At 34.9% G+C, this 265,542-nt stretch overlaps 51 protein-coding genes, 3 long non-coding RNA genes, 2 other non-coding genes and 1 pseudogene across 72 annotated transcripts; 31 read left to right on the plus strand and 26 right to left on the minus strand.

The window, feature by feature from the left end:
* Window positions 1-2,705: 2,705 nt before the first annotated feature.
* LOC108811688 (transcription factor RAX2) lies at window positions 2,706-4,550 on the plus strand. The gene is made up of 3 exons (XM_018583778.2): window positions 2,706-3,127; window positions 3,259-3,388; window positions 3,837-4,550. Exons 1-3 carry the CDS (start codon window positions 2,992-2,994, stop codon window positions 4,447-4,449), a joined length of 879 nt encoding a protein of 292 aa, XP_018439280.1. The 5' UTR covers window positions 2,706-2,991; the 3' UTR covers window positions 4,450-4,550.
* A 3,567-nt stretch (window positions 4,551-8,117) lies between these two features.
* LOC108811691 (membrin-11) lies at window positions 8,118-9,280 on the minus strand. The gene is made up of 3 exons (XM_018583780.2): window positions 8,944-9,280; window positions 8,508-8,778; window positions 8,118-8,435 (listed from the first exon to the last, which is right to left on the minus strand). Exons 1-3 carry the CDS (start codon window positions 9,189-9,191, stop codon window positions 8,274-8,276), a joined length of 681 nt encoding a protein of 226 aa, XP_018439282.1. The 5' UTR covers window positions 9,192-9,280; the 3' UTR covers window positions 8,118-8,273.
* A 605-nt stretch (window positions 9,281-9,885) lies between these two features.
* LOC108811692 (uncharacterized) lies at window positions 9,886-10,900 on the minus strand. Its single transcript, XM_018583781.2, has 4 exons — window positions 10,746-10,900; window positions 10,433-10,636; window positions 10,271-10,333; window positions 9,886-10,119 (listed from the first exon to the last, which is right to left on the minus strand). The coding sequence occupies exons 2-4, from the start codon at window positions 10,621-10,623 to the stop codon at window positions 10,017-10,019; spliced, it is 357 nt and encodes a 118-aa protein (XP_018439283.1). The 5' UTR covers window positions 10,624-10,636; window positions 10,746-10,900; the 3' UTR covers window positions 9,886-10,016.
* A 160-nt stretch (window positions 10,901-11,060) lies between these two features.
* Window positions 11,061-11,178, plus strand: LOC130497134 (U5 spliceosomal RNA). The gene has a single exon (XR_008936147.1). It is a non-coding gene; the product is annotated as a U5 spliceosomal RNA (small nuclear RNA).
* A 3,373-nt stretch (window positions 11,179-14,551) lies between these two features.
* LOC108806938 (heavy metal-associated isoprenylated plant protein 5) lies at window positions 14,552-16,438 on the plus strand. Its single transcript, XM_018579153.2, has 4 exons — window positions 14,552-14,710; window positions 14,792-15,244; window positions 15,390-15,468; window positions 15,616-16,438. Exons 1-4 carry the CDS (start codon window positions 14,702-14,704, stop codon window positions 16,272-16,274), a joined length of 1,200 nt encoding a protein of 399 aa, XP_018434655.1. The 5' UTR covers window positions 14,552-14,701; the 3' UTR covers window positions 16,275-16,438.
* A 4,980-nt stretch (window positions 16,439-21,418) lies between these two features.
* Window positions 21,419-25,723, plus strand: LOC108813630 (TSL-kinase interacting protein 1). 3 transcript variants are annotated; one of them, XM_018586242.2, is made up of 13 exons: window positions 21,419-21,604; window positions 21,956-22,147; window positions 22,242-22,324; window positions 22,433-22,480; window positions 22,586-22,695; window positions 23,134-23,218; window positions 23,312-23,579; window positions 23,685-23,795; window positions 23,893-24,047; window positions 24,128-24,366; window positions 24,448-25,078; window positions 25,155-25,286; window positions 25,372-25,723. In XM_018586242.2, the coding sequence occupies exons 2-13, from the start codon at window positions 22,003-22,005 to the stop codon at window positions 25,546-25,548; spliced, it is 2,184 nt and encodes a 727-aa protein (XP_018441744.1). In that variant the 5' UTR covers window positions 21,419-21,604; window positions 21,956-22,002; the 3' UTR covers window positions 25,549-25,723. The 3 variants fall into 3 exon arrangements, with proteins under 3 accessions (XP_018441744.1, XP_018441746.1, XP_018441745.1); XM_018586244.2 differs by having other exon boundaries at window positions 23,688-23,795; XM_018586243.2 differs by having other exon boundaries at window positions 21,966-22,147.
* Window positions 25,724-27,136: 1,413 nt separating this feature from the next.
* On the plus strand, window positions 27,137-29,078 carry LOC108805963 (UDP-glycosyltransferase 86A1-like; annotated as a pseudogene).
* A 1,565-nt stretch (window positions 29,079-30,643) lies between these two features.
* On the plus strand, window positions 30,644-32,706 carry LOC108805964 (UDP-glycosyltransferase 86A1). The gene is made up of 2 exons (XM_018577963.2): window positions 30,644-31,301; window positions 31,635-32,706. Exons 1-2 carry the CDS (start codon window positions 30,773-30,775, stop codon window positions 32,543-32,545), a joined length of 1,440 nt encoding a protein of 479 aa, XP_018433465.1. The 5' UTR covers window positions 30,644-30,772; the 3' UTR covers window positions 32,546-32,706.
* Window positions 32,707-33,678: 972 nt separating this feature from the next.
* LOC108809297 (pentatricopeptide repeat-containing protein At2g36980, mitochondrial) lies at window positions 33,679-35,806 on the plus strand. Its single transcript, XM_018581444.2, has one exon. The coding sequence runs from the start codon at window positions 33,849-33,851 to the stop codon at window positions 35,703-35,705; it is 1,857 nt and encodes a 618-aa protein (XP_018436946.1). The 5' UTR covers window positions 33,679-33,848; the 3' UTR covers window positions 35,706-35,806.
* Window positions 35,807-37,499: 1,693 nt separating this feature from the next.
* Window positions 37,500-38,049, minus strand: LOC108810491 (small polypeptide DEVIL 16). The gene has a single exon (XM_018582602.2). It carries the CDS (start codon window positions 37,822-37,824, stop codon window positions 37,663-37,665), a length of 162 nt encoding a protein of 53 aa, XP_018438104.1. The 5' UTR covers window positions 37,825-38,049; the 3' UTR covers window positions 37,500-37,662.
* A 2,392-nt stretch (window positions 38,050-40,441) lies between these two features.
* Window positions 40,442-45,613, plus strand: LOC108810794 (putative white-brown complex homolog protein 30). The gene is made up of 14 exons (XM_018582874.2): window positions 40,442-40,999; window positions 41,103-41,179; window positions 41,265-41,540; window positions 41,648-41,711; window positions 41,913-42,059; window positions 42,243-42,277; window positions 42,378-42,451; window positions 42,558-43,399; window positions 43,536-43,832; window positions 43,924-44,388; window positions 44,475-44,623; window positions 44,703-44,992; window positions 45,091-45,224; window positions 45,355-45,613. Exons 1-14 carry the CDS (start codon window positions 40,767-40,769, stop codon window positions 45,509-45,511), a joined length of 3,240 nt encoding a protein of 1,079 aa, XP_018438376.1. The 5' UTR covers window positions 40,442-40,766; the 3' UTR covers window positions 45,512-45,613.
* A 3,740-nt stretch (window positions 45,614-49,353) lies between these two features.
* LOC108810979 (protein SMALL AUXIN UP-REGULATED RNA 12) lies at window positions 49,354-50,621 on the plus strand. The gene has a single exon (XM_056989371.1). It carries the CDS (start codon window positions 50,110-50,112, stop codon window positions 50,485-50,487), a length of 378 nt encoding a protein of 125 aa, XP_056845351.1. The 5' UTR covers window positions 49,354-50,109; the 3' UTR covers window positions 50,488-50,621.
* A 59-nt stretch (window positions 50,622-50,680) lies between these two features.
* On the minus strand, window positions 50,681-52,505 carry LOC108805721 (uncharacterized). Its single transcript, XM_018577652.2, has one exon. The coding sequence runs from the start codon at window positions 52,436-52,438 to the stop codon at window positions 51,053-51,055; it is 1,386 nt and encodes a 461-aa protein (XP_018433154.1). The 5' UTR covers window positions 52,439-52,505; the 3' UTR covers window positions 50,681-51,052.
* Window positions 52,506-53,922: 1,417 nt separating this feature from the next.
* Window positions 53,923-56,927, minus strand: LOC108812387 (phenylalanine ammonia-lyase 1). The gene is made up of 2 exons (XM_018584638.2): window positions 56,399-56,927; window positions 53,923-55,808 (listed from the first exon to the last, which is right to left on the minus strand). Exons 1-2 carry the CDS (start codon window positions 56,806-56,808, stop codon window positions 54,059-54,061), a joined length of 2,160 nt encoding a protein of 719 aa, XP_018440140.1. The 5' UTR covers window positions 56,809-56,927; the 3' UTR covers window positions 53,923-54,058.
* A 5,666-nt stretch (window positions 56,928-62,593) lies between these two features.
* LOC108810015 (uncharacterized) lies at window positions 62,594-64,810 on the plus strand. 3 transcript variants are annotated; one of them, XR_008935413.1, is made up of 5 exons: window positions 62,594-62,960; window positions 63,142-63,324; window positions 63,426-63,475; window positions 63,572-64,075; window positions 64,268-64,525. It is a non-coding gene; the product is annotated as an uncharacterized LOC108810015 (long non-coding RNA). The 3 variants fall into 3 exon arrangements; XR_008935412.1 differs by adding an exon at window positions 64,611-64,810 and having other exon boundaries at window positions 62,595-62,960; window positions 63,142-63,475; window positions 64,268-64,496; XR_008935411.1 differs by having other exon boundaries at window positions 63,142-63,475.
* A 2,054-nt stretch (window positions 64,811-66,864) lies between these two features.
* Window positions 66,865-68,083, minus strand: LOC130496606 (uncharacterized). The gene is made up of 3 exons (XR_008935763.1): window positions 67,865-68,083; window positions 67,595-67,660; window positions 66,865-67,470 (listed from the first exon to the last, which is right to left on the minus strand). It is a non-coding gene; the product is annotated as an uncharacterized LOC130496606 (long non-coding RNA).
* Window positions 68,084-73,847: 5,764 nt separating this feature from the next.
* On the plus strand, window positions 73,848-78,127 carry LOC108812068 (probable LRR receptor-like serine/threonine-protein kinase At1g67720). Of its 4 annotated transcripts, none has more exons than XM_018584217.2 (14): window positions 73,848-73,958; window positions 74,145-74,227; window positions 74,440-75,480; window positions 75,571-75,703; window positions 75,794-75,865; window positions 75,947-76,015; window positions 76,098-76,169; window positions 76,240-76,302; window positions 76,400-76,554; window positions 76,632-76,876; window positions 76,963-77,089; window positions 77,157-77,213; window positions 77,289-77,611; window positions 77,689-78,127. In XM_018584217.2, exons 2-14 carry the CDS (start codon window positions 74,149-74,151, stop codon window positions 78,040-78,042), a joined length of 2,790 nt encoding a protein of 929 aa, XP_018439719.1. In that variant the 5' UTR covers window positions 73,848-73,958; window positions 74,145-74,148; the 3' UTR covers window positions 78,043-78,127. The 4 variants fall into 4 exon arrangements, with proteins under 4 accessions (XP_018439719.1, XP_018439716.1, XP_018439717.1 ...); XM_018584214.2 differs by having other exon boundaries at window positions 73,856-74,017; XM_018584215.2 differs by having other exon boundaries at window positions 73,858-74,003.
* A 54-nt stretch (window positions 78,128-78,181) lies between these two features.
* On the minus strand, window positions 78,182-81,604 carry LOC108812069 (interactor of constitutive active ROPs 2, chloroplastic). Of its 3 annotated transcripts, XM_018584219.2 has the most exons (5): window positions 81,458-81,596; window positions 81,339-81,386; window positions 80,346-80,409; window positions 80,054-80,237; window positions 78,182-79,811 (listed from the first exon to the last, which is right to left on the minus strand). In XM_018584219.2, the coding sequence occupies exons 3-5, from the start codon at window positions 80,363-80,365 to the stop codon at window positions 78,321-78,323; spliced, it is 1,695 nt and encodes a 564-aa protein (XP_018439721.1). In that variant the 5' UTR covers window positions 80,366-80,409; window positions 81,339-81,386; window positions 81,458-81,596; the 3' UTR covers window positions 78,182-78,320. The 3 variants fall into 3 exon arrangements, with proteins under 3 accessions (XP_018439721.1, XP_018439720.1, XP_056846052.1); XM_018584218.2 differs by having other exon boundaries at window positions 81,339-81,604; XM_056990072.1 differs by lacking the exon at window positions 81,339-81,386 and having other exon boundaries at window positions 81,458-81,597.
* A 5,564-nt stretch (window positions 81,605-87,168) lies between these two features.
* LOC108807159 (beta-1,4-xylosyltransferase IRX9) lies at window positions 87,169-88,907 on the minus strand. The gene is made up of 3 exons (XM_018579416.2): window positions 88,119-88,907; window positions 87,803-88,031; window positions 87,169-87,524 (listed from the first exon to the last, which is right to left on the minus strand). Exons 1-3 carry the CDS (start codon window positions 88,799-88,801, stop codon window positions 87,393-87,395), a joined length of 1,044 nt encoding a protein of 347 aa, XP_018434918.1. The 5' UTR covers window positions 88,802-88,907; the 3' UTR covers window positions 87,169-87,392.
* A 1,567-nt stretch (window positions 88,908-90,474) lies between these two features.
* On the plus strand, window positions 90,475-91,837 carry LOC108812009 (uncharacterized). The gene has a single exon (XM_018584139.2). It carries the CDS (start codon window positions 90,698-90,700, stop codon window positions 91,574-91,576), a length of 879 nt encoding a protein of 292 aa, XP_018439641.1. The 5' UTR covers window positions 90,475-90,697; the 3' UTR covers window positions 91,577-91,837.
* A 1,726-nt stretch (window positions 91,838-93,563) lies between these two features.
* Window positions 93,564-95,002, minus strand: LOC108812011 (aquaporin PIP2-2). Its single transcript, XM_018584143.1, has 4 exons — window positions 94,598-95,002; window positions 94,192-94,487; window positions 93,962-94,102; window positions 93,564-93,878 (listed from the first exon to the last, which is right to left on the minus strand). Exons 1-4 carry the CDS (start codon window positions 94,896-94,898, stop codon window positions 93,765-93,767), a joined length of 852 nt encoding a protein of 283 aa, XP_018439645.1. The 5' UTR covers window positions 94,899-95,002; the 3' UTR covers window positions 93,564-93,764.
* Window positions 95,003-98,706: 3,704 nt separating this feature from the next.
* On the plus strand, window positions 98,707-100,131 carry LOC108812010 (aquaporin PIP2-2-like). The gene is made up of 4 exons (XM_018584141.2): window positions 98,707-99,092; window positions 99,202-99,497; window positions 99,585-99,725; window positions 99,830-100,131. The coding sequence occupies exons 1-4, from the start codon at window positions 98,792-98,794 to the stop codon at window positions 99,947-99,949; spliced, it is 858 nt and encodes a 285-aa protein (XP_018439643.1). The 5' UTR covers window positions 98,707-98,791; the 3' UTR covers window positions 99,950-100,131.
* A 657-nt stretch (window positions 100,132-100,788) lies between these two features.
* On the minus strand, window positions 100,789-102,094 carry LOC108812208 (CASP-like protein 5A1). The gene is made up of 3 exons (XM_018584398.2): window positions 101,776-102,094; window positions 101,285-101,417; window positions 100,789-101,182 (listed from the first exon to the last, which is right to left on the minus strand). The coding sequence occupies exons 1-3, from the start codon at window positions 101,985-101,987 to the stop codon at window positions 100,994-100,996; spliced, it is 534 nt and encodes a 177-aa protein (XP_018439900.1). The 5' UTR covers window positions 101,988-102,094; the 3' UTR covers window positions 100,789-100,993.
* A 925-nt stretch (window positions 102,095-103,019) lies between these two features.
* Window positions 103,020-106,091, minus strand: LOC108812012 (cytokinin riboside 5'-monophosphate phosphoribohydrolase LOG3). The gene is made up of 7 exons (XM_018584144.2): window positions 105,825-106,091; window positions 105,369-105,466; window positions 105,141-105,171; window positions 104,563-104,662; window positions 103,667-103,737; window positions 103,449-103,592; window positions 103,020-103,378 (listed from the first exon to the last, which is right to left on the minus strand). Exons 1-7 carry the CDS (start codon window positions 105,945-105,947, stop codon window positions 103,325-103,327), a joined length of 621 nt encoding a protein of 206 aa, XP_018439646.1. The 5' UTR covers window positions 105,948-106,091; the 3' UTR covers window positions 103,020-103,324.
* Window positions 106,092-116,784: 10,693 nt separating this feature from the next.
* LOC108807248 (RNA-binding protein CP29B, chloroplastic) lies at window positions 116,785-118,530 on the minus strand. The gene is made up of 5 exons (XM_018579509.2): window positions 118,104-118,530; window positions 117,902-118,003; window positions 117,288-117,593; window positions 117,106-117,202; window positions 116,785-117,020 (listed from the first exon to the last, which is right to left on the minus strand). The coding sequence occupies exons 1-4, from the start codon at window positions 118,467-118,469 to the stop codon at window positions 117,137-117,139; spliced, it is 840 nt and encodes a 279-aa protein (XP_018435011.1). The 5' UTR covers window positions 118,470-118,530; the 3' UTR covers window positions 116,785-117,020; window positions 117,106-117,136.
* A 1,784-nt stretch (window positions 118,531-120,314) lies between these two features.
* Window positions 120,315-121,220, plus strand: LOC130495865 (glutathione S-transferase T3-like). The gene has a single exon (XM_056987430.1). The coding sequence runs from the start codon at window positions 120,315-120,317 to the stop codon at window positions 121,218-121,220; it is 906 nt and encodes a 301-aa protein (XP_056843410.1).
* Window positions 121,221-122,115: 895 nt separating this feature from the next.
* On the plus strand, window positions 122,116-123,180 carry LOC130495866 (protein ALP1-like). Its single transcript, XM_056987431.1, has one exon. It carries the CDS (start codon window positions 122,116-122,118, stop codon window positions 123,178-123,180), a length of 1,065 nt encoding a protein of 354 aa, XP_056843411.1.
* Window positions 123,181-123,883: 703 nt separating this feature from the next.
* Window positions 123,884-125,586, minus strand: LOC108807096 (thioredoxin-like protein AAED1, chloroplastic). Its single transcript, XM_018579348.1, has 9 exons — window positions 125,372-125,586; window positions 125,169-125,289; window positions 125,009-125,054; window positions 124,882-124,941; window positions 124,760-124,796; window positions 124,588-124,667; window positions 124,400-124,491; window positions 124,251-124,311; window positions 123,884-124,161 (listed from the first exon to the last, which is right to left on the minus strand). The coding sequence occupies exons 1-9, from the start codon at window positions 125,547-125,549 to the stop codon at window positions 124,102-124,104; spliced, it is 735 nt and encodes a 244-aa protein (XP_018434850.1). The 5' UTR covers window positions 125,550-125,586; the 3' UTR covers window positions 123,884-124,101.
* A 2,903-nt stretch (window positions 125,587-128,489) lies between these two features.
* Window positions 128,490-130,698, plus strand: LOC108806342 (WRKY transcription factor 44). Its single transcript, XM_018578432.2, has 5 exons — window positions 128,490-128,766; window positions 128,965-129,193; window positions 129,308-129,427; window positions 129,508-130,127; window positions 130,228-130,698. The coding sequence occupies exons 2-5, from the start codon at window positions 128,993-128,995 to the stop codon at window positions 130,517-130,519; spliced, it is 1,233 nt and encodes a 410-aa protein (XP_018433934.2). The 5' UTR covers window positions 128,490-128,766; window positions 128,965-128,992; the 3' UTR covers window positions 130,520-130,698.
* Window positions 130,699-130,754: 56 nt separating this feature from the next.
* LOC108806343 (40S ribosomal protein S5-1) lies at window positions 130,755-132,236 on the minus strand. Its single transcript, XM_018578434.2, has 5 exons — window positions 132,092-132,236; window positions 131,922-132,016; window positions 131,359-131,630; window positions 131,084-131,287; window positions 130,755-130,989 (listed from the first exon to the last, which is right to left on the minus strand). Exons 2-5 carry the CDS (start codon window positions 132,012-132,014, stop codon window positions 130,935-130,937), a joined length of 624 nt encoding a protein of 207 aa, XP_018433936.1. The 5' UTR covers window positions 132,015-132,016; window positions 132,092-132,236; the 3' UTR covers window positions 130,755-130,934.
* A 3,766-nt stretch (window positions 132,237-136,002) lies between these two features.
* LOC130496275 (replication protein A 70 kDa DNA-binding subunit A-like) lies at window positions 136,003-138,792 on the plus strand. Its single transcript, XM_056988236.1, has 10 exons — window positions 136,003-136,482; window positions 136,568-136,832; window positions 136,925-137,021; window positions 137,106-137,230; window positions 137,304-137,388; window positions 137,471-137,600; window positions 137,696-137,874; window positions 137,980-138,103; window positions 138,213-138,428; window positions 138,527-138,792. Exons 1-10 carry the CDS (start codon window positions 136,336-136,338, stop codon window positions 138,677-138,679), a joined length of 1,521 nt encoding a protein of 506 aa, XP_056844216.1. The 5' UTR covers window positions 136,003-136,335; the 3' UTR covers window positions 138,680-138,792.
* Window positions 138,793-141,636: 2,844 nt separating this feature from the next.
* LOC130496493 (uncharacterized) lies at window positions 141,637-142,899 on the plus strand. The gene is made up of 5 exons (XM_056988592.1): window positions 141,637-141,707; window positions 141,803-141,981; window positions 142,087-142,210; window positions 142,320-142,535; window positions 142,634-142,899. Exons 1-5 carry the CDS (start codon window positions 141,696-141,698, stop codon window positions 142,784-142,786), a joined length of 684 nt encoding a protein of 227 aa, XP_056844572.1. The 5' UTR covers window positions 141,637-141,695; the 3' UTR covers window positions 142,787-142,899.
* Window positions 142,900-143,087: 188 nt separating this feature from the next.
* LOC130496314 (uncharacterized) lies at window positions 143,088-151,048 on the minus strand. Its single transcript, XR_008935425.1, has 4 exons — window positions 150,892-151,048; window positions 150,039-150,796; window positions 143,762-143,843; window positions 143,088-143,315 (listed from the first exon to the last, which is right to left on the minus strand). It is a non-coding gene; the product is annotated as an uncharacterized LOC130496314 (long non-coding RNA).
* Window positions 144,980-149,982, plus strand: LOC108859929 (uncharacterized). The gene is made up of 7 exons (XM_018633829.2): window positions 144,980-145,365; window positions 145,446-146,389; window positions 146,484-147,151; window positions 147,192-147,852; window positions 147,949-149,025; window positions 149,107-149,698; window positions 149,806-149,982. Exons 1-6 carry the CDS (start codon window positions 144,980-144,982, stop codon window positions 149,679-149,681), a joined length of 4,311 nt encoding a protein of 1,436 aa, XP_018489331.2. The 3' UTR covers window positions 149,682-149,698; window positions 149,806-149,982.
* A 2,109-nt stretch (window positions 151,049-153,157) lies between the features above and the next one.
* LOC108811857 (ABC transporter G family member 33-like) lies at window positions 153,158-159,697 on the plus strand. Its single transcript, XM_056989479.1, has 22 exons — window positions 153,158-153,544; window positions 153,621-153,744; window positions 153,821-153,903; window positions 154,131-154,215; window positions 154,308-154,467; window positions 154,551-154,627; window positions 154,717-154,770; window positions 154,833-154,923; window positions 155,000-155,301; window positions 155,523-155,804; window positions 155,882-156,195; window positions 156,298-156,458; window positions 156,537-156,640; window positions 156,720-156,873; window positions 156,949-157,059; window positions 157,139-157,542; window positions 157,611-157,901; window positions 158,214-158,297; window positions 158,387-158,520; window positions 158,597-158,824; window positions 158,900-159,326; window positions 159,410-159,697. Exons 1-22 carry the CDS (start codon window positions 153,213-153,215, stop codon window positions 159,674-159,676), a joined length of 4,269 nt encoding a protein of 1,422 aa, XP_056845459.1. The 5' UTR covers window positions 153,158-153,212; the 3' UTR covers window positions 159,677-159,697.
* Window positions 159,698-160,274: 577 nt separating this feature from the next.
* Window positions 160,275-166,689, plus strand: LOC108811858 (ABC transporter G family member 33). Its single transcript, XM_018583964.2, has 22 exons — window positions 160,275-160,808; window positions 160,883-161,006; window positions 161,079-161,164; window positions 161,227-161,471; window positions 161,550-161,626; window positions 161,697-161,750; window positions 161,823-161,913; window positions 162,001-162,302; window positions 162,366-162,647; window positions 162,726-163,039; window positions 163,106-163,266; window positions 163,344-163,447; window positions 163,528-163,681; window positions 163,758-163,868; window positions 163,947-164,020; window positions 164,103-164,435; window positions 164,501-164,791; window positions 164,887-164,970; window positions 165,075-165,208; window positions 165,289-165,516; window positions 165,597-166,023; window positions 166,105-166,689. Exons 1-22 carry the CDS (start codon window positions 160,480-160,482, stop codon window positions 166,369-166,371), a joined length of 4,272 nt encoding a protein of 1,423 aa, XP_018439466.2. The 5' UTR covers window positions 160,275-160,479; the 3' UTR covers window positions 166,372-166,689.
* LOC108811859 (uncharacterized) lies at window positions 166,387-172,070 on the minus strand. 2 transcript variants are annotated; one of them, XM_018583966.2, is made up of 19 exons: window positions 171,992-172,070; window positions 171,423-171,492; window positions 170,041-171,078; window positions 169,834-169,968; window positions 169,623-169,736; window positions 169,401-169,459; window positions 169,254-169,320; window positions 169,118-169,169; window positions 168,921-169,013; window positions 168,751-168,834; window positions 168,286-168,659; window positions 168,090-168,151; window positions 167,955-168,024; window positions 167,799-167,879; window positions 167,608-167,709; window positions 167,369-167,493; window positions 167,182-167,257; window positions 166,909-167,042; window positions 166,387-166,688 (listed from the first exon to the last, which is right to left on the minus strand). In XM_018583966.2, the coding sequence occupies exons 1-18, from the start codon at window positions 172,036-172,038 to the stop codon at window positions 166,929-166,931; spliced, it is 2,763 nt and encodes a 920-aa protein (XP_018439468.2). In that variant the 5' UTR covers window positions 172,039-172,070; the 3' UTR covers window positions 166,387-166,688; window positions 166,909-166,928. The 2 variants fall into 2 exon arrangements, with proteins under 2 accessions (XP_018439468.2, XP_018439467.2); XM_018583965.2 differs by lacking the exon at window positions 171,992-172,070 and adding an exon at window positions 171,597-171,937.
* Window positions 172,071-172,231: 161 nt separating this feature from the next.
* Window positions 172,232-173,077, minus strand: LOC108810310 (uncharacterized). The gene is made up of 2 exons (XM_018582430.2): window positions 172,900-173,077; window positions 172,232-172,720 (listed from the first exon to the last, which is right to left on the minus strand). The coding sequence occupies exons 1-2, from the start codon at window positions 173,002-173,004 to the stop codon at window positions 172,445-172,447; spliced, it is 381 nt and encodes a 126-aa protein (XP_018437932.2). The 5' UTR covers window positions 173,005-173,077; the 3' UTR covers window positions 172,232-172,444.
* A 2,030-nt stretch (window positions 173,078-175,107) lies between these two features.
* LOC108806554 (pentatricopeptide repeat-containing protein At2g37320) lies at window positions 175,108-177,392 on the plus strand. Its single transcript, XM_056987432.1, has 2 exons — window positions 175,108-175,248; window positions 175,803-177,392. The coding sequence occupies exons 1-2, from the start codon at window positions 175,108-175,110 to the stop codon at window positions 177,333-177,335; spliced, it is 1,674 nt and encodes a 557-aa protein (XP_056843412.1). The 3' UTR covers window positions 177,336-177,392.
* LOC108806555 (protein ALUMINUM SENSITIVE 3) lies at window positions 177,382-179,390 on the plus strand. Its single transcript, XM_018578698.2, has 2 exons — window positions 177,382-178,548; window positions 179,048-179,390. The coding sequence occupies exons 1-2, from the start codon at window positions 177,922-177,924 to the stop codon at window positions 179,357-179,359; spliced, it is 939 nt and encodes a 312-aa protein (XP_018434200.2). The 5' UTR covers window positions 177,382-177,921; the 3' UTR covers window positions 179,360-179,390.
* A 1,326-nt stretch (window positions 179,391-180,716) lies between these two features.
* Window positions 180,717-185,147, plus strand: LOC108805834 (uncharacterized). 2 transcript variants are annotated; one of them, XM_056990043.1, is made up of 20 exons: window positions 180,717-180,826; window positions 180,981-181,146; window positions 181,251-181,451; window positions 181,518-181,616; window positions 181,716-181,768; window positions 181,848-181,944; window positions 182,022-182,095; window positions 182,199-182,319; window positions 182,510-182,620; window positions 182,754-182,830; window positions 182,924-182,990; window positions 183,093-183,158; window positions 183,241-183,348; window positions 183,493-183,623; window positions 183,734-183,800; window positions 183,959-184,023; window positions 184,106-184,199; window positions 184,356-184,426; window positions 184,516-184,904; window positions 185,041-185,147. In XM_056990043.1, exons 2-19 carry the CDS (start codon window positions 180,997-180,999, stop codon window positions 184,874-184,876), a joined length of 2,013 nt encoding a protein of 670 aa, XP_056846023.1. In that variant the 5' UTR covers window positions 180,717-180,826; window positions 180,981-180,996; the 3' UTR covers window positions 184,877-184,904; window positions 185,041-185,147. The 2 variants fall into 2 exon arrangements, with proteins under 2 accessions (XP_056846023.1, XP_018433295.1); XM_018577793.2 differs by having other exon boundaries at window positions 181,521-181,616.
* A 3,574-nt stretch (window positions 185,148-188,721) lies between these two features.
* Window positions 188,722-190,030, plus strand: LOC108805835 (probable membrane-associated kinase regulator 3). The gene has a single exon (XM_018577795.2). The coding sequence runs from the start codon at window positions 188,850-188,852 to the stop codon at window positions 189,801-189,803; it is 954 nt and encodes a 317-aa protein (XP_018433297.2). The 5' UTR covers window positions 188,722-188,849; the 3' UTR covers window positions 189,804-190,030.
* A 7,726-nt stretch (window positions 190,031-197,756) lies between these two features.
* On the plus strand, window positions 197,757-199,353 carry LOC108805836 (protein SODIUM POTASSIUM ROOT DEFECTIVE 2). The gene is made up of 3 exons (XM_018577796.2): window positions 197,757-198,497; window positions 198,605-198,692; window positions 199,002-199,353. The coding sequence occupies exons 1-3, from the start codon at window positions 197,916-197,918 to the stop codon at window positions 199,160-199,162; spliced, it is 831 nt and encodes a 276-aa protein (XP_018433298.1). The 5' UTR covers window positions 197,757-197,915; the 3' UTR covers window positions 199,163-199,353.
* LOC108805833 (uncharacterized) lies at window positions 199,305-202,393 on the minus strand. Its single transcript, XM_018577792.2, has 4 exons — window positions 202,156-202,393; window positions 200,350-201,833; window positions 200,106-200,271; window positions 199,305-199,996 (listed from the first exon to the last, which is right to left on the minus strand). The coding sequence occupies exons 2-4, from the start codon at window positions 201,814-201,816 to the stop codon at window positions 199,398-199,400; spliced, it is 2,232 nt and encodes a 743-aa protein (XP_018433294.2). The 5' UTR covers window positions 201,817-201,833; window positions 202,156-202,393; the 3' UTR covers window positions 199,305-199,397.
* Window positions 202,394-203,060: 667 nt separating this feature from the next.
* On the minus strand, window positions 203,061-204,353 carry LOC108806327 (mitochondrial import inner membrane translocase subunit TIM17-2). The gene is made up of 2 exons (XM_018578413.2): window positions 204,199-204,353; window positions 203,061-204,030 (listed from the first exon to the last, which is right to left on the minus strand). Exon 2 carries the CDS (start codon window positions 204,016-204,018, stop codon window positions 203,344-203,346), a length of 675 nt encoding a protein of 224 aa, XP_018433915.1. The 5' UTR covers window positions 204,019-204,030; window positions 204,199-204,353; the 3' UTR covers window positions 203,061-203,343.
* A 502-nt stretch (window positions 204,354-204,855) lies between these two features.
* LOC108806401 (diaminopimelate epimerase, chloroplastic) lies at window positions 204,856-206,983 on the plus strand. Its single transcript, XM_018578506.2, has 8 exons — window positions 204,856-205,343; window positions 205,490-205,560; window positions 205,629-205,686; window positions 205,769-205,948; window positions 206,047-206,131; window positions 206,240-206,299; window positions 206,403-206,476; window positions 206,614-206,983. Exons 1-8 carry the CDS (start codon window positions 204,912-204,914, stop codon window positions 206,728-206,730), a joined length of 1,077 nt encoding a protein of 358 aa, XP_018434008.1. The 5' UTR covers window positions 204,856-204,911; the 3' UTR covers window positions 206,731-206,983.
* A 1,171-nt stretch (window positions 206,984-208,154) lies between these two features.
* Window positions 208,155-208,894, plus strand: LOC108809844 (zinc finger protein ZAT11). The gene has a single exon (XM_018581981.2). It carries the CDS (start codon window positions 208,266-208,268, stop codon window positions 208,803-208,805), a length of 540 nt encoding a protein of 179 aa, XP_018437483.1. The 5' UTR covers window positions 208,155-208,265; the 3' UTR covers window positions 208,806-208,894.
* A 21,905-nt stretch (window positions 208,895-230,799) lies between these two features.
* Window positions 230,800-234,511, plus strand: LOC108809133 (type I inositol polyphosphate 5-phosphatase 8). 2 transcript variants are annotated; one of them, XM_018581263.2, is made up of 11 exons: window positions 230,800-230,983; window positions 231,675-231,790; window positions 231,858-231,942; window positions 232,064-232,144; window positions 232,628-232,712; window positions 232,803-232,907; window positions 233,007-233,394; window positions 233,496-233,680; window positions 233,762-233,867; window positions 233,959-234,107; window positions 234,197-234,511. In XM_018581263.2, the coding sequence occupies exons 2-11, from the start codon at window positions 231,767-231,769 to the stop codon at window positions 234,483-234,485; spliced, it is 1,497 nt and encodes a 498-aa protein (XP_018436765.1). In that variant the 5' UTR covers window positions 230,800-230,983; window positions 231,675-231,766; the 3' UTR covers window positions 234,486-234,511. The 2 variants fall into 2 exon arrangements, with proteins under 2 accessions (XP_018436765.1, XP_018436766.1); XM_018581264.2 differs by lacking the exon at window positions 230,800-230,983 and adding an exon at window positions 231,080-231,290.
* Window positions 234,512-234,869: 358 nt separating this feature from the next.
* LOC108809649 (uncharacterized) lies at window positions 234,870-237,689 on the plus strand. 4 transcript variants are annotated; one of them, XM_018581804.2, is made up of 6 exons: window positions 234,870-235,015; window positions 235,274-235,377; window positions 235,703-236,818; window positions 236,888-236,956; window positions 237,039-237,237; window positions 237,339-237,686. In XM_018581804.2, the coding sequence occupies exons 2-6, from the start codon at window positions 235,375-235,377 to the stop codon at window positions 237,404-237,406; spliced, it is 1,455 nt and encodes a 484-aa protein (XP_018437306.1). In that variant the 5' UTR covers window positions 234,870-235,015; window positions 235,274-235,374; the 3' UTR covers window positions 237,407-237,686. The 4 variants fall into 4 exon arrangements, with proteins under 4 accessions (XP_018437306.1, XP_018437304.1, XP_018437307.1 ...); XM_018581802.2 differs by having other exon boundaries at window positions 235,280-235,377; XM_018581805.2 differs by lacking the exon at window positions 235,274-235,377 and having other exon boundaries at window positions 237,339-237,689.
* A 227-nt stretch (window positions 237,690-237,916) lies between these two features.
* LOC108806031 (WAT1-related protein At2g37460) lies at window positions 237,917-242,059 on the minus strand. The gene is made up of 6 exons (XM_018578048.2): window positions 241,761-242,059; window positions 240,477-240,539; window positions 240,025-240,376; window positions 238,647-238,808; window positions 238,410-238,561; window positions 237,917-238,325 (listed from the first exon to the last, which is right to left on the minus strand). The coding sequence occupies exons 1-6, from the start codon at window positions 241,958-241,960 to the stop codon at window positions 238,112-238,114; spliced, it is 1,143 nt and encodes a 380-aa protein (XP_018433550.1). The 5' UTR covers window positions 241,961-242,059; the 3' UTR covers window positions 237,917-238,111.
* A 7,102-nt stretch (window positions 242,060-249,161) lies between these two features.
* On the plus strand, window positions 249,162-250,750 carry LOC108813344 (uncharacterized). Its single transcript, XM_018585873.2, has 3 exons — window positions 249,162-249,683; window positions 249,782-250,104; window positions 250,196-250,750. Exons 2-3 carry the CDS (start codon window positions 249,820-249,822, stop codon window positions 250,526-250,528), a joined length of 618 nt encoding a protein of 205 aa, XP_018441375.1. The 5' UTR covers window positions 249,162-249,683; window positions 249,782-249,819; the 3' UTR covers window positions 250,529-250,750.
* LOC108813343 (arginine biosynthesis bifunctional protein ArgJ, chloroplastic) lies at window positions 250,682-253,771 on the minus strand. 2 transcript variants are annotated; one of them, XM_056989056.1, is made up of 14 exons: window positions 253,527-253,543; window positions 253,286-253,399; window positions 253,021-253,214; window positions 252,886-252,930; window positions 252,707-252,757; window positions 252,549-252,617; window positions 252,423-252,481; window positions 252,258-252,327; window positions 252,107-252,187; window positions 251,951-252,037; window positions 251,686-251,871; window positions 251,519-251,596; window positions 251,296-251,441; window positions 250,682-250,982 (listed from the first exon to the last, which is right to left on the minus strand). In XM_056989056.1, exons 2-14 carry the CDS (start codon window positions 253,293-253,295, stop codon window positions 250,829-250,831), a joined length of 1,230 nt encoding a protein of 409 aa, XP_056845036.1. In that variant the 5' UTR covers window positions 253,296-253,399; window positions 253,527-253,543; the 3' UTR covers window positions 250,682-250,828. The 2 variants fall into 2 exon arrangements, with proteins under 2 accessions (XP_056845036.1, XP_018441372.1); XM_018585870.2 differs by having other exon boundaries at window positions 250,683-250,982; window positions 253,021-253,218; window positions 253,527-253,771.
* A 166-nt stretch (window positions 253,772-253,937) lies between these two features.
* LOC108810445 (organelle RRM domain-containing protein 2, mitochondrial) lies at window positions 253,938-254,813 on the minus strand. The gene is made up of 3 exons (XM_018582555.2): window positions 254,610-254,813; window positions 254,368-254,436; window positions 253,938-254,255 (listed from the first exon to the last, which is right to left on the minus strand). The coding sequence occupies exons 1-3, from the start codon at window positions 254,746-254,748 to the stop codon at window positions 254,002-254,004; spliced, it is 462 nt and encodes a 153-aa protein (XP_018438057.1). The 5' UTR covers window positions 254,749-254,813; the 3' UTR covers window positions 253,938-254,001.
* Window positions 254,814-255,367: 554 nt separating this feature from the next.
* Window positions 255,368-258,251, minus strand: LOC108809929 (short-chain dehydrogenase TIC 32 B, chloroplastic). Its single transcript, XM_018582063.2, has 8 exons — window positions 258,042-258,251; window positions 256,951-257,182; window positions 256,786-256,865; window positions 256,243-256,396; window positions 256,051-256,129; window positions 255,894-255,978; window positions 255,773-255,819; window positions 255,368-255,673 (listed from the first exon to the last, which is right to left on the minus strand). The coding sequence occupies exons 1-8, from the start codon at window positions 258,157-258,159 to the stop codon at window positions 255,506-255,508; spliced, it is 963 nt and encodes a 320-aa protein (XP_018437565.1). The 5' UTR covers window positions 258,160-258,251; the 3' UTR covers window positions 255,368-255,505.
* Window positions 258,252-259,599: 1,348 nt separating this feature from the next.
* Window positions 259,600-259,672, minus strand: TRNAE-CUC (transfer RNA glutamic acid (anticodon CUC)). Its single transcript has one exon. It is a non-coding gene; the product is annotated as a tRNA-Glu (tRNA).
* Window positions 259,673-260,958: 1,286 nt separating this feature from the next.
* Window positions 260,959-263,338, minus strand: LOC108813277 (ADP-ribosylation factor GTPase-activating protein AGD7). Its single transcript, XM_018585793.2, has 4 exons — window positions 262,763-263,338; window positions 262,298-262,639; window positions 262,145-262,222; window positions 260,959-261,684 (listed from the first exon to the last, which is right to left on the minus strand). The coding sequence occupies exons 1-4, from the start codon at window positions 263,183-263,185 to the stop codon at window positions 261,076-261,078; spliced, it is 1,452 nt and encodes a 483-aa protein (XP_018441295.2). The 5' UTR covers window positions 263,186-263,338; the 3' UTR covers window positions 260,959-261,075.
* Window positions 263,339-264,117: 779 nt separating this feature from the next.
* LOC108811506 (histone H4) lies at window positions 264,118-265,336 on the minus strand. Its single transcript, XM_018583562.2, has one exon. It carries the CDS (start codon window positions 264,554-264,556, stop codon window positions 264,245-264,247), a length of 312 nt encoding a protein of 103 aa, XP_018439064.1. The 5' UTR covers window positions 264,557-265,336; the 3' UTR covers window positions 264,118-264,244.
* Window positions 265,337-265,542: the final 206 nt, after the last annotated feature.

Raw genomic sequence — 265,542 nt, forward strand, 5'->3', positions numbered from 1 at the left:
GGGTATAGGTTTGGAGTTTGGGTTTAGGGTTTAAAATTTAAGATCTAAGATTTGGTTTTAGGGTTCGAATTTAGAGTTTATGATTTAAAGTTTATTTTATTTGTAATTTATAATTTATTTATGTGATATTAATATTTATGGTAATATGATTGAAATAAGGAAAGAGGTGAATTCATAAGTTCACCTCAGGGGTGAACCTAAGTATTGTTCTTATTATATATGTTTGCAATAGAGGTGTTCTTCAACTGGCTCTCCAAAGCTAAACTATAAAGACTTCCAAATTTATTAGGTTTTCTATCCAAGTAGATTTTACGTGAATATAAATTTCTGATATATCCCTACTCTGGTCTGCCTAAAATTAAGGCGTAGCAGATTTTGACAAGGAGAAATACTCCTACTATCAAGTTTCAAATACTACACGTTATATCTTCTCTCATGTTCTCGTCTCTCACCCAAGAAACTCAATTTTCATATATATTGTGCATAGGTTTGGACTTGGACACCGATCCAGCTTCACTTGAGCAACAAACAAAACAAATTCACTCGTGCGTTCCACGTGCCTTGCTAGCTTTTAATAAGTAGCAAGTCTTGTTTAGAGTTCCCAACACACACAAAATGAAGAACCATTCTTTTGAATGATTTTAAGTTCACTTCTTCTTGAACCGAGTAGAAACTACATAGCTTAGCTCTGATATTAGCTAGACGAACTGTGAGCTTTAGCCTAGCTTCTCTTTTTGTCAATCCATATATCAAATCAAATTTGATCCACAATATGGCTATCACAAGACCGTAATTAGTTACTAACTAATCATGAATTACAAGAAGAAGAAAATGTAATGTTGTGCTTGCGTTCTTGACGCTAGAGAATCATCATAGATGTTCACGTGAGGATAAAGATAAACTGCATACACCAAACTGGTCTTTATAAAATTACGAAAATAGTCTAAGTCTGACTTGAGATCCTTTTTTATAATGTATATCAGTATATATATAGTTGCTTTCATAATATACTGTTGTCTTATTTTCTAATCGATAAAAAGTACGATCATTTTAAACTAATATACGGATCGAAATACTAGCTCGTATTATATTAGATTACATGTCAATAATTCACAATTGTATGGGTTAACATCTTAAAGAGATTTTCCATTACCCATCTACGTTCACTAGATAAGTAGATAGGCACCTCTGTTGACCAAAAAAAAAAAGTAGATAGGCACCTCTTTGAGTGGAAAATCATGGCAGAGGCGTATTATTGTATGTTACTAAAAGACCCCCTTTATCAATTATTGACCTGTTTAATAGTATAAAACAATTGATTTCGACCTCTCGGTATAACCATGAAGTCACTGAAAAATCTTCTCGGGTAGGGACTCCATCTTAATAATTAATTACAAGTATACAAATCATGAAATGTAACAATATATAAGAACTTGTTGCAATGCACCTTATAAACTTTTATTTTGGATTAATTAATTATAACTTTATAACCGTGTTATAGAACTTAAAAACTACAATCAACACGTTGATAATTAATATCGCAGATTGATAAGTGTATATATATATATCAGTAGTAATGAATCATACATCTATTTTGTGACAGTATATATAGCTGTGAATGCTCGCCAAGTACACAGCACGCAACTGTTATTTGGTGTATGAAGCGAGGAGAACTCTTAAGCGAATTTACTGATTTGAGAAGTGTGTAGGCATGTAGCTCTCTCTAAAATAAGAAATGAGTGTAACGAAGTTATATTTTCATTTTCGGAAACCCTCTTAAATATAGTTTTGAAAAATGCCACACCAACTTAAACCGCTGCCCCATCAAATCCATTTACTTTGTCCTACTACATACTGTATGTGTATATACTAGTATACAAACACACACACGTCTTTGTATGAAAATAATAAATGCTTGTTTACATATATTCTCCCCCCCCCCCATGAGAATGTATGTATGTATGTGTGGTGGCCTCGGGATCAATCACTTTGACAAAGTCTTGTGAGAAATGAATTAGTATGTACACGTCACTTTCATGCTTTCTCTAATTTTTTGGTTTAATGTCAACTTCTCGTGTTACTTTATGTTATTTTTTCATATCACTAGTCACTACCTTTGGGCATCGGCAGTCCATGAACTATTATTTCCTTCTCTTTTTTATTGGTGAATAGTTTACCAAGAAAATTAATACCATGCATAAATGTTTGACTATAAAATCTACATGCACCATTCTTTTCATTTATGATAGTATTTATTACCATATTCTTAGACCATATATATTTGATTTCTGTTTGAATATGTTATATTGAATATCAAATAAAGTTTATCCTAATGAATATTATCACTAACCTAAATCTGCAGAATTAAAGCTGAAAATCATGTTGACTGTGGCTGGTTTGATTCGGTTTAATACAATGCAGACCATGAACCGGTAAAACTCGGTCGAGGAAGGGTTGTCTGGTCTCTTCAAAAGACAAACACGTAGGTTAAATTGAAATGGGGATGCAAAGGAAACTTAAAACCATTTGTCCATTTGTTTCTTTCCACAAACTTTTCTCCTTTTTTCTAAAATAAAATAGAAAAGCATTAAATCACTTGATTAATTAAAATTATTAACAATAGTTGTATTTTTTAAGAACTTTCTCCACTTTCACAACTTAGACCAGCTGTTCTTGTTTTGTTTTAGTGACAAAAACACACACATCTATATTTTTGATACTCCATTGTTTCTCTCTTTCTTGCTACAAATATATTTTATAAATAATGATGAGGGAAAGGCACAATGGAAAGAAAATACTAGAAAATAAGTTTTTCATTGACTTGGGCGTTTCCAATACATATAGCAATAAATATATGTCTCCCACCTCTGATAATTTTTAGAACCAGAAGACAACCTTTTCTTTCTTTTCTTCTCTCTTCAAAAACGAAACCAAGATTCCTCAAACAGAACACACAGAGTAGCTATAAGGACCGAGAGAGATCGTAGAGAGATGGGGAGGGCTCCATGTTGTGACAAAGCAAATGTGAAGAGAGGTCCATGGTCTCCGGAAGAAGATGCAAAGCTTAAAGATTACATAGAGAAACAAGGCACTGGTGGCAACTGGATTGCTCTCCCTCACAAAGCTGGTATTTATATATCTCATGATTCTAATGAGTTGGTTTATTGGAAACTTTTTTGTTTGATGGTCTCTTTGGATTTTAAACCCTTGGTGGCTCTTGGCTGAATTTTTCTATCTTGTATAATATGATGAATAAAGGTTTAAGGAGATGTGGGAAGAGTTGTAGACTGAGGTGGTTAAACTATTTGAGGCCAAACATAAGACATGGAGATTTCTCTGAGGAAGAAGACAATATTATCTGCAGCCTCTTTGCCTCCATTGGAAGCAGGTTAGAAAATCTAGCTTCAACATCTATTACTAAAACTGATATGATTCCAATATTAATAATTTTTGTTGACATATCTGATCTTATGATGTAAAAAGACGACTCTTGTTAAAATCATGGGAAAGAAATGGAGACCTTAACCTTTTTTTTTTGACAACTTAATGGAGACCTTAACTGGATATCAAAAAGCAAGAGACTTTGCATGTTTCAAGGAAATTCTTAACCTTTTTTTTTTCTTATGAAAAACAATTGATTTTAGCTTTTGCATGCCCACATTTTGTGCAGTATAATTGCCTCCTTTTGAGGGTATATTCTTTAGTTCATAATCTAGGAAAAGAGATGGGAGCAAATTCACTTTGACAACTATTGAAGAATAAATTAAGCGATAAAGTCTTATCTTTTATTTAATTATTGTGGTTATATAAAGGAGTAAATCATGTTGAAAATGCAGGTGGTCGGTAATTGCAGCTCACCTGCATGGTAGAACTGATAATGACATCAAGAACTATTGGAACACTAAGCTCAAGAAGAAGCTCATTGCCACTATGGCTCCTCCACCACCTCATCAACTCGTAGCCATTGCCTCATCATCATTATCACCATCATCATCACACTACAACATGACCAATAATCTTCCTCCGTATAACCCAACAATATCTACAAACCAGCTGATCTCACCTCATCTCTCACCTCATCAGGAGATGATGATGACAATGATGGACCAACAACAACAACAACTATTATACAAAGAAGCCATGGACAGTTTGGTAAATTCTCCGAATAGCAACAAGCTTATAATGAGCCATCAAGAAGACAGCCATGCGCAAAGTACAAACAAAGGAATAATGTTGTTGAGTGATGTAAGAAGTGGGTCAAGTACAACAAGTACAGTAACAAGAGTGAAGATGGAACAACATGATCATCATCATGAAGAGAGATCAATGCAAGATTATGGAATGGAGGAGATCAATCACTTAATAAGTAGTAGTTGTACGAGTAGTAGTAGCAACAGCTTGTGGTTTGATGAAAACAAGACAGAGGATACGTTCATGTTGTACTACTGATTTCTCTTATCAACATTGACGTACTTCTTCTCTTTTCTCTTAAAACTAAACATAAATTATTGATACTTGCTTTTTAAGAGGATTTGATTTTTTTCGTAACACTAAGAGGATTTTAAATGTTATTCATTAGTTTCAATTTATAATTTATTATGAAATGCCTCTATGTTTTGTAAACCTGTAGCTGTTAAATGTAATTCTTTTAGTGGTCAAGAAAGAATTGTGCCAAACAGATATATTTCTGTATACAGACAATATTCTTTTGATCATTAAGCTAGAGTTACATGTTGTTTACCTTTTTCTCTCTTAATAATTCGATGCATTAATAGAGAGATGAAGTTTTGGATTTATCAGCCTGTAGCAATTGTAACCAAGTGGATACATTATATGAGTCAAGCTTCGGGACCTAAAAGCTAAGGAGATTACATGTTGTTTACCATGAGAAAGTTTTATAGTATATACTTACAAAAATTCTGCTCACATCATAATAATCTCACACCCTTTTCCAAATATTAATCTTAGATTATTTTCCATTTTGTGATAGATATTCCTTACACTACATATTAGCTTTGATATTTCATACAAAATTGAACTCTCAAAATACCCAAAAACTTAAAGAAACAGTGATGGTTTGTTGTTCGAAGTTGGTTTCATCACCACCACAACACTATTAAGGGATGTCAATCTCAGAGTTAGTTCCAATTCGATGAGCAATAAGTCAACGTCATATATGTCAAAATGTTTGCTTACCAAATAACTACCTTTACAGAATCAATAAAACAACTTTGTTAAAATAATTCAAAACATTACAGCTTTTTACCAATAACGACTATCTATCCACATCAAATCAATATAATGAATCTAGCAAAATAAACTTTTCAAATAATTTCCAACTAGTCTGCCAACATACTAAAAGGGATATGAAAGTCCGTGAGCAGTTGTGGAAACAACATGAGATGATTTATGATTATGTATGTTAGTATGCCATATTTTGGATACACTTGTTATTAATAGACCCTACGGATAATGGGACAGACTTGGGAAATTTTAAGCTGAATGTATTCTGCTACTAATTTTATATGTATTGAATTTTTCTGCCACAAGCCTGGTAGACTAGCTAACACACTTAAACTTACTTTGTTATCATTTCACAGCCATCAGATTGATAACATTTTCTTATAAGATATAAATTTGCTAGTTTAAAAAAAAGAAGATATAAATTTGATTTATAAAAAGATCAGTGTATTTGGTATGCTACTTTGTATTGTTCCCCTTACCCTCATTAGGCAATCTCAAATCTTCTCAATAAAAAAACAAAATAAAACACATGCAAACACTATTCCCACTTGTATTTCTTTAATGTGATACTTTTTTTAAAAAAATCCATGCTCTTAATTTGCTTATACTTGGAATCATTAAATAATCAACCAATCTGATCAAAGACCAAAAATCTATCCCTCGTCATCTATTATATAGGGGGTTTCAAATTTATAAGCATGCCAAAAAATGTCTAAATCACACTAATATAAAAATTACCGACTTTAAACGGTAAATCATATTCAACCATCGAAACTGGTCAAAGATATACTGCATAACTGGTCTTAAGATCTACCCGAAATCGTAAGAAAAAATTAGAAACACTATATATAAAAACATGCATAATGTTATATCACCCAGGCACCCACTGAAAGCTTGGATTATATCATCCAAATCTAATACCAAAGAAAAAAAAAACATAACAGCAGAAAAAGAAGAATGCCCTTTTTAGTCAAAAAAAAAACAAAAAAAAAGAATGCCCTTTAAAAAACTACAGATAAAGAAACTAAACAATGAGTGTTTCAAAAAAAAAAAAAAATAAACAATGAATATATCCGTATACATGATAGTATAAATAAAGTTATCCGTCGCATTTGTTTTCTAACTGGACCGACGACTTAGAAGAAAACAAAAGAATCTTTTACTATTGTGTATTGAAAATTCTCGCTAACGTATATATGTGCATTCATCATTACAGATGTGTTATTATAAATAGTCTGTAATAGGGGAATCAGGCATGAGGAAAGAATGTCTTCTTTGAATGGAGAAGAAACTGACAAAAATGTGACACTAATGCCTCTCTGTAAAAGATATCTTTCAATAAATCATTGAATTATTCAAACACTAATAGACCGATTGATAAATAATATTAGTGAAAGTTAGGGCTACAACTATATTAGAAAGATTGGAGAAGATACAAAAACGAGGGTTTACTAAGCAGGCTGTTGTAATGTTTGAACTTTGTAGGGTCATCAAAAAAAGGAAAAAATGTTTGAACTTTGACTATTTGCAGTTATCGATTGGCAAGAGAGATCAGCATGATAACAGAGCTGAAGCTGATCGATTTAGGAAGAATGGATCTAAAGTTAAATTATTCATATGTGCAAAAGTTTGGCACAACTACACTGATCATAAACAGTTTTACAGTTTTTTTTAAACTACACTGATCATTAAAAATCTTTGTTCATATATGCAAAGGTTTGGGCAAAATGTGGGTGATACTTGAATTTCAAAAAAAAAAAAAAAAAATCGAACTTTAGTTTGCTCATTTATTCAATTAATGAATTGACAATTCTAGTAAATAGATATTTTCAAGCTTTTGTCAGAAAAAAAGTTTATAAAAAATATCAAAATATTTCATTTAATAGGTAAATTTTTTTATACTCTAGATATATAAATACAAATAAATAATAGAAAATAACTTTTTATAATTTCGAATTATATATATATATATATATATTATATATATATATTCAAATTTTTCTTTTTTCAAATTCGAAAAATAATTTTTAAAACTATTTTAAAATTTTTATATTTAACATTTATTTTTTATTTTATAAAATTTTAAATCTTAATCTCAAAAACTCTACTTCTTAACTCTAAATTCTAAGATCTAGATTAATTAATCTTTTCTTTTTTTTGTCGTCGACTTTTACGGACTCATATAGACTCTGTAAACCAGGTTGGTGGCTCTTCATCCATGTGCACAACAAAAGACGCTTGAGTTCTAGCCCCACGTGCTAGTCCGTCGGCCTTCCGATTGTGTGTGTGTGATACATAAATGATATCTGAGCTGTGAAAATTGTTTTGCAAGGTCTTGATATCTTCTAGATAAGCTGCAAAAGCAGGACATTCCTCTGGTTCCGACACCATCTTTACCAATTGAGAACAGTCTGTTGCAAATGTAACCCTAAATTGATGCAAATTCCTCATACATTCCATTGCCTAAATTAATGCTTCCACCTCAGAATGAAGAGGAGATAGAGAAGCACGGACATTCCTTTTAACTGAAATATTTTAGTCATTTTAATCTTTAGAAGTTAAATTGACAAAAGCTTTTTTTTAGGAATATCCTAAGGTATTTCTCCTGACGAAATGAAAATCTACATTATCATCGGAAACAAAAACATCTACAACGGATACGCTTGGTACGCTTGCTGTATTTCTCCTGATGAAATGAATAACTCTAAAATAGAGGCTAATGATGGTACGCTTGCTGTCAGAATAGCTTGCCTCTTTGTGTTCTAGCCACTTAACCAATAGATTAAATCTCTCATTTAGTCTGTTGGCTGTAGAAGATCTCATTGGTAAGAAAATGGTTTTATCAGTGAATAAGCAAGGGAAATGGAGACACATTTTGACAAACTCAAACTTTTGATGAACAACTATATAAGATGCGGGGGAGAAGTCTTGTAAGAGTCATAAGCAAAACAAAAGTGCATCCTTTACCCATAACTCTCTACATACAATTCAGTGTAACTAAAGTCGTTTCCAATTATCCTTAAAGAGATTCAGCGAGTCCATTTTATGAACAGATACAATACGACAATCGTAGCGATCATACCGGCGTACTTGATCCAGGTGTCAACGCGATTGCGCCTCTCAATGAGCCTGAGCACAGAGTTGGAGAGCCCCACCGTGTTCAGAACATCCAAAGCTTTACGCTGTGCCCTCTGTATAATTCCCAAAAAGACAATGTTAAACAGCATACAAAAATGGGACTTATTTATTATTAGGATCCCTACCTTCAGACGATCCCTTTGTTCAGCATACTTGGCAAGGATAGCAACTCCACTAGAGAAGGAGTCTTCCAGCAATCTCTTCGAGTTCTTGACAGAGCTCATCGCCTGAGCCTCGTCATCGAATATCTGCAAGATGTGCGCTCCTTCTCCGCTCCCTCTGTTCAACAAATCCGCCCTCTCTTTAGCTTCCATCACCTTCCTCTGACTCCTCCACGTGTACTTCTCCAGACTCTTGTTCAAATACTCAGCCTCTTCCCCAACTTGTTCAGTCTTCCTGCAAGATTAACAATGCATACAAGAATCTAATGAAACTAACTCTTAACGTTTTAACCAATCACAGATCACCAATGACTAAAATGATCTAAGATTCTCCGATGATTCAAAATAACCTATAGAGATTTCGATTTCTTTTGTGAATCGAAGTATTGGATTTGCTCACCTTCGCCAGAGATCGCGTTGGGATTTGACGGAGATTGAGCGCCAGAGAGCATCCATGGTGGCGCAGAGAGATTGTACCTCGGTGATGTCGCGTTTCACGGAGGAGGTGAGATCGGAAGAATCCATGAGAGAAGCTGATTCGAACCTCTCCAGCCTCTCGATCCCGTCGCGAGCTCTGAGTAGAATCTTTTTCGCGCTGCTGTATACCTCCGATAAGGATCCGCCTCCTCCGACGATCCCAGACGCCATTGTGTATTAGATCTTCTCGTCGCCGAAGCGTTCTCTAGAATCAGAGAGATGCAGACGGAAGAAGAAGAAGATTCTTAACTCTTAAGGCTTTTGTGTTGTGGCGCCTGTTTTCTGAGCCTTTTGTTAAGCCCATTTAATGATTTATGGGCCTTTAAATAATTCTCTTTTGTTAGGCCCATCTAATGTTTTGGCCTTTTGATTTGTTTCTTAATGTGTGCTAGAGCTGGCAAGACTTTAGCTCTTCTCGGTCCAAGAGGGTGCGGTAAAAGCTCAGTTAGCCATAGGCTCCCTCAAGTTCATATCCTCACTACCCGATGGTTACAGAACATATGTCTGAGAGAGAGGTGTTGAGATCTCTGGATGACAGAAAAAGAGGATAGCTATCGCAAGTGCACTTGTAAAGAAAGCAGAGATCATTGCTTCTTGGCGAGGCTACATGCGCTCTTGATGCAGAGTCAGAGAGCTCGGTGCAAGAAGCGTTGGACCACGTTTTGCTCAGGGAAAACGTCTATGGTGGTGTCTGATAGGCTTGCTACAGTGAGGAACGCGCACGTAGGTTCTCAAGAACTATCCCCAAGGAATATACGCGAGGAATAAGGTGATACAGAGGTTCACGCATACTCAGGTTACTGGTGTGAAGTCAAATCTCGCCATATATAGCTCTTTCACGTTTGCTAACTTCTGACTTGTATCATTGTCTGGAAAAAAACTTATAGCATTTAACTTATAGTGTTAATAATACTAAGGGACATCTTACAACAACAATCCACAGGGTTCCATTAACTGTGAACTATTTAGAAAGAGAAAAAAAAAACTGAAGTGAACTCAAGAAGCCATGAGCTTTGGACCATTGTCGGGCATTCCCATCCCAGCAGCCAAATCAGCATCGAGTTGTGAGTGTGGCGCAGGTCCATTCATTAACTTCACACTGCAACAATCCAAATTGAGAAAAATCAATTTATGCAAAAAACACAAGTAATCCAAACCACATCACTCATCAGTCTCAAACAACTTCATCAACAATATGATCAATGAAAGGTGTTTAAAACAGCAATTGCTCGAGGAAGAGACACACTTACCGCTTCTTGTGTTTCTTAGTCTTAAAATGATCATCTCGCACAGACGCATTAGAGAAGTACCGACTGAAATATAGAAACAGTGAATTAGAGAAACACACATGACTGATTCAAACAATCAAATATGGAACACAAAGACAAGAAACATAATCTAAGTAATCATACTCGCAGTGTAGGCAGTAGAACTGGCCCATTCCAGGCAGATCCTCGCTAAGCTCCAAAGGCTTTGTCTCCGTCTCTGGTTTGCGCAGCTCAGTGTACACTAAATCGTCGCCTTTGACTTCGAATTTGTCACGACGAGCTGTTTTGTGAGACAATCGCCTCTTCTTCACCTTTCTTGTCGGGCATCTCCCCATCCTTTATATACTCCTAAGTTTGCAGAAATTAAATGGAATTGAATCACCAATTCTCGAAGTTAATGGATTATCGTAAGAATCTAAGACGAATTTATAAAAAAGGAAAAAAAGAAAAAACTTACGATTTAGAGTATAAACCACACGAGGAGAAGCTGGAGACGACGATGCCGAAGAGAAACCCTAGAGAAGTCTCACTTTTCATTTATAAATAAACCTAATTTTGGCGGGTTTGAATGTAACCCAAGAGGACTGACGCGAGACCTATCTTCAGAGTTTTAAAGCCCAATATTATTTCAGGCCGAGATAAGCCCACGAAAGAGTATTAGTTAAATCAGTAGCGCTTTTCGTTAAAGAGTCCCACATCGGAAAACTGAGGGAAATAATCAGCAGAACTTGCAGTATATATATAATTCGTCTGCGCTTGTATCAAACCACGCAGCCATGTGGTGAGCACAAAGCGAACTATTCTTTCGCCTTTTACTAAAGAATACCGTGTGCTCTCCATGCCAAGTGGCATACGCCTATTTTTGGAGGGTCCTGCTTTCGAGTGGGCCCAACAACAATGAAGTTGAATTATTTAATTTGTCATGTAGCCTCATAATCTCAATAGGTTTTCATTTATTGCATTACATTTTGGTTTTATCATTTCTTAGGATATTATTGTACTAAGTAAATGACTATATTATTTGTCCTTTGAAAATAAATGATACTTTGATTAAAAAATATCAAAACTATATTAAATATTAATGACATTCGTTTCTATACGATTATAGATGAGCATTTTCATTTTTTATTTTGTTCGTTTTCTACTTGTTTCTCGGCAAAATGACTGATTCCACATTTTTTTAGTAAATTATAAAGCAAGTTTGGTTTATTCTTTTTGTAACATTATCTAAAAGTAAGATACAAGCATTGTTTGGTACCCGTTTAGAAAATGTACTTGAAACCCAGTTAAACTTATCCATTATCAACATCCCTTCTTTTAAAATAATTGTGGATCGTATTAAGCTATAGAAATATGTTTATAAATACGAAAAACATGTGACCACATTGATATGCCAAGTTGCCAACCTTAAATTACTAAACACAAACATGGGATTTCAAATGCAAACACAAACTTAATCTCACGTTTGATATTGTTAATCGTTAACTTTATGAGGTTGAAGAGTTTAAATAATACATAAAAAAAATTATGAATCAACGCTATATATGTCATGTAAAATAATAAACTTACCGCGGAAGGTCCAGCAGTTTTGGAGGAGTTTCAAATCCAATTCGGATCCGAATACGAATTTCGTTGGATAATGGAGATAAAATCTAATATATGGATTTTTCTAGCATCTCGTTACTACATACATTTACCGTTAGTTTGGATCTATTTCGATGGAGGTCAATATACACTGGATTATTAAAGAAAAAATAATAATATGTGCCCACCTAAGACATTACGTCATTTAATAGAATCGCATGAAAAATTCAACAAACACACAATAAAATCTGATGTTGACAAAATGGGCCCGTAAAGGGAGGAATGGAATGCAGTTACGCAACTCTCTGAGACTTTTTTCACCATTTTTCTCCTTGTTTCTTTTTACTGTTGTTCCAGTTGAAAAAAAAATCATACTAACTTACTTTTTAGGTTTACTCGCAGAATTCAAAAGTTAATATGGCTATTCCTCGTGTCTTTGTCTCTATTATGCTGCCCACGTTTTTTTAATTGTATATGCAGTTCTTAGCTGCTTCCATCATTCTATGGATGTGAGATACAAATCCAAGCGATTTAATTAAAATCAATAATTTCTCTGCCATGGACCAAACTAATTAGTTAGTACGAAATTAAAATATTAATTATATTTGCTATAAGTGCTGTACGAATTGAGTAAAGTAGTGTATACGGATTGGGCAGGTGGAACGAATAGTATATGAAAACACAACGTGGAAATTACATTCTTAATACTGAAATATATACAATTTTCATTGAAATGTGCATATATATATATATTGATTCATGCACATTCTTTTTAGGTAGTTTACAAATATATGCATGTTACACACACACAGATCTAGAATTCTTTATGTACTAGCACCAAGTATACAAATAGGTCAAACTACTTGACAAATTACAACCATGTGCGACTGCTTGTTTCTTCTTGTATTGTAAAATATAAATATGATATTGGGTTAAATGAGCTTATTCCAAAATACCACACATATATTTGAAGTATGACATATATATTATAAAAAAGTAGCAAAAAATTAAAGATATCAAATGAGTTATAGTAGACGATTATGTTATTTTGTATTATATAAAATATTGTAAACGTTTGAAGTGGTAAAACCATTTGATTTTCTACAAACTTTATAGACTAATTAATGTGGATCTATCAAAAGTATACTCCCTCTAAAACAACTGTAAATAGATAGTTGTTAAAAAAAAATTAGTTGTTTAAATTTTATAATAATAGAAAACATAAAAAGAGGGTTCCACCAACTTCACTTAGAATAAGACAAGACAATACAATTGGAAGAATCAATAACTTGAGTAGAATTTTTAAGTATGCTAATGACGAAAAAAAACATATTGCTTTTTCAAAAAGAAAATATTGCTTTATCCTTTATCGTCTTTATATTAGATAATTTCTACTGATTATTGTTGCTGATATACAAAAAATGTATTGCTCGTAAATTTATCTGGTGGCATATAATTCTGAAAGAGTAATTCTTGGGTTCACTCCCTAGGCTGAACCTAGAGGTTCACCCACCAATAGGAATTCATCATTTTATATTTAATATTTTTAAAAAAGAAATAAAATATTGTTAAGCTATATTTTTAAAAATTAAAAGATAAAAACTAAAGAATTAAAATAAAAAATAATAGTAGTTGAAAAAAAATATTAAAAAAAACTTTTAATACCATTAGCAAAATGCTAAACCGTAAACTCTAAATCCTAAACTCTAAACCATTGGGTAAACCCTAAACTATTGGGTAAACCCTAAATCCTTGGACAAATTCTAAATTCTTGATTTTTTAAAGTAATTTTAGTACCGTCAGCAAAACATTAAACCCTAAACCCTAAATACTATACCCTAAACCCCTGGATAAATCTTGAACCCTTGGATAAATCATAAACCCTAGAATTTAAGATTTATCCAAGGGTTTAAGATTTACCCAAATATTTATGATATAGCATTTAGGGTTTAGGGTTTAGTATTTAGGGTTTAGTGTTTTGTCGATGACATTAAAATTATTTTTTTTAAAAGTTTTTTTTGTTTTCAACTAATATTATTTTTTATCTTTTAATTTTAAAAATATGAAAATATTTTGTTTCCTTTTTTAAAAGATATTGAATATAAATAGTGAACTCCTATTGGTGGGTGAACCTAGAGATTCACCTTAGGGAGTGAACCCAAGAATTACTCATTCCGAAATGTTCTCTCCATCTACGTGATTTTCTTGTCCAGCTATCTGGATTCGAATCTACCAATCATAATCGCAACAGCAGTTATTCAAGACAGCTAAAAAAGCATTTGTAACTTTGCTTCTGTGTTTTGTTCGCATTTAAGGCGTAATTTCTATAAGGTAGGATGTAAATTCGTTGTTACTAATTTGTTGGATGTATACATATTCTTTTACCTTAATTTGATTCAGGTTCAGCTAATACAAGTCATCTACTGGTCAAAACTGAGAAATGACACCCTTTTTGTTTTCAAAAGCAATAGAGTACATGACTAATTAACTAATGTTTCGTGAAACCTAGAAAAGAAGTTAATCACTAATTAATGCCTCTTCTGAAACTAGGTGCCTTCGTGTCTCGTACCATCACTTGTGTTGAACCGGCGTCAAACGCCCACTCTCGCTGACCTCAGACCATAACAAACACTTCGTATATACACACCAAACCATATAATAATCAGTACAGTTCTGTATCAAATAATATAATAACGATAATCTCCACGCACAAACCAACTCCCCTTTTCCCTATATATACACACATTTGCCTCCACTTCCCTTTGTTCAAACATTTCATAACCCTTCGACTAGTAGAATTAAAAATATAGTCCTTATCTTCAGCCAAGAATGGGAGAGGTGCATGCCTTTATATTTCTTTTGCTTTATTATTTTTGTTATATAGACCATTCTTGATGTAATTTTTTATTGCGTATGTAGAAACAAGAAGGTGCCAAGGTTGAACAAGAGAATAAGGCCGCCAACGTAGTCTCTACTGAGACAACCGACAACAAGCCAAAGAGCGGCGGAGGAGATGCAGCCGCAGCCCCGGCCGCGGCCGCTGCCTCTCCCTTTGTTTACAAAGTGGATATGCACTGCGAAGGCTGCGCAAAGAAGATCAAGCGAATGGTGAAGCACTTCACCGGAGTTAAAGATGTAACGGTGGATATGGGTGGGAACAAGCTCATGGTGGTGGGAAAGATCGATCCGGTTAAACTCCAGGAGAAGTTGGAGGAGAGAATGAAGAGGAAGGTGGTACTGACAAACCCACCACCACCATCACCGCTGAAAGTAGACGCATCTGCCGCTCCCGCCGCCGTTGGGGAGAAGAAAGACGCCGGTGTAGATAAGGCGGCAGCTCCTAGTCCTCCTCCACCGGCTGCTCCCAAAGAGGTATAAGATTTAATTCAAAAAGGACAAAGAAAAATATGCAACAACTTAAAAAGTGATTAAAAAGTGTTTTACAATAGCTAAAAAGTAAAACCAGTCTAACAATTTGAGTATGTAATTGATTGAGCTTTAAATTGTTTTTGTTCAGAGCTCGGTGGCTTTAAAGATCAGACTTCATTGCGAGGGATGTATTCAGAAAATCAAGAAAATAATACTGAAAATCAAAGGTAATTAAGGAGCTTAATAAACAGATGAAAGTTCTTTTTCAAAAAAAAAAGGAAAAAAAAAAACAAATGAAAATTGATTTTTCTTTTCCTTACACAAGTTAAAGCCAAAACAATTCAATTATGCTAATAAATTATTATTTGCGTCAGGCGTCCAAATGGTGGCTATTGATGCAGCCAAAGACATGGTGACTGTGAAAGGAACGATGGACGTTAAAGAACTTGTGCCTCTACTCACTAAAAGGCTCAAACGAACCGTCGAGCCTCTTCTCCCAGCCAAAAAAGATGACGGTGCCGCCCCTCCCGCCTCAAAGAAAGAAGTCCCAGCCGCTGCAGCTAACGAAGCAAAGAAGGAAGGAAGTGAAGTCGTAGAGAAGAAGAAAGAGAGTGGCGATAATAAGAAAGAAGAGGCTGCAGACGGTGGAGAGAAGAAGAAAGAGGCTGGAGACGCCGGAGAAAAGAAGAAAGAGACTGGTGATGGTGGAGAGAAGAAGAAAGAGGTTGGAGACGGTGAGAAGAAGGAAAGTGGCGGCGTAGGAGGAGGAGGTGCGCCGGTGGCAATGGTGAATAAAATGGATTATTATGGTTACTCATATCCAACGGCTCCAATGTATTGGCAAGAAGGACACACGTATGGCCAGAGTTACTCGATTGAAGGACAGACTTATCCGGTGGGTGGTCAGAGTTATCCAGGTTCAGGATACAATTACTCGAGTGATAGTTACTACATGCCATACTCGCATCAAAATATGAACACGCCTCCTGGAATGTTCAGCGACGAGAACCCTAATGGTTGCTCTGTTATGTAAACATGCGCATGAGTTGTAGATACACGATACTATAAGGGTCGAAATCGAAACCTAAAATGTGGAACATTCACAAATGGGTACCTTTAGATAAATTTTTGAAATTGAGATAACATTGTTCTTTTGTGTGTTAGTTCTTCTAAATATTTAAATAATTAGTTTCTTTACTTTCTCTAATTGTAGTGTCATCAAAACAGATAACAAAAAATACGTAAATGGTGAGGAATATGTAATTATTTGTTCGATAAGGATTATTGACTTATTGTGGTAGATCGATCATTCTTCTTAACGTTTCAAGACGGATTTTTTGGATGTTTTTTTTCTGAATGAAAGATAATTCATTAGGAAATTATTTTGGTTGGTTGATATATGTTGAAAGATAAATTCAAATGATAATCTTTGTACGAAATCTTGAAATGATGAATTAATGATTTTATTTTTGTTGGAAAGCTAATAAAGCCATTTTCTCGATCAACCATGATTATTATGATATCCATGTAATTATGCTTACCCTTTATATAAGTAAAGTTTATCTTTTATTTTGAACTTTATAAAGTTTTATCTTTATGTCATTGAATGAATCATTAGCCTTACCTTCAATAATTCATTAATGAATTCCGTTTAAACAATATCAAAGGTTTAGGTTCATAAGATATATGTTTCTCTATATTAAATAGTTGAAAATATAGCGAGTAAGTAAGACTACGGTTGGAGAAGAGATTATCTTTGTTTCCACGTAGAGTACAATTTATAAAATCGAATTGAAGCGATGTAATTTGAATATTTGACCTGAAAAACCCATTTATTTCGTAGTGTCTCCATCTCTTTATGCAATATTTTAACATGTTCTTGAGCTAGACTCTATTCAACCAAAAAGAGCAGAGATGGAAAATAATTTCACCATCTTGTTGCATATTGCTTTGTATCACAATTCTCTATATCTAAATTAGCATTTAAACGGAATTTCGTATATTAACATCTTTATTAGCTTCAAACACAAATTACACCACCTTCGTGTAAGCATGGCAAAAATGCACATGTATAAGCGGGTGCGGTAATAAATATTGTTGCACAATACGCAAGTGTTTTCAACGTATCATTTGTTTGCATTCTCTACGTGTATATGTGCATTATTGTTATGTCTAGACATTATTTATATAATTAATTAAATTATTTAGCATGATTAGTGACTAGTCTTGACAGGATAAACAAATAGTGACTTAATCTTTACGTATATCTCTCCTAGAGTGATCAGAACGACAAACCAATAAAAACAAAGCCATATCGATAATGATTCCGTCGCTTCCTATTTTGTCTTTCTATTCTTCTCTTCTTTGTATTGTACCTATGTATAATCGTATACACATTTAACTCTTATATTCGAAAGAGTATATTATGCACACTATTTTTGTTCTTTCTCAAATCCATGCAATAAATCAATCATTGTATGTTGACGATAAATCAAATACGTACTCCCTCGTTTGAGGTTTTTTTTTTTGAAAAATATAATATATTCTCTATACCCCATAATCCACCTACTACAAACATTTATCTTTGGAAACATATCAAATTATAATATGTACGTACATATATCTAATCAGAACGAATATAAGAACATACGTATGTTCTTATATTACATGTGTACATGTACGTGTTGTCAAATTGATAACTTTTTTTGTTGAAATAGAGATAACATAAAATAAGCAAATAATTTTTTTAAATAAGCAAATAATTTTTTTTAAATAAGCAAATAATTGATTTTCCATGCTCCCGTCAACTTTTTTTGTGTGTATATGATCCAAGTATTGGTCTCACGAAACGACATATATAATGAAGTGGGGATATAATAAAAATAACAATACACATAAAGTAAAAAAACAGTAAATAAATTAAATAAGTTTTGTTAATTATATAGTGAGACGATCAAATTTGCTTAACTAGCTTTTAGATTATTAAATTTTCTATTCTAAATATCACCCATCATTTCTTTTTTCACGAATGTGCCACAGATTCTAAACAATGCAAACATCGTATACTGATATGAAATGTTATAGTCAAATCAATGATAACAAGTTATTTTAGACCAACCATGAATTGTTTTTCCAATAATAAACTGAATAATACAAATGAAAACGTCGTACATTTGAAAGCATCCAAAGTTTTGCAGTAAATCTACCAAAGGCTGGCCAGTGGTGACCGATTTTATCACATATATTTCGTCCTGTTGAATTATTAAACGTTTTCCTTGTTTTTTTCCCCTGGTTATTTTGATTATAAAACTTTGTTTTAGTTAACCTGTGGTGGTGGCTTAGTGGCGCTAGAGAGATTTAAAAAATCCAATAAGGCGAACCCGGGTTCAAACCCCACCGGCCACACGGATATGAGTTATTGCTTTCGGCTCATTTGAATGTCGAGGAAAAGGTCTATCCGTTGACTGTACCTCCACCCATGAGTTAGGCTTGTGTCATCATTGATTCGGGTTTAACCCTTTTTTTTGTTAAAAAAAAACTTTGTTTTAGCCTAGAAACTTATTCGGAATTTCCAAAAATCCAATTTAAACTAGAGGCGTCGTATTAAATATCTAATAAACTATATCAGTTTATTTAATTGAAGTATCATGCATCTGAATGATCGTTTTATTATCATCTATTTATTCAAAATGGGAATCCACCTAAGATGCTATGTCATTGCTCACTACGATTATGTATTGAAAAATATATTATTGATACCTAATAAGTAATAACAATGGTGATAATATGAATTAGGTGACAGGTTGCAAAATCCAATCAGAGGCCACCCATGTCTCCTTCATGGAGATGGATCTGGCAGCAGAAAATACAAGAAACTCAGCTATTAAATAAAAACAAAAAATAGTGGATATTTATTTTGTGGTTGCAAACCAGTGATATGTATCTCTCTATTTTACTGTGATTGCATTACTATATTGCCATGTAGATACACCACGAATCTATATAATTTTTACTAGTAAAAGAATGGAAGACGTGTACTTATGAAATGAAACATTCAGGAATAAAATTTGGAATAAGTGTCACTACTCATTAGTATAGAAGAATTGTAGCAAACATAACATAGATACAACGAAATATATAGTAATTAAAAAGATAAAATGGTTGCTGACAAAAAGGTAAAAGATGAATACTAATGCTAGTCAGTTATACGAAATCTAAAATGTTATGTTGTATCTTTTTTTGGTTATTCAATTATTCATGGTTTTACAAAACCAACAATTATACTCGACATTATGTACGTACATTACCACGTTACCACGTACGATAATTGATATGTTAAATACGGAATAAATAATGTTTAACTAATGGTGTCCACGCCAAAGTTAGGTTTATGTCCACAATCTGAGAAGGGTTTGGGTTTGGAATCTCTCGGTTTGACTTATATGATCCGAGAGATGATGCATCTTCATCAATCATCATCATCAATCATCATGCAGGGGACATGTCAGATCCTGACGTTTTGAAACTCTAAAGCAGTAGTAAACAAACTATAGTTTTTTTGAAATTATAGTTGCAGTTAACTTTTATGATCATCATGGCGTTGTGGGCAATTAACTCTCACTATGGTTCTATAGAACAGAAAGAAAGCCGTCAGTAAACCATTATACAAAACTAGTAAGAAAACTATATCTCTACATGTATATTATAATATATCATGCAATACTTTTCGGGTCAAATCTCTACGCTTTGGCGTAACAAATAGAACTTGTCAAACAATTTGAGCATGAACAGCCCAAAGTCATGTGGATTCATCGCATCTTGACTTTCTCTATTCGTTGAACTTAGTTTTTAACAAAAGGATAAGTCAAACTTTAACAAAAAGTAACAACAATTCAATTGATTTGTTGCTCTTATCTAAAGACTGCGTGCGTATACAAAACTGGTTACATGGGCAGATTTCAACTATACGTCGGAATAAACGATGGATCTTTATGGATTATTGTCAGGCTTAATAGAAAGCCCATAAATATTTATGTATCGGATCACTCAAATCCTTTATAGGGCCCGAGACGTTTTCGGACAAACGAAACGAAATATGTAAATTTATTTTCGGACATGCGCCTTGCGAGATGCCAACCCGTGCCACGTGCATTACGATTCAACCAATTTCTTCTTTTTTTTAAAGAGAAGCAAAACAAAATAGTAGAGAACATCAATTTATTTTCATTAAATTGTTGAAAAAGATGCCTCCATGAATTGAGATAATTTTCGTAAACAGTTTGTTTTTAAAAATACTTAACGTAATGAAGGCAACTGGCCAAGTGAACTTTATGTTGATTAATTAAAAAACAAGACTAAATCAGTTATAATGACTTTACTAGATTTTGACCCGCGCTTTTGAAGCGCGGGATATTTTAACATGAAAAATTTCACTAATAATTTAACAAATATTTTGGTAATTTATAAAGAGTGTGTATTTAAAATATTTTTGCATTTAAATCAGTATTTTTAAATTCAATCCGATTGTGATTATACCAGTTAATTTGGAGATCTGACAATTCAATTTATGTTTTTAAAATATTCATATTAAAAAATCACTAAAACCCGAGACTAACCGTTTGAACTGATGGATGACCGATATGTAATCTAATTGGATTTAAATTGTAATCTTATAATCGAAATTTTAAAGTTCACTATTTTATAATTTATGAAATTATGACGTTTCTACAAAATTTTAAAGAGAAAATGATAGATATAAAATAATTAAGATTAATTATTGTATTATTTGGAAACATTGATAGTAGTATAAAAAATATATTGTTTGGAAACATTGATAGTTATATAAAGAAATAAGTATATTGTTTGGAAAGTATAAAAGTATAAAGAAATGAACATTAGTGATTTAATGTATGTTTAACTATAAAGTATAAAAGTGTATTTAATTTAAAAACTTACAAAATAAATGTTAGGTCCAACAGAATGTTTCTGTTTTAATAAGATAGATATCTAGTTAAATAAATTAAAATTCATGGATTCTTTGAAAAGTAAAAAGAAGTTTATTTTTAAATGTTCAGTACAACAAACAACAAAGCAATGTTAAAAAAGTATTTACATAAAGTAATTAATATAATTTATTACGTTCTCATTTTATTTTTCCTTTTAATTTTATGTGAATGTAAAAAACAAGAAAACTAAAAATTCCTTTTTTTTTTGGTCTCTCCCCTCTCTCTCCATCTCTCTCCGTGTTCAACCGTAGATGTTCGTCGGAAAAATATCTTCCGCTTCAGTTTCGTTAAATTTTCCCTAAATTCTCGACTATATTGTTCGCAGATCACAGTCTCTCAATCTTTGCATCTCTCTCAGGTATTATTCCTCTTTTTTTTTTTGGTTGAGGTCAAACATGTTTCTCTTTTGATTTTCTATTTTCTATTAGAAGTTCGAAATTAAATATGTATTTAGTAACCCTAGTTCTTCAATTTTCAGTTTTTTTTGCTTGCGAGATTTGAATGTCGATTGAGCTAATTAGGGTTTCGAAATTGGGCGTTTCGATTCGATCTGGTGAAAATCAAAATTTAGGGTTGATTTGTTTGGTTCTCGAAATTAGGGTTTCGTGTTTTTACACTATATATTGTAGAATTTTTGATTATGCAATTCACATTCGTTCTGAACTTCGCCATTTTTTGAGGGATTTTTTTTTTGATGTTCATTGTTTAGGATTTCACAGGAAGTTGAAAGCAAAAAAGAGGAAGAGTTGCATATGAATGCTTAAAAACCTTTGGGCAATGCAAGCTGAGAAGGAGGTGTCGTTGAGCACTCAAGGTCCTGTAGAAGAGGGCCTCATATCAAACCAGAACAGCAACCCTAATATAGCCTCTTCTGCTTCTATCAGTGTTGCTCAGTTTCCTGGTATCTTGCAATTTATTCAAAGCTTTTGCTTGTTTCTTGAGCTGAGTTGGTTTACTTATGGGAACCTGCCAATTGGTATTGTTTTTGAGTGCAGCTAAGAAGCCGACAAGGCAATGGGCTGCTTGGACGCATCAAGAAGAGGAAAGTTTCTTCACTGCCCTTCGTCAAGTTGGAAAGGTATTGCTTAGCTTTTGGAGTTTTGAATGGGTTTAGCCTTCTTCTTTCTCTCTCTCTTTTTTTTTTGTTATGTATTAGTGACATTTTCTTTGTGTTGATTCGTTTCAGAACTTTGCGAAGATTACTTCTCGTGTCCAAAGCAAAAACAAGGACCAGGTTAGTTGATAGACCGTTGTGGTTGGTTTCCTTCTCACTCGCACTTGTCGCTGTTTGCTTTTAGTTTCTCATGGTTGTGGTGGAAACTTGCTGTGCTTTTTTCAGGTTAGACATTACTATTATCGTCTAGTCAGGCGTATGAACAAACTTCTGGGTCCGGAACTGAGTCTTGATGCCAAAAACCCAAAGGACACAAATGCTGCAATGCTACGATGGTACATTTCTTTTATGTTATGTTATGCGCCTTGTAGATCGTGGAAGTACATTATCGTAAACAAATGATGGACACCACTCTCCGTGAGGTTTTGTCTTGATAACAAGCTATATCATGCTATGAGTATTAGGTAGGCGAGGTCACATTGATATAAATGTTCTGTTCGCCTAAAAAAATTAGTACGGGAAATGCATTTCTTGTTAGTGACTGAAGAAAGTTTTGAAAGTTCTATGGTTTCATCCTGTGCATTGAGAATGTCTGCTAGCGATCTCATACTGTTACTCATGATTATATAGTAACAACTGACCTATAGATCTTGAACATCAAGCTCTTTTTCTTTATTCTCCTGGATGACATGATTTCACATATCATGTTCCTAGTTATCATTCGTCTCTTCTGTCTAACGAAGACATGATTTTTTTTTTCATGCGTCTTGCAGGTGGTCTTTACTGGAAAAGTACAGTTGCAAAGCTTCAAAACTTCACCTTAAACCCCGGAGATTCAAGCTATTCTTAGAGGCCTTGGTTAGTTTGCAAATGAATTTTTTTTGTTTTATTCTTGGATATGGCAAGAGCTGGTTTTCAAGCTATTTTCTAACAAACCCTTTATCGTTGAAGGAACACCAATTGCTGAAAGACCGCAGAAAAAGCTCAAGAAAGCGGGCTTGCCATGGAGAAAGTTTCTCTTCGGCCTCCCTTGGAAACATCTCAAGTCATAGCAGGGAAAGAGGATTGGATAACAGTCCATTTAAACTGATTCTTTGCGACAGCCAAAATGTTAGGCCTGGGAGAGCATCTACCAAACATGGTGAAAGCCTAGGTGTTAGGATTGGGGATGAAAAAGAAGATACAGCCGTTGGAAGATGTGGAAGGCGACGAAAGCAAGGTACTTTATCTACTAGTTTTATGCATGTTGAATAGATGAGCTATTTTTGAAGATTATCTAGTAGATGCGAGCTTACTTGACTCTAAGCCGTTCTTCCATCTTCAGTAGGTTTAAGAAAATGGGAAAAGGCTGCAATAGATGGGGTCTCTTTGGTTGCTGATGCTGCAGAACACTTGGAACGAACATCAATCGACAAAGATATGGATGTCCAAAAAGGTTTAGCTGCTATTATTGGATATTTCATTTTCTTAGATGTTTGTTTATAAAGGACTAACAAGTGCGAATTCTAAATGGGATTATCTTCTTATCTCAGACTTAGGCCCCACAAGATATTTAACAGGAAAGTCTCCACTTTCTCTACCCTCCTCTGGTGAGGTTCCTCTCAATGATGCCAACATGCTATTTTCTGCCAAGTTGAAACTTCAGTTGTTCCCAATTGATGAATCTACAAGAAGATCCTTGGAAGTGGTAAGCTTCGAATAGGAATTATACTGATTGGAGCAATATTCTTATGAGACATGATGAAACAGAGCTTTGTCTATTAACAGGACAAGCACAATCCGCATCTGGAACTTACTCTAAGTAATCGCAAGAAGATATCTTCTGTGCTGGAGCATCTCAACCGCAAATGGGGAAGTTCAAGTTGTGCATGTGGAGAGCTAATGCTGTTCCCTTACAATGCAAGGAAAGAAACTCTACCTTTGCATCAGAGGTGGACTAATGACTCATTTCTAAGCGCAGCAGAAGTGTATTCAATGGTTGGACGTCCCTCGCTTTTCCGCTTAAGGTTTGCTCTCTTGATCTCCTAGTCTTTTTGCAGGTTTGTTCTCGTCAAATTACAACCAGTTTTAAATACGTTTATTTGCAGGTATGGCTGGTTCGTCCAGGATGCATCAGGTTCTTTTATTTCTCAGGTTCCAACTTCAGCTTCTTATCCTTCACTCGAGGATAACATGAATGTGGATGATGCGAATGAGGTCAACATGCTCCTTACTGAATCAGGACCCTTATCTAAGCATTCAACTTCTGAGCAAGCAACATCTGTAGTATGTGCCGCGGGTGATCGTCCTGCCGAAACTAGAGATAATTATGAACCTGCTTCGGCTACTATTTCTCCATTTGAGCCTTTAAGCAGCGGTAATGCACTATCAGCAGGAGCATGGGCTGATAGTCTTACCAACATAAGTATAGGTGATCTACTCTCCGAAGCGCCTGATGACATAGATAGTGATTGTGTGGATCCACCCGCCAACGAGGGTTCACATTGCCTCCTTCGAGATGTCTCATTTGCCTCCGACTCTTTCGATGCTGCAATTGCTGCTCACATACTAAGACACCAGAACAAGCCAAGTGGTCTAGTATCGATGACTTGTGGCTCTTCATCTCTATGGGATGATGAAGATACACGTGATGCCTTCTCTTTCCAGAAGAACCGCCATGCAAAGTCTTCTCCTGGAGGTATTGGCAGAGTAAATGGAGAGCTTACTCAAGTAGTGGAGGTAAACTATATTCAATCACAGTGTACTATCATAATGGTTTACTAAACCATCTGATTTTAATAAAACTTTTTCTTAGGCAAAATCTGGTGATGAGGGGCCTTGTAACCTTCCTGATCAGCAGGGAGATCCAATGGAAGAGGGTCCAACAGATCCTCATACGATTGACTCTCCAGGGAAGACCATTTATGGGCTTGCGGATGTTTATTGGGTAAGTCACGAGATCTCATATTCTTCTCTTACAAAATGAATAATCCGCACATATTCAATAACACTAGTTTTGATATTCCTTACAGCCGGACTCGTTAGGACCACTGGACCTAGACATTAGATCTTCAAAGTACACAGAAGATTTGAACCTCAGTGACAGCCTCGGGGGTTTGAGCCGTCTGATAGCGACTAGCCTTGATGCGTTTCAAAACTGTTCGCTTTTTGGATTCGACAGCAAGAAGGATAAGTCTAACATGGTCTGAAATGGAACACCCCAACGCAAAAAAACATGTGGGTCAGAATGTTGATAGTTGAAAAAGAATAGAAGAATCTTTTATCATAATTAATAGCTTCACTGTACAAAAATCTGATGTAAGTTTTTAACACTTTCTTCTGTGTTGATGCATATGTTTCTATGTTTACACTTACTGTTGTTTACATGCTTAGTTTCCCTTTTGGTCTCTTCTTTTGTTTATAGAAGTTTCGTGGCTTCATAGCAAATAAGCATGTCGAATCATATTTTCAATTTTAACTCTAAACCGTTTTGAGTAAAAGAACATTCAAAATTTTCTACGGTAAAACTCCATTTTAGCGTTCATCGTCTCTTTCAAACCAAATAGTATTAAACCATTTCTACTCTTGAAAATCAAAGTCTATAGAGACTTTAGTTTGGTTTGAACTAAACCACATCGATACCTCATTATTCCCACCAAATACCTCAACAAAAAAGAGTTCTCATAACTGTTTGATAGAAGACAATCTTTTCCACTGTAAATAAAAGTCTACGAGTCTTCGATTGTTATCGAGATAAAACATGTCTAAGATTCATTTCCTTCAATGTTATCTACACGACAAACACTATCCAACATTCAATTTCTCGTACTCAGCAATTAGTCCAAGTCAAAGCTAAATATCAACACTAGCACTCTTCATCCTAATTAGAATAATTCATTAGCTAAGTTTGATATATTCATTAAGCCAAACATATTGGTTTCCTCATTAGGAAGAAAACAACCACTCTTTTCATCTTGTTGCAAGTGAATATCTTCCAAAACACCAGTTTTTTAACTAATATTATATATTACATATGAGGGCTAGTACCAAATGGGTAGTCGCTTATAGCAACTTCTTGAAGGGCCATGTTGACATGAGTAAACATCTAAAGTTATAATTACCAAAAAAAGAAGCTACAATTACAAAACTTATAAAATTGATGCAAGCCAATTATATAAAAATGATGCAACTCCCTTACAAAACTGATGTAAGCCAACTTGTCATAAAATGACAAATCTGCTTTAGTTAGACTGGTCTCGTTCTTATCATGTCGTCCTCGTACACGAACAGACCGTCTCTACGTGTCTTTTGAAAATTCATCCTCATCTTTTCCCCAAAACCAAATTTGACGGCTTCTGTTGTCCCACTATATTTTCCAAGATTATTCATTGTATGTTTGTGTACAGGCATATTCGAGTTCTAATATACACTGTATGATGAGTAAGAGTTGGGAATTCTAAGTTAGAATTGTGATAATATTAGAATTGGGATAATATATTAGAATAAACGATAATATAGTTCAAATTATTGCCGCAAGTTGTGTGATCGCTGATCATAGTTTATTTTCTCCACCGGAACAATATGACGTTATGCTCATAAGCTCATAAGCTCACTATACATATTTTGTTGATCCAAAGTATTCAATAGTTGAAACTTTGAAGGGAGATTATCATGTTAAGTTATCATGTTAAGCTAAAAAGGAATTGGTTTAATTGGCAATTTGTTTTAATTTTCTTCAAAAGAACATCCTTACAAGTTTCTACGGGCAAAAGAAAAAGAAAAGAAGATCCATTAAATAAAAAACTTCGTACCAAAAAAAGATCCATTAAAAACTCACTACTACCACATATAATATCAAGTCCACATCTATAGGATACCACTCAAAATACCAAGAGAATAAAACACTTCCAAATATAGAAGATCAATGGAGAGAGCAAAGTCGAGAAAGCCTCATGCCATGATGATACCATTCCCACTTCAAGGCCATGTCATCCCTTTCGTCCGCTTAGCCATCAAACTCGCTTCTCATGGCTTCACCATCACTTTCGTCAATACGGATTCCATCCACCACCACATCTCCACCGCTCGCCAAGGTGACGCCGGAGATATCTTCTCCGCCGCTCGAACCTCGGGAAACCTTGACATACGTTACACCACGGTGAGCGACGGCTTCCCTCTGGACTTTGACCGGTCGCTTAACCATGACCAATTCTTCGAAGGCCTTCTCCACGTCTTCCCTGCCCACGTTGATGATCTCATCACCAAAATCTCCCGCCGGGGTGATGATCCTCCGGTGACTTGCTTGTCGCCGACACGTTTTACATTTGGTCATCTATGATTTGTAACAAGCACAACCTGGTTAATGTCTCGTTTTGGACCCAACCTGCCTTGGTCCTTAATATGTATTATCACTTGCATCTCCTCATATACAACGGTCATTTCAAATCTTTTGGTAACACTCTTAATTAATCAATCATGCTACTGATATTTTCGTTATATATTATATTTACGTAGCTGTATATTAAAATTAAATCCATAAAAAGTCACCAAAATTAGGTATATGACCTCATGATTTGAATATTTTCTGGAAGTGAATTTACCTATAATCTTTTTATATATTAAATGGTGTTAGTTACATAATTTATTGAACATTTGTAACTATATGCTAGATAACCGTGAAGACGTGATCGATTACATACCAGGAGTTAAGGCAATAGACCCAAAGGACTTGATGTCATATCTTCAAGTGATCGACAAAGACGTAGACACAACCAGAGTGGTTTATAGAATAATATTCAAGGCCTTCACAGACGTCAAGAAAGCAGATTTCGTTTTATGCAACACCGTACAAGAGCTGGAACCAGGCTCAATCTCTGCTCTACAAGCCAACCAACCTGTTTACGCAATCGGTCCCGTTTTCTCAACCGAATCGGTTGTCCCCACAAGCCTGTGGGCCGAGTCAGATTGTACCGAGTGGCTCAAAGGCCGGCCCACCGGATCAGTCCTCTACGTCTCGTTTGGTAGCTATGCACATGTTGGTAAGAAGGAGATCATGGAGATAGCCCATGGGCTTTTGCTAAGTGGGCTTAGTTTCATTTGGGTTCTACGTCCAGACATTGTTAGCTCTGACGTGCAGAATTTTCTTCCAACCGGGTTTATGGACCGAGCCCAAAGTCGAGGCATTGTGGTCCAATGGTGTTGTCAGATGGCAGTAATGTCAAACCCGGTCATTGGAGGGTTTTTGACACATTGCGGGTGGAATTCGATTCTAGAAGGCATTTGGTGTGGTTTACCATTGTTGTGTTATCCGCTTTTGAACGATCAGTTCACGAACCGGAAGCTTGTAGTGGATGATTGGCGCACTGGAATTAACCTTTGTGAAAAGAAGATGGTCACAAGGGATGAAGTCTCGGTGAATATTAAGCGGTTTATGAACGAAGGAACTTTAAGTGAGCTGAGAAGCAACGTTGAGAAGGTTAATCGTCGTATCAAAGATGCGGTTACGACCGTTGGATCTTCAGAGGTTAATTTTAAATCATTCGTTGGTGAGGTCCAAGATAGAATAGAAATTAGAAACTAAAGTTTGTCATATAAATGGGTTACATTAAGTCGATTAGACTAAGCTACATAGTGGTGTAGACTAACTGATAGCTTTACTGTACAAAAATCTGATGTAAGTTTTAACTCTTTCACACTTTCTTCTGTGTTGATAGTTTGATATGTTTACACTTCTGTTTTTTATATGCTTAGTTTGCTATGGTTCCCTTTTGATTTCTTCTTTTGTTCATAGAAGTTTCGTGGCTTTATAGCAAATAAGCATGTCGAGTAATATTTTTAACTGTTTAAACCGTTTTGAGTAAAAGAACAAAGTAATTTTCTTGTCAAAAATTTCTACCGTTAAACTCCATCTTAGCGTTCAACGTCTCTTTCAAACCACCAATCAAAATATTAAACCATTTCCACTCCTGAAAATTAAAGTCTATTTGGTTTGAACTAAACCACATCGGTTACCTCATTGTAAGAAGAAAAATCAACAATTATCCCATTATCCCCACAAAGTACATCAAGTGATTACGGTTCAAATAATTAGGCTCCAAAACTATCTTATAATTAACCTCAACAAAAAAGTTGTTCTCGTAACTGGTTGATATAAGACTATCTTATCCGCTGTAAATAAAAGTACGAGTCTTCGATTGTTGTCGAGATAAAACATGTCTAGATTCATGATCTCCTTCAATTTAACTACACACGACAAACACTATAAACCAACATCCAATTTCTCGTATTCAGCAATTAGTCCAAGTCAAAGCTGAATATCAACACTAGCTAGATCCTAAGTATAATTCATTTCTAGTAGCTAAGTTTGATTTATTAACAAGGTCGGCCCCTGAGCCAAATCTAATAAAACATTCGCCTTCAAACCTTCAAAATTTTTGAAAAAATTACATGGATTTAAGCTTCCAAATTTGTAAAAAAAAAAATTCAGCCCCAAATTGTTAAATTCCCTTTTGATTTGTCTACAGCCCACAAAATATCAGGACCGGCACCAAACCATATGGGTTTTCTCAATAGGAAGAAAACAACCATCTTTTTATCGTGTTGTGAGTGAATATCATCCAAAACACCAGTTTTTCTGAACTGGTATTATGTATTAGATATGAGGGTTTGTACTAAATGGTTAGTGGCTTATAGCAACTTCTTGAAGTGCCATGTTGCCATAACTAAACATCTAAAGTTATAATTACAAAACTTACAGAATTGATGCAAGCCAATGATACAAAAATGATGTAAGCCAACTTGTCATAAAATGACAAATCTGCTTTAGTTACACTAGTCCACTCGTTCTTATCTTGTCGTCCTCGTACACGAACAGACTGTCTCTACGTGCCCTTTGAAAATTCATCGTTCTCATCTTTTCCTAAAACCAAATTTGATGGCTTCTGTTGTCCCGATATACTTTCCAAGATAAAAAAAAGACAATATAATATCATTCATTATATGTTTACGTACAGGCATATTCGAGTTCTAATATATTCACAATAGAACCTGTATGATTAGTGAGTAAGTGTTAGGGATTCTACGTTGGAATTGAGATAAGACCTAGAATAAACGATACACTAATCAGTTTGTTCATCGTTCATGTTTGGAAAGATATATAGCGTAGCATGATATAGTATTAATCGTGTGGTCTATATATTGTATGTTGTCGATCCAGAGCAGCCCAGAGTATATAACTTGAAAGAAAATTTTTAATTGGTAAACTGTTTAATTTTCTTCAAAAGAATATCCTCTCAAGTTTTCTACGAGTGGTGTGGAAAAATAACAATAAAAAGATCCCTTATAAACTTACTAACCACGTATAAATATCCAGTCTGCACATCTATACCACTCAAAATACCAAGAGAACAAAATTGTTCTAAATATAGAAGACCAATGGAGAGAGCAAAGTCAAGAAAGCCGCATGCCATGATGATACCATACCCACTTCAAGGCCATGTCATCCCTTTTGTCCACTTAGCCATCAAACTCGCTTCTCATGGCTTCACCATCACTTTCGTCAACACTGACTCCATCCACCACCACATCTCCACCGCTCGCCAAGGTGAAGCCGGAGATATCTTCTCCGAAGCTCGCAGCTCCGGAAACCTTGACATACGTTACACCACAGTGAGCGATGGCTTCCCTTTGGAGTTTGACCGGTCGCTTAACCATGACCAATTCTTCGAAGGCATTCTCCACGTATTCCCTGCCCACGTCGATGATCTCATCACCAAAATCTCCCTCCGTGGTGATGATCCTCCGGTGACTTGCTTGATCGCCGACACGTTTTACGTTTGGTCATCTATGATTTGCGACAAACACAACCTTGTGAATGTCTCGTTTTGGACTGAACCTGCCTTGGTCCTTAATCTCTATTATCACTTGCATCTCCTCATATCCAACGGTCATTTCAAATCTCTTGGTAACACCCTTAACCAATTAGTCATGTAAATATGTTTATTGCTTAGTGTTTAACTTAGATATTATGGCTTTTTAAAAAATTCTAAATCACCAAAACTTTGTCTATATATACTATTTATGGAAGTCAGTGACTAGATACTTGATAATTTTTTCAGATATTTTTTTTCTGTATCAGATGGTTTTAGTTACATTATTAAAATCGCGAAAATATTGTCTTTTTATAATATTTTTGGGAGTCATTGACTAGATATTTGATAAAATTTTACAGAAATTTTCTTCTGTATCAGATGGTTTTAGTTACATCATTTATTGAAGATTTGTAACTATATGCTAGATAACCGTGAAGACGTGATCGATTACGTACCAGGAGTTAAGGCAATAGACCCAAAGGACTTGATGTCATATCTTCAAGTGAGCGACAAAGACGTAGACACGAACACTGTGGTCTACAGAATAATATTCAAGGCCTTCACAGACGTCAAGAAAGCCGACTTCGTTTTATGCAACACCGTTCAAGAGCTAGAACCAGGCTCTCTCTCGGCTCTACAAGCCAACCAGCCGGTTTACGCCATCGGTCCGGTTTTCTCAACCGAATCAGTTGTCCCCACAAGCCTGTGGGCCGAGTCAGATTGTACTGAGTGGCTCCAAGGCCGCCCCACGGGATCAGTTCTCTATGTTTCATTTGGTAGCTATGCACATGTTGGTAAGAAAGAGATTGTGGAGATAGCGCATGGGCTTTTGCTAAGTGGACTTTGTTTCATTTGGGTTTTACGTCCAGATATAGTTGGCTCTGACGTACCGGATTTTCTTCCAAATGGATTTATGGAGCGAGCCCAAGGTCGAGGCCTTGTGGTCCAATGGTGCTGTCAGATGGCAGTAATCTCAAACCCGGCCATTGGAGGATTTTTAACACACTGTGGATGGAATTCGATTCTAGAAAGCGTTTGGTGTGGTTTACCATTGTTGTGTTATCCGCTTTTAACCGATCAGTTCACGAACCGGAAACTTGTGGTGGATGATTGGCGCATTGGGATTAACCTTTGTGAGAAGAAGATTGTCACAAGGGACGAAGTCTCGGTGAATGTTAAACGGTTGATGAATGAAGAGACTTCAAGTGAGCCGAGAAGCAACGTTGAGAAGGTTAAACGTCGTATTAAAGATGCGGTTACTAGCGTTGGATCTTCAGAGGTTAATTTTAAGTCATTCGTTGGTGAGGTCGGAGATAGAATAGAAATTAGAAACTAAAGTATGTCATATAGATGGGTTTGATTAAGTCGACCAGACTAAGCTATGCAATGGCGTAGTCATATGAATGTTGCATACGAACCCTATAGATCACATTAAGGAGCTCTATGAAGAAAACCACCTTAAACATGAATGAAAGTTTCTCTTATGCCTGGATAAAATAGCTGGATACAAAGATCAAACCAAAAATTGAGTTGATTGGAAGGTATTGAATACTTAGTCATGACATTGATTTATATACGTAAAAAAAAAAACCAAACCAAAATCATATAGAAATCGAGTAATTATCCAAAATATTAGAAAAACAAATATGTACTAAAAATACTAGTCATATTGAATTTTTAATTTACAATCATAAATTTGAATATATTAATTATTTTAAATATATTTAAATAGTTAGATACTAAATTATTGAATTTTGTCTATAGCTATTTGAGTTTTCTAATAAAATATGAGCTGTATTTAATGGGTATTCGAATAATTATTGTATCTCCAACAAATTATCCAAACCGAAGTAAATCCGAATTGAATAAAATCCAATCCAAAAGTTACTGAATGAAATATCTATAATACTGAAATACCTAAAACTCATAAGAATCCAATCCATTTGGATATTGGAGTGTGTCCAAACCATGTTTCAGTAAATGGATTGTTCAATATCCAAATGGTTTGGACACACTCCAATATCCAAATGGTTTGGACACACTCCAATATCCATGTATCCATTTGTAAATTAGACATGTTCTTTTGATAGACGCTGGTTTAGCGTCAGCGGCTACAAATTTTCTCACTGACTGCTTCGTGTAAAACGACGCCAACAGAGATAACAAGATAAAAAGGTGTTGCCGTAAGAGTAAAAACAGTCGCCGGTGTGAATCGCATTGCCGCTAGAATTTTTAGCGGTCACTTATCATCCGAAATCTAACGCCGCGTCTCTTATTATTAACTTCCGTTCAATGCTTTCTCTGCAATCTTGTTTTTAAATCAACGAAGATACACAGCTAAAAAGAGACGCTAGACGCTAGACGCTAGACGCCGCGTTAAACAAACGAACATATATAAACTCTGGGTTTCTCATTCATCGGTTTACCCAATTTATAAACCGGTATTAGGTCCGGTATTAAAGCAATTCAATCATTTTATAGTAATTTATAAACCGGTACAGAAAATTTGATAGTGTTGGCCAATGACGCGGGGAAATGTTCTCATCAGCATAGATATAAACCTTACTATGTTCTCTGATTCTTGGTTCTCCAAAGCAAAGCGCAAACACGCAGAAGCGATATGACTTCCACAAACCCAAATGTCTGTTTTGTTTCGTCTTACATCAAAGGTCGCGTCTTTGGCCAAGTCAGGTCGTATAGCAAGCGCCCGCCAGGTGTTCGACGAAATGCCTGAACGAGATACGGTGGCGTGGAACACAATGTTAACGAGCTATTCCCGGTTAGGTCTACATCAGGAAGCTATTTCGATCTTCACCCACTTGAGATCCTCCGACGCTAAGCCTGATGGTTACTCGTTTACAGCGATCTTGAGCACTTGTGCGAGCCTACGTGATGTTAGATTCGGGACACACATTCACTCTCTGGTTATCCGGTCTTGCTACAATGCCTCTTTGGAGGTGAACAACTCGCTTATTGACATGTATGGTAAGTGTTCTGACACTCTTAGCGCTAGCAAAGTGTTTAGAGATATGTGTAGTGATGTTAGAAATGAAGTAACTTGGTGCTCGCTTCTGTTTGCTTATATGAATGCTGGAGAGTTTGAAGCTGGTGTGAATGTTTTTGATGAAATGCCGAAAAGGGTTGTGCATGCGTGGAATATAATGATCTCTGGTCATGCCCAATGTGGAAAGATTGAATCTTGCTTGAGGCTATTCAAAGAGATGTTGCTTGAGAGTGAGTGTGAACCGGATTGTTATACGTTTAGTTCTCTGATGAATGCTGCTTGTGCTGATGATTCACCAAGTCTTGTTTATGGACGGATGGTTCACGCTGTTATGGTGAAGAACGGGTGGGACTCTGCGGTTGAGGCGAGGAACTCTGTGTTGAGTTTCTACGCAAAAGTAGGATGTAAAGATGATGCAATGAAAGAGTTCGAGTCTATTGAAGTTCTGACTCAGGTATCTTGGAACTCTGTTATCGACGCGTGTATAAAAGCAGGGGATACAGAGAAGGCTCTTGAGGTTTTTCGTCTAGCTCCTGAGAAAAACATCATTACTTGGACTACTATGATTTCAGGATACGGTAAGAACGGTGATGGAGAGAAAGCTCTGAGGTTTTTCGTTGAGATGATGAGATCTGAGGTGTATTCAGATCATTTTGCGTATGGTGCTGCCCTTCACGTGTGTTCAGGATTAGCCCTTTTAGGACAGGGGAGAATGATCCATGGTTGTCTGGTCCATCGTGGCTTTCAAGGCTATGCTTACGTTGGTAACGCTTTGGTTAATTTGTATGCCAAGTGTGGAGATATCAACGAATCAAACCGTGCGTTTGGTGATATAGCTAACAAGGATTTGGTGTCTTGGAACACGATGCTTTTCGCGTTTGGTGTGCACGGGTTAGCAGACCAAGCTCTAAAGCTCTATGAAGAGATGATAGCGTCAGGTCTTAAGCCAGATAAAGTAACATTCATTGGATTGCTGACAACTTGCAGCCATTCAGGACTTGTGGAGGAAGGATGCGCGGTTTTTAAATCCATGGTTAAAGATTATGGAGTCCCGTTGGAAGTAGATCATGTAACATGTATGATAGATATGTTTGGGAGAAGTGGACATCTAGCAGAAGCAAAGGAGCTTGCTACAGCTTATAACAATAGTAATAATAATAGTTCATGGGAAGCTCTTTTGGGTGCTTGTTCTACGCATTGGCACACAGAGTTAGGAAGAGAAGTTAGCAAAGTTCTGAAGATAGCGAAACCAAGCGAGGAGATGAGTTTTGTTCTGTTGTCTAACTTGTACTGCTCGAGTGGGAGGTGGAAGGAAGCAGAAGATGTGAGGAGAGAAATGGCTGAACGAGGCATGAAGAAAACACCTGGATGTAGCTGGATTGAAGTAGATAACAATGTTTCAGCTTTTGTAGTCGGTGACTGTACTTCACACCCGCGCATTGAGGAGCTTTCTGAAACTTTAAGCTGTCTTCAATATGACATGAGAAATTAACCCTGTATTGTTTGGACCTTGAAAATGTTAAGCAGACACAAAAACTGTTCATACACATACACTATTGTATCAGTAGTAAGCAAACGAGTTAGCCTTCCTTTCATGAAGAACATTTAGTTGTGCAAACTTAAAGTTAATTCGTTAACACAAAACAAGCAGTGTGATACAATCAAAAGAAACAATGTCTACATCTATCTCACCTACTAGTCAAAATGGTAGATTGAATTTGACTAAGAGATCACGTGGGGTTTTATAGCTCGTACTGAACTTGTTCATTATGATTTTTCTATCCCTGTTTCTCCACTACCATTCTCTCTTTTCTATGGTTGGAATTTTTCTGTATATTTTCAGAAATTTACAGCCGCCCCCGCACTAAATAATTTGTAAGCGTGTTGGAAAAAAAAAATAGTCATGCAGAATAGTTTCTTAACTTTCATTAGTAGAGTACTATTCTCACTTAATTGCTTTTATGTTTGTCAGCATCACTTAGGTTTGCCTTAATCACAAAGCGTGTAGAAAAAACAGTCATTGAGTATGATTTCCTTAATCTTAAGGTGGACTAATAGAGTAATATTATCACTTAGTTTGCCTATTATATAGTTTGAAAGCGTGTAGAAGAAATAGTCATTCAGAATAATATCCTAACCTAGCTTACAAAAAAAAAATATATCCTAATCTCAACTAATCGAGCAATATGATTGTTTAGTTTGCTTTTATTTTGTGTCAGCATCAGTAACTTTTTTGGTTATTTCATGAATTGTTAACATAATATTAATATGTTATATATAGTTTTGTATGTTCATATAAATGGGGTTTTATATGAACATACATTACATATTTTACGATATTTATAAAGTGTATGCTTATAAAGTATTCAGAATATATATATAATCCAGTGGTTTATTGTAATGTCAATACTGCTGCATCAATATCCAAATTCATACCAGCCTGCATGGTGGAAAAAATCTTCAAGGTAAATTTGATTCACTTGTCTTGGTTTTAAATGGTCCACTTATTTTATAGTAATAATATTAATATGGTATACTGGTTATAGTTAATATCAACCGATTTTGTATGTTACTTTTACAAATACTTGACTAAACAAAACTTAAGAAATTATACATAGCTTTTACAAATAGTTATTAATAGAAGGAAGCGTCATTTGCGTATCTAGCTAGAGAGTTTAGGAAAGGACAAGAACACATTCGCAGAAGAGACGGAGTCTGTGCATGTCTCCGAATGATGACTTTGATGTGCAAAATATTCTGAAGCACAGAATTTTCTATCTTTAGAATATAAGACAGCGTCTACTTTTATTTTTATTCAGTGATTTAAACATAGAAAACATTTATATAATCCCGATCTTTAAATTAACAAATAAAATACAAAAGGCCAGAAATATTCCACGTTTAACATCTATTTCCAACACTTTAGGGCTGTTTTTTTGGGCAGAAAGTTTCATCATCTCTTTTTGTCTAATTATTCTCTTGAATTTAAGATGGGAAAAATTGCCTATCTTTTGTTGCAGATTCCTGTTCAAGATCAACCGTTGCCAATACGTACAAGTACATTCAAGTTAATTTCTATATTGCAAATATTGTTTTCTCTAAAAAGATATATAAACTATAGATCCGATAATCATATATAACTTCTTAACACTAGTTGTGTAACCATATATTTTTCTTTCAGTATTAAAAAAACATATTCGTATAATTCATACATATTGATAAAACGTATGCACGTTGATATGTATATATGTGTGTGAATTTACGAAAAGGAAGATAAGAACAAATATAACAAGAAAAGTCTAGCATGCATTATGCCAAGTTTGAACTCAGATGGTGATGATACAATGAGTACACTAGTAAAAGCTACTAAATTACATATTTACATGTCTTGAGCGGAAAGAAAAGAGACTAAAACGCTAAGGAAAATAAGTTTTTTTAAGAGAAAACAATCAAGATTCCTTGCGGTCGTTGTTGTTATCACGCCAGCAGACTAACATGACGATACAACGGCGAAGAATATAAAACTTGGCTCTTTGTTTCTTCACTACATGACTACACTTCTGCCCAAAAGTCTTGCAAGGCTCGTACGTGCTATTCTCTTCTGGTGCCATTGATCCGTTTCTTCCCTTTGTGAGGCCGATACAGTATACAAACTTTTAAAGAGCAAAAAAAAGAATAACTGCAAGAAACGGAAGAGTTTGAAGGTTTCTGCTTATGAGCTTTGTTTTACTGGAAGAGAGACAAAGATGAAGGGTTTAGTATATAGTGGAGGGGCAAGCATTATCAAAAGCTTACAGTATGTTTTTCACTAAGTAATTGTCCGAACCAACCATACGCGGTGAATATTTCCTCTGTTTTATATGTTTGCTTTTAAATGGTGTCAAAAATAGTATAGACATTTAAGCTGTTGTGTGCTTTTTTGTTTTATTCAAGTTGGGGAATCCACAGAAACTTAAACCAAACAAAAATACAATGAGCTCATTATCATTCCATTTAAGGTTACAAAGGTTTATTTGAATGTTATTCACCTGAATATATATATACATGATAATTGTTTTCGATACTAAAATGTGAATGTTAATGTTTATGTAAATGCATTTAACAAAAAAAATGTAAAAGCAAATTTGAATATTTTAGATTTTGCCAAAATTACCCAATAGAATGTTTCGTACAAAATTCATGAAATAGATGTACTATGCAAGGTAAAACATACATGACTATGAATAAAACAAAACACTGACACTGTTGGAAAAAGAAGATTTACACTGTTATGTTATGTCGTAAGGGAAAGAAACAAAACATAGTGATACACAGTTAAATTTAAAATTTTATATTTATTTTTTATTCTGGTCGAACTCTAATGTAAGATCAATATTTGAGCTACTTAATGGTTGAAGCATTTGCCGTATTGGCATGCACCTGAACGTGAGTGGTCGTCCGTGTAAGCCGAACCCTACCATGTGTAAGAACTGTCGTCTTCTTTGCAATTTATTGGGTTCGTACTATGTTTTACCTTTTACACGCTTTTTCTGAAAATTACTTATCAAATTACCTTTAGATTTGAAAAAGTATAAGAGATCGTAACTTCTTTGTCTCTATTATAAGGAAATCAAACTTTGAATTATTATTTTTAAATGAACAAATTGAAACCTCATATTAATCTCTTTAAAACAAACACATCAATGTTTAATATTAAAACTATTGCACAGCATCTATATATATATATATATATATGAAATATTAACTAATTCATGCCGACCTATTTACGATTACAAGATTCAGACGGTGGGACTATTGTTCGAATTGTCAGTTGTTTCATTAAAATTTCAATTATGGTTAGTCACTTTAAATGCTTTCAACTATAAGAACATCCACTTCACATACTATGAAGGACAATCGATATTTTGGTATGAGATCTGTGATTATTAATCAAAACATGTAAATTATGTCGATATATTCGGAATGCAAAAGGAAATGATCACGTTCAGATTTGTTAAATATTATTCCTTTTGTAGAGAAACTGTATAAATTACAAAATACTTAGTAGTTAAGTTCTTAAATAAACAATATATTGAAACGATGAGATTTCCAACAGAAATTATACAAGTTCGTAATTTTCTAAAGACTTTCAAAGGAACCTTAATATTGTGAAAATCTATATATACATCGAATTCGAACAAACAAAAAAATAAAATAAACGTATTATAGTTTATTAATCTCCATTTGTTTGTATCAGAACAAAAGTGGTGGATGTTAGTGTAGACTGTAGATTAGGACAGTAGCTAGGGTATAGCCGTGTAGATATGGGACCAGGAGTATCTATTTACATAGAATGAACATGTAAAAATGTTGCGTCACTGGACAAATCAAATGTGATCTATATAATATATTTATTAGTTTACTCAAGAGTTTGCAACAGAATATAGACAATATCAATATATCAACATCAAAATGGCTTGACAAAGAATTTTTTTTTTTGATAATTTTGACAAAGAATATATACGTATAATATACTATTAAATATAAAAATCATATATACTACCAGTATTTTTGTAAATATTCTAAAGAACTAATACGATGATTATATTTGAAAATCATATTGTTGACTTCTACAAAGTAATGTCTATCACTCTATATCTGATCTATCTAGGTGTGTTAATTAATACTATTAGAATGCAATCGAACCCCATCAAATATATGTCTTATGTTCCTTCACAATTTATGTGAATCCATCGGTCTGACTACTAAATCTTGATTAATATATATGATTTAGTAATGGTTGGTAAAAACAAACTCGTTTGTCTCGTTTGTACTTTGTACATTAGCTCATATAATAGATCACCAAACCTACATATTGCATGATTGGTTTCCGAGACAATAGTTGATAAAAAAAAAGGTTTCCGAGACAAATTGACCTAAATTGGTGAATTAGTTAAGTTTAAAATAAATGATTTTCCTCACTACTGGTTTGTTGTTTTGTTATAATGCCTGTTACTAGTTTTGGCAAAAACCTAAGTCAAATCATTGTCTTAGATTCACAAAGAGTGTTCTCTTACAGCCCAAGCAATCATCTTTGACATGCTCCTCCAATATAGAGCCACCCGTTTCTATTTTTGTTAGACCAATTATAAAATAAACCTCTCATTTTTCTCAGCCATTTTTTCATTTGCTAAAAACATGGATCTCCTTCCATGGCTCTTACGGTGACTATTCTCAACTCTCTTTTTTTCACACAAGTCTCTCAATTTCACCTTTCCAACAATGATCTCTCTTCGTTACCATTTCAAGTTTTCTTATTTTGTATTTCAACAAGCTCGTTAGATTTTATTTAAATCCTTCCTCTCCCCAAAAAACTTGTTTTTCTCTATCTATTGTCTTTTTATAAGGCGAATAAACTTTTTTTCTCAAGACATGATAGAGAGAAACATATTACGTTTCAACATAAATTTCTATTGGTAGCTCCCAATGTATCTATTCTACTGTTTGTTCAAACAATTCCAATATTTTGGCTCGGACAGTTCTGATTTTATCTCCAAAACTTTGATTAAGAACGATGAGACGACTTCGGATTGATGTTGGTTGGTTACAACACATCTTGTTCTTCTTCGTTTGTGGCATGGGGTTTATATCAATTGCTTCATGTCTAGATGGAGATGATTACAGCAAAACAGGAAATCCAAAAGTTCTTGTTCCCGTTACAAACCTTATATATAACCGACTTCAGAGTCTAAAGAATGTCTTAAAGGCTGACATTGATCGGGATTTAGGATATTGCATCAAAAATTTGTAAGTATTTTATCAAAATTCGTGAATGCAGTTCGATATTTGTGCATATAAATGTATATTCACATTTTATATATCGTGCCTATAATTTATTGATAAACTTCAGGAAGAACGACTGGGATGAAGCATTTGATTTCGATAAAAATCTCGACTTTTTAAGCAACTGTATAAAGAAAACCGATGGTAAAAAGGAGAACTGGTTATTTTTTCAAAACTTTGATTACGTCAAGCATTTAAACATTGAGAGCTTAATATTCTTGTTATACAGGTGACGTAACACTTAGACTATGTTCAGCTGCTGAGATAAAATTCTATTTCAGTAGTTTTGTTAGAAGGGATGAAGTAACAATTGTTCATGTAAAACCTAATGTCAACTGCAATTTGGCTAAATGGGTTTCTGGATGCGAACCGGGATGGAGTTGTAATGCAGATGATGATAAAAAATTTGATATCAAAAATGGAAAAGTTCTTCCATCTAGAACTCGTAAATGCCAACCTTGTTGTGAGGGCTTCTTTTGTCCACAAGGTCTCGCTTGCATGATACGTAAGAAATCCATATACATGTTAATGTTATATCAACATTATACTAGTCCTAAGCGTTTAGTCTAACATCTTCGTTGTTGTTTAATCTTTTAATTTATGTATATGGAGCTTGTCCATTAGGAGCATATTGCCCACTTGCCAAGCTTAATAAGGCAACAGGAGTTTGCGAGCCGTAAGTAGCTCATTCTTTACATTATTTTGTGACATTAAACAATAATTTTATAATTGAGGTGATTTGAAAAACAAATCGAAATAGAATAATCAAAGAAAAACAAATTTCTATTCGAAAATTATTATAGCTCATTTTTAGATTGAATTGCTACTTTTATGAAAAATAGAATTGCATGGGTTTTTAATGAGATTTTCATTGCAGATACAATTACCAAATTCCTCCTGGAAAGTTAAACCACACATGTGGTTCTGCTGATAGTTGGGCTGATGCTGAGAGTAGTGGTGATATGTTTTGTTCTCCAGGTTCATATTGCCCAACGACGATTCGGAAGGTCACTTGTGGTAGTGGGTATTGATTCTTTAATCTCACAACTTATGCTTCTATTGATTTGTTTATATATAAGATATTCCTCAAATTTGTTACATTAAGAATGCAATGTGACTATAATAACATATTAACATCACACACATAGTTTGCCTTTTATATACATATAGTTAATGAGCTGATCAAACATTTTCATGTGTTATTCAGACATTACTGCAGACAAGGTTCTACTTCACAAAAACGTAACTTTCTAAAAACTAGAGAAAATGATTTTTTTTCTTACTATAAAGTACATATGAAGATTATATAATTATTTATCTTTTTTTCTGGTGACTGTTTTAGCATGCTTCAAGCTCGCAACTTGTAATCCAAATACTGCAAACCAAAATATTCATGCATATGGAGCCATCTTAATTGTAAGTTAGTTGATGAGAATAAAGTAAGCTATATACACATACATACATACATACATACATTTTGTTTTTTTTTAAATTAGAGTTTCTTTATTTATTGTTTATGTAGGCGTCACTAAGTCTTCTGATGATCATGGTTTACAACTGCTCCGATCAAGTTCTTGCCACTCGAGAAAAGAGACAAGCCAAATCTAGAGAAGCAGCAGCGAGACAAGCAAAAGAAACAACACAAGCTCGAGAAAGGTGGAAGAGTGCTAGAGATGTTGCCAAAAACCCAAAGGTGGGATTGACTGCACAACTATCTCAAACATTTTCTCGTATGACATCTAAGAAAGAAACACCTGATAAAGCATCTGGAAAGTCAAAGGACAAGAAAAAAGGACCAAGTAACTTGACCAAGATGATGAAGTCGATGGAAGACAACACGAGTAACAATGAAGGGTTTAATGTTGGAAGTAAACCTGGGAAGAAGCCGCAAGCTCCAAAGGGTAAACAGCTACATACTCAGAGTCAGATATTTAAGTATGCGTATGGTCAAATAGAGAAGGAGAAAGCTATGGAGCAAAACAACCAGAACTTGACATTCTCAGGAGTTATCTCCATGGCCCAAGACACTGAGATTAGGTCTAGGCCTGTGATAGAGGTTGCGTTTAAGGATTTAACTCTTACTTTGAAGGGTAAACATAAGCAGATATTGAGATCAGTTACCGGAAAGATCATGCCTGGCCGTGTTTCCGCAGTAATGGGTCCATCAGGAGCTGGAAAAACTACATTTCTTTCAGCCTTGGCAGGCAAGACAACTGGATGTACTAGGGCTGGTCTAATCCTCATAAATGGTAAAAATGAATCTATAAACACATACAAGAAGATTACTGGATTTGTGCCACAAGATGATGTTGTTCATGGAAATCTCACCGTCGAGGAGAACCTTCGTTTTAGCGCAAGATGCAGGTATATCTTAGTAGTTAGAACTATAGTGTTAATACCTGAATACATGTTGCATACTGTTCTTTTTATTAAATGTGATATTAAATTTTCTTAAGTGTTGATTTGCGTTTTTTCACAAACATGTTTCTTTTACATGCAGGCTAAGTGCTTATATGCCAAAAGCAGAAAAAGTGTTGATCATTGAAAGAGTGATTGAAAGCTTAGGACTACAACATGTAAGAGACTCATTGGTTGGTACGGTAGAAAAAAGAGGAATCTCCGGAGGACAAAGGAAACGAGTTAACGTTGGTGTCGAAATGGTCATGGAACCTTCTCTATTGATATTAGATGAACCTACCACAGGCTTAGATAGTGCATCTTCTCAGTTACTACTCAGAGCACTTCGACGTGAAGCACTTGAAGGGGTTAACATTTGCATGGTCGTGCATCAACCCAGGTACGATCTATATGTCCATAATGCATTAGTATTTTCCTTTTAAAGACATAATCACAAAATAAACAGTGAGTTCTTTGTTTTGTTTTATCAGTTATACGATGTATAAAATGTTCGATGACATGATATTACTAGCAAAAGGTGGCCTTACCGCGTACCATGGATCTGTCAAAAAAATCGAAGAATATTTTGCTGGAATAGGTATCACGGTTCCTGATCGTGTCAACCCTCCTGATCATTATATAGATATTCTTGAAGGCATCGTGAAACCAAATAGTGATATCACTATAGAACAACTTCCTGTGAGATGGATGCTTCACAATGGTTATCCAGTACCACATGATATGCTAAAGTTATGTGAAGGACTCCCATCATCATCTGGATCAGCTGCTCAAGATGATTCCACTGACAATTCTTTCAGTAATGATCTATGGCAAGACGTGAAAAATAATGTGGAGATCCAGAAAGATCAGCTACAAGACAATTACTCCAATTCTCAAGACAATTCTAATCGAGTAACTCCTACTGTGGGTCGACAATATAGATATTTTGTGGGAAGGTATGGTTTTTTCTAGACTTTGAAAGAATGAACACCTACTAGTGTTCATCATGTGTACCTTAAATGTTTATTTATATATGTTTCAGGATTGGGAAACAAAGACTTAGAGAAGCAAGACTACAAGCACTAGATCTTCTAATATTATTAGTTGCAGGAGCTTGTTTAGGAACTCTTGCAAAGGTGAACGATGAGACGATTGGTTCACTTGGCTACACATACACGATTATAGCAGTCTGTAAGTTATAAACACAAGTACTGATCTAAATTCACAAGAATTTTCATTTTTTTAACTAAGCTTTATTTATTTTTTGTAGCTCTTTTGTGTAAGATTTCAGCGTTGAGATCATTCTCTGTAGATAAAATACAATATTGGAGAGAAAGTGCCGCTGGAATCAGCAGCTTGGCACATTTTATGGCCAAAGACACAATGGATCATCTGAACACAATTATAAAACCTTTAGTGTACTTGTCCATGTTCTACTTCTTCAACAACCCGAGATCTAGTTTCGAAGACAACTACATTGTACTAGTATGCTTGGTCTACTGCGTGACGGGCATGGCTTATGTATTCGCCATATTGTACAGTGCAAGTGCTGCCCAACTGGTTTGTCCTCATGACGTTCTAATAACTCATAAGAGTTTCAGAAGATTCCATCAACCGTAACCAATTTTTTTACTAACCATATCGTATTTTCCTCGCAGATGTCGGTGTTAGTACCCGTTGTTACTACTCTCATCGCGAATCAAGACAGAGATAGCATTGTTCTTAAGTATCTCGGAAGTTTCTGCTACCCTAAATGGACTCTTGAAGCTTTTGTCCTTTCCAATGCTCAAAGGTATAATATAAAGTTTTAGATATGTCTTCATCACATAGTATCATTCCAAAAAAAAAAAAATGTTTTGGGTTATTTGGTTGGTCCTTCAAAATTTTTTTAAAAATTATTTTGGATGATTTGGTTGGTTTAGGTACTCTGGAGTGTGGGTGGTGACTAGATGCAGTTCTTTGTCTCAAAACGGATATGATCTTAGTGATTGGCTATTATGTCTCATAGTCCTCGTTCTCATGGGTATTATATGCCGATTCATAGCTTATTTCTGCATGGTTACCTTCAAGAAACAGTAACCTGTTATGTTCCCTGTGATTAAAAAGCGTACATATTGTATAAAATCTTGTAACAAAGTTCTATTTTTCATACATAATATGAAATTAAAAGAGATATATAAGTAGTTTACAGAGTTAAAAAATATATAGATTTCCAATTTGATTCTGTTACACATACTTCCATTTTGTAAAGGGGTTTCAGCAAATAAATCTGCTGCTACTACTACTAAAAAAAAAGGTTACATTCAACCTATAGAATCAGCCTGCATCCCTCGTCTGCGTAGATTTTAGAAGCCCATATATAATCGTCCTAGCCCAATCGTAAGTCTCTTGTGACAACTGACAAGAGGAAAACGGCAACGAGTGTTATTTGTAAATTGGAAACGGTACCGTATCAGTTTAGTTTGCTTTCCCTGAAAACGGCAAGAATGGGTGAAAAAGGACAAGTGTGACTTACCCGTACGATCAAGATATGGCCCTTGAAAGCACATGTTAGTATTCAAATTAACGGCGTTAAAGTCGGCGTTAAAAGGAATCCGGGACTAATAAACAGTAGACGTTGATGAAGGCCATGTGTCGTCGTCGTTACGCGGACATGAAACGCAAGTTACAGATCTTTGGATTTCAAACTCAATAAATAAATCTTTTGGAATCCGCAACACTCATCCAGAGTCGCCGTTTACCATCTTCCTCGTCAGTGTTCCTCTCATCAGCTTCCGATAACTAATAAGTTTTTTCTATTGGTAAAGTTTAGATTTTTGTTTGTGATAGATCGCAATGTATATATGGTCTTGGTGTATGGTGCTGTGTGTTGATCATATATCAGATTTTGTATGAACATAAAATGGTTTTTGGCCTTTGTGTAAAGCATTTGACAAATATTAGGTTCAAGTCCTTGTGCAAGAAGAATCGCATGTAATTTTGTTTAATTTAGTTTTTTTTATCTGTTGGCTTTGTTGTCCCCCTACAGAAAGAATATACCTAATTTACTATTTCTTGAGAGAAGAATCTCATTAATTGAATGAAGCATCATCCTTAATGTAAAGTCTTTGTTTGTATACAGTAGTTTTATAGATACCTAAATACAGACATAACATTTTCTTAATTATACTGGGTCCATATTTAAACTAAAGAGCCCCCCAAGGATGGAACCATCAGATTCCAAAGTGCCAAGTTTAGATTCTTTTTTAGAATGACCTCTTTAATAATTAAATTTTTATTTAGATCGATTAATTAATTGTTCTTGCATTTGATTGTATAATAAGTGATATGCAAAAGCTAAACCTTGTAGGAGATAGTAGCTAAATAAAACTTTTGGTCAAAAAAAAAGTAGCCGAGTAAAACTAAATTTATTAAACATATACAGTGCCGATCCTGAAATTTTGGGGGCATGTTACACTGTCTATGTAAATAAAAAATTTGGGGGCCTAAAAAAATTTTGGGGGGCTTATGTCTATATAATTTTCTTTAAAATTTTCGGGGGCCTGTTGCAAATGTTTCATTACGCATTGCTCAAGGCCGGCCCGACATATATATAGCTTTACATGTAACAGAAGAACCTCGCTTATTGTGAGTTGAATCATGAGTTACATACCATTCATGAATCAAAGACCCTTTTTATGTAACACTGTATCTGTATATAATAGCAAACACTCTCACTTTCTTCTTCTGCTCAATTCAGTGGGGGAGGATGTTCTGCTTGCTGGTCAATTTTGTAGAATTAAGTCACTATCGAAAATAATAACAATGTCTGTGGTTTGCAAGTTCTGTTAGATTCGGGTTAATTATGGGCTTCACACTTAAAACCAATTGGCAATTAGTGGATTGGCCCTAACCCTTTATATAGTAGTAGAATAATTCTTATATTTCCGATGTGGGATGTTTCTCATCAATACCCTCCCTCACGCTCAGACATCTAGGTCTGAAGCGTGGACAATTGTGGGAATAACATCCACAGAGGGCCCAACACCGGTGTAGTAGTAGTTGTAGTAAATTGGGTCAAAGGATCTTATCGCTCTGATACCATGTTAGATTCGGGTTAATTATGGGCTTCCAACTTAAAACCAATTGGCAATTAGTGGATTGGCCCTAACTCTTTATATAGTAGTAGAATAATTCTTATATTTCCGATGTGGGATGTTTCTCATCAATACCCTCCCTCACGCTCAGACATCTAGGTCTGAAGCGTGGACAATTGTGGGAATAACATCCACAGAGGGCCCAACAACGGTATAGTAGTAGTTGTAGTAAATTAGGTCAAAGGATCTTATCGCTCTGATACCATGTTAGATTCGGGTTAATTATGGGCTTCACACTTAAAACCAATTGGCAATTAGTGGATTGGCCCTAACCCTTTATATAGTAGTAGAATAATTCTTATATTTCCGATGTGGGATGTTTCTCATCAATAAGTTCAAACCAAAGACCACCGGCAATGCACGTGTGCTCAGAACAACCATGAAGAGTTGTGTGACTTGTGACGAATGATGATGTTCAATGAAAAAAAGAATTGTTTTGGTTTGTCAATGTTTTTTCTTTTGCAAATTATTTGGTTGCATTACCGGTCTAAATGCCTCTTGAATTTATCATCAATCCAATCAGAATCCACATCCAATTCCCGGTATGAGAACCCGGCAATGCATCCGGTTCATATTAATGTACACTTTTGCCTGTTTCTATTTTGAATGGACATAATTGAGCTAGTGAATGTAAATATTTTGCATACCACTTTATTTTGGCCATGCAAAATAGAAACCAAAAACGTATTAATAGCTATAATTCTTAAGTACACTATAAAAATGAAGTTCAGATGTCTTATATATACACTATCATCATAATAAAATGATTAGTGGATTACAAAAAAAAAAGTCCAAATTTAGTTTTGTCTGTTTAGATTTTTTTTCTAAATTAATAAATCTAAACTCTAAACCACGTACTTTTAAGGCATTTCTATGTAACAAGATTTATGGCCAAATAAGCTGGCGATAAAAAAAAGATATGATATTTTCTCTCTTCCAAAGTGAGAAAAGAGAAGTATAGATAACATCACAAGCGCACATGCACGAAATAAATTAAAGGCAGAAGAATACAGCTTAGTTTAGGATAGCACCAGCACTCCTTGTTACTCAATTTGACAGACTCAAACCAAACTTCACAAAACACACACACAACACAAACATTACAGATGGATAGATCTGAGAGAGACATTTTGGAAGAAAAATGGTGTAACAATCTTACTCAATAGAAAGCAAACATATTTGGGATGAGTTCTTAAGGGGGATGAACCCTAATCAATGCTACTCGCTTTCTCTCTTACTATGGACCCTCCAATATTGACACTTCTCCATCTCTGTAACCTACCAAGAGACAATAAGCTTTTCACCATCCCTATCTATATCTTGTGAACTGCATTCTTCCCCGTCTACGTGTACCGTCCTATCTAACCGCTTTTTGATCGGTAAAACTAAAAATAACCTTTACATTTAAACTTTTTTAACAATTATGATCAGCATCATACCGAAAATGCTGATTGTACTTAGCAAACATCATTGAAGGGTTCTGTAACCAGTCCATGTGAACCAGATGCTTCCTAGTTTACTTTTCCTGCATTAGCTAAAGGCTTTTTGATCAGTGTGTATAACTTTTTCCAGGTAAGATCAGCAATATACGGCAAATGCTGATCATACTTAGAAAACGTCACTGCAGGGTTTTTATATTAGTCCATTTTTTTTTTTGAGAAATTATATTAGTCCATGTTGTGAATGAATTGACCTAAAAAACAAAGAACCTAAGTAAAATACGATTGATACAAATATCCATTTAAATTTGTATGTTTATTATGTGAATGAATAATTTACAATCTATTAGATCCATACTTATACTAGCCTTAAAAATCGATTTTATTTTCTATTTAGGAAAACATCTTAGCACATTAAAGATACTTTCCTAATCTATCACTTCCGGTCTTCCACAATCAACAATCCTGTTTCTTATTTGGTGCATAGATATTGAAGTTCCCTTTAGAATCAACAATCAGTGTAGACAACTTAAAAAGTCACTTGAGCTGCTTAGATCCAACACAGCTCTAGGAAAAGTCAAGAAGAAAAACATTTCTGCAGATCAAACTGAAACTATATTTTAGAGTATCCAATGCATGAATAATAAATCAAGGTCACACTCTCTCCAAGAAGATGTAAACCCATACTGGACCTTGTCCTTCAGATCTTATCTCTCCATCTCTGCTCCTACTGTCTTGTGGGGTCTTAATCCCCCATGAACTTCAAGAACTCTGACAACAATCAGAACTAGGGAAGAAAACAGAGTATTAATACTTAAATGCACATCTAACCGTAGAGTGTGTGTTCGTACAGTTTCGTATGAAGATGCAACTTTATGAGCAAAGAAAAAAACAGAACCGCACGATTCAAGTATTTTATCACTCACTTGAAAGTTGCCCCATCTCACCCCTTTGGCTAACTGTCATGTCCCAAACATTTATTATGGAGTTTTGATATTTCTACTTCGGCTATATATATATATATAAACCAGTTCACCTTGTACTCTCATCACAATTCTCTTATTTATAACTTGTGTAGTAGTAATCTTCTCCTCCTACCAAGATGAAGAGCAAGCTCATCAAGTCTTGGGAAAAGAAACTGAAAATGATGACAGGCAAAGTCATAACACCTTGTACGTTATGCAAGACATGCTGCCAAGAAATTTGGTGGGCGTTGAAGAGGGAAGCTGAGATGATACCAAAAGATGTCCCTAAGGGACACTTGGTTGTCTATGTGGGTGAGGAATCAAGGAGGTTTGTTATAAACATCAGCTTGCTTACACACCCGCTCTTCAAGGCATTGCTGGATCAAGCACAAGATGCTTACGGTTTCAGTAGTGCTGACTCCAGACTATGGATTCCTTGCGATGTGAGCGACTTCCTCGACTTGGTCCGTTGCGCTGTTGCTCCACAGCATCAGAACAAGTGCATGTGTATCTAAGACGGTTCTTGTACAGAGGACTCAGGACATTCATTGGTTATTAATAATGCTAAGCTATTGCAGTATATTAATAATGTAAAAACTTTTTGTATTGAATGTGTCATTAAATTTCAGTTATTGTTAGCTAAATGGTAAGCAGTAAACGCAATTCAAGATCAAAATGTCAGAACAAGAGGCTCTAACCTCGGCCATGCGTCTATCCAAAGAATGCATAGACATAAATAAAGATCAGAATGGTTGGGACAAATAGGGTCACAAGATAGGTACAATTTGACATCAACAATTGCAGCAAGATATATATATACAAAAGGACACACACTCTTGCAAATGAGTATACACAGTAGTCGTATATCGTTGCTTCCTCTCTTTCACAGCTCAGAGCTTTACATACATCAAACTGTCGGCAATCACATGAATCAACTGTAATTCTAAAACCAAAGGGAACCTAGTCTTCATGACAACTTCTTCCACATATAGATGTAGCCATTGGCATTGAACCATCAAAACCCAAAGTTTACTCCTTCGAAAAAACTCAAAAGCTTATTCTACAGAACCCAATTCATTATCATCTTATCCCATCTACCAAGTTCTCCATCTCTCTTCTCCCAAACCTCCTACCTTCCGCGTGCGCATCTTTACACCTAACCGCTAAGTAGAACACTAACCAAACCGCCATGAAGTAAACTTCCAACGCAGACTGAATCACAGAACCAAACCCTTTCCCCACAACTCTAACCAACGCCCACCTAAAGAAAGACCCACAGAGAATCGCTTCGAGACACTTGATCTGCACAGCCTGATGCAACAGAAGAGATATCAAATAAAGCCCTTCCTTCACGATCTCCCTCCCCCTCATCCTCGGATCCACAACGGCGACAAAAGCATCAAGCGCCAACACCAAACCAACAAGCGTGTCGAGCAGAAACCAAGCGAACAAGAAACCAGATATCTCCTTCTCAAACCCTCGGATCCACGGCGGCATAACGGTGAAAGGCATCAGCTTTAACCTCACAAAGAGACGAAAAAACGAGTACTGATCCTCCACCTCACCGAAGTACCACAAACCAAGAAGCTGCGTCAACGCGTCTCTCACCGCCCATCTCATCAAAACGAACCCCGTGACTCTCTTAAACCCTAATCTCGAACCGCTCCACAAACAGTCTAGAAACGAAGGGAACCTACCTAACAAGTCGTTGATCAACGTGACGAACATGATCGCCAGAACCAGCGAGTACACGGTCGTGAACACTAGGATGACCCACCCGTAGGCGCCGGATAAGAAGCTCACGAGATAGAACAGAGCCGCCGCGTCGCCGCCGCGGCCGAGGTCAAGACCCTTGAGGAAGAGCTTCAGATCCACGAAACTATCAAAGTCCTCGTCTTTGTCTTTCTTCTCGTCGCTCTCGGGGGAAGATTCGTCGGGTTTGGTTTCGTCTTCTTGATCTTTGGGGTGGTGTAAGGAGAAGCCGGAGCGGACGATCTGAGGTAAGGAGAGGCCGTTGTGGGAGATAGGGCGGGAGGAGAAGCCGGGAATGCGATCGAATCCGGAGAGGATTAGGGTGGTGGAGTTGAGGGGAGATCGAAAGGGGGAGCCTTGGAGGGATCGGCGGCGATAGGGATCGTGCTCGTCGGAGGAGAAGAAGTCGTCGTCAAAGGTGCCGAGGCGCGTGAGCTGGAGAAAGGGAGCGCCGCGGGGATGATGATGATGATGATTGAGGCGCGATTGGGAGGTAGGGAGGCGGGAAAGGAGGGAGCGGAGAGAAGGGTCGGTGTCGACGAAGGAGGTGAGGAGGAGGGAGAAATGGTCGAGGAGGGAGTGGAAGGAGAAGAGGAGGAAAGTTAGGAAGATGAAAGTGAGTGGGTGCGAGGAGAAGGATGCGGTGGTTTGACGGAGGAGCTGGGAGGTTGTGCGGAGGCGGTTCAGCCGCGCGTGGTGGTGGTGATCGGACATGTCGGTGTTGTTTTACTATTCGCTCCCGCGACTTTGGGTAGATCGAAAGAGAGAGAGAGAAGAGATTTTGTGTAACGCATCCTAATCTATATTTAGTGTAAAGACTCTGATGGGCTATATATGGGCTTCAATATGGGCCTTATCTATCTCATATAGTTAATGGGACAATGCAAGTACGTCTGATGGGTGTTGATAGGGTCGAATGGCTCACATTGTCTCCACTACAAGCAGAATTTGAAGTGCTTCTTTGGACAACAGAGTGTATATTTCACAGCATTCCAACATTCATGCATTTAGATATGATTAAAGATGAATTACTAGCACAATTTTCTCAACAGAGATTAAAGAGTTTGCGCGCATAGAAAGTGATTTGTATCCTTCTTTATCTAATGCATCTCTTGGAATATTATCTTTTCTGATGATTCTTTGGCCAAGATTACTAGATTCGGTTATAGAAATCATTTATATTAGTTGTTTTATTTGGGTCTACCTCTCAATCTCATTTTCACTTTGAATAATAAAATAGTAGTTTTGATGTAAAAAAAACTGGTTAGAAAAAGGTTGTATAATACAAGTTTGAATGACTTGTTATCAAATGAGTATTGTAATAAACAAACAAAACAGGCCAACAATGTAAAACATCAACCAAGAAGTTGAATGTCGCATCACTCCTAATGTTTCATGTCCACATAATTTTTTGGTAGTTTGGACTTTGGAGGACCCATCATCATAATGTGATTTCTCTTCAAAATATTAGGTTTTGGTGTTCTACATAAACTTGTAGCAGAACACAAGTGAAATGGGAGGGCTCTAAACAACTTACAAGAACGTCCACTTAGTGGGATCATCACTATCTTCGATGTGGTTGTAAGAGAGTTGCGAGACCCTTATATTCGTGGATAACTACCAGCCACCAAAGTTCCAGCCACAATCTGTGTGGCTCTCAAAGAAGCTTCAAGCCTAATTGACCAAAAATTAGGAAACACAAAAATCAACGAGGAAAATCAACAAAGCTAATGAAAGGTACATTTCTTTTAATAGATGATCCCCTCGTTTTGGTATCCATCGCGTTTGTAAATGTACATTGTTACACAAGAAAAGAAAACCATGTTAGTTGTTGTTATGTTTTTTTTTTTTAAAGATTTGAGTGTTTATGATTGTTTATGTTACTATTACATGTTCTTCATACGAAAATAACGACACGTCATGTCAAACAACAATAACCCTACTTATAGTATACACCCTATCAAGGGGGTAATTCAGAGTAAATGCAAGTGGGATCAAACGAGCAGATTCTTGTTAGGTTGTGGACAGTATGGTCGATTATGATAGAGTTGAAAACCATTTTTCTAGTACCTTTGTTATAATAGTTGTCCACCTATGTTATATGGTCCTCCTTCTCCTTATGGAGACCTACATTATACCGAAAGGATGTAACATTCCACACTTTGTAACAAGAAAACTGTTCACTTGAGAACTTACAATGAGTTTAATAACATAAATTTGAAATTAGAAAAATAAAAACCACTTCACAGAGTATCATTCAGTACAAATTATTCAGACATTTAAACAAGAAAAAGAACTTTGGTAGTTGAAAAAAAAACAGAGAACCCTTTACTCTTAGCATATTGGAATGGGAGCTCCGTTCCACTCATTGAGACACTCCATCAACGGATCAATGATCTTCCCTTCACAAATCGCCGTGAAAACCTTGTCGAACTCTTCTCCCGGCGACGTGACTTTCTCTCCGGTCAAAAGCTCTGTTCCAAGCTCTTCCCTCACGAACCTATACAAAGGATACGACCTACACTCCTTGATCCTGTTCGGGATAGCAGATGTCCCGTTCTCGTAAGCCACCCAAGCTGCCTCCACTTCATTAGGAAGCACCACCTTGAGCTCCTCCTCGAAAGCTCCAATCTTATGAAAGATCGAAGTCATAACGTTCTTCTCACTCTCGCCGTTGACCAAAGCATGGTCAACGATAACTTGCCTTAGCTTCTGGATCAACGGGTACGTAGCGCTGCATGGATCGTCCGCGTACGTGAAGACTTGCTCACGGTCCACGACTTTGAGTAGATCTTTCTCGCAGAAGCGAGACGGGTGAAGCTCACCGTTGACTCCAGTCGTTAGAACTTTCTTGGCCACTTGAGAGACAGTGTTCTTCACAGTTTGTTTTAGATTCTCCTCCAAGTGTCTTAGATCCACAGCTTGGCAGATTCCGACAAGGAACGTTGTAGACATGAGCTTGAGAATATCGACAGCTTCTGCCGTCTTGCGAGATGAGATTAGTCCTAAAGAGTTCACGTCTTGGTTGTGTTGCTCCGCGGACTGAACATGGCTCGTCACTGGATTGGCCAAGTACTGAAGCTCTGAACAGTAGGAAGCCATAGCGATCTCCGCTCCTTTGAAACCGTAGTCCAAACTAGGGTTCCTCGAAGCGGTTAGGTTAGAAGGAAGACCGTTGTTGTAGAAGTCGTTGACGAGCTCAGAGAACTGAGCGAACATGAGCTTCCCTATCGATGCTATAGCGAGACGTGTGTTGTCCATGGAGACACCTATCGGTGTCCCCTGGAAGTTACCTCCGTGGATGGCCTTGTTTCTCGAAACGTCGATCAAGGGGTTGTCGTTGACGGAGTTGATCTCACGCTCGATGGACTTGGTGGCGTAACGGATCACTTCTATCTGAGGACCTAGCCACTGAGGTGACGTGCGGAGCGCGTAACGGTCCTGTTTAGGTTTCTGTAACGGATCCATCTCGTGTAGCTTCTGAGCTAGCTTCATGTACGAGCTCCCGTCGAGGATGTGCTCCATAATCGCCGCGGCTTCGATCTGGCCGGGGTGATGCTTAAGCCTGTGGGTTAAATGGTCGGTGAACTCTGGTTTTCCGCTCATCACCTCGGCGAAGACAGCTGATAGAACCTCGGCCAGGACGGAGAGGACGTTGGTCTCGAAGAGCACCATCGAAGCCATGCCGGAGCCAACGGCAGTACCGTTGACTAGGGCGAGACCTTCCTTGGGCTGCAAGTCAAAGAATCCGGAGGGGATTCCCGCCTTCTTGAAGGCTTCCTCCGCGTTCAAGGCTTCGCCGTCGGGGCCGGTGGCTTTGGAGTTGGGACGGCCGGTGAGGAGACCGGCGATGTAGGAGAGGGGGACGAGGTCTCCGGAGGCGGTGATGGTGCCGCGGAGAGGGAGGGAAGGAGTGATGTTGGTGTTGAGGAAACTGGTTATGGCCTCGAGGATCTCGAAACGGATGCCGGAGTAGCCTTGGAGGAGAGTGTTGATGCGTACGAGCATGGCGGCTCTTGTGGCGGTGTGTGGCAATGTGTGGCATGTTTCTTTCGTGCTGCCGAATATTCCGGCGTTTAGGAATCTGCAAACCAACAAAAAAAAAGTTGAGTTGCGTGTGGGTTAAGTCACCTGATTTAATTCATCAAGTTCAAGTAAAAATAATAATGGTTATCCGAAAAGAATAATCTTGAGACTTAAAAAGTTGTTTCCCGTGATTTTGATAATTTAAAGTCCATTACTATCAAATTTTATGTTATTTTATTTAACTATACATATGTATATATATTCTTATTAAATAATATTTCTAAAAATCTAGTTAATTGGAGTATATACTAAAGTAAAAGAATTCTCTTCATAAACAATTATTAAAGTTAATTTATGTTAATTTAATTTAAGTATTCATATATATTCTTACTAAATAATATTTTAAAATCCAGTTAGTTGGAGTATAAAATATTAATTCTATAGAATTTTATATATACATATATATATATATATATATATATATATATATATAAAGAAACTATGTTATACCGCATCCAATTATTAACCACCACGAATCTACCTTAGATACTAACCCTTTTAAATTTATATCATTCTAATTAGAGAAACAAGCAAATATGTTAAAATCAATTAGTTACCTTCTAATCTGTAAAAAAGAAAATTAATTACCTTATAAGCTCCTTCTGAAGTGCGACACCGTTTTTGGTTCTACGATGAGAAGTAGCACCAAAACCAGTAGTAACACCATAGCTATCCGTGCCTTTTCCCATACTCTCCATCACCCAATCACTGCTCGCCTTCACACCGGCTCTTGCCGTCTCCGACAACTCCACCTTCACACCATTTCCAACGGTGGAGATTGCTGCCACTTGTCCGATCGTCAGAGTCTCTCCTCCTAGATTCACCACAGGCTTCCTAAACTCCATAACCATTCTCTTCACTTCATCCAAATGGCTCCCTTTCATTTGCTCCGCAGCAGCTCCCCAGTTGAGAGGATCCGCCGCAGCCATCGTGACATTCTTGATCTCTCCGCCGCATAACATAGCGTCGACGTTGTGTGATGATCCGTTAATCTCCATTTGAATATTGAGTTAATAAAATGGAGGAGATTATGGAGGGATCTCTTAGGTGAGAGAGGTCTTAATATTTTGTTTGTTCGTTTTAGGAGTTTGGTCCTGAGGGAAAAGAGATGAATGAAGGGTGGTTTAAATAAGGTTGTAATGTTTCATGGTAGGTAAGCAAAGGAGAGCTAATTTATTTTATTTTTTTTCTGTAGTGACAACATTTTATACATAGAAACAAAAATGGAAATTAGTGAGAAAGGAGTTGGTTGAGAATTAATTATGACCGTTAGATGGAGTGTGAGAGATTTTAGTGGTGGAAATTAAAATTTGTGGATTTGGTTTAGAGCATTTGTTATGGTGAGATATTAAAAATAAATTTCTCACTATTAATATAAAATAAATTTCTTACTAGTAATATATTATTATATATCTTAATATTATTAGATATTGTAATTAAGTTTTTATTTCTTAGAACTAGTTAATAATTAAGATACTTATAAATTGACATATGGAAGAAGAGTATCTCATAATTAAACATCTCATGGATTTCATTTGATTTTTTTTTTCAATTCTAAAAAAAAATCGTTTATTGAAATTACTCTTTCTTAACGCGGTGGTCATTTTTATTTGTTCTCGTCAATATCGCGGTGGTAAAAGTGGTCGTGTCTGGTGGCTGACGATAGTTGCATTCCGTGGTTGGTGAGACTGTGAGATTTTTTTTTCTTGGGTTTAAAGAGTGTATTTTTTTGGAGTAAAGCGTTTCATTGTGGTGGTAGTAGGTGTGTAATGTATGAACGTAATTGACTCGATTAACGTCCCCACCATAACACTCTTTCATCTCTGTTCTATTTTATATTGTCATTTTGGATATTATTTCAGTTTCATAAGATATTTTTTTGATTTTGTTTTCATTTCAATTATCCTGTTGTGTCTTTGTATTCTTTTCTTTTACTTATTTTTATAAACATGTGTATTTTCTATTTTGTTTCAACTAACGGATCACCAAAATGTGTAATGCGATTTTTCAACTTATTAGTTTCGTTTGTTTTGAGTGACAGTTCGTATGCACTTACATTCAAAATCCAACGAGACAAATAAAACTTAAAGTGTCTGTCCCTTGTTTAAATGCATATACAGACCAATCATTAGGTAAAAAAGCTGGGGAAAAAATACTTTGAACATTTCAATTTGACACATTATAATCATAAATAATTTTAAACACAAATTTACATGTTTCATTAATTTTGGGTTGGGTATATAAAATTTGTGTATGAAATAATTCTTACGTGGAAGATTTCCAACAGGAGCCGAGTGACGCAACACGCCGTTTGCATGACAAAAGCAATTGCTCTGTGTAAATACATCATCCATTATATTTCGTTTGTTTTTTTTTTTTTTTTTGAACTGATTTGATATTTCGTTTGTTACCCTGATTTCAAGTGTAATTAAAATATATCAACAAGAATATTATAATGTTTAGTTAAAATATATCAACACGAATATTATAATGAATTTCTTTGTAATTGCCGCTATCAAATTGCTTAGAAAGTTTAAATTTTGTGCTATCATCATCACGAGAGTTTTTCTAATGGTCATGATTTTTTTTTTGTTTATAGACATATCCTTGTCAAACCAAGCATGAATACACATGATTAAATGGGATTTTAATGTCGTGCAAAATCCTAATTTTAATGTAAACTAGATTAGGACCCGCCCTAAAGGGCGGAAATTGATTTGTCAAATTTCAATTAATAATATATGGTATATATAATATGTATATATAATATTATATATATTTTGTGTAACATTTATATATATATACATATTAGACATATATATAATATTTTATTAAATATATATAAAATTTAATAGTGTTATAATTTGTGTTGTACTTGTTATTAGTTTGTATTTAATCTTCTTTTATTTTTAGTATAATAATTTGCCTTGTCACACCTTTTACCTTTTAACTTATACACATAGTTATGCATTTTTTCAAAAAAAAAACGTTTACACATAGTCTCGTAAAATGTAATATATAAAAACATATTTAAAAAATCTACTGACCATATGCCACCATTATTTGGTTGTTTGAACAAAAAAAAATCATGTTCTTGTATAACTGTGTATGTTGTGATATGATGTAGGTGAAGAGTAAATATATGGAAGTAAAGTTAGTGATACGAACATGAACCTATGTTGGTCTATGCCACAATTATTTGGTTTTTGGAAGATCAATGAGCATAAGCATACACGGTCTTTGTATGCTTACGTTGTAAATGAGTCGGATATTTTTTCTCTTATGTCTGGAATGATATAGAACTCGTTGATTTAAGAGTGATTCAGTTTTATATGATCTAATTAGGGCTGGGCAAAAAATCCGAATCCGAAAAACCGAACCGAACCCGATCCAAAAAAGTAGCACCGAACCCGAACCAAAATTGATTAAATATCCGAACGAATTCAAAATTTCGGTATTTAAAGAACCGAAACCGAACCCGATCCGAACCGAAATATTTTGGGTACCCGAATGTATCCGAAATAAATTTATATACTTGAATATATATACCTTATTTTTATATATAATGTATATTAAAAATATATAAGATACCTTTTAATTTTCCAAAATACTCGGAAAATATATGCAAATAGTCAAAAGTAAATGTTTAAAATAGCTAAAATATACTGAAAACACCAAAATAGTTAAATATCTATTGATTCTTTATCCAAATATTCAAAGAAAACTAATTTATGTGTTAAATGAAGGTATTTTGGCATATATGTTATGAAAATTTATATGTAATATATTATCTTTCTTATAGATTTTGAAAATTTAAAGTATATAATAAATTTTGAAAATTTAAAAACATTTTAAATGGGTTATCCGAACCCGAACCGAACCCGTAAAAATCCGAACCGAACCCGAACCGAAATTTAAAAATATCCGAATGGGACTGAAATTTTTGACCCCGAAAACCCGAAACCCGAATAGACTGAACCGAAACCCGAATGGGTACCCGAACGCCCAGTCCTAGATCTAATTATATTAAGAGATTAACCAAAAATATTATAAAAGTGTTACTGGTTAGGTTTAACTAATCTATGTTGGTTAAGATTTGGTTTAATTTAAGTTGGTAGGTTGCATTGTATATGAGACATCATATATTCTAGCAACAATTATGAAAGAGTCCAAAATTTAAATGAGAACTTCAAATAGTAGATAATCCCTAAATTAATAGATTAGATTAATAATACCCGTAGATAGGATTGTCTTGAATATTTTCAGGGGGTATGATAGAAGATAATAGATATAGCCATTTATTTTCTAATATATAAATTCATTATCAATCTCTTTATTTGGTTTATTTTATGAACTATGACTCATCGAAAGCTAAAATTAAATAGTAATGGACAGACAAATAGAAAGAATAAAACAAATAAATGGTGGGTGGAAGAATTGGTGGGTTGGTATTTAGGGCTGGCGTGGATCGAATGCTATCGTATTTTTCAGTATTTGTGATATGTTTCGTATTTTATAAATATAAAAATTTTAATTTTCTTTAGTTCAAAAAATATGGATATTCGAAAAACCGAATATCCAAAAAATGTATAGATATTTGCGAATATTTATAGATATTTACAAATATCTTATTTACTTTGTTCAGAACAAATAGAATTAGTAAAATACATACAATTTTGTCTTCAAAAAATATATTTAACATAATATAAAATATAAAATAAAGGTTAGTGAAAATATATGTGTCATAAATTTTTAAAATTAATTAAGTGTTCTTATAAAACATAAAATTTTAGAAGAATTGTAATTTTATAAAGAGTATATATATTATTTTTTAGTTTAATGCTTCTATAAGTAATTATATAAACAAAACTAATATGTTAAAATAATAGTTATATAAAATTATAAATTTAAACTTATATATTTAATTGTTAATATACATATATTTGTATAAAAGTCGGAGTGGATCGGGTATCCGACTTTTAATTTTTTAATATCTGTGACTTCATTTATTTTTAACGGATATTGAGTTTTAATATTTGCTTTGCTTCGATGACTGATAAATATTCAAAATTTTTAGTTCGAAACGAAACTCGAATTAAAATTAACAAATAAAATGTCCACCCTAGTTGGTATGGCAAGGTGCCTTCGCCAAAACACCTGCATGTGCATGCGCTTTTTACTTCCATTCGTAGCATCCGAAAGTCTCCATTTAATTAATACACAATTATCTTTACTTTTCAGTTAATTTCGTTTAGATGTTTTTTTATATTTTGTTAATTTAACCATGGGCAGTCTAGCAAATTAGCAGTAACTTGGGAATTCGTTCGAAATTTAATCTGTTTGAAATAAATGTTTATTGGACACTCAAAAATATTCTGTCAGGTTAGAGATATATCTCCTTTTCAGCTATTCTGACTATCTGGGATAAGGTCCAAACGATGCAGGTGGATGTCGGCCAATGTGAAAGGAAACTTATGCAAATATCCGATTTTCGTTTAGTCGATCGATCGGCTTACTCTTTCTGTCTTTTTATCTTTCTTACTCCTTTTCTAATCATATAATTTAGTTATCTCCAACTCTTTGTAAACATTACACTTTTTATTTTTAATATTACACTTTTATTTTGTTTTTAAATATATAAACAAATATCGTTTCAGAGATTTAAGAGCATCGCATCTTAATTTGGCCGATAGGTTTAGAAGTTTTTCATTTGGCCGCCTGGTCGGTATTGTTCAGATCTTGAAGACAATTACTCGTTCAGTTCTCCTCCTTGGATCTCATTAAGTAGACCATCATATCTATTACTCGTTCTCCTACAAGGGGAATGAACACTTCTTCTGATAGTACTTGCTTTACCACTCCCAGCAGTATCTAATTTTTCCTCGTATATCTCCAATTTTGATTGGAGAAATCCAGCATATATTGTTCCAATATCACTTTCTAAACCAAGATTTTTCATTTCTTAGCTAAAAATGGAAATTCCAACACAATATAGCTAAATTAGAAGGTGGAGTAGTACTAATGTTCGCTTTGGAATTCGGTGCATGAAAGTCGTGTTGATTTGTTATCTTGTCCTTTCAGCGTAAAAACGAAAGTGTTGGGTGGGAGAAGAAAAGGAAGAATTGTGGGCGCACTTGATGAGAGTTGTTCGCATCACGGCTCAACTAATGTTCTAAGATATTTATCATAAATTTTCAGACAACAGTAATTTCTTATATATATTTAGTATTTGAAATGTTAGAGAAAAGAAAGTTTGGGAAAAATTATGATTATCTACCTTTTCATGATTGAGTTTTTGAACTGTTGAGATTTTACCCAGATCATCCGATTAATTTGAAGTCTAAAACCATATTTTGATTTTTTAAGTCAATTTTGATTCCCAAACTTCAATCATTAGCTCACAATTCCCACAAATTTCGGTTAATATTTTAATACTCTGTAGAATTAGATTAGAACAAAATGTTCCTAATTAAATTAACCCTAATTCTGAAATGTCCATCTAAGCTATACAATATAGGTCCAAATGTTAGTTTTATGAAAGGCTTTTCACAGCAATGTTTTTCTTCTTATACTAAGTCTGAATAAATCGAAGTCTTTGAATGAATAGATTGCTTGCTATATCAATACAATACTAAAAGGCAAATATAAGCCATAGATAGAGTGTCCACGTCAGATTTTTAAATCAACCACTCATATAGCAGTATTCTGTCACGTCATTTGTGCCTGTTTTTAATCGAAATTCGTTTTTGGGCTTTAATTATCTTTTAACCATTCTGATATTGTCATTCAGTTTCGCACCCCAATGTAATTAGATCCTTAAGTCTAACAAAATGCCTAATTCATGAACGAACCCTAATTTTCCTTTGGTCTTCCTTCTCTTCGATTCTTCTTCTCTCCCTAACGTTTTTTTTATCTTTCAACCCACTTCTCCACTTCCTGCTACAATCTTAGTTGTGGTTAATCCCATTCAATGGCTTCTTTTCATCTTCCTCTTTGTGTCTTTCTTTACAAAAATCTATTTTGGGATTGGAAGGGATAAAAAAAGGAGTTAACAACAGAAGCTTGTGCGTTGATTCACAAAGGAAGGAAGAATCGGATTCAGGTTTCCAACACTAAGAAACCTTCATTCTTCTACGACAATCTCGCCAAGGTACATAAATCCCTTCAGAATCGATTACATATGAGCTTAAAATCTATGGATTCGCAATTGGGTACTCTATTTCTTTTGATTATCAGTGGGGTTTGTACTGACTATATACACTATGAGCTATGGTTCTGTCATATACAGATGTTATGACAGAATAATAATGATAATAATTACTGTTCTGTAGAAAACAGAGAAGAAGAACACTGTGAAGTATTATCAATGGAGAAAGAGATTTACAGAAGACATCTTTCAAGAGAAGAGATATGATGTGTTTGGATGTTTATGAACATCATGTTTGATTTCAGACATGGTGGATCTATCCATAAGCTTTTGATGGATAAGAAACGTGGAAGCAAAAAAATAATAGGTTTCAGTTTCCTTTTTTTTTCTTTTGGGACATCATTAGGAAAATGTGTCTGAAACAGAAAAAAATGGATTCTCATTTTGTTGGTTAATGTAACAATGCAGGTGTTAAGACTAAGGTGGAGAAGCAGCTTACCTGTGACTGCTACTTTGAGGTACTGGATTTGAGAATCAAATTTGTTTTTTATTGTGTAAAATTGCTGTGAGGAGTTAAGTAACTGATTTAGATTGTTTGTGTTTTGTTGTCTCAGGAGAGTGAAGCTGAAATGCAGTGTGTCAATAACCTCACTGAATAGGAGGAGACTGAGCAAAAATGTGATACTGAAAGACAAAGGAGAAGAAGAGAAGCAGAACATGCAGCAAAACCAACAGTGAGGATGTTAATGACCATGCAGACAAGAAACCAGATGATCATCAGAGCGATGCTGACTCAGTAGATGATGACTCAAAAGAGAAGTTCAGTGAGTTGATAAAGCGGTTGATAGCTCAGACTCAGAAGGACAGCGACAAGGTAGAGAACTGCAAGAGCCTTGTGGATGCATCTCAGTTCTTGGATTCTAAACAAGGATCATTCTGGGACATTGGTACTTCACCAGTTTCAGGAGATTCTCAGAGAATCAAAGAGACACAAAATTCTACAGCATTGCTACTACCAGATGATTCCATTAGAGATGGATCTTAATCCGCCTCCTCCACTGACTGATTTTCTCGAGGAAGTTTAATCCTTCGCGCCGTGAAGCCTACGGTCACCAGAAGTATGTTTTCTTGCGATTAGATGAACACTTCATGAATATTTGATCGTAAAATGAACTAATTATGCTAATAGTGTTTGACTGGAGTTGTGTGATATACAAAGATTGAACTGTCTCATAATTTTTAATTTCCTTCTCTCCCCCTCTCTCTGTATTTATGACATTGTTGTTTTTCTGTCTTGGTTTTTGGGTCAGATACTCAGATGAGGGGCGGGAGGTGAGCGATGAAGATGGCTACATGAGAGGATCAGATGCAAGGATTGAGTGGGAGAGAAGAGAAGATTATTGTTTCTGTTAGTTTGAAGCCAGTAAGTGAGAAAGATAGGCATAGCGGATTGGGAGTGTATCAATGATGAAATAGTCCAACACAGGAGCCATCTTTCCATTTCTGAGCGTTCCATGTACCCCACAGCATATAAGTTTGGTAAGACTTGCTTACTCTGGTAGCTTCTTGATCAAAATTCTATTTTGTTGAGTTTTCCACAAAATTGGTGCATGCATAAAACCATATTGTAAAAAAAATATTTTATGTGTATAGATCCATACACACGTATCAAAACTGGCAAAGGGATCAGAGTGGGTGTGGTCCAAACAAAGATCAACATCGTTACTTAGTCTTTGAAGAGAAAAAATATTAATTATTACATTTTCCTTATATTGTTATTTAATAATTTTGTATCTAATAAAAAAATACGAGTGGTGTTTTCAATTCACACCAACAAAGTTTAATAAAATTTACAGTATGATCCTAGAATAAAAACAGTTTCCAGTAAATTTTCAATTTTTTATGAAGTTAAAATAATATTTTAGTATAAAATAGTTTTAATATATATCCTCCCGCCCCCGTAGGACAAAAAAATCCGGTGTTTTTATTAGCTAATATAGAAACAATTGGAGTAGTTAAATTAGGCTAAACAACAAAAAATGGAAGTGAAGATAGTCCACTCCTCTGTGGTGTTGATAGCCGAAAACAAAAAAAAAGTTTCTGGGGGGGATTTGAACCCTGGTTTCGGTGTGTATATGGCGATTATTTTACCACCAGAGCAATGTCACATTTTGTGTCACATTTTGAAGATTTGTGGACGACATGGTACATATTGAACATCAACCGTTTTCCGCGCGTAGCGCGGACATTGAATCTAGTAGGTTTAACGTTTAAATATTTAAGAATGTGGTAATTGTACAACAAAAACATTTATTATATAGAACATGACTGGTCTCTATAATTAAATACTTGTCATTTATAAACAAACTCAAATCAGAATGAATTTCTTCGATATACCATATCATACCAACCACGTTCGTAATAATGTATTATATGAATGATTTCTTGACCTATATTCATCGTCCTTCATGTAAACTTAATGATTTTTCTTTTGTTTTTGTCATATGTAAATCGGTTATTGTTCTTTAGAAGATTCCAATAAAATAACACGAATGAAACTTTGATTGATATCTAAGGATGGAACTATGGAAAAAAAAATTGTGATAGATTATCATCAAGGAAAAAAAGACAATCTCTAGAGAAACATATCAATACTATTAAAACAGAAGGCCCTTTTTTTAGGTGCCCTTCTGTTTCAACATTATTTACATCCATATGCCACTGCATTATTTTAAAACTATGATTTCTATTTAATTTGTATTTTTGATTTTCCTTTTAATACCACACCTAATTATTTTTAAATTTCTTTTTCCCTTTACTGTAACTTAAATAATTTTAACGGAACACGTTATGTTTGTTATCGAAACTGTACGTATACATATCAAAGTTCCACTTTCGTTTCAAACCATCAACAATTACTTGAATATACTGATTTTCATTGCTTAAAAGTAAATGAACCAAATTATTTTATAAGTATCATCATGTTTCGTCAACCCTCATCTTTCAAGTTTTGATTTTTTTGGTACAATCGATTTGTTCTTCAACACTTGAACTATATACATTCTTCAATATCATTGTTTCAACCTTTCATTACACAAAATTATGATTTAGTTGCTATCGCTTACAAGCTCATCACCACACATGCTGCTCTATTCAAAATTTTGAATATCAAACATGAAAAAAAGAATTGTTTTTATATAAATCAATTTTGGAGAATTTATTCATTAATTTATTAAAATTAACCAATCAACCTAATTATATGGATAATCACTATAGAGAAAAATATCAGCAGCTAAATTCAAAAATTTGAAATATAATGAAACTAACAGTTGTGCAATATAATCAACCAATCATTGTAGTCGCAAATATTTTTTTCAAGTCAATAACCAAAAAAGATAGAAACAAAGAAATCTTTTTTTATAGTTACATATCTTCTACATATCAATAACAACATAAGAAAGCGGAAATTTTGGTAACTTAAATATCGATTATAATAAATTCAAAATTTATTTTTTTCCATATCTTGAATCATTGTAGTTGCAAATATTATTCAAATCAATAACCAAAAAATAGAAACAAACATATCATTTTCGTTATAGTTGCATATCCTATAAATATCAATAACGAAAAATTCGGTAACTTAAATATTGATTATAATAACTCCCAAAATTAGTTTCTCCATAAAGTGAGTAAATTTTATGGTTAAGATATGTGATTATGGCCAAATATTCTAACTGTATTCAATGGAATATGCTAAAGTATCCGCTTTCCCCTTTTCTTATATATACCGCATTCTAAACCTCAAATCAAAACCACAAAGAAATCACTTTTACTCTAAGAGATTCTCATAAAACGTTTTCCAAGAAAAATCTATCGTCCTTCTGTGAAAAAGTGACTCCAGCGAACACAATGATGCTCAAAACAAACTGGACAATTGGAAAGAATATGAAGAAAAAAAATCAATTTCTGAGCTTTTGAGTTCCACAGAGGTTTGCATTCTACTATATAATACCTAAATAACATGTATTGTGATAAATAGCAATCCAAAAATCAGTTCCCTCCAAATACAGTACTACAGTAATTAGAATTGAGTAGTAATACATTACCATGATTTCTTTTGGATCATGTCTCATGCATCTCTATATCTCCTCATCTCTATTATTTTTTTTCCAGTATGTATCGTAACTGCAAAAAAAAAAAAGTTAGAATCCATTTGTTGCACGTACATTAGATTCATTATATTTGTTTTCAAGGAATAACAATAAACAGATATTTAAATTGTAAATTTTATTGAGTAAAACACTTATCTCCTAAGTCTATTGATGCATGTAACAGCTTGAATCCTATTACTTGGCAATTCCTGAAGAATATAAAACATATTAAACTTTATGTTTATATAATTTTATAAGTGTCACAACAATATACAACATGTCAAGCTTTACGTTGATATAAAACACGTATCTTCATTCTGTTTGGACTTTTTCACTCTTTGGATCGCGAAACTTGGTAGTTCCTGATGTTTACAATAGCAAAAACAAGTTAGGAATTTTGTTTTGTAGAAAACAATATATACTAAAAAGAAACTTTACATTACAAACATTATATAATAGAAACTAAATTACCGTGATAGTTTATACCTTAATCAATGTTTAATGATTTTTTTTCTTTCATTTGTATGGATGTATGTGTCCACTTGAGAAAACCTTAAATAAAGAAAAAACAGGTAGTAATAAGTTGATTTAAAAAAAAGAATAGATAATTAAAATAATAAATATTGACTTTGTGAAAAATATAAGAATTTTCTTTATACTAAAATTTGATTTATTTTTAATAAATAAAAACAAATCATTGTATTATCAATTTATCTACAATTGCTAAACATCGTGTGAATATTTACAAATTTATACCTTTGAAGTAATGTAGTCCATTGAACTCCAAAACTTTCAAAAAAAATAGTAATTCACTTGGAGTCATCCCAACACGTTTCCATATCGTCGCAATAAGAACATAAGATTTCCACCAGGATCAATCTTTCGGCTTTGATTTCGTCGGATCGATAACGTAAAAGCATCTGATTTTACATGCAAAACAAATCAAAAACCCAAAAAAATTGTTTGATAAATACCATGTACCTTCAACTATGATGAACGGCAAGTAGAAGATCCAAAGATTTACCAGGAGTTGTTTCTAACATTTGGGTTTGGGCTAGATTATGCTTAAAGTTTTTTACGGGCTTTGCATAATAATTTTTGATTAAAACTACAGCCCATTTTATATGTTTAGTCATCATGCAAATCAATAGTTACTCTGGTCCAATAGTATAGATGTTTGTTAAGCTGTATTGAAAAAAAAAGCTGTATTTATGCAATTAATAAAAACATGGCTCGCTCTATGTTCACTTATATCATATTAAAACAATGTCTTAGCCTATTTTATATTTATTATTACTTTGTCATAGTAATTACCATTAATTTAATAAGATAAAAATTCATACAGTAATTGAATTTTAGGAGTCATCTATCATTTAAAATTTTCACATTACAAAAAACTACAGTGATATCTTATCATCACATCAAAATCATGAATAACTTTCTCAATTATGTAGGTCAAACATTGAAATTTAAATATCCTACAAAATATAAAACTATTGATGATCAATACTATTAAACGAGGATCATGACCAATTGATAATTATTGTGTCCAACTAATTATTTTCATGTTTTGTTTTTTTAATTGCGGTTCGGATTTGGTACTACTTTTTCAGATTAGATTTGGTTCGGTTCTTCGGGTTCGATTTTTTTGCCCAACCCTAATTTTATGTAACTGCATATAATATTCTGATTTAAAAGTTAAAAAAATAACTTCAAATAATTGTTTTAAAAAAGACGTAACTTCCTATTGTTTTGCCACAATTTAATAACCACAATTACTTCTAAAGTCAACATTAATTATATTAAAACTATTTTTTGCTTTTTGATAGGTTTTACAAAAACCTAATAATAATGGTATGTATAATTTATGAATAAAGTTCAAAAATAATTGCTGAAATACATATGACAGAAATGTATAGTTATGCAAGTTAACAAATTTAATATAATTACCAAAATTTATATTAAATTAAATCAATAGTAAATACAAATATGATAAAACACAGATATAAAATAAATTCTCAAAAAGAAAACATACCCGCCCTATCAAAGGGCGGGTCAAAATCTAGTATATAATTAAAGTTGTTAAGCGAATTATTTGGTGAACTATATTGTTATTTTACTGATTTTTAGATGTAACGGATGTGTCACCCTTTTACTTAAGAAATTATGAAAATGGAATGACTTAAAATTAGGCCACCAAACAACCACAGTAGCAAGGATCCATCGCGCACCACTCGTCTCACCTAACCCTCTTTTCTTTCTTGAGAGCTCATTTAAGGTCCCACTTTACATTTTCACCAAACCCCTTTCTCTTGCTGTCCAAATCAGACGCAACTTCAAACATACGAACCTAATCAATGCGCGTCATCGGATTAGATTATTATATTTTATATATATGTTTTGCTCGTTAAGGAAGTTTAGAAAGAAAATGGATTCTGTAGCACCCCCATCTCAAGCCAGCCGCATTATTAGCCCACGAGGTCCAATAGAAGACAGGAAAGTAGAAGACTTCAATAACATGATAATAAGAAAGCCCAAGGACACTGAAATTTTCGTAAAACAAAAATCACGTAAAGCTTCAACGAATGCTTCGATTAAATTTAATCATATCAATGTTATTGATTTCACGTTCATTGTTGTCAGTGCATTTCACTTCATTACTTTATATAATTGCAGAAGATAAAGTTGCTGCCAGTTAAAGTTCATAATCATATAAATAAACAATATAACGAACGAGCTGGAAATGGCTAGGGAGGGATCACTACATCACCACTGGAATACAATAAACTGTAATAGTATTCCAGTAGACCACTTAAAGAATTAGTCAATATGACATATTTGATTATTAACAATAAACCAACTATAAATATATTAACAATAAACCAACTATAAATTTGATTTTTTTAATTATAATAAAATCTGTTGAGAAAGAATCTAACAAAATCTTAGTTTAAAATTTAAATATTTTTTTTTATAAATAACACATTAATATATTTCGAAATTAGTAATATAATATTATTATAAGTAAATTTAACTAAAACTTATTATAAAAAAGAAAATAAAAAACTCTTTATACTATTTTTTTTATAGATTCTATGATATATTCCGTATTATATAAAAATAGAAGTGCTATATGAATTAAATATTAAAAATATATTAAATAGGTAAATTAACAAAAAAAATTATTTTATTTTTAACTTAAATAAATTATTGATCATCATTATAATGGATTAAACTTCGAAAACTATATAATACTTTTATATTAAAATAAATGTATTAACATAAGTTAAAATTTTATATTTACAGCCATATATTATCTTTTTATTTATTTTGAAACTATTAGCAATATATTGCTTAAAAATGTTTATATACAAAAATATAATAGTATATAATAACCTTTAGTTCATATACTATTTAAAAATATGTTATTAGTAAAATATGAAATTTCAGTAATTCATTTAAAATATTAGTGACAAAAATCAAATTTTAATTATAAATTTTATTTTATTTTAATTGTAACAAAATTTGTTGATAAAAGAATTAAAAATATCACCAAAAATTCAAATATTTTATAAAATAATACAGTAATGTAGTACCAAAACAAATTCAAAATTCATGTATTATTCCAAACTCAAATAGTTGTGTAATTTTCCAAAGTTGTCTCGAAAAAATATATTATTTTGAAAATAAATATTCAAACTCAAAATGATAATATTTCAAATTTTACAAAAGACAAAATCATGGATAATAAAGATTAACTTTTTGAAATGTACCTGAAAAAACTAACTATATATGTTAGTAAAAATTTAAAGTAACCTAATGTTTTGACGTCTTAATTTAAAAAAAAACAGAATTTAATATCATAACATCCAAAACAAATATCCTATATAATAAATTTAATAAAATAGTATGATAGATACTACTATGTATAAAGTTTACTAAAACAATAGGATTATATTATTTAAAATAAATAAATCCCGTAAAATACTAAAATGAGATATGTTAAAGTATATTTTCTTAAACACAACATGTAAATATAATTATTTTAGTCATATTTATTTTCTATAATATAAATAAATAAAATTTAAAAATGTATTATATGCAAAATGTTTAAATTAAAGAAAACAACATAATTTGAATGGGGTTCTATATTTGAGTATTTCATATTTTTATTTTATTTTACCTAACTCGAAAATATATTAGTAAGTAATAAAAATCAATAACAAAGTAAATTTTTTTAAAAACCATTATATATTAATAATACTGAATAAGAAATATAAACAATAATATGATATAATAATATAATATATAACACTAAAATAGAAATTATATATTTAAAACATTTTTAATAATATAAAATATATTTAAAAAATATAAATATATCCGCACGAACGTGCGGGTTAAAATCTAGTTACCGTTAAAAAGAGGACACAGTTTTACTTAGGAAAAATAAAATATAACAATAACAATAGAATACATTTAGCAAAAAAAAAAACAATAGAATATATCTTTCTCTTTGTTCCAAAAAGTATATACATATTTAAAAATGGTTAAAACGATAATAAATTGAATACAGTTAGGTGTGAAACCTACTAAAAGAAAATGACGAGAAGATTCTATTGCATTTTGGAAAGGCAAAATAAACTGCGTTAGCTCATTAGCCGATGCGACAATGTTTTAGGAAGACGATAAAACAGTTAAACACTCAGATCTCAAGTTTGTCTAATTTTTCCAGGATCCGGTTTATATTATATTCTACATGTTATTACGACGATAACATTAATTATTGCACACCAAAAAAGCAAAAACATTGTAGTACATGCTTATTTTGGGAATACCAACACCTCTGTCCCATTCAGTTGAGTCACTACAAGTGTGCCGATTGATAGCATTTTCAGCCCCGCTAAATAATTCATTTCAAAATGGAATTTGAAATGAGAAATATTCTAACTCTTTTCCATTTTTATTATATAGTGGAATAAAAATGGATTAATTTCACAAATAGAGTAAAATACTCTATGAACAGAATAAGAGAATTTTTTAGAAATACTACAAGTTAAATACCACTTTTCAAAAATACACCAATTGAAATATACTAGTAACATTTGAGTTTACGCTTTAATGATTATTATTTAGGGTTTCGTATGAGGGGATTAGGGTTGGGTTTATAAATGTTTTATAAATATTTTAAAATTTTAGTGTTATTTTATCATAAATCTAGTATATTTGTGAAAATAGTCATTCATTAATGATAAATTTAAAAAAGATTTTATGGTATAATTAAAATTTCCTCATAAAATAACGATTTTTTTATCATTCTATTTTTCTTTCCAAATAAACTAGGATTAGAAAAAAATTAATTACACTATAAAATTACTCTATCTAAAAGAAAATTACATTAAAGATGCATTAACAGTCATTTTTTTCTTAGAAGCTATTTAATGCCGATCACAAAAGATATAACTAATATTTTATACATTTTTCAAAAAAAAAATTATTTTTAAAATTTGTTTAGTTTTAAATTTAAAATTTAACGGTATTTCTTTTCAATGGTAAAATTATAAATTATATTTAAATATTTTTTTTGTTCTATAGATATTCAAATATAGTCTAAAACATAACTTTATATCCACGTGACTACACAAGTTTAGTGTTTTGTGAGTTATTTCAAATATAAATTTAAAATTTTTAAAAATTGTTCAAAACAAAAATAGAAATATTTTTTAAAAACATATATTAAAAGTTATTATAAATTATTAACATTATATTATAATCAATAAAATTATAAAACATGTAAATCATAAGTCAGATATTAAATTACTCAGGATAATGTTTTAATGTATGCAAATATAGCAATTATATATGTATAGGAGATGTAGTTTCTATTAATTCAATTATATGTAAATTATAAATTATAAATTTAAATTTACTGAATCTGACATAAAAATATATGTAGAATATTTATAAAATATAAAATTATAAACCAAAATTAAAATATAAAAATTAACAGTTAACATAGTTATTTGAAATTTTATCATTAAGAACTTTAAAATTTAATTTAAATATTTTTAGGAATAGACAAAAGCTTACTTATTTTTTTCTAGAAAATTGAAACAATCATTTAAAAATTATCTGTAATTTAAGGGAAATAACTATTGTGTCGACACTCCACAACCATTTCTCAAAATATAAAGAAAATGAATTGAAATATCATATAGATAACAGCGAATATTATTTTGAAAATTTTTCTCCAAACAAAATCTTACATTTCTATCTATCTGTTGACAAATTTAGTCAAGTATCTTGGCCAAAATCAAATAAAGAATAAAGTCAAGTATACCTGAATAAAAACTGAATTTCGAGATAAATCAAGATATCGATCACATTCATTTTTAGCTTATGATACACCAGAATCACGTAGTTTTAGAGTAGTATTATTTTTTCCCTGGTAAATAAAAACTATAAAAGATTCTGGATCTCAACCGGAGAGAATGTCGTTTATTAAAATCCGGAAACACAAAAAAACGACACCGTTTCGGTATGATTAAGGATCCTCTACAACTTGGAAAGTTGACCACACATAATTTGCGCAAGGATCTGGACCATTAGATTAAACTAAAAACCATAATGAACCGTTAGATGTGACTTAAAACTCGAAAGCTAGTAGAGTCCAGGTCCAAGATGGACCCCACATTCCACCTTTGAAAGGCTTCAACCTCTATCTATCTCTCTCTCTTTCTCTCCCACTACTATCCTATGCAAGCTCCTCCTCGCATAAAAAAAAAACAAAAACACTTAACGAAGAAGAACCAAAACTCATCTCTTCACGCTTCCACACTCGTTCTTTCCTGTACCATTAGATCTCTCTCATAAGAATTTAAGACAAGTTAGAGAAGTAGTTAACTTCTGGTTCTGTTTTTTTCTTTTTCCTTCCACTTTTCTGAGAGATCACATTCACTTATTTTTCTTTTCTTCTGTATTTATCTCCATTTTTATGTAAAAAACAGTTGCATAAAATTTGTGTTCTTCCGAGCAGGGAGATGGTGAGAGACACACTGCTTCTGTTGTGTCTGCTAGTTTCCACTTGTCTCTTCACTTCTTCATCTGCCCAATCTCCAGGTAATTTGTCTGTTTTTGGAATAATGGATATAAATGTCACAAGGGGTTTAGAAAAAAAAAAAAACTTGCCTTTTAATCACAAATCTCAAGAGCTTTGATGTTTGTATGTTTAGTTTGGATTGAAGTAGAGAAAAAAGATTGGGAGTCTTTGTTGGGTTTGAAGTAACATAAAGAATGAAACTTTACTTGTTGTGATTTTTTGACAAGGGCAGGCTTTGTGAGCTTGGACTGTGGAGGTGCAGAGCCATTCACTGACGAACTTGGACTTAAATGGTTACCTGACAATCATCTTCTCTTCGGAGCAACCGCTACCATCTCTTCCCCTAACCAAACCAAAACTCAGTACACTACTTTAAGACACTTCCCTGCTGATGATTCAAGAAAATACTGCTACACTCTCAACGTCACAAGCAGGAGCCGTTATCTCATTAGAGCCACTTTCCTCTACGGTAACTTCGACAGCAACAACGTGTACCCCAAGTTTGACATCTCCCTAGGAGCCACTCACTGGACCACCGTTGTTATCTCTGATGCTAACGTTATTGAAAAGGCAGAGCTTGTGTTTCTTGCTTCGAGTCCTAGCGTTAGTGTTTGTTTGTCTAATGCAACCACAGGGCAGCCGTTTATCTCCACACTCGAGCTTAGACAGCTGAATGGCTCGATGTATCTCACCGAGTATGAAGACAGTTTTCATCTGAGCGTTGCAGCGAGGATCAACTTCGGTGCAGAGACTGAAGATTCCGTGAGGTATCCAGATGATCCGTACGATAGGATATGGGAGTCTGATCTGCTGAAAAAGGCTAACTATCTTGTGGATGTTGCTGCTGGGACTAAGCGAGTGTCCACCAAATATCCTGTAGAACCCGCTGGCAATGACAGACCGCCGGAGAAGGTTATGCAGACGGCTGTGGTGGGGACAAACGGGTCCTTGACTTACAGGATGAATCTAGAGGGCTTCCCTGGTTACGGTTGGGCGTTCACTTACTTCGCTGAGATTGAGGAATTGGCTGATGACGAGTCGAGGAAGTTCAGATTGGTTCTACCTGACCAGCCTGAGTACAGCAAAGCTATTGTTAACATAAGGGAGAACACTCAGAGAGGTTACAAGGTTTATGAGCCTGGCTACTATAACATAACCCTTCCTTATGTGCTGAACTTCCGTTTCGCCAAAACGGCTGATTCCTCCAGAGGACCTATTCTGAATGCCATGGAGATTAGTAAGTATCTTCAGAAGAGTGATGGCTCAGTAGATGGTGAGTTTAGCTTTACTCTTAGTCTTAGTGTTGTAGTAGTGTTCACATTTGATGACACTTCTAAAATGATTTGCTTGTGTTGTGTTGCAGCGACTGTTATGGCTAATGTAGCATCTCTATATTCTTCAACCGTGTGGGGACAAGAAGGTGGAGACCCATGTTTACCTTCACCGTGGTCTTGGGTGGTTTGCAATTCGGATCCACAACCAAGAGTTGTTGCCGTGTAAGGATGTCTATCTTAGTAGCTTTAGTTGTTGTTTCTACTGTGTTTGTTATGGTTCAGTTATATTCCTTTGCCTGTTGTTAACTGCAGAAAGCTCTCGAATAAGAACTTGACAGGAGATATACCTTCTGACTTGACAAAGCTGACCGGTTTGGTTGAGTTGTAAGTGTACTTTATATCTCTTGGGACTCTTGTTGTATTTTTGGACTGTTATTGATGTTTTCAACTTCTGTTCTATGGCAGATGGCTTGATGGGAACTCTCTAACGGATCAAATACCAGATTTCTCTGGGTGCACAAACCTGAAGATAATGTAAGAAAGCAAAACATTGTCTTTTGGGATTTTGTATTGGTGTCTATTGGTTTTATATAAAGTTTTTTTTTTAATGTGGCAGACACCTCGAGAACAACCGATTAACCGGAAAGATCCCTTCCTCTTTGGCTAAACTCCCAAATCTGACAGAACTGTAAGCTACTTAGACCCCTCTTGATATAGTGCAAACATTTGTATGCACCTAACCTGCATGAGTATTGCAGGTACCTGCAGAACAATATGTTGAGTGGGAGAATCCCATCAGGCCTCAAAGGCGTGGTCTCGAAGTAAGTATCTTGTTCCATTCAAGTACATAGTTTAACTGCTTTAAACGTAAGCAGTTCCTAGTTGCTTAAGAATTCCTCTATCTTTGTGTGTTTGCAGCTTCACTGGGAACTCTAATCTTGGAAAAGGTGAAGGGAAGAAGCTAGGTGTCATCATTGGTGCATCAGTTGGTGCTAGTGTTCTTCTTATCGCCACAGTCTTCTCTTGCATCTGGTTGTGCAAAGCTAACAAGAATAGCAAGAGGAAAACTTCAGGTACTGTTTGTTTGCTTGCTTGTGTATCATATGGTTTATTATGTTACTTTACCTTCTTGTTTTTGGTTAATTTGCAGCTGAGTTTACGAACCGTCCCTTGCATGTTCAAAGAGCGTCGTCTACACTTAGTGATGCTCATGGAGACGGTGGACAATGCTTCACACTTTTTGAGATGGAGGAAGCCACCAAAAAGTTTGAGAAGAGGATTGGTTCAGGAGGTTTTGGGATTGTGTACTACGGGAAAACACGAGAGGGGAAGGAGATTGCGGTTAAAGTTCTTGGGAATAACTCTTACCAGGGAAAGAGAGAGTTCGAAAACGAGGTATACGTATATGCCAATATGCACCACAAGGTTTTGTTTTTTTGCTTAGGATGTAACAAGAGTTTGTGGTTTATGGTATTGTTCAGGTTACATTACTCTCAAGGATACATCACAGAAACCTTGTGCAGTTTCTTGGTTATTGCCAAGAAGAGGGTAGAAACATGCTCGTGTATGAGTTCATGCACAACGGAACTTTGAAGGAGCATCTCTACGGTAACAACATACATTCCCTCACCTTGTAGTGTAGCGTTTTGCTTTAACAAGCGTTTTCTTCTTTCAGGAGAGAGGAGAATGAGTTGGATTAAACGGCTTGAGATAGCTGAAGATGCAGCCCGAGGTTAGCGAAGTGAACCTTATTACACAAAACAGAAAAGAGTTCTTGATCTCTTTATCTTTGATTGTGTTTGTGTAGGGATCGAGTATCTACACACAGGGTGTGTTCCAGCGATCATACATAGAGATCTCAAGACAAGTAACATCTTACTAGATAAACACATGAGGGCAAAGGTTTCAGACTTCGGTTTGTCCAAGTTCGCAGTTGATGGGACCTCACACGTCTCCAGCATTGTCCGTGGCACAGTTGGATACCTAGACCCCGAGTACTATATATCGCAGCAGTTAACGGAGAAGAGTGACGTATACAGCTTCGGAGTCATTCTTCTTGAGCTTATATCAGGCCAAGAAGCCATATCTAATGAAAACTTCGGTGCCAACTGCAGGAACATAGTCCAATGGGTTAGTTAGTTAGTTAGTTAGTTACATTCTTGTTCATGATTATTCGGTTCTTGATTTTATTCGGGTTGTTTATGCAGGCCAAGATGCATATAGACAACGGAGACATCAGAGGGATCATTGATCCAGCACTAGCTGAAGATGATTACAGTCTGCAGTCAATGTGGAAGATCGCAGAGAAAGCGTTGCTGTGTGTGAGGCCTCACGGGAACATGAGACCGTCCATGTCAGAGGTGCAGAAAGATATCCAAGACGCCATAAGGATTGAGAAGGAAGTGTTGGCCGCGAGAGGAGGGTTGTCAGACGAGTTCTCTAGAAGCTCTGCGCATTCGCAGTCTTCGTCTCTGATGAACATGGGAACGACGCATGACTTGGCTGGTTCTCACAACTTTGTCTCCATTGATGAGTCTGTCTTGCAGCCAAAAGCTCGGTAGTAGCAGCATGATTTGGCTTTTTTTTTTGTACAGATGCTTCACACTTTCACTCATGTTTTTTTCTATACTATTATTAAACAACAAAGTTGAGCTGCATAAATGTTGATCAGAGTTTGAGGCTGAGCTTAGCCAATAGACAAAGAAGCTAAAGCAGTTCACAATACAGCTTAGAGGGTACAAAAACATGTCTACACGTTAAAACTTAAACGAAAAAAAAACAACAAAGCGAAAATTAAAGACAACAATGATAGTTTTTTTTGTTCTTACTTCAGTTATTATCACTTCTGACTCTTCTTCAGTAACACACCAAACTTCTTTAGCATACTCCCATTCTTCTTCTTTGGAGAAGACAAATCATCATCAGTTTCATCTCTATAAGGAGACATCATGTTGACGTTCCTCCTCAACGGACTCTCCAGCGATCCTGTTCTCTCCACATACTTCCCATTACTGTTACCGTTACCAGAGAGCATAGAAGCTGCGGCTTCAGCCGCTTTCCTCCACTGATCACACTGCACCTTGAGTCTCCTTAGCTCACCTTCTAGCTCCGTGTTAGTCACTTGCGCTGCTCCTAGCTGTTCTCTTGCGTTCTCTGCTCTCTTCCCGCTCTTATCAGCTTCCTCAGTCAGACTTCCAAGCCTCTCCAAGGCTTCTGCAACAGCCTTGTCCTTCTCGCTCTGGACCTTCTCCATCTCGCTCCTTAGACTCTCGTTCTGCGACGTTACGCTCTGCAGCTCCATCTCCTTGTCCATTAGATTCCCTCTCAGCTCCATCACATCAGACTCCACCTTCTTGAGCTCGCCCCTAACCTCCTCAGCCTCTCTGATCTTCGAGTTCAGTAGCTCGTTCTCGTCGGCTAGTATCCTCAGCTTAGCTTCTTTATCCATCAACCGTTCATGCAAAGCCTCTCTTTCGCCTCTGGTTCTCTTCAGCTCTTCCTCCAACTCACCCTCTCTCTGCGCGTATCCGGACTTCACTGCCTCCACCTGTTCATAAGCGCTTCTTATCTGCAACGTGCTCTGGATGTACTCTTCGTGGTACCTTCTCTCGGTTACTTCCACTGCAGACTTCAGCTGGCTAATCTCCTCTCTCGCAGCGTTTATCTCTTCTCTGAGCTCTGAGTCCTCATTAGCGTTTCCACGAGCCTCAGCTTCTTCCTCCAGCTGTCTCACAAGCTGCTCTAGCGACTTCACCTCTGATTTGGACTGCTCTAGCTCGGTCGTAAGGGCGTTACAAGCTTCAGAGATCTTCATCCCATCTGAACGTAACATCTCAAGCGTCAGGTTCGCTATCTGTAACTGCTTCTCGGTTGCTGAAACAACTTCATGCGCTCTAGCTTCTCCTTCCTTTGCGTCATACACCTCGCCTCTAAGTTCCTCGACAAGAGACATTGCCTCGTTGAGTTTCATCCTCAAGCTCTCAGAGGACTCGGTTTCAGACAGCTGCGCTTTGAGTTTCTGAACCTCGTTCATCGCAGAAGCCAGCGCGGCCGAGTCCATGGCGTGCTGTCTCTGCATCGCTTCGAGCTCGGACTGCCACGCTTTGTCTCGTTCCTGAGAGAGCTTGCGAAGCTCGTCGATTCTTGAGTCCTCTGAGGCGTTGATCTCCATCAACTGCTGTTTTGTTTCGTTTGCTTCGTCCTGAGCTTCTTTCTTTGAAGCTTCGGAAGCGCTCAGCTGTTCCTTTGCCTTCTTTAGCTCCTCTTGCAGCTGAGATAACTGAGATGCCGCCGCCACTTCAGGTGTTCCCCATGTTTTCCTCTTCTGAATCTTTGCATATGCATTAAGCAACAACAAATACACAACAACTCAATAAACAGAACAAACCATACATTATTGCAGTTACTACAACACCTAATAGTTACTTAGCATGTAGCAGCACCAAAAGTGAGTCTCAAGCTCTCTACAACACATACTAATTTAGTGAAAGGGTCCAAAACGGAGACTAGTGTGCGTCAAATGCATATAGGTAATGATGAAATAGAAGTATTTTGCAAAGCTACTACTAGTACCTCAATTACAGGGGTCCTTGGAGAACGGCGATCAGCAACTACTTTTGGGCTCTGAGTTTTAGGCGTCCTGATTTTTGGGTTGGGAGATGAAACAGGGTCTGCTTCTGCAGTCTTGAGCTTACGAGCAGTTCTAGGAGTTGCTGTAGTAGGAGGCTTCTTCTGAGGCACCTCTAACGATCCAGGCCTATCATAATCACAAATGAAGCTACAGTGTTAACAAACAAAAACCACAACCAACAATAACAGAACAGGGAAAGCTGTGGACAAGAGTGAGGATTATTATTAGTATCACCTCGGTTTTGGAGTCTGCATTGCTTGGGATTAGAGTTTTGAAGACAAACCCTTTGAAGAAGAACCTGGTAAAAGAAGAAACTGTGTATGTGTGAGAAAGAAGCAAGAAACAACACACACGAATCTGTATTATAAGAGATTTTCATAAGCAGCATAGACAACAAACTCAACCGAAGTACGAAACTTAAGCAAGTATATACAACAAGAAGACCTAACAAACTAAAACTACACAAAAGACATTAGCTTCAAAGAGACTCCATTTGAAACTAACTACCACTACTACCAAACCAAGGCAACAAGACAAAACATTAAAAATAAACTGTTCAAAGTCAAGATAAGTTTTCCATCAAAAGTGATTATTCAATCTAATCGCAAAGATTAACCAAGTTACAAGCAATGAAAGTACATTTAGTATTCCCACATAAAATCTTTTTTAGTTGTCAAGTCATATCAAGTTTTAGTTTTTTTTTTTTGTCTTCAAATTTTGGAATCTTTTGTGGGAGAAAATAACATAATCTGTCATTTAGTTAACGGTGGGTTCTGGTTTTATTAGGTGTATTTTCCCCAAAATAGAACATAACAGATCTTAAGAAGAGTAAAACCAAAAAAGAAACTCTGAGAAAAAAATTTCAGATTTTCTTTTTAAAAACTCTTTCTTTATAAAAACAACAGCAATTCCTGGAAAAAAAATATATTATTAAAAGTTTCGGTTGAATCTTCAAGCTTACCAACCCAAAGAGAAACAGATGTCGAATTTTCATAAGAGAGTATACACAATAATTAAACCAAACCCAAAAAGATTTACACTTTCTGCAGCTTAATAATGCATAAAAATAACTGATAAAAACCCCCCAGAAACTGAAGGAAAATATTAGGGTATTTCAAAAACACTATCAAAGATGAAATCTTTTAACAAAGAGATAGAAACCCAGTAAGTCTGTGAGAGAATCATTTCAAAGAAGAGAAAGAAGAAGTAGTGTTCGATGTTCGTCACCTGCAAAACTGTGATTTTAGCTGCTTCCCTCTTTTGCTCCAAAATGCTCTAAGAACAGAGAGAGATCGGAGATGCTAAAAATGAAAAAAACAAGAAAAAAAGAGAGGAAAGGACCAAACTTTGAAGAGTCTTCAGACCAATTGAGTTTCAGACATGATCTTCTTCTCTCTTTGTCCCTAGTGTTGTTCTCTTACTGGACTCTACTCGTTTCCCCAAGTCGTTTGCTTCTTTTTTTTTCCCACTGAACTGTCTATTTGTTTACACTAATATCCAGAAAGAGAAATAGAGACCTGTGCACAAAAAAAGATTTTGAAATCATGATTTTACCCCGATAACTTTGTTTAGGACAGTATAGTCCCTGTTTTATTTACCCCTTCTCTTTTTTATTTGCGAAATTTTTATTTTTAATTTGCATGAACAATAATTAGTTTACTATATATGGAAATAAATAATTTATATTTTTTAAAAATGATTGAAGTTTGAATGGTGGCTACAAGACCTACTTTACACCTTTCATGTTGTTAATGTGCCTTAATGACATTACTTCTCAAATTAGTGCGTGTTAATACTAATTGTTTTGCTTTCTAATTTCGCATTTTAATGCAAACTAGATTTTGACCCGCACGCCCGTGCGGGTGTATTTTCTATAAAATATATTGCTATTTATTTTCCATATCAATATTAGAGTTGGATAAAAATCTGAATCCAAAAAATCGAACCGATCCCGATCTAAAAAGAAGTACCAAACCTGAACAAAAATTTATTAAATATCCAAATTATTTAAAATTTTGGTATTTAGAGAACTGAAACCAAATCCGATTCGAATCAAAGTATTTCGGATAACCGAATGTATTCGAAATAGATTTATATACTTATATATATATTTTAGATTTAATGTATTTAAAAACATCGAGAATATATATGATACTTTTAAGTTGGTTTAAATAAATGATAATATATATATAAATAGTCATATGTAAATATCTAAAATCATTAAAATACAATCAAAACACCAAAAATATTGAAAATAATTATTGATTCTCTATCAAAATATTTAAATAAAACCAATTTATATGTTAAGTTTAGATATTCTGACATATATTATTCAAATTTATATAGAATATATTATTTTGTTTATATACTTTGAGAAATTTAAAGTATATAATGAATTTTAAAAATAGTTTAAATGGGTTATCCGAACCCGAACAAACCCGCAAAGATATAAATTGAATCCAAACCAAAATTTAGAAATATCCGAATGAGACTGAAATCTTTGACCTGAACCGAACCCGAATGGGTACCCGAACGCCCACACTAATTCACGATCTATTTTTTTCTTTTAAAAACATAGTAAACATATAATCAATAGTATTTTATATGTACTATCATATATATAATCACTTATATCCGGTCTGTAGTTCAAAGAAATGATTATTAATAATGGTCTTCGTGTTGGGCTCGTAAAGCTCGGTTAGTAACAAACGTGAAAGCCTAATTACTTAGTAAAGACCTACACTTAATAGTGATGGCATAAGATGTAATTAAAACAGTGAAGTATGGGTTAATTTCCAATTGTACTTCACTTTTAATAGATTAGATACAAATCTAGCGTAATTTTACCCCCAAATTTTTCAATTCAAACCATAATGTTTTTAGAATGTTAGTGAAAAATGATAGTAACACATTACTGGTGAATCAAAGTTAATAGTTCAAAGCTTTGAAGAAATCTTTTTTTTTTTGATAAAGGGCTTAATGAAGAAATCTTAATACAAATACTAATTCAACAAAACTATTAGTCAATGATTTTCTTCAGTTTTGTGCTTCACAACTCGCTTTCCTATCTCATTTCCAAATTTATGTTAGCTATCATCCATTTGAATTTAGAGTAAATGACTACATAGACATACAAATAGTAATTGAAAACGTGGGACTAAACAAAATGGCAGCCTATCAGTCTGTTGGTGATTATGAATAATGGAAGTGTATTTTATACACATACAAAAATACGAATGTATATTGGAAACCCCTGGTCGTCAAACAAACAGGTTAGTGTTATCACTTTGGAATTAGGATTTCTGGGACAGAAAAACTTAGGACTATACACGGAAAATGAGCAATAACTTATCACATTTATGATTGTCAAATTGTTGAATAATTCATTGTGGGGTGGGATGACTAATGTTTGAGTCGTCTAATGTGACCTCATTAAGTATTTTAAATGTAAGTTTACAAAAAAAAAATTTAAATGTAGCTTTTGATTTTTGTTTTGTTTTGTTTAACAAGCCGGTTTAAAGTAGTTTTACATTGATGAATTTTAAAAAGAGTTTGAACCAACTAAGTACAAAATAACAGAAAAGTAAGAAACTACAGTCAAGTCGAACACAACCAACAAAATTCCCAAGTGTAAATTTGTTGTTAATTGTCTGAAGGCATGTATAGTCTACCAATACATGCCTTCAAAAGTGTAAATTTGTTGTTGTTAATTTGTTGTTAGTTGTTAATTTCTCTTATAGTGTAAATTTGTTGTTAATTCCCTCTGTTTCTGAATAAGTGTCGTTTTAGAGTTGTGCACATGGATTAAGAAATCATTAAATTTTGCATATTTTCCATACAAAAATATCATTATCCATACATCTCAACCAATAGAAAAATAAAATACCGAATAAAATTAATAAATTCTGCATTGAAATACTAAAACGACATTTATTTTGTAACGAAAAATTTTCTCTACAATGACACTTATTAAGAAACGGAGGGAGTATGTACGAACATGTTTTAATTATCACCTTGATCATTAAGGCATTAGCTACACTTTTAAAATTTTCTTCTCTTTTGTCGAACAATCTTGTGGGATTGTCTTGTGGGATTTTGAGAGTTTGCATCAAGCTTAAAGAAACGAGGAGTTAAACAGTAAAAAGTAAAAAGATGTCCTGTATCCGAAAAACACAGTAAAAAGATGTCCATATATATGAAGTGAAAGAAAGTAGAAAAACAGTAAAAGCTTTCAGCGCGCCAGTCACGTGTCGGCCTCATATGACTCCTTAATTGCCAACGGTAATATTATGAGTCACAGACCCCTATAGTTTTCTAATTATATTTTATTGTGAATAATAACTTAAGACTTAGGATGCAATTTTCTATATACTTTATAGTTTTTATACTCCTATCATCTACCTCTTTGCTAAAAGATACACCTAATCCCTCAGTACAGTTTTTTATATAGTTGCTTTGAATCACATTGTTCTTGCAAAGCTATCTCTCTCCTTTATGCGTTAATAAACGTATTTCATCTAGTAAATTAAATAAATTAATCTATCAAATTTAAATTCATAAAAAAAATCCAACTCCACTATAAATGTCAAACTGTTAAGTTAAAATAGACTACCACTGCTCCAACTAGGGCTGGGCAACCGGGGTACCATTCGGGTGTCGGTTCTATTTTAATCGGGTTCGGGTTTTCATGGTTACCGAAAACCAGCCCCATTCGGATAATTTAAAACTTTGGTTCGGGACCGGTTCGGGTGCTCTTCGGTTCGGGTCGGAGTTGGTAAATTATTTTGGTATTGGTATAATCCGAAATACTATCGGGTTTAGGTTTCAAACGGACTTTCGGTTCTTGAGTATATCGTTTATACTAAATCTAACCAATACAAATCTAAATAAATCGAAACTTGCAATACAAGTAAGTAAGTAAAATAATCAATTTTGTCATTGAGCAAAGAAAACTACTGTAAAACAACGTAAATTTAAAATGAAAGCCAAACATTTTCATTGATATAAATAAAACAAAATAAATGAGAGAATTCAAAGAAAGCTAAAGCCAAAACCAATACCAAATGAAAAACATTTTATTCAATGAAATCAAAAACCAAAAACTTAAATAAAACTTCAAGCTTCAATTGCAAGCACCATCTTCAACCTTCAACCACAAACTTTTCAAACTTCAATCTTCAAGACCTAAGTAAAATCAGTTTTTTATTTTAAATATTTTATTTGTATAAATTTTATAACCAAAACATAAGTAAGATTGATTCAAAAATAAGAAAGAAACATCAACCTTGTTCCTTCAAAATCAAAAGAAAAAGTAAACACATCTATCGATAGAAATAAAACCAAATAAATGAAAGCATAAGCGAAAACCAATTACTCATGAAATGAGAAAATATTGTTCAACGAAAACAAAACCAAAATATAAGAACTTCAAACTTCAACCGCAATCTTCAACCATAAACTTCCATGTTATAAAACCTCCAGCCTTTATGTAATAGATAATAATTTATATGTTTTTTTATATCTAAATGTATTTTGGATACATATCAGGAATTGAAATCATGTTTGGTACAAGATTTTTTTGGGATTTTGAATGTTTCGGGTTCTATTGGATATCCATTTAAATTCGGGTTCGGTTCGGATAATACCCATAACCCAAAATACCATAAATAAGATCCATTCGGTATTTATGTCGGGTTCGGATCGTTTCGGATTTGTTTTGATCGGATCGGATTCGGTTCGGATTTTCGGGTTCGGTTAATTTGCCCAGCCCTAGCTCCAACAACCACATGTAACTACCACTGGAAAAATAAAAAGTGGACAGTGGAATCTTATTAAAAAATATGGAAAAGCTCATTATCTGATTGAGGTTTTGAATTGTTAATATATAGTACTCATTTAAGTTAACAGATTATGTACAGTTATTTGTTTAGTTAGTAATAAAAGTAGTTTTGGGAGTCCATGCATTACTGTTTTTCTCTTATCGGGGATCCTAGGAATGCCCAGTTGCCACCGCAATAGGTTACCGGGATATAAATGCAACCTGCATATTTATTAATTTATAGTTTATACATACTATATTGTTGTAGTGTTAATATGATTTATGGACATTTGATATCCCCAAATTTTGGTCGGTCCACGTCCCTCACATTACATTCAAAGAGTTTTATTGGGACTATTATTCCATGTGCACATGCTCCTTTGACGCTATTGACGTTGACTGTCCATATCGAAATTAGATGACCTAGTGACCAAAGTTTCTATGAATATTTATAGATAACCGATGAAAACGGGATACCTATGCGACTATGATTATTATGTAAATTAAATAGCTAATAGACAAATATATTTGTTTGTATATATATTTTAAACTATATATGATTGAACTCAGACAACTCAAACACGAATATGATGGGCTTAGGTAACAGAATTCATCATACAAAAAGACATTTTTCCAGAGATACAAATGGTATGTTTTACACGTTAGAGAATTCAAAAACACGTTCGTAGTACTTATCTTTATATCTTTAAGCAAAGCATAATCTATTAATCTTTGGAAATTTAATATTGTAATATGGACATTTTAATTTATAACAAACTTCGACGGTTACATGAATCAAATAAATTATAAAAAAAGCGCGTCATAATAAGAAGCTGTTCTTTAAGTTAATTTATTCAGGATCTATCTCATTAGTTTAGCAATTGCATACTTGAATAATATATGGACACCCTTGGATCCAGTATCATGTCCTAGCTATGAACACGTTCTTTGTCAAAAAATGTCCTATGAACCTTAACAAAAAAAGTCCTATGAACACGTCAGGATCGTTTGTTCAAAAAAAAAAGAAACACGTGAGGATCGAAATTATCGGATGCGCAAGGCAAAGCACTTGTGCATTTGAATTATTTAAATTTGTCTATGATTCATATTCATGTTTAAGAACGTGTTGCTTCGCTTCAAAGATTCATATTCTTTTTATATATATATATATATATATATATATATATATATTTAATTTCTTTCAATTTCAAATTCATGTGATTAGGAACTCCAAACCAATAAACAAATTGCGGTTTACATTAGCAATAACACAAAAAGGTAAGATACGCTCTGCGGTTGTATTTTCATGTATTCCGTGATGAAATCACCAATGGCATGCATGCATGTTTATCACCGATCATGTTCCGACTCATTCACATTCAAAATCCGAACTGTATTTATCTACTTTAATTTGAAAAAGGAAAGGGACTAATTTGGAGGATATTAGAATAGAATAAAGCAAATCAGGTGCTAAAACGTGTTCTTGTGGGAAAATTGAGACGCCAAAGCATAACCTTGGAACAGTCTTGCGCCGGAAGTCCCTTCAACTTTGTATCGTCCTCCAAAACCACTTGCTTCACATATTTAATCGAATCCTATGCATAACGTAAAAAAAAAATAGTATACCCAAGTTATATACGCTATAATCAAAATAGCTGTGAAAGAATATATTCACTAAACCTAATGACCCATTTAAGCTAATGATTATGGAGTTCATTGGTTTGAATAATTTAGCAATAAAGACTTAAATGACATGCGCCAGTTTACCTACCCATCCACTTCAGACTATCTTGAAGCTCTATTCATTCATTTCCTCAATCAAATGTAAGAAAATAAATCGAATAGATAAAACTTTGAAGCTCAAGTTAATTACCTGTTTGGTCCCTTCAACAGAAGAAGGACGACCCCATCTTTCAGGGTCCCAAAGTATAGAACTATTGAAAGCAAAGCTTGATATATGAACCGGAGGCTTTGTCTCCGTCTCGTTATTAATTTTTCTCAAATGCCACCCCAATACTTGTGAAGATTCACAAACCGGCCCCTCTACTATCACTCGTTTCCTATTAGCTGATAGCAACGCCATTGGCCACGTCCCAAATACCCTGCCAAAGGGAATAGTTAAAAACAATTTATCATTTGATAACTAAAGCTAATATAGTTAGACGTAACACTTCATTTAATTTACATACTCGATATCTCTAATCTCATCGAAAAATTCAAGATCATAGATGTTGTTGAGTCCCGCGAAATGAACTATTCCGCTTAATTTGTGATGCTCAATGTGTCTCAACGCTAGGTTTCTCTGATGATCAAGCTCTGATTCCGAGCTCGTGAAGTTCTCCTTGAAGACTATACGTCTATACATTAAACCAGTCTTTCTTAACATCGTAGATGAAGAGTTCACGTCAGCTTCCGAGTGTTTTTCTACGACTATCCACAGTAAAGGAGGCGGAACTAGCCTCAGAGTGTTGGCCATTCTCCTTAGAAGAACGTTTTTGTAGCGATCTTTGGTCATTACTGGAGTCACAACAATCACTAGACCTCTTGGTGTAACTTCCTCTTCTGTCTCGGAGAGCGATCTGTTTTCTGGTTCAGCTTCTCGTGACTCTGAAGGAGCAGGGGCTTGGCCTTGGGAAGTGACCAAAGCTTTATCAACGAGGGAATTGGGTGTATAGGTAGAGTTCTCAAAAGTTTGGGGAGGAATCTGAGATTTGGAGGTAGTAGAGGCGGTGGTTTCGAAATTAGAGAAAAGTGAGGCCTTACCAGCTGGAGCAAAGCCAGTGAAGAAACCCATTACAAAACATAGAGAGAAATGGATCACAGCTTTCTTCCATATTTGAGTTTTCTTCTTTGATCTCTCCAGAGATCCCATCTAAGAAAGAGTGTTTCTTGAGTGATTTTCCTTTTTATTTTTGGAAAGAACAATGTTTGAAGAGTATGATTTATAAGATTGTTATGACAATTGTATAGTTTTTGTCTTTATATTTTTGGTGTGTGATTGAAACTGGTGAGCTACGGTGATAGTATTTTGATGTTTGGTGATTGCTTGTGTTGGTTGTGTTCTGCAACAACCAGTTGTTGGGATTGGAACTCATTAGCTGAAACATGTTTGACAAATAAAAGAAAATAATTGCTAGTAGAAACTATATTAAAATAAAAACGTTGCTTACTAATGAATCTTAATGCTACTAACTGTTATTGTAGTGGTATGAGTATTGTTATGATTATAATAGGAACTTATCAACCATTTTCGTTTACTTGAGAGACAACTTTGACCACACATATTCTTATATTGATTGAATCATTTTATTTTTTAAAACACTCTTATATTGATTGAATCACAATAGTTATCATTTTGTATGTGGTCTCTTGCTATTATAATGTGTATCAGACTCGCATACGTTGGGCCAATCTTGGTGTGCCTTAGTTTCAGATGTTGTGATGGGCCAAGACGATATACATGATATTCTAAAGTAACAATCTTCTTTCATTCTGAAATTTGTTTTTAGAGCATCTCCAACGTAAAACTCCATTTTTTTTTCCAAAATGGAGTAAAAATGAATATAGAGTAAAATTGCTCCAACTATATTCCATTTTTTACTCCATAATGGAGTCATGAACAAACAAAAAATAGATTACTCCATTTATGGAGTAAACTTCAAAATGGAGTGAGATATGGAGTTGGGTTGGAGCATATGTTACTTCATAATCACTTTTACTCAATTTTAGAGTTAAAAATGGAGTTGGGTTGGAGATGCACTTAGCTTTATTAATTTTATCTCTTGATCACAGTACCTAAAGGCTAATATAGAAGATACTCTTTAAGAAGTGCGAAGCGATTAAATTCAAAAATTTGTAAGGAGCCGTCCAACGTCATAGTTTTTATAGTTCACTTGCATATTATAGTTCCCATGCCATTTTATTTTGGTTAATATCACGTTCTTAGCCGATAAAATTAAAAACAATTTGTGGCGTTATATCATGACATTCAAATACATAATATGTACAAGTATGCCATTACCATTAATAGTACCATGCCTCTATAGAATGATGCCAAGCTTTTCAATCTCATTGAAACAACTTAGAGTAGGCAAAGGAAAGCAGCAACCTAATCAGGGAGAACTGGATGAGCCGTGAGCAAGTTGTATGCAGTCATCGAAGGACAGATAAGGCACGTTCATATTAGTAAATACATTTCAAAAATTTCTTCTTATTTTTGAAAATTTTCACAATCAGCATATAATATGTTTTTATATATGGTGAGACTGGTAAACTGTCGGCTTAATTTAAAGTAACTCAAAGAGGAGGAAGAGAATGAACATAAAAATGAATATAGGAGTAAATGTTGAACCTATTCAAAATAAGTGAGATTATTTACACAAACTTTAGCTATATTCAGCTGAAAGTTAGCTGAAATATTTTTCAACCGGATTAGTAAATGACTTTCCGTGCTCTTCATTACTCAAAAAGAGTGTCAGGACATTGATTTTGAAGTAAAAGCAAGATGTGTCCCTAAAAGTGAATCCAACAAGAGATCTTAACAAGCAACTCGAGAGCATAGAGACAAAAAGTACAACATCTTATTGTAAGAAAAGTATTAAGCCGTGCAGAACCATCGATTTTGTAATAAAAGATCCTGGCCGTCAACTTTCTCCAACCAAACGTGTGAACATGAAAATATTATAAAAAAATTACACAAGCTTCGATCTGAATCATATAGGGACCAGAGTGAGAGCTTCAAGAATATTTTTAGTCGACAAGCAAGAAGATGAGTTTTTCTTCAAGACCCGTTTCAAGTCCGGGTCGAGCCGAAAACCCACCTCTACTTATGCGGTTTTTACGGACCAACGCCGGAAGCAGAAGCAGACACCGTTCCCGCGCCCGTCCCCGTTCAAAAAGACCTATATTTTTCCGGCGGAAAAACGCGACGGAGACACAAGAACCGTCTTCACCTAAAGTCACATGCATGGGTCAAGTAAGGATAAACCGGTCGAAGAAGAAACCTAAACCCGGAACTAACCGGGTCAACGGAGGTCACTTGCATGGCGGTGCAACGGAGAACCGCCAGCGGCGTAGACGGTGTGGATGGGTCAAGAACGCGTTTTCCTGGCACCCTTTCTCCGGGAAACTAAAACCGACTTGCTTCACCCCTGCTTGGCGCAAGTGGAAGTCGTTTACTAATGTTAGTTTCTCGAGAAAGTCAGAGAAGAGATCAGCGTCGTCGAGGAGTGAGCCTATCTTTAGCCGCTCAACGGTGGAGCCAGAAGAACGTGAGGAGGTTCGAAAGAAAGAGCGTAAACAAGAAGAGGAGGATGAAGCAGATTCAGATAAGTCATTCCCAGCTACCCCTCCGAGAAACGCTTTCTTACTAACTCGATGTAGATCTGCTCCGTATAGATCTCCTTCATTGGGTGATAACTTCTTGGAAGAAGAAGAGACAAAGGAATCTCACTTCCAACGACATGGTAATGACGTCGTCATTGCGTCGCCGGAGAATGTGTCGGTCTCGAGTGTTACGGAAGAAGTGAAACGGTGCGTTTTGGGATCGTCACGAAGACGGTGTATGGTACTCACGCGCTGTAAGTCGGAGCCTGCGAGGCTCGGAGAAAAACTCGTACCCGAGAACCGAAGGTTGGGCTATACGTAATAATAATGGGTTTTACATTTTTTTTATTATTTCTTGTATTTTCACTGAGAAATTTAAATGGAATACGAATACTATATTCTTTGTTGGATTTTTTACTTTGGAAAATTTTCGCTGAAATTTAGGGCATTAAAAGTTTTCTTTACCCTAGAGAATCTTGTGGTTCCCTGCAGGCGATGTAATATTTTTCTAGTGTCCCCATCTATGACATGTAATTAAACAAATAATTTCGTTCGTACAATTATATAGAATTATTTTGTGCTATGATTATAGTTTTGTATTTTTAGAATCCTAGGTCTCTGTGAGCATCTTTACTTTTCCATACATGGTGTAATACATTTGTGAAATACAAAACGGGGATATCTAAACCTCCAAAGGCATGCCTCAAAACATGAAAAGCTTACTAACATTAGAAACAATCTGATTTACTTCAGGGCCGACGGATATAGAATAGCAAAAACTGAATAACTCACAATAGTCTTAAAACAATAACGACGACACAGAAGCAATCCTTGCATAATTTCTTAACGAAAAGCGAGAAAAAAATCTTATTAAATTGCTATATATATCCACAGTCTTCTAGACATAGTGAGCTACAAGAAAATAAGTTAATCCATCCCAACCAATAAAGGAATATGTAACAACTAACAACTACAACAACGAGCCATCAAAAGGCGCAGAAATAAAATGCAGCCGGACACTGATACAAGCTTAGGACTATCACAAGTTTCGTAGGATGTCAAAAGCAAAGCTTGATTGATTTGAAGCAAGGGTGCCAAAAGCTCGAGCTACTTAAACCAAATGAGCCCAGTAATTTTTGGGATGATCTGAGACGAGAGTGGATCAATGTTTACCATACAAATTGTGTAAGACTTATAGTAAACACAAGTTTTTAAAAATAATAAGGTACATATATCTCAAACTAAGTAAAGAGAGGACACGTTTTATTTCATGGTGAATAAAAAGGTACATAAGGGATGGGATGTAATAGATAACAACTACATCCATTATTAAAAAAAAAAATTAAAAGAAGATTTTGTAATTTCTCTTGAGTTTATGATGAAAATAACTCAAAATGACTCTAATTTCTTACATCAGGACTCGACTAGCTTTGTTCAAAAGAAGGATGGCGTGGTTTATCTCACCATGACCAGAAGTATGTGGAATTGGATTTTTCTTGACAAAAGGGATCAGAAGTTTTGCTTCTTTGACATTTGAGCAAGGTGGGTGGTTCCAGTTAATTCAGTCACTAGGACAACATTATATTAGTTTTGAGAGGAAGTCATGTGAACGTCATATTAGTTTGAAAGGGAACTCTTTAAAAGAGGAAAATATAAAAGACGGTTGAAGATGCTCTGAGTTGATAAATGGTTGCTTGTACATACAAAAACAGTAGCACTTGATGTAACCGAGATTTTTGATTGAAAAAAAAATTACATTCGTTCAAAACAAAAGAAAGAAAGAAAGAAAGAAAGAAAGAAAGAAAGAAAGAAAGAAAGAAAGAAGATGCTCTAAAACTCTGATTTTGGTCTTGAGCTGCATTTGTGATAATTGAAACTTGTGGATTGAAGAACTTTAGCGGCTTTTAATTATATGTTAAAATCGTTCCAAACTTGTGTGTCCATCTTATTACTTTTTGGTTCATTTTGTTATTTCAGAAGATGACCTTTGTATATTTTAGAAAAGTGACACAAATTGTTTGAACCATTACAATATCAAGTTGCTTATAGAAATAGTGAATGGGAATGTCAACAGAAAAAGTGTTCACTTTCATGCACATTAGACTGGCGTTGTCCAAATGGAGATTATTACATTCAGTTCGTTTGTCATCTCTTACTCCTCTTCTCTTCATACCATGGAGGCTAACTTGAATCAGATGCAACTTATACGTTAAGGGGTTGAACCATTTGTAGATTTTTATCTGAAATTTTAGTACTTCTAAATTTTTTGGTTTTTGAAGTGTCGATGATAGTAACTAGTAAGAAAAATATTTACGAAGGCAAAAACAATTTGATTTCATTGATTGTTTTCCCCGAGTACACAAACATTCACATATCCCACAATGAAGCCAGAAATTAGGAAAGACAAAAGGAATAAAACAGAGCATATATTTTAAAACCAAAGTTGCCAATTTTGTACATACATAATAACAATCATTTTGTCATTGCTATTTTGTTTTGTGTGGCTAAATTCAAGCTGCACTTCGGAAGGAGCCGAGGGACTTGGAACCAGAGGCCCTTAGGACGAATTGGTGATAAAATGCAGCTATCGCAGCTCCGATGAATGGTCCCACCCAGAAAATCCACTGTAATCAAATGAAGACCAAAAATATTCAGTACTATTATCCCATTAAAAAAAAAACATAACAATAGTTTGATTAGAACATACGTGGTCATCCCACGGCTTGGACTCGTTGTAGATAACCGCGGCTCCAAAACTCCTGGCCGGGTTAATCCCGGTTCCGGTGATTGGAATAGTGGCCAAGTGAACCATGAACACGGCAAATCCAATTGGAAGTGGCGCCAACACCTTTTATTTCATAATTCATAACCACAAATTAATTAGTTATATCATATGTTCACTAACTGTATATCTTGTAACTGATGAAGAATACTTACGGGGACGTGGGAGTCTCGTGCGTTTCTTTTGGGATCTGTAGCGGAGAAAACAGTGTAGACCAGGACGAATGTTCCGATGATCTCTGCAGCAAGTCCAGTCCCTGTGCTGTATCCGTCAGCTAGAGAGTTTGCTCCTCCACCGTAACGTACGTAGTAAGAGCTTTGGAAGGCTTTGACGAAACCAACTCCACAAATAGCACCCAAACACTGAGCCACCATGTATAGCACTGCTCTAACCAACGATACCTTCCTTGCCAAGAACAAGCCGAACGTCACGGCAGGGTTTATGTGACCACCTTCATAAAGTTTTTGGGGTCAATCTCAAATAAACAAGAAACTAAAGAGTCACGTTTATTTTTAACAGATTTGAACCGATATTAACCGGACCGGTGGGTTATGTTAATACCTGAGATACCGGCGGTGCAGTAGACAAGGATGAATATCATGCCACCGAAAGCCCATGAGATGCCGAGGATTCCGACACCTCCGCACTCGTCGCCTCCGGCCTTAGTGTCGGAGGAAATCTTGTAGCCGATGACAGTCAAAACAGTGACGTACAAGAAGAGGAGGGTGGCTACGAACTCGGCGATGACGGCTCTGTATAAAGACCACTTTGTCAACTCCTCCGCATCGAAAAACGGAGTTGGCGGCGGGTCTTCGTAGTCCCTTGTCGCGAATCCCTCTGCTCCTTCCACTTCTTTCGCCATTTAATATTTTTAATATATCAAGAATATGTGTGTTTTGGTTATTGTTCCTGTTTTGTGATTGTGGAGGGGTGAAGGAAGGTTTGTTATATAGAGTGAGTTCTTAGTGAATGCTCTTATTAGTTTTGTATATACATGTTAATAACCTGTACGTATTATTTTACAAAAAAATGTTTTCCTTGGTAGGTTAATGCCGTAGGGGTAGGCACGGAGCGGATATCCGGAGTTTTAAGGATATCCGTGATCCGATCCGTGCCTTACGAATATTTGATTTTTTGATCCGATCCGATCCGTAACTCTTCGGATATCCGGAACACCGGATATCCGCGAATATCCGAATTTTTGCTGAATATCCGATTTGATCCGTAAAAAATAATAAAAAATTAAAAAAATAAATGAAAATAAAAGAAAAAGAAGAAAATTTGAAATAAAATAATAATATTTCATTAATTATTTTTTAAAAAATTACATACTTTCAAATTTTTTAATAACTAAATAATTAATTTAGTGAATAAAAACATTATAAAACTTATATAAAGATAAAAAGTATATATATTATATAATTTTATAAACATGTATACATATATATGTATATAACGGATCGGATTGGATATTCGTTTCTAAAAATATTAGTATTTGTGATTTGCTTCGTCTTTGACGGATATTAGATTTTAGTATTTGCTTCGATTCGTTAAGTTACGGATATTCGGATTTTTCGGATCGAATCAAAATGAATAACGGATCGAATCAAAATTTACGAATATTTTGTCCACCCTGTTATACTATTATTAGTTTCACTAAAATGAATATAGAAATGTATGTGACGATTATGATTATTTTTTGTGGAAACTAGCTTCCACTAATTAATTACCTGGCTAGCTGTCATGATATAACCAATCTAATCATTGCTTCATAATTAACAATACAGCATTGCGTTATATATTCCATTGTCCTTTCTAAACCAGAGTTATATATATATGCATTAGTTAGCATATTACTGATTTCATAATATATATTTAAATTGTCGTGTAAAATAACTGTAGATCAATATGTTATCTCTTCATCTAGATTAGTTTTTTTAGTCAAATAATCGTAAAGTTAAAAACTTATTGTTTTTTCCTTTTTTTTGAGAAAGGGATTTTGCTATTAAAAAGTTATTGTTCAAGTTTCTGTTTGGCGTTAATTTGTGTTACTAATCTTATAAACTTAATCTGAATTTATTTAAGATCTGGATAATGTAAAAGTATGGTTGTATGTGGAGCTATTAAGAACAGCGACCTTTTAATTCTTAAATTTATGGTAGATAATGGAGTTTTATGGTTAAATTAACTTAGCCTCGCCGCCCCACACCTAAACGTAGCTTTCATTTGGACCGACGCTAATATACTATATGCGGCTATATTTTTTTTCCTCTTGTCCATATGTCATGAGCCTTGTCCTCTCCATAGAATAATATAGACTGTCACTCTTTAACACGTAAAAATAGTATATAAATCTTATCAGTTTATAGATAGCTAGAGAAGTTTGATTAAGGGTAAGAGTTCTGATTAAGTTCTTGTCTACGGTGTCTACCATCTTTAAGTTTTTTTTTTTTTTTTTTTGCTAAATTACCATCTTTAAGTTGGTACTTTAATCCTGCATATCAACAATGCTCTCTAGAAAGAAAAGAAGTGAAATAGCCACAGATAGAGCATCAAATATTACACATATGTTTGACCCAACCCTACCATTACAATAACATAATTATTACATGGACAGGATTGGAAGGTACGGCGTCGTTTTAGTGGTTCTGTTTCCACTAAGGTCGAAATCTAATGGAACTGAGGTAGGTGACGTGGAAGGTGGGGTTCACTGGGCATGAGAAACCGTCCAAAAGCTCCGACAAATACATCGGCACCGTCCGATTTACTCAAACTAAAACGAGCCGTCGGTTTCAAACGACCACTCTTATCGTGCCACGTAGTGAGACCCACAAGCCGTCAATAATCATTGATTCATTTCCTATCACTCTCTCTCTATCCTCAATTCCAATTGAAAATTTCTTACGTCCATATTTATACGCATATTTAACATATGTATTGCTAACAAAAAAAACATATGTATTGCCGTAAGAAAAAGAATTAGAAAATACCTTAGGATAGTCTAACTTTTTTTATCACAAATATAAAACATAATTTTTTTTTTTTTGAAACTGATAAAACATAATATTTTACTAAAAGGATAAGACATTATATTTAAAAGGACCAAAAGGTTACATAATTTATACTTAAAATTTAGATTAAGAGTGAGTTTAGGATTTACAAATATATAACTAAAATTTAAAATTTTAAAATATGTTTAAAAAGAATTTTCCGATTTTAAAATATTTTTTTTACAATAATGAAAAATGTTTAAAAAAATCAAAAAAGTTTTGAATTGAAAATGTCTTTTAAAATGTTTATTTATATTTGTATATTTATAAAGTATATGTATAATTCCATTTACCTTTTTAATAAAATATTAAGTCATTTTCTACTTTGGGTGTTGTTTCGGTCAATTTTTTTTTTTTGAATAGAGATTTGTCCAAAAATATTATTGTTCTCAAATTATCTATTAAAAATGAAATTGAACTTTTTCAAAAAAAAAAAATGAAATTGAAATACATAAATGTGAACACAGACAAAAGGAATGTGGCGTATTGTGGTGTTCGTGGCTACTGTTTTGCCATGTCACGATAACCTTATCGTTTTAGCGACGTCCCTCTGCTTTTATTGGACGATAAGTCATAAGTAATATACATTTGCTGACAATGAATCCACAATAACAAATAAATACATTAATATTAGGCCTAATTAATATACGTGTATGCGAGTATGCGAGTATACATACAGCGAATGCATGATAGAGTCATAATTAACTGATGTAGTAGTGTTCTATGACAAAATTTACACTAGTTTTTTTCTTTTTGTAACTTAAAATTTACACTAGTTGTCCGTTTTATGTATACATTCTGCAGCTTATTGCTCAAATAAAGTTTTAGTTTCAAACTACATGTTTATGCTTTACAACACAAAAATGATTCAAGATTAAATTCCATTTCTTTGTAAACAAACATTCGCTTGCGATATGTTTACTAGTCTAAGCATGAAAAAGATGCAAAAATAGTCCAGAATGTGCTAGAAACGGTAGGAACTCACACGAATATTGTGATACGATGGAGACAAATACTTTTTCATGCTTACAAATGATATTTTAATATTTGTCAAAAACTGTAGTAGCAATGCAATTATGAATGTTGGTACAGCTTACAGATCAGCTATGTTTTGTATAATAATATGCATTATCACTCTTGTAAATTGCTCACGTTTTTATTGGTTATTGCTGGTTTGTCAACGGTCGCATTTTAACCAAATTTAATGACGTGACTATTGGACGTTGATGTCTCAGTAGAAACAATGGAGCTATTTGGAAATGTTACCGTATGAGAAAGATATAATTTATTTCCTGTTTTTATTTGACTAAAGGTTAAACAAACTATATGTTACTTGCAAATATTCTATGAAGAATATCCATCCTATGGGCTCAAACTACAATTCGGTTTAATGTGAGTACTACTGATGATTAAATCCAGAAAGATTATCACTATTTTCGTTGTTAAAAAGTCAAGGTCAATTTTACTACCAAAATTGCAAAGCCTCCTATAGAAAGAAATTACCAACGTTCATTTCCTTACAAAAAAAAATCATCTAAAATAACGTTTTGAAATGTGTTGATAAAAAAGCGAAGATATACGCACAACATCAAGAACTCGGTCTATATAAAGAACACTCTGCTCTTAGCTTATTCTCACAACGAGAGGCAGAAGTAAAACAGTTCCTAAGAAGAAACATTCATTACATAACATATAGTAATCCTATATGGCCAAAGACGTGGGAGGAGCAGAGGGATACGCGGCGAGGGACTACGAAGATCCGCCGCCAACTCCGTTTTTCGATGCGGAGGAGCTGACCAAGTGGTCTTTGTACAGAGCCGTCATCGCCGAGTTCGTAGCCACTCTCCTCTTCTTGTACGTCACTGTTTTGACTGTCATCGGCTACAAGATTTCCTCCGACACTAAGGCCGGAGGCGACGAGTGCGGAGGCGTCGGAATCCTCGGCATCTCATGGGCTTTCGGCGGCATGATCTTCATCCTAGTCTACTGCACCGCCGGTATCTCAGGTATTAACATAACCAACCGGTCCGGTTAATATCGGTTCAAATCTGTTAAAAATAAACGTGACTCTTTAGTTTCTTGTTTATTTGAGATTGACCCCAAAACTTTACGAAGGTGGTCACATAAACCCTGCCGTGACGTTCGGCTTGTTCTTGGCAAGGAAGGTATCGTTGGTTAGAGCGGTGCTATACATGGTGGCTCAGTGTTTGGGTGCTATTTGTGGAGTTGGTTTCGTCAAAGCTTTCCAAAGCTCTTACTACGTCCGTTACGGTGGAGGAGCAAACTCTCTAGCCGATGGATACAGCACGGGGACTGGACTCGCTGCAGAGATCATCGGAACATTCGTCCTTGTCTACACTGTTTTCTCCGCTACAGATCCCAAAAGAAACGCACGAGACTCCCACGTTCCCGTAAGTATTCATCATCAGTTACGAGATATAGTTAGTGAACATATGATATAACTAATTAATTTGTGGTTATAAATTATGAAATAAAAGGTGTTGGCGCCACTTCCAATTGGATTTGCCGTGTTCATGGTTCACTTGGCCACTATTCCAATCACCGGAACCGGGATTAACCCGGCTAGGAGTTTTGGAGCTGCGGTTATCTACAACGAGTCCAAGCCGTGGGATGACCATGTATGTTTCTTCTATCTCTATTAATATAAAAAACCAAAAAAATAGGTATATGTGTTTGAATGGGAAAGTATAACTGTAATATTTTTGGTGTCATTTGATTACAGTGGATATTCTGGGTGGGACCATTCATCGGAGCTGCGATTGCTGCATTTTATCACCAGTTCGTTCTAAGAGCTTCTGGTTCCAAATCCCTCGGATCCTTCAGAAGTGCTGCCAACGTTTGAGTTACTGTTATGTTTAAATGAGGCACGTGATTTTAAAATGTGTCCAGTCCTCTGTCTTTTTTTTTCTTTCTTCCTCTGCTTTTATATGTGTGATTCTAGTTAATGGAGTTTGAGTGGTTTTCGTTTTCAATGTCACTGAGTTTGTTTATTGATTAAAAAAGTTGAACACATTGCTTCACTTATTGATCTCCTTCTCCTCTATAAAAAAATGTTTTAAGTTATAAACTTGATACATAAGTCCTCAATCCTCATCAGATATCTCGACTAATTAATCACTCACAAATGATTCGTCAATTGTAACGAAGAAGATTATACCATAAGATAAGAAAAGACTGTAAATTGTTATTCCACTGACCATCTTTATTTGAGGCCATAACTCATCATTTTGGCAAATGCAGATGAAGTTGCAGTGAAACAACACAAGCATTCACTTTGTTTTTCTCATTTCCAATACATACTATTTGTCTATTCAAAACTACAGCACAGTTTGCGCAAGGTTCATTAGACATGCCAAGGCTAACCAAAAGATAGTTTAGTAGTTTGCTCATCAATACCTAATAACCGTATGCATAATCTTGAATAAAGAACTTTGTGTAGAATCGTTTTAGACTGTTTGGGAGTTTGGGTATTTTTAGCGTATTTCCGGATTCAGTCTCAAAGATTTTATATATGATGAATCTGAGACTCAGTTTTGGATTGTTGGAAGGGTGAATGTTCTCTTAATGCTTAGTTAAAGTGACCGCCTGAATCTAGAGATGATTGAACATTGATGAATATGTTTTCTCACATTGATGAATATGTTTTGTGCAAGTCTATGTTTTCTCACATTGATGAATATGTTTTGTGCTAATAACTGTTTAGATTTCATTCTGATGTATAACAATAGTTGTCATATCTCAGAAACTCAGACCAAGAACGTTCTGTAACAATATATGTGTTCAAAAGCATTCGCTAATTCGACGGATTATTATACTCCACCCTTTATTTACATTATAGATATTACGTTAGATTCCTCTGAATATTTTTTTATCTTTGTTATGCTAACTAGAAGCTGGCTAAGGACCAGAAGTTGAGAATAAAGGAAGGAGACACCGCGAACCAGCTGATGAAGGCCATTGCTACGGCGGTCTCGAACCTAGCGCAGTGGTTGACGTTACATTTATCAAGATCGTTGATGAGTACGGTTATTCCAGCAGACGCGGAAGCAGCTGCGAAAGTAAGCGTGGACGTGACCTGCAACAATGTTGAGATGACAAAGATAGGTCAATCACTTTGTTATTGCCTCGTAGTAGCAGCTATGGTGTGGTACTTTGGGGGGGGGGGGGTAGTACTTACTCCATCTCCAACTGTGAAACATTGAACGATCAAGTGATTCCGAAGGCTTCTTCTCACAAGGAGAGCATAAGCATCGATGATAAACAGAGACAAGCTCCACAGGCTTTGCAAGCTAACCGCAAGAACCAAGCAACTGTCACACACACAGAGTTGTTATATACCATGGTTTTTTGTCAGATTCTAATTGTCTTAAACCAAATCGCTCAAACTAAATCCAAATCCTGATGCTTAGAACTGAATTAATTCTACAAGTACATGAACTTACACCTGAAGAGAGCAAAACAAAAAAACATTTCAAAATACTAATAAACAAATTAACAAGAAGGATAGAAACGTGGACAACACACCAATTAGATGAGCAAAAAAAACCCTAATTTCCATAGAATTGCTTCACATCATCAGAAGGTTTGATCAAGAGATCACTAAAGGCCCTAACTTTTTTTTTTCTCAGAATCTCAAATCAGACTTGAGGGAATCTAGAGGATCGATACCAAAAAGCGGTGGCGGAGCGGTAGTCGGAGGTGGTGATCATGACGGAGAAGGAGATGAGAGCGGGGACGAATTGAGAGAGGCGGAGGATGAGGCCGCCGGTGGTTCCGGGCATGCCCTGAACATCTTTCATCCTCGCTGGCGGTCTATCGTTAGCGGGGGGAGATACCGGAATTGTATCCACCGGGTGAACCGCCGGTCGGCTCACGTTCATTATACGACACAGAAGTTCAGACACTTCCAGAGCCTCTATAAAGGCAAGACACTCGGATACTTGACTACTTCTGTCTGAAACTGGAAATAAGTTTGGTGGACTTGTCAAAGTAAAAAAGGGCAGATCTCTAAAATATAGCACAGTTTTTATCACAAAAATAGCACTCAAAAAATAAAATGACCAAAATAGTATTTTTTTGTTTTAAAAATTTTAATATTTTTTTTTGTTTTTTAAAATTTGAACACACTCCTAAGCCTCATCCCTTAACTATAAACCCTATGTCTTAGATTAATTAACCCAATGGTTATAAATACATATTTACCCATTAATAAAACTTCTTTTGGTCATTTTCTTTTTTGTGATGCTATTTTTGTGACAAAAACTTGGTTTGATGCTATTTTAGTCTTTTTCTCAAGTAAAAATGCATTTACTCTTTTTTTGGGTGGTCAAAAGAAAAAATATATTTATTTGATTTATAAATATATTTGTATGAATTATAACTTTAATAAATACATTTTAATACTAATTTATTATTTTTTTTACAAAATATAAAGTTTTAGCTGAAAATTTATTGTAAGTTTTACATTATTTTTTACAATTATTACTCTTTCAGTTTCATAAAGTTACATATTTTAGAGAAAAAAATTTGTTTCAAAAAGGTTTATGTTTTATATTTTCAGTGCATGTTTTATTTAGTAATTGCAAATTTCAAATTTTTAAAAAAATTAATTGCACTTATTAAATTTTTATTGGTTTAAAATTATGGAAGAAAATAATCACAAAAAAATATGTATATATAAATGAGATTTATATGTTTTATTAATATGTGTGAAAATTCTAATGTATAACATTTTGAAATGGAAGGAGCAGTAAATTGTAATTTTTGGAAATCTGAACCTCATATTTCCAAATGTAAAAACAGTAATGAAAATCAAATCAAATCAAATCATTGGACTAAAAGATGTTTTCATTATAATTTGACATAAAATAAAATTGTAGATTTTTGTTCCTCTGTTTATTTCTGCCTTTCTTGAAGTATCGAGTATTGATTTTTCGTTTTTGGAAGACAAATTAAATAGAACAGAGTTGGTGGTCTACATATATCAAAAGACATTTAGTTTGGAGTTAAAAAGACAGCAGCTAATAATAATTTACACAAACAATTTCCTCCGTAGCGGAAATATTTTTTACTTACCCCAACTAACCAGAATCTATTCCTTCCCTTTTTAGTAAGATTGAAATCTTGAAAATCTCCCACATTTTCATTATCTATATATAAAATATTTAAATAGTTATATAGATATTAGATCTTGATCTTGATCTTGATCTTCAATCCGTTATGTCTCCCAACAAAGCTTAGACGCAACACTTTCATGGCAAGGTGCGTATTCCTGCAAACAAAAACAGTATTGTATGAGATTATGAAGAAATTCAGAAACAGTTCAGTTTCTTCAACTTCACCTCTAGCTTCTTCACAAGCTCTTTAGCAGTAGGAGCAGAGACGATGATCTCACGAGCAGTCGTGCTGATGAATCCTTCTTCAACTGCTTTATCGATGAATGAGAGCAGAGAGTTGTAGTATCCATCAACATTGAGCAAACCCACCTGCAGAACATTTTATCTTTAATGATTTTGGGTTCTTGAATTTTTATTTGAAAATCTGAGAGTGTTTTTCTTACCGGCTTCTCGTGTATTCCAAGCTGAGCCCAAGTTATGACTTCAAGCAATTCTTCAAGGGTTCCATAGCCACCTGTAATTTTCACACAAAGCCTTTTTTACATTTGTTTTTTTTTAAAAGAGTAGATTACTCTCTTAATATCTTATGGTCAAGACTAAAATCAATAAGTGTGTCATGTACAAGAGAAAACCAAATAATAGACTCTTCTCCATCTCTGTTACAGTTTGTACAACGGTATGAATATGATTGCAAAAGCAGGATCTTAAAAGAACTTGACTTTCCATTAATGATTTCAGATTCAGTGTGGGAAAATATGCTATTTGTGGGACTGTTTCAGGTTTTGTCTCTTAACTTGAAATAGGTAAGAAGAAAACTTAGATCAAGGTAAGATTACACAAGCTATGCAGAGCGTACCCCCTAAGTTTAAAAAGCAGGCAATAAACAGAGTAAAGAGAAGAGAAACAAAAAGGTCTAATTTTAAGTGCCAGATGTTGATGGGTCAAGCCCTTTATCTTAGACTCTGATGACTTATTATTTTACATTTTTCCATACAAAAATAAAGGAACTTTTTACAGTAGCTTTCACACTGCAGCTTGACCAAGAAATCATGTTTTTTTACCAAATTCTTTTCTTCTCTCTTTTGCAAAATCAGTCCAAAAACAAAACAAAAAGTATTTTCATGAACAAATAGTTCCTTCTTTTAAACTTTGATTTCCCATTCATTAAGATGCAAAAAGGCCTAAAATGGTGTTGCTAAGGTTCCTTGTGTCACTAGAGTTTGACTAGTTTTTCCTTATCATCATTACTTTGTTTGAAAGAAAAGCAAAATTCTGAAGTTATAATTATACAAAAAAAAAGTTGATGATAAATTTGGGTGGATGGGGTTTAAAACAAAACCTGGTAAGGCAATAAAAGCATCAGAGTGCTTAGCCATCTCAGCTTTCCTTTGGTGCATATCTGCAACTGCCCTTACTTCTCCTACTGTTTCACCAGTCAACTGCAAAGAGCATCCACCAATTTTTTAAATAAAAGGAAGTAATAATTAAAAGCAGTTAAAGGGAGAAAGCAACTTTGGACTCTTCTACAGGCAAAAGCAATGATGTCAATGCAAGTAGTCGTAAAATTTGGATGTTTTTGAAATCTCCTACATTTTTTCACATAACCCTAATCTAGGTAACCACCTCTTTTAATCATTTTCTTCATTTATCTTTTAGTTAAATTAAGGGAGAAAATGAAGATATTTGTATTTTAGGGTAGCTAAAGGAAAAGAAGAAGAGGCAAAAAAGAGAAACTACAAATGATCATGAGACTGGAGAAAAAGTAACTATAAGTAGGGAGAAGAGTAAAACCTAAGCAAAGACTGGATAAGTGGATTAAAATGGGGTTGAATCGGGATTTGGAAAAAAAGAAAACAGAACTTAAAGATAAACTAATAAAAATAGCAATGTTTATTCAAAAAAAACTTAAAAAGTTACCTCTCTAGGCATGAGGGTCTTGGGAATAATTCTGTAGAGTGACAACAAGATGACAAAAAGAGGTTGAATTAGCAGTAATCAACAAGATTACCCAACAGTTTTGTTCCAACATAAACTTATTAAAAAAAGTTTTTTGAAAGATCTTAAGGACAAATATCACAAACTAGTTAAATGGAGATTAAACAGAGTCGATAGTTTTAAGTGATTTGACTAGAGAAAAATAGTTACCCAATAACATGACGACCACCATCATGAACAGCTTGTGAAACCAAACCCATCAATCCTATGCTCCCACCTCCATAGACTAGATCAATATTCCTTGAAACCTGCAGAACAAAAAGAACAGAGTTACACATGAAGCCTAGATTTGGTAGCAAATAACTAGAAGGAAAATACAAAAAAAAATCTAAGTTTTGAGATTCAGACCCATTTAACAAAGCAGCAACCAGAATATCCTAAAGTTAAACATCAGTTGGCACGTTTCAAAGAAGAAAGCAAAAATGCTCTGCGTTTGCAAAAGTTACACGAACACCCATTCGAAAACATCTTGTGAATATGTTTTATCAAAGCTCAAAAAGAATATAGTTTGGCAGAACATACTGAAAGCAAAGAAGTACACCATCTTATATCATATCCACCAGCAGAAGAAAAATTAAAAAAAATAAGTTGAAGTTCATGTAATACCAGTTCGTTGCCAAGCTCAACAGCAGCATCTTGGTAACTACTTTTCTTGCCTTGGCTGCTTCCACAGAAGACACAGATTCTTTTGAACCTTGACATTTCTATCTTTTCAGCCTTGATCTCCATTGATTCTGATAAAAAGCTTTTGAAAAGCTAAACAGTTTTAAGGTTTCTTTGAGCACAAGAATCTATTCTTAAGAAACCTAATTGAAATCTAGAACTCTTTTTCTTTCTTGGTGTTGTAGTGTATCTTTACCACTAATGCGTCCTGGCTCGAGGGTTCGTTGTTATATAGTGCGTCTTCTTGTCATGCTGGTCATCGATTTAGTATAATCATTTAAAAGTTAACTAATACAGCACTATTTTATTTGGTATTTTCGATAGTGCGACACTTAAAACTATAATCTTTTTAAGAAAAGGATTAGAAGAATTTAGAAAAAACTTTTGCGAGGCTTTCCTAAAAAGAAAAGTAGTATGTTGAAAAAAAATAATTTTTTTTGGAATCTATTCAAACACCTTTTTCGAAATCATTTACCTGAGTTTTAATTTCTACGAAGATTTACTACAAAATTTTGGAAAGAAAATAATTTGTTATAGTTAAAAATAGGGGTGGGCGTTCGGGTACCCATTCGGGTTCGGTTCGGGTTTTTCGGATTTCGGTTCTATTTTGTAACACCTTCGAGGTCCCATTCTAGTAAATCTATAAGTACGGTTCGGGTTCGGATATAACACATCGGTTTCGGTTCGGTTCGGATAATATCCGAACTAACGATATACCATTCGGATTCGGGTTATATCGAATCGGTTCGGATATATTTTAAATAAAATCTAAAATTTAATAACAAAACATAAAAAAATATATACTTATTTATATATAATAGAGTATTTAAGACATTAATTTAAATGATAGATACTTATTGTTAGATATCATGTTGAAATAAATATGAAATTAAATATTTGAAGTACATATTTATGTTTTAAATATTTATAATGTATACTAATTTGGATATTGGGATCGGTTTTTTCGGATATTTTTGGGTTTTCGGGTTTTTCGGGTTATCCATTCGGGTTCGGTTAATAACACTTCGGGTTCGGGTATGTTTTGTAACACCCTACAAGATCCATTCGGATATTTTTAACATTTCGGATTCGGTTCGGTTCGGGTTTTTCGGTTCGGGTTCGGTTCGGATTTCGGATTTCGGGTTTTATGCCCAGCCCTAGTTAAAAATATTCACCTCTTTATATCAGTTTTCAGAATTGATCTATCATATTCATATGTTGAGGTATTCGCACGTGAGAGATTAAAGCACGCGCGTCTTTCACAACCCGCACATACTGCTCATGTTGGCACGCCTGACCAAAATCTTCATTTCCTTGTGTTAGTTTTCAAAAAACTGGTTTTCCTTTCCAAACAATATAAGCATATATATTATAATACAAAATATATATATATATATATATATATATTATAATACCAAAAACGTCTGTCATGGTCGTAAAACAAGTTTATGATGAATGTATGCCCGTTATATATTGAATGACACTGACAAAGTTCGATCGTAGCTAAAAGGTTCTTCAATTTTCTTTGAGTTGTATGCAGATATTGCACGTTTGGTAAATGTAACTCGATTTCAGAAAAAACAAATTCTTGAGATGCAACAAAATTACTTTATGGATGCATATGGGGGGTAAACTATGTTGTATTTAGTTGTATATCTAGGCGATTCACCTTGTTGTAGTTGTATGGATTTCTCCTTAGGTTTATGTTTGTAGATAGGCAAATTAAGTGATAAGATTTGAATTAATAAGGAAACCACTTAATAATTCTTTAGTTTTTTTTATATAATCTTTTGTAGCCATATCTGATCTAAATAGAATTAGATTATTAGAATTGATTCAGTGATAAAGCTTCCTCACTTTTTCCCTTTCTCAAGAATAGGACAATAGTTAATTTTCTGTATAAAAAATAGGACCAGAAAATGGACAGCTTATATCTGGACAGTGTAAGATGGGTACAAACGTTTTTTACTGATACTCATGCACAAAAAAATGAAAAATGACCAAATACAACCAAGACAAGAAAAACCCACTAACATAATTTAATGAGAACCATGTAAATGTTATGGGTACACCAATACATATTTACACATACATTATTATTGAGGATATATAGAATAAAGAAGTTAATGGATGATGATGTCTGGGATATGGAGCAATGTGCCATTGATGATTGAAATAAGAAACACAATGTGAGTTATGGCTTTTATTACCAATGTAACCCAATTCACCCTCCCTATGTAGACAACCTTCTTCTTGTTCTTTGCATAGGAAACATTTATTCTATTTTCTATTCCTCTCTATTCATTTTAACCTTTTGTAGTATATTTTATGAAAATATAGTTCTTAGCTTCTCCCCATCTTCTTGTGTAACTAAGTTGTCGTTCTGATTCCACTTGTATTATCGATCCATATAATAGTGAACGCCTTAGATGGATCATCCATTTGTTTGTTTAATAATTCCTCTGTTTCGTACTATATTAAGTGTCACTTTAACATTTTTTTCGTTACATAAAAAATATAGTTTTACAATTTCAATATAATTTATATTTACCTTTTAGTTCAATATTAATTGCAAATGCATTAATTTTATAAATAAATTTATTTATCTAAAATGGTATTGGTTAAATAGATAATATTATTGAAAATATAAATGCATTTCAATCAGTTTCTTAATATGTGTGAAAATGTCACTTACACATTTTTTTGTGAAACGGAAAGAATAATTACTCTAGTCTTGTTTCTTTTTGAAATAAAAAACTCATTCAATTTTGTAAAGTTTTATATTTTCTTAGAAGGAAATAAAATTTTAAACTATTAAGACGTTAGAAACTTCTTTAGGATTTGGTGATGGAAATTAAATAAAATCGCATAACTTAAAATAAGACAAAATGTCATATTAGAAAAAAAAAGTACCACTTTTATGAAGTTATGGAAGCTGATAGAGTCTTACAAGTATTTACTTTCATGGTTTATGAAAGTTGGAAAGATTTTGGAGATATTCCTAATAAATTATGGAAAGTGGCGAATGCCATAATCCAACTAGTTTAATGTACTACTATATATGGGAGTTTGTGTGTTCTCTTATCTTTTCACCAAACAAGTTGATTTGTAAGTTTGAAAGAAAGAGATGTTCTATATTCTTTGTTCTTGGTATTATAATGGATTGTCTCTTGCTAGACCCCATAGACGTAGATATATATATATATATATATATGAATTTTGGATAAACATTTTTTTGTGTTCTTCTTCTGATTTTCATATTCTACAAATTTAATACTTTCTAACTTATATCGTTGGAAAGTGTGCCAGCGAATTTGTGTGTTTGTTTTGGTTTAAGATCTAACAGTTTTACTATTGTATGGTTGAGTTTTATCAACGTAAACAAAAAAAAATACAATTCTTGTTATATATTTATTTTCACTAGAATATTAGTTTTAGTGAAATGTAATTTTCGTTAAAAAAACCTAAAATTAAGAGGTGATAGCATAAACTAATTAATGAAAATACTAGCTTCATACAAAGCATATATCCATTAAATAGTTAGCTTGGAATGCCAGTAACACCCACACTCTTCTACAGTTATACTTAATTGTAAGCAGACACTTTACAATATAAAATATAATTAAGATCATCTTTACTTGTTTATAATATGTGTATAAGCGTGTGAGTATTTAACTAAGAAAATAAAATATTAATTGCAATCCCAAGACCTGAGTAGACGCTGCCCATTCCTTCGATGTAGGGGTTTTGAGATTATAAACAAATAAGTAAGTTTGTAAATTAATGTGTACTACTATCTGCATGCTTGCATGCGCATTTATCTTCTTCTCTAGTTTCTCTCCAAATTCTTCTTGACCTCTGACCCAAATTTATTATAATAACCATGACGATGGTAGTCAGTGGCCGACCCAGCTTCAAGTTTTAGGTGGGTCAGAATTGGGCTTTGGCCCACGTCTAAAATATAATTAAAGAAAATTAGTGAAAATCTGGTGTCAGACAGAATCGAAACAGAGAAAAGGTGGGTCAGTAGGTGATGAAACTAGCCAACTGAGCTACAGAATCAACACGTTATATAACTAAAACAGCTAAGATATAAATTTAACCTGTGTCATGTGACACACTATTCCTTAACGTAGGTCCGCCTCTGATGGTAGTGATATCACAATTTTTGGAGATAATACTTTTTGAAAGCTAAAGTAGATAATACTTGCAGTCTAGTTATATTGAAAGGTTATATATGAAGACGGGTACATGATGTTTCATACTCGAATGTTTTTAATAAATATGTACAGAAAAGAGAACTTTTAGAAGTGGATTTTTGAAAGAAATACAATTATCTTTTTGTACAAAAAGGTTAATATTTGTCTTCATCAATCGATTTTTACATGATGATGTCAAAGACTTATATAGTAACATAGCATTGACGAACATCTAACGGAACCGGGCTTCGTAGCCTGGTGGTAATGGAACCTCGGCTGAGGTGCCCGCCACCCAGCTTCGAAACCCGGCCACAGCGATTTAACATCCTTACTGCTGGGGCGCTGGACCCTTTCGGGGGATATTTAGGAAAGTGGCTGCCCAGACACCAGAGATATCAAAAAAAAAAAAAAAAGAACATCTAACGGAATTTCAAATCACTTCGAAAGTGTTCTGATTATTTTTGTAAAGAAAGTATTAGTTGTCATAGAGGTAGTTTGTAAATAAAGTGTTTTGAGTGTCCACCTTTTTGTAATTCGAAAAGTTCTAACATTTTTGAATTGCTTTCGAGTAAAAAGAGGTTTAGTTAAACATATAATTTATAAAAGTTCCGAAAGCTGAAACTTTGATCAATTCGGCGACAGACTAATTTTTGTTTGTTGGTGAAACATTGACCGTTTAATACTTTCAGTCAACGTAATTCCTTCATATTTCTTGTAACTTTATTATAAAGCGAGTAAATTATTTTACCGACAAAGTGGCTCGAAGGTATTAGCATAATACAAGCTCAACAATTTCTATACTTACGAAGAAATTGTAACTTTGTTATAAAGCGAGTAATTCCTCATATTTCTTGTAATTTGTTATACAGCGAGTAAATTATTTTACCGACAAGTGGCATAATACAAGCTCAACAATTTCTATGCATACGAAGGAAAAGGTTTCACACTTTTTAGCTGACAGAATATTCTTGTTTTAGATAGAATATTCATCCCTGATTACAAAAAAATAATTGCTTAACTTAAAGAAAACGGTAAACCGTTCTTGGACGAGGGAATATTAAATTATCGGTGACCACATGTTAGAAATATTTAAAAATATCTGAATATAGTCGGATTTGAACTCAGCTTGTTTAACAACGTGCAATTCCATGCTACTATCCGACCACTAACACATAGTTTAATAATTGCTTAACTTGATTTAATATTAACGGAAAATGGAACAAATATATATTATTATTAAGTAGCATTTTCCCATATTTAGCTCCGATTAATAAAAAGCTGAAATTTGTTTACCAAATTAATTTTTGGGAAATACATCTGAAAAAGAAGACAATATATTTCAGCTATTACTGGAATAGTTTTTAACTTTTATGGACCTTTTTAATGAATTTCATCTGGTTTTATCGTGGTTTAATAAATATATTGAGTCGATTTATATTATTGTATGTTCGATGCAAACGGCATATGTTAATTCGGATGCACGTGAAAATTCTTGTTTTTGAATGTCTATAGAATTATTTATCAATTTTTTTTGTAATATTTTCGGAAAACAAAGAGATAATAACTGAGGTCTTCCAATAATAGTGGATTGATTTAGTCATTTAGATGAAATATGAACCCGTAGCTTCACGTAGAAATAGTTGAATGTCCATCGAATTATTCATAGTAAAAATTTTTTGAACCGTGTTGGATAAAGCATAATTAAAATGATGTTGTACGTTTATCTATTGAGGGTAGTGTTTGATTCGTTAAAACTTAAAAGTAAAAAGTAGACATGAACGGATTATAGTGCTACGCTCTACTATTCTACATGCATGTGCATTGGAGTTTATGACCTATCGTTATACGGTTTGTTGGTCGACTAAAAACTCTAACGTCTTAGAGACTCAAAACCTACATATTTCTTATATACAATTATGTATGTTGTAGTTTATTCTCTCTTTTTGTCAAGATTTAAGTTTATTAGTTTAAAAAAAAAGATTTTAGTTTATTCTTTAAAATATCCTTTTTTAAGGAAAAGGGCAGACAAGACGTTGTAGCCCAATGGTTAGGACGGGTCCCCGCCTGCATCCAGGTAGGGGGTTCGATCCACGCCGGAGGGAACTACCTTGCAACGCTCTTGTCACCCACACGGATATGGGCCATGCTTTCGGCCCATTTGAAAAACTGGGAGGGGCGTCTATCCGTGGGCATTCCTTCCCCTTGGGGATTAGTCTGGGCCTTCTGGGCCTGGGATACCCCCAGGTTAAACAAAAAAAAAAAAAAAAAAAAAAAAAAAAAAGGAAAAGGGCACACCACGTAGGATACTATGATTACCCGGGTAAAAATCTTGAATGCAGAAAACGTTAAACTTTTAAAGGTAACCATCAGCAAAGGTTGATATGATTCCGACAATATTTTTTAATTATGGCTTTTACGTGGAATTATTTACCGCTTTAAAGTGAAAGCAGAACCCCCAAACTTGTTATTTCCCCCCTACGAACCGACGCTAAATCCACAAATTAAGGAATTGAAAAAAAGGAGACAACAAAACAAGAAGAAAAGGAAAGAACATGGATCTGAACATGGTCAAAAGGGGGCCAGTCAATGGTCACAAAGTGACAAATCCGTTGTTTGGTAGTTATCATAAAGTGTCGGACAGTTAATACCGTTGTCAAAATGTCTATGTCGTTATCACGTATCACTAATTAGCAATTAGTAACAAATTAAGTTACCATCCCATCAGTAAATCAATATTTCGGAAAAAATAGTGGTAAACTGAAAAGAGGTATACAATGTTTTTTCTTGCTTAAAAATGTTTTTAGTTATTGTTAACAGATTGAGTTACATTCCCAGCAATCAATCCATGTTTTGGAAAAGATATGTACAATCAGGCCTGTGTACAATATGTTATTCACAGTTAACAGTACAGGCTGACATTTCGTTTTTCCAAATAAGTATGTGCTACATGTTCAAGAATTTTAGTGATAATTACTTTCATTTATAATAAAATGTTTATAAACACTTTCTAACAATGGACATTTCCTTAAGTACCAAAAAATAAACAACCGTTTCTATAAACTTGTCACCCTATCAAATTTAAATTTTCGTGATTTTAGGTTACAACTTTTTTTGCGTTTGAGTTTTGCATATTATAGTTCTTCAACCACTAATTGGTATGAACAGGTATGGGCTTAGATAATGGGCGGTGCATATACGGATTTGTCAAAACAATAGCGACCATACGAGACAAAAAGACATAGTCGATGAATGTATATGTCTCTAAATGTAATATTCTAATAGTGCATGATAAAGATATGCATACACGCACGTAAAGAGTTAATGAAGACAATATGAGGAAAAGAGCTAATTTGCAGGCAAAAAGAGTGGTGAAAGTATGATGAAGCCAAGAAGCAAAGAAACATTCATTTGTGTTTTTTTTTAATCTTTTGGGAATTATTTTTTTATGTCCTTAGTTTTTGGGACATTATCTAACATTCATTTCAATTCCCTCAAACTTTCGGCCGTTTCTAAACCCCATTTGTTTTACTTTTTCTTTTATGAAGCTCGTATTGAGCGCCTACTATTCCAAATATTTAGTTGGACCTGTTTACACCATGAGAATCATATGGTATAAGTTATAAAATTTTCATAAGATTTTTTTTTTGAAAGATTGGTCTTGTTATGCAATAACAATGAAGATATAGAGTGATATTATTTGTCACAGTTAGCGAGAAACTTTTAGCTAAAATTATAGTTACTCGTTTTTTAGCTAAAACCACACCAATCAGGTGAAAAAGATTTTTAACTATTTTACTCTAGCTAGTTATTGTATATCCAGCAATAAAAACATCTATTTTGCTCCTTATAGTTTTTGTGGCGAAGAAAGTTGCGCCCAGTTTCACTTTTTGTTTTTATTTTATTATGTTTTACTCTAAAACCTTTTCTCTTAATTCTTATACACTCTAGATTACGCTAGATTAACCAATCACACCCATAGTGAAATATTGCACCTCAAAACCCCTTTCTGAAATTGTAAAATAGATTTTATCTTTCCTTTTAGACATGAAATTGAATTGTCAAGACTTCGAAAAGTTGTGCGTCGACATAAGTTTAGAGGGTAATAGAATTAAATTAATATGATTTTAACGAAGGAGAAAACAATAAACATGTTCATGTCCAATGTTTGGAGGGTTCACAAGTCAAAGTGGGTCTTACCAAATACAAAGCTATGGCCCACCACCACATTACCCTGGTTCAAAGTCCTCTTTCTTGTTATCTCAAGAGCATTGTTCAGAGTTGGTTAATACAAGAAAAAAACAGATTAAGCAGTATATTAGTGAGTTTAGTACCTATCATACAGTGAAGCAACTTTCTGGAGAATCTCCTCACTGAATAACACTTGTTCTGTACTATTGTTTTTCTTACAACAACCTCGTTACAGTAAGGCCATCCGTAGTGAAATTATGATATCCTTAATTACGCTTAGTTGCAGTTTCCAAATTATATATGCTCTTTTCACAATACTCGTATATGTATATATTTCTCTTTTCCATAACATTTCCGTATTAGCAACTCTTTCGTACTTATATGTATACTTCTATTTCCATAACATTTTTAGTTCAATCATATATAACAAAATGTAGTTTGTTGTAAGAGATTGTACTTATGGAACAAGATTAGGGCGACACTGGCGTTTTGTTGATAGCATCATTACCAAGGGAAGTACGTCAATTGGCATTGGTAACAAGTGATGCCTTTCATCATCACAAACTACTTCCAAAGTGTATCTTTCACGTTTCTACATAAAATATTGTTACACCTTACGTGTATATATGATAAATTTGGAGAGCTTTCAACTCAAAACTAATTGACATTAATTAAATTGCTCTAAATATACTAAATAGTAAATTTTGTTATATACTCTCTCCGTTTCAATATAGTTGATGTTTTAGAAAGATAATTTTGTTTCAAATTAGATGAAGTTTTGAGATTTTAAGGTTAACTTTAACTTTGTTGGAAACTGTTTAACCAATTAGATTTCACTGTCTTTTTATTATTGGTTAATTGATTCTAAAATAATATTTTTTAAATAATTGTTTAGAAAAATCTAATCTTTGTGCAATAAGTCAAAACATCAAGTATTATGAAACAGATGGAGTATTATTTATGTCTTATAGAAACTCTCGGTGTGTGAGAATTTATAGTTCGGATCAGACCGACCAGACCCATCTTTTGGGACACATTGGTTCAAGATCAACCAGACCTCATTCGGATCTGACCGATTTCAGTTTCATATTCGACTAACACCATATTAAATTTGAACTTCTCAAAACCTTTCAATTTAAAACTAACTAGACCTTGGTATTTATTTTATGTTTTTATTTTTTTTGTCTATATTAAATGATGTATTTGTACTATTTAAACATAAATTTAGATTGAAAATTAATCTTTGCAGTTATAATAAAAATTAAAATTAAAAGTTTAATAAAATATTCTGATATAAATTTTAAGTTTCTTAATTAAAATAACATAAGAGTGAGTCATAATTGTTTCCAATTCCAAAATCTTAGCATTTCTCAAAAACATATAAAATAAATTTATAAATACATAAAATATATAAACATATTGGGAACTATAATTTCTATTAAAATAAAATTGTTAAGGAAAAATAATCTTTTGCTATTACTATTTATTTCTAGAGTTTGATCCGTGATCGTGTAAATATTTGCTTTCACTTTAATTTTTTTACTTTGTACTAATGGTATAATATATATATATATATATATATATATTTTTAAATTAAATATTAAAAATATTAATATGTTAATACGAAATCTATTAGCTAGGTTATCTATTTCGGTTAAGATTCGATTAAGGAAATTTATTATTTAAATTAGGAAAATACATTAAATCCTTAAATCTATTATTTAGATTAGGAAAAAATAATTATACTTAAATAAAAGATTCAATAAATATTTCAGTGACATTCTAATATAAATAATCTTAAAACTAAAGGGTATTTCTATTTTAATAATATAAGTTAGTGGTAAATTTATCCAAATCCATTGTATATTACTTCTGTCCATATAAATTGACGTGGAAGTTTATATTATCGCAATATACATACTATAATTCTTTATCCACTTTCTTAAACCAGATTGAATGGCATATACCACGGGTCCACGAGTATTTGACAATGCTTGAAACTGAAAAAAAAATCATTTATCTGGTTAATCCCGTTGTCCCATTACTAAATTAAGCATTCAAAATTCTTTGGAGGAGAGGAGACTTTGAGAGCTTAGTATTATAACCTTCACATAGATGGAATCAGCCAACGTGTAGCAGTTGAACTAACATTTTGTGTAAGACCCACTAGAGTTAATTGGACCAAATGCTTTTAACATTAGGTCCATAACATTAAAATGTTTGGGCTTTGTGAGAACCCATCTCAAGGAATTGGCACCATAACATTACAACGTTTGGGCTTTGTGAGAACCCATCTCAAGGAATTGGCACTAGCTGGGGCAGCCATGCATTTTATCTATTGATCAACTTGGCTCGTACGTCTCAAAGCAAGGAACCACAAACTCTCAAGTCAATTTGTTCACTCCACATCATAATGTATTGGTTCGGTCAGATTGCGTGATTTTAGTGTTTGAGCGTTCTTTGTAGATGTGTTCATATTAATAAATGCAGAAGATAAAACTAAGTAGACTGTTAAATAGAGAAGCAAATTGAATAGAGATAAAACTTGAAGCAAACCAAAGCGAAGCCGTCAATGGCCAGCATTCAGACAGACAAGAACATGTTCTTCACTTTATAATCTTAATTATATGTTTCTCGAAATAAAAAGACCATCCCGAGCATCCATTGCATAACAAGCATAGGTGAAGAAGAGCTTCTTAGTACGGGTCCGAAACTGCCATCCTCTCACAAAACTCTATATGCTTCAAAGCGCCTGTTCACATTTCAATACTTCAATAAGAGACATGAAGTCTTTAAAGCAAAAAGGCCATCAAGAAGTACAATTGGTTAAGTCATACCCTCTAGAATATGCGTTTTTGAGAAAAGGGCTCAAAACTGGCGCCTAGGAGGCCTAGCTTCAGCTTCCGAGACTCTAATTTGTCTCCCGTCCAAATCCTATAAAAAAAGCATTATCAAGAGTTGTTTGATTGATCTCATTACATATTAGCATGAGCCAAGAACGGGAAAGAAAGATACTTACAGCACCATTCAAGGTTTGGATAGCATTTTGGACCTCTTGAGCAGAGTTATACGTCACAAACCCAAAACCCTTGGACCGACCACTGTCCCTGTCGTAGATAACTCTAGCCTCAACAACCTTTCCTTGCTCCCCAAACAAACTCTCGAGAGCCATGTCATCGACTCCCCACGAGAGATTCCCGACGTAAACACGGTTTCCTGAACCACCACCACCTCCAAAGCTGCTTCTGGGTCCTCTGGAGAAGGAGTCTTCCCTCTTTGGTGGAGGAGGACCTGCGTTTACTCTCAACTGTCTACCATCCAACTCCTGCAATAATAATAAAAAAAAAATGGTTTCACTTTATATATCAATAAAGGAATCACACAACACGAGGTTGAAGATTTTTCAATTCATCTAAGAAAATAGTTACATTCCAAGACATAATAATATGGCGCTTATTACTAGCATATATTATAATATAACATAAACAAACTAAGCATCCACGGTGGAAATAAATACAAAAATGCACAAAAAGGAAAACGCATAACCAACAGGTAACCTTAAAACAAATCATAGTTTCATACCAACACTCAAAGCTAAAGAGTAAAGGTAGAGAGATATATGTATATTCTTACATAGCCATTAAACTGCTGAGCAGCAGCCTCTGCTTCAGAGACAGAAGACATTGTCACGAACCCGAATCCTCTGCTTCGTCCTGTCACCTTGTCATAGATCACCTAACAAAAAAAAGACAAAACAAAAAGTAACATAAAAAATCTTAAACTACTAATTTCACCTAACAGAAGACAACAACATAGGACACACTGTCTTTATTACCTCAACCATCTCAACGTTCCCTGCGCTCTCGAAGAGCTGAGCGAGCTGAGCACTGTCAACGTCGAACGGAAGGTTACCGACGAAGAGTTTGAGGTCAGCAGAGAAGGACTGCTCCTGTGGCGGCGGCGCCACGTCATCGACGAAACCGCCGTCTTCTTCTTCGACAGAGAAGTCTTCCGTGACGGCGACGTTACGGAGGAAGCGAGAGGCGGGAGAGTTGCATTTGGCGGAGGAGGAAGAGGAGAGGGAGTTGAGTTTGAAAGAGAGGGAAGGAGGTAAGAGGGAGGAGGAGGGTTTGGAGACGGAGAAAGGAAAGGAGTTAGGGTTGAAGGTGGAGAGAGCGAGAGACGAAGCTGAAGCTGCCATGGTGAAGTGAATGAGAAGAGATGAGATAAGGTTTTCGGCTTAGTGGATGATGGTTTGGATGCAGAGTGTTTGATATTTATATGGGCTAAATGAACTCTTTTGAGCTTGCACGGAATGTCTTAATATGATTTTTATTTACAAATTTAATCTGAAACTATTATTCTGCTAAATTTATGTTCAGCTTTGTTAATAAAATTTTTTTTTTTTTGTCAAATGTCAACATTGGAAAATAAGATTCGGAATTGATATCATTCTTGGGAGTGTCACGTAAACTGTGAAAATCCTCTTGTTCCATTGGTTTAATTTTTTTTTTAAAAAAATAATACTTTTTACATTATATCTGAATTTGAAAATCTTAAAAGTTGTTAATATGTAATATTTTTATAATTCATAACAAAATAATAAATCCGTCTTAATAAAAAATAATTTAAATTTGTTTTTCTAAGTTTTCCAAAAAAAAAAAGAATTGTGATTATGTGATTTTAATTGGTTGTGTTTTTGGTAATGGTTTCATTGGACGGCCTGTACTAACTACTTGTCATAATATGAAGTGAAGGGATGGGTAAGATGATATCTGAGGCGTCGAAATTTTGGATGGACAGTGGAGATGGCACGTCTCGTGCCAAAGACAAAACAAAACAAAATAATGAGAGCATGATTATAGGGACATCTTAGAGTGTATCTTAGGTTTATTTAGATTAAATTAAAAAGACCAAACCACCTTTATGCTAAACTCGTCGCTTAATTAGGAGAAGGAGAGAGTGTATCTTATGGCCACGTGTTGAAAGGTGATTGGTGAGAGAAGAGGTGAAGCACGACATCGTTTTGTCTCTCTCACTTTTCTTTCTTTCTTTCTTTTTCTCTTCTTTCTCTCCTCTCCTCGGCGACACGAAAGGCGATTTGCTTCATCTCGGTGAATCTCCTCAACGAGACGGCGTCTCTGTTGGTAGCTCGTCTCGACGAAGGAGAACGACGTTTCCTCTAGCGGTTGCTCTCCTCGACCAACGAAAACGGCGAGATTTCTCTCGTGGTGGCTCTCGGAGACGAAGAGACATCGGTGAACGCTTCTGCTCTGGATGATCGAAAGGTAAAGATGAGTTGAATTTGTTTCAAAGACAAACTATTTCATTCATGCATGTCTTTTTTGAATCGTGAATCTTTAGAATGAACAAGCATCTGATTTGTTTTAATTTTTTTGTGTATTTGTCTGTTGAGATGGATGATCAAGACCTTTGGATGATCAAGAGATGGCGAAACCTTGCTCTTTGTCAGACTCAGACAGAACCCCCACGATTGTTCATTAAGGTAAGACCTCTGTCTTTGATCATTTGAATAGAATAAAACCTGATATCTTTGCTCTGTTTAATTGGATAAACTATTGTCATTGCTAATGAATTTAGAGTCGTATAAAACATTCTTCTTTGCTCTGTTTGGTTTGGTAAATCTTTGTAGAGTTTTTAGTCTGTGGTTTGTCATATATGTCGCGATTGTAGTTGATTTTTACTTAAAGAATTCAACCGTAGTGGTAGGTTGTGATCAATGCATAGGTTTAGGTAAGAAATTGTATGCTTAAATAGATATTGGTAGATTTAGGTAATAAATTTTATGGTTAGACTGAATTGAATGGTTTGTGTGAGGAATGGTGTTGTGTGATTAATGGATTGTAGCTATATGTCAACTCGGTAGTGGTAGGTTGTGATCAATGCTTTGTGTGATGTCAAACACGGTTATAAACCGTGTACTTCTCTTCTTTCTTCTCCTCTGTCTTGAAAAAACAGTCTTCTTCTTCTTCCTTCTTCTCCACTTTCTCATCTTTGTTATTTTCTTTCTCTCATCTTCTATTCAATGGCTTACTTTCCTGGTTCTGGAACCGGTTCGTTAGTGGACTTACTTAGTTCACAAACCCAAACAGTTTCCTTCAGTAACTTTCCATCTGTAGCTAGTCTAGGAACCGAAGCTTCAAACCTTCATGGAGTCACTTCTGCTGCGCCAAAAGAACGAAGGAAATGGACACAAGAGGATGACATTGTTCTCATCAGCGCGTGGTTGAACACGAGCAAAGATCCTGTGGTGGCCAACGAGCAAAGAGCAGGAACCTTTTGGGAGCGAGTTACTGCATACTATGCTGCAACTCCTCACGCTGCTGGCTGCTTGGTGAGAAAGACGGGTGACTGCAAGCAGCGTTGGCACAAGATCAATGATTTCGTGTCCAAGTTCTGTGGATCATACGCAGCAGCAACTAGAGAGAAAAGCTCCGGCCAGAATGAAGTTGATGTTCTCAAACAAGCACATCATCTTTTTTTTATCCATCACAAGAAGAAGTTTACTCTAGAACACGCATGGAGGGAGCTGCGCTTTGACCAGAAGTGGCGCGACATTACTAATAACGATGATAAGAAGAAGAAGAAGAGGAAGAATGAGGAAGGTGAGGAAGGTGAGGATTCAGTTCCCTCTGAAGCAAGTGGAAGCAAGCGTCCACCGGGTGTGAAGGCTGCAAAGGCTGCAAAGGCTGCAAAGGCTGCAAAGGATGCAAAGGATGCAAAGGCAAGTGGAAAGAAGCCTGTGGTGCATGAGATCCTGGATGTTGACAAGTATGAGAGTATGTGGACAATCAAACAGCAGGATTTGGCCGCCAAAGAACGGTTGTCTAAGACTCATATGCTTGAGAATCTCCTTGCAAGACAAGATGCCTTAGCTGATTACGAAGAAGTCCTCAAGAAGAAGCTTATCAGTGATTTGTTCTCTAGTTAATGTCTCCTTGTTTAAATGTTTCAATGTCTCCTTGTTTTAATGTCTGTAGTTGTTTCTATTTTAATGTTTGTTTCTGTTTTCTGTTTCTGTTTCAATGTTGTCTTTGTGTTTAATGTTTTCTGTTTCTGTTTTAATGATAATTTGCCTTTGTTTAATGGCTATGTTTCTGTTTCAAACGCCTCTGTCTTGAAAATAATTTATGTCTTTGTAATGCAGGTGGGAGAGTAAAGAGACAAGAGTGGGAGAGTAAAGAGACAAGTGGGAGAGAAGACAAGTTCACGAGATGTAATGCCTCTGTCTGCTCTTTTTGGTTCACAAGAGTAAAGAGACAAGACAAGTTCACGAGATGTATAGTAGACATGTAGTTCTTGTCTTTTTGGTTCACGAGATGTACATGTAGACATGTAGTTCTTGTCTTCATGTTTCACGAGATGTACATGTTTCATTATATGATAGTCTTTACGTCACTGTCTTTTTCTAAACTTGTATCTATAAAGTGAAAATGTTGTATCATTCTCTCATCACAAAACAATTCTCTCAACTGATCGTAAACATCATTCTCAATTCATCACTTTTCCTTCTTTCATTTTCAATTCATCACTTTTCCTACTTTCATTTTTTTTTGTTAAAAGATTCCAAAAAAATGGATGAGTCTTTCAATCAAGCTTTTGATCAGTATTATGATTACCATTTCGATGCAGCATTTGAGAGTTTGAACAATCAAACAGGTGGTCAAGAAGAAGAAGAAGAACAACAACAAGAAGTGGTAAAAAAACAAAGAAAAAAAAGAGTAGTTATCGAACGAAATCGCGAAGAAGGCCATCAACGGTTATGGAACGATTATTTCAGTGACACTCCTACATATCAGGAAAATCAATTTCGACGAAGATTTAGAATGAACAAGTCATTGTTCATGCGTATTGTTGACCGCCTCTCCAATGAAGTTCAATACTTTCGTCAAACACAAGACGTTACCGGAAGAAGTGGTCTCTCTACACTTCAGAAGTGTACAGCCGCAATTCGTGTCTTGGCATATGGTTCTGCCTTTGATGCGGTCGACGAATACATCCGGCTTGCTGCAAGCACGGCTCGGTTATGTGTGGAAAATTTTGTGGAAGCAATAATAGATTTGTACGGCGATCAGTACCTAAGGAGACCAACGCAAGATGATCTTCAGCGTCTACTTCATCTCGGAGAGATTCGTGGATTTCCCGGTATGATAGGAAGCATCGATTGTATGCATTGGGAGTGGAAGAATTGTCCCACCACTTGGAAAGGACAATTTTCTCGTGGTTCGGGAAAACCCACAATCGTTTTAGAGGCGGTTGCTGATTATGATCTCTGGATATGGCATGCGTTCTTTGGACTTCCAGGTACTTTAAATGATATTAATATTCTTGATCGCTCACCTGTTTTCGATGACATCATACATGGCCAAGCTCCACAAGTGAATTTCTCGGTGAACGGAAATCCTTATTCAATGGCTTACTATCTCACCGATGGTATTTATCCTAAATGGGCAACTTTTATCCAATCTATACCACTTCCACAAGGGCGGAAAGCAGTTTTATTTGCTAAAACTCAAGAAGCTGTCCGAAAAGATGTCGAGCGTGCTTTCGGAGTCTTGCAAGCACGATTTGCCATTGTCAAAAATCCAGCACGTTGTTGGGACATACTCAAGATTGGGAAGATTATGAGAGCATGTATCATACTCCATAATATGATAGTGGAAAACGAACGAGTTGATGGCACTCAATTCGACACTTCGGGTTTCCAACCGGGAGAAGACGGCGAAAGTTCAAGTGCCGATGACACCTTTTTCATAGATACCCCTCCAAGTATCTCCGATCAAGATAGTGTTATAATAAGTATGCGTGATAAACCAATGCATCAACGACTAAAACGTGATTTGGTTGAACATATATGGCGTAAATTTGGACGTGATCAACGCAACAACTAAACGTCGATGCCGCTTTTAGTAATCTTTATTTTCATGTTTTTATGTTGTTATTTTAAAATCTATTTTTAAAATGTTATGTTTAATTTTGTGTAATATAATAAAATAATTTTATCTTTAAAAATTGTTTAATTTAAATGTAATATTTTTTTATTGTTAAGAACTTTAATTAAAGAAACTACCTATAAATGAAAATAATTAAGTGTATCTTAATAATATATCTTAGCTTAATGATAATCATTAAAATAACATTAATTCCCACTTAAGATACAAATAAAGTTTCTACCTATAAACATGCTCTGAGATATTTTAACTACAAGCCAATGGAAGTTGCAACTCTTGTTCCAGCACAAGATCTTCCCCTCAACTTGCTCCAGCAAAAAAAAAAAAGTGAAAAAGTGAAAAAGTGAAAATCCTCATTCAATTATCTTTTAACCATTCCAGGAAAAAAAATTACAGTGGTTAAAAAGACTAAATCAGAAAACGATACAGAATCCACCTTTTAAGTTAGAAAAACAGTGTTCTGTTTATTCTCTTTCTTTCTTGCTTCCTTGTCCCTTTCTGATCATTCTAGAAAGAAGTTAGGCTTGCTTAGTGTTGTGTTACATTCTTGGTTTTAAACTCTTGATCAGTTGAGTTCATCGCAGCTCAGCCCATCATCAATCTTAATGAAGTAAATTTAAAATGTCGTTGAGCAAATGAAACGGAGCACAAACTTGTATCAAATTTTGACCAAGCTTTACTGCAACGACAAGGAGAGATATATACACTACACCCAATATGTATCGGGTTTTATGTCTTTACAAATACATACCAAATGAACACGTTTTATTGAACGAAGTATATCAAAGTTTTATGTCCCCTATAAACTACAGGAGGAGAGGAGAGAGTCTTGACTCTACGATAAAGAACAATGATGTCTTTTTAAGCGCAACACGCTTTTAGGATCTCTTCAACAGGCGGATCATCTCCAGCTTCTTTGTCCTGAAACGTTCCCACAAAACAAATTGTTGAATACAACATTTTATTACCTCTCTGATCACATGACACGGTGTGAACACAAAGATAAGTACCTTGCGGATGTAAGAGATGTTGTTTTTCCCAGGCCCAGCAACTAGGATTCCACCTTGTTGCCTGCAGCCACCGAAGTCAGAGAGACCAATGTTTCAAGCAAGGAAACCTGAAGGACTGATTCAGACACACACTCTCTTATATAACTTACCAGCCGCCTCTTTCAACAGTATCTTTCATAAACGAGAGTTTCCAGTCTTGGCGGTATCCTTCCATGTAAGACTCTATTATCTTCATAGCAGCCTATAATAATAACAATAAATGAAAGTCACTGAGACCACAAAAGACATGTAACGTTTTGGTAAAACCTAGTTAAAGAGGAGAGAAGTCAGACTCTACTTTGGGAGTAAATGTCACAGAAACCCCTGAAGCAAACTTAAGCGCCTCGTATGATGCGTGGTTTGGATCCGCATACACCTCTGAGAGAGAAAGAGAGAAAACTTGTTTGTGCATTAGAATGATCTCAAAGAAAGAAAGAAAGAAAGTTCACCCAAGGAACTGAGAGGCACACCTCCTTCAAATTTTGTCTGTTCCACAAAAGTTTTGGCCTGCACAGATGATGAGTTATATATCATGACAATCTTGTAACATCTAAATGGTTACTTACAAAGAAGTGTGTGCGTTGTTAGTTACCTGATCGATACTTCCAGGTCCAATGAGAACAAGAGTAACACCAGACGCATCCATCACATCCTAACAAACAAAAAAGTCTCAGATATATTATTTTACTCAATGACCAAACGATTTTTGACATTATTACCTTCTTTTCCGCAAGATAAGCTGCTCGTTTCCGACACAGCACGCATCTGAAAACATTGACAAAAAGCTTTTTTTTTTTATACTTCTTTACACATTAGTAACAACTAACAAGACTCATCGAATCTAATGAGAAACTTGTCTAAAAAAAAATAATTAATCACCCGAAATGACGAGCGAATGCAACAACAGCTTTCCTATCCTTCCACAAATCAGAGATGGGAATCTCGTTTCCTCTCAAGTCCGAGACTTTCACTGTCTCTAGCAAATCTGCAGTTTCAGTTCCTGTCGGAATAATGGACACAATCTTGTAAGTAATATTGGAATTCAAACAGGAACAGAGAAGAGAAGGCTGTTTTATGCACACCTGAAGCGCCGGTGATGGCCGACACGACCACGGCGCTTCGCCGGAGAGAGACGCCGTGAGAATTCACCGAATAACCACCGAAGTTTACTGTCCCTAAGCCGTAAATCGTTTTCGGTTTCGGCTGCAGCGTAATGGAAGTGATCGTCGACGACGACGACGACGAGAGCGAAACAGCCATTGTTGGTGGTGGCTCCGGGAAAGCTGACAAAATCCTAACTTTAACTCTCATACCGTTGGTTAATCTCGTGGAGCCTGTTATTACACGTGGCAGATGATATGAAAGAGAAAGTAAACGCCACGTCAGCTCAATTTGGTTAGAGCCACGCTGGTTCTAGGCATCCGCATTCAAGTCGGATTCATACTAGGGTTCGACTAGTAGGGGTTTTTTTTTTTTTTTTTGTAAATTGAACTATCCCAAATCTATTGAAATCTCAAATGGAAATGCAGTCTCGTTGATTAGATTATTTCTGAATATTCAAATGAGTAGTAAGCAACAGATTTATATCCACATAACTACATAATAGAGTGCAATGAAATATTTTTAATCTAAATTAATTAGTAATCCAAAGTTCGTTTACCACTAGAATATCATCATAATTTTTAATACTTTTAGTTTATGTAAAATTTATTTGTTTTATATAACTATCAAAATAAACATAAACTAAAATAAACAAATAATTATTTTAGATATTAATTAGATTTTTTTATCAAAATTTTCAGAGAACTAGGATTTTAAGGTTTTTCTAGTATGAATTCGTTTTTATGAAATTTAGAAGGAATGTTTAACCAATAAAGCTAGCAACTCGGGTTAGTATCTCTTTGTTGTGTGACTTCGAAGTATTGTCTTGGTATATCTGTGAAACCCATCAAAGGAGTAAGATGCTTTTTCTCTTGATCAGTACCTTATGAATTAGAAACCCATCTAAACTGTAATGAACGTAATAATCATATCGACACTTGAAAAGTTGTTGTTCACAAGGTGAATAGATATTAAAGGATGGCAAAATAGTAGTATCTATCTTATTAAAGGTGAAGTACAAATTCGGTGCGTTTGGATACTTTGATAAGATTAATAAAAAAATTTGGTGTGTTTGGTTATAGCTATAAAAAATGGAGTGTTTGGAAACTTGAATAGTAGTATCTATTAATTGTGTTTCCATATTTCACTTAGTTTAACAATTTAATTAATTATATTACCTTAATAATAAATTATATCATTAATTATATTACCATAATAATAGTGCATATTTTTATTTATTAGTTAATCAATATTAACTTTGTGCCAATTATAAAATCAAAAATGCTAAATAATTAGGTTTTATATATGATTAAACATTTGGTTTATTTTATTTTACTAAAATATTTTTATTTTAGTTACAATCGGTGGAAAATTACTACCCAAAAACATAGTTCAAAAAATATGTTTTGTGAATAAAATAATAACTTAAATCAAAATACTTAAAATGTCCTACATTTATTGTCACTTAATTTTCCACTCCATATAATTATTTTACTTGATAAAAAAACTCTTTCTATTTCACTTAATTTAGCAAAACACATAAAACAGTTTTTTATTAATTTATATAATCATTTAGACATGAACATTATCTGTCTATTTAGGTACATGTTGTTCTTTTCGGGTATCCTTTTTTTTGTAACAAAGTCCCGCTTGAATATTATAAACTTATGTATGGATTTTGAGTTGGATCATTCTAGATCTGGATGAATTCGGTTCTGATGTATAGGAACCTAAAAATATCTAAATAACCAATGTATCTAAAACGGGTTCGGATATTTGTAACAAAAATAACCATATAACCTGATTCGGTCCAGATCTTTTGAGTATCGTTAGTTACCAGATCTTTTGAATATCGATGTATAAAAATATATTTCACGGGCCAATTTAACAAAATATTAATTGGTTCAGTTGAAATAAATATATTTTAAAAAATTATATGAACTGAAAAATTATAAGAGTACTTACATTTGGATTCAAATCATTTTTTTAATAACAAACTACACAAATATGTTGATTTGTATACAAATTTAAATTACAATGTAAATATTTAATTGAACACAATTAATACAGAAATATGTCACATTGTTTAAACAAAATATCAAAGTAAGCAGTTGCGTTCTAAAATCATTTATTTTAACAACAAGCCAAATAAATATGTTGATTGGAGAGGGAATAAAATAAAGCCAGAGAAATACATAGTTTACCAGAGACACTCTATATGTCAAATTTATTATAAAGAATTTTTTACTAAGATAAATACATTCAATAATTATAAACAAATAATATATTTCATAAAAGTAAAAAATAATATCCGCGCTTCGATATGTTGATTGGAGAGAGAATAAAACAAAGTCAGAGAAACACATAGTTTACCAGAGACACTATGTGTGTCAAATTTATTATAAAGAAAGTTTTACTAAAATAAATATGTTCAATAATTACAAACAAATAATATATTTCATAAAAGTAAAAAATAATACCCGCGCTTTCGAAGCGCGGGTTAAAATCTAGTTATTCATTAAAACTATAACTCAAGTGAATTTATGAACATTGATCTCAAGACTTAACTAACTTTGTGTTTAACAACTCTTGACCTAACAAATTGTTTGCTGGACCGTTAATAATGTCTAACACTAGTAGTTGTTGCAAACTAACAATTGCTAACTTTGATAAATGTTTTTTTCTTGACTAATTTCTGAGCTTTGATAAATGTTTCTAATTATTAACTGATATTCGATCATTTTTAATAATAAAAGACGTAACTGAGACAAGAACAACGTGACAGTGATTTTTTCCTTTTTTCACTTCATCCTTAGTGAGAGTGAGATAGGTGAAATCGAAACTAACCGGTTTGAGCTCACATTTTTTCTAATAATATTAAGTTGGTATGGTTCAGTTAACGTGTTTACCTCGAACAGAACAAGCTCGTGCGCGCGCCACCAACAACCAACTAAAGTCCCTTTATGTCGCTAGCTGGCTGGCGCGCTTAAAATCAACCAACTAGGAAACGACGCCGTTCCTTTGGCCGCGTATTCCAACCACCATTCAAAGGGCGTCTACTAAACTCAACTAACGTTCAACGAAACTATTAGTCTTCTCCTCTTTCCTTTTCATCGCCTCCTTCATCACTACAGACAAGCTCATCTTAAGCACGAACCTTCCTTGATCCATCCAACGTACCCTAATTTGACACGTGTACCTTTTTGGTGTCAACGAGTCTCAGCGAACTGATCTGATACGACGGATACACCAACAAGCCACAACCATAAACCGTATACGGATGATCTTGATCTCCGGATCTTCTTAATTCATTAGAAAGGGTTTCTTTCCTTAAATCCTTTTTCAGAACTTCAGGTTTTGCATGAACTCTCTGAACGTGAGTGTACTGTACTACTTTACCATCTTCTTTGTTTCTCTTTTGTCTGATCATAAGTGTATGTCACCATATGGGTATATATCATAAAGTTTCCTTCTTTATGCTCTTTTGTGCATCCACTTTTCAAGATCATGTATGATGGTGTTGATGTTGAATAAGTATTATTAATTTTAATCCGTGTGGAGAGCTTTATTTCAGGTTGATTACTTTTTTGGGGGAATAAATAATGGAGGTGAACGAGAGTGAAAGAAAGGTAATAGCCAAACCAGTGGCTTCAAGGCCTTCATGCTCTAGCGTCAGGACATTCACTGAGCTTATCCCTGATTCAGTTACACTATTTCCCCAATCGAATTGTCACGACGCCTCCATAAGACCTGATCCTCTTAGGTTTAAACAGCCAGCTGCAGCTTCTGTCCCATCACCAAAGGTGAATTCATCTTAACTGATACATCTAGTCGTCTCTTTCTTGCTATTGACATCTTCTTTCAGAATCTTCCCAATTGCATTCTTGACACTTCTTAGTCTATCTTATGATCTTTAGGTGGAGGAAGGAAATGGCAATGGAAAGTCTTGTGATGATTCAGAGAGCAGAAGCTACGTCGTTTATAAACCTAAAGCACAGCTTGTTTCCCAAGCAACCATCTCTCTATTGGCTAATATGGTAAGTTTCTTTCTCAAGGCTACAAGCTCGCGATAGTGTTTCAAAACTCGTATTTATAACTCTCCCTTTATCTTTGTTAGTTTAAGGGAAATTGTCAACAGGATTGGAGACAAAGCCAAGCAGTAGAGTATGGGAAGAGTGTGAGCCAAGGCACGCATCGAGAGGGTCCTAACCTAATCCCGAGAGTTCCATCCTTTACGGAATCAAAGACATCGACAGGGGACGGATCTTCCGAGGACGGATACAAATGGAAGAAATACGGACAGAAACAAGTCAAAGGAAGTGGCTCTCCAAGGAGTTACTACAGATGCACACACCCTAAATGTCCAGTCAAGAAGAGAGTAGAGAGATCAATGGGAGGTCAAGTTTCAGAGATTGTGTATCAAGGTGAGCATAATCACTTTAAACCCTCTTGTCCTCCTCTTCCACCGCGGGCTTCTTCTTCATCCCCTTTAGGGTTTCAGAAGCCACCAAATGGGTTGGTTTCTGAAGGATCATTGGGCAAAAACCCTAGTAACTTTTCTTGTCAACCTCTTTGGAGCACTCAAGAGAAGATGAATGAAGGGTGTGTCCTAATAACACCATTCGAGTTCGCTGTTCCAAGATCGGTGAGTTCAACTGGTGGAACTTCGGATTCCGGTTGCAGAAGTAGCCAGTGTGATGAAGGAGAGCTTGATGATCCAAGCAGAAGCAAGAAAAGGTAAAATATATTATTATTATTAGGGTTTTGGATTGTTTTTGAAACTCCAGTTTATGCATGCATTCTACAGTTAACATTTGAGTTTGTTGATATATAATAGCAAGAAGAACGATAAGCAATCAAGTGAAGCTGGAGTATCGCAAAGCTCAGGGGAATCAGACAGTCTCGAAGATGGATTCAAGTGGAGAAAGTACGGACAGAAAGCGGTTGGAGGCAACGCGTATCCGAGAAGTTATTACAGGTGCACGAGTGTGAATTGTGGAGCAAGGAAACGCGTGGAGCGAGCGAGTGACGATCCGAGAGCTTTCATTACAACATACGAAGGTAGACACAATCATCACCATTTGCAACTGAGTCCTCCAAGTTCGTCTACTCTTCCCACAACATTCTAATCAAAAGCCATTTGATGATGATGATCCACTTGTCTTCTTCAACCTTCATTGCAAAGTTAACTTCCATTATCTTTCATTTATTTTCTTTTACATCAATGTTACAAGGACAACAAAGACATTAATAACATCTGTCATGTACCAAACAAAAACAAAAGCCATATATAGACTTATTTTGTTTATTGCTTCCGTATACTATAATTGATTTTGGTTTATGCAAACAACCTTGCCTATAATATAAATGAAAATATTCTTAAAATATGAAACTGTCTAATCAAAGTACAAAGTCGATTAAAGCGACAAAACTTCATTAAAAGATAGGAAAAATATTCTTCAACATATCAAAAGCTAACGAAAACAGCACAAAAGCTTATTTGAGATAATAATGCAAAAAAAAAAAAAAACTAAGGAAAACCCCTTAACGGTTGGCCTTAGCAACTCTCTCGATCTCGTCTTTCTTCTTGATGGCATAGCTGCAGAGAGAGAGATGGCAAGATGCTATAATTAGTTAACACAAAATGTGAAGAGACGACGAGACAATGGCAAATAGAGTTTTTGTTTTATTACCTGTTGGAAGATCCTTTAGCAGCATTGATGAGCTCATCAGCGAGGCACTCAGCGATTGTCTTGATGTTTCTGAAGGCAGCTTCACGTGCACCAGTGGTGAGCAAGAAGATGGCTTGGTTCACACGTCTCAGAGGAGAGATATCAACGGCCTGTCTCCTGACCACACCAGCAGACCCGATCCTGGTAGCATCTTCACGTGGACCACTGTCTCATCCGATATAAACAAACATGATGAGAATATGGTTCGAAGTAGTAATCAAGAAAGTAGTTATTACCTGTTAACAATGGCATCAATGATAACTTGAATAGGGTTGGCGTCAGTCAAGAGGTGGATAATCTCCATGGCGTGCTTGATGATCCTGACAGCCATCAGCTTCTTACCGTTGTTCCTGCCGTGCATCATGAGGGAGTTAGTGAGCCTCTCGACAATAGGGCACTGAGCCTTCCTGAATCTCTTGACAGAGTATCTTCCAGCAGTGTGGGGGACGAAGGTGGCGTGTTTTGCAGGCTGAACACCAATGTAGTCAACAAGACTAATGTCTGTGACCTACATACACAAAAACAAATGTTACCCTAATAATTAGAACCACTAAGAACAGTATCAGGATCCAAAACATTATTCATTTCCATGATTCACATCTAATTCACACAATGGTGCTAATGTAACTATTGTATAATATTAGACCAATTAGTGAATATGAGAAAAATTCAAGGACTAGATTGCAAATGAGTGGAACCGATGGAACACAAGTAGGAACTGAAGAGTGGAAGACAATTACAAGACACGAATCACACTGTTATTAGTGAAATTAGTGAAACGAATCGATGAGGTAAATACCGAGACGTCGTCAAAGCTCCAACGGTTGAAGAGCTTGACCTCATTGGTAAGCTGCTGCTGAATCTCAGCGTCGATTTCTACGGTGGCGGCCATGGCTGGAAGACAAGCAGAGGATTAGCTAAAAATAACACGCAACGGTAAAAAGAGAGAATCTAAGAAGAAAGGTATACCTCTAGAAGAGAAGAAGGTAACTTTGTAGCCGCGGCTCGAAGAAGGTAGCTCTCAAAAATGAAGAATCAAAACCCTAAATTTCTGTGCTAGTTAGAGTGTATGTTTTATTGGGCCCATATGTGGTACAATAATGGGCTTTTTGAGATGGATTCGTTCATTTGTTAATGGGTTTGATTTTTTCCTTTCATTTGTTTCTCTCCGACTTGGATATAGGTTGACTAGAGCCGTAGACCGGGTCAAAAATCACTTGGTCTGTCGTCTGTTTACAGTCAATACGGTAATGAAGCAATGACTTGGTACACTTATCCGGAATTCGAAGAACCGAACCTACCAGACCAAGAAAATAATGTTTGGTTTCTGGTGGTGTGGATCTTATAAATTAGGGGTGGGTATTTCGGTTTAAATTCGGGTTCGGTTTGGTTTGGGTAATTTAGATTTTATAAAACTCAAACCAATTAAAACCAAAGTAGCTTTGGTTTGGGTTTGGTTTGGGTTTAATTCGGTTCGGTTCAGTTTGATTTAGATTTAGTTCGGTTTACATTATTATGGTTTAGTTTGGTTCGGTGTAGTTCGGGTTGGTTTTAAAATATGAAGACATCAGTTTTATACTTTTATTAAAAAGTAATCAACTCATAAACGATAGATTGAAAATATAAGAGTTTATGCTACATAATTTTATATATAATAGTATTATTTGAATCGTATTTATAATTTTTTTTAAAGATATGGAAGTTATGAAAAAATGAAATACGAAACTTTAACTAAAATTTACAATATATTAATACATATATATATACATATATCATATATATTTTTACTATATATATATTGGATTATCGGTTTGGTTCTGTTTGGTTTGGTTTAAACCCAAACCAAACCAAACCGTTCGGGTTGAGTAAAACATGAACCAATTGGGTTACATAAAGAGCACGGTTTGGTTTGGTTCAGTTTAATTTCGGTTTGGTTGGTTCGGTTCGGTTTGGATTTTTTGTCCACTCCTATTATAAATTACCCTAACCGATCTTATATTTCTAAAACAAAAAAAAATCAAATCAAATAACAACTGACCCAACAACCGAATAGATAACCAAATTTCTATATTATAGTTTATATACTTATAAAAAATAATTATATTTAATTTTAAAATAAGCAACTATTTTATGAATACCATCTATAAACCGAATTACCTGAAAATTTGAATTATCCGAATTTATCCATCGTTTTATCGGAAAATTCAAAAAACTGATGTTTAATAATAAAATATTGGGTCCAATTGGATCCAAAATTATTTAGGATATCAGTAGATTCCTAAATTCGTTACTAAACTGAACCAAAAATCAAAATAACCGAATTAAATTTTGAGCGATTTGCACCAAAAATAGTCAATAACTAGAAAATTTGCAAGCATGGAAAAATCATCAAAAGCCCAATCCATAATAGAACACAATTACGCATGTAACCCTATAGTTGTTCAAAAACTTTTGACTCCTTCTCTTTCCATTTTGTCATCTTTTCTTTCGTGAATATGTTTCTCTATTTGGAGATTTGATACAATTTTAATTTTTGCAGAAATCAACTAATAGTATTTTTCATAAAAAGATGCAGCAGATTTATCCACAATTTCAGTTGTTTCTCACGAAAAATCATAGGTGTTTTATCATCGACAATCTCTCACTTACAAAACTTTTGTTTCTTTCCGGCGAGTCACGGATAGGTCCCAGCAAATCATGGAACCGGTGAGTCACAGCAAGGTCCCGGCAATTTCTTCTCCAATTACAACACAATTTCTTTGCAATTTCTTCTACATATCGAAAATTAGCATGGTTATACGGATATTTTATATATTAGCTAATATTTTGTGTTAAGATTACCGGCTATTAGATTCTGTTGATGGTTATATTAGGTGGTAAATGGATATTATTTAAATTATACTTAATTATTTATGTACGATTGAACCAGTAACTAACCAATTTATATAAATGTACAATGTATAGATTGCTAGAAGTAAAACTGAATGGTTATATTCTGATTTATTCGGTCAATTCTAATAAAGTATAAAAATAAAAGAAGATAGCTGGATAATAATAAAAGTGTTAGTCCACTAAAGAAATTGTTTTGTTTTCCTTTATACTTATCCGGCTACATATGCTTTCTCAATTATTGCCGAGGTCTTTGGCGACGGAAGGGTCGGAACCAATGCCTCCGACAGAAGAGATGCTGAGAGTGGCTTGTTGCTGGAAGAGATCCATGGAGGCTTTGAATTCTTTGTTAATTAATTGGAGCTCTGTATCGCAACAATCTGGGTCCCACGTTTGATTTTGTCTTGGAGGATGGGGAGACTGAAATTCTCGGAGCTCCGGCGTACAAGACATAGTCGGAGGTTTTCATGAGAAGATGGAGAGAGAGAGAGAAATAAGGTTGTTGTGTTCAAAAAAAAGAGAAATAAGGTTGTTTTTACTTTTCCGTTAGGTGTAAATTACACCGTGTAATAACACTGGGCTATAGACTATGTTTAGTTGTAAGGGCAGTCTTGCCATTATTAAAAGTGAATAGTAAAAATTCCATCTATGCAAATTAAGCAGTTATTGGTGTATATGGATGCCAATTTCTCTTAAATTTTCTAAATATCTAAATGAATTCTCATCTCCAATATTCGAATGTCCATGCCTATGCCTAGTCCCACCTAAAATTGTTTACAGTCAATGGTCCAAGACGTTCTGCCATAAAACATGTATGAATCCTCAAAAACTTTAGACCCAGTTTTCTTTTCTGTTTCTTTTTTGGAGAAAGTTCATACCGAAGGGGAAATCCCTGCTAATCCTCAAAAAGTCATATACAGCGTTTACAGAATACTGCTTTATGATAAAATATTTAGTTTCTGATCAACTGTATTTTATTGGGTAAGGAAACCCGAAGGTTTATCTTCCCTATTAAAAGAGAAGTACAATTTTTATCTACCATTTAGAAGTCATATTGGACCTTTTAATTAAACATCTAATAAAGTGGACCCTTTAATATACTTTAACGTGACTTCAATTATTTAATTAAACATCTTCGTCACATGAAACATCTTTGTCACATGAATTAAACATTTTCGTCACATGACCTTTTAATTAAACATCTTTGTCAAATGAAACACACGAAACAACACACATTTATTATTTTTACATCTTTTCATATAAATAATTTTATTTCATATATAGATGTTTATTTGTTTCTGTCAAATTCATATTGTTTTCATTTATTCAAAGTAGTTAGCAGTGATAGCAGACGAGATGAACAAAACTCCAATCAATCTGTTCCAACAAGCATCAACAGAATGGTATCCATACGATCTATTTTTCATAGATTATTTCAAGATCTTGGACATAGACAGATTTCAACCATTACTAAGCCACATGAGCAACACAAAAGATAAGTCACGTTGAACACAAAGGGGAAGTCAAGTTTGACACCAACCACACCAATAAACAAACGCAAATGCGTGCTTGGTAAGTTCTAATGAACAATCGACAAAAAAATTTCTGGTGATACTAACTATATTAAACTTATTATAAAGGTCTTCATTTGATGTCAAACCAAGGTGATGTCACATGACCTTTTAATTAAACATCTTTGTCACTTGAAACAAACCAAACAACACACATTTATTATTTTTACATCTTTTCATATAAATAATTTTATTTCATATCTAGATGTTTATTTGTTTATGTCAAATTCATATTGTTTTCATTTATTTTAGTATAAACATTTTATTTTTAATTAATATTTAATACTTTACGGTATATTAAAGAATATACTTTGGCATTTTGTATTTAAAGATCAGATCTTTTCTCTTTATAACTATCCTAAAATCTAGAAACACATTTCAAACTGAAAAAAATTTGTTACTGATTTATCGCGTCATATATATTCTCTTAACTAAATCACGTTAGAACAAAAATATTCATAGATATCTTCCACACCAATCATTTACTAATTTCCAAATTTTAACGTTTTGTATTTATCACACTTAAATCTCTCGTCCTTTTAAAACTATCCTAAAATCACGTAAGTCATTATTATCTTAAAAGATTTATTATTTATTAACCTTGCTTTTCACGGAAAGTGTAACAAATCGAAAATATATTTATCATTTAGTTACCTAAAATCTAGGTATCCTAGAGATTTGAAAACCAATATATATAGAACATACGTCTCATGTAATTCTCACATCTCAATCACTCTAATCTAAATCACTAAAATGTCTTCGAACAAGAGTGTATCCTTGGTCAAGAATGTCAAACCATACAAAACTGGTTGGTGTATCCAAGTGAAGGTTCTTCATTCGTGGAAGCAATATACCACTTATGCTGGTCATTCACTGGAACTGATTTTGGTTGATGAAATGGTGAATATCATCTTTAATCTTTTAAATGATATTTAATGTACCTTTATTTGTGTTAGAAGATTAACGTAATCGTTTTTAATTTCAGGGTACGAAGATTCATTGCTCGTGCAAGAAGGATCACATGTTTCGTGTTCAACGTGACTTGCCTTTGGGAGTATGGCGCCTGGTTACCAACTTTTCACTCTCAAATGCAACTGGTCAGTACCGACCAACCAACCATCCTTTCAAGATGTCTATTACAGGCGAAACAAAGATTGCGGATTCAGATTACCATTGCGATGACATGTTCTTCACCTTTGCAACTTATGAAGATGCTGGGAATGGGAGTATCAATTCACACTTTTTAATTGGTTAAGATTTCTTACCATCTATATTTAACATTGCAATGATATTTCTTTACTATAAGGTATCAATATTTTTGTATTTTTGTTAATTATTGCAGAAGTAATCGGTCAAGTTGAGAGCCTTAAAGACGTTCAGACTGTTCAAGTGAAAGGGAAGGACAGGAAAAAAGTTGAATTCCGGCTCCGTGACACCAAGTAATGACTATTTTATATACTGCACCTGATCGTTAATTGATCTTCTCTTTAACTAACTCTTTTGTATATGCCTAACTGTATCAGGGGTGAAACGATTGCGTGTTGTCTGTGGGGATCATTTGCTGAACAAATTGAAGCTTATGTTCAAGAAAACAATGATCCCAATATGATTTTGGTTATCAGATTCGCGAAGATTGGATTTTATCAAGGTAATATATGCAATTTATAATAGTATTATACTGTTGAGAATTTATATAATACTTTATTGTTTCTTCATTGTAGGTGAAGTTCAAATGACCAATGCATTTGATACATCTCTGGTTCTGATCAATCCGGACTTGCCTGAAGTCAAGACTTTCAGAAGCTTGTAAGTATCAATACTTTTTCCATCTACTAATAAGATATAAAAAATCAATTAAGTGATCAATAATTATATTATTTTTACATAGGTTGCCAAAAAATGAAACTGGTCTTATCCTTTTCGATCAAAATCCTAATGGTAAGGCAATCAAGGCTCCAAAACAAAACTGGAACGAAGTTGAAATCAAATCAATCTCGGAAATATTGATGGCCATGAAGGTATAATTATTTTCGATTTTTATACTAAATATTTTAATCCATTACAGTACAATATATAATCACCTATTTTAATATTTGACTAATTCTGTTTATAGGTAGAAAACTGCAAAATCATTGTTTCTATTGAAGCAATAGATACAGATTGGGGCTGGTTCTATTTTGGTCATGATAGGTGCAACAAACGTGCCACACAAATTGGTTGGAATGATCAGAAGGATAAACCTCTATGGCGTTGCGAACGTTGCCGTTCTAATGTGACCAATGTGTCTCCAAAGTAAGTTTATACATGACTTCGGTTTACATTTCTGTGAATATAGATGTGAATACTAATTGACAGTAAAAGTATATTAAGTCTAATGTGTGAGACTATGTTGTGCAGATACAAACTGCATATTGTCGTGCAAGATGACTCTGGTACATGCAAGTTGTTGTTGCTGGATACTGAAGCTCAAGCAATAGTCGGAACCAACGCTGTTGACCTATGGGATGGGTCATATGATGAGGTACTACTGAAACATATTGTTAGTAAAGATACACTTTTAATATCCTAGCTTTATCTTACTGATAAACTTAGTTTTTGACTAAATTTGTTCTTATGGTATTTAAACTCAGATTGAAGATCCGGAGGTGCTACCAGAACCAATCCGAGAATTAGTTGGGAAATCATTCTGTTTTGGAATTTCATTGGCAAATGATAATGTGGCTAACGGTTCTGATATATTTGTGGTCTCTCAAATCTGGTCTGGAGATACACTTCTCAATGCAGTTTCACATTCTGAATCATTGTCTGCTATCAGCCCAGGCTCCTCCATGATCTCCGCTGCCGAGGTTAATAGTCTATTAAATTAATTTGTTATAACTCGGATATTTTATTTTATTGACCTATTATTTTTATTGAGAATGAGTTATTTATTATTATTATTTAGGTTTCGAAGTCAGATCCGAACAGTACCTCAACTTCTGAAGGTTGTTCAACCCCTTTCTCCAAACGCAAAGATGATAATCTGCCTGACATGACTTCATCGTCAAAGAAACTGTGCACCAAGTTAATCAAGGTGGAGAAATCGAAGACAGAATAGTCATGGGCAATTTGAAGTGATGAAGTTTGGTGGTTATGTTTGCAGTGTTGTTTCTTCATTTGGATTTTCTTTTCAGTTATTTGGATTTATTTGCTTCTATTTTTATATTTCGGCTGTTTTGTTTGGTGTTTTTTCGTTTTTAATCTATTTTATTAATAAAGTTCTGGCTTTTTCTATACATGTTAGACTAATGTTCGCAATGAAAAAAGTAAACATTAATTATAAATGAATCCTCATTTACTTAAAAATAATAACTTTTCTAATCTGAGTCACAATATTCCCATCTTAACTAGCCATCAACTTAGCAAATTCTAAGTTTAAGCAAATACCATTATCTCTAATAACTATATTTAAATTTCATCGTATCTTAGAAATTAGATACATACCTTATACACCGCCAAGCCGTACCTCAGACATCCAGAGAGTGAAGAAGCAGGAAGCTCAGAAAGTGAAGAAGCAGAAACCACAGGCCACTTCTACCGCTAACATGTAAATATGTGAGTTCCAGCCGTAATTCCATAATGCTCACCTTAGTGTATAAGGATATAAAATATAATACAATTTACATTAGTTATAAAATAAAAGAGCACTAATCATTTTTTTGGTCAAAAAGAGCACTAATCTTAAAATGAGAAAATCACGTGTGTGAAAAATTGGACAAGATGGTGTCAGATTTTTTGGTACAGTTACACCAATATTATTAGATCTAAATTAAAAAGAGATTATAACAACTGATCAATAACTAGCCTAAAATGTGGGAAAAGAGATTTCCTAAAGATATACAGAATTGAACATTGATTTGGGCTATTCCCTGAACATTCATCCCACACGTAACTTCTTATAAACCAAAACAGAGTTTGATAATTCACCAACTACAGCTTCTCTTCTCACGATAGAGTTTTGTGTTTCAGGTGAAACTTCTATATATTCTGCATTATTTCGTATTAACCAACATTTGTTTGCTATCGTCAGTACCTTCATTGTCTTTATTAATCACCAGTTATGAAGAAAAAAAGAGGCGATCCTGATAAACCTTCTGGCCATTCACGTTTGACTCCTGCAAAAAAACGAAAAGTAGTTAGCAGTGATAGCAGACGAGATGAACAAAACTCCAATCAATCTGTTCCAACAAGCATCAACAGAATGGTATCCATACGATCTATTTTTCATAGATTATTTCAAGATCTTGGATATAGACAGTTTTCTACCATTACTAAGCCACATGAGCAACACAAAAGGCAAGTCACGTTGAACACAAAAGGGAAGTCAAGTTTGACACCAACCACACCAATAAACAAACGCAAATGCGTGCTTGGTAAGTTCTAATGAACAATCGACAAGAATTTTTCTGGTGATACTAACTATATTAAACTTATTATAAAGGTCTTCATTTGATGTCAAACCAAGGTGATGGCACACCAGCTCCGAGGAGTTGTGTCACTGAGATCGCTTGTGAGTTGGAATTTCGTAATTTCAGATTTCTGATATTAAATGTATAAAATTCTTCAGCTCTAAATTCAAATGAACATGTTCTTACATATTGTTTACCAGCCAAACAGGGTTCTACAAGTTCGAGGATGCAAAGAAAAAAGCCAAGAGTTGTTTTGCAAGATATTACCAATATATCATCTTCATTTGATAATGTAAACAAGGATTCATCTAAACAGACAATTGAAGCAACTACTGATGGATCATTGACTGATCTAAGTGAAGAAGATGAAATGTCAGCAGATTGTGATTCAGATTACGGAGGTTGTAAATGTGTTGATGGATTTCTGCTCTACCAATTTTATAAGAAATGAGTTGTTATTATCTGTATACTAATCTGTAGTCTTTTTCTTGCAGGAACAATAGATGAAAATATTGATCAAGATTGGGACTGTAGTTCACAGGAAAGTAAAGATTCAGACTCAGAAACAGAAGATGTTGTTTCTGTTGATCCCGATACAGATCAGCGAAATCAAAGAGTAAAATCACTAGCAGCTATTATGGAACAAGTATTTCGGTCACCAGCACCGAAAAAATCAAAAAAAACTTTGCCAAAAGTCGTTGGTAATGACATATAGTCACTACGTGATTTAACTTTCATTGCTCTTTGCATTTTTGTTTTATCATCTAAATTTTTTTTTAAAATATACAGAATACAGAGATGAGGGGGATCCTACACATACATGTCCATATTGTGGTGCTATGATGTGGTACAATGAACGAGTCAACAAACGTAGGAATACACGTACTCCTACCTTTGCACTTTGTTGTCTACAAGGTGCTGTGCAGCTGCCCTTACTAAAGGAACCACCAGAAGTTCTTAAAAAACTTTTGGAAGGAAATGATCTTTTAAGCAAGCATTTTCAGAAAAACATCAGGGCTTATAACATGATTTTCTCTTTCACTTCAATTGGTGGAAAATGTGAACGATCTGTTCAAAAAGGCGTAGGACCACCTATGTTCCAACTCCAAGGAGAGAATTATCATTTAATGGGAAGCTTAACCCCAAAAGATGGTACAAAGGGGAAGTTTGGACAGATGTATATTGTTGACACTGAAAATGAAATCCAAAATAGAGCTAATGCTTTGAGGTAATTTCATTTCAATTACTACTACTTAACATTATTTGTAAGGCTGCATTGACTAAATATCTGCTTAATTAATTTTACAGCAAACCTGGGCAGACTTATGAAGGTAAAAAGAAGGACCATCTTAAGAAGGAGATCATTGAACTTCTCATGAAAATGCTAGATGAAGTCAATCCCTATGTTAAGCAATTTAGATCAGCAAAAGACAGATTTAAGATGCAGCCTGAAGATGTTTATCATATGAGGATTGTTAGTGATCGAGTAACTGATGGGAGGACATATAACACACCTACAGCATCAGAAGTTGCTGCACTTGTTCCTGGAGATTTTAATCTTGACATGGATAAAAGGGATATCGTTCTACAACAAATGGTAAGGCAATCAAGGCTCCAAAACAAAACTGGAACGAAGTTGAAATCAAATCAATCTCGGAAATATTGATGGCCATGAAGGTATAATTATTTTCGATTTTTATACTAAATATTTTAATCCATTACAGTACAATATATAATCACCTATTTTAATATTTGACTAATTCTGTTTATAGGTAGAAAACTGCAAAATCATTGTTTCTATTGAAGCAATAGATACAGATTGGGGCTGGTTCTATTTTGGTCATGATAGGTGCAACAAACGTGCCACACAAATTGGTTGGAATGATCAGAAGGATAAACCTCTATGGCGTTGCGAACGTTGCCGTTCTAATGTGACCAATGTGTCTCCAAAGTAAGTTTATACATGACTTCGGTTTACATTTCTGTGAATATAGATGTGAATACTAATTGACAGTAAAAGTATATTAAGTCTAATGTGTGAGACTATGTTGTGCAGATACAAACTGCATATTGTCGTGCAAGATGACTCTGGTACATGCAAGTTGTTGTTGCTGGATACTGAAGCTCAAGCAATAGTCGGAACCAACGCTGTTGACCTATGGGATGGGTCATATGATGAGGTACTACTGAAACATATTGTTAGTAAAGATACACTTTTAATATCCTAGCTTTATCTTACTGATAAACTTAGTTTTTGACTAAATTTGTTCTTATGGTATTTAAACTCAGATTGAAGATCCGGAGGTGCTACCAGAACCAATCCGAGAATTAGTTGGGAAATCATTCTGTTTTGGAATTTCATTGGCAAATGATAATGTGGCTAACGGTTCTGATATATTTGTGGTCTCTCAAATCTGGTCTGGAGATACACTTCTCAATGCAGTTTCACATTCTGAATCATTGTCTGCTATCAGCCCAGGCTCCTCCATGATCTCCGCTGCCGAGGTTAATAGTCTATTAAATTAATTTGTTATAACTCGGATATTTTATTTTATTGACCTATTATTTTTATTGAGAATGAGTTATTTATTATTATTATTTAGGTTTCGAAGTCAGATCCGAACAGTACCTCAACTTCTGAAGGTTGTTCAACCCCTTTCTCCAAACGCAAAGATGATAATCTGCCTGACATGACTTCATCGTCAAAGAAACTGTGCACCAAGTTAATCAAGGTGGAGAAATCGAAGACAGAATAGTCATGGGCAATTTGAAGTGATGAAGTTTGGTGGTTATGTTTGCAGTGTTGTTTCTTCATTTGGATTTTCTTTTCAGTTATTTGGATTTATTTGCTTCTATTTTTATATTTCGGCTGTTTTGTTTGGTGTTTTTTCGTTTTTAATCTATTTTATTAATAAAGTTCTGGCTTTTTCTATACATGTTAGACTAATGTTCGCAATGAAAAAAGTAAACATTAATTATAAATGAATCCTCATTTACTTAAAAATAATAACTTTTCTAATCTGAGTCACAATATTCCCATCTTAACTAGCCATCAACTTAGCAAATTCTAAGTTTAAGCAAATACCATTATCTCTAATAACTATATTTAAATTTCATCGTATCTTAGAAATTAGATACATACCTTATACACCGCCAAGCCGTACCTCAGACATCCAGAGAGTGAAGAAGCAGGAAGCTCAGAAAGTGAAGAAGCAGAAACCACAGGCCACTTCTACCGCTAACATGTAAATATGTGAGTTCCAGCCGTAATTCCATAATGCTCACCTTAGTGTATAAGGATATAAAATATAATACAATTTACATTAGTTATAAAATAAAAGAGCACTAATCATTTTTTTGGTCAAAAAGAGCACTAATCTTAAAATGAGAAAATCACGTGTGTGAAAAATTGGACAAGATGGTGTCAGATTTTTTGGTACAGTTACACCAATATTATTAGATCTAAATTAAAAAGAGATTATAACAACTGATCAATAACTAGCCTAAAATGTGGGAAAAGAGATTTCCTAAAGATATACAGAATTGAACATTGATTTGGGCTATTCCCTGAACATTCATCCCACACGTAACTTCTTATAAACCAAAACAGAGTTTGATAATTCACCAACTACAGCTTCTCTTCTCACGATAGAGTTTTGTGTTTCAGGTGAAACTTCTATATATTCTGCATTATTTCGTATTAACCAACATTTGTTTGCTATCGTCAGTACCTTCATTGTCTTTATTAATCACCAGTTATGAAGAAAAAAAGAGGCGATCCTGATAAACCTTCTGGCCATTCACGTTTGACTCCTGCAAAAAAACGAAAAGTAGTTAGCAGTGATAGCAGACGAGATGAACAAAACTCCAATCAATCTGTTCCAACAAGCATCAACAGAATGGTATCCATACGATCTATTTTTCATAGATTATTTCAAGATCTTGGATATAGACAGTTTTCTACCATTACTAAGCCACATGAGCAACACAAAAGGCAAGTCACGTTGAACACAAAAGGGAAGTCAAGTTTGACACCAACCACACCAATAAACAAACGCAAATGCGTGCTTGGTAAGTTCTAATGAACAATCGACAAGAATTTTTCTGGTGATACTAACTATATTAAACTTATTATAAAGGTCTTCATTTGATGTCAAACCAAGGTGATGGCACACCAGCTCCGAGGAGTTGTGTCACTGAGATCGCTTGTGAGTTGGAATTTCGTAATTTCAGATTTCTGATATTAAATGTATAAAATTCTTCAGCTCTAAATTCAAATGAACATGTTCTTACATATTGTTTACCAGCCAAACAGGGTTCTACAAGTTCGAGGATGCAAAGAAAAAAGCCAAGAGTTGTTTTGCAAGATATTACCAATATATCATCTTCATTTGATAATGTAAACAAGGATTCATCTAAACAGACAATTGAAGCAACTACTGATGGATCATTGACTGATCTAAGTGAAGAAGATGAAATGTCAGCAGATTGTGATTCAGATTACGGAGGTTGTAAATGTGTTGATGGATTTCTGCTCTACCAATTTTATAAGAAATGAGTTGTTATTATCTGTATACTAATCTGTAGTCTTTTTCTTGCAGGAACAATAGATGAAAATATTGATCAAGATTGGGACTGTAGTTCACAGGAAAGTAAAGATTCAGACTCAGAAACAGAAGATGTTGTTTCTGTTGATCCCGATACAGATCAGCGAAATCAAAGAGTAAAATCACTAGCAGCTATTATGGAACAAGTATTTCGGTCACCAGCACCGAAAAAATCAAAAAAAACTTTGCCAAAAGTCGTTGGTAATGACATATAGTCACTACGTGATTTAACTTTCATTGCTCTTTGCATTTTTGTTTTATCATCTAAATTTTTTTTTAAAATATACAGAATACAGAGATGAGGGGGATCCTACACATACATGTCCATATTGTGGTGCTATGATGTGGTACAATGAACGAGTCAACAAACGTAGGAATACACGTACTCCTACCTTTGCACTTTGTTGTCTACAAGGTGCTGTGCAGCTGCCCTTACTAAAGGAACCACCAGAAGTTCTTAAAAAACTTTTGGAAGGAAATGATCTTTTAAGCAAGCATTTTCAGAAAAACATCAGGGCTTATAACATGATTTTCTCTTTCACTTCAATTGGTGGAAAATGTGAACGATCTGTTCAAAAAGGCGTAGGACCACCTATGTTCCAACTCCAAGGAGAGAATTATCATTTAATGGGAAGCTTAACCCCAAAAGATGGTACAAAGGGGAAGTTTGGACAGATGTATATTGTTGACACTGAAAATGAAATCCAAAATAGAGCTAATGCTTTGAGGTAATTTCATTTCAATTACTACTACTTAACATTATTTGTAAGGCTGCATTGACTAAATATCTGCTTAATTAATTTTACAGCAAACCTGGGCAGACTTATGAAGGTAAAAAGAAGGACCATCTTAAGAAGGAGATCATTGAACTTCTCATGAAAATGCTAGATGAAGTCAATCCCTATGTTAAGCAATTTAGATCAGCAAAAGACAGATTTAAGATGCAGCCTGAAGATGTTTATCATATGAGGATTGTTAGTGATCGAGTAACTGATGGGAGGACATATAACACACCTACAGCATCAGAAGTTGCTGCACTTGTTCCTGGAGATTTTAATCTTGACATGGATAAAAGGGATATCGTTCTACAACTAAATTCAGGAAAGTTGAAAAGGATTTCAGAAATACATGCGGCTTATTTTGCACTTCAATACCCTTTGCTATTCACTTATGGAGAAGATGGTTTCAGACTTGGGATCAAGAAACGTGTGACTGCAGCTACAAAGAAGCTTAAGAAGGATACGATCAGTATGAGACAATATTTTGCATTTCGTATGCAAGAGCGTAAGAACGAGTCTCACACTCTCCTACATTCAAGACGATTGTATCAGCAATTTATTGTGGATGCTTACACAACTATGGAGTCTAACCGCCTACGCTATCTTAAGCTAAATCAGTCTACTTTGCGTTCTGATAGTTATGATTCCATTAAAGAGTCAGAGAGTGCTGGAAAAGTAGACATGCACGATCAAGGATCATCATTTGTTTTGCCTGCTTCATTCACTGGTGGTCCTAGATATATGAAGAACAACTACTTGGATGCCATGGCCATATGTAAGCATTTTGGCTTTCCTGATCTTTTTATCACTTTCACATGTAATCCAAAGTGGCCAGAGATCACGAGATATCTTAAGAGTCGAAATTTAAAGGCCGAGGATAGAGCGGACATTATTTGCAGAATGTTCAAGATGAAACTTGACTCACTCATGGATGATTTAATCAAAAAAAACCTTCTTGGGAAGACAGTTTCATGTGAGTTAAATCTTTTGTCCATTACACTTCTTTTACACTACATTTTAAACGTATATAAGTCTTATTCTTATATTTTTTTTGTTTTATGTTTCAGCTATGTACACTATTGAGTTCCAGAAACGTGGTCTACCACATGCTCACATTCTATTATTCATGGATCCTAAGTTCAAGCTTCCCACCACAGACGACATTGACAATATCATTTCAGCTGAAATTCCTGATAAATATGAAGAGCCAGAGCTATATGATATCATTAAAGATACAATGATTCATGGACCATGTGGGGCTGCTAATATGAACTGTCCGTGTATGGAGAATGGGAAATGCTCAAAGTTGTACCCAAAATCATTTTCAGAGAAGACTACTATTAATAGAGAAGGATTTCCAGTTTATCGGCGAAGAGAACTCCAAGATCGTTATGTGGAGAAGAATGGTGTGAGATTGGATAATCGATCTGTTATTCCTTATAACAAGAAACTCTCTCTTCTTTATCGGGCTCATATTAATGTTGAGTGGTGCAACCAAGCTGGATCTATCAAGTACTTATTCAAGTACATTACGAAAGGAAGTGATCGTGTGACCGTTGTTGTGGAACCACCAGATCACATGGTTCCAAATGTGGTATCTAACACGGAGGGGACTTCAGAACCAACTAACACTGATCCAGATCACGAAACTGCGCCAGGAAGTGTTAAACCCCAAAAGGATGAATTTAAAGATTTCTTTGACTGCAGGTATTTTTCTTATTTAAATGATAGTAAATACATTATTTTTATGTATATTCATGGTTTATTCTTTGTTTTGTAGATATGTTTCTGTGTGTGAAGCAGCATGGAGAAATTTTAAGTTCCCAATTCATTATCGATCTTGTGCAGTTGAGAAGCTTACCTTTCATTTGCCTGGGAAACAACATATCATTTTTAGAGGGAAAGACAAGATGAATGCAGTGATCAGTCGCAAACTCATTCAGAATACCATGTTCTTAGCCTGGTTTGAGTTGAATAAAGTTGATTCTTTTGCTAGAACCTTAACTTATGCCCAGATTCCTAATTTCTATACATATGACAAGCGTCATAAGATGTTCAAGAGAAGGAAAAGAGGATTTAGCATTGGGAGAATTAACTATGCTCCACGTAAGCAGGAAGCTGCATACTATTTGCGTGTGTTGTTGAACATCGTCAAAGGCCCTACCAGTTATGATGACATAAAAACGTTTGAAGGTGTTCTTTATCCTAGCTACAAAGAAGCATGTTTTGCTCGAGGATTACTAGATGATGATAAAGAGTACATCGATGATATTGTGAGAAGAAGTTACGATGGCTCAGCCAGTGAAATGAGGCAAGTGTTTGTTACTATGCTAATGAATGACAGCTTAGCAATGCCAGAGAAGGTTTGGGAATCAACATGGGAGTGCCTTTCTGAAGATATTGAATACAACAGGAGGAAGCTTTTGAACAGACCAGGTTAATACTATATTATACTAAACTATTTACAACATAGAAACATGTACGATGTTTTTGTGTTTCTGATTTTTAAATTAATATGTGTTTTTAATGTAGGGCTACTGTTAAGTGACGAGGATAAAAAGAGGTTTACATTACTGGAGATTGAGAAGCTTCTAAGGCGTAACGGGACATCTTTAGAAAGATTTGATACAATGCCAAAGGTACCAATGACTAGCATTCGTGATTCAAACGTACTGATTGTAGATGAGCGAAGCTATGATCAAAGCACGCTGCTCGAAACACTTGAGAGAGATGTGCCAAAGATGACTGGTGAGCAAAAGAAAATATATGATGAAATCATATGTGCTGTGCATGAAGGAAAAGGGGGAATGTTCTTTGTTTATGGATTTGGTGGGACTGGAAAAACTTTTCTTTGGAAGTTACTATCTGCAGCTATTAGATCTCAAGGAGATATTGTTCTTAACGTTGCATCATCTGGGATCGCTTCATTATTGTTACCAGGCGGTAGGACAGCTCACTCGAGATTTGGTATACCACTAAGTCCAGATGAGTTTTCTTCGTGTACATTATCTCATGGAACAGATCAAGCTAATTTAGTGAAAGAGGCATCACTCATAATATGGGATGAAGCACCAATGATGAGTAAGCATTGTTTTGAAGCCTTGGATAGAAGTTTGTCTGATATTATTGGGAAGCAGAGCAATAACCCTTTTGGTGGAAAAGTCATTGTATTTGGTGGTGATTTTAGGCAGGTTCTCCCAGTAATTCCCAGGGGCGGTAGAGCTGAAATTGTTTTGGCTTCGATGAATTCATCATATCTTTGGGAGCATTGCAAAGTGCTCAGGCTAACAAAAAACATGAGATTGTTTTCTGGTGGATTGTCAGTTGAAGAAGCAAAGGAACTTAAGGATTTTTCAGAGTGGATATTAAAAGTTGGTGATGGTAAACTTGCAGAGCCTAATGATGGTGCAGCTGAGATCGAAATTCCTCCTGAATTTTTGATTAGTGACTCTATTGATCCTATAGAAGCCATCAGCAAAGCAGTTTATGGAGATTGCAGAGAGTTACAAGAAAAAAAAGAGGCAAAGTTTTTCCAGGAAAGAGCTATTCTATGTCCAACTAATGAGGATGTCAATGTGATCAATGATTACATGTTGGATAAATTACATGGTAACTTATTCGATTCCTATTTATAATACAAATTGAGTTTTTTTATGTAGTAGTACTAATCGTGTTTGTTTAAACTTTCAGGTGAGGAAAAAATTTATCTGAGTGCAGATAGTATTGATCCGAGTGATAAAAAATCTCGCCGTGACGAAGGACTTGGTCAAGATTTTCTAAACAGCATTAGAGTGTCTGGATTGCCGAATCATATTCTTCGACTCAAAGTTGGTTGTCCTGTGATGGTTCTGAGAAATATTAATCCTGCAGAAGGGTTGATGAATGGAACAAGATTACAGATTACTCAGCTCATGGATTTTATGGTGCAAGCGAGGATTATCACAGGAGATAAGGTTGGGAATATAGTAGACATTCCAAGATTGTTGATTACACCATCTGATACAAAACTGCCTTTTAAAATGCGTCGAAGGCAATTGCCCTTGGCAGTTGCATTTGCTATAACAATCAACAAAAGCCAAGGGCAATCTCTCTCTGAAGTTGGCATCTTCCTACCTAGACCAGTGTTTTCTCATGGACAGTTATATGTGGCTATTTCTAGGGTCACATCAAAAAAAGGGTTGAAGCTTTTGATTGTTGACAAAAATGGTGAACCTCAGAAAAAGACTATGAATGTTGTTTTCAAAGAAGTTTTCAGCAACCTATGAAGAGTAAGAGTGGTGAGGTATGTTATTTGAGCCTTCTTTTACGTATCCTTTCATATTCATTTTTTTTTATTTTGAATCTTTATAAACAAATATGGTTCTAAAATGTAATTATTTATTTTTGCAGTTATGCTCGAGAAGAAGGAATGCTATGTGTTTTTACGTTTTAATATGCTATTTGTTCATTTTTGAGACAAGTTCAGTTTTTTCTTTAAAGAGTCAAACAACAATCACAACTAAGGAAATATTACATTCAAACGTTTCTTCTCTATTACGACTCTTAAGAATCATTATTAGATATCGTATAATTCCTATCATTGATCATATTACTTAAAAACTGAAAGAAAAAAAATTACTAACCTTCTTTTCAGAAGTATGGTAATGCTCTTCTTCGGTTGTAAACCTTTGTTTTTTCTGTGTCTCTCCACCATTGTATATATCATGAAACCAAATGACAAAAATTTAATACAATTTAGCTATGCACGAAAGGATATATTGAAAACTATATCACACCAGATACTAATACAAAAATATTTTTGTTTTATCACTAACGTCCGTTACTATAAGAATACAATCACAGAGAAACGATTACAGTGATATTCCACAATGATAATAAACTCAATCAAATTATAATAAGCTCATCACACTTTAAGATCTTTACGCACAACACCTACTATACTAAAACAATGATTGCTCAACTATGATAACAGAAGCAAGACGACACATATAACAATTAAAGAGAAAAAAACAGATCATACTTTCTGATCAAAATACGGTTCCATATATATATACCCGACACTAGCTCTTTATCAAAACAGAACACTAAATACAGTGAGATCAAAGTTCCAGTTCAGAAATTTAATCATACTTAAACCATAGTAGAAACAGAGATCAAATAGGATCTAATCAAATCTATATTTATACAAAACAGAGAAATAAGCTGTTACCTTTCTGTTATATATCCTTGATTGTGGTTTTAATCTTCCTTATCTTGATCATGTTATGATCCATTTTGTGCTTAATCCGGTTGCTTCTATGTTATTACATCCCACATCACCCCAATCGAGACTGATCTTCAACTCACATCTTCGATCTCTATTATTACTGATCATATTCATCTGAAAGTGCAGACAGTGGAAACTATTAGACACAGATAGACATTAAGACCATTCAATCCGTACGGATTTAGCTTCGAAATAAAGAAAAAAAATACCTCTGTGCATACTATTTCACCATTGATTGCATGATGAATCATTAAACGATTTAAATCTTGATCTTGATCTGAACAATGAAAAAAGTAGAGAGATTTCTCCGAGAGTAAAGAACCCTAATTGAGAGTATCGTTCTGTTTTTTTTCGTCGATCTTTTGTCTAACAGTTTTTTTTCCTACGCTAATTAGTTAGCTTTCTAATTGGGCCAATTATTATTGAACAGGCCATATGCTATCAAAACGGATTTTAATTTTGTTTCTCCTTTAAATGGGCCAATTGTTAACAAATTTTTATATCTTTCTTATAAGATATACTATATTATGCTATATACATATATATAATTCTCCATTAGTGGTAATTTCATTAATAATGTTTTCTATATTTCAATGTTTTATAAAAAAAAGTCAATAAAATAACATTTATAAAAGAATGTCAATAAGATAACCCAATATAATGTGATTAAAATGAAAATCCAAAAACTAATATAAATTTGTATTTTAGATTTATTTTTATTGTGGTCATTTAGATAATCATACAAGTTAATAAATTGTATTAATAAATTTAATAGAATAGATGATCCGTTTAAAAAAAGATGTCGCTATCTATTATATATCAAACAAGGATACAAAATGAACACACTCTAACATATAGGAACACCTACAAAATAGTTTTACGACATATCCAAAACAAAAGAAATTATAAATGGTAATTGTTGAAAAAAATAACACCCGCCCAGTCGGGCGGGTTAGAATCTAGTAGTCATTAGTTAAAGAGCTCTTTTCGTGCACGATTTTATCTCTTCTGTGTGAAATATCGCTCATCATATTTTTTTTTGAATAAGTTCTCAAATTGCCCAGTTACCCACCAACCGCGTTCATACGTGACAAATATATAATTTTTAAAACGTGAACAATACATCTTCTTTGAAACCGTGACTAGTGACTACACAATCATCATACTTTTGTCACCCAGCCATCTTACTTTTGTGGATTAATAGATTACTAACTATATTTCTATATTACTACCGACAACACAACGCATTAATTGGGCCCGTTAACAAATGTGTTTTATGGTTGTAAACTATGATGTACGTTTTGGTGACTTAATTAATTAGGAGCGTATTATCGAGAAGCTAACACATCATTAGGTTTACGATACACGTTACACTAGAGTAAATATAGCACAAATACTCTGGAGACTTTTGATACAAATCCGTGCTCCCACGCAATCGAAAACTGCTACCAGAGACTATTTGTGCTAAGACAGATCATCGTATTATATATTTTCAAATATGAACAAACGCAGGACAAAGCTAGAGGAAGTGATCAAAAGAAAGACAGAAAAACACCGATCATCTAGCTTCAGCTTGATGCAATGGTAACATATAATAAAGTTTGTAATATCTGAAATAATCTTTGCTAGAACTATCAATTATTAGAGATACAACACCTGATTAGAGCTTACGACCTGATCATAAAACTAGCAGTGGAGTCTTCAGAACGTTAACCATAACTCAATAATCTTATATACGGACTGATTACTGCATTAACCAACTTAATCTAGAAAATTAACCAACTCAATATCTTCTACCTATTCCTGATAGTTTGTTCATCCATCACTTTTTCCTTTGCGACACTAGAACATAGAATATGTATATGGACACTAGAATACATATAGAATATGGACAACCGATGTAACTGTTACACATCCGTAATAGAAGTACTGGCTCAAAATCAAATAAAATGATCACTTTTTCCACAAAGTGATCATTCAATTTACTATATGATTTTCAAAAAGTTAAGTGTATAATATTATGATATTTCCCACTTTGTTGACCACACAAAAAATCTTCCCACTTTTTTCTGTGTAGTATACTTTTTAATTAATAAAGTTGTAGTTTTTGTTAAAGGGAAAGTATATAATTTCTCAGTTATATTTTCTCTTAAAAAAATCAAATTACTAATATCGTTTTATTAAGATGGTTATATGAACGAGAATATGGTCCTTTTCATAATTTAAATTTATTTGCTTTCCGACTCTTCGGATTATTTGATGATTAAAAACAAAATGGAATAAACGACGAAAATAAACTAAAAGAGAAGAACATAATGATGTGAAGAATTTTAGATAGTCTGTACGTAATAATACTTTTAGTAAGATCATGATGTATAAACTCTACCACTCATCACCTAACTATTTGTAAATGTGAAAGGCACAGTTATACATATTTTAATATTTATTGTTATAGACGTTACATAAGAAGTAGACGATAAATGCCATATCTCATAATTGAGCTCATCTCATTAAGAGAAGACGCCAAGGCATGAGTGAAGAAGGGTTAAGAATGGAGCTTTCAGAGATCAGAGACAGAACGGGAACTAGTTTCAGGAGTAGCTCTTCTTCAAGAAATGAGTCTGATCAGGATGAGGCAGAGCATGCTCTGCAATGGGCTGAGATCCAGAGGCTGCCCACTTTCAAACGGCTGAGATCATCTCTGGTCGATGAAGAAGGCGAGGCTGAGAAGAAAGGGAAAAGGGTGGCTGATGTCACCAAGCTTGGAGCCATGGAACGTCATCTGATGATTGAGAAGCTGATCAAACACATCGAGAATGATAATCTCAAGCTGCTCAAGAAGATCAGAAGAAGAATGGACAGGTGATTTAAAAAAAAAAAAATAAACAAAATCTTTGTGAATTTGAAACTTGAGCTGAAACTGAACTGTCACTTGCAGGGTTGGTGTGGAGTTTCCGAGCATAGAGGTGAGGTATGAGCATTTAAGTGTTGAAGCTGAGTGTGAGGTCATTGAAGGGAAGGCGCTTCCAACTTTATGGAACTCCTTGAAGCGCGTTTTCTTAGTGAGTATATACTCCATGCATATTGCAACTTGACAGTAGCTAGTGTTGAAAATTATACACTCTTCTTCTCTTACAGGAACTGGTGAAGCTGAGTGGTGTAGTAACACGTGAAGCTAAGATAATACTTAATGATGTTAACGGCATCATTAACCCGGGAAGGTTAGTTGCGGAAGTATCTCTCTAGTGCTCTAACCTTTGAGTTGTGTAATCAGGACCGGATCTGAAATTTAAGAGGCCATAAAACATTTTTAGGTTAATCTTAAATAAAAAAATCGACAACTTGGGAGTCATGCAATATACGTATAATAAATTCATTAAAACATTTGGGCAATGCCAAGAACCGGCCATATTTTATAGTCAACTAATGCATCTTCTTGTTGCTCAAGGTTAACTTTGCTACTTGGTCCTCCTGGATGTGGGAAAAGTACTCTGCTTAAGGCTTTGTCTGGAAACTTGGACAAGAATCTAAAGGTTTCAGATTCTGTTTCTCGAGTCCCTTTTCTGATGATTGTGCAGCGTATGTGTGTTACATGCCTCTTTCTTTTCTCCTATATCTTCCACAGAGTTCTGGTGAAATCTCCTACAATGGACACGCACTTAACGAATTTGTTCCTCAGAAAACATCTGCGTACATAAGCCAACAAGATCTTCACATTGCAGAGATGACAGTGAGGGAGACAATAGACTTCTCAGCTCGTTGTCAAGGTGTAGGTAGCAGAACAGGTAAACATTACAAGGGTCTTTCTAAAGCATTTCTCTAAACGCTTTTCATGACAAACATATCTTTATATCTTTGCTGAAAACAGATATTATGATGGAGGTCAGTAAAAGAGAAAAGGAGGTTGGAATCATCCCTGACCCTGAAGTAGATGCTTACATGAAGGTCCACTCCCTAAAGCTAATACTGAAACTGATCTTTTAACTCAGATGGTTTTGTTATAAACCTTTTATTGTGTAATGACATTGTGCCAGGCAATATCGGTTAAAGGACTTAAAAGAAGTCTGCAAACAGATTACATCTTGAAGGTAGTTTCTCTGACACTATATCTGATTTGTGGTCCTGGATAATGATGGTTGCTTTTTTTCAGGTCCTAGGGCTTGACATTTGTGCAGAAACATTGGTTGGGAATGCGATGAAAAGAGGCATATCAGGGGGTCAAAAGAAGCGTCTTACCACAGGTTTAGTCCCATAAAAATCCTCTGCAAAACGTTTTTTGGTGGCATGACATGTTTTCTGATGGATTTGTAATTGCAGCCGAGATGATCGTTGGTCCAACAAAAGCTCTGTTCATGGATGAAATAACAAACGGCTTAGACAGTTCCACTGCGTTTCAGATAGTCAAGTCTCTTCAGCAACTAGCTCACATTACAGACGCAACAGTGCTTGTTTCCCTTCTTCAACCTGCTCCAGAATCATATGACCTCTTTGACGATATTGTCCTGATGGCTGAAGGAAAAATTGTGTACCACGGTCCACGCCACGAGGTCCTAAATTTTTTTGAGGAATGTGGATTTAGATGCCCAGAAAGGAAAGGTGTTGCAGACTTTCTACAAGAGGTAAGAAGCCAAACTTCTGTTAAGCCGGTCTTGAACAGAGGCAAGTGAAACATTGGCCTGACTCCCAAATTCTTTTAAAAAAATTTATACATATAAACCCTCAACTTTAATTTTTTTATTTATATATAAACTTATACTAAATCGTTTACAACTTCTAAAATCTCAGGGCGACCTTCAGATACTGACCTTTTACTCCATGGTCACTGACACTGTCCTTGCAGGTTATATCTAGAAAGGACCAAAGACAGTACTGGATACACCAGGACTTACCTTATAGTTTTGTTTCAGTAGATACATTTTCAAAGAGATTCAAAGACTTAGAGATTGGGAGAAAGCTTAAGGAAGCTCTGTCTAAGCCATATGATAAATCAAAACCACACAAGGATACTCTTTCCTCTAATGCATATTCTCTTCCAAAATGGGAGTTGTTCAAAGCATGCATCTCAAGAGAGTTTCTTCTCATGAAGCGAAACTATTTCCTCTATCTCTTCAAAACGTTTCAGGTTATTCATTCTTCCTTGCTTCAGACATATCTCCCCTTCTGTCTTAATTCTGAAGATTAACCCTTCTTGTTGTGCAGCTTGTTCTGTCTGCAATCATCACTATGACTGTGTTTATACGATCAAGGATGGGCATGGACATTGTTCATGGGAACTCTTACATGAGTTGCATCTTTTTTGGAATCGTTGTACTTATGATTGATGGAATTCCAGAGATATCTATGACTGTTCAACGCCTTGCCGTGTTTTACAAGCAAAAGCAACTGTGTTTCTATCCAGCTTGGGCTTATGCAATCCCAGCAACAGTGTTGAAGGTCCCTCTCTCCTTCCTTGAATCTCTCGTTTGGACTTGCCTCACTTACTATGTCATTGGATACACTCCTGAAGTCTCCAGGTGAGAGTTTTTTTAACCATCTCTTGCTTGCTCCTTACTCACATCCAAGCCTGAGAATGTGAGAAAGATATTTATGGAAAGTAATGTTGCTTGATGTTTTAGGTTCTTCCGGCAATTCATAATGCTATTTGCTGTTCACTTCACGTCCATATCGATGTTTCGGTGTATAGCTTCAATCTTTCAGACAGGAGTTGCTTCGATGGCAGCTGGTAGTTTTGCCATATTAGCCACCTTTGTCTTTGCTGGTTTTGCCATTCCCTACAGTAAGAATTTTTCTCTGCTCTTCTCATTTCATTCTTGTTCCAAAAGTTTCATTTAGACATGACATTGGTTTGGTGCAGCTGACATGCCAGGGTGGCTGAAGTGGGGTTTCTGGGTGAATCCTATAAGCTACGCAGAGATTGGACTCTCTGTAAACGAGTTTCTTGCTCCAAGATGGCAGCAAGTGAGTCTTTCTTCCATTTACTTATCTCCTCTTCATCCTTTTAAAGACTAATTAATCAGCATTCCGGTTATGTTTGTAGATGCAACCTACAAATGTTACATTAGGGAGAACCATACTCGAAAGCAGAGGACTGAACTACGATGATTATATGTATTGGGTCTCATTAGGTGCCTTGCTGGGCCAGACCATTATCTTCAACATCATTTTCACTCTAGCTTTGAGTTTCTTGAAATGTAAGTTACAAAAATAACCTAAAAATGCCAAGGACAAGAACACATACTTAAGAGGTTATTCTAACACAATGACAGCTCCCACAACATCTCGTGCTATGATCTCCCAAGAGAAGCTACTTGAGCTGCAAGGAACAAAAGATTCATCAGTCGAGCAGATTAAGTCAACAGAGACAAACGAGGATTCAGGTGGGACATACTTGTGATTCTTGTCAAACAAGTAAACTATTTTTTCCTCAGTTGACCTAAACCCTAATTTATTCAACAGGGAAGATGGTGTTGCCTTTTAAGCCTCTCACCATAACATTTCAAGATTTGAACTACTACGTTGACGTTCCTGTGATGAGAGGTCAAGGGTACGCTGAGAAGAAACTGCAGCTTCTCTCGAACATCACCGGAGCTTTCAGGCCTGGAGTTCTAACGGCGTTGATGGGAATCAGTGGAGCAGGGAAAACCACTCTACTAGACGTCCTAGCCGGAAGAAAAACAAGCGGATACATCGAAGGAGACATCAAGATAAGTGGATACCTTAAAGTCCAAGAAACGTTCGCAAGGGTCTCAGGCTACTGCGAGCAAACGGATATACACTCACCAAACATCACCGTGGAAGAGTCGTTAATTTACTCGGCTTGGCTCCGTCTAGTTCCAGAAATAGATCCTGAAACCAAAATAGTAAGCCCTAATGATTCTAACAATGACCTAGAAACAGAGAAACTAAATCGACTGAAAACATGTTGCAGAGATTCGTAAAACAAGTTTTGGAGACGATAGAGCTGGAGGAGATCAAGGACGCGATGGTGGGAGTCCCCGGCCAGAGCGGACTGTCGACGGAACAGAGGAAGCGTTTGACGGTGGCGGTGGAGTTGGTGGCGAACCCCTCTATCATATTCATGGATGAACCAACGACGGGGCTGGACGCAAGAGCAGCTGCCATAGTGATGAGAGCTGTCAAGAACGTAGCAGAGACTGGAAGAACCATCGTCTGCACTATTCATCAGCCCAGCATTGACATCTTTGAAGCTTTTGACGAGGTATAAACATACAAGTTGTAAAGAGTTTTTTTCAAAATTTTGTCAAAAAGAGTTTTTTTTTTCAAATAATATTATTTTATTAATTAATAAAAAATTTAAAATTATTTTACATTGTAAACCCTAACTCTACTATACTTATAAAATTTAAACTTAATTATTGTACATTGTAAACCCTAACTCTACTATATATATAGTTTTCCATTAATGTTAATTTTAGACATTTTAGAATTTTTTTCCTTTTATATGTTAATTTTTGAACAATTTAATTTAACAGTGTTTGATGGTATTTAATATTGTTTTTATGATGTATAGTTGGTACTTTTGAAGACAGGAGGTCGCATGATTTACACTGGACCACTTGGACAGCATTCTTCTCATGTCATTCAGTATTTCGAGGTTAGCGTGTTACACAAGAAACAACTGTGTATTTACACTGGACCCTTTTTTAGTTTCTATATTTGTTTTCTTTGGGTGTTAATAAACAGAGTATCCCTGGAGTTGCTAAGATAAGAGACAACTACAATCCAGCAACATGGATGCTAGAGGTTACTTCACAGTCTATGGAGACTGAACTGGACGTGGATTTCGCAGAAATCTACAAGGAATCTAATCTTTACAAGTGAGTAAAAGATCTCAAAAGAGCTAAAATTCAACTCATTCATGGTTAATTAATGATCTCATGTGTTTTTCCCTAGGAGCAACTCCGAGCTAGCTGCAGGGCTGGGCAAACCGGATCCCGGTTCAACCGACTTGCATTTCGAGAGAACTTTTGCGCAGAGCTGGTGGGGACAGTTCAAATCTTGTCTATGGAAGATGAGCTTGTCTTACTGGAGAAGCCCTTCTTACAACTTGATGCGTATCGGTCACACTTTGATCTCTTCTTTGATCTTTGGTGTACTCTTCTGGAAACAAGGACAAAAGATGTAAGTTTCATTTGTTTTGAAGATGAGTTTAATTACTTTATTTGTGTTTATTTTTTGTATGTTTTTTTTTGGCAGAGATACTCAACAGAACTTGTTCACAGTTCTTGGAGCAATCTACGGTCTTGTCCTCTTCTTGGGAGTAAACAACTGCACTACAGCGTTACAGTATTTCGAGACAGAGCGTAACGTTATGTACCGCGAAAGATTCGCTGGAATGTACTCCGCGTTTGCCTATGCGTTGGCTCAGGTTGTGACCGAGATTCCTTACATTCTCATCCAAAGCGCAGAGTTTGTGATCGTCATATATCCTATGATGGGTTTATACGCATCTGCTTACAAAGTCTTTTGGAGTCTCTACTCAATGTTCTGCAACTTACTCTGCCTCAACTACCTTGCAATGTTCCTCATCTCCGTCACTCCAAACTTCATGGTCGCAGCTATTCTCCAGTCTCTTTTCTTCGTTGCTTTCAACCTTTTTGCTGGATTCTTGATTCCACTACCGGTAAGATCCTTAAAACAAGTCATCATCGACACTTTTTTCGATCTTTTAGTTGATAATGTTTTCTTGATGTTGAAAAATTGCAGCAAATACCAAAGTGGTGGGTCTGGCTTTACTATCTAGCTCCAACCTCTTGGACGCTCAACGTGTTTTTCTCGTCTCAGTACGGTGATATACATGAAACGATCGATGCCTTTGGACAGTCCACGACCGTTGCAAGATTCTTAGAGGACTACTTTGGATTCCACCATGATCGTTTGATCTTATCAGCCATTATTCTCATCGCATTCCCAATTGCACTGGCTTCTATGTTTGCCTTCTTTGTTGCCAAGCTTAACTTTCAAAAACGATGATGCATCATCATCATACACCAACTGGAACTTTTTTAAAAATATATTTTATGTTAGAATACTTATCACAAATATATTTGATGAGAAGATATATGACTAGGACACATGCTGCCAACATATGACCAAACCAATATTGACGTATTAGTGGCTTTAACAACACAAGAAGCTTATGCGTATCAACAACGACAAGCCAAAGCAATAATAACCTTTCTACAAGTTTTTTGATTAAAAAAATATGTCAAACCCTTGGACACACACAATCGAATACTGCTAAATACACTATAGATGGGCCGGCGGCCGGCCCATTGGCTCCCACCTATGCTCTGGAAAGTGTGAACCACATGAAAGGAATAATATTCCGACCACATGAAAGGAACATCAGAGTCTACCTTTAGTTAGAGGCAAACACACCATGTCATATATCACTATCACTTACTGAGATTGCAAGGATTTGCACGTATCCATAAAATATGTGTAACTATTGACTAACAGTAGTTCAATTTTGAAATATGAAACTTAAGTTTACATTTTACTTTTTACCGATTTTTAACATTTGTTTTAGTGGTCGATGTTTTAGACTACCAGTACAATCGAATCAAAGTGTGTGCTAATCTCACGTTGCAGTAAAGAAAAGGAATTTCAACAACAAGCTGGTGATGTCTTATAATATGTTTTCATCAGAACTATTAAACACCTTTATACCTTCCCACCACCTCACTATTCTAAGTTTGAAAAGCACAACTACATGTATTATTAATAAAAGAAAAAAGGCATACCTCACATTTGATCTGTAAGCATTTCATCAGATGAGTGGAGAAGACTTGAGAGTGGAGCTTTCAGAGATTGGAAGAATTATGGGAACTAGTTTCAGGAGAAGCTCTTCATCAAGAAATGAAGCTGAGGATGAGGCAGAGCATGCTCTGCAATGGGCTGAGATCCAGAGATTGCCAACTTTTGAGCGGCTGAGATCATCTCTTGTAGATAAAGAAGGTGAGCCTGAGGAGAAAGGGAAAAGGGTGGCTGATGTCACCAAGCTAGGAGCCATGGAACGTCATCTGATGATTGAGAAGCTGATCAAACACATCGAGAATGATAATCTCAAGCTGCTCAAGAAGATCAGAAATAGAATAGACAGGTGAAAATATGAGATAAGGAAACAGAGCTTGTGAATCTTGAACTTGAGCTTGAAACTGAATTTTTTACTTGCAGGGTTGGTGTGGAGCTTCCGAGCATAGAGGTGAGGTATGAGCATGTAAGTGTTGAAGCTGAGTGTGAGGTAGTTGAAGGGAAGGCGCTCCCAACTTTATGGAACTCCTTGAAGCACGTTTTCATAGTGAGTATACTCAAAGCATATTGAAACTTGGCAGTGGCTAGTGTTGAGTTCTATACTCTTTTTCTCTTTCAGGAACTGGTGAAGCTGAGTGGTGTAAGAACACAAGAAGCCAAGATAAGCATACTAAATGATGTTAGCGGCATCATTAACCCGGGGAGGTAGTATCTCTATTTTGATCCACGCTTTGAAACTCAACTAATGTCTCTTCCTATTTCTCAAGGCTAACACTGCTGCTTGGTCCTCCTGGATGTGGGAAAACAACACTGCTTAAGGCTTTGTCTGGAAATTTAGACAAGAATCTAAAGGTTTCTGGTGAAATCTCCTACAATGGACAAGGACTGAACAAGTTTGTTCCTCAGAAAACCTCTGCGTACATAAGTCAACATGATTTGCACATTGCAGAGATGACAGTGAGGGAGACAATAGACTTCTCAGCTCGTTGCCAAGGTGTCGCTAGCCGAACAGGTAGAAGTAAACCATAAAGAAAGCATATTCTCTAAACAGTTTTAGTGACAAACATAACTTATCTCTCTGCTGAAACAGATGTTATGAGGGAAGTCATTAAAAGAGAAAAGGATGGTGGAATCGTTCCTGATCCAGAAGTAGATGCTTACATGAAGGTGCACCCCTAAAACTGATCTTTCAACTCAAGACAGTTTATTATAAACCTTTTATTTTTTTTTTGTGCAGGCAATATCGGTTAGAGGACTTAAAAGAAGTCTGCAAACAGATTATATTTTAAAGGTAGTTTCTCTGATACAGTTTGGTCCCTTCTTGATTAGCTTCTTAAGTATGTCTTGTATTTGAAATTTTCAGATCCTAGGGCTTGACATTTGTGCAGAGACATTGTTTGGCAATGCAATGAGAAGAGGCATATCCGGAGGACAAAAGAAACGTCTTACAACAGGTTTGGTGGTGGTTCATAGCTAAGAAAAACTGGTCAGCTATTTGCTGGCATGGCTTGTGTCTGAAACGCTGCAAAACTGTTTTTCAGCTGAGATGATCGTTGGTCCAACAAAAGCTCTATTCATGGATGAAATAACGAATGGTTTAGACAGTTCAACCGCGCTTCAGATAGTCAAGTCTCTTCAGCAGCTAGCTCACATTACCGATGCAACCGTCCTTGTTTCCCTTCTTCAACCAGCTCCAGAATCATATGACCTCTTTGACGATATTGTACTGATGGATAAAGGAAAAATAGTGTACCACGGTCCACGAGACGAGGTCTTGAGCTTTTTTGAGGAATGTGGATTTAGATGCCCAGAAAGGAAAGGTGTTGCAGACTTTCTACAAGAGGTAAGAAACCAAACTTTTGTTTCCTGAACACTGACATGGTCATGAGTTGTTTTTGCTTTGTAGGTTATATCTAGAAAGGACCAAGGACAATACTGGCTGCACCAGGACTTGCCTTATAGCTTTGTCTCTGTAGAAACATTTTCAAAGAAATTCAAGGACCTGCAGATTGGGAGAAAGCTTGAGGAAGCTCTCTCTAAGCCATATGATAGATCAAAACCCCACAATGATTCTCTTTCTTTCAATGCATACTCTCTTCCAAACTGGGAGCTGTTCAGAGCATGCCTCTCAAGAGAGCTTCTTCTCATGAAGAGAAACTACTTCGTCTACCTCTTTGACACGTTTCTGGTTATTACACATCTCTTTCTTTTTTTTTTCTATCAAAGATTATTGTGTTAATCCTGAAGTAACATTTATATTTTACAGCTTCTTCTGTCTGCAATCCTCACCATGACTGTATTTATTCGAACACGGATGGGCGTAGACATCATTCATGGAAACTCCTACATGAGTTGCCTCTTTTTCGCAACCGTTGTACTCCTGGTGAATGGGGCTCCAGAGCTGAATATGACTGTTGAACGCCTTGCCGTGTTTTACAAGCAAAAGCAGCTGTGTTTCTATCCAGCTTGGGCTTATGCTATCCCAGCAACGGTGTTGAAGGTCCCTCTCTCTTTCTTTCAGTCTCTAGTTTGGACTTGCCTCACTTACTACGTCATTGGATACACTCCTGAAGCCTCCAGGTGAGAGAGCTTGAAACCCTCTCTTCACATCCACGCCAGAGAATGTAATGTTCTGTGATGTTTCAGGTTCTTCCGGCAGTTCATTATGCTATTTGCTGTTCACTTCACAACGATATCTATGTTCCGGTGTATAGCTGGAATCTTTCAGACAGGAGTTGCTTCAATGGCAGCTGGAGGTTTTGCTGTACTAATCACCTTTGTATTCGCTGGTTTTGCCATCCCATATAGTAAGCCTTTTGGTGCTTCATTCATTTCATTACAATCTTTGTTCCAAAGCTTGAAACATGACCTTGGTCTGGTGCAGCTGATATGCCAGGGTGGTTGAAGTGGGGTTTCTGGGTGAATCCTATAAGCTATGCCGAGATTGGACTCTCTGTAAATGAGTTTCTTGCTCCAAGATGGCAGCAGGTACTTCTCTCTTCCCTTACTTGTTTAGAATGTCAACTTAATCCTCCAAAGACTAATTAGTATTCTGGTTATGTTTGGAGATGTTACCTACAAATGTTACATTGGGGAGAACCATACTTGAAAGCAGAGGACTGAACTATGATGATTACATGTATTGGGTCTGCTTATCTGCATTGTTTGGTCTCGCCCTTATCTATAACACAATTTTCACTCTTGCTTTGACTTTCTTGAAATGTAAGTTCCAACATATATAGGGCAAATAAATGCCACATACCAAATACTAAAGAGATTATTCTATAACACATGACAGCTCCAACGTCATCTCGTGCCATGATTTCCAAAGAGAAGCTACTTGAGCTGCAAGGAACAAAAGATTCATCAGTCAAGCAGAACAAGTCAATAGAGACAAACGGGGATTCAGGTGAAACATATTTGTCTTTCTTGGCAGACAAGCAAACTGTTTCTTCTCTGTTTCCATAAACCCTAATTCATTCAACAGGGAAGATGGTCTTACCTTTTAAGCCCCTTACCATAACATTTCAAGACTTGAACTACTACGTCGATGTTCCTGTGGTAATAGTTTTATTCATATAACTTAGCATTACCACTGAATGACCATCAAAGAATATAATCCATGGATCTTTGCTAATATCAGGAGATGAGAGGCCAAGGGTACACAGAGAAGAAACTACAGCTTCTCTCCAACATCACCGGAGCTTTCAGGCCCGGAGTTCTAACGGCGTTGATGGGAATTAGTGGAGCTGGGAAAACCACTCTACTAGACGTCCTAGCCGGAAGAAAAACAAGTGGATACATCGAAGGAGACATCAAGATAAGTGGATACCCTAAGGTCCAAGAAACGTTCGCAAGAGTCTCAGGCTACTGCGAACAAACAGATATACACTCACCGAACATCACCGTCGAAGAGTCTCTCATTTACTCAGCTTGGCTCCGGCTAGTTCCAGAAATAGATCCTGAAACCAAAATAGTAAGCCCTAATGATTCTAAGAATCAAACACTGTGACCTAGAAATGACCTAAAAATTCGCTGCAGAGATTCGTGAAGCAAGTTCTGGAGACGATCGAGCTGGAAGAGATCAAGGACGCGTTGGTAGGAGTTGAAGGAGAGAGCGGGCTGTCTACGGAGCAGAGGAAGCGTTTGACGGTGGCGGTTGAATTGGTGGCGAATCCATCAATCATATTCATGGACGAACCAACGACGGGGCTAGACGCAAGAGCAGCCGCCATTGTGATGAGAGCTGTGAAGAACGTTGCTGAGACTGGACGAACCATTGTTTGCACTATTCATCAGCCTAGCATTGATATCTTCGAAGCTTTCGACGAGGTACAAGTGTTCCTAACTTTACTTATAAGTGTTTCTTATTATAATTTATTTATCACAAATGTTGTCTTAACATATCGTTTTTCATCATGGTTCAGTTGGTACTTTTGAAGACAGGAGGTCGCATGATTTACACTGGACCACTTGGAAAACATTCTTCTCATGTCATTCAGTATTTTGAGGTTAGCGTGTTACTCAAGAAACAACTATATATTTACACTGAAACTTCATTATAGTTTCTATAACTGTTTTTTTTTTTGGTTTTTTGTCGGGGGTTAAATAACAGAGTATACCTGGAGTTACTAGGATTAAAGACAACTACAATCCAGCAACATGGATGCTAGAGGTTACTTCACAGTCTACAGAGACTGAACTCAACATTGATTTCGCTAAAATCTACAACGAATCAGATCTTTTCAAGTGAGTAGAAACTACTTCAATCCGGCCTACACGGTCATAAACTGTATTAAGGCTTATGAGATCATGTCTTGGTTCCGCAGAAGCAACTCCGAACTTGTTAAAGAGCTAAGCAAACCGGATCCCGGGTCAAGCGGCTTGCATTTCGACAGAACTTTTGCACAGAGCTGGTGGGAACAGTTCAAATCTTGTCTATGGAAGATGAGCTTGTCTTACTGGAGAAGCCCTTCTTACAACTTGATGCGTATCGGTCACACTTTATTCTCCTCTTTAATATTTGGTCTACTCTTTTGGAAGCAAGGCCACAAGATGTAACTTACCAAAAACTCCTAACAAACCCTAAGTTACATTATACTATCTTCACTAATTCACTTTTGTTTTTTTTGGTCAGAGACACTCAACAAAACTTGTTTACAGTTCTTGGAGCAATCTACGGTCTTGTCCTCTTCTTGGGAGTAAACAACTGCGCTACAGCTTTGCAGTACTTTGAAACAGAACGTAATGTCATGTACCGCGAAAGATTCGCAGGAATGTACTCTGCGTTTGCCTATGCATTAGCTCAGGTTGTGACCGAGATACCTTACATTTTCATCCAAAGCGCTGAGTTTGTGATCATAATATATCCGATGATCGGTTTCTACGCTTCTTACTCTAAAGTCCTTTGGTGTCTCTACTCAATGTTCTGCAACTTGCTCTGCTTCAACTACGTAGCGTTGTTCCTAATCTCCGTGACTCCAAACTTCATGGTCGCAGCTATTCTCCAGTCTCTTTTCTTCGTTGCTTTCAACCTTTTTGCTGGTTTCTTGATTCCAAAACCGGTAAAGATCTTTTTGAACTATTTCATCATCATCTTTGCCTATGGCTTAATAGTGTTGTCTTGATGTTTAAAAACAATGCAGCAAATACCAAAGTGGTGGGTCTGGCTATACTATCTAACCCCGACCTCTTGGACTCTCAACGTGTTCTTCTCGTCTCAGTACGGTGATATTCATGAAGAGATCATTGCCTTTGGAGAATCCACAACTGTTGCGAAATTCTTGGAGGAATATTTTGGGTTTCATCATGACCGTTTGGTGATTACAGCCATTGTTCTTATTGCGTTTCCACTTGCATTGGCTTCTATGTTTGCCTTTTTTGTTGCCAAACTCAACTTTCAAAAAAGATAATGGAGACCACAAGAATATGTCAACAGTGAACCATACCATATGCCAACAAGAATATAGTTAGCAGGTTACCTGTTTTCAATATGAATTCTATCAAATTAAATGTACTTAATATGAATTTCTTGTTGTGCACATTTTAAAACTATTCTGCTTATAATTTTATAAAGAAACATTGAGCAAAGTTTTGCTCCATTTGAGTTTGCAGGTAAGCTCTTGAAGTTGAGAGGCTTGAGAAACAGCTTAGAGTGACTTCATCAGAAAAAAAAAAAAAGATTTTCCGGCAAAGCATGAGCCTCTTCAACAATCTGTATAGACAGAAACTGCAAGAAGATATTTTAGCAGGTTCAGGATACTGAGAACACCAATGTGTTTAAGACTCCACAGACACCACATGGTAGTTACATAAACCAATACTAATAGTACTAAATCTCTTTAGCCATCTATGAGTTATATAGCTCACTCTCATCTCTTACTGTAACTAACTGCTAAGCAGAATAAAAACTCGTGCCGGTGATGCTAGGAGAGATTTGAAAAATTTACCTATAAAGACTCTTTGTAGGCTAGCGTTTTGTCTCCGGATTCAAAAGATCTTCCGATTTGCTTTCTTCAGGAGATTTAGGTTCAGATGTTGCATTACTAGTGCTATCATCATTTGTTTCTTCAGGTTGTTTTGCCTGATATTTAAACCAATGCATTAGTTATAACATTATAGATAAAGCATACTCAAAAAAATTATTTACAGTCAAAGGGACACAAAAGATGGTCTCTAAGCTGAATATTTTCTATCAGCTCAAGGGCGTTAAGTAACTTCACCTTGTTCCTTTCTCGCCAGCCAAGCCCAAATGATAGGAAGCCTGTCTTCTTTTTCAGTGTCTCCTGTGGAGCAAACCTATACAACATAAGAAGAAAACAATTGTCATCAATCAGTAGTACCTAGATACTTATGAAGGTAACACAACACACTAAGCATGTTATAAAGATTAGAGTTTATCTGATGTACCTTGGAGATGATAGTGCTTTGTTTTGACCTGACTCATATTGCAAAGTAGCTTCTAGAGTTGTTTCTGCTGTAACTACTCTCTTCTCCATTTGAGCGAGTTGAGCCGCAAGCTTCTCATTCTTTTCCTGTTTTAAGTGTGTATCCATGAAGCATTATCCATATAAGAGTAGTCTTTTTTTATTTATTTAACAGACGCAAAATAGTCATGTAATGTAATGAGTTTGCAGTAAACAAAGCACCTGAAGGACGTGTACTGCATATTTTTGTGCAGCTGCATCCTGCTCTGCACTTACCCTAGCATCTTCTGTGAGCTTCTGGTCTTGCTCAACTTTCATCAGGACCTGAAGTATGGCATCAGAAGGTAATATTAAATAGCTGTACCTTACAAACAAGGATAACACTAGTGGGATAACAACTATATGGAATAGACCTGAAGCATGGCTGTTTCTTGTTCTTTTTTGTCAGAAAGGGCTTGCTTTAGATCTCTCACTTCCTTCTCCAGTTCTTCAACCTGTAACATTTACAGGTTTTACTTTTATATGACTTCCTGGTAACAACAACTGGAGGAGGTCTTTAAAAGATTTACCCTTGCACTTAGTTCAAGTCTGTTATCTTCTTTGACCATCTCCATCAAAGCAATCTCTAACTCCTCAGCTCTGTAATACATAAGATTAGTACTGGCTTGTTGCAACAAATGAAGTAACAATAAGTACAAAATAACCTTAAGACAGCTGATCTTTTCTCCTCCAACAGTCTGCATAGTTCAACCTTCAACCATACCGCCTGCACAATAACTGTTATGGATGAAATTTAAAAGGAGTTGCATATTATATTATATAGATGGTACTAATCAGCTACACAAGATCTTCCTTTGATGAAAACTCAACCATGTTAAGCAAAAAAAAAAAAAAAGTCACCTGCTCTTGAAGATCTGGCAAAGAGTCTAATTCCAAATCAACATTTGAGCCATCTTCTAGATTCTCACCATCTTCCTTTTGAGTAGAGTTTTGTTCATCTAATAAGATAGAGCCTTCATGTTTAAAGCTATATAACTTAGAAGCCAATCCTTTTTTGTCTTTCCAGACACGACCTTTCTGCATTCTTTCCTCAACTATCTCCAGCACCGCCGGTCTATGTATTACTCTAAGCTCCTCCAGTCTAGCCTCATTCGTCGATAAATAACCCATGCATGCGGTCAGAACAAGTTGGCTGCTATCAAACGTTGAACTAGCAAGTGCTTGTAGTGAAGTGATCGCATCTCCTGCATCTTGTGTGGCAATAATCGCAGGACCTAAGGAGATAAAGATAAATGCAAATCATCACAACACTTATAGAGTGTCGTCACATTTGATACGTACAGAAAGTATTAGTAATACCAATACCATATAGTTCCATTAATGCAAATGCTGTTCTGAACAAGACTACACGGTTTCCTTCAAAGAGAAGCACATCCCACATCCTCAGAACTGGGCACCAAAACAAAACATTCAAGATAAAAAATATAATTTCAGGTAAGGAAAGGATGAGAAAGGAAACTTTCTTGAGTTCTCACCACATTCCCAAGGAAGTATATTCACAAAAATAGATAGAAACCATGGCCCAGAGATCCATGCTACCTGCACTCCCAAGTAATCCAGATGATTAACTGCATCAGGAGCATTATTGGGACAGAAGAAACGATCACATTGCTCTGTATAAAGAGGAAAAATTGCAATTAAGATGATGATATCAAGAAGAAGAAAAACTAACCGAGTTTTGGGAATCTTTCTCTCATCAACTCTTCAAACACTAGTTGATCAACCTAAGAGATAAGTGGTTACAATACATTCTTACACAAAAGGTTGTTAAAAGGAAACAATCAAAGTACATTTCCATGAACTGGTACCTGGGATTCTATCATCTCCTCTGTATAGTAGCCATCAAAATACTCATCAATGACTCCAACCAAAGTCCTGAAAAATTTTCAGTAACACATATACGTCAGATAATTGTAACATACCAAATGCATGCCATAATGTTTGTATCAACCTACCAAAATGCATTTTCCTCTGGCATCAACAGAAGCAACAGGCCAGCAAAGAAGTTCATAGCCTGCATATTTCCAAGGTCATTGTTGGCTTAGACAGGAACAATTGCAACAATCAACTGTTAACTGTAATTACAGTTAACATATATTGTCTGATTATGTACAAAGTTAAAATATATCCACTGGAAAGAAAAGAAAAAAAAAATGTGCATTTCAAGCTTAAGTCACCTGGCAGTAACCAACAGATGGGTTGTGACAAGCATAAGCAAGAAGTATCCTCCTTAAGGAATCTCGACCATTCTCATTCAAAGCAGGGTGGCCAGGGAACGTCCTAGGTATATCCTGAATAATAAAATAAATAAATAAGTAAGAAAGTGATCATAATGGCACTTTCAGAGCCAAATAAAGTAAGCAACAAGCATGCATGCATCTAATCAACCTTTTCAATTTGTTTCTTCCACTTTCTTTGAACATCATGTTCCTTGCTTTCATCAAAGTTAGTTATGTGGTCCAACAAATCATGATAGTAATTATCCACTCGTCTTGCCTTCACACCTACAAAGGCTTGCCAGACCTGTGGTTGGTGGAAAAGTTAGCCAAAACGAAAGTGCAAATGATTATGGTGAAATGAATGAGATAGTTATACCTCTCCTCTGAGATCCTTTGGTACTCCTAAACGAACAAGTACCTCAAGTTCCTCATACCAAGGGAAGAATGGCTTTGGAGTAACACTACTTTGAGCATCATTTTCTTCTTTTATTGAATCCGATCTACCAACGGAAGTCTCACTGTCATGGTCTTGTTCAGATTCTCCAATGGAAGACAGTGATTTGTTTATCGATGAAGCATGGTCGCTTCTTCGACTGTTTTTCATAGACATTATGTTCTTCACACGAGTGCACATCATATCCTCTATGGAGCCAAGACAAGGTCTAATGTCAGCCCATTCTATGACTGAACGGGACTTCTTGTGTTGTTGTTCTTTTTCATGACATTTATCTGCTTCTGCCACAGGCTTTTCTGTTTCATTTCCTTGTTGAAGGTCTACATGATCTACGGTTTGTTTTACTGATTGAGTTTGTTTCTCGTCATCAGATCCACTTTCCTCTGAATGCTCCTTCTCCTTGTCCTTTTCAGATTCAGATTGCTCGTTATCATCATCCTCCACAGGTTTGCTGTCTTTCTCAAGACTCTTCACTCTCAAATACTCTGCCTCCTTGTCTGGTTCACTCTCTTTTGAAACCTCATCAACTGTTTCAGGATCCTGCACTTCTTTACTACCAAATTCAGATTCATGCTTCCCGTTTCTTGAACCCTCCTCTGAACCACTCTCCTCTTTAGATTCAAGTTGCTCCTTATTATTATTATTATCCTCCACAGGTTTGCTGTCTTTTTCAAGAACCTCTGCCTCCTTGTCTAATTCACTCTCTTTTAAAACCTCATCAGCTGTTTCTGAGGTACATTTCTCAGACTGCTGCACTTCTTCATCATCACCAAGTTCAGATTCATGTTTCTCCTTTCTTGAACCCTCCCCTGAAGCAGCACTCTCCTCTCCAGATTCCGAACCATCATCATCAGCAGGGAATGTATCCTGGAACTCTTCTTCTGAGGAACAAGGTTCAGGGGAATGGTCAAGCCGGTCAAGAAAGTTTTTCCATTTCTCTCCCCTCTCTGTCTCTTCCTCCTATTCCCAGTAATTAAGTAGAAGTATTTCAATTAGCTGAGTTCATAGAGATGATAGAGCTTATAAACTAGTGCAAGCAATCAATAACCGTTCACTAGCTTCCTAAAACTATTTAACAATAAAAACCCTCAATACCACAACTGATTACTAAAAGCATCTCTTGGTCTCTCTCTGACAGATTGCATGTTGCTATAAGTAACAGTTTTAATTACATGAAACCAATGATGCAGCAACAAATACATGACGTACGTATATAATTCAAGTAATGATACTTCAGATATTCATCTACAATATTTATCTGAGACGTACGACAGCAAATAAAACATGAGAAAGAACTGACTCACCGTATAGATGCTAAGGTATTCGTGATATCTTTGAACGTGTTGAGGTCTCAGGGCAAATCCATAGGCGTCCCTGCAAACCATATCAAATCCTATCTTCATTTCCTTGTAATTTTATTAAAAATGTTTAAAAGATTTAACCACAAATTGCGAGATTTGATAAAGAAACAACGTTACCTGGAATCTACCTCCAGTGAGCGCTTGCTCACCAAAGATAACAACATATTTCACAAACAAGATCACTTCTAATCCCCATAGCTTTTTTATTTATTTTAACATTACACCGATCTCACAAATTTCAAACTGTCTTTTTTTTGTTTAATTAATCTATACAAAGCTTAATCATGCAACGAAATTAACGACAGCAAAACATAAACACGACAATGAGATCAAAAGAAGAGAATAAAGTTTAGGATCACTTGTTTGGTGTTTCGAGAAAAAACTTGAGAACAATCCCAACCCTCAAATGGCAGATCAAGAAATGGTCAATGTTTGATATCGGTTAATCAGGATATAATTAAATAATATATTTAGAAGAAAGAAAAAAACAGAACAAAAAAATGTTGAGTCACCTGTCTTTGAGATAGTTGTGGACAACAATCAAGTGTTTCTCCGCCATGATCGGGTCATATGCACGATCACAATTGTTTTTTATTTTAATTTTATTATTATATTCCATCAAACATTAGAAAACTGATGATCTTCTCATTTTCAAATTCAGCAATTAAGAAATGTTTATGGAAAGAAATCTCCGTAATTTCATTACATAGTATATATTAATTTTGAAGATTTAGAAAGAAAAACTGAAATTGGGCTAAACAAATAAATTGAGAATGTTTGACCTCTGTAAATTAGGATAACTACCCCTTGTAATGAAATGAAGCACAACAAAATATGTTACTAGCTTCGGTCCCAACTTCTCGGTTCTAAAGGTATGGGACTCTTAAGATGTATCTGAGCGCGTGGAAACATCATTACCAGCCAGTGATTCTACTTCATGACTTGAAGCAACATCGTTTGCTTAACTAGGAGAAACATGTATGAGCTTTGAACTTTAACTCTTTTTCCATGGAGGTAAGTCCATTTCCATCCATTTCTTGTTCTTCTCCTTCTCCTTCATTGGATGCTGAAGTTGAAACCGATGAGAAACATGAATCTTGAGATGAACTTGATTGCTCTGATCCCTCGGAACTGCGCGATCCTTTTATGAATTCAAGCTTTTTCATCAGAAACCTTAGTTTCTTCTCTGCTTTCTCCCGTAATCTAATCTCTTCTTTCAGACGTTTCTCCAGCTCTTCCATCTGTTTCCAAGAGATTTTAAGGTTGTCTTTAAAAACAAAATCAGCTTTTAACTTAGAAAGTGAATCTCTCTTTGTACTTGAGCAACAAGAATGAATATTCGAATCTTTTATGGTTCTTAATTGATCTAGAAAAAGAGAAAGAAAAAGGGAATGATACTCCAGAGTTTTATAAATTTTACCTTTATGGTAATGAGCTCTGCTTTTTCTTTTGCAGACCTTGAAACTTGCCTCTCTGCAAGTAGTCTCCCTCTTAGACACTCCACAGTTCTCATATCAATTGTCATGTTGTTTTCTTTTATTCAACAACGTGAACCAAATCCATTCATTTGAGAGAGAGAGAGAGAGGAGGGAAAGGAACCTGAAACTCCTCAAACATTTCAAACTTTAATTGAAAGTAAATCAGAAAATGTGATGTAGGGACAGTAAAGAACTCTGATTGTTAGCAAAAAGAACAGTGTGCACGTGTGTGTAAGCAAAACCACAGTGTGGGATTGGACTTTTTGTTACCTATTTTTGTTTTGGTCCTTTTGGATAACTAAGAGACATAAATCTGTAGTCCTCGTGAGTGGTAAATCACTCACATCAAGAAGACCTTTTCAAGAAAAAAAAAAGGTATAAATCAACTTTTTACTGCAAGGCTTCAATACTCATGTGACTGGACAATTCATATAATATTACACCTGGTGTAGCTGTAATATAAAGAAAGATTTACGCCTAGAGTCACTTTTGTAGTTTATAATTACACTATAGATCACTTACAACTACTCAGACACTTTATTTCTAACTAATCTATTTTCACTCAGAAACTAACTAAATAAAGGTAACACGTGATATCAATTACCTCCACTAAAATTAGGTAGGTCCTATCTAGCTTTACATTCACCTTCTTCCTCCCAGTATCATTTTTTCTCTGTAATAGCAGATCTGTTTCTTTAAAATTTCTGTTTCTTCACTATTTTATTTATCTTTTAAGATATGTAAATCTGTTTGATCAATAAAAAAAAGATATGCAAATCTGCATCTCTAATAGTGGTCTAATTCTTTTTTTGCTCGTCGTGAATCATCATCACTGTGAATTATGTTCCTCTCTGACTCGCCCTTCAACCTTCATGAAAAGCTCGAGAGTAACAATGGTTAATTCTGGCGTTTTTGCACATCTAGCCCTTAGCTTTTGTATCATTCAATTTTTATCCCAATACTTTTATATATGCAGATTGACCCCAATAACTATATCACTTACTTTTCGCATGAACCTCAGATGAATCAATCGTGTTTATTCTAGACAATTTTAGTTGATGAAACATATTCGGTGTACAAGTGAACTGGTGTACATAGGAATTTCTGTGAAATATTGTACATATGAACAATGAAACATATGTGTACGTGTTTGAGCTTTTTAAATTAAGAAGTAGAGATAAAACATTTTTTTGTTGGAAAATGCAATTTTAGTGTTTTGGCGGAAAGCATGTGTTTAGGTATTTCACGGGCAAACATGGTTTCATGATACATTACTTTATTAATATACGATGTACACATGTAAAACTGTAGACATGTACCTTTGTAAGCTTTGTACACTTGTAAACTAGTACATGTGTACATATGTACACAGACTCACATGTATACTCCATTGGTAATCTTATTTATAATGTCTATCTAACTATTATTTTAAGAGTGTTACATTTTCTAATAGTAAATTAGCGATTTCTTCGAACCAATTTTCCCTTTCACAAAACAACTCAAATTCTTGGAGAATTATATTAAATATCATGTCATATTATTCACAAATCAAAATTTTGTGTCTGCATTTGAAATTACAAACATTTTGTAGAAATGGTGCACATGGGCATTTGGAAACATGACATTATCTTATGATTTTAGTGATTTATAATAATTAAGTTGAATCGGTATACATGAGATGTTTTGTGAAACATTGTATATGTGGACATTGAAAATATATGTACACTTCGATTAATATTTTCTCTGGTCCATATATTGCAAATTACAAATATATCTAACAAATTTATCAGATATACATGTGAATCTTGCACAAACCAACTCGTGTACATATAAATTATTGTACATGTGGATAATAAAAACTGGGTGTACATTGATTCATGTACATATAAATATACATGAATCATCATACATATGGCTAATATTTAAACGATATTAATTTTTCATGGTTTTAGCTTTTCATTTTAGATTGGATTGCATTTTCCTACTAATCTTCCTAATTGAAATGCAAATGTGCAAATCTGCAACTTTTAGGGTCAATTTGTAAATAGTCAAAAGCTAAAGGACCAGTTGTACAAATATAAGAAACTTTGTTCAGGAATGGATCCCTTCAAAGTTTGACACCGACGGTTGGAGAAGTCACGCGGAGGAAGATGAGATGCGACACCGCATACAGTGACGATGCAGTGGTGACTGATATCATATTCGCCGGGAAGGAAGAGTTTGGAAACGGAGCTAGAGATCGAGCCGGCGGCGAAACTACATCAGATTTCTCTGTCTGGTTTTGTATGAAGGTATACACTTAGATTCAGATAAACCACCACAGCTTAGTAATTGAACTTGCTTGAAATTACCAGTGGCAGAGGACCAAGAAGCAAATTGAAGAAGAGCATAGTTTTTTGTATTGCAAATAGTTTTCAGGATTTTAACAAAAGAAAAGAATTTTTTTCTGGATTTCAAACGGTGGTTTTGAAAGAAAGGAGAAAGAGAGAGATGATGAAAGAGGGAAAATATATATTAAAAAAATCATTTAGTTAGAAATGTTCTTTAGTTAGCTGTCTTTAGTAATTTATTAATAAAATACTAGATTTAGTTGGAAAAAAGTGTATGTGTAGCAATATGTGACTTATGATGAAATAATAAACTCAAAAGTGACCTGCATTGTAAAAAGCTCTAATATAAAGCTGTAAGACACATGAGTATTTAATATTAATCAGCTTTATATTACAGCTTCACCAGCTTTACTGCAAGGCTTTTCTTTATATTACAGTGAACCTTCACCAGGTGTCACTTTGTCATTTAACATCATTTGTCATTAACATCAGAGGTAACTTAATGGGCCTTTTAATTGGGTTACGGCCCATGTGTAATCGTGTCTAAGTGTTTGATCCACAGTGAAGTGAAGTGTCGGAATCGACAGGACTTGCTGAGTTTCATGTCTTGTCTGAGAAAATATCATTCTCGAGTCCGTTCACTGAATCGTGTTATAGCGAACGACGCAAGCGAAGTCGAGAGACGAGCCCGCGCTCTGAGAGTTCTAGACATCATATCTTCGAAACCAGGTGGAGCTTCGGATCGCCGGAACGATCTTGGAACCGTTAAGGAGTTTCTGCGAACAGATTCGAAGCATCTCAAAGATGATCTTCCCCTCTCAAGAACCAAATACGGAGTCTCAAGCGTTTTGGAAGAAGTTCTGCTCGAGGATTCCGCGAGTCTCAAGTGTAGTTTCGATGCTTACGGTTTGTCTTCCGCCGTGAGGTCTTGCGGGTCGGGTCGTGACTTTAGAACCGGTTATGGGTTTCATTGCTTAGCGTTAAAAAGTGGGTTTACCTCAGATGTGTACGTAGGAAGCTCTTTAGTCGTTTTGTACAGAGATTCTGGTGAGTTAGATAATGCGCATAAGGTGTTCGTCGAAATGCCTGAGAAGAACGTGGTTTCGTGGACGGCTATGATCTCAGGGTTTGCGCAGGAGTGGCGTGTGGATATCTGTTTGAAGCTTTACTCAAAGATGAGAGATTCAACCTCCGAACAACCGAATGATTATACCTTCACGGCTCTTTTGAGCGCTTGTACTGGAAGCGGGGCGTTAGGGCAAGGAAGAAGCGTTCATTGTCAGACACTTAAGACGGGGTTCAAGTCTTGTCTTCATATCTCAAACGCTCTCATCTCGATGTACTGTAAATGCGGAGACTTGAAGGATGCTTTCCGTGTCTTTGACCAGTTTGTTAACAAAGACGTCGTCTCTTGGAACTCTATGATTGCTGGCTACGCGCAGCATGGACTTGCGACGCAAGCAATCGAGCTTTTCGAAGTAGTGATGCCCAAAACCGGGACAAAGCCTGATGCAATCACGTACTTAGGAGTCCTGTCATCGTGCAGACACGCGGGTATGGTTAAAGAAGGAAGAAAGTTCTTCAATTTGATGGTGGAACGCGGGGTGGAACCACAACTCAGCCACTACTCTTGTCTTATAGATCTTCTCGGGAGGTTTGGTCTGTTGCAAGAAGCCTTGGAGATGATCGAAAACATGCCGATGGAACCAAACGCAGTCATATGGGGATCTCTGCTTTTCTCTTGCCGTGTCCACGGAGATGTCTGGACGGGAATCAGAGCTGCGGAGGAACGGCTGATTCTTGAGCCTGAGTGTGCAGCCACGCATGTCCAGCTAGCGAATCTTTACGCTAGTGTCAGGTACTATAAAGAGGCGGCGATGGTGAGGAAAGCTATGAAAGATAAAGGACTGAAGACGAATCCAGGGTGTAGTTGGGTTGAGATTGATAACGATGTTTTCATGTTTAAAGCTGAAGATGGTAGCAACTGTAGAATGCTAGAGATTGTTCGTGTTCTTCGTTGTCTTGTAGAGCACATGGAACTACTCTAATACAACACACATAACAGATAAGTCAATAGTGATACAATAGGCTTTATCTTTTACATACATGTGCATCTTTTTTATTTTAACGTTTTCAACAATACAGTACCTCTATAACTATATGAAAAGGTTTTGATTAATTTAGTAAATATAACAGGTAGTCAAATGGATATAGTTCTATAATGTGGTTAAATGCACCCAAGAGTTCTATATAATAATTTAAGTGAAAATAAAATAAAATAGTGAGAAGTGAAGTCAGTTTTGCAATAACTTATTTTGGTTTATAATTTTACTTCTGAAGAATGAGTTTGCACGATTGATATTTTATTTTATTCATGTTTGGATCACGGTCGTTTTTAAAAGTCATCATTTCCATCACTAGTTTTTGTTTAACACGCATCAACTATGTTGTTATTTATTGCAGGCGGCAACTGAACTTATCCTATTTTTTATTTTATACATTTTTATTACATTGTTTTCTTCATATTTTTACTATTACATCCAATTCTAAATTAATTATCCATCTGATAATGCAGAAATAAAGATATCTTAACATAGGCAATCGAATCCAACACATGAGCTGATGTAATAAAAGATGAGTGGAAAGTGTCTGCTTTTTCTAGTCCCTATAACTTGTTGTCCACTATTATTCCCTCCACCACCACTACAAAGACGACAAAAGAAGGAAAAAAAGAGCGAGAGAGAGAGAGACATGGATTTAGACTGGGTAGCAGCTTTTCTCAACGACTACGAATGGTTGATCGAGTACCTCAAAAACATGGTGAAGCCAGCGGCGGCGCTCGCCGTCGTGCTTCTAGCCGTGGCTCTCTCCTACTCGCAGAACCTCTCTTTGGAAGGAGAAATGATCTACTCTGTTTTCAGATCGTTTCTTCAGCTCTCTGTCATCGGTTTCGTTCTTCAGTTCATCTTCGACCAAGAAAACGCAGGCTGGATCGTCCTCGCTTATCTCTTCATGGTCTTCGTCGCTGGTTACACCGCCGGACAACGTGCCAAGCACGTGCCACGTGGTAAGTACGTGGCCGGGGTATCTATCCTCGCCGGAACAGGTATAACAATGTTCCTGCTCGTTGTCCTCAACGTCTTTCCTTTCACTCCGAGGTATATGATCCCTGTGGCGGGGATGATGGTCGGAAATGCCATGACGGTCGTAGGCGTTACAATGAAACAGCTACGAGATGACATCAAAATGCAGCTAAACCTGGTACATGTTATTACTTCTACCCAATGTTCAAAATATTGTTAAGACTGTAATAGATGCTTAGAGGACTAGATATTAGGCAGAGTATTCGGAGTTTAGATCATTTTTGATAGTCTAGGCAAAAACTTAATTGTTAACAAATTATGATTTTTTATATTTCACATTTATATTAGATATTTTAGTTTTTATTTCACCTGTAATCTTGTCAACAAAAAAAAAATGTTTTGATAAATCATAAAAATTAAATATACAATAAAAACAGATTAGACAAATTTGTGGATTTGAACTAATATTATTGTTTGATTTAGGAAAATCAAATGAATTTAAATTAGTTTAAACAGGATCAAATTATTGTTGATCGATTTATAACGATTTAAATCTATTTGAATCACATTAATCAGGTTTTAAGAAATGGTTTCGTGTTAATGACCCATTTTAGAAAATTGCTTACCAAACTTAACTGAACCTAAGTTTCCGGTTTTATTGATGTGTCGAAAACCAGGTGGAAACGGCTTTGGCACTAGGAGCAACACCACGACAAGCGACACTGCAACAGGTGAAGAGAGCTTTGGTGACATCTCTATCTCCGGTTTTGGATAGCTGCAAAACCGTTGGTTTGATCTCTCTACCAGGGGCCATGACGGGTATGATAATGGGTGGCGCGTCGCCTCTTGAAGCTATTCAGCTACAGATAGTTGTCATGAACATGATTGTTGGAGCAGCCACGGTTAGTAGTATCATGTGTACGTATCTTTGTTGGCCATCTTTTTTCACTAAAGCTTACCAGTTGCAAACTCATGTCTTCTTAAGTTGAAGTTTTGATCATCAATGTCCTTTCAGCAACCTTTGACATTTGCTAACATGGTTTGAGAGAGTCTTTGTTACGGGACAAAATAAGAAAATTTAGCAGAGAGAGATCAAACCAGCAAAACCAATGTTAACCCATGAATCTGAGGTCGGAAAACAATAAATTTCAACCAGAAAACTGTAAATTTCAGTCCAAAAACAGTCAGACTGAGTTTTCTTCGGGAGAAGTGTCAGATCACTAACTTCTTAATGTATTGTGGCATATGAAACTATAAAGCCATCACAAATTTCTCGTTATGCCAATGCTACTTTTTATAATCTAACTCCTTTGAGCATAGATTGCTAAAAAAAAGAAGTCAATGCTCAGAAGTTGAAATCACAGTTACTGAAAAAAGCTAAACATGTAGAAAACATTTTGTAACCTGCTCACATTGACTACTTGCAAGTTGCAATATGCCATTCTATTCTAAGCAAGTGTCTCGTATGCCTGAGTCTTGAAAAATGAATGACATGTCGTCGTTTTCACGTAGAATTAATTATCAACTATCAAATTAAAACATCTATGAATTTTCTTTTGTATAAGTTATAACATGTTGCTCTGGTTGAAACATTCGCAGATTTTAGAAGTGTGCTAAGGTTAACGCAGACGGAGAGAATATTTTAGAAATAGTCATGCAGGTCTTCTTTGATTTAGGCAAGACTTTTTCGTAAATATGCTATATGATTAAGAGAAGTTCTCACTTAAAGACGTGACGATTGCGTCAGGTTAACATCAACCTATAGGAAATTAGCAAAGATACGCGATAGCAAAGACTTAGCTATTGCTAATTCGTCATGGATGAAACCACTGATTTGTTGTATAGAGGCTACCGAATGAATATAAACACAAGCTAGCTACTAAATAGTCGTCGAACGCTAGTTACAAGACATCATTAAGTTATCCTAATTAAAATTTAGGATAAATACCTGAAATTAAAAAAGAGAGATTTATGAAAATATCGATCTATATAAGTCTATAATCCTTTTTTTGTAACATCATAAATCTATAGTCCCTAGCTAAATTTAGATTTATCCACATAAAAAACGGTTTTACAAGTTTTAAAGTTGGATAAAATCAACATAAATAATTAATAAACAAAAATCTTAATGATAGATCCTATATTCAGGAATCAATCAGGACACTATTTATTTATTTTCCATCTTATCAGTAACAGATTATATAATTTTGAAATTATACCAAAAAAGGATATTTCATAAAAAACTACATTTTCACTATTATTAGTCAGTGGAGGATTTTCTAAGAAAAGCAAGAAAAATCAGATTGCGTCATAATATTAGAGATAAATGTTGGGAAAAAACAACAAAACCTATTTGGCCTTGAAATAATCTTGTAATTTGCATATTTAATAATAAAATAAAGACCATCGTCACCCAGGAAAAAATATTGAAGAGAAGGCACGGCACCACGTACACGGTTCGTCTGACTTGTTCTCCTCTCTCTCTCTCTCTCTCTCTCTCTCTCTCTCTCTCTCTCTCTCTCTCTCTCTCTCGAATCGCACTCCGTTTAATTTTCTCGCCATTGTTCAATTTTATTTACTTTTTTTTTCTAAAATTCAAAATTCGAAAAGGAGAATCAAATCAAAAATGTCGTGGCTGAGATCGGCGGTGCACAAAGCAGTCGAAGTCGGCGGGCAGAACAGTCTCACCCGCACCGTTCGCGGTTACGCCGGTTCCGTCGTCCTCACCGCCGGGAATGCCGTCTCCGGAGGGGCCAAACTGATCCAGGATCGCATCGTATATAATAATCCTCCTCCTCTTTCAAAAATAAATTAAAAAAAATTCAAATTATAGTTTCTAATAACCGCGCGGCGGGCCGATGCGTGTTGGTTACGTAACAGGGATCGAGGAACGTCAAGAGCTTTACTCTCGCGGTGAAGAGATTAGAAGAGGTCTCGGTTTCGTCCCGAGGCGCCGAGAGGGTGCAGTTGCTGAGGAGATGGCTTGTCGCTCTCAGAGAGATCGAGAGGATCTTGTCTTCGTCTTCCGAGAATAATATCGACGATCAGAATTCAGAAGAAGCCAAGGATTCTTGTACCACCGTCAGTGCCACAATTTATTGTCTTTGGTCATTTTGCCTTTCTAATCGTGTGTTTGTGAAATTGTAGCAGATTTATTACGTTGATCCTGGTCTTCCTGGTGAGCCAATGACTTTTAGACATGTGTTTCTTCACAGTGAGGCCCTTGAAGGCATGGTTTTATCTATGGTAAGGTGGTTTAAGCCCATGTTTTAAGCCATTAGGGCCCAAGAACATCGCAACACTGAGTTTAACCGCATGTTTAAACTCTTTTTATCTTTGAATCAGATTCTGGAAGCACCAAAAGAAGAAGAAGTCCATCTGCTTCAGGAACTCTTTGGGTGAGATGCTTTCTCTTCCACTCAGCTATTCTACGAGTATAAGAAAAACCCTTTCATTTGAGCTCATATGTACATACAGGCTCTGTTTGTCAGGAGAGAAGGAAGTTCACGAAGCAGTGATTCAAAATGTGCAGGACTTGGCGATTGTGTTTTCCAAATACAAGGATGAAGTTTTGGTAAGCATGTACTGGATTTTACAAAAAAAACGGACAAGCTTCTGTAATGCCTCTTTCTGGTGTTTTTTCTTTTTTAGGCAAAGCGTGAAGAACTGCTTCAATATGTCCAAAGTGCAATCGGAGGACTAAAAATCAGTGCTGATCTTGCAAGGTATTAATTGGATCACAACCATATATTATTACACTAAATTTTTCCTGTGCTGGAAATGTCCATGCCTTTAAGAATTTACTTATCTCGTTTGTGACTAGCTCAGAATAGATACTGAAGCACATGATCTGATGGAGAAACTAGATAAGACCAAGGTCAAGGTTCTTGAGCAGGCTTCAAATGAAGATTGTTCAAAAACCGCTGCAACCAATGCTGCATCAACCGAGGTGATATTGTCTCTTATGTAAACTAAATTTTCACATGGAAGCCAAGTGAAAGGAAATTCCACAAGGCTTCTAGAAGAATTTTTATTTTATTGCACTAGTTTCTTTCCTAAGTATTTTCACGATTTTTTTTTATAGATTTCTGAATCAATGTATGTGAGATGTACTAAAAAAAATTGGGTTGCTGCTGCAGGCTCTCCGAGAAATTCTTGAGCAAGTTCGCACGTTTTCGAAGCTAGAAGCACTCTTGCTGAAGAAAAAATCATTGAAAAATGGTGATTCTCTTCAACTTCACGATGAGAAGGTGAAACTGCACACAATTTAGAACCGAACTCTGTTTTTTAATTATTATTATTATTTTTGCATGGATGTCACTAGTGTACGACATCATGTTACCTAATTTGGATGTTAAATTAAGTTCACTCTGTATTGTGCAGGTTGACAAACTCAAAGTTCTGTCAGAATCTTTACTCAGTTCTACCTCTAAAGCTGAAGACAGAATCGTGGATCATAGGTGAGAGCAAACGTAACCTGGTAGTCTACAGTGTATCTGCTTCCTATACAATCATAGTTAACATCTAACGTTCTGTTCATATTCTAAAAGCAGAAGTCAGAAAGAAGAAGCTCTTAATTTCCGACTTTCCAAAACTACTGAAGTCAGCCAGCAGGAGAAGGTTTGCAGTCCATGATCTCTTTATTACCCCTGTTAAATAATGAAATATTGACCTAGTGCTTTGGATGTTCTGTTTTCATTTTTCTTTTACATTGTTTTTCAGGATGTAGAGGCGGAATTAAAAAATCTTGAGATTATGAAGGATGATCTTGAAAATGAACTGAACAGGGTAACTTCCATAAGAACTTATCCAGATCAATTTACTGAAATGGTATTTGTACATCATATTAGAGTTCACGTGTTTTTTGAAGGTCAACACCTCAATAACATCTGTCCGGGCTCGTCTTCGCAATGCCAGAGAAGAAAGAGAGCAGTTTGATAATGCAAGTAATGAAATTCTTTTGCACCTGAAGTCAAAGGTAACTTAACTTCTTACTTGTTCTAAGCATCTTTTTTTTTTTTTTGAACACATTTCTAATTTTGTCATGATACATAAGCAATGTCAATAGTAAATTAATTAGCCACTAAGAATAGTTCGTGATGTTTGGCCGGCTTACGTGTAGGAAGACGAGCTAACTCGTTCAATATGTTCATGCCGAGTAGAGGCGGAAGTTGTGAATAAGTGGATCAAATTTTTAGAAGATACCTGGATTATCCAGTCTAAATTTGATCGACAAAAGGAAATACAAGTGAGGTATGTCTTATCTTCACTATGCAAAGAACTTAGCAGTTATGTTGCTTCGTTAATTATTTTCCATGTGATCCTTATTTTGCCATTTCTTCCACCATGGATCAATACTCAAGTGGGGAGATGGAGAGATATGGTGACCATTTCATCGACCTGATTGTTCAACTCCTCTCTTTCTACAAGGTACTACTAAATGTTAAACCCAAAATTAGTTCTAATTTTGCCATGATACAGTATACACCGTTTAGTATAAATATTTGTTTTCACTTCCCTATTATGTCAGGACCTTAGACTGTAAACCAAAGATTAATCTCACATTCATACTTTTAATACCAACTCAGGAACAGTTGGATCCTTCTTTACCCAAGATCCGAAGAGTTATTGAGAATTTGGAACCAAGTAAAGGGTAAATATCACTTACCTGTTCCTAGAGATTATATATTTGACCAAGTTTAGAACTGATAGCTTTGTTTATGGGGAAATATCAGGTTAGAAGCAGAGAAAAAGATAGACGATAAGGATGCAAAGCCAATTGATTCTAGAAAACAGCTTGAGAGGGAGTATCTGGACCTCGAAGCTAAGGTAAGTGTAGCTTTAGAAAATAGACCCACTTCTCTCAAAATTTTAAATAATGGAACAGAACATTCCTAAGCTTGATTTCAACTGCAGAGACAAGAAAGTGTGTGTGTCCTTTTTTTCATAACCTATCTTATGATTGTTATTTATTAACTGTACCAGTTTGTAACAACACTAAGTGTGGTGGATGCCATGAAAAAGCCATTCTATTCACAGACGGAAGGTATCTCCAGGTAACGTTCCATACATATTCAGCTATGGATGGAGAATACAAAAGTATGAAAGTTATGCAAACTTTACTCTCCCCCTGGTTTTGGTGCAGGAAAGACGATAAAAGAGTAAAAGAACTATTCGAGGCATTGGACAAAACAAAAGTGGAGTTTGAGTCTATCGAACGTCCGCTTCTAGATATAGAATCTCCTGCGAGAACATCTTCTTCTTCTTCTTCACGCTCACCGTCCCTGAAGACGACGCTCGACACTCCGCTTTCGGACACAGCAGTTCCGAAAAAACTTGCTGATGATGATTCTGATCCAGACAGTAAAAAAGGGTCTTCAGAGAAAGAAGACGCGGCAAAGAATCAGCTGGAGTTGGAACTGGACGATGGAGAAGAGCTCTTGGCGGATGAAATCAATGATTGGGAATTCGATGCTCTTGATGACACTCACTTCAAAAACCAATAGCTGACCCCCCAACCCATATTTTGCATAGGTAAGCCACTTAAGCTCTTGCTTAGTTAACGTAAAACTTTCAAAGGCAATATAGATATTATTGGATAATGTCTAACTTATTGTTAGTAAAGAGACTTATTCGATGTTACATTTTGTTTTGTTGCTGTGTAATGTAGCACATGATGGTGGAAGGTGGGGGAGTACATCAATTACTATTTAACTAATGGAAGGTTCTGGCTTTCCAGAGTTTTCTATAAAACATATAAAAGAATTTTGCAAGTTTTTTCTCTTCTTTTTCTTTTTTTTGAAGTTCTAGTTTGAAATATGATCAAATGTAGATATTATATTAATATAGCTCCCCAATAAGTTTAAAATGAGTTTGTCTTTCTTGGCCGGAGTCGAGAATTATTATTTTTTCGTTTATATGGATATTTCTTTTCATTTTCGTGCCTATATGATGTATATTTTTAATATCGTTGTCATAAAAAATATATATTCCTGGAAAACTATTGAGGGCAAATGTGCTTGCTTTGTTAGCTAATTTTCTTTGAAATTAAAAGTTTGAATTGGGAAATGCATTCATTGTAGTTGTTACGTTATAACGAACTAAATGCAGTTTGTTACGTTCACACAGAACAATGTGTTTATTGCACAATGAACCCACCAAAGGAGTTTGAACTTTTTTGGTCTTGCCAATGCCATCGCCCAAGACTTGAATACATATATTTAAAAACAATATAATCTAAGTTTAACTTAAGAATCCAATTGGTTCAGACGTAATTGTTTATGTTCGTTTTATAAGGAAAAAATGTACACATTTTTACATGTTTTACATTTAAGAAACATAAGCTTTTGCCCTTTGCATTTTAAACATGTAGAAAAGTTACTGGAGCTACAGCTGTAAGAAAGCAAACAAACAAATATTACAATAATTTAAAAAAACAAGTATCAATGGAGAAGCAAACAAAACAAGCGATCAAACCACTATCCTCTATTTTAATTTTATCATCCAGTATTATAACATTTTTTCATTTGTATGCAACTGACATAGAGCTTGTTTGCTTCAGCTGGATCACAAAAACTAAGCTAAAGAAGATTATTAAAAGAAAATTCAGACAACTCATGAGACCCAATTTGATTTGATTGACATATATTTGGTAGAAACTGCAAAAGAAGTCGAATGGTTTTTGTTGTTATCATTCAGTGTCTTCACCTTGGCTTAGTCCTACCTGAACAGTTCGATTTCCATAATGCATTTTTTACAATATTTTCAAGAGGTTCAAATTCGAATTACGTGGTAGCTAAAGATACGGCTGCTCATTTACAATTTCAAGTCCACTTATTTTTAGGAGAAGTAAATAAAAAATAACAAAGAAAGAAACAAAGTAGGTCCACTTTCATATGAAGTGTAGTGGTTTTATGGTGTGCATATGTTTTGACTGAGAGGTTTTCCACTACTCTCAATCCATTAAATCAACAGTGGGATATAAACTAATTAATGATTTGCTTATAATATGCATGTCACTGGGGCATTATGATTTCCTTATTTTCTAAAAACATTTTGGGATATTTCAGAATGCTAAAGACATAATGTTCTTCCTGGAAAATGAGAGAAAATATTTAGCAAAAATAAAAAGAAGATTGAAAGTGGTGAGCATTTACTTTGTGAGTTGTTTCAATGATTGAAACAGAGAAGAAGTCACTCTGCTTTTTAAGTACTTCGCTGTGTACGACAGACTTCCCACTCCACTTCTCTCCAACACACACTAAGACGTAATTTGCAAGGAATTATCAACTATAAAGTACAATTAACTAACCTTCATTTCTATTACTGGAATTTTATAAATACAACTTCTTTACATGGATATTCGGTAAAAAGGTTGACCCGCTTGCTAACATTACAAGCTACGGTTCCAATGAAATATAAATACAAAGTACAAAGTGCATACAGCCATTTATCATTTTATCTTATTTTGAATTTCCTGCACTCGGTAAAATAGGGACAGTACTTATCTTACATGTGATTATTATATAAACAAAGAAAGTAGAAAGCGAAAAGACATGAATATGTTACAGGAGTATGGGGGTAAAAGTAGGTATCCACTTACTCACAAGTCACGACCTGCAACAATTATTACACTTTTGTTGATTAAAAAGATAACTTTTTGATATGTGAAAACAAGAGCTATGCATTTTGTAAAACAAAAATATATTGTGGTCTTCTTCTTTCTTTATAAAAGATCGAGACTTCTGTCAGCTATGAGCTACCGTTACTTTTACCATACACGTGACCATTGTTACTGTGGCCAATGAAACACGAAGGAAAGGATATAACAAATATTTTTTTTGCTTGTTCCAGGCAGGGCTATGACCCCCCCTAACCGTGAGTTGTGTGGTGCGGAGTTATAGCCGTTTTGTATCTCTCTGTCTCTCTTTGACTGTCGTCTGCAGCTTAGTATAGTTGGCCAGTCATAATTGTCTTTTTTTTGGCTGGTATTGCATGCTATGCTACAATGTATATTCAGTTCATGAATATTTTCTGTGTAATCAACTTGTGCTAATAGTTTGGTGTTGAGAAGTTTTTTGGTTTACAGAAAAATTGGCATATGCACATAGGTTAGTTTGTTCATTATGTATATTAAATAATCATGTGGTTATAAGTAATGTTTCAGCTAGACAGCTATATTCAAAATTTTCTGAGATTTGATATATAGTAATTTAGATTTACATAGTTGGAATATTAGGTTTGGTAATCGTGTGGATCAAGGTGGACATTTTAGTTTTTCTTTTCTGAATACCAGGAGTTTGGAGACCAAGTCTCTAATTTCCAAATCCGAAATCACAACATTTAAGATTAATTTCGTTTCAGCGATCATTTAAACTGGAAACCTCTAATACAATGGCTGATGATTTTTTTCAGTTGAGCAAAATGTGTGTATTTACAGAGAATTTAGAGAGAGAAACCAAGTTGAAGGTTGTAAAAGATAAATAAAAGACGGGGAATGAGAACATAATCTATGGAGAACTTCGAAATAGATCAGTAAACTCATTAGTCTTTTTTTGTCACCAGTCGATTTAATTATTTATTTCATGACTTTTTGCAGCATAAGATATCCAATCTACATGAACTGGAGGTTGTATCATAAATTCATAGTGGTTTATTTTCGTGTAGCATATTTAACTATGATAGTGTGCTTAGATGACTAAAAAAATCAAATTCATGTGACTCTGACCTAATACTAAAATAGAGCGTCCTACTATATTTCCAACAAATTAAACGTGAAACTATTCATCACTGTACAGTACTGCTATTACTGTACTACTACATTCATAATAATCATATAGATTTATCACCAGATTTATATGATACCAAAATAATATTAATACTACTATTCTCAATTTCTCATAAAGTTTTTTAAAGAAAACTAATCTCATATTGTTTCATCACCATTCTACTTTTTCTACTGATATTAATCTATTACACGCCACTAATCATACACGTAATAATAACTTAATACCCAAAATGCAAATTCCCACGCTGCATAACACAAATGGTTGGTCTGAATTAATTAAAAAAATGTATGCAACGGTAAAGTTTGAGATCGTGATATCAAAACAAGGAACCACTAAAGAAACTGGTGGCCATAGGACACAAAATCTTTTCGAAAAGATAAAAGAATTACGTAGTTTGGATGTATTAACAAATCTTTGTTATAAAAACTCAAATGTTATAAATTGGGGGAAAAAGTAATACAAAAATTAAAAATATATCACAACTTTACAAGCGTTTTGTTTATATTTATCTAAATAAAATAAAAAATAACAATAAATTAAAGAAAGACCACTTTAAAAAGATGCTCTTTCCCTCCTCCCAACCTCCCATAAGCTCTTTCTCAGTTCTCTCAGTTCCTCTTGAAGACAGACAGAGAGAGAGAGACTTTCAGACACATAAACACAGTTACATACACCATTACATACACACGATATGAATTTGCATGGACCTGAATCGAGAACACAAGCTATGTCCAGCGATTGCGACGACGATTACATAGACATGGAGATCAACCTCTCCTCCTCCTCTTCTTCTCGCTTCATCAGCTTCGCCGTCACATCCTCTCCTCCGCACAGCAGAGAGTTCGAGTTCCAAATGTGCTCCTCCGCCTTAGCTTCCGGCGAGTCCACCACATCTCCCGCCGACGAGCTCTTCTACAAAGGCCAGCTCCTCCCTCTCCACCTCCCTCCTCGTCTCCAAATGGTCCAAAAGCTTCTCGCCGCCTCCGTAGTATCCACTCCCATCTCCCCACGCGCCGCCGTATCCTCGCCGAGGAGGTTCAGCAGCAGCGAGATCGACGTAGTGAGCGGGCAAGAGGAGCACTGTTACATCGAGATTTCAACGGAGCTGAAGAGATTCATCGAGAGCAACGATGGAAAGAGCTGGAGCAAGAAGATCAAACAGTCATCGATCAGACAAAAGCTCAAAGCTTCACGCGCTTACATAAGATCTCTCTTCTCGAGACCAGGATGCTCCGATTCATCAGAGATCCACCCGAAATTCAAATCCGAAACAACCCTCAAGAAAAAGAAGAACCCTTTTGCGAAAACAGAGTCTTTAAGCAGCAAGAACCCTCCATTGATTCATAGGAGATCGTTCTCCGGAGTGATACAGAGACAGTCTCAGCCAAAGTGTTCTTCTTCTTCTTCTTCTACATCCTCCTCTTCGGCGTCTTCGCTTTCGTCTTCGTTTAGTTTTGGATCAAACGGGTCTTTGGATCTGCAGACGCTGATGAGAAGCAGCAACGCGAGCTCGGAGAACTCCATTGAAGGAGCTATTGAGCATTGTAAGCAGTCGTTTACTAATAGGAAGAGCAATGTGGGCGGATCTGAGAACTCTTCTTCGAGAACATCTGTTTCTACTTGTGCTGACGTTGAAAAAGGTTGAGACTTTACCAGAAATTCGAAGGATCTGTGACGTTTTCTCTGGCTCTGATTCTCATTTCGACATTTCCAAACAAAAACGGACATAGAAAGTTCAAAAAGGCAACTTTTTTCTTTATACTCTGTTTTTTATTTTCTTTTTGTATTTTAGATTATTTTTTGTGCTTTTTTTCTTTGTAGAAGTTTGCTGAAATCTGTGTTAATGCTATAAAAATTACTAATTTCATGGTTCTTGGCTTTAAATTTGGTTTGTGAACAAAAACTCTGCTTTCTTCTTCGTTTTGGACGTTAATTCGTTAACTTTTTGTTTAAAATCAGTACATAACTTACCAATCTGGTTAATGACAATTATCTCGTCTTTCGTAACCTTCTTCTTAGTTTAAACTATTTAATCATATGATATTTCAAATGATAATGACAGTTACCAAAAACATTCTATGAAGAAAACATTTGACTTAAGATAAACTGTTTTGACCTAACAAAATATATTTTGCGTTTTTATATGATTAGAAAACAGTTTATCTTAAGTCAATACGATAAAGGAATTTCTCACAACCAAAACATTATTTTAATTATTTTAATAATAATTAAGTTTTAGTTTTTTTAAGTATTAAATATTATAATTTGATACACTGATTAAGAGTTTCTAGTATCTCATGGATTTTCATTTGAAATGTTTTTCCTTTTTTTTTTTTCTGTTCTAATATTGGAAAACTCTTTCAGATGTTTCCATTGAGTTGCTTTTATGTTACCTTTATGCATTTATGACATAGTGGAAAATTCTAGGTAAACATCAACTTGATATTACTAATTGAACCCATTTCAATTCCCTGGACGGCTTCCTTTACAATTATTTCGGTTTATTGTGGATACTCGTTACTCCTGAGTTTTCTTTTGCTAAGCGAGCGATACTAGTAATTTCGTGTTGTTCTTGATCTATGGTGCTAAACTCTAAGACCTTCTGCATTTATATAACTCATCAGCTAGAGCGTAGAGATCACATGTCACTAGTTTTTCGACATTTATTATGCTACTATTATCTCTCTTATAAACTATTACAAGTGCAATAAATTCATATGGAATTATGCAGTCGCATAGTATAATCTAATGGTTTGAATCAGTAATTATACCACCATTCTAAATTTAGTAAAAAAAAATAGTCTTGACAGAAGATCAAAAAGGTCACCAAAATAATTGTATGTACTACTGAATATTTACGGCAAATTTACGATTCATCTCCCAAATAATGATAAAAATAGTTATGTATTGTTATGGTCACCGATTGGCGATCACTATAAAATGCAAAAAATATTATCAAATGCAAAAAAATAAAATACACTTATAAACTAATTTGTATGTATGTTCATTCGTCGCTCAAATATTTCAAACGTTTAGACGTCTCATCCCAAAATCTTACACTATCTAATTTATGGCTTTCAATAAATCAAATAAATCGTAATGGGACCATATCTCTCGTAGTGATAAACTTCAACAAGCTCAGAATCATTGAAATCTTTATACCTATTTGGGTCTGTTACAGGAATATTTATATTTGAAATTATTATTTTTTAATAAAAAGTTGATTTTAAGTTTTTTTTTTGGTGTGTGGAGCTACATTTAAGATTATTTACATGAATGTAAAGTTGGACCCCTAAAAAAATGGGCCTGTTTTCGCTTTTCTCCTTCTATCTGTACTCACTAGACCAACTATTTAAAATAATTATATATGGCCTATATTTTAAAAAAATATTCTGAGAGAGAGATTGAGAGAGAGGATCCTCACTATTGCTGTAAAGTCACTTTTATTCAGTTTGCTTCCTCCTTTTTCTTTTGAGTCCACTCGTTCTATAATATAAACCCCCAAAACAAACTCCAGCTCACTGTCAAAATTTTCATGGAATTTGCTAATGGAGTTCTAACTATTTGATATAATGGATAATTTACGTTCCAATACCACAAACCATAAAGCCTTCTATGATGCTTTTTGTCAACCAAAGCTTTCTATGCTGTTCAATAGTAAAAATGTGGTAACATAGTTATATCGTGAAACTCAAACTGATATAGTGACGTATCATGAAGGTAGCAATGATTTATTCTGAAACCTCCCTATTGTTTATCCAGTTCATTGAATTCACGACATAACATGATATTCCATCTCTTTCAAATTGTCATGTGTTTTGGATTTTTTTGTTTTGTTTCACAAAGTTATATATACGTTTCCCGTTTTCTATCTATAAGTATACTTATTCTCAATATATGTCTACTAGTGATTTTTAAATTCAAAATCTCAATAAAATTAATATATATGAGGTTCTTTGATAAGCGTGGAGAAGAAACTAATAACATCTAATAATTAAAAACTTGAATGGAAATAAATGTTATAAACTGAAAAGTGCTACCAAAATTTGCAAGTTGCTCAAAGAAAAAATTACTAGGTACCACATAAATAGATTACCAAATGTTGCTCTAAAGTTTACAAACGCTACAAAAATTTGAATTTTTAATGTAATTCAAGTTCGCTCGATCATTGGAGACGTTCCGGTCTGATAATCTATTATTTGTTCATCTGTTTTCACAAACCCTATTTGCTTTCCATATTTTAAAATTTGATATTAAGCCCAAAAGCTTGTCAAAATAAAGTAGTATCAAGAATTTAATATTAAACCCTAATTTCTCAAACCTAGCATTCCACGTATATTCAAAATTTTATATATCCAAGTTGTATCCTCTGATGTCGCCTTTTGTAATTCGAACAGTCATTCGACTAGCTAGTTTAAAGATAGGGCAAATTGTTACCTACAGGGATATACCATACTAAAGGTGCGGTCTTGATCCATAGCCAATTGGTACCATATTTGAGTTTTAGGATGGCTTTGTTACTCAGTGAAATTTGATCCTATATATATCAGAAGAAATCTTGTTTTTTTCAAAACTGATATCTTCTTGTTTTTCTAACATAACATTTATACGAGTCTCAAGATTACTGTAAAATTTAGCAATAACACACAAATGCATGGGTCTAAATTATTCATTCCCAAACTTCACCAAGTAGTATGCATCACCTTTTTTGTTATATGGTCTATTTAAATCCGCGAGAAAGAGGATAAAATATACATCACTCTAAGTTACTCTTGTAGCAACAAAAACGAAGCTTTACAGCAAAAAGATCATTTCATAGTGTACTATATTTTCGATTAATCAAATAGATTAACAGATATCCGCGTGGCGGAAAAAAATCTCATTGAAAATCTTAAGAGTCCATGGAAAGCATGATGAATGTCAGCTGCATGAAAGTGTGTAGCTTTCATTTTCCATGCATGATAGTTAAGCTTATAATATGTCAACTGAAACGATTAAAGTAGCTTGTAATTATCAAAAACACATGAACATTAATTGCTACTAACATGCGACTAAATAGTACTCTCTGTTTCTAATTGTAAGTAGTTTAAGAAAAATAGTTTATTTTATAATGTAAATAGTTTACATATTTCAATACAACTTTTTCATTTATTGGTTACTGTGTGATCGATGAAATATTGTTAGATATTTTCTAATTGATTGAATTAATTGATTAAATAATATTTTTTAAAAAGATAATAATTTTCTAAATATTCGTGCTTTTAAATTTTAACCAAAATTACTTACAATTAGAAACGGAAAGAGTATATAACATCAAATATGAGTCTGTATTGTTGCTGATAAAAAAAAAATATAACATCAAACATTCAAACTCAAAGACCACCAATAGTACTATAAAGTTCCAGCTCAAGATCGACCGGTCCCTTAAATTTAAACCGTAAAACAAAACATATACTATATTATAGTACCCTAAATTCATTAGCCAAAAAACACATGTTCGAAATCATTGTACAATATAATTTGGAAGTTACAAAGTATGCTAAACAAAAACAATGATTTATAATGTAACACTGTTACTCCATTCTAATTATAATGAAATACAACTTCATGATAATATTAATAATAAAGTACCATTCGTATCCCTGCGTATCAGTAAACTGTTCCCCTCGTAGTAAAGTCCAAAATCCACATGATATGATCTACAACAAGAGTCAGAAAGGTGAAGTGAGCCTTTCCACGGTTTGAGCTTTGACCCATTCAAAAGTTTCAGTTGACGACTAAATCTTGTCAGTCTATTCGTACGATCAATAATAAAAAAAATTACAAGATTCAGAACATGTGACATGGAACTGTAGAAACTAAAATAAATAAATCAATATAAATAAATAAAAATTCTATTTTGGGGACAATTTAGAAAAGCTAAGACTCAAATAGCTATCCTGTGTCTCCAACTGAAATGGAAATAAAGAAAGAACACCAATTATATCTGTACATGGAACCCACTTCACTTATCACATAACTGGTTTCAACTGTTTATACACTTCTCAACTCTCTGATCTGAATAGTAAACGCTAACTACTAAAATCCATCTCATTTGTACAAAAACTCTTTCATGTTCTGCTTCTCAATCATCCATACACCTAACAAACATGAGCATAGCCTTTAGCTAGATCAATTACGAGCCACATTCTCATGAATTGGTTAGAATTAATATGACGACGTGCAATGAGACACAAGTGCATTGGAAGCAAATGGACAGAGAGACAATGACAAAAAGAGAGTCTTTTCGTAATCACAAGCAAGTATGAATCTTTGGACCACTTAACTTGTCTGTGGATAGTTGTCTTCTTCTCTAACTCGGAAAGCAATTAGAGATCGCTCCGTTTGATACTGTTTTACATGTAGCTTTTGTCAAGAGTCCCGACCCAACACGTACCTAACTAAAGAAAGAGCATTGCATATGGATTGCAATCATAACTCATAAGGTTTCTCTTTAATCTTGTTGTCCTCGAAACTGTATTGTGAAAGCAACAATTTGAACATCAATAGGGTCTAAATGTCTTCAATAATGCATTGATAAAATTCAATGTCTGTAAACAAACATTCCTCAAGAAGGGATGTATTGGGGGCAAAGAAGAGACATAAGATTCAAAGTAACAAGATGATTAACGTCACATCATTTTGATTTGCCAAAAATATGTTCTTGCATCAACAAGCTATCCAAAAATGACAGAACATACTACGTGGATGTGGGTGTTGACCGAATGTTTGCCTAACATTTTCTGTTACAATCACAAATAAAAGCAGACCTGGTGCTTTGTGAGCTGTTTGCAAGTAGATCAAAGAGAACATACGTTTGTTTCAGCCGAAACATTACAGTTACCATCAGCGGTTTTTAAGAAACCTCAATATCATTCCGCAAAGCCAACAAGATTAGCTTGCCTCGCTTGAAAGAAAGATCATCACCACAATAAACATTAAAAGCCTGATCAGAGAACATCTGTTAAAGCAGCAGGCACGAGTACGACTAATCATACCAAGATTACGAAAAAAGGGAATACGAAATAACTATAGTGGATGCATAGAATGAACGCCAAGTAATTGATATTGTCTCTCGAGACCTAGAGCTGAAAACAGAGGACAAATCAATCCATTAAACTCAATCAACCATTAAACGAGCACATCAAAATATATTATGGACACTCAAAATCGAACATACTGAAACACTTTAACTAAATTCAAAAACCAAGTGGCAGCGATAAACGGAAACATCTCTGCTACAACAATTTCGCTGAAACCTTAAAACCGTTCTTTGGGCTACGCGGGAAAGTCACAAATGACCTAAGGGGCTTTAACCGATGCTTAACCCAAACTGTAAATAACCCTCGTTTCTAACAAATAAAGCCCATATTTACAAAGCCCGGAAGGATTTTGTAGAAAGAAAAACTTTAAACTCAAATAAATGCATCCGTTGCTTCATAAAATGGAAAAGATGAAAGAGTTATTCGGAAATCATTACCGAGTCAGGTTTAATAATGATAGTTTGGTAACCACAACTATTTTATTTAACTCATTTCAAGCTAAGACTGGAAAGTTTCAGCCTTTCAGGTATAACTGAGAAAATAAAATTAATATTTTTAATTTAAATTGTAGAAATAAACAATATTTTTAGGTTCTACGGTCTTAGGGGTAACTACATTGACTTAAAATTTTGTTCTAATAGCATGATTGATGTCGAAAGATTAAGTTGGATTTTGATCTAAGTTCTCTTGATTAACAAACATATCTATGATATAAAATTATAAGCCAAATGTATGATATAAATCATATAGAGTATCACGTGGACTTGATTTTAGCTTGAGGATTAGGAGCAAAACGATTAGAGTTTTATACAATCAAAAGGTTAAAACCGGATATACCCTACATCCAATGATCCAAACGCAGAATATTCCTTATGTTCCTAATTGTTACAATCTCAATAAAAGATCATATTAGTTAATTACTGAAAAGCTGAGCAAAAAGATAGATAAATTTGTGGTAATCATACAAAAGCTCTGTCCGGCTCTAACATTCAAGCATCACGTTGTCCATCTACACGGAAAGCTCCATTACTACTCTTTTCTCAAGATGTTATTTTCTTATCTGTTTTTTTCGACCGTTGCCATATGTCTCGTCTCTTTCTGACGCAGATTCAGTGATTTATTTATCATATAAATAAACAAAACAGACAAACAAACAAAAATGAAATAAATAAGATTGAAGTAGGATTTGGAAAATATCTCGTGAGTAGGATGTCCCACGGTCCACGCCCGGCATTATCCATCCAGTGACAGTAAGCATGCAATATATTAACAAATAATAATTGTGTTTTCTTATGTGTTAATGTATAAAATTTGTCTAGATACTACTCTTTCTGTTTCTTAATAAGTGTCGTTTTAGAGTTGTGTACACGGATTAAGAAATCATTAAATTTTGTATATTTTCCATACAAAAACATCATTACTCATACATCTCAACCAATAGAAAAATAAAATGCAGAATAAAATTAATAAATTTTGCATTGAAATGCTAAAACGACACTTATTTTGCAACGAAAAAAAATCTCTACAACGACACTTAGTATGAAACGGAGTAGTATTTATCTCATAAAATTCAGTAGCGGTATACTAACATAAGTTGTTGGTTTTGAGGGTCAACCACGAACAAACGTACACTCTCTAAACTCCTACGTGAAAGTTAACTTATTATCAGGTTACTAATGTTATTAGTTATCCCAAGTTGTGCTACGACCATATCATCATGACATGAAATGAAACAAGCCATTGAGTATCATATAGCTTGTTAAATGTACTATAGTGAAATGAGAAAATTGCAAAAATAATACTAAGATATTTTTTTGTCATCAAAATAAAATAAAGAATCAAACTACTAAAATATTATACTGTACAAAACTACTATTACCAGTTCATTTTGAATGTTCAAAAATGCATTAATATCCCAATTGTTATCAGGAATCCAAAATGTAAGTTTAAAGTGAAGTGAAAAAAAGAAGTTTAAAGTGAAATGAATCTACAAAACAAGAACCATTCCGCTATTATTAATTGAATTTGCGTTGGAAATTCATTGGCAATTGTGAAAGGTAACAAACACCAAAATATAGGAATTCCATTTAACTTTGAAATAAAGGATGCTTAGTAAGTTTTTTGTTCAGTTTAGATTATACTGTATTTTTTGTTTACATTACATAATGTAGAAATACATATTTGTAATTTTTATATGAAAGGATCCGAGATACTTAGGAGGTATCATATGGTCCATGTCCATCCAAATATAAATAGTCGTTTGTTTTTCCCCAGATATGTAACAATGTTTTGTCTCTAACATGTTTGGGTCACTATGTTATCATAATTAGTGAACTTAGTATTCGCTGCGGCTGGATTCGAACCCTAAACACACATAATTTTAAAGTTCAACAATCGTAATTATAATCCATCAAATCGAGTACTGCTGATGTAACCAAGTATAAACATTTGAGCATTGTTTTTAAAAAAAAAATTATCATGACCGGTCAATGCAACACAATATATATATATGGACAAATAACTCATATATATGAGCGTTACACTCCTTAACTCCGTTTGTCTCTATATGATGCACATACACACATTCTAGCTTCAACGTTTCCTTCAAGTTCTTACAACATTTCAGTACATTTTTATTTCTTTGGTATCTTATTTTCAAAAGAAAGAAAACCAAAATGAAGGGACCTATGTTCTGCGCTTCTCAAGCATCAACAGCCATATGTTCAAGCATGGACCACATTCACAGACCAACCACCGCCACCGTCGCCGCCGACAAAGAAGACAAAAGCAGCAGCCGAGCTATCGACCGCCACAACCCCATCATCAAAGATGGCCGGAGATCCTCTGTCGACGACTACATCAGAATACCTGCTTCCCCCGCCGAGGGAGAGATGATCAGTAACAAGACACTAGAGATCTACAAGGGCAGGAGGAGCTTCACTGGCAGAAAAAGCACCGGCGGTGGAGGTGGAGGGGGAGCTGCGGCGTTGTTGAAGCTCATCACAAGTGACATCAGCTTGGCGAGGAAGAGTTTCAGCTGTGTTGCGAGACCCGCATGTGATCTTACCAAAACCCCTCCCGGTTCTACAAGGTTTCTTTTGGGAGGATCCGAACCGGTTTCTCTTAACGGGTCTGAAGGTCAGGATCCGGTTAAGGAAGTAGCTCTTAGTCCTAAACCTCCAGCTAGTGAAGAGATAAAGCCGGTGTCGTCATTGACAGAAGAGAAGACTTCTGGTAGTGGTAGTGGTTCAGACCAGGTAAGTTGTTGTTTTTTGTTTGTTAGCATGAAGAGTGACAAAATGTAAATAAATGGTGATAATTGATAAAAAAAGGTAATGATTAGAGTTGCATTATCATTTATCAGGAGGAGAAGCAGGTCGTTGTTCTCAAAGTGTCTCTCCACTGCAGAGGCTGTGAAGCCAAAGTTAGGAAACATCTGTCCAGAATGCAAGGTAGATTGATTATTCCTTTATTTACGTGAATGCCACTTTCTTCTTCTTTATTTGGTTAGAGACCGGTTTTATTTTCAAATAGCTTAGATGAGATGATCTTCCACTCTCTCTTCCAGTGCTCATACATAGATATATAATTATATAAATATAGTTACAAAATTTCAATCATAAAAATTAATTAATGTTATTTTTGGTTTGCTTGATTTTGGTTATTTCGTCTGGTATACCCGAGCATGTCTACTTCATCATTAAAACCGGTTCTGGTCTAAAGCTGGTTAATAAGTACTAATGAATTTGATTCATTTGTAGGTGTGACATCATTCAACATAGATTTTGTTGCAAAGAAAGTGACAGTGACTGGAGACATCACTCCCTTGGAAATATTGGATAGCATCTCAAAGGTTAAAAATGCTCAGTTTTGGACTACTCCAACACTCCCATTGCCAAATCTGCAAACTCCAAATCCCTAGTTTTCCTTTTTACTGTTTTACCTCTCTCTCTCTCTCTTGTAGTGAAATCAGTCGGTACAGTTTCAGAATTTACCACGCCTATCTTCAAATAGATTCCACTTTTAATCTTGTGATATAACTCAGCAACACAGCTGAAACTCTATATCCAACCTCAATCTTTATGAATTATGATAATTTAAACGTTTGCATTTTGTTTCACAAATGTTTTAGTATAAAGTGATAGATATTATGTAACTTATCTAAGACAATCTCTTATCACTACTAGCTCTGCTATGAGTTCATCTGTCAACATCTCTTCAATCTCCTTACCTATCACTTCAATGCTATCTTCCAAGTTTGGCAACTGCAACTCCTTCAATCTCCTTTCTTTCATGTGTTTTCTAGTCACGACCTCTGGCAGCGTTTCATATATCCTGCTTATATCCCATATTGGGTAGACCTTTGTGGGTTTGAAATCAGTTAACTGCTCGAATAACTCGAGAATCTCACTGTTGATCCTATCAAACACAAACTTCCTTTTTACCCGGGTTGAGGTTTTCAGACCGGAGTACTTCTTCTCAAGATCATCAAACAAGGATGGATCTAGAGGTGATTCAGAAGAGTGCCATGACGCCAAGAAGCTTGTCGGGTTCAAGTCACTGAACCTGGAGTTTGCCAAGATATCACCCAAGTACAGAGACTTCCAGTCTTCTTGTAGCTCATGAGTGATCATTATCTCATCTGTTGCTATGGATGATACCTCTTGATCTGCGTCTTCTTCACTTGAAACGATCATGTCTCCTTCAGTGTAAGTATCTGACTCGCGTTTGAGGAGCTCAAGTTTCATTCTGAGCCCTGGAAAATGAAGAGAACTCAAACAATTTAACATATCTTAAGAGGAAAAAATAAACCAAAACTGTGAAAGAAGCAAAGGATCATCAAATAAGATATGATTGAGAGATACCTTGGAGATCAGCGCTAAGACTCTCAAAGCACTCAGAGTTAGATGAAAACTCATCGTGTGAAGAAGTTTGTGGACTTGGTTGATCTCCTTCCTCTGCACTCTCCTGAGGCTGTGGTTGAGGGACATAACAATGATCGGCTTCTTCGGTTTGCCTGCCTGATATATCCTGAAACATCATCAAAAGAATAGAGTGAGAACCAGAACACAAAACCAATGATGTTGAAACGTTACTTTTCACACTTACATTGTGAGTTAACGAGGTAACTGCTGACGAATCGAGTGGTTCTAAGGATGGAGTACTACTCTTGGCATCCTCATAGTCTTCTGAAACACTCTCAGTGTCTGACTCCGCATGAACTACTGATAAGCTGCTCTGTGTTTTTAGACTTTTACTTGAACTTGCTCTGTTGATCTCTGAGGAGCTACTGTCTGAAAAATGATAGTTGTGAGAAGCACTCCCCTTCACTAATCCATCTCGCGTGGTTAGCTTCTTAGGAAGCACAATCGTGTGACTACAAGTTCTTTCCTTATGCATGATCATTCTGGATTTTGAAAAGTTTCTTCTGCCAGTGTCTTTCCAACCATCTCTACTACTAATTCCAATGGGATCTTGCAACTCAGCCTGTCTCTCAAGCCTTTTACTTGCTAGTCTCGCTTCTCTATCTGAAGTTGCAAGCATATCAGCCAATGTGTTTCTTCTTCTAATCTCTATCTCTCTCTCGGAACTGTGTGCCAGCTTCCACCTCTCGGACATTCTCCTCATGGCCTCCTTACTCGCAGACTCCGGTGACCTGGAAGACAGAGACCGTCTGTGGTTCTTGCGGCTAAAGCCAGTTCTTGCTCTTGAAGAATCACAACTCCCGGATGATGAGCTTTCATCCTCTGTGTAACCTCTAAACCTTGTCAAATCAAAGTTTGTGGAACACTCGTTGCCACAACTCGTCTTCAACTGTCTAGATACTATTCTGGCAATCTCTCTGGAGTCTCTTGACTTGTTTCCTAAAAGAAAGACATCTTCATTACCTTTAGGGTTGCTGGTGCATGGAAGCCTGAGATCTTCCCTGGCCTCAGCCTGTGATGGAAGAGTTGTAGCACAAGTCTGTGGCTTACCAAGATTAGGTTTGAGAACAACAATCTCAGTTGGTTTCAAACCACTTGTCTTTTTCCACTGCTTCTTTGACAGCTCGTCAACACCATCACCATGATGCCATTGAGGTGGTGATATGTGACTACTCTTCCCTAAGAACTCTCTGTCCACCTTGAGAGTTTCCAAATTGTCTACATGGTTTTTGTTGTTGGAGAACTTCATGAACTCTTTAGAATAACGGAGTTTCTCGTGAGAAGATAGACGCTTAGACTCCATGAACTTGTGGCGTATAAAGTCCATCTCTGCCTCAGTTAGATTATTATTATTAGCATTCACACTCCTCCTCTGATACAAACTTGTACTCCCCTTCCCTTCATCTGCTGCGTCCAAAACAACTTCAAAGACGTCTTTGAATCTCTGCTCATCTATTGACCCCTTCCTAAGGGATCCATGATCAACACCATATGTTTGCTTCCCGCGAGCTTTATCAGATGATATCGTCCTCCTGCGATGTTGATTCTCCGCAGGCTTGAGTTGTATGTGAGGAGGAGGGAGACCATCAAGACCCATCAATCTTGCTATAATGCTAGGCGAACTCCTTTTAGATCCATTTTGCATTGACATTCTCTCCTTAGTCCTTACTACAAAACACCAAACAACATGAAGGGAGTCAATACATAGTGACTGTTATCTTAAAAAGCGTCTGAGACTAGTAAACATATAAAGACATGAGCTTTCTCAACAGAAACAAAAAAAATTCTAACAACTGGTTCTCGTCAATGAGTTTTACTCAAAAGAAACAAAGACAAGAGAGAGAGAGAGAGAGAGAGAGAGATATGTTTTTGTCTCTGTTGCTCCAGAATCAAAGCTTTATCAAAAATAGTAACTTTGAGGCAAATAGATTAGGTGATGAGGCTCACATTACTCAGAAAAGAGACAAACTTTCATCACATGAATTCTAACCTTTTTGACAAGAAGTGGCTGCCGGCTACTGTGTGGAAACGAATCGGTCCTAAATTAGACGAAAAGACTTCATCTTTCACTCACTCTTTGAAGACACGATAGGATCAAAGAAGGTCAACTAGATCGGAAACAACATTTCCCAGAAACCATTAAGGAAGAGAGAGAGAGAGAGAGAGAGAGAGAGAGAAGCAAGACGACGACGACTCCTGCGTGACAGAGAGAGAGAGACTGAAGAGAAGAGTGGGTTGGTTTGATTTACTCTTCCTTTTGAATGTTCAAACTTTTAAATTAATTAATAATTTTTTTTGTTTTATTTTATAATTTGTCTTCCCCAACAGCTTACTGAACCGGCCGGTACAACTTGAAATTTGAAAACCATTGCACTCCCTATATGAATGACATCATTACTACTACTTCATGGGGTGAATCAACTACTCTTTGATTACACTTCTCCTAAACCTAAAAGTTCATAGTATACAAGTCCTCCAATCCTATCTACAGAGACTTAGATTTCCTGACAGATACACACTGATACATACTCCAATAGAGATGCAGACAACCTGCTCCTATTGCATCCCCAAAGCGCAATCAAAAGACATCCCAAAGCACTATTGCCAATATTATTTCATCTAACAAAACCAGGGTTGTGTTTCAAAAAAAAAAAAACAAGACCAGGGTTATATAACTAAATTGTTAATAGCCAATCAAAAGAACAAATACATAATGTTCCCTGGTTATTACTAATATCATATTATTTCACCTCTCTTGGACCTTGACTAAAAAACACAAGAAGATTGAAGAAAGGCGTCTGACCACTTCACTGTGCTTTTTTGAACCTTTGTCTACAATAGTGACAGTGTTTTTTGAGTTGTTGGGTGAAGACAACTCTAAGAAGAGACAGAGAGTGATCCAAATGAATCCATTTTCATTGCTCAAACATTCCCACTCTAAAATACTAGTACATTATTCAAATAAATAGTTGTGGAATGATTTCACAATAAGCACAAAAGAAGATTAAAACATAAAAACTTTAAGCCAAGGAAGAGTAGACTCGTTCTTCCAAGAACAAGTTATATAATTCTGCAGAAGAAACAAATGATGATAGATCGACTACCACCACAAAACATAACAGACTGCTCTGAAGAGCCACCAGTAGGCAACAAGATAGGATCCATCCATCTATCAAGCTCACTTGTACTCAAATGATGGCACTGGAGGCGCATCAAAACTCTCCAACACCTTTGTTTCACTTCCACTACTCGTCTGCCCCTGCGCCTCATCATTCTTCTTACCAAACAAACCTCCTAACCATGACGTTGGTGATGGTGATGAATCAGTACTCTCTTGCATCACCTGCCCTTGATTAGGCATCTGCTGCCCCATCTGCTGCATCCCAGGCATTCCTCCAGGCATCATCATCCCTTCCTCCATCTGCATATGCTGAGGCTGAGCCAACATCTTATTCAAGGCAATCCCCGCTCCTTCGATCAAAGCAAGCAAAACCCCACCGAAAAGCGCAGACCTCACAGCCGCGCTAGGCCCCTGACGCATAGCCAGAAACCCTCCGGTCGCAGCACCCGCGAAGATGGAGTTCCAAGGATCCTCCTTCTGCCTAAGGTACACCATGGAGCAATCAAACGTCGAGAATAAACCTCCCCAGACAGCGAAACTGCCTCCCAAGCGAGGCGCGTGCATCGTCACCCCTTGTCTTCCTCCCATAAAGCGACTTCCTTTGGGGGAGTTGTACGTCCCTTTAATGAAATGAAAGGCTCCTCCTCCCACAGCTCCCATGCCGAAGGCCCCGCCGATGTCGTCGAGGATACGGTCCGGGCATGGCTCGCGAGATGACTCTGGAGTTCCCATCAAATCAAAAACCTGTTAAAAGAGGAAGATCGAATGGTTTCAGATTGGATCTATAGTGTTGCTAAAGGTTAAAGCTTTTTTCTTTCGGCGATTAGGGTTTTAACGAAACTTGGGAAAAGTTGAGAACTTTGAGTATTGGAAATGAATCCACGAGAAGGGTTTAACGAGAGGGAAGCTTACCTGGGGAATCGATAAAGATGAGCGAGTTTGAGACAGAGAGAGGGAGAGTGAAGTAACCGTGACGGAGGCGCGACGCGCGAGCGAGGAAGAAGAAGAAGAGGAGAGACGGCGTTGGAGGGTTTTTATTAGGGTTGTGCGGTAAATAGAAACTTTCCAGACATAGTTAACGTTTCACAAAGCCGGTTAGACCCGGTTGACCCATGATCAGGAATTATTTAGATTTACATATTATAATATCATTTAAAATATATTTTGAATATGAACTTAGAAGTTAATTAGTAAGTTTCAAATTAACTATTTTAAAATATTATATATAACTATAAGACATGTAACTAAATATTTATAAATAATTATTTACGTTTTAAATATCTATTTCATTTGCTAATTTACTGAATTTTGTTGAATTATTCGACTTTTTGGTCTTTGTAATACCTGTTCGTAGATACATCTCTACATTCTATATCATTTTTACTAATTTCATTCTTGTACTTTTAGTTTTTACAATTCAAGTTTGATATAGATTTTGTTTTTTTTGGTTTGGTTTGGATCTTGGTTTCTGATTTCACCTGCTCAACCTAGAAGTATCCTAAATTTTTTTTTTTTTGGCGTTGCGTTTTAAACGTTTTTTTTTTTTTAATTTGCTTCAAAAAGACATTGAGACACTCTTACAGAGTTAAGAGGAAGAAACAAAAAAAAAAGACGAAGCACCACCGATGGAGATAGCCGCCACGAGCACTGTCACTCTTTCCCCGCCTCAATCACGCCAATTCTCACATACCTTCTCCAGGAGCCTCCGATCTTTACCTTCTCTCCGTTTCAACCTCTCCTTCCAAAGCACTAGCCTCCGCGTCTCAGCGACCTCCTCCATGAGCGCCTTCGCCGCGGAGAAACTATCGCCGGAGACCTTCCTCGACAAGAAGGAAAGCGGAATCCTCCACTTCGTCAAGTACCACGGCCTCGGGAACGATTTCATTCTGGTAGACAATAGGGACTCGTCAGAGCCTAAGGTTACTCAGGAGCAGGCTGTGAAGCTCTGTGATCGAAACTTCGGCGTTGGCGCCGACGGAGTCATCTTTGCCATGCCTGGGACTAACGGCGCTGATTACACTATGAGGATATTCAACTCGGATGGTAGTGAACCTGAGGTAACAAAGCTCTTCGGCTCTGTTTTGATTAATCAATCCTCTGTTTTTGCTGTTTTTGTTACAAAAGACTCTGTTTTTGGTACATAAGACTCTGTTTTTGGAATCGAGAGCTATAAAAGACTCTGTTTTTTTATATGTTTGGTTAGATGTGTGGCAATGGAGTTAGATGCTTTGCAAGATTCATTGCGGAGATTGAGAATCTACAGGGAAAGCATAGGTATTGTAATCAGAAATAATGGTTAAAAATAGGGTCACACTTTTGCTCATGCTCTTTGTTCATTGCAGTTTTACAATGCATACTGGTGCTGGCCTCATCGTTCCTCAGATTCAAGATGATGGGCAGGTTGAAAGTTACCACCTTTCTTTTGAAATTCATGAGAAAGTTTTTTTTTTTTTTTAATTCTCTGTTTTGGTATTTGATACAGGTTAAGGTTGATATGGGGGAACCGATTCTTAGAGCAGAGGATGTGCCTACGAGATTGGTAGGAAACAGAGGTGAGTCTGTTGTTGCTGCGGAGCTGGTAGTTGATGGAGTGAGCTGGATTGTGACGTGTGTAAGCATGGGGAACCCTCACTGTATCACATTTGGCACTAAGGATGGACAGGTGCGGCGTTTACTTACCGTGGTACAAACTTATAAAAAAAGAAGGACATTATGTATGTAATATTGAGTTTGTGATTTTCTGTTTTTGCATCGGTCCAGGATCTGAGAGTTGATGAGCTGAAGTTGTCAGAGATTGGTCCTAAGTTCGAGCACCATGAGATGTTCCCAGCTCGAACTAACACAGGTTGGTGTAGATTCATTCATTACATGATAGATAGAAGTTTCACTGGCGGTTGCAGTGATATCTCTTTGGCCATTGTCTGTTCTCATGTTTTTAAACTTTTATCTGCAGAATTCGTGGAGGTCTTGTCACGTTCACATTTAAAAATGCGTGTCTGGGAGCGCGGTGCAGGTTAGCCAAGTCCAAAATATATATATATCTTACTTAATAAATAAACAACAATCTTTATGTATATCATTTATCATACTTAAAAAGCATAAACTTCAAACTGTAGGAGCAACTTTGGCTTGTGGAACAGGAGCTTGTGCTCTGGTTGTTGCAGCAGTCCTTGAAGGTCGAACAGACAGGGTAAGTTTTTTTAATAACTTCTTCATTTTAAAGTATGATGAAGAACCGCATAAGTTATTAACTACAATTTTGGTTAAAGTAGGGCATTATCTCACACTTTGTGATAAACACATGTTTCTAAATTTATGGTGGAACAGAAATGCACGGTGGATCTACCTGGTGGACCGTTGGAGATTGAGTGGAAAGAGGAGGACAACCATATTTACATGACCGGTCCTGCGGATTTGGTGTTCTACGGTTCAGCTCTTCTCTAATGAAACTAGCTTCTGTGTTGTTGTGATTCAGTCTTAATATTACCATCTTGAGTTCTGCTGTCTTTCTGCATTGTAGTATCATGGAGTACTACGAGAGATGACATGAAACATTTGATGCACTTCTCTTATTGTTTCTGTTTAATTGTGTTTTCCCTTTTGCTAAAACAGATTTCTCTATGGTTTGGTATAAACACACCATAAAAGTTATTTTGTGTGTTATGTATTTCTTAAAACGAAACCACTTTTCATTTCATGTCAAATCTTAAACTAATGGAGAATTATAACAACTCGACGGTTGGACAAGTAAACATATGATTGGTTAGACCCCAAAAAAATAAGCTTCACGCTTTGGCAGTTGAGTTCATTAACTAGATTAGCCTACAAGATTAAGCGTGTGAAAGTTATATATCGTACGCAACCTTTTGTTGATATGGATTAGTTGGTTACCTATATTCTTGCATAAGACCGATCAACCAAGTATGAAAAGGGAAAAGTAAACAGAGAACGAAAAGACAATTGTTTGCTTTTCCAGAAAACATAATAAAGTCAAAATAAGCACATGTGTATATATATATATATATATATCTAGTCCCACCACTTTTGCTTTGACTTGCTCATATCTCTCACGTATTACTGATGTCATCACACCATTACATCACTGATGACGTTCTCAATGATAAAAAATATAGAGAGAAAATTATTGAGCTCTTACCATCTAGACAGACAATGACTTAGTACAATGTATCCAGAGGCTTTAAACTGGTCTCCATACTCCAGTGCATGTGTTTCAATGATGATTGTATTCAAATTTTGATTTGACTTTAGATTAACTTGTTTATGTAATTAAACGTCATCCAAGTTTAAAACAATATACGCAATTCCATTGTATGTATATTTTAACTTCAACCATTGTATAATATACATGACGGCTGGATTTTCCAATGATTAGTCTATGTTTCTTCTTGGAAACCTTATATATATTAAAGAAAACAGAAGATAATGAGTGTATATTAAAGTATGTATTAATATGGTAAGATGTTCATATTAAATTAATAACCGTGGCAAGCAAGTCCATGAGAAACCAAATTGCTGGATCTAATCTGTGTTGTGTATATTTGTTGACTCTAACTCTCTTTTTTATACGATTCACATTTTTAGTAGGAGTTTCTAAGAACCACGTATGTGATGATACAATGCTAAAAAGACGATACTATCCTAGATGTTCAGCCGGCTTGGTATGCATTGCGTTCGGCGGTCAAAGGGTGAAACTGAAAATGTCAAATTTGTTCCAAAGTCAAACAATCAGTGCTGTTTGTTGTTAGAATATTACTATATTAGGTTAGTACACAGCTCCTTTTGTTCAAAGTTCAAACTACAAAAAGTCGAACTTTTAGGTATAGCGCTTGTATATATATGTGACTCCAAGTTCTCAACTTTCATTACAAACTTTCTCATTCAATTCCATCTTATTTTCTAACAAACAAAAGCTTCTTTTGCTTTCTTATTTTAAAAAAATCTTACCAACCCAAAAAAGTATGAAGAGAGAGAGATCTGAGTTCGAACAATCCATCAAGAATCTAGACATTGCTAGATGTTTGATGATACTATCACAAACCTCCATAGTCAAACAAGTCGATGTGAACCAATATACCGAGCGCAATACAAGTAACCGGTTCGAGTGCAAAACGTGTAACCGGAAATTTTCTTCGTTTCAAGCCCTAGGTGGCCACCGAGCAAGCCATAAGAAGCCAAAGCTATCCGTTGACCAGAAAGAGGTGAAGCATGTTACCAACAGTTATAATGGAACTCGTGTTCACGAGTGTTCGATATGCGGTCAGAGTTTTGGGACTGGACAGGCTTTAGGTGGTCATATGAGACGGCATAGGTCAAGCACGAAGGTGGAGCCATCGCAGCTCATATCTCCCGTGATTCCTAACGTGCCGGTTCTGAAACGATGCAGTAGTAGCAAGAGGGTTTTGTCTTTGGATTTGAATCTAACTCCCTTAGAGAATGATCTTGAAACTATTTTTGGGAAGACGTTTTTCCCCAACATAGATATGAAATTCGTTGTTTAGTTTAGTTTTTGTTTTTTTCAGTCGTTTAGATTATCAAAATTATTTTGTATTATAATTCTTCCATTGTCTTAATTAATTCTTTCAAACGTGTTGACAAAAAAAAAATTCTTTCAAACGTTATGTTCATTGTTGGTTGTCATGTAGATGTATGTCATGTATGCGAAATAGTTAGCTGAATTGTTTCATTTTCTTTTTCTGCAACGAGAGTACAACATGATCATTACTGGGCCAAAAGGTGGGCTCAACTAACCAAAGTATAATCATATGAAACATGATCCGTCTACCCAAAGGATGATGAACAAACAGTCGATTAAATACTAATGAAGTTCTCGCTTGCTTCAGGAGAAACTTATCTTTCTTGGATGAGTATTCAATCATTATTCGTATTATTATTATACTTATACATTTCTTTCATAACCAAATTTACCTATATAAATCAACTCATATTTTCAAACTTCATATTTCCAAAACAATTCCTCTCTTTAACAACGACAGAAATCAATCCATGTTAGTATGTTACATAAAAACAAAAACTTTTTTTGTCACTGCACATAAAAACAAAAACTAATTAAAAAAACTAATAAAAAGTTCAGTTATATTATATTAGCTTTTACCGGATCACAATGTAACGAAATGATTTGGATTAACAATAGAGCCTTAATATCAGTTATAGATCAATCATTATATAAGGTTTCTAATTTTCTCTATAAATAGATTATAGAGCTATCTCTTTATGGAGAGACATCAAAAAAAGAGAACAAAATAATATTGTAATTTACCTTCAAGTAAGAAATAAGAAAGATAATCATTACAGTATTGGCATAATGACTTTCTTAAGTGATTGGTTGGGCTGTTGCTGTAAAAATTTAGCTTTAAAATTTGGGTTGTAGGTGTTTTGGCTGTAGCTGTAAATTTGTTGCTGTAGATTTTTGACAGAAATTTTTGCTGTAATTATGTTGACTGTAGCTGTAAATTATTTGACTGTAGATTTCAAAATAAAACATGATTGGCAATATAAAAATTGTAGCTGTAAATTTTTGGTTGTAGTATTTTAATGTAATATATAAAAAACTTTTATGTTATTGAAACCCCCAAAAACTTAATAGTTTATGATAAAAACCATCTAATAATAGTAAAACACAATAGAAGTGGCATGAGAATATTTTAAATCTCATGGATAAAAGCATGTAATATAAGCATGTTAATTACAATAGACGTTTAATCGTAGTGTAACGTGCTCGTAACGTGAAGATGGTGATAAACGATGATGTATGCATTTTAATTATTGTTCATAAACAATTTTGATACACGCTTAATGTCAAACAAAAAAAGATCTAGTTATAATAATTTAAATAAGAAGAACAGTCAACCGTAACGAAGAAGATGAGTTTGACAAATAATCAAAAGAAATTCTATTGTATGACAAAGAAATTCTACGTTAAGAGCAAAAGAAATTAAGACAAAAGAGAAGATGAGAATAAAAGACTTACTTGTGCTTGAAAAATATGGAGCTGCCCGTGGGTTTTTTTAATTGATAATTTCTGTTTTTATGTTTATCTAATAAGTATAAATGCCTTTTTGATTTTAAAACTTCTACAACCCAAAAAATAGGGATGTGGCACTTTAAACTAAAATAAAGAGAAAAAGGAAGTTTTTTTTTTTGCTGTAACTTTGAAAAATAAATCTACATCTTGATTGGTAAAATTTTGCTGTAACTTTAAATTTTAAAACTAAAGCTACATCATAAGTGGTTAGATATGTTGTTTTAAAAATAAATAAAGCTAAAACAGCAAGTTAAATCCCAACCAATCACCCTCGTAGACAGTCCTGCATATATGGAACTAATTAAAGATTTCAAAATTTAAATATACCTTATGAACTTGTAGCAAAACATGAGTCTCTGAGATGCCTTGCATGTCTATTGTTGTTTTTACTTTTTTGGTTATTTCAATGGTGTTCAGGGTTTGAATTGGCACGATAAGATTGAACAAATTGAAGCATGGTCCACGTAAACGTTTCCAACTCCTTACTAAGGATCCACATTTTCTTTATTCTTAAGGATTGGACTATGGTTTGGTTTTGACTTCCTCTTTTCTAAAATTCAACTTTTTATTGTTAATAAAAAATATTAGCTCACCCATAAATATTACAGTACTTAATATTCCTTCCGTTTCTAAAAAATCCTGATTCTATGATTTTTACACATATTAAGAAAACACATTAAATTTGCATAGTTTTTGTGATTATTTTTCCGTAATTTTAAGTCAGTAAAAAACTAATAAGTGCAATTAAGGTTTTTGAAATTTATAATTATTTAATAAACATGCATTGAAAATACAAAAAAAATATATTTTGTAGAAACAATTTTTTTTTTCTAGAATATGAATCTTTTAGAAACAGAGAGAGTCAAAACATTAAAATAAGTATTACTGTAATAATCCGTGGGTAATAATAACAAATAAAATAGCACTGCAATATAGTTGATTCTGAATCTGTAAAGGTCTTCTATTTTAGTGAGCGCACACAATTAATTGCCATTTCTAGCGACCAATAAAAAGAGCTAATAACATGTGATAGCCACTACTTCTCATCATCGACCACCACCATCACATGGTCCACATCTCTAGTTTACAAAGTATATTCATTCGAACAAGTACAAATATAAAAGACAAATATGTAATACAATGCATGCGTGTCTTTAAACATGAACATTACTTTTATTTTTATAATAATGTTGAGTATAATTCGATGTACCGAGTTTTGATTCTGAAGATGGAGACCGTATTTGAATAACCGAATGTCTATGGCTCTGTTCGTTTTGTGAACTGGATGACAATTCTAGACGTGGCATCTGCACGCAGTAATTGGATGCAGCAATCAGATGTTGTTCGTTCGCGATTCTGAAAATTTTGGATCATGCGTCTGGAAACTGTATCTAGATGCAGTTATGTTCGTTTTGTATTCTGTAATTTTGTATCTAGATGAATTTTATGTCAAATGACCAAAAACTCCTTATCTTTTCTTTTGGTCTAAACATATATAACTATATCTAAAAGTGAAACTAACTTGTAAAAAATATGTTTAACTATAAATAAAATAGAGATAAATAAAAATGAACATTAAATTCAATTTTTTATTTTTTATAAAAAATGAAATTAAATTTTCATGTTTTAACTTTTCATAGAGATAAATATGTTTTGATGAAATTAAATGAATATTGATATAGGTTTACCCATGGGTACCTAAATTACTATTTTATTTGTTCTAAAAAGATCATGTAAAATATTAATATTAATATCATTACTTTTTTTAGCAGAAAAACCTATTTACGGTCGGAAAAAATTGTTTTTAATTTTGGCGGAAAACTAGGTTTCCGATTTTGACTAGGAAAAATTGATTTTCAGGTTTTGGCCGGAAAAACTCGATTTTCGAGTTTGGCCGGAAAACTCGGTTTTCTAGTTTTGGCAAACTCGGTTTTCCAGTTTTGGCGGAAAAACTCAGTTTTCGGGTTTTGGCGGGAAAACTCGGTTTTCAGGTTGGAAAACCCGGTTTTTCGATTTTGGTGGGAAAACTCGGGTTTCCGGTTTTGGCGGAAAAACTCGTTTTTTGTTTTGGCGGGAAAACTCGGTTTTCGGATTTTGGCGGGAAAACTCGGTTTTCGGGTTTTGGCCGGAAAACTCGATTTTTGGGTTTTGGCCAGAAAACTCGGTTTTTGGGTTTTGGCCGGAAAAATCGGTTTTCGGGTTTTGGCCGGAAAACTCGATTTTCGGGTTTTGACCGGAAAACTCAGTTTTCCGGTTTTGGCCGAAAAACTCGGTTTTCGGGTTTTGGCGGAAAATTCGGTTTTCGGGTTTTGGCGGAAAATTCGGTTTTCGGATTTGGGAGGAAAAATTCGATTTTTGGGTTTTGGCGGGAAAACTCAGTTTTCCGGTTTTAGCCGAAAAACTTTATTTCTGGTTTTGGCGGAAAACTCAGTTTTCAGGTTTTGGTCGGAAAACTCAGTTTTTGTGTTTTGGCGGAAAATTCGGTTTTCGGGTTTTGGTGGAAAAACTCGGTTTTCCGGTTTTGGGGGAAAAATTTGGTTTCCGGTTTTGGGGAAAAAATTCGATTTTCCGGTTTTTGGGGGAAAAATCTGATTTCCGGTTTTGGGGGAAAAATTTGGTTTCATGTAAAACTCTGTAATTCTTGGGATAAATTAAGGGTATTATCGACTTTTAATAGTTTTGGATGAGTTTGTTGTTTCTAGAAACACTTAAAAATCTCATCCAGAAATCCTGAAAAATCTGTATGAGTTATGAAAAATATCTAGATGCTGTGTCCAACTTAAACTCTTATTTTACATCAAACGAACATCGGTCCGCGTCTACGTCTGGATGCTGCGTCCAGATCACGAAACGAACAGGGCCTATATGTTGCACGGGATCCATAGGTTCAGCATATATGTACGTAGATGTGGATCCATGCAGTAACCTAAGCATTGGATTTCGCTTGACTTGGACACTCCATCCTAGGTTTAAAACTAACAAATTAGTGAGGATATACAACTCCAAGATTATTTTATCGCGTATTAGATTCATAAGGCTTATATATATAGTATTTACAATTGTTCATAGCCAAACACGGATTCATCGTCCAAGCAATATATATGAGATATCATTGATTTCTCAGCACCCTGTGCATAATGCATTATTTGGGAAGAGCATATTCTCCACTCGCTAATCCATCATATGCTCGGTATTGCTCAACTCTATTGGTTATTAATGAGGCGGCAGTATAGCGTATGACCACCAAAATTGCAAATTTTAAACTAGTAAAAGATATATGATGCATGATTATGATATCACATTAGCGTGCATATATACCAACACGTATTAGTATGAATATGTCGTATCAAATAGTATGCGATATATTCCTTATAGTTGAGCAATCATTGATTAAACAATTATTTAATTGGTTGCACAAAAAGATAAAAAATATGTTTTGATTGTATTCTTCTGTAATTTGGGCCGGTGGTGGTGCTTTCCTACATCTTAGGACACTAGTAAGGACTGGAACTAATCCCAACGAACCCGATGGTCCAAATTCGATTAATTGCCTGCATTGGAGATCGTAAAAGCATTAACTATTGTTCTAAGTGGGATGTTGAGTCATCAAAAGAGTTAAATATGAGATCAATGTCATTTTCTTATGTTAACTCCTTATAAAATGATCAATAACAAAATAGTTGTATTTATGTTAATAATAAAAGAGTTTAAATCACATTCTGCTACGGCGCAGCATTGCATGTGATTCTCGTGAATGAGCAAACAGCAGTTGATAATTCACGTCATTGCTTAATTATGTATGATTAAGCAAATCCCCTATATATTAAAGGAGAAGCATTTTTAAGGCTTTCCTTAAACGATTTTGCATTTTTTAGATTTTCCTTAAACGATTTTGGTGAGAATGCATGAGAAGGCTCGGATCCACGTGTCACTCTGTGAGGGAGTTTAAGAAAAACGGAACATTTAATTCTTTGCTTTGTTTCCTTATTTGGATCCATAAGAAGAAACGTAACCCTTTTTTTTTTTCATTCATGCGAAACATTGTCAATGGATCCTGAGCAGCACATTGCCAATGGATCCGAGTCATTCTTGCTGTCTTCTGCCAATGTTTTCATGCGAAACACTTTGAGGATTCTTGTGTGTCATTGCCAATGGTTGAGTTTGTGTTTCATTGCCAATGGTTTCATGCGAAACACTTTGAGGATCCTTCAATCTCGACGATTCAAGGATCCGAGTCTTTCTTGCCGTCTTCTGTCGCGTCTTCTTGAGTTCGAGATCGATGAGGCAGCCCTTAGCGTAGACGAGGATGACAAAAGTTAGGGAGAACATACAACTGGCTTGAACTTCAGTTGTGAAGGCGAAATCGTATGAGTTTGCCGTTTGTAAACAGGGAGAGCTAAGGGACGAGCAAACAAGGAGAGCTATGAGAGAGCTAAGGGACGAGCAAACATCAGTCCCGAGTATATTATATAAGTTGCGTTAAAGGACGAGCAAACAAGGAGAGCTATGGGAGAGCTAAGGGACGAGCAAACATCAGTCCCGAGTATATTATATAAGTTGCGTTAAGGGACGAGCAAACAAGGAGAGCTATGGGAGAGCTAAGGGACGAGCAAACATCAGTCCCGGGTATATTATATAAGTTGCGTTAAGGGTCGACGTATCTTAAACTCCATAAAAAAAAATAAAACCCTTAGACATTTGATAATGCCGACGATGGTCTCATAATTTGACAAGGTGATTGCTCTGAAACCTGGTAAAACGATCTTGAAAATAAGATATTACTCGGGTTTCAGTTTTCATTATATCTTACAAGACTATACTCGGGTTCGTTTGCTGCGTTGGTGATAAGCCATACGCGATTCAAAGGAAGTCTTGCATTGTGATCAAACATTTGCTGCTATGGTATAACAATAGTTTTGCGTTGTGCATGTAAAGTTGCTTGCGTTCAAAGGAAGGCTTGCGTTATGCATGTAACGTTGTATGCATCGAATTGAATCAGTAAAAAAAATATAAATTTTGTTCTTGCTTACCATATTTACCTACTAAATATTTTTCTTGCTTACCAAGTCTCAAATATGTAAAAAAAAGTTAAATATCTAAACTTCGACCTTATAAGATATCTATTTAACATAATCTAATTTTGCATTTACTTTCGTATTTCCTTTCTTATTAGCAATAATATTGCAACTATATAAACTAAAACACTATAATTACTTTATTAAAAACAGAGAGAGATGAAGCCGAGAGAGAGAGAGAGAGAGAGAGAGAGAGAGAGAGAGAGAGAGAGAGAGAGAGAGAGAGAGAGAGAGAGAGAGATTTGGTGTTTACGTTATACCCAAAAGTTTACAGTTTAGTGTTTAGGATTTACCCAAAGGTTTAGGGTATATCCAAGAATTTAGGGTTTAGTGTTTGGATTTTTACCCAAGGGTTTAAGCTTTGTCCAAAGGTTTAGGGTATAGTGTTTAGTGTTTATGATTTAATTTTTTCTGACGGTTTTAAAATTGTTAAAAAAATTTCATCTTTTGGCAGCTATTAATATTTTTCATTTATTTTAAAAACTTCACAAATTATTATTATTTTATTTATTATATTTAAAAAAACTGTACATTAATTGGCAAACTATGATTAGTTGGTAAATCACCTAAGAAAATTCATGATAAAATATTAAACTAGATCCTATATAAATCAAAATTGTGGTAGCTAAAAGATAATCAATGAATTAAAAGAATGTTTACATTTTTATTTTTTCTCAAAAAAAAAGGTTTACGATGAAGGGGATACCGAGAGAGAGAGAGAAAGAGAGAGAGAGAAAGAGAGAGAGAGAGAAAGAGAAAGAGAGGGAGAGAGAGAGATTTAGTGTTTAGGGTATACCCAAGAGTTTACAGTTTAGTGTTTAGGATTGACCCAAGGGTTTAGGGTATATCCAAGAATTTAGGGTTTAGTGTTTGGATTTTTACCCAAGGGTTTAAGTTTTGTCCAAGGGTTTAGGGTATAGTGTTTAATGTTTATGATTTACTCTTTTGTGACGATTTTAAAATTGTTAAAAAAAATTCATCTTTTGGCAGCTACTAATATTTTTCATTTATTTTAAAACTTAACACAAATTATTATTATTTTATTTATTATATTTTATAAAACTGTACATTAATTGGCAAACTATGATTAGTTGGTAATTCACCCAAGAAAAATTCATGATAAAATATTAAAGTAGGAAACATTCCCATATAAAACAAAATTGTGGTAGTTAAAAGATAATCGATGAATTAAAAGAATGTTTACATTTTTATATTTCTAAAAAAAAAAAGGTTTACGATGAGGGGATACCGAGAGAGAGAGAGAGAGAGAGAGAGAGAGAGAGAGAGAGAGAGAGAGATTTGGTGTTTACGTTATACCCAAAAATTTACAGTTTAGTGTTTAGGATTTACCCAAGGGTTTAGGGTATATCCAAGAATTTAGGGTTTAGTGTTTGGATTTTTACCCAAGGGTTTAAGCTTTGTCCAAAGGTTTAGGGTATAGTGTTTAGTGTTTATGATTTAATTTTTTCTGGCGGTTTTAAAATTGTTAAAAAAATTTCATCTTTTGGCAGATACTAATATTTTTCATTTATTTTAAAACTTCACAAATTAGTATTATTTATTTATTATATTTAAAAAAAACTGTACATTAATTGGCAAACTATGATTAGTTGGTAAATCACCTAAGAAAAATTCATGATAAAATATTAAACTAGATCCTATATAAATCAAAATTGTGGTAGCTAAAAGATAATCAATGAATTAAAAGAATGTTTACATTTTTATTTTTCTCAAAAAAAAAGGTTTACGATGAAGGGGATACCGAGAGAGAGAGAGAAAGAGAGAGAGAGAAAGAGAGAGAGAGAGAGAGAGAGAGAGAGAGAGAGAGAGAGAGAGAGAGATTTAGTGTTTAGGGTATACCCAAGAGTTTACAGTTTAGTGTTTAGGATTTACCCAAGGGTTTAGGGTATATCCAAGAATTTAGGGTTTAGTGTTTGGATTTTTACCTAAGGGTTTAAGTTTTGTCCAAGGGTTTAGGGTATAGTGTTTAATGTTTATGATTTACTCTTTTGTGACGATTTTAAAATTGTTAAAAAAAATTCATCTTTTGGCAGCTACTAATATTTTTCATTTATTTTAAAACTTAACACAAATTATTATTATTTTATTTATTATATTTATAAAACTGTACATTAATTGGCAAACTATGATTAGTTGGTAATTCACCCAAGAAAAATTCATGATAAAATATTAAAGTAGGAAACATTCCCATATAAAACAAAATTGTGGTAGTTAAAAGATAATCAATGAATTAAAAGAATGTTTACATTTTTATATTTCTAAAAAAAAAAGGTTTACGATGAGGGGATACCGAGAGAGAGAGAGAGAGAGAGAGAGAGAGAGAGAGATAACTACGATCCACTTATGCACTTATAATAATAACATAACATGTAGTATATGAATTAGACATAATGATACATAGAGATTGAGAAAGAATTACAATCTACTTATATTTATACTAATAGCTAGACGGGTAATATATGAATCATATGAATGCCCGCACGCATGATATGATCGTAATTACTTTTTTATCCTTTTCAAAAAACTAAAATGTTTATGATGAGAGAGAGAGAGACTTATATGTGAATAAACCTAAATGAGTAAGATACAAAGATACAACGAGAGTGAAATATAATTATGATCCACTTATGCACTAATAATAATAGCTATACATGCAATATATAAATCATATCGATGCCCGCACATGCATGATTTATTATTTCATATTTCAAAGTATATGATAATAATTTAAACCTCAAAGTATATTGAATTAAGTAATGTCTAAAATGCTTATAGTTTTGAACCACAAAAACTGAATGGAGAACAAATTTAGTTTTAGTAATACATAAAACATATGAATTGTATTTGAATAATACATATTTATATTAATAATACATAAAACATCTGAAGACCAAATTTAGTTTTAATAATACATAAAACATTTGATTAGATATTAATAATATTTATACATAAAACATAAGAATCGTATTAATGCCCGTGTGCGGGCATTAATACGATTCATATGTTTAAAATAAAAATATGTTAAAATCTTAATCTTATTTTTTAAAACACTCATCAATACTGATAAAATCTGAGAGAGAGAGAGAGAGAGAGAGAGAGAGAGAGAGAGAGAGAGAGAGAGAGGAGAGAGAGAGAGAGAGAGAGAGAGAGAGAGAGAGAGAGAGAGAGAGAGAGAGAGAGAGAGACATAGAGAGAGAGAGAGAGCCATAGAGAGTGAGAGAGAGAGAGCCATAGAGAGATAAACAAATTGAGTTCGAGAGTAAGATAAACACACAAAACCCAAATTCCAAACTATATATATATACTTTCTAATATTTTCGAAAAATTGCTGATCTAACCATCTCATTCCGCGCAAGGCGCGGGTTACTACCTAGTGTTAAGTTAAATCTCATTAAATCTCCTATAGCTATTTTGCCAAAGCAATAGTAGAATCAATAACAATTTTTTTTTCGGATAATCGTGCATGATATATAGTAAACTCTAGTATGATGTGAATGTATTAATTTTTTTCATTTTTAACTAATTCATTTTTAATTATCGTTCTAGGCATATGCACAAAAATAAATAAAATATATGATTTTGTATATTAAAAAAATAAAAGTACAATTACCTATATACATATTCATATTTCAACCATAAAAAAATAAACCGAAAAGTTCTGTTAATAAATTTTGCATTAAAATTCTAAATGACAATTTTTTAAATCGAAATTTTTTACTCTACAACAAAAATTAAATTGCAACCGAGGAAGTAACAATTTCGAAAAATAGAAAATGTAGTAAAAATATATCAAATCTTTAAGAATTTGTAAATGATATATATATATATATGGTACATAGTATACAACTATACACTGTGTAAATTTGTGATATATCTAGTGTGTATGTGTGTATATAGTATGTATGGTGTGTTAAATGTTTTTCATTACGAAAACATGACAATGGTTTTCAGATGGAAACTTCTAAGAATATTCCGGATTAAAAATTCTATATCGTAATTAATTATAACGAGAGCGATATATGATAATCACGATCCACTCAGATCAACAGGGGTATAATTATATATAAGAAGAATGGGTCACTTGCCTGCCAAAGCTGGCCATATGAGAGCACTTTCTATGAGAGTAGCGGTACCAACTTCCCTTCTTCATACAATATTACGATCAAATCACTGAGAGCAACATTCATAATTTGGTTTTGTTTAGATAAACTGGAAATTATGAAGCGACAAGTTTGTGATGAGCTTTAAAACAGCGAAAATCAAACTAAATACGAGATTGTATTTTTCTTCAAAAAAAAAAAAGAACTAAGCGATGGAACAATTAAGTATTATTTTATTCGTATCATTTTAATTGATGTTTAAAAAAAAGTTTTATTGCAAAATAATTGATATTCTCATAATTCTATATAGAATTTAATACCATTTAAAATGTTGTGACCAATTACAATATAGTATTTAATTTTTATTGGTTGAACAATATTCATTTATTGATATTTTATGTAACTAAAATAAATTGTATAAAAATTTGTACTTTTTTAATCTACGAAAAAAACTTTAAAACCCACTTGTATTAGTACAGAAAGAGTATTAACTTATTATGAAAGAGAACATATGAGAGTATTACGAGTGTGCATATCTTTTGAATGAATAATTAGTTTATCAATCATTTGCAACAATTGTTTTTCCTAGCAAGAACTACTATATTATTTTTTCATGTATTTATTTGGTTAAACTCCAAATAAATTATTGATCAACAAAAATACTTATTAACAAAAATGAAAAGCTCATCAAAGAATAAATGAAATTTATAGAAAATTTGAAAAATTAGCCATAACCATTTTTGAAAATATATGCAAGTCGAGGTGATTTCTGATGCCGCTATCTAGTAATGAACTCTCCCAGCTCACCCATTGAGGTCTATATAGTCAAAGTCTTATTTTTTTCTATTTGTTAGATATTGAGTTCTATGTTCACATCATAAACATTAGCATAGTAACATTCCAAATCAATTTTTCTTCTACAATATACTCCTTCCGTTTCAAATTAGTTCTTGTTCTGGATTTTCTCACATTTATTAATAAAACACATTAAATCTTGAAAAAAGACTAGTATAGTACCAAACCAAATTTTTATCACAAAATAGCATTACAAAGAGGAAAATGACAAAAAAGTTTTATTAAAGGGTAAATATGCATTTATAACTCTTGGGTTAAATAATCTAAGTCGATTTAGGGTTTAGAGCTAAGAGGTGGGTTTTAGAAATGTGTTCAAATTTTTAAAAATAAATATTTAAATTTTCAAAAACAAATGTGCTATTTTGGTTATTTTATTATTTAAATGTTATTTTTATAACAAAAACTTAAAAAGTGCTATTTGAGAGAATTGTCCTTAAATCTTAGTATTAAATATATAGTTTTATGATTAATATTTTTCTATAACTTTCAACCAATCAAAATTTAATAAATACTATTAATTTTTTTTGAAAAATACAGTTTATCATTATCATCTATTAAAAATTGTATTGAAAATGTAAAAAAAAATACATTTTTTTGAAACATTTTTTTCTTCTAAACTACTCCCTCCGTTTCTTAAAGAGTGTCGTTGTGACATTTTTCACACAGATTAAGAAAGTTGTTGAAATATATGTAAATTGTAATTAATTATACCTTTTTGACCAATAGTATTTTAGATAAATAAAATTATTTATAAAATCAATGCAGTTTGCAATTAATTTTCAGCTGAAAGTTAGTATAATTTACATTGGAATTGTAAAGTGATACTCTTTGTGTAACAAGAAAATGAGCTTAGAGTGACACTTATTATGAAACAGAGAGAGTATAGATTAATTCGAAACGGAGGTGCAATTTACTGATTTGATATTTCCAAGATCATTATTACCATTGATTAATGTTTTTTTCATTCTCTCGTTTAGAAAATATAGATGGGCATGTGCATCTTTTTGGGAACTTAGCTTTTTGCAAGTGAGTTTCATTATTGGAAAACTTGATTGTACTCACTAATACGAATCTCTAATCATATTGTTACAACTCAAATAATAGGATAACAACACTTTAGTTCTTTAGCTTTTTCTGTTTTTTATTCGCCGTTTGTAGATTAACTAACCAACCCCACTTTTCATTGTTCCACTTTGGCTTTTTTTCCGTTTTTTAATTAACATATATATCTTCCAATCATATTTAAGTATCGAGATTTCGTTGATGTAACAACATTAAACATATATATTTGGCAGTGTCTTAAGAAGATGCGTATACTTGTAATTTAGAAGTCAGAGGGCAAGAATCGTTTTAATAACCAATTGAAATCGCTAAAACCATTTTGTATTATATATGTACAAGTATGGAACATAAAATATAGATGAGAATTACCTCATGTCTATGAATCATTTCAGAATTGGATTGAACTTAATTTTAAAATTGATCTGGTTTTAGAACTGTATTTGTAAAACAAGTGTGTGTGTGTATACTTTCACTTGGTCTCACTTCTAATACGTATTCCATCGATCTGTAATTAATGAAAGCTTTAGTTTTACGAGTTCAAGATCTTCCTATCGCCTATAAAGAGAGTTAAAATCTTACATACTTATCAAAAAAAGTTTTAACAACCAAAAATACTTATCAAATATCGTTGATTTTCTGTTAACATTATATCTAGTCGTTTTTCTAACTGACATAATTCTAATTAGATGATTAATAATATAAAACTTATTAATGTCTCGTTAGAACTTATGGTGGAATATTTACATACGTGTATATAAGCTCACAAACTTATATATACGTGTTTGTGTGTTTAACACGGATCTAAGATTGTGTTTGAAATTCAGGACTAGATGACACCTAAGTAAAAAACTTGATCATCACTCGATATATTCTTTAAATTGTAAACTTGTGTAATCGCCAACTAAGCTTAGGACATCTCCAAGAAATAAAAATTAATACGAAGTAACAAATGTTCTAATTCAATTACATATCTCATTCCATTTTATTCAATTACATATCTCATTCCATTTTGAAGTTTGTTCTATAAATAAAATCATCTATTTTTTGTTTGTTCATGACTCTATTATAAAGTGAAAAATAAAGTACTCCCTTTGTTTTTTAAAGAGTGTCATTTTAGTTTTTTTATTTTGTTTTAAAATAAGTGTCACTTTGTATTTCTAATGCACATTTTATCATTAAATCTCTTTTTTACCTTTTTTAATAACCAATAGATATTTAGTTAAATTATTTTCATTTAATTAATTGTACAATAAATAAGGGTAGATTAGTATATTTTCCAATTTTCTTAATCCGTATGAAATATGAAATATGTCTGAAACTGAAAGTAAAAAATGAAGTTTTATACTGGAGATGTTCTTATATACTAGTTGACCTTTTTCTTTTTTCCGAGTTGACCTTTTATGAACTTACTAGTTTAACCCTTTTCTTTAGATCCACCTTGATTTATTACTTAAAGTATTATGGCTAAAAGTATGACTTTATTGACAGATCACACATGTTACAAATAATTAGCTTTTCTTATTTTACGCTTACAATATTCAAAATATTCTTGTTATAAATTTACAGCTTAAATATTTACACGGCGTTGTTATTGCTAGTCAGTTCTAAGTTACATACACTCTAGTAGAAATCTCGAACATAACCACGAAATAATTTCTAGAGTTATAAGTGCACAAGATCATGACCGATGCTTTTGGACTATCCGAAAATACAAAATATTTTTTATTTGCATTTCTAAAGTTGCAAGTCATAAATTCACTAATCTATAATGAGAAGAAAATATTCCATCCGTTTCTCAATAAGTATCACTTTAACATTTTTCACACATATTAATAAAATAACAGAAATATATATAAATTGTTATTAATTATATTTTTCTGACGAATAGTATTTAAGATAAATAAAATTATTTATAAAATTAATACAATTTACAATTAATTGTCAGCTATATAATATAATTTACATTAGAATCGTAAAGTGATATTTTTATGTAACAAAAAAAATTATAATTACATTTATTATAAAACAAATGGAATATTATATATTATTGGAGCACATTATATTCTCTGATAAATTGGGGATAAAACCAGAAGTCGGTTTATAAAACATTTATTTATTCTTGTTGCTTATTTACGGGCGAGGGAGATACGGGGTCAATTAGATTGTTTAAGATTCATAGTGATACGGCTGAGGTCATTTAGATTTCCATGATAAGCTTATATATTGATATAAATTGTACTAAAATGTAACTGTGGATGAATAAAATAGTTCCACTTTTAAGCCAATATGTATCATATATATACACCTATTTAGATTTAAATACAGTAAATAAAATTTCATCAACATATTATGTGGTATAAATATATAGTGTAAGATGTCTTAATCCTTTAATGTCTAGTGAAAAGTACACTTTCTAAAGATAGCGGGCATAGTCATACCTAATTATTATTTTTATTCTTACACATGGAGGCATTGTATTATTAGCCTCGGATGAGAACGAAATGTAAGTTGTGATTTGTAGAATTTCTCTAACAAGAGAAATTTGTCTAACTACAAAAAATACATTTATGGTTTGATTGGTTCAATCGCTGCGGTTGCGAGTGTTTGTGAATGCAGGTGGTTGCAGTTTCAAGTGTTATTTAACTTTTTGTATAAATCGCATAATGTTTGAAAATTGCTGCATTTGCGGGATATTTGTGACTGGTTGACTATGAAACATTACAGCGATTTAATAATAAACTAGATTAGGACCCGCCCTAAAGGGCGGAAATTGATTTGTCAAATTTCAATTAATAATATATGGTATATATAATATGTGTATATAATATTATATATATTTTGTGTAATATTTATATATATACATATTAGACATATATATAATATTTTATTAAATATATATAGAATTCAAAAGTATATAATAAATTTTGAAAATTTAAAAACATTTTAAATGGGTTATCTGAACCCGAACCGAACCCGTAAAGATCTGAACCAAACCCAAACCGAAATTTAAAAATATCCGAATGGGGCTGAAATCTTTGACCCCGAAAACCCGAAACCCGAATGGACTGAACCGAAACCCGAATGGCTACCCGAACGCCCAGTCCTAGATCTAATTATATTAAGAGATTAACCAAAAATATTATAAAAGTGTTATTGGTTAGGTTTAACTAATCTATGTTGGTTAAGATTTGGTTTAATTTAAGTTGGTAGGTTGCATTGTATAGGAGACATCATATATTCTAGCAACAATTATGAAAGAGTCCAAAATTTAAATGAGAACTTCAAATAGTAGATAATCCCTAATTTAAAAATATCCGAATGGGGCTGAAATCTTTGACCCCGAAAACCCGAAACCCGAATGGACTGAACCGAAACCCGAATGGCTACCCGAACGCCCAGTCCTAGATCTAATTATATTAAGAGATTAACCAAAAATATTATAAAAGTGTTATTGGTTAGGTTTAACTAATCTATGTTGGTTAAGATTTGGTTTAATTTAAGTTGGTAGGTTGCATTGTATAGGAGACATCATATATTCTAGCAACAATTATGAAAGAGTCCAAAATTTAAATGAGAACTTCAAATAGTAGATAATCCCTAAATTAATAGATTAGATTACCAAGATAAACATATTATAATGTTATAAAAATATTAAAACATACTATTGTGATAGAAAATATAACAATTATTCTATAATATGATTAATAATAATATTATGTTTATTTAATTTTAATTAGTTGAAAGTTATAATTTTAATATTCTTTTTTGAAGATTTATATTGAAATTTTTAAAAATAATATTTTGTTTCATTTTATATATGTGCATATATTTATATATGTATATATATTAATTTTTAAAAAAGTTCTAATGAATGGTTAGTTTGAAGTTTTTATGATATTGTTTGTGAATTTAAACTAATATATACAATGTATATATATTTTTATTTATAATATTTCCATTTTTAATGTTTAATGTTTAATTTTAAATTTTATTTTTTTTAATTCACCCGCAACCGCAAACGCTAGCTAGATACCAGCTTTTGATTTTAAAAGGTTCAGAGTGATTTGAAGCGATTTGTAACAGTTTGTATGATTGTTTTGACATGTTGTCAACCGCTACTAACCGTAAAAGCTGCGAGAAACCAGTCAGCCCCTTAGAGCATGCCCATCGGCAGAAATCCATTAAGTATCTTAGGGCAGCTCCAATGGAGGTTTTTAGAGGAGAGTCATTAGCAAAATAATATCAAGATATGTGGTGGGATCCACGTTTTATTAAGGATTGTGTCTATAAAATCCTTAATTAAAGATTAATTGTTACTGAATCTTTACATTATTCACGGGTCTCACGACACGTGGTGATCCGTGATTAGTTCCGTTTTTTTAATAAAATGGACAAAAAAAATTTAAGTGGAGGTTATTGGTTCTGGAATTTAGAAATTCTTTTGAATTTATAAATCTTTGACAAATCTATTGATTGTAAAATCAAATAAATAAATTCCAGAATCAATGATATAGATTTCAAAATCAAAATAAATGGATTATTAAAAATCAAACAAATGGATTTGCAATTGAAGTTCTAGTCATGGCCTCTTCAAAAAATATACTCCAGACAGAAATTAATAGCACTAGTAAGTAATACAAGATCTAATTCATCATCTTTATGCTTCGTATATATTTCTTTTTTTCTTCCGAAGGTTTTTTGCTATCCAGGAAATTCTAGATTCATGTTTGTTAATGTATAAATTTGACAAAAGCAGTTTAAGAACCTATCAAATCAATCGTGAAGACATTGCTAAGTTTGACAACATATAGTTTTTTGTTTCATTTGATAGTGTTTCTTCTTGATATGTGATTGTTTCTATTATTTGAATCAAAGTAATTCACTATGTTTGAATGAAGGACACGTTTAGTGCCAACTCATTTGATAGTGAAGACTTCAATAAAAAAACTCCATCACTTTATCTTTTGTTGCAGTTACCGTCTTACTTGCCGGAATTTCAACAGAATAATACAATTACGACAACTGACGTTTAATTAGGGCAGAAAATATAAAAAATTATGATTTACATAAATCCAATCAAAATAACAAGGTTCCACTCAATCTTTGGTCCTTTGTATTTTACTCTTTATAATTGCTATAAATCTACTCAAATCCACATTTAAATGAAATCTTTAAACAAATCTGAAATTGAATAACACATGATTCTAAAATCTGTTTTAAAATCATTAATCCAATAACAATAGATTTGAAATTAGATTTTAAAATAGTAGAACCAATAACACTAGATTTCACTAAGAGTTTTAAATCCATTAAAATATACAAACCAATAACACCCCCTAAAAGTTACCTATGATTCTGAATCCCATGAGACTGTCATTGCAGCTGCTCTCAGTAATAAAAAACAATTAAGAAAAAGAATCAGAATTCTTTTTGCCACATGTTTAGTTTTAAGTGGTTTCATTTTTAAGAAAATTAATAGAAGATAAAGTCAGTAAATGAGATGTATTAAAAGATGAATATTTATTACTAGTTGAGAACCTCATTTGAGTCATTTTGCTGATGGGGTTTTTCTCTTGTAATAATTAAATTTTAAGAATCGAAATTTGGATAATGTGACGTATATAATTTCAAGAGATTGATAGCTGAACATTACTTGTCGTCTGTGAGTCTAAACTCCGATGTGCATGTTAGGTCGCCCGTATTTTTCAGTTAGTGTACGTACGTAGACCCGTAGAAATAAGCCAGAGGCCCAGAGATGCAAAAGGTTAAAATCTTTTAATACTAGTTGATTAACCAAAGGGATTAGATAAATAAGCGATAAATATACACACATTAGAAGCTTCTTCGGCTAGTCAAACATCTAAACTCCGAAAGAAGAAAATAGAATAATAAGCTAATTAGCATCAGAGGAGAAGTTAATAAATATTTTTTTGGTTAATAGTGGTTAGTGCTTAATATATTGGGGAACATGATCTTCATCTCTCCTGTTAAATGGATCGATAAGATTAGATGCTTCATATCAATGACGAAAGGGACATGAGATCAAGAAATGCGAGAATTTGACCTACCTCATCTATAAGTGTTGCGTTAATATTCAGACCGTAGATAAACCGAGGCGTGTCGTTTAAGATTACGTGATTTAGTTATATTAAAATGCTGGTTTTGTGGGATTATGATTTGTACTAGACACTATATAATAAAGGAGTTGGAACACATGTCCGAGTTTGGAGCACGTACGATGACGATTAATTCGTAGGTTTTTTGTGGGTTAGTCAAAAAGGGCATTCAAAATGTTATTTGTCCGAGGTTTTCTTTTATGTTGATATAGCTGTTTGTGTGTGTGGCGCTCTAATATATGGCTCTAATAAAAATTAAGAGATGTTTAAACCGTTCTAGTTAATATCGGTCTTTCAAAATTTGTTGTTAATAGTGCATAATTATATATATTTATGTTAATAACGTTAATTTTACTTTTCAAAGAAAAAAATAACGTTAATCTTAATGAAATACCGTCCACTACTAGCATCGTATATTGGGTGTAAAGATAAATAATTGGCTTAAACTAAAAATTCCTTAGGATTGTTGTTCCTGCACGTTTTAGCTACGCAAACAGTCCCATAATGATTCATGTCTTCTACTTAAACTACTCCTCGTTTAATTTAACACTTAAACAATTTCAGCAGAGATGTAAATTATATTTTCGTTTGTAATTAATCAATTCATTTCGCTTTTTAATCCTCAACTAAAAATGTTTCAATTTCTATTGAATGTCACAAAGAACACTTTACTACAGTACCTCTTAACTTTTAGTTATATATGTCAGTAACTATGTGAATAATGTAGAGTATGGCTGAATAAGTTAAAAGAAAAGCTTTGTAGCAAAAGTGGTTCTATTTGTTATCATTTATGGAAAATAGCAAGTTACAAGTTCCATTTTGTTTTTGCAACAGAAAGTTTCAAGATAAAGGTAGAATGGTACACATTTTCAAAAGAACTTAACTGATTTGACCAAGACATTTGTACCGTGCCAATTGCAGTTTAATTTTTAACTTTTTACCATGTCAGAAAAGGCATCTTGTTTTCTTTTCTTTTTAGTAAAAAAATAAAGATACGTTCGTATTTGGAACTCCAAATTTTTGTGAGAGTCAAATGTCACATGCTAGATTGTGCTGAAAGGATTAGCTAATCTTTTAATCTCTATTTTCATTTCTTTTAAATCTCTAGTTTCGAAAGAGTTGAGCTCATATTAGTCGTAGAACTAGTTAATTTCTTATTTTAAGTGAATACTAATAGTTTTATTATATTCATAAATTCAGTGTTAAGAACCGTGGGCTTAATGTGAAAACTTGTTCTAAGAAGTCAACCATATAAACACCGCTGCTCGATATCTTACGAACCCACTCTATTTGGTGAGTAAATTCTTAACATTTATTTATCTCATATTATATGTGATACAAAGTTATTCTTAAGATTTATCTCCTAATAAAATGTTATCTATGAACCTCAGAAATAACTTAGGTTCTGTAATTTGAAGCTACTCGAAATCATGCATTATTCACGAATTAAGACTTACTAGCCATCTGACCTTTCAATTAAAATTACTAGCTTTTTATTACTTTTTCATATATGAATTGATTCAAATGTTAGGTCAATATTTTGTATCCAGACTCATGCGGCTAATATTTTGTGAAACTCAATAAGTAGTACCACAAAAGCCTACAAGCTTTAAAACTAAAAAAATAGAACAAGGCTTGTGATTTTTTAATCGGCTAGGGCTTACCGTGCCGAGATATTATTATAAATCAATAGGGTAAATACATGGAAGCTAGTTTCCTTTATTTTTTTCCACAGCTTAGTTATCTTTCTTAATCATAGCCTGTTTTGTGGATTTTTTTTTCCTTATCTTTGAGTTGATGACAACTTATTTTGAAACCTCTAGATATAAATAAATCTCATTAAAATAATAATTTAAAACAAATATTTGAGAGCGAACCGCATTTTCCTGAAGGTATCCTAATTCAAATTTGAATTAGTAAGTTTTTTTCAAAGATCAAATTTACACAATGACAGCTAACTTTTGTCTGATACAACTTTTTATCATTAAATGTACGAGTACAGCAAAAGCTTTTTTTTTTACAGCAAAAGCTTTTAAACTTGAATAGATAGATACATTAAAATTGTAGTCTGCTCAATATCTTAGAACTAGGGTTGGTCTTCAGGATAGCAAAGTGAAACAGTGGCTTAGGATCTCCATTTTTTTTAAAAAATATATATATAAGAAAAGACCTCCAAATTTTGTAATTATTTTTTTTAAACCCTTAATAAATTGTTTAGGGCCTTCAACATATTAGGGATGCCCCTGCTTAGAACGATTTATTTTATTTTATTTTCCACTTTCATGTTTTTACAAACCGTTACTTTTATCTATATAATTTTCTTTCTAGATCTTATTTTGCAAATTTACGTAACATAACAAACGTTAGGATATAATCAGCACAAAAGAACAAACAAACAAACGTTAGGATAATGCAATAATCGATGGGTGTGATTGGTTATATGTACAGAAGAAAAAAAGAAGTGAAAATAAGTGAAAATAAAAAAGAAGTTTAGCTAAAAAAGAAGTTTAGCTAAAAAAAAAAAAAAGTGAAAATAAGCTGAAAGAAAAGTAATATGCTAGGTAAATCAAAGGTGAGGGAAATTTTACTCTATTCTCATTTTTGGAATAAATGGGCTGAGATGATTCCCACATTTATTATCTTGATTAGTTAGAATGAAAGTAAATGAGCAGAATTTTGTTTCATCTTTTCTATTTTACTCTAAATCACACTCGATACATGATGGTTGGGTGAGAGTACAGAAGTAGTAAGTACCTTCGTCTTGATTCACAAAATATCTATATATCAAAAAGGCAAGAATATATAAGGGTTTCCAAATCCTGTACAAAATTGCGTTGCCAGCTAATGTAATTAAATCCACATTCGAACAAATACAATCAGTGTATTCTACATAGATTTCCATATCATCGAAGAGAACTCCAGAATGAAAAAAAATCAAATAAAAATTTTACGAATTTCTTTTCTGTAACCTCCTAATTAACACGATTACCACAAATGTTTTTTTTTGAGAAAGCGATTACCATAACTTACTGCTAATCGTCCATTCCTTTTCACTTTTTATAAAACATTGCTTAAGTTGTTAATTTAAAGTATCATTAGTTATTAAAATATCACACATTAAATATTGATTATATTGGTCCAATCAATCCACCTCACACCATAACACAACTTTTATAAATTCCAGTGACAGACCGGCCATTTGCACTCGTTCTTCTTCTCCGCAGACCACGACCTCTCAAAACGTCGCTGTATAGGTGCATAACGTCTCTCTTTATTTTCACAACTTTTCTCTCCTCAAAACCCAAGAAAACAAAATCGAGAATACAAAAGATAAAACACCCAAAGTTAAACTGGCCCTTCTCCATTTTCGTTCACAAAATCTTGCTTTATATAGCACATACTCATGTAAGTATAGTTTTTACTTTAAGTCTACAATTATAACTTTTGCTTACAACTCGTGGTTTTGGATTTTGTTGGTTGACGAAGTCGTTTTCAGACAAGCTGTTTGTTGTCTGAACTCACTTTTGTCGTCGCTTGAATTTTCAGCGTGCTTTCGTCTACCTTACTTGCTCTGTTTTTTCCTTCTTCATGACAGCTCTGTTTCCTTATTTTCTCTTTCAACACCTTACCACATAAAAATGGGGTTAAGCAAGTGTGGTAAGGTGTTTTCTCTTTCGTTATTGGAAAGATGGGTTCTTCCAATTATACATAGGTACACACAAGTTGTACAACATATGGCTTGTTCCTCTTCTTGACATGTGTTGATTATAGTATACAACATGGTTCTATAAAATTATTTTTATTCTAGAGACTATTACTTTACAAATTGATTATTTTCTAGTTTTTAATTATGTGTCTCAGATTCGCATGCAACTAGGTTTTTTTCTATTTCCGTTGAACTTCTTTGATACTAGTATTAATTTTCGGTTCGTTTTGTTTGTTTTTCTTAATTTATGTTTTAGTTTCTGTCTTTTTTGATCTTTGATTGAACCCAAATTGCTCAATAAGTAATATTCTTATTGTTCTCATTATTATTTTCAATTAGTTTCGTTTTCTCTTACGCGTACTAATATCTTGTTTGTCTCTTAATTACCAGATCCTCATCCTATATCATCCTCGGATTCTTGTTCTTGACTTTGTACACAACAACGGTGGCGCAGAAACGGCAGAGCGTTAGATTATATAAATATGGGGAAGATCTTGAAATCTAAGGTACGTTCTTGAACTGCCTTTCGTCTCCTTTATATTACTCTTTTGTTAAAACGGCTGCGTTTTACAGACTTCATGGCCGAGAACCGTCGTCAGGAAATGGCTAAACTTACGTAGCGGAGCTTACGAGTTTCACTCCGATTACCCAGTCAAAGGTGAGATAAATGCTCGTCTTGTTTTTGGATCTTTGCCTCTGCACACCGTACCGTTTTAGATTATGTTTCTGGACATCATGCCGTTTAGGTTTTAATTTTTTTATTCTTTTATTTGTTCCAGGGAAGATGGAGCCAACTCAGTCGAGAAGAAAAAGTTGCTCCGATGGTGATTACTACATGATCGTGCCGGAAAAGTTTCCAGGTAAAAATAATTATTACTTATGATTAACAGCTCACAACATTTTATTTTTATTTTATTATATAGTTTTGGAATAGAAAAAGGCGTCGTATCTATTGTCCTTAAATCGTACTTGAATTAGAAGTCTTCGTACGAAGACTTTGGGTTCATTGCAAGCCGTAGGATTAGACATCTATGTTAAAATCGATGGCAAATAAACGTTGAAAGGTAACCCTTTCTCCAAAAAAAAAACGTTGAAAGGGAACCGAGATTTTCCTTGAAAATCGTGTTATAAAGCAAGTAAAAATCGAGATTAGTTGTAACGTGTAGTGTGAACGATTAGGTTTAGGATGTTAAGTAAAAAAGTCTTCAGTTTTAGGTGTACTTGCTATTCTCAATTCACCAGTTTCTGTTTTATACATACCTATCTTTGTCTGATTATAATTTTTTAAAGACTAATTATTCACGTAATTAATTTATTTTGATTATGTTTTGTTGTTGAAATAGGTTGGCTGGGCCAAGCAAATGGGGATTTAAGACAATCAACCGGTGAACAATATGTGGCACGTGTCGATGACAAACTTGATCTGAAGTAATAAATACATTTTCATGATTAATCTATCTATATTTATTTAATTAGCTATGATTATTAACTTTGTTGTTTTTAATTGTTGATGATTAGAATGTTCGTCGGGACATGGAACGTGGGAGGGAAGTCACCACATGATGGATTAGACTTAAAAGACTGGTTTCAGTCTCCCGCAGATGCCGACATTTACGTGCTAGGGTATGCATATAATCATGAAAATTAAACTTCTATTACTTTTAATATGTATTGTTAGTTTTATATAATCAAATCATATCATCTTTTATTTGTTTTGTTTAGATTTCAAGAAATCGTGCCGCTAAATGCTGGTAACGTACTTGGAGCCGAGGATAATGGCCCTGCGGCTAAGTGGCTGTCTCTTATCCGAGAAGCCTTGAACAATAACAACAACTTATCACAAAATGACCTTGAACTTTCTAAAAACCATAGAACCTCCTTTGAGCTTACGAAATCATCACAACAGCCCCGTCTCAGCTTCTCCAATCTCCCAGACGATAACCCACTTGCATGCAACTCAACTCCACCTCAAGGCTATTCCCTTGCAGCGAGTAAACAGATGGTGGGGATCTTTTTGTGTGTGTGGGTTAGAGATGATCTCAGGAAACGTATTACTAACCTCAAGGTTTCATGCGTTGGTCGTGGCATCATGGGATATCTTGGAAACAAGGTCAGTCTAATATCTGAATAACAAACAAAAACTTTAACGCTGGTTATAGACTATTTTGATAAATGTGTATGCTCAATAGCTAACGATGCAACCTTGTGTAGGGCTCGATATCCATAAGCATGTCAGTGCATGAGACGAGTCTATGCTTTGTTTGTACGCATCTTACGTCTGGAGAAAAAGAAGGCGATGAGGTCAGAAGAAACTTAGATTTCACCGAGATATTAAAGAGGACAAGATTTTCGCGTTCTTCTAAAGATTCTCGACCCGAAACGATTATGGACCATGAGTAAGTACAGTCAGAAATGGATTATTTTCTCTTAATGTGAAGTTCCACTATTAACTTGTTTATTGACTCGTTGTGTTACAGTAAAGTAATATGGCTCGGAGACTTGAATTATCGGCTAAGGGCCAGCAGTGACGTGCATGAACAGCTTAGCAATAATGATTGGGAAGCACTTCTAGAGAAAGATCAGGTTAGTAACAATTACTTTTTTTTTGTTTATACAAATACTTGTTTACTTAAGAGGAGTTGAGCTAACACATGTTTTTTTTTTCTGTTTGCAGCTTAAGATAGAACAAAGAGCTGGTAGAGTTTTCCAAGGATGGGAAGAAGGAAGGATTTATTTTGCACCAACATATAAGTACCTTATAAATTCTGATAGATACGTTGCCCAAACCGAAAAATCAAAAGAAAAACGAAGAACACCAGCTTGGTAAGCTTTCGTAATCGAAATAAATACACGTGAATAAAATAGTGTTGTTATTTAACGTTAACGTTATTGTTCCTAATTATTTATCCCAGGTGTGATCGAATATTGTGGAAAGGTGATGGGATGAAACAAATATGGTACACAAGGGGAGAGTCGCGATTCTCGGACCATAGACCGGTTCAATCTATATTCTCGTTTCATATTGATTTAACCGTGACGAATCAATTAAAGTGTAAAAGTAAACCGATCAGTAACCATCGTCCCAACCCGGTCTTGACATATACATGCCACGGGAAAGTCCAGGCGGAAGAGATATTGTTGCTCACACGAGCACAAAGTTGTATAGACACACAACCTAGACTCATATCATCTGTTTCTTGATTTATTACCTAGTTAGTTTCTGGATGTTTTCATGTTGCCAAAAAGAAGAGATGACACGTGGATACTTACGATTGGGAGGATGATAGAGCTTTCGTATTTGGCAAAAGCAAGATTGTTACTTTAATTTTAATATTGGGTTAACTTTGTTTATAGTTTCCCTATATTAGCTAAATTTTGTGTAAAACAGGGAGCTTTGTTAACTTTGTTTATAAAATAAAAAAAAAGAATATAATAGTATTATTTTTTCTGTTTTAAGACAATTAGACAAACTTCAAGATGGGCCCAAATATGAAAGCCCAAAATCACTTGAGCTTCTCCAATAGTCGTGCAGAGCAGTTAATAAATGTCAAGTCAAAAAGGGTTATTATTCCGAGACGACTCATCGAAAAAAAACAAAGAAACTATTTTTTTAAATCGCAGTGGTGGGTTTGGTCACCCTTCGCCGGCGATAATACCGATCGTTCTCACTTGTCTATCTCTCCGGCAAACTTTCCTGATAACATCGTGATAAGCTTCACTAACAACCACAGGTGTCTAAAGTATTGCAGTGTGATTGGTCTTTGATGTTCTCGTTCTCTTGTTTCTCTTAGGGTTGCTAAAGTTTATGTCACTGTTTCTTAGTTTTGGAGTTTGTAATAAGAGTCTTATGAGTTGTGTTGGAAGCTTATGTTTTCTGTTAAAATGGTGAACTTTGATTTAAAAATCTGCTTCATGTTAACTAGTTTGAACTTTCTGTACTATATGGCTCCCTCTTTTTAACGCTATTCTTGAAGTTGAACTCGCTCAAGTTTCAGGTCTGCATTGCTGCTGCAAGGACAGGCTTGGAGTGACTTTATATAAGGAAGTGAAAAAACAAAGAAAAAAAAACAATTCAGTTGAGGAGAGAAATATGGTATGGCTTTTTGTAGTCAAGTTCTGTAGCTTCTCGTTAAGATATTTAACTTCTGTGGGGGCAGAACCTTTACTGCAAATGAATAATAATAATAATATAAGAGGGGAAGCTCTTTTTTTTTTATGATTGGAAATGGAATCATGTGGGTATCAGAGTTTCACCCGGGGTCCACTGTTTAGTTCCTAATTTGATCATGGAACTTGTTTGATTTTTGTGAGTTTGAAGCTAGTTTTTTTTTTCTTTTTTTGCTTTCTGAATTGCGGCATCAGATAAGTTGTAGTGATGATAATATGTGATAAGCTCATTTCTATCTGTGTTGTTGCAGTCTTTTCCAAATCAAAGTTTTTGGATGGCTAAGAGTGCTGGGATTCCTAGTGATGGGTGCGAGATGGCTTCTTATGGTAATGCTTCTAAGCGTCCTCATCATTGGCTTTTGGATGGCTCTGAGTCTGAGTTGCTCCCAAACAAGAAACACGCATCGGAAGTTCCTACCGGCAACTTGTTCTCTGAAGTGATCAACCCGGCTTGGGGAAACACATTCTGTTTTCAGTCTGTTCCTGATCAGTTTACTCAACGGTTGTTTGACACTGAAACCACCAGATCAGCTGATATTCATGATAAAAGCGTTCATCCTGTTAACACTGATCCCTCTTTTGGTCTGTCAGTGTCACACACACTCGAGGAGGATCCACAGAGTGGAGTTAGCTACGGTGTAATCAGAAAAGTGAAAGTTAGCCAGGTGAAGGACTCTGATAGTTTTGTTTCACCATCTACAAATGCTCAGATCTATGACACGACTGACAACAGATCTGTGTCCACGTATGAGAATCCCATGTGCATGGGTCTTGCATTTGGTAAGGAAGAGGAGGAGAATATCATCGCTGAAAGTTTCGAGAGGGAGAACAGCGTCTTTATATCAATGGGACAACCGTATAGTAAGGGAGATGAGAATATATCGTTCGCTTCTGAACTTTCTTACGACAAGGTTGAGAGTAATTTAATATCCATGGGTCAAACGTACAACCACGTTGTTGACGAGAGTGCTCCATCAAAAGGTATCGTTAGCACACTTGTAGGTAGAGATGGTGTATATAACAGGAAGAGTAACGTCTTGCAAGATTCTTGTAACAAGGGACAGAGTACAATAATTTCTTTTGGTGGTTTCAATGATGTTAATAACTCTGGCTACGAGTTCTTGATGTCTCAGCACACACCTCAATTATCTGAAACGCCAGCTAGCAAAGATTTGGTTGGATGTAGAACCAATGTGCCTGGTAGCAGCGATGCTACCTTCTCTAGTATTGATGTCTCCGTGGAAAAAGAAGAAACGAAAGTATCAAAGAAACTTCAGAGCAATAGTTTTCCTTCTAACGTAAGGAGTCTGTTGTCTACCGGTATGCTTGATGGAGTTCCAGTAAAGTACATTGCCTGGTCACGTGAGGTAGCTGATTTACTCACAAAGATTGCAGTCAAGGGCATTGGCTTATGATTCTTGTTACCCTGTTTTCAGAAGGAGCTTCATGGTGTTATCAAGGGCTCTGGATACCAATGTGGATGCGACTCGTGTAACTCCTCTAAGGTGAGCTACATTTTTTTTTGGACTAAGCAGATTACAAATGGTTCCTGCCTCTTGATAGATAATGTTTTTTGTTTGTCTCCAGGTGGTGAATGCATATGAGTTTGAACGGCACGCTGGCTGCAAGACGAAGCATCCTAATAACCATATATACTTTGAGAATGGCAAAACAATCTACGGGATAGTTCAAGAGCTTAGAAACACACCACAAGATTTACTTTTCAATGTTATCCCAACAATGACTGGCTCCACTATCAATCAAAAGTCTTTCCGTCTATGGAAAGGTACATAGTTTATGCTATTTTTGAACGAGTTTCAATTGCTTAAACGAGTAGCAGCTGGTCTTCTGTATTCTAATACTATGTGCTTACATCTCTATCTTCAGAATCATACTTGGCTGCTATACGGGAACTTCAGCGTATCTACGGGAAGGAAGAAGGATACCTGCTCTGAATATTCTCTGCAGAGTCTTTTACTCACTGTTGGTAAATTCAAACACCAATGGAGAATTAATGTTTTTCCCCCCTTCCATTGGATAAATAATATAAGTACAACTTTTAACATTATATTCTATAATTCATCATAAAGTAGAGATGAATGAATATATCTGTAGATATTCACAACTAATAATCATCTTAATCCTAAAGATGAAGTTATTTTTTTCAGTTCTCATAGATAGTATGTCAGAGTCTTACTTTGCTTCTTAGTTTGCTCACTATATATGTTTCTTACCTCTGGTTTAGATGGCATTGTAGGCCATCTACTCAGCTTCAAAGCAACTATAGTGTTTATGTTCCTAGACAATGTCAACCAGAATGATTGTGCCTAGTATGTGGTGAATTTTGCCATTACTAATCTTTTTGGTAGCACTAACTTCTTTTATAGGAAAATGGTAACTTCATGATATATTTTATGTAGTAGGGACTGTAGGGTACAGAAACAGTCTTGTTTTAGCAAAGACACTATCATAAATCATATTCATTGTCTATTGCATGAATCCCATTGTTCCATCTCTATTCCTTTTCAACAATTATTCTCCTCTCATGATAGTTAGCAATCTATCCTAAAATTGATCTTGAAACATAGTGGACAACATCTGAAACTAGTGGACGTTCAGACTCCTCCAATCAAAACATTTGTGTGCCCCATATAGTACAGTTAGACTGTTTCTACAAATGTTCTTCTTTGTTCTCCTTGATTATTAATAGTAACCACTTCATGATCAACACTATCCTTCACGTTCCTGCTTAGTTCCAGCTTTGGTTGTGGTGATTCATCATCTACTTGTGGCGTGGAAGGATACTCATAATCTTTTCCTTTGCCCCATATCACAAGGTAGAGTCCAGCACATATAACCACCGCACCAAGAACCCTGCCAAAGAAAAAGAACTTCGTTAAATCTTTGATTATTAAAACACTCTGCCTGGTGTTATTGTTTGGTGTGTTGCTTGCTTACCTTCCCAAGTACATCTGCTCAGCAAAGATGACAGTCGACATAATCGCTACTATGATCATGCAGAGAGGACTAAAAGCTGTTACATACACAGGACCTCTAGTTTTCATCACCATTCCTCCAACATAGTAAGCAATCGCAGAGCACACTATCCCCTGCATCCATTTTATTTACCATAATTAACCTACAAGACAGTCTGTGAATGAATCACTGATTTACTTAGACATGTCTGAATCTTACACTGTATGCAGCTGTAAGAAGTTCAGTGTCCCAACCAATGGCCCAGGCTCCAGGGTTTCCTTTCTCCATCACTAATGCCACGGCAGTTCCTTCTATTGTTCCCATTAGACATATCCATGCTGTGAGTGAGAGCTCTGCTTGGTAAGTCCTCAATGTAACAGCCTGAAAATAATTAACTTATTGTATAAATAAACACTCAGTAAGACAGTAAGTATATTATTGGGAAAATTGACAAAATAATCCTGAACTTTTGAAAATAAGCCAAAAAAATCTCCAACTCATAAACACACCATTTTAACTTTTAACTTCTAGTCAAACACGAATAAATCTCATATTTTTGTTGACCAAGCCATTTTAATCTCATCAAAATTCAACCGTTTAACACCGTTAATTATATTTAACAGTTTACTTTTAATGAGGCCAAAATAGCTTGGTTAACAAAAATATGAGAATTTTTGGTTCTAAATTTAAAAGTTAACGATTAAAATTACTTACTTAAAATTATTTTAATTAAAAATTGTTTTTTTCTTATAACAAAATTATAGATTTTCATATTGGGTTTCTACACAACAGCTGCTGAGATTTATTTCACGTATTTTCTTCGTTCTTAATTAGTTGTAGGGTCTTCAACTCCATACGTAAGTGATTGATCTTTAATTAACTTGTGAATTACGGTGGATGTCTGATTATGACTTTAATCATAAATCATTAAAATTATTTACTTAAACTATTTTAATTAAAAATTGTTGTTTTTCTTTTTATATAACAAAACTATAGATTTTTTTATATCTGTTAGAGTGACTAACTTAATAAATCATGTTCAAATAAGCTCGGACATAATATTCTAAAATCCTAAGTTTAACGATTTATGATTAAAGTCATAATCAGACATCCACCGTAATTCACAGGCTAATTGAAGATCAATCACTTATGTATGGAGTTGAAGATCCTACGGCTAATTAAGACGAGAAAAAAATACATGAAAGGAATCTTAGCAGCTGCTGTGTAGAAACCCGATAGGAGAATTTATAATTTTGTTATAAAAAACAACAATTTTTAATTAAAATAGTTTTAAGTAAATAATTTTAATCCTTAATTTTTAAATTTAGCACAAAAAAATCTCATATTTTTGTTGACCAAGCCATTTTGACCTCATTAAAAGTCAACCGTTAAATATAACTAACGGTGTTAAACGGTTGAATTTTGACGAGATTGAAATGGCTTGATCAACGAAAGTATGAGATTTATTCGTGTTTGACTAGAAGTTGAGAGTTAAAATAGCGTGTTTATGAGTTGGAGATTTTTTAGGTTATTTTCGAAAGTTCAAGATTATTTTGTCAATTTTCCCGTATATTATTGTTATTTTTAAAAATCTTACTTGGAGAATCATGAAACATGCATAGCTGAAACAACCAATAGTGACCAGAACTGCGCCTTTGATGGCACTGTGAATATCAGTCCCAGTTGTGTTTGGTGCAGAGACTCCTTTGGTCCAGAAAAGGTCAAGAACCGGACCTTTTACAAGAGTCATGATCATAGCTCCTCCTACTGTAGCCAATGTCCCAATTATCTTACCCGCGCTCCTGATGCAACGTAGGTTCACTCTTTCAAGCCCAAATAAATAGGCAAGGACAAAAGTGATTGCTGGTAGGACATTGTACATGGCGGTTGCAAATGTAGCTGTGGTGTATTTCATCCCTAAGTAGTATAAGTTCTGATCGATCACTGGCCTATTATAAAAAATACATTATACGAAAAAATAAATCAGATTCAAGTGAATAAGAAGAGAGATTTGTGGGACAATCAAAGAATGAAAATAATAAATATTACTCAAGTAGTCCAAGAAGTGTTATCTTGCCAAATATCATCAACGTCATCTTTGGTCTCACCTTCCTGTTTTTATTAACACCACAACCATTAAATTACATTAGAAAGTTGGACAATTATTCAGTCAAAAAAAAGTTGAGAAATTGCCAAAAATACCATTTTCATAGTACCACTTTTCATGTTTACACTAACCACTTTTACCACTACTTTTAATGAAGGGTTTAGATTTGAACGTTTAGGATTTAGGGTTTAGATTTTATGTTTTAGGGTTTAGATTTGATATTTTAGGGTTTAGGGTATAAAGTTTAGGGTTTAGAGTTGAGGATTTAGGGTTTATAGTTGAGGTTTCAGGGTTTAGGGTTTAGGATATTGAATTTAGGGTATATAGTTTAGGGTTAGGGTTTAGAGTTGAAGATTTAGGGTTTAGGGTTTAGAATTAAAGGTTTAGGATTTAGAATTTTGGATTAAAATTTTGAAAAGCATATAAAAACAAAAATGTAAGAATCTTTAACATTTTAATAAATAAGATATTTTTGAAAATGTGTACTTAATAGTGGTAAAGATGAATAATGGTACCTTCAAAGTGGTATTTTTGAAAATTCCCCAAAAAAGTTGGACAATTATTTTTCAACCATAAATACAATAATCTCAATACAAAACATCATAACCATTTACTACATTAAGAAGTTGCAATTATATTTTTAACCATTTTAACACAATTCGAATCACTGAATTTTTTTAACAAGGGACTTGTGCTTTGAGAGTTGTTATCAAATAAAAAATCATACGAATTGGATTTCTAATCCGTTACTTGTTTACAATCATAATCACTGAAGCATACACATTGAAGAGAAATATTAAAAGAAATGTGAAGTACTCACATTCTATGCATGACAGTGACATAAGCCATAAAAACCAGAGATAAAGACCGTTACAAGTGTTTTGTCTTTTAACATATGACCGACCACTTCTTATCGTATAACTACGTCACAAGCCTCATTCTTTCTTTTAGCTACTTTCTTCCTTTTAACACACTAAACGTCTATGCACTTTTTTTCAAAAAAAAAACGTCTATGCACAACCCACACAAACAATATTTAAAAGGTATCATATAACATGGAAACACAAACGTAAAAGAAACTCAGTAATGCATTGCAGACTCGATTTCCACTTTCCAATATAGATCAAACTAGATGATACGTTACTTCTATGGTTTTGAAACTACAAACTAACGATGAATTGTGTTTGTCAAAAAAGCTAATCTAAAGAAGGGAAAGTAGAAAGTACTTGTCAAAATAGAAGGCGAACGGGGCCATAACCACGGTAGCAACCGCATGACGGTAAACAACAAGGACATAGTTGCTCATGCCTTTGTTTAGGACAGCTTTTGAGAGAATGTCCATTCCTGCTAACCCTACTTGCAACAATACCACTGAAATAAATGGCCTTGCCTTCTCCATACAATCTCTCTTCTTTACTTCCTCCATCTTAATAACCTAAATCAACAACCTATTACTCTGTTTTGATTATGTTTAGAAGCAGTAGCAATAGAGATGTGGAGAGGTTTGTTTTCAATTGAATGATGTGGTATGATGCTTGGTTCTCTCTTTATATAGGGCCAAAGATAAAGGATGTGATGTGAACATTCTACTCTCTACGCAAACTTATACGTGTATATTAGTGTAAATGTTTATGATATAAATATGTGTATAATGTTATTGTTTTTTGTTTGTTAAGTCAAGTTGGCATACCCTACCCTGAATTCATGGGCCGTATTTCTCTATCTTATCAACTAGAACCAAAGATTTACGTAACCTAGCTAACTAAATGAACAAAATAGTTTGCCTAACTTCAGGAGAGGCGTTGATGCATCGAGTTTAAACAATGTAAATGATTAATGAGTCACGATATACCGACACTGTTGAGTAGAGTGACTATTGGTTAGATTTTTGCTTTTTTCCTTTTCTCATTAAGTTATTTTCTTATTTCTTTTAATTTAATTATTGATGTAAGTGCGTATAATTGCCAATATTTTGGGTCATTTGCACTGTTCCCATTTTCCCACTTAGTTTCTGGTGGAATCACTTTCATTATTTTCTTTGCATATAATTTTGTTTTCTAAAAGAGAAGGATCGGTTCTCTATCAACATAGTGTTTTTGATTCATTGTTCTGTAGTTGGCACTTGGCACATTATTCTGTAGTTGTCACTTGGCAGGTATGAATATTTCACGATATAGGAATAACAAAAGTTATATACACATCTCGGGACCAACACATTTAATACTATAGAGTGGGCTAGTCACAAAACGTATCATAATGTCTGACCTAAATTTGAAATATCTTCCGACAAATGACAGGAAATGGACCGATCATCTGTTACATCACACTATGTAAATCACTTAAACCGAATCCTAAATTCAAACATGTAAAATAGTGATAATTTAGTTTTTCAAAAAAATCGAACCTAAAATTGATGTGAATATACATCAAATCTCAATAAATTGCCACTAATTATTAATTATTAGTATAATCATTTCCTATCATTTTCACGTAATTATTGGCTGGCTCCAAATGGACATTGAACATAACAAAAGCTATCCAGACCTTTAAGCTTAGAGGTGTGAAATTAATTTGAAAACAGAAAGACTAAATCAAAGCATAAAATATGAATTGTGGACCAATTTTTTTTCTATGAACCTAAATGGAAAATATAAAAAACGAGGAGCGAATAAATGCTTCCAGGCGGAAAATAAGAAATATGAACAAATTTTTGAAGAGAACAGAGACATGCTGGAACTGAAATTAAGGTCTTGTAGATGATCTAATCTGAGCTATAGAAAATTTCGGCTTATTGTCTGGTAAACTAGATATGCCATTTTGGTTTGATAGTTATATTTGATACAAAGATCTTTTATATGACACCATGGCTTGCCCTCGCTTCACTGGGCGAGGTGTGCCCCTCAGACTAGTCGCTAATGGCCTGAGTACTAGGTTTAAACCGCTGCCACAAATGAGATGCAAGTTCGCACATAATGCACTTCAAAGACATATTTGCATCCACAATTAATATAAGTGCTTCCAGGATAAAGCATAATGTGAGCTGTATGCGTAGTGGGAAATTCTTAGGATGGAAGAATTTGAGAATAGGCTTCTGAACAGTTTGTTTCCTCCTAAAGTTAGCTATGTTGGTTTGATTGACAGTGGCTCTACGTAGTTGATTACTCTCTTATAAAAGAAATCATCCCCAAAAAATATATCTCCAAAAATACCATTTTTAATTAACTACATAAAATAAGCATATCCTAGTTAAAGACATTTGTAACATCTTTTTGTTGATCGACTGTAATTTAACATTGAAATATTATTGTCATGAAATGACATAACTTATTTCTTCACTGGATTTGATTTTCTAGTAAAAAATGGACTCCTAATTTCAAACTTCAGTCAAGTAACACAAACATATATATATATAAGCTACTATCTGCGTATATATATTTAGCTTATTTACATAATATTATAAATTTCTGAAGTATGCTTACATAATATTACAAAACCTTAAATGTGCTTTGTAAGAGCCAATAGGAGACGTGCAAGATATCATTGGGAATCTATAAATACATCTTCTTTCCCTTTTGGGCTGGCAAAAAGTAAGATTCCGTGTGGTGCACCATTTTTTTCTCTAAAAAGGCAAGAGATTAGGGATGAATTACTTGCACCTATTTCAAAGAAAAAATATTGAGCGCTTGTTAAAGGTAATATGATTCTAATGAGTGTAAATAAATACTGTATTGTTCAATTTTATTGATTGGGGTATCTGGACCGAAGCCAAACTAAGCTTTTTCCAGAATGATAATTTTTTTTTGGTGTACATCAGAAATACAATATTGACATCAAGTCCGCTTCAGATTATTAATGAGGTCTAAGATATGGATCCAACTTCATCCAGCCAAACAACACTAACTTAATTTATAACAGAACTCCAATATAGAACCGACAAATTTACGTCTATCACTCAATTTTCTTTCTATCAACATACTACCACAATTTGATTTTAGTTTTCAAAAAAAAAACTAGAATGCATGTATGACTTAATTTGTTTTGAATTACTAACAACATAATAAAAGACAGGATGAGGTAGCTTTACTGGTTAGAGCTTTGGGGGCCAATTGTCATGCTTCTGGGTTCGACGTCAGCCAGAGGCGAACTGCCCATCCATGTCATTAAATGCGGTACTGGGTGTTGGGCTTTGTTCCCAGCCCAGGTAAAGTCCTCCCGAGTAAAGTAGGCTGCTGCCTAACCGAGCCCGGAGGAATGACTCACGAAAATGAAAAACCCCCGGATTATAACAAAAAAAAAACAACATAATAAGAAATTTATCTTAATGATCAAACGTTAACAAAGACACAAATACCATGAACCAAAGTTCATTTTCAAAACTTTTAATTATCTTACAAAAATCTACAAGAACCAAGATACGAACTCATAAGATCCTATACATAACTAAATATAGGATTGTAAAATCTAAATGCGAGTTTTTCCACCAAACCACACATGTCTAAAATCTACAACGACCTATAATTAATATCTACTAGATATATATATGTGTGGACGTACGAAACGAAACCGCTTATTTTAGGCTTTTTGAAAGCTCCATATTGAACGTTGTCGTCGAAAGAAAAAGGTGAAGAATGGGATCCATTAATTTATATGGTCAAAGATACAGAAAACGAAAAGACGTAGTGATCGTCTTCTTCTGATCAAGTTTCCCAATTGCTCCTTTTCTTTTAACTTGTTTTCGAATGCTTTCTTCCGCATTATTGTCTATTAATGCTTTTCTATGCATTATTGTGTGCTAATGCTTTGGGCGGTCCTCATTTTAATACATATGTGCACTGTCTTTTATTTAAATACTTTCTCTTTATCAGAAATTATATGATGATTATGATTTTTAGTGCTTAAAAAAAAGAAGTTTGTGAACATCTATTTAATTAGTTGAGTTATATTAAGTATTTTTTTTTCATTGCCCAAAGTTATACCTACATAGGTATCAGGAATATATATTTGGAGGGGCATGCTTTAGTGCGCGATTATATATGGTGTTCTTGGAGAGTATCAGAGTATAAAACTCTCTAATAGCGCTTTCGAGTGCGATTGTAACGAGGTAGCCTTTTATTCAACCTTTTCTTTATGAGCCTTTTCCTTAGATATGAATTTTTAAAGATACTAATCTACAATTATTGATCCTAATCATCTTAGTTTGCGTTAAAACATACATGAATGTACCACCTATTTTTTTGTTTACGTGTTCCTGGTGTACAGCTTATCTGATTTCTTGTCTTGTTGTCCACTTGTTTTATATTCTTGCAATTGTAAGGAATTTGACATATGTACAATAACATATTATAGTTCACATATTTCAAATTTTGTTTGAGTTGAGAATTTAAGTACATTAACATAGTGTCAAAAACCAATAACTTCACTACTTGTATGTTGCATTTGATAGCATAGTTAATTTGTCCAATAATAGGATTCGGTCGATATCAAACGATAAAATCTATCATCTAAAAATTGCATGTTAAAAAACATCAGATCTAATGATATATTGATATAGTAAGGTATCTAAGGAAATATGTGGGCATGAGACAAGACTACGAGGAGAGCCGGAAACATACCGAGCTTTGGGACTGCCAGATGGCAGATGCTAGATGTTGCAGCTATGGAGATAATGTGACTTACGAGATGGTCTGTGAGTAGCTCAAGACTTACTTTTATATAAGTATAATTAATGTAAGGAGTAACATGTACAATACCGATCTGCCACTGCCATATTTTTCATAATTATTTATCTTCCTTCATAAAATTCGTTGAGTTTCAAAACCCTTTAGTCTCTAGAAACTAGTACTTTCCGAAATCTAAATGAAGTTATATTATAATCTAAAAGGAGTAGCTGAAATGAAGTTACTAATTAAAAACGGTAGAAAAAGCACAATTTTACTAAGTACAATGAGTCAATGATGAGAGAAGACGAAGATGTGTGAGATATGGCGAACAGATCTAAGTGATGGAGTTGGTGATTGGTCGGAACATTACTCTGGAATGTGTCTATCGATATATAAATGGTGTAAGTCGACTCAGACATCAATATTATCGCCACTTGCAGCTTTATTTCTTCGGTGCGTTCTTCATCAGATGTAATTAACCTTCATGCTTCTTTCGCTCTTATCTATAATCACCACGCATTATCGTTTTTGATAAATAATAAATAGTCTTAATTATGACACAAGATATTCCTTATAGATTTATGTTGTAGCACTACTAATCATGAGAAAAGCTCATTCATAACTTTTTTAAAGATATATAGATTCTATGTGGTTTATTCGTGTTTAGAAAGAAAAGGATATTGGGTGAAGATAATTTATGTTCTTCAAAATGTTAATAAAGAGTTTCTTTGCTTTATTCATATATATGAAATCAGCAAAAATAAAGGAGAATTAGGAGATGCAAGTAAGTCTTGATCTGGGAACTATAAAGCAGAGAATAGGCATCAGTCACGTATTAATGCATTGTGACAAAAGTAAAAGGTGAACCCATTACATATCAGGAGACGTGCAAATCATTTCCAATCACATACCAAAAGAAGTTTCAACAATCCTAACCTGTCTTCTTTTTAGTTTTACTGAATCATTACGTATGTACCGGGAAAACACAGATATATATATATATATATATATATATATCAAGAGTTAGGGATGAAACTAGTAAAATTGTTAGAGCACCCTTATTGAGGATTGAGAGTATCCATAATTTTAGATATTCAATTAATATTAATTAATTATTAAATAGACATTCACTAGCTAATATTTGGGAATTTTATGGTGAGAAATTTCCATCATAGTTGCTCTATTTTTTTTTAAAAATCAAATATTATTAAATCAATCCGAAAACCGAATACAGATTCGATTACAAACTCGACTCGAATAAAATCACCGTATTCAAATGTTCTCTTACTAGTTTCACTCGATCCATATCCCCACAGCGCGTACTAGATCGGATTCATAATCCTAAAGTATGGGCTACAGTTTGCTCTAATTGATTCCCAAACATATATAAATATGAAATTGGCGCAATGGTGGTTAATAGTAGAACCCTAAAGTATGGGCTACAGTTTGCTCTAATTGATTCCCAAACATATATAAGTATGAAATTGGCGCAATGGTGGTTAATAGTAGAACCGGATTTGAGCCAATTCTAATCAAACATTGGTCTTGCCTTTCAAAATTTTGTTGGTTTTTTATATAAACATGTTCCCAAATTATATAAGAAAAATCCTTTATAAAAAGTTTGTAAATTTTTTTTATGGTCCTCAAATTCTCAAATCTCGCTATGGTTTATCAATATACCGTTTTTGTTGTCAACTAACACAATTAAAGAAATTAGTTCCAATACTACTTATGGGAAACAAAAATCTTAGCAAAACATATTTGTTTGGTTCGTAACTTCGTATACACTAATTGCTTCTACTACTAATTTTAGACACAGTAAGTCAGTAAGTAATAAGTATAGTTTTTAATATTCAAGACCTTATCGTGAGTAAAATTTGACGTCCTGTGGAAGTTGGTTGCTTTAAGACCTCACTGAGCCTTAAGTGTACCGCATGATAAGACAGTGTATCTGCAAGACTGCAAACTTTTAATGAATATATTTAGCAGTTGAAAAAGAAAAATTCCACCACATTCTAATTCGTCTTGGTACTATGAACTATGAAGAGAAACCCATCAAAGTCAGCCAATGAAATTAATCATATCAGCGTTTGCGTATATTCCAGAGCTATGTCATATGGTCTCACAAAAATTTGATTCCATATTCATGCAAAGGCTTGGTCTTCGGCACATCCTAAAAATGAGAAATAAAGTGACGTCTTAAGAAAACTCACATGGAGAAAAAAAAGTAAAATACTACACATGGAGGAAGAAGGTAGATATACTGTTTTGCTTTCGTCCATATCATCATTGTTAGTAGATCATAATTGCTAAAAAATCATAATTATTATTTTTGGTTAAATAATTAATCATTATAGTATTAACTATAGAAAACAAAGAAAATAATGAATCATAATCGAAGTTTAAAAAAAAAAAGAGTACTCGTTGCAAAAGTTTATTTCGTTGCACATGGGCTCAGAATCCTCAAAAAGGCCATAAGAGACTCGAGTGTTAAATAAAAGAGTCTTCTATTAAAAGACCAAACCAAAGATTAAAGAACAGAACATATCAACAAGTATCAATTGCATGAACGACAAGCATACAAAAAGTATGATGGCGTAGTGATTAGTTGCAAGAGGACTCCGTTTCAAAACGTAGAAATTATATTTTTTCAGAAAAGAAAACGTAGAAATTATATAAATAAATAAACAAACGCTTTAAGCATCAACAAAACCAAACTAATAAGATCCTACGAAGTATTATACGCACATTACTGGAAACTCGTCGAAACAACAGTAGTAGTGTAGCAATTTATTTCCTCCAACGGCCCATTAGTGTATAAATGCCTCAAGACCCAATATAAAAATATCAAGGCCCATAAAGAAAAGTCTAAACGGAGGGACACGTGTACAGTCGCGATTTAGTGTACGCACATCAATCACCGTCGATTCTACTTTTCTATTTAAAACGTCGTCATCTTCATCTTCTTCTCAAAATTAGCTTGTCCCCTCTTTGTCGTCTTCCTCCTCCTCAAGACGCAAATCTATCTCTCTCTTGTCCTTAAGATTTTTGGTCTGGTTTCCATGATCTGATACATATCTGTCTGCTCGTAGAGAATCATCCTTCTTCTCTTTTTTTGGTTTTTGCTTCCCCTTATCAAAATCTCTGAGATCTCTGTTCAGGATTAGAAATTAGAGAAGTAGGGCTTCTCCGTTGGGTTAAAGGGTTACAGAAGAGCATAAAGATATAATGCCTTCGGTGCCCTCAAAGCTTCTCCTTTTGGCTCCTTCCTTGACTCCTTATCATTCTGGTTTGTCTTCCCATCGTCTTAAACCTCTTCAAAAGTCTGATTGGCGTGGTAATCTTAGTTAACATCTCCTCCTTCTCCTTCCTCCTCTTCTTCTCTCCTCCTCCTCTGATCCCTCTGAGATTCTCCTTAGCTCCATCATCGAAAAGACTCAAACTTTACTTGATCTTTTGGTGTGTTTGATTTTGCATCCCCCACGAAAGGTATGATGAACATTCTTTTTAGCTTTACGCATTTGGAATCAAGGCGCTATGTTTTTTTTTTATCTCAAAGGTGATAACTTTGAGCTTGTTTGTGGCAGTTACTACTACTACTACTTGGTTGAATATATAGTTGGATATGAGCTCTGTTTCTGTTAAAGGTGAAGACTTTGACATCTTGGCTTCGAGTCCCACGCAATGCTCCAATGGCTCCAAGCATTACTCGCATCCTGGATCTGAAGAATCTATGGAACCCGATGGCGATGAAACTGGTTATATAAACCAAACTGTTAATGAAGAATCATCAGATTCGAATAATGAGCTAGAATCAGCTGCCGCTGAGGATCTCGGCAAATCCACTTTAGCTTCTTCTTTACCTTCCAAGTCTTCAGATGATGAAGACAAGGATGAGAACGTTACTAATGTAAGTCACAAGGGTCCTTGGAATTGGGCTGAGTCCTCCATCTCTGTCGTATTATTCATTGTTTCTCACATGTTTATTTAAATCTCAACAGACACCAGTTGTTCTCATCCCCGCCATAAAAGGCAGCCGGGAGAAGCATGGCTTGTCACTGAGGAAGACGAGTGTTTCATGGGCGGATGACGTGTATGATCCTCCTCCCTCCATTGCCTCGCACACAAGAAACAAGAAGCAGCTGCAGCAGCAGCAGAAATCAAAGAGCAAAGACAGCCACAGGAAGAACGGAAAGAAAGGACAGAAGGGCAAAGACAGCTCTAATTCCTCTCGTAGTGGCAAGGACAAGAAGCAAGCTTCTTCTCGCAAACACAGCAGCCGCGACAAGTTTGATTGGGTTACTCAGATGCCTATCGTTGCTGCATCTTCTTGAATGGCAGCATTGGCTGCTAATAACCAAGGCACATCTTCACACATCAATGAGATGTGCTCCCACTCTTTGTTTAATAAATAATCAAATTCACTTTTGTGTGTGTTTTCTTTCTTATGTGTAATGAATGGTTGATCCTAAGTACTATTTTGGAGATTTTTGTGCTTTTTATTTTGAGATAAAGTTTCACTTTTGTGATGAACTCAATGGAGCTTTGTTATTTGATTGGATGTTGTTTTATTTGAAGCAAACTTGGTTTACTAAAACTGAGATGAAAACACAACATTACATGAAACTCTCTGCCTATGAGGTATACTCAGCGTTGATCTTGACATAGTCATAGCTAAGATCACACCCCCACGCCTTCCCTGTGGCTGCACCTTCACCTACGGATAAATCGATTGTAACAGTTCCGTGAACCTCCCCAGCTTTCTTGAGGTAGTTACTGGCTCCATCCCTGTGTACATATATATACACACAGAGGCGGACCCACTAAGGAATTAGGTGGGTCAGCTGACACAGGTTAAATCGTCATAAATAATTGTTTTGTATATATATTAGCAGTGAGTTTGTAGCGTAAATGGTGAAGTAGTAGGATTTGACACCCCTTAACCCGGGTTCAATTCTTCCTAACGACATATTTTTGCAATTTTCTAAAAAATCTATATTATGACACAGGTAAACATAATTGCTGGGTCCGCCACTGTATACACATGCATGATTTAACTTCATCTTGCCATTGAGACAAGACCAGTTGTAAGATAAGAAACCTGTCAAAAGGAAGAGGTTGACCACTCTCCATGAGTGAAAACTCGCCGAGTGATATCTTAAGCTTATCCATCTTGAAAGAAACTCCAGCGTAGCCAGCAGCTGCAGCTATGCGTCCCCAGTTCGGATCTCTCCCATAAACAGCTGCCTGTCACAACCAGCAATGACAGACGTTAGAAACAAGAAAGAGTGATCATTCATGTGTCTCTATTTCAGCTCTCATACTTTGACAAGTGAAGAGGAAGCCACCGAGCGTGCAATTTTCGCTGCTTCTGATTCAGTTTCTGTTCCTTTTACTGTTACCTGGTGATTTTGTGTTGTTGATACGTTTACGTCCTGTTTTCAATCAGAGAGTTGGAACAAGACTTTAAAACAAAAAAAAATTGTGTAACCTCAATGAGACATGTTGCGCCTTCGCCATCCCAAGCTATTGATTTGGCAAGACCTTGCATCACCGCATCAAGGCAAGCCTGAAGCTGTACAGCTTCCTTACAGTTCAAAGAAGATATAAAAGGTGATCCAGATAGCCCACTCGCCAAAGCAATCACTGTGTCGTTGGTACTCGTGTCCCCATCTACCTATAAGACCATGCTTTTCATTAACCAGAGCCTGGAGACTGAAAAGTAATCAATGTTTAGAATTGTTTTTTAACTTAACAGTGATCTGGTTAAAGCTTCGGTTTACAGCAACTTTAACCATCTTTCTCCAGATATCACTTTCAACTAGAGCGTCTGTTGTGATGACCTGAGAAAACATCAATGTGTATGTCTTAAGGATATGCGGTCAGAAGAAAGGAGAAGGTAGAGAACATACACCTAGCATAGTTGCCATATTTGGATGGATCATCCCTGAGCCTTTTGCCATACCCCCAACTCGAATTGTGGTTCCTCCCACCTGAGTTAGTCTTTTTATTAAGATGTACGAAACTGACTGCAAGAATGCAACAGTGTTTTATTGGACCTACCTGTGATTCAACTGCCACACTCTTGCTTACAAGATCCGTCGTGGTGATGGCTACAGCAGCAGAATCTGCCCTGTATATATATCAAAATTTGAATTTGGTTGAGAGAGGGATTATTTAAATTTGATTTTTTTAACATAAAGAGCTGAAAAGAGACAAGAAGATTACTGTTCAATAGAGTCTGACATCGAGTTGACTAGTGTTGGAAGTGCTTGGAGAAGCTCTTTCTGCAAAAAAAAAAGAAAAACATTATTGAGATGAGAAACACCAAGTGATGCAAAGTTGTGTTTATACCTTCTTAATCCTGTGACCAATAACCCCAGTTGACTCGATTAATACTTCCCCTGGATTCACTTGAAGTAGCTGCAAACAATGAAGAGCAAAGGGAGAAGGTTGAAAGATAATGTGAGGGTTTTGTATGAAGGAGATATCAAAAGACATCAAAGACGTACCGTGGCGAGAGAACCAACACAATCTAACATATCTTGGTAACCAGCATCACCCTGAAACAGAAATGATCTCTCAATATCCTTAACACATATATAACTATAATGAGCGATGCATAGCTAAAGACAACATAACTCGACCAGAGTCACAAGTCACTAGAATCACTACATCTGAGATATCTTACAGTAGCTGCATTGGCCTGACCGGCATTGATCAACACTGCACGCGCCTGAAAAGATTACAAAAACTTACTGATCAGAAAGGCTACAAAATGCTTTTGCTTAATAATCCAAATAAGGAGGTACATAGAGGATTTTACCGTATTCGAAGTCTCGAGAACCTTTTTGCAGTAAACAACAGGAGCAGCAGCAACCACATTCATAGTAAACACTCCTGCAGCAACAGCGTCGACATCACAGGTAACAAGAGCGAGATCAGGCTTCTTCCCTGAAGCTCGTAATCCAGCGTACATACCAGCAGCTTTAAACCCTTTCGCAGCTGTCACTCCACCACCTATCTAATCAAACAACAAGATTCAATCTTTTGAAAGCAAACTCATTAGTAGCCAAAAAAAAAAAAAAGACCTGTTTCCATGAGCCTTCTTGGGGTAGAGAGATTGGAGCCGACGGTATGTGACCAGACGCAGCTTCCATTGCGAACACTCTTAACTCTCTCCTCGGCGAAGACGCCACAAAGCTCTGATACGTAGAAAAGTTTAAAAAAAGTTTCAAACTTTTTTCTTCTTAATTGGGCTGGCGACTAATGATGAGCATAAAGTAAAAAAGGGCTTCTTCCTCGGAACAAATGAGATGGAGAGAAGAGAACCTTAGGCGCGAAGAAATGAGGAAGCTTGAGGGAGGAGGAGAAGTGAGTATGGTAACAACTAGAAGAATGCATCTTTCTTTGAGGACAAAATCGCCAAACTCGAGTTCGCCGAAGCTTTGCAGGTTTTTATAACCGATTAAATTCCTTTTAGTACTTTGGTCTGAAAAAAATCAAACTCGATCCTTAAACCCTAGAGACCAAAGACTGTTTTGTCTGATTGTACAGTGAAGAAGAGAGAATGGTTATGTTGTTGTTGGTTTGTGGTTTTGGTTCAAAGTTTTATTTGACATTTTCCGGTTTAGTCACACAGAACACATAAGAAGGTCCGAAATGAATTTGCATCTGCCTCGAATAAAGAAGCTTCTTTTCGTTTGGTTACCAAAGAAAAAGAAAAAGAATGCAAAATTGGTGTGTCTTAATTCTTATTCTATAAATAATAAGAGTTTTTTTATATAGGAAATACAATAGTTTTGTTTCATTTACACCACCCAATGGTTTTGTTAGTAGTGAAACCGGATGCAGTGGAAGAAGAGTGAGGCTGAGGCTGATGATCTTGCTGGAGAGGCCGTCTTGGTTCTCTAGGTCTTGCAGGATCAACAAAAATCACCCAGCCGTCCAAGAACTTTGCATTCATTCCTTCCTTAGCCTTCTCTGCATCTTGTATTGTTGCGTATGTCACAAAACCGAAACCCTTTGATCTTCCGCTCTCCCTGTCTGTGATCACTCTAGCTACAACAACAACCAAATTGTCAAAAAAAAAAATCTGTGACTGAGTGATCCGGTGCTGTATTATGTTGGATTTGGAATCAAAGAGAGGATGGAGGGAGAGAGTAGGCGTTACCATCAACGAGCTCGCCAAAAGGAGCAAATGCATCTTGAAGCTTTTCATTTGTTGTGAGTCTGGAAAGACCTACTCAGGCACAAAGAGATACAAAACGAGTTTTCATATAATGGAATAAAAGTATTTAAGGGCAAGACACAACTCAGTTCTATAGCAGAAACATTTCTTTTTTTTTCAGACAGTTCTTAAAAGCTGAGTTTTTTTTATTATTTGAATGAGAGAACTCGGAGAAAGAAAAATACCGCTAACAAAGAGCTTGGGAGATGAAAGAGTTGAACAGTTGCGAAACAAGGAGGATGATGACGATGACGATGACGATGACGACGAGAGGCTGTTGTTGGATCCGGCAATGATGCGGCGGAAAGTGGAAACGAACGCCATTTGTTGTAGCAACTGAGAGAGAGAAGGAATCAGCCTGAGAAGACACACCAGTTTGAGCCAGAGTAGGCTTATCTCAGGGTTTTAAGTTATTAATCAAAATGAAAGCCCATATCAGAACAAAGGAAGCCCAATCCTTATCATCCAAACCCCGCCGTTTCCTCTGTGAGGTTGACACAACATGTGCTACTCGTTGTGCCGCTGGTCTTGGAAGGAAGATGAAGCCCACTAATTTAGGCCCACTATATGCTATTATCACTATTCTAGTGGATTAGTTCTGTGTAACTTTTTTTTTATAAAGTTTATCTATTGATCCAGTCGATAATCCAAATTTAAAATACATTCTGACTAATATCAGAAAGTGAACCGAAGGTCCACCATGTAAATCATAAAGATTAAAATTTAAACCCAATTGATCAAGTAATGATACTTTAGTTTCGAGAAAAAATCGAACTCATATCAGATGTGGATATACACTAAACCCCAAAAATTTGCTATCAAACTAACACCACTTGGTTAGTTAATTGCAATTTCTTTTTATAGTCTTGTATATTCACTTGTATCTAAGTATATGTTGAACTCATTCGGTGAAATAATAGTTTTTGACATATCATTTACGGATAATTTACACTTGACATTTATTCAGTTTTCACATGATAATTTCTGATTACAGTATTATTAGTTCAATAAACAATATGCGGCATATATAAGATGAATGTAAACATTATGGAGGATACATTTTGAATGTGTTGTTGTTTGGTTAGTGAAGAGAATCAATGAGTTTGGTACTGAAATCCCAGAGCTTATCGGCGAGAGAAATGTCGGTGGCGAAGTTGCTTGTAGTGGTGACATTACAGTCGGCGAAGTACTTTCCGGTGACGCCTTTTAAATCAGGATGAAGTGCTACGTAGCATGTCGTTGCTGCTCCCTGACCATTGCCGCCAAAATATAACAGCTTTTTTAGTTTAATAATAAATATAATAATAGATAAAAATGAATTGGAGTTCGACAGTAAATTTTAATTCACCTGAGGTATATTTTTCCACAAGAAGAAACTCATAGCTTTGAAAACAGCTGAATAACGAAAAATGTCGATTTTGATAAGAAAGCCTAGAGAGAAAAAAAAAGAATAGATAACCGGTACGTACACATTCCTAAACCGGAGTGACGAAAGAGATTAGTGGTGACAAGTCCAGGGTGTACCGAGTTTATTGTGATGTTCACATCTTCTTCCTACACCTCCATATGATATATTGTTATATTGATGTTAAAACATATTTATGTTTAACAGTTAAATTTGTTTACCTGTAGCTTACGAGAGAGTGCATTGGAGTGCAATAAGTTTGCCAGTTTTGACTGTCCATAAGCTTTTTTGTCCGAGTATCTAAAGGAAGGATGATAGAGTAGAATATGAGTTTCTTACAAGTTTTTTTAAAGGTGGGGTTTTGACATTGAGAGTTTTAATTAACCATCCCATTTCGAAGTATTAAAACTTACCGATCAGGATCGTTGATGTAATCAAACATAATGCCTTCGGTGTAAGTATAAGTATGAGCTATAGATGACAGATTCACAATTCTTCCCTCTACTCCACTTTCTTTGGAGCTACTCTTCATTTTGTCCAGAAGCAGATTAGTCAATAGAAAATGACCTGGATTCCATTTTAATGTACATAATAGATGAATGTTAAAATGGTTACCCATCGCCTATACATACTCTAGCATGTTTCTTAAGAACATCATGTGCTGACATGATGTTTGATAATTAAAATCTACTTTTTCTAGATGTCTTTATCTAGATAATGTGTGACCAAGATAGTGGCACAAATGATGACGTTTTCCTTATATTACCTTTTCAGAATTTCATGTATATTTCAATATAGCTTTTTGGTGATATAATCATATAACTTACCAGTTTATTTAACTAATATTATAAACGTATCTAGACATGATTTATCATTTGTCGCACATATATATTGTGTTTTTGAATATGTATTTTAATATAGTTTTTTATAAGGAAATACAGAAAATCAAATCTAACCAATGTGGTTTGTTGCGAATTGCGATTCAATCCCATCTTCAGTGAGCTGGAAAGGACAAAACATAACACCTGCATTGTTTCTAACATTTCATAGACAAAACAAAGTTAAACATGAAAAACCTCAAAAATCTTATTCACTGCATAAGACAAAATAATTATACATACATGAGTATGTTGAGAGAGAGATTAAGGGCAAGAAACTCATGGACAAAGGATCTGATGGATTTGATAGAAGATAGATCAAGCTGAAGGTAATTGATACGTGCATTAGGGTTCGTCTGAAGAATCATCTCTTTAGACTCATTAGCAGCTTTTGCGTTTCTTGCTGCGATAATGACATGAGCTCCTCTCATTCCCAACACTCTTGCTGCTTCCAATCCAATCCCACTTGTTCCACCTAATTTTTGTTGTTTCATTTTCATAATTTTGTACCAGAAAGGAAATTGCAGCCATAAAGAAGAATGGTACAAAAGAAAAAACGAGTCTTCAAATAATATCGTATTTCCCGGGTTATATATGCATGCATGAATGTAACCGATAGAAAGGAATAAAATGTAAACGCTAACCAAATATATGTATAACAAAAAGTATCATCAAATCAAATTTATATATATATATATAGCTTTGTTGTTCTTTTTCAACTTGTTTTTTTTTCATAAAGCATGATAATCCATCTTGTATTTTTTTTCTGCTCATGCCATTAATATGAAAACCAAGTTAATCAGAGACAAGATACAAAATTCCGAATATTCACGATAAAAAGAAAATTTTGATTTTTGTTTTCTAGAAATCCTAACTTTAGCTTAACCTTTAAAGTTTGACTTTCTCTTCCACATTAAAGGTGTGGTTGGTGTTGAAAGAAGTAGAAGAAATTTCATTTTGTTGGAAGTTTTCAACTAAGAAAAAGTCTTTTGATAACCCAAAAAATAAAGAAACTTCATCTTTGAAGTGAGGAAAGGAGGAGTAGGGAACAGAGCCATTTTTCCCTCATCGTAATACACCAATCACACCCTAAAATATTTCATGTTACATTCACTGTGTTTATAGTATGAATAAACTTAATAGTGTTATATTTTCTCAAAAAACTTAATAGTGTTATTAACTTATTTGTTTAGGCAGAAAAGTCTTCCACGCCACCAAAAACGTAAGATAGTTTCCTGTACGGCCATAATGGATTTGTTTTCCCTTGGTATAATGGATTTCATTTGTTATGTTTTCACGATAAGTAAAAAATATCAGATGTAAAAAAGAAGAACCTGTGATGATGGCAGTGAGATGTTTGGCATCAATGGAGTGAGTGACATCTTCAGCTGTTGAAGCTGATCCAAACCCACTCTTTCCTGCTTTTCCTGTAACCATTCCATATATTTCCATGATATGCTCTCAAAGCTAATTAACCCTTATTGTAATATGTTGCAGACTATGAAGAAGAACAATGTAATGGAGAAGAAGAAAAAATGTAAGAGTTTTACAGATGGATGGTAAGGAACAAAGAAGAGCTTGCTTGTCTTTAAATAGTCTCACGAGTGAGCCGATAGAATAGTTGCTGCTGACAGGTGGTCCACAAAGTTTTTAGCGGACAACTAATCTAACTTGATGATATTTTGTTGAGTAACTAGGAAAGGGACAGGCATTTTACTAATAAAGTAAAGACTAATCCAAAGGAATCTCAAAATTACTTTACTCCACAGCATTCATCACATTACATTCCATTTTGCAAAATTAAGTTCTTATTTACTCTGATTATAAAATTGGTTGGAATGTAACTCTATAATTTTGGTGTAAAGTTTAGTTTGTATAATTTTTATTGTAGTTGTATATGTTGCAGCTGTAAAAATTAAATGAAAAAAATTTGGAATAATTTCTGTAGGCATGCATATTTGTCTACACTTTAAAAGTAAAGTGGATAGTAAATAGGTTCTTGTTTATAAAGTTATAATATAATTAATACACAGCTGTCTGTATTTTCCTATACTAGTTATTTTTGTGGATAACTTCATGGAATTGCCACTAATCTTGTACTTGGTTTCTTTGCCAACTCCATCATCGTCTCATCAAATGCCGTCTAAGTTAGTAGATGACAATTTATGATTAGATATTGAATAGCTGTCTTAAATCAACGATAAATTTAGCATATAGCGTATTTTATAAATTAAAATAGGCTAATGAATTATGAATAAATATATGTATATGTTTGTACCAAAGCCATATATATTATCATAGCAAATGTATGTATATGTATCATAAATTATGGGATGATAACGGAGTAGGGGCTGCGATTGATGAAAGGTTGACATGTGAATCATAAGAAATAATAAAAAGAGTAACACAAGCTACAAGGAAGAAAAAGATCGAACGCAAAAGGAAACCAACACTTTCAGGGTAGGCATTCAGCAGAAGGAATAAATGAAGAAAAGCCTTTCTTTAAGAAAAGGGCGAAAGCTTAGGTGTATGTCAGTTTCTTATATTAACTAGACAATAAGTTTCTAACGTCAAAAATATGAATTCGACACTAACTGTTTTGAGTAATTCATTTGATCTTGAATTCCGATAATGTTTAATGTTCCTTTTGCTTTGATGCTAATATGTGTCGCAGCAAGTTGATTAGATTAGATTGTTCTTTCGTTGTCATCTTTCTTTTTTTTTGTTTTGGTAAAAGAAAAGTTGAGGCGTGAAGTGATCCGGTTCAGGCTGCTAAATTGTCGAATTGAGGCGTGAATTGATCCGGTTATTACGATAGAGCCATGAGTCCATAACAATATACAGTATTTTCCTTTTTTTGTCAACTAAAATACGAAATTAAAAAAAATTATGCTCCGTCGCCGGGACTCGAACCCGGGTCTCTCGGGTGAGAGCCGAGTATCCTAACCAGCTAGACTACGACGGACCTTGCCTATTTTGCAATATAGGTATAAATGATACTATACCAACAATTGTCCATGACATGATGACAATATTCCACCTAACACTTCGTTGTCCGGTGGTGTATAGATGCTTTAGTTGCTTTGTAGCAGTGGCGGATCTAGAAATTACTTTGATCCGGGGCATTACATATAATTATCAATATATTAACTGGGGCATTTGTTTAAAAATTGAAAAAATACACTGAAATTTTGAAAACCATGGTGGGCAACTGCCCCACCCCTTTCCCATCTATCTCCGCCACTGCTTTGTAGCAGGGACGGGCCTGGGAGTGCTGATTGAAATATATAAACACTAACAATTTATAAACGGTACATGTTAGTGTCTAGTGTAACATGAAAATTGAAATATATACATATACACGTTATACCCAAAGTGAACGCAAATGTGAATTCATCGTTTTCCTTTAAACTAGAAAAACATGAAACGAGACGTAATTGTGAAATTATGAATTTAAGAAACCAGGTTGAATCACATACGTTAAGCAAACCATTTATTAGCCTTCCTTACGTTTCAAATGTCTAAAGAGACAATGTATGCATGTTTTCCACCCTATCATCTACTCCCTCTGTTTTTTAAAGATGTATGTTTTGGAGTTTTCACACATATTAAGAAAACACATTAATCATGCATTGTTTTTAGAAAATATCAAATTTCAATGCATTTTAACCAATAGTTTTTCAATAAATTCAATTAATTTTATTGAAAATTGCAATTTTTATATAGAAAACATAAAAAATACATCTTTTTGAAACAAATATTTTTTCCAGAACATCCATCTTTTAAAAACAGAGGGAGTATTTATTTATTTGAACTAGGAAATGAAATTACGCATGCATCGGTAGTAACCAGACAAGACAAATCAATGATTGATTGAAAAAGAAGACAATAGTGAGTTGGTTGACCAAAAAAAAAAAAAAAAGAAGACAATAGTGAGTTGTTGTCATTACAAATTTTCAAAAAAATATATAATCGAAGTTGGGTTTCAACATTAAAAGAAAAGGAGCTGAAGACTAACCCGAATCGATTAGCAAGCAGACTTCTATAAAGCTTGTACAAATATAATGAAGATAGAAAAGAAAACTATATTGCAAAAGGAAAATGTGAACAAAAAAGGAAAATGTGAACAAACAAAAAAAACTGTGAACAAAAAGCAGACCTGTAATGGACTAATGGCTTACAATGGTTGTGATTACCAAAACTACCATCTCTGCTCTATCTCTTTGTGACAGAGCACAACGACCACAAGTCTTTGCTTCTTACTTAATCGTATAACTTTCATTCACCATTGATCAAGAGAATAGTGTTATTACACCGTTCTATCGATTTCAAGATGTTTGATTAGTTTTACTTGATCAGTGCTTACCACTAGAGAAAACCTCCACCAGTCCAAGCAGTGTCCGGTTTCCCATTGTGACCGACAGATTTCTTATCCCCTGCTGCACCACTCTGATAATAACCATCATCATCGTCTTTAGCATCATTATCATCCCAACCAGCCCAACCATCATCATCATCATCCTTAGAACTCGACACCTTTGGTGCTGCTTCCTTCTTGGTACTATTGTTCTCTTCTCCCCAGTCATCCCAAGTGTTCGAGTTTCGGTAATTGTTCTGGTGACCACTTGATGATGATTGTGGCACTTTTGGTGCTGCTTCTTTTCTGGCACTGTTCTCTTCTCCCCAGTCATCCCATGAATTCGAGTTACGAGAATTGTTTTGGTAACTTGACGATGATTGTGACCCTCCAAGAGATGAGCTAGTTGCTCCTTTGTTCTGGTAGTAACCATTGCCGTCATTCTTATTCTGTTGATTCCATGTTGACGCTTCTTCTTTAGTGAACTCATCAACCTTTTGAGAAGCAATTGCCATTACTCCTTTCATGATCCCCCATGTCCTCTGTCCTATCTCCGTTGTCTTACTCGCAACAACATTAACAGTCTCACTCACCGTGTTATCTAAGCCACCTTCTTTGACCTGCGACAACCAAAGGCTCGTTTTATCTCAATTTGACCTCACTCTACAAGATCCTCGCATGTATTTGACACAGGAAAGGTATAGAGACTTAGAGAGCATCCAGCATTACGCCCTAGAAGATTACGCTTCGAAAATGTGGGTATACACGGCAATGAGAAAAGGAGAGTACAGATACGCTACCAAGAAGTGTCTTGACTTTTGATCAAAAGCAGCTTTCAAGGGATATTGAATCAAGCACATGATAGAACAGAGTGATAAAGTACCTTGGAAGTGAACTCCATGGTTTCCTGTCTGAACAACATTAAGCTCTAATCCTAGTTTCAACAATCTAACTAGAAGGTAATACAGCTACCAAGAAGAAGTGTGTCTCGACTTTAATTCAAATGCGGCTTTCAAGGGTAATTGGACACAACCTAAGCCAATCAAGCACATGACAGAAACATAATGACAAAAGAAGTACCTTTGAAGTGAACTCCATGGTTCCTGTCTGAACAACATTCGCAGCAGATGCAGCAACAAGAGACAATCTCCCAAATCCCTACGGAGTAAAACAAACACAATCAAACAAAACAGAGAGATGTCTAACTCACTCAAAAAAAGCATCAAACTATACCTCAGACACAACAGAGAAAACATCACCACTCTGTTGATTACTTCTAGGAGCAGGACCAGGACTCGATCCAAACCCCACATACTTCCCTCCTTGCGAAGGAGGAAGCCCCTCAGGCTTAGACTCATTCTCCGCCATCCTCTTCGCGAAAAAACTCTCCTTATTCGCAGCTGACGCCTCAAGCTGCGACCTCGAGTATATATCCTCCGACGACTTCGACTTCGCCGGAGCCCCACCACCACCGCCACCACCTCCATAACCCCTGAAATCACTCGCGGATTGGTTCCTCCTCGGAGACCTAAACGCATCATCGTTATCCCAATCATCCCATCCCCCATTGCTCCCCTAAGAGGACGAACCCAAAGCTTTACTTACTATGAGGCACATAGTATAACTTTTACATAGATTAGGGGTATGTATGTAAATAATAATTAAAAAAAATGAGAGAGTGGGGCACGTGCCACGCACCTGCAATGGAGGCTTCTTATTCACCACCACCTCCTTAACAACCGGCGGATCTCTCCACTGCCTCCCCTCCGCTAACGCCTGGATCCGATCGCGATACACCGACGCGGCGTTGGAGTTGTACTTGGAGACGATCTCCGTCTCCTTGGAGATCCCGTAGAGAGCGAGGAAGCTGTTGAGCCTCTCGTTGCCGCCGGACTCCATCTTCTTGACCTGGATCTCGGACCACGAGTCCATGGTGACGGATCTGACGAAGGAGATGTGGACGCCTAGGCCTCGGTGCTTCCCCGAGCATTCCAGGCACATGAAGATGCCGTAGGAGATTGACGCCCATTGGGGATTCTTCTGGGAGCAGTCGACGCAGACTTTGTTCTCTGGTTGTGATTGGAGCGTCCGGAGTCGCCTCGCTGCTGCTGCTGCCGCCATGGTGAAATTGTCGTCCTCTCTCCGATTTGATGCTTGACCCGACCCGGATAGATCTGATCCAGGGGGGAGCAGAGTCTGATTGCGTTTTTTCTCTTTTACATTCTCTCTCGTTTGGTGCTTGGTAGTGGTAACCCGCGTTTTCTTTGTACGTGTTTACAGGCACGTGCGACTTTTATTTTTACATGTTTTTGCCACGTGTGCTAGGTTCACTCACTGAAACATTTACATCTATGACATCAATATTCTTTTAGTTCGATTTTTTTTTTTACTTTCAGTTCTTTTAGATATAGAAGTATAGAAAACATTTAAAATTTTGGTTTTAATTAGGTTTGATTATTTTGATTTTGGGTTTTGCTCTCGGAAAAGTGTCAAGAACAAGTTTCAAGCCGGATTTGATTTGATTTCAAGGGACGTCTAGTATGCGTAACTTTCCCTTACTTTCAGATGTAGTACTGTCCAAACCGTGTTAGTTCAAGGGTTCATAGTTCTACTCCATAATCCATAAAGGTGTGTGTTCTGAATACAATTATGTTCGAGGTGAAGCAGCTGTGGGCCATAAGACGTAAAACAAAGACGGGCCAATATAAGTGAAGCCCAAAATAAGAGCTTTTTATAATGCCAGAGTATAATAACAATTCCGAAGTTTGCAATTAGCAATTGAGCCTCACATTTTCATATCAAATCGACTTCGTTTCGAACGTAGATTATGCCACTGATGCTTATATTTAGACTGAAAAAGAAAAATCTTAGCTGAACTTGCTTTGCTGAAGGGTATAAAATCAATAAAACGAGTATTGAGTTCTCGCCAAGAATCGAATCGGAGATGTGATAGCCGGCTAATAAACAACACTAGTAGATGAAGACGAGCTGTTGTTTAGTTTCTTCTTAATTAACATTAAAAATAGCCAATCAACTTGTAAAAACACCAGAGATAAGGATTAATGCGTTTTCACTAAATTCAAATCAACGGAAAATTCGAAACGAAACCCTAACAACAGCTTAAAGGTCTTAAACAAACAGACGCGATTTACAAATCTCGATTTCAATCCCCCCACCCATTCAGCCGCCGAACCCGTACAGAGTCCTCCCCTGCCTCTTCAACGCGTACACAACATCCATCGCCGTCACAGTCTTCCTGCGAGCGTGCTCCGTGTAAGTAACGGCGTCGCGAATCACATTCTCGAGGAAGATCTTGAGAACACCGCGAGTCTCCTCGTAGATCAAGCCGCTGATACGCTTCACACCGCCTCTCCTCGCCAAACGACGAATCGCCGGCTTCGTGATGCCCTGGATGTTGTCGCGGAGGACCTTCCTGTGCCTCTTGGCTCCTCCCTTCCCCAATCCCTTTCCTCCCTTTCCTCTCCCTGACATTTTTGTAACATCCCGAGTTGTGATATGTGAAAAGGCTTAAGAGAATTGATTTGGCTACCTATATCACCAAAGTTGACTTACCTTTTCCGGAGCACATCCTGAAAGAACTCCAGAGTTAAGCGTGCTTGAGCTAGAGTAGTGGAAGGATGGGTGACCTATCGGGAAGTGATTCGCGATAGCGTGCGAGTGAGGCCAAAGCACGGGGAAAGGTCGGGTGGTGATTGCAGGGTCAGTAAACAATGATTTCGAGCCTTGGAAAATTAACGATCGACCGTCGGATGGGATGGGGCCCACGGGCCGAGAGAGCGGGCGTGGGTGGCCCATTAGCCGTGGGCGGTCGGGGCGTTACAAGTGGTATCAGAGCTGGTTAGCCGTCTCAGTTCTGACCTGAGAGGCGTCTTGAGACCTGTCGTGGGGCGCAACGAGGACGTTGCGTTCTTTGAGAGGGGGTGAATTGTAACATCCCGAGTTGTGATATGTGAAAAGGCTTAAGAGAATTGATTTGGCTACCTATATCACCAAAGTTGACTTACCTTTTCCGGAGCACATCCTGAAAGAACTCCAGAGTTAAGCGTGCTTGAGCTAGAGTAGTGGAAGGATGGGTGACCTATCGGGAAGTGATTCGCGATAGCGTGCGAGTGAGGCCAAAGCACGGGGAAAGGTCGGGTGGTGATTGCAGGGTCAGTAAACAATGATTTCGAGCCTTGGAAAATTAACGATCGACCGTCGGATGGGATGGGGCCCACGGGCCGAGAGAGCGGGCGTGGGTGGCCCATTAGCCGTGGGCGGTCGGGGCGTTACAATTTTTTTCTTTTCTCGGAAAAAGAAAGCTTGTTTCTCACACGTGTGAAGGATGTGTAGAACTGAGAGGATGATGAGATGGTTTTATATAGGAGAGAGAGCACACATCTACAGTATGTGTTTTCTTTCTCGGGGAAGATACAATCCGTTGGATTGGAGTTTAATCCTACGGTTGTAAATACCGA

Source organism: Raphanus sativus, chromosome 6 (genome assembly GCF_000801105.2).
Source record: "Raphanus sativus cultivar WK10039 chromosome 6, ASM80110v3, whole genome shotgun sequence".
Lineage (NCBI taxonomy): Eukaryota > Viridiplantae > Streptophyta > Magnoliopsida > Brassicales > Brassicaceae > Raphanus > Raphanus sativus.

Coding starts and splice junctions, on each gene's coding strand:
- LOC108811688 (XM_018583778.2), top strand. CDS start 2,992: ATGGGGAGGGCTCCATGTTGTGACAAAGCAAATGTGAAGAGAGGTCCA. Junction 3,128..3,258: donor TGCTCTCCCTCACAAAGCTG/GTATTTATATAT, acceptor TGATGAATAAAG/GTTTAAGGAGATGTGGGAAG. Junction 3,389..3,836: donor TTTGCCTCCATTGGAAGCAG/GTTAGAAAATCT, acceptor TTGAAAATGCAG/GTGGTCGGTAATTGCAGCTC.
- LOC108811691 (XM_018583780.2), bottom strand. CDS start 9,191: ATGGCGTCTGGGATCGTCGGAGGAGGCGGATCCTTATCGGAGGTATAC. Junction 8,779..8,943: donor CAACGCGATCTCTGGCGAAG/GTGAGCAAATCC, acceptor TTAATCTTGCAG/GAAGACTGAACAAGTTGGGG. Junction 8,436..8,507: donor AACAAAGGGATCGTCTGAAG/GTAGGGATCCTA, acceptor GGAATTATACAG/AGGGCACAGCGTAAAGCTTT.
- LOC108811692 (XM_018583781.2), bottom strand. CDS start 10,623: ATGGGGAGATGCCCGACAAGAAAGGTGAAGAAGAGGCGATTGTCTCAC. Junction 10,334..10,432: donor TTCTACTGCCTACACTGCGA/GTATGATTACTT, acceptor TCTATATTTCAG/TCGGTACTTCTCTAATGCGT. Junction 10,120..10,270: donor ACTAAGAAACACAAGAAGCG/GTAAGTGTGTCT, acceptor GGATTGTTGCAG/TGTGAAGTTAATGAATGGAC.
- LOC108806938 (XM_018579153.2), top strand. Junction 15,245..15,389: donor CACCGGCTGCTCCCAAAGAG/GTATAAGATTTA, acceptor GTTTTTGTTCAG/AGCTCGGTGGCTTTAAAGAT. Junction 15,469..15,615: donor AATAATACTGAAAATCAAAG/GTAATTAAGGAG, acceptor TATTTGCGTCAG/GCGTCCAAATGGTGGCTATT.
- LOC108813630 (XM_018586242.2), top strand. CDS start 22,003: ATGCTTAAAAACCTTTGGGCAATGCAAGCTGAGAAGGAGGTGTCGTTG. Junction 22,148..22,241: donor CAGTGTTGCTCAGTTTCCTG/GTATCTTGCAAT, acceptor TTTTGAGTGCAG/CTAAGAAGCCGACAAGGCAA. Junction 24,367..24,447: donor CCCTCGCTTTTCCGCTTAAG/GTTTGCTCTCTT, acceptor GTTTATTTGCAG/GTATGGCTGGTTCGTCCAGG.
- LOC108805964 (XM_018577963.2), top strand. CDS start 30,773: ATGGAGAGAGCAAAGTCAAGAAAGCCGCATGCCATGATGATACCATAC. Junction 31,302..31,634: donor CGGTCATTTCAAATCTCTTG/GTAACACCCTTA, acceptor ACTATATGCTAG/ATAACCGTGAAGACGTGATC.
- LOC108809297 (XM_018581444.2), top strand. CDS start 33,849: ATGTCTGTTTTGTTTCGTCTTACATCAAAGGTCGCGTCTTTGGCCAAG.
- LOC108810491 (XM_018582602.2), bottom strand. CDS start 37,824: ATGGCACCAGAAGAGAATAGCACGTACGAGCCTTGCAAGACTTTTGGG.
- LOC108810794 (XM_018582874.2), top strand. CDS start 40,767: ATGAGACGACTTCGGATTGATGTTGGTTGGTTACAACACATCTTGTTC. Junction 41,541..41,647: donor AGGTCTCGCTTGCATGATAC/GTAAGAAATCCA, acceptor ATGTATATGGAG/CTTGTCCATTAGGAGCATAT. Junction 41,712..41,912: donor GCAACAGGAGTTTGCGAGCC/GTAAGTAGCTCA, acceptor TTTTCATTGCAG/ATACAATTACCAAATTCCTC.
- LOC108810979 (XM_056989371.1), top strand. CDS start 50,110: ATGAAGAGCAAGCTCATCAAGTCTTGGGAAAAGAAACTGAAAATGATG.
- LOC108805721 (XM_018577652.2), bottom strand. CDS start 52,438: ATGTCCGATCACCACCACCACGCGCGGCTGAACCGCCTCCGCACAACC.
- LOC108812387 (XM_018584638.2), bottom strand. CDS start 56,808: ATGGAGATTAACGGATCATCACACAACGTCGACGCTATGTTATGCGGC. Junction 55,809..56,398: donor CTTCAGAAGGAGCTTATAAG/GTAATTAATTTT, acceptor GTTGGTTTGCAG/ATTCCTAAACGCCGGAATAT.
- LOC108812068 (XM_018584217.2), top strand. CDS start 74,149: ATGGTGAGAGACACACTGCTTCTGTTGTGTCTGCTAGTTTCCACTTGT. Junction 76,016..76,097: donor TGCACAAACCTGAAGATAAT/GTAAGAAAGCAA, acceptor TTAATGTGGCAG/ACACCTCGAGAACAACCGAT. Junction 76,170..76,239: donor CTCCCAAATCTGACAGAACT/GTAAGCTACTTA, acceptor TGAGTATTGCAG/GTACCTGCAGAACAATATGT.
- LOC108812069 (XM_018584218.2), bottom strand. CDS start 80,365: ATGCAGACTCCAAAACCGAG. Junction 80,238..80,345: donor ATGCAGACTCCAAAACCGAG/GTGATACTAATA, acceptor TGATTATGATAG/GCCTGGATCGTTAGAGGTGC. Junction 79,812..80,053: donor CAAGGACCCCTGTAATTGAG/GTACTAGTAGTA, acceptor GCATATGCAAAG/ATTCAGAAGAGGAAAACATG.
- LOC108807159 (XM_018579416.2), bottom strand. CDS start 88,801: ATGGGATCTCTGGAGAGATCAAAGAAGAAAACTCAAATATGGAAGAAA. Junction 88,032..88,118: donor GATGAGATTAGAGATATCGA/GTATGTAAATTA, acceptor TCCCTTTGGCAG/GGTATTTGGGACGTGGCCAA. Junction 87,525..87,802: donor CTGTTGAAGGGACCAAACAG/GTAATTAACTTG, acceptor CGTTATGCATAG/GATTCGATTAAATATGTGAA.
- LOC108812009 (XM_018584139.2), top strand. CDS start 90,698: ATGAGTTTTTCTTCAAGACCCGTTTCAAGTCCGGGTCGAGCCGAAAAC.
- LOC108812011 (XM_018584143.1), bottom strand. CDS start 94,898: ATGGCGAAAGAAGTGGAAGGAGCAGAGGGATTCGCGACAAGGGACTAC. Junction 94,103..94,191: donor CACGAGACTCCCACGTCCCC/GTAAGTATTCTT, acceptor ATGAAATAAAAG/GTGTTGGCGCCACTTCCAAT. Junction 93,879..93,961: donor CCAAGCCGTGGGATGACCAC/GTATGTTCTAAT, acceptor ATTTGATTACAG/TGGATTTTCTGGGTGGGACC.
- LOC108812010 (XM_018584141.2), top strand. CDS start 98,792: ATGGCCAAAGACGTGGGAGGAGCAGAGGGATACGCGGCGAGGGACTAC. Junction 99,093..99,201: donor CTGCACCGCCGGTATCTCAG/GTATTAACATAA, acceptor AACTTTACGAAG/GTGGTCACATAAACCCTGCC. Junction 99,726..99,829: donor CCAAGCCGTGGGATGACCAT/GTATGTTTCTTC, acceptor ATTTGATTACAG/TGGATATTCTGGGTGGGACC.
- LOC108812208 (XM_018584398.2), bottom strand. CDS start 101,987: ATGAACGTGAGCCGACCGGCGGTTCACCCGGTGGATACAATTCCGGTA. Junction 101,418..101,775: donor CGCTCCGCCACCGCTTTTTG/GTATCGATCCTC, acceptor TGTGTGTGACAG/TTGCTTGGTTCTTGCGGTTA. Junction 101,183..101,284: donor GTTTCACAGTTGGAGATGGA/GTAAGTACTACC, acceptor ACATTGTTGCAG/GTCACGTCCACGCTTACTTT.
- LOC108812012 (XM_018584144.2), bottom strand. CDS start 105,947: ATGGAGATCAAGGCTGAAAAGATAGAAATGTCAAGGTTCAAAAGAATC. Junction 104,663..105,140: donor AGACCCTCATGCCTAGAGAG/GTAACTTTTTAA, acceptor TGCTCTTTGCAG/TTGACTGGTGAAACAGTAGG. Junction 103,738..104,562: donor TGCTTTTATTGCCTTACCAG/GTTTTGTTTTAA, acceptor TGAAAATTACAG/GTGGCTATGGAACCCTTGAA.
- LOC108807248 (XM_018579509.2), bottom strand. CDS start 118,469: ATGGCAGCTTCAGCTTCGTCTCTCGCTCTCTCCACCTTCAACCCTAAC. Junction 118,004..118,103: donor GGAACGTTGAGATGGTTGAG/GTAATAAAGACA, acceptor TTTTTTTGTTAG/GTGATCTATGACAAGGTGAC. Junction 117,594..117,901: donor CTCAGCAGTTTAATGGCTAT/GTAAGAATATAC, acceptor TTATTATTGCAG/GAGTTGGATGGTAGACAGTT.
- LOC130495865 (XM_056987430.1), top strand. CDS start 120,315: ATGGCTTACTTTCCTGGTTCTGGAACCGGTTCGTTAGTGGACTTACTT.
- LOC130495866 (XM_056987431.1), top strand. CDS start 122,116: ATGAACAAGTCATTGTTCATGCGTATTGTTGACCGCCTCTCCAATGAA.
- LOC108807096 (XM_018579348.1), bottom strand. CDS start 125,549: ATGGCTGTTTCGCTCTCGTCGTCGTCGTCGTCGACGATCACTTCCATT. Junction 124,797..124,881: donor GACCTGGAAGTATCGATCAG/GTAACTAACAAC, acceptor TCATCTGTGCAG/GCCAAAACTTTTGTGGAACA. Junction 124,492..124,587: donor CTGTGACATTTACTCCCAAA/GTAGAGTCTGAC, acceptor TTATTATTATAG/GCTGCTATGAAGATAATAGA.
- LOC108806342 (XM_018578432.2), top strand. CDS start 128,993: ATGGAGGTGAACGAGAGTGAAAGAAAGGTAATAGCCAAACCAGTGGCT. Junction 129,194..129,307: donor CTTCTGTCCCATCACCAAAG/GTGAATTCATCT, acceptor TATGATCTTTAG/GTGGAGGAAGGAAATGGCAA. Junction 129,428..129,507: donor TCTCTCTATTGGCTAATATG/GTAAGTTTCTTT, acceptor TATCTTTGTTAG/TTTAAGGGAAATTGTCAACA.
- LOC108806343 (XM_018578434.2), bottom strand. CDS start 132,014: ATGGCCGCCACCGTAGAAATCGACGCTGAGATTCAGCAGCAGCTTACC. Junction 131,288..131,358: donor ATTGATGCCATTGTTAACAG/GTAATAACTACT, acceptor CGGATGAGACAG/TGGTCCACGTGAAGATGCTA. Junction 130,990..131,083: donor GCTAAAGGATCTTCCAACAG/GTAATAAAACAA, acceptor CTCTCTCTGCAG/CTATGCCATCAAGAAGAAAG.
- LOC130496275 (XM_056988236.1), top strand. CDS start 136,336: ATGTCTTCGAACAAGAGTGTATCCTTGGTCAAGAATGTCAAACCATAC. Junction 137,022..137,105: donor TTCCGGCTCCGTGACACCAA/GTAATGACTATT, acceptor TAACTGTATCAG/GGGTGAAACGATTGCGTGTT. Junction 137,875..137,979: donor GTGACCAATGTGTCTCCAAA/GTAAGTTTATAC, acceptor TATGTTGTGCAG/ATACAAACTGCATATTGTCG.
- LOC130496493 (XM_056988592.1), top strand. Junction 141,982..142,086: donor GTGACCAATGTGTCTCCAAA/GTAAGTTTATAC, acceptor TATGTTGTGCAG/ATACAAACTGCATATTGTCG. Junction 142,211..142,319: donor GGGATGGGTCATATGATGAG/GTACTACTGAAA, acceptor ATTTAAACTCAG/ATTGAAGATCCGGAGGTGCT.
- LOC108859929 (XM_018633829.2), top strand. CDS start 144,980: ATGTGGTACAATGAACGAGTCAACAAACGTAGGAATACACGTACTCCT. Junction 145,366..145,445: donor AATAGAGCTAATGCTTTGAG/GTAATTTCATTT, acceptor TTAATTTTACAG/CAAACCTGGGCAGACTTATG. Junction 149,026..149,106: donor CATGTTGGATAAATTACATG/GTAACTTATTCG, acceptor TTAAACTTTCAG/GTGAGGAAAAAATTTATCTG.
- LOC108811857 (XM_056989479.1), top strand. CDS start 153,213: ATGAGTGAAGAAGGGTTAAGAATGGAGCTTTCAGAGATCAGAGACAGA. Junction 153,904..154,130: donor GGCATCATTAACCCGGGAAG/GTTAGTTGCGGA, acceptor TTGTTGCTCAAG/GTTAACTTTGCTACTTGGTC. Junction 155,302..155,522: donor TTGCAGACTTTCTACAAGAG/GTAAGAAGCCAA, acceptor CTGTCCTTGCAG/GTTATATCTAGAAAGGACCA.
- LOC108811858 (XM_018583964.2), top strand. CDS start 160,480: ATGAGTGGAGAAGACTTGAGAGTGGAGCTTTCAGAGATTGGAAGAATT. Junction 161,007..161,078: donor CCTTGAAGCACGTTTTCATA/GTGAGTATACTC, acceptor TTTCTCTTTCAG/GAACTGGTGAAGCTGAGTGG. Junction 166,024..166,104: donor GTTTCTTGATTCCAAAACCG/GTAAAGATCTTT, acceptor AAAACAATGCAG/CAAATACCAAAGTGGTGGGT.
- LOC108811859 (XM_018583966.2), bottom strand. CDS start 172,038: ATGGCGGAGAAACACTTGATTGTTGTCCACAACTATCTCAAAGACAG. Junction 169,014..169,117: donor AGAAAGATTCCCAAAACTCG/GTTAGTTTTTCT, acceptor CTCCTGATGCAG/TTAATCATCTGGATTACTTG. Junction 167,880..167,954: donor GACTTGAACTAAGTGCAAGG/GTAAATCTTTTA, acceptor TAAATGTTACAG/GTTGAAGAACTGGAGAAGGA.
- LOC108810310 (XM_018582430.2), bottom strand. CDS start 173,004: ATGACAATTGATATGAGAACTGTGGAGTGTCTAAGAGGGAGACTACTT. Junction 172,721..172,899: donor CAGAGCTCATTACCATAAAG/GTAAAATTTATA, acceptor TCTTGGAAACAG/ATGGAAGAGCTGGAGAAACG.
- LOC108806554 (XM_056987432.1), top strand. CDS start 175,108: ATGAGATGCGACACCGCATACAGTGACGATGCAGTGGTGACTGATATC. Junction 175,249..175,802: donor CTGTCTGGTTTTGTATGAAG/GTATACACTTAG, acceptor TGGGCCTTTTAA/TTGGGTTACGGCCCATGTGT.
- LOC108806555 (XM_018578698.2), top strand. CDS start 177,922: ATGAGTGGAAAGTGTCTGCTTTTTCTAGTCCCTATAACTTGTTGTCCA. Junction 178,549..179,047: donor TCAAAATGCAGCTAAACCTG/GTACATGTTATT, acceptor GTCGAAAACCAG/GTGGAAACGGCTTTGGCACT.
- LOC108805834 (XM_056990043.1), top strand. CDS start 180,997: ATGTCGTGGCTGAGATCGGCGGTGCACAAAGCAGTCGAAGTCGGCGGG. Junction 182,320..182,509: donor CCAATGCTGCATCAACCGAG/GTGATATTGTCT, acceptor TTGCTGCTGCAG/GCTCTCCGAGAAATTCTTGA. Junction 183,349..183,492: donor TTTTGCACCTGAAGTCAAAG/GTAACTTAACTT, acceptor GCTTACGTGTAG/GAAGACGAGCTAACTCGTTC.
- LOC108805835 (XM_018577795.2), top strand. CDS start 188,850: ATGAATTTGCATGGACCTGAATCGAGAACACAAGCTATGTCCAGCGAT.
- LOC108805836 (XM_018577796.2), top strand. CDS start 197,916: ATGAAGGGACCTATGTTCTGCGCTTCTCAAGCATCAACAGCCATATGT. Junction 198,498..198,604: donor GTGGTAGTGGTTCAGACCAG/GTAAGTTGTTGT, acceptor ATCATTTATCAG/GAGGAGAAGCAGGTCGTTGT. Junction 198,693..199,001: donor ACATCTGTCCAGAATGCAAG/GTAGATTGATTA, acceptor ATTCATTTGTAG/GTGTGACATCATTCAACATA.
- LOC108805833 (XM_018577792.2), bottom strand. CDS start 201,816: ATGTCAATGCAAAATGGATCTAAAAGGAGTTCGCCTAGCATTATAGCA. Junction 200,272..200,349: donor TTACCTCGTTAACTCACAAT/GTAAGTGTGAAA, acceptor ATGATGTTTCAG/GATATATCAGGCAGGCAAAC. Junction 199,997..200,105: donor TCTTAGCGCTGATCTCCAAG/GTATCTCTCAAT, acceptor TTCATTTTCCAG/GGCTCAGAATGAAACTTGAG.
- LOC108806327 (XM_018578413.2), bottom strand. CDS start 204,018: ATGGGAACTCCAGAGTCATCTCGCGAGCCATGCCCGGACCGTATCCTC.
- LOC108806401 (XM_018578506.2), top strand. CDS start 204,912: ATGGAGATAGCCGCCACGAGCACTGTCACTCTTTCCCCGCCTCAATCA. Junction 206,132..206,239: donor CCCAGCTCGAACTAACACAG/GTTGGTGTAGAT, acceptor TTTTATCTGCAG/AATTCGTGGAGGTCTTGTCA. Junction 206,477..206,613: donor TTGAAGGTCGAACAGACAGG/GTAAGTTTTTTT, acceptor ATGGTGGAACAG/AAATGCACGGTGGATCTACC.
- LOC108809844 (XM_018581981.2), top strand. CDS start 208,266: ATGAAGAGAGAGAGATCTGAGTTCGAACAATCCATCAAGAATCTAGAC.
- LOC108809133 (XM_018581263.2), top strand. CDS start 231,767: ATGGGGAAGATCTTGAAATCTAAG. Junction 231,943..232,063: donor CTCCGATTACCCAGTCAAAG/GTGAGATAAATG, acceptor TATTTGTTCCAG/GGAAGATGGAGCCAACTCAG. Junction 232,145..232,627: donor CGTGCCGGAAAAGTTTCCAG/GTAAAAATAATT, acceptor TTGTTGAAATAG/GTTGGCTGGGCCAAGCAAAT.
- LOC108809649 (XM_018581804.2), top strand. Junction 236,819..236,887: donor ACATTGCCTGGTCACGTGAG/GTAGCTGATTTA, acceptor CCCTGTTTTCAG/AAGGAGCTTCATGGTGTTAT. Junction 237,238..237,338: donor GTCTTTCCGTCTATGGAAAG/GTACATAGTTTA, acceptor CTCTATCTTCAG/AATCATACTTGGCTGCTATA.
- LOC108806031 (XM_018578048.2), bottom strand. CDS start 241,960: ATGGAGGAAGTAAAGAAGAGAGATTGTATGGAGAAGGCAAGGCCATTT. Junction 240,540..241,760: donor TTCGCCTTCTATTTTGACAA/GTACTTTCTACT, acceptor TAATAAAAACAG/GAAGGTGAGACCAAAGATGA. Junction 240,377..240,476: donor ACACTTCTTGGACTACTTGA/GTAATATTTATT, acceptor TTTTTATAATAG/GCCAGTGATCGATCAGAACT.
- LOC108813344 (XM_018585873.2), top strand. CDS start 249,820: ATGAGCTCTGTTTCTGTTAAAGGTGAAGACTTTGACATCTTGGCTTCG. Junction 250,105..250,195: donor AGGATGAGAACGTTACTAAT/GTAAGTCACAAG, acceptor AAATCTCAACAG/ACACCAGTTGTTCTCATCCC.
- LOC108813343 (XM_018585870.2), bottom strand. CDS start 253,598: ATGCATTCTTCTAGTTGTTACCATACTCACTTCTCCTCCTCCCTCAAG. Junction 252,618..252,706: donor GTGTTGGTTCTCTCGCCACG/GTACGTCTTTGA, acceptor CATTGTTTGCAG/CTACTTCAAGTGAATCCAGG. Junction 251,442..251,518: donor CTTCCTCTTCACTTGTCAAA/GTATGAGAGCTG, acceptor TGGTTGTGACAG/GCAGCTGTTTATGGGAGAGA.
- LOC108810445 (XM_018582555.2), bottom strand. CDS start 254,748: ATGGCGTTCGTTTCCACTTTCCGCCGCATCATTGCCGGATCCAACAAC. Junction 254,437..254,609: donor TCCCAAGCTCTTTGTTAGCG/GTATTTTTCTTT, acceptor GTGCCTGAGTAG/GTCTTTCCAGACTCACAACA. Junction 254,256..254,367: donor TTTTGGCGAGCTCGTTGATG/GTAACGCCTACT, acceptor TTGTTGTTGTAG/CTAGAGTGATCACAGACAGG.
- LOC108809929 (XM_018582063.2), bottom strand. CDS start 258,159: ATGGAAATATATGGAATGGTTACAGGAAAAGCAGGAAAGAGTGGGTTT. Junction 257,183..258,041: donor TCTCACTGCCATCATCACAG/GTTCTTCTTTTT, acceptor AACAAAAATTAG/GTGGAACAAGTGGGATTGGA. Junction 255,979..256,050: donor CACTCTCTCGTAAGCTACAG/GTAAACAAATTT, acceptor ATGGAGGTGTAG/GAAGAAGATGTGAACATCAC.
- LOC108813277 (XM_018585793.2), bottom strand. CDS start 263,185: ATGGCGGCAGCAGCAGCAGCGAGGCGACTCCGGACGCTCCAATCACAA. Junction 262,640..262,762: donor ATAAGAAGCCTCCATTGCAG/GTGCGTGGCACG, acceptor TCGTCCTCTTAG/GGGAGCAATGGGGGATGGGA. Junction 262,223..262,297: donor TTTTCTCTGTTGTGTCTGAG/GTATAGTTTGAT, acceptor TTTACTCCGTAG/GGATTTGGGAGATTGTCTCT.
- LOC108811506 (XM_018583562.2), bottom strand. CDS start 264,556: ATGTCAGGGAGAGGAAAGGGAGGAAAGGGATTGGGGAAGGGAGGAGCC.